A 203,527-nucleotide genomic window follows, 5' to 3' on the forward strand; every position below is an offset into this window, starting at 1 on the left:
GTTTTAATTTAAAAATTTTATTATTTTATTTTTAATTTCCGCCCTGCCCTTCTCTTACCAGGTATTTGTGTGAAATCCCCACTGGGCATCTCCCCCCCCGGCCCTTCAGACCTTCTCCACTGATTGCACGGTGGCAAGGTGAGACCCCTCGAAGCCCCCCCCCAGCCTTTCTCTCTCCCCACTCCCTTTCCCCTCCCGCGAGCCTCCGGGAGGGATCTGCGACATGAAGTTTCCATTTGGAGCTGGCACATTCCCAGTATGCCGATTTCTAGGAAACGTGGCTTGGGATGGGAGCCTGTGGGATACCTGTTCTGCATCCCCTACTCTGCTTGGAATTCTCTTGCATTTTTCTGGGCTGGAAGATAGCAACACCTGCACCAGGAGGGAATTGCAAAAAGAAATGGCTTGGGTTTGTGGCGTGGATTTCTGCACAGCGTGTGCCGCTGGCGGTGGCGTGCGTCCTCCTGGAGCAGTGTTTTCATCGTTTGACAAGCACCCTGCTTTTAAAAGAAAAAAAAAAAAAAAAAAAAAAGCGCAGGATCTATTTTTCCGAGGCAGCAACTGAATTGATGACTGATCATACGGGAGTGCTAAAATCAGGGATGGAGCCGCAGCACTGCCCGGCTGTATTGGGGCACGCAGGAGGGTGCTCTCCCTGGGCAGCCTATACCTGTTGCAGGCAGCTTAATTGCTCTTGGGGATTGATTGCCGCTTAATTGCTCGTGGGCATCCATCGTGGCTTAATTGCACAGGGGCGTCGTTTGCTCGTGAGCATCAGTTGCAGTGATGCCGCTCTCCCATCCTGGGGGAGGGAAGAATATTGCAACTGCTCGTGCTGGTGTGCAGGATTTGCGACTGCTCAGGATGGCGTTTGGGGAAACGGCGAGGTTTGCAAGCGGGAGGGATGCAGCCGTTGTTGCTTTCGAGCAATTCAAGGCATTTATTATATTCATTTAGCGGGGCTGAGGGCAGGCGTGTGCCGGCGCCGTGGGTCGGCGTGTGCTGGTCCGAGGGGAACACGCCTCGTGCATGTGTGGGAGTCTCCTGAGCTTGTGAGCCTCCTTGTTTGCTCAGCCAGAGGCTCTTTAATGTATTTCATACTAATTAACGCTGGGATAACTGCACTTGAAGGAAAGCTTGCGTCCAGGTGTCGAAACCTCTGCATTTTAAAGTTTGTTTTAGTATAGCTCTTAAATTACAGATTAAACAGCTATGCTGGATTTTCAGATCGACCGGTAGAGCAGAGACTGAACAAAAGCAAACCAGTGCAAACCCCAAAGCCCTTCCTCTAGCGATGAGGAACAACTTTGCCCTTCCACAGGGCCTGGGGGGCTGGAGTTGGGGGCTCTGGGTCCCTATGGCTGCGTTTGTGCCCAGCCACGAGCACCTGGATGGTGCCTGGAGGGACAGACCATACCCCAGCATTGGGCTCGGAGCTCAAGCAGGGGCATTTTGTGGGGTTTACAGGCTCCTGCAAGGGACTTTGCTTCAGAATGGGGAGAATTGAGCTGTGCAAAACTGCCCCAAGGTGTGCAAAACTGCCCCCGTCACCCACATGCCCCTTTCCTGGGGCGTGCTCGGGATTTCTGTCCTCACCTTCCCATCACTTTTGTTCTCTGTGCATGGAAATCCCTTCCTTCTTGGTGGCCTTTCATCAGTGCCCTTATGCATTTCTCAATTGCTGCACCTCTTGGAGAAGAAGGACCCCCAGACTGAAGGGGGGGGGGGGTGTTTAACCCTTCCCCACCCTCTCTCCTCCTCCCATCCCAGGGAAAGGAGGCAGCACGGGTGTTCAGGGCAGGGAGGGTGCTTTAGCCTGGCTTTGTTCGCAGACTTAACAACGCTTGTGGGTAACAGCAGCAGGAGAGTGGGATTGGCTTGGGGTGTCAGGAACACCCCGAGGCTTTTGCACAGGGTAATTAATTAATCCATCCCCTCCCCGTATCCAGAGCACACGTGGTCCCACAACGGGAAGATTCAGGCTCTGACACCTCTCAGCGACGGGTCCTGGCTCCCTGGTCTTGAAACCTTGGGGAGATGCAGATATTTTTGTTTTCCCTACCACCGTTTGTTTCAAATTAATTGGGATTTTGGACCCCAGCCAGCCTCCTTCTGTCGCTCCAGACCGGAGGTAAGCAAGAGCCGCTCAGCCTTTTCTCTAACCTAGTTGGAGCCGTTTTCGCTGGACGGAGAAGTCTGGAGCTCTTTCATAACATGGACCACATCTTAATAGCTGGTCTTGTGGGCTCCATCCCTCCCACTGCTTCTGACGCAGAGCGTGTCCCCTCCCGCTCGCCTTGGCCAGCTTCCCTGGATGACTCCACTAATTGCTTACGTAGAAAAATAATGAGAAGGATGCGTATGATGTATTTTTAGATGTCTCTTAGTGGGATTTAGCAACCAGCGAGCCGGGAGCCAGCACCTCCCCAGCCGTCTCCTGCATCCCAGCGGTGCCTGCTTGGTGGACCTTGTGGAGGTTCTGCCATGGGATGTGGCACTTCTTTTACAAGCTGCTCCCCTTTTTGGGCTCCTCCTGGTCCTTAATTAATGGGTTGTGGATGCTGTGTCCCCGGTGCTGCGCAGCATCTGTGCGGGGAAGCCCTGAGCCAGTGCCAGTGGCGTGTCCGTACCGTGATGGGCATTGCCACCTCCTCACTCACCTCCAAGAGGATGACCGCAGTGGTGGCAAGGCAGTGTGGACCATGGTGGCTTGGAGGCCGTCTTGGTGCCTGATTCGTGGAATAGTTTGGGTTGGAAGGGACCTTTAAAGGTCTAGTCCAGCTCATCCAACCCCCCACCACGGGCAGGGACATCTTCCACTGGATCAGGATGCTCAGAGCCCCATCCAGCCTGACCTCGGATGGTGGCAGGGATGGGGCATCTACCACCTCTGGGCAACCTGCTCCACTGTTTCGCCACCCTCATCATAAAAAATTTCTTCCAAAGTAGCCAATCGATGGCATGTTTTCCAACGTATAAATACCCATGAGATGACGAGTCTCACCACCACCAAAGTTGCTTTTTTAGTGCTTTTGTAGGTGTTCCCATCTGAAACCTTAGCAGGGCAGGGGGAAAGGGAGCAGATGCAAAATCTCATTAAATACTACCCCAAAGACTGTGGTAATTGAGTATTGCAGCAAGTAGTTCTCTTATTTTTCTATTTGCTTCTTCCATTGCAGGGCTCTTTGTGTCTCGGTGGCTTCCTGTGTCGGGGGGGGGGCCGGGCTCCAGCTCTTCCCTTTCCACCCGGGTGCGAGGAGCACAATTCTTCTTGCAGCACGACTTATCTGCCCTCGGAGCTGAAAACATCCTTTCTTTGCTCTTTTTGAATCCCCCGAATGAATGATTTCTCCTGCTGGTTAACATCAGCTTCCACACCAAAGACTGTGGGAAAATGTCGCAATTAGGACTTTAATAGATCTGGTTTATGTCTTAAAAAACCCATCGCTTTCTAATTCTCCGTCACATGTTTCCTTGATTACGTGTCGCACAGCAGTGTGGCTACCAAAATAGCCTTACAGTCTGAAGGAAATCATCAGGAAATATGTTTTTTAAACTGTAGGCAATTCTCTTTTCACTAGGCACTACTGGGAAAAAGTCTGCCTTGGATGAAAAACGTGGCTTTTCTGGCACCTCGGCTGCTCGCGTGGTGACATTGGGAGCACGGGGCTCCAGCAGCTTGCCCCAACCCCCCCAAGTTCTTCAGAGTCTTGCTGTGAATTTTCTCTTCGTCCACCCAAATACTTGGGATTCTTTTGGTGGAGGCTTTGCTTTAGGTTTTGGAGAAGATCCTTGCTGTGCCTTCAGGTCTCTCTACGCTTTGCTTGCCCAAGGCTTGGAGCCAGCCCTCTTTTTGGGCTGTTCTTGGTGGGCAAGACGAAGCGAGGTTTGCCTGGGGTAGAGATGCTGCTGTCTGATGAGCAGAGGCTCTGAGAAATAGGTAATTCCTTGTGGAAAATAACCTTGACCTGTATAAAATAACTCAAAAGGCAAGTGCTAGCCTGGTGCACCTATTTCTAGCACTTGTACCCAAGGGGTGCCCACCTCTACATGAGCCAGAAGGGATGGATGGGTGAAGCCTGGTGGCCACCAGCACTTTGCTCCTTGCCCGTGAGCGCTTTGGTCTCTCCTGACTCTGCCACTGCCCTCGGTGGCTGCAACGTAGGTGCTTCAGTGCCCGTCCTGCTCCGAGTGGGGGCTCGGTAGAGCATCACCATGGAAGGTCCCCGTGGTCGGGGTGCAGCCCCCTGGGATGAGTTCCCACCTTTTGTCTGCTCGCAGGAGTCAGTGGGCTGCTCCGTGTGTTACCTGCTGGTGCTTTTGGGGGTAAAACTCTTGCTGGGGGAGCCTGCTCGGGTGGTGCCAGGAGTGCGGTGTTGACCTAGGGAGGCTGAAGATGAAGCCTGGGGACCTCCGCCAGCGTCCCTGCCGCAGCGGCCAGATGAAGCTGTGGGGCTGTCCCGTGTCCCCAAGCAGCGAGGATGGCTGGCGTCACACTTTGGGGTTTCCTGCGCCCTGTGGGTTGGTGGAGCCCCTGGGAAGGGATTTTCCGCTCTGCACACTTGAGATGTGCTTGAAGCTTCCTGCCCCAGCCCCGAAGCAGAGCAAGCTGCTTATTTTCTTTAACCCTTTCCTCTTCTACCACCTCCTGTGGCCCCGCTGGGCTGATGGAGTGCATGCCGTGTCTCTCCAGGTCCGGGGCTTATGCAAGGAGACAATGACCACTGATGAGGCCACCAAGAGCGAAGGGGAGGTGCAGGCGGCGGCTCTCGCTGAGCGTGGGGAGGACATCACACCAGCTCGAGACCGAGGGGTCCTGAAGGTGAGGGGTGCTGCTGGGAGGGTCCTGCCTTCCTTTCAGCGTTGTGGGGTGCACAGTCATGTTGGTGGGCTGCATCCCCAGCTCTTGAGGTCATGGAGTACTTCCAGGGCTGTAGGACTGATGTATTCGAAAGGCAAAGGAGATGAGCATCACTTGGAATAAAGAAGGATAGAGTGGTGTTTGAGGTGGACCGGTTCAGGCTACTCAATGAGTTTCACAGCTATTGTGTTCCTAATCAGATTATTAACTGTAAATCTACAAAGCATTTTTGTGTGTGACTCACAGACGTTAGAAAGAGCACATTACTGAGGTCATCCAGTCTGCTCCACAACCCCCTTTTCATATTTCAGGGCCCTTTCTGGATAGTTCTGCTCCCCAGCGCTTGCTCTTCTCCAGTTGAATAGGACCTTTCCTCTAAGAATAGCATCCTCCCCTGCTCCATCCTCAGCTCGAGAACTGCTTGTTCCAGGCTGTAGCATTCAAAAAAAAAAAAAAAAAAAAAAAAAAAAGTGTTGACAAGAAGCGAGTAGTGAAATGACACACCCCTGCGAGTAAAACGCGGACGGACAGAAAGCGAGTGTAATTGCATTCGCTTCAGGTTTCGAACCGCAGTGTTTATCCAGACACCTCCACAAAGCCCAGGCAGGTCTCTGCTCCCAGCCCTGTCCCACTCGTCCCCGTGGCTCTGGGGCGGGGGATAATTTTAGGGGCTGAGGGAAAGACAAATCGAACCGCTCCCCCTCGAGCCTTCGTTCGGTTTAGAGCAGCGCTGGGGTGTATATGTATGTGTGTATATGTATTTTTATATATATGCATGCGTGCGTGTGTGTATTTTTATATATATTCATGCATGTGTTTGTATAAAAATGCATATGTGTGTGTATATATATAAAAATGCATATGCGGGTGTGTATATATAAAAATGCATGCGCGCGTGTGTATATATATAAAAATGCATGCGCGCGTGTGTATATATATAAAAATGCATGCGCGCGTGTGTATATATATAAAAATGCATGCGCGCGTGTGTATATATATAAAAATGCATGCGCGCGTGTGTATATATATAAAAATGCATGCGCGCGTGTGTATATATATAAAAATGCATGCGCGCGTGTGTATATATATAAAAATGCATGCGCGCGTGTGTATATATATAAAAATGCATGCGCGCGTGTGTATTTGTCTGCACATTTCTCTCTCTCTGTCACTCTCTCTCCATACGCACCCTTAGCTGTCCCATGGTGTCCCTTCTCACGGGTGGTTTCTCTCTCTCTCAGATCATTAAACGACCCGGGAGCGAAGATGAGTCCCCCATGATCGGGGACAAGGTTTATGTCCACTACAAAGGCAAACTGGCCAATGGTAAAAAATTCGACTCCAGCCGCGATCGGAACGAGCCCTTCGTCTTCAGCCTGGGCAAGGGTGAGCTGGGCTGGGGGCAGGGGGGGCTGTCCGGGGGATGCTTGGGGGTGGGATGATCCCAGGAGGGGGTGGGATGGTTCTGGTGGGGTGGGACCCTGCTGCAGGGCAGATGGACAGTGTCAGCCCTGCTGTAAGTGACTTGTGAGGGGGGGGGATTTTTTTTGGGTGCCATCCTTGCAGCACCCAGGCTGATGTTTTGTTGCTTTTTTTGCTGGGCTGCTGGTTGCTCCATCCTTGCAGCACCCAGGCTGATGTTTTGTTGCTTTTTTTGCTGGGCTGCTGGTTGCTCCATCCTTGCAGCACCCAGGCTGATGTTTTGTTGCTTTTTTTGCTGGGCTGCTGGTTGCTCCCTCGTTCCTGACATCTGCCTGTCTCCTAGGTCAGGTAATCAAGGCGTGGGACATCGGGGTGGCTACCATGAAGAAGGGAGAGATCTGCTACTTGCTCTGCAAACCCGAGTACGCGTACGGCTCTGCTGGCAGCGCCCCCAAAATCCCCTCCAACGCCACCCTCTTTTTCGAGGCAAGTAGTGCTGGTGAAGCCAGCGCGTGGATGAGCTCGTCTGCTCCCTTTCTGCCTTGCCAGCCAGCTCAGAAATAAATAAAAAAACCAAAAAACAAAAAACGCCACACCACCCAAAAAACAACCCAACAAAAAAACCCCAGCTTGGATTCCTGAAATGTGTCCCTCTGCTCCAGGAACCGCTGCCAGGGTTTTCTCAGAAATGTGTGTCTGAGCTGGGAGGCTGGGACTGAAATGCTGACTGGGGAGAGCCCCAGTGCCGGGTGGGGAGCGGGCAGATTCCTGGTTTAAACATGTAGATGGGAAGGGGGAAGCAACTGGGAGATGCCTCCAGGTGCTACAAACCGGTCAGTGCTGTGGGGCGGTGGGAAAGCCAAGGTTTTGGCACGGTGTGCTCGCTGGGCAGGGCTCGTCGGGACAAGGCAGTGGGGCGGGGGGAATGGGTCTGCCCTAAATTAAGGCTTAGTCCTTCCAAATCGAGCGGGGACTGAGCCGTGGGTCGGAGCTGGAACAAAGGGGAAACTCCTGCCCACGCTGCTCCCGGGCAGCTTTCACGGCATCTTCCAGCACCGGCCGTGTTGTACCCTTACAAGCTTAATAAACTTATTTTTACTGTTACTTTGTGTTACACTTCAGGTACTGGATGTGTCCCAATTTCTAATAAATCGGGTGTATTATGCTGTGGCTTGGAGCTGGCTTTTATGGGCGACTTCTCATCGGCTGAACGGAGAATTAGCTGGCTTGGCTTTCCAGCCAGACGATCAACTGCTGCTTTGTGACTTTTCCGTTGTTTTTCTCTTCTCCTTCCCCCCCTTCCCGAGCTCTGCCCACCTTTATTATTTTATTTTTTTAGGTCGAGCTGCTTGACTTCAAAGGCGAGGACTTGTTTGAGGATGGAGGAATAATCCGGAGGATCAAGAGGAAGGGAGAAGGTTACTCCAACCCTAATGAAGGTGCTACAGTGGAAAGTGAGTGCTGGTCTCTCCGGGACAAGGGGGCTGGGGGGGTATGCTGCCCCAGAGCACCCCGCTTTCTTCTCCCTGCTAAGGAGCTGCTGGCGCTGTACAGAACGTAGGTGGCTGTGCATCGTGGTGGGATGCAGTTACATCCTTCCGGAGGCCGGATGGGATGGAGAGGGGCTGGGAGAGCAGCGGGTCAGTGTCCGCCCGGGGATGCTCCTCCGAGCTCTCCCTGGCGCAGCCCCAGCGGTGGCTTCTGCCAGAGCCGCTGGCCGGGAGGTTGATTGGAAAACCTCAAGGCGCGGGAGCAGCCGGCCGGCGATGGAGTGACCGCTCGAATGTAAACCTGCGCTCCAGTTTCTCAGTCGCATTGACAAACATCCCTGCGAGCCCCAGCGCTGCTCAGCTGGCGGCTGCGGGGAGGGTGGAAGAAGCAAACCCCCAGGGGGTTTTGGGGCTCTGCCATCTCCCCCAACCCTTTTGCATCCGTTGCAGTGTCCAAGCCGCCCCGGGATGCGCTGGCTGCCAAAAGCCCCGGCTTTGCCTCGAAAGCATCAGTAGCTGGGACGTCCTCCCTCGATGGCATCCTTTGCTAAGTGTTTTGGGCACCGCCGCCAGTGCTCAGTGGCTTCTTTGATCTCCTTGTTCCAACGCTGATTGTAGTTCTGGTGGGTTTTATCGCATCTCTTGCAGAACGGAGCCTTTTCTTTCCCTTCCCCTGTTGCCAGAGAGCTGCTGCTGCTTGAGGCAGGAAGGAAACAAATACAGGGGGTTTGCTGAGGCTGGGGTGGTCTCAGCTGACGTGGGAGGATGAGGAGCTCGGGTCCCATCGGGCTTTCCCTGTTCTGATCCCGTTTCTGGAGCAGGAATTTTGCAGGGCTGGACAGGGGAAGCCAGGCTTTATTTTTCTGGTGGTTTTTTTCCCCCTTTCCAAGAACCACTCCGCCACAGCCACCGAGCTCGCTCCATACGGGCGACATTTACTCTCTTCTCTCTTTCAGAGCTCCCGTACACAAAGATTAACTCTCTTTAGCAAAGGAGAAATTGGATCTGAGCTGTGACAGCTCATAATGCTGGCTGCGTTAAATGGCTGGCTCTTCTAACGAGGCTCTCTTCTAAGCAAAAATGAGTTTTTGACTAAGATTTGACTGTCTGCCTCTCCTGCGGTGAGCATCCTAGCTGGGGACCAGCTGCGAGCTGAGCTTCAAGCTGGCTCCACTACCCCAAAGATTAAACTAAAAGACTAAATATAATCAAAATCATCACAGATCCAGCGTTCCTCTCTAGTTTGATTAGGTCTGAGTGCTCTACAGGCAGCGCCGTGCCCAGTGCAGAGGATGGGGAGAGCCCTGGTCCCTCTCTGCTTGTTCCCTTTTGCAGCGTGAGGTTTTCTGGAACGTGACGATGCTTTAATGGCTCAGGAGGGGACTGAGGCAGGGAAGGGGGAGCAGCAGGCAGAAATCATCTCTCTGAAAGGACCTAAGAAGCCAAATAACGAGGCTTTTCATACGCCTGATGCCCCACTGCCTATTATCCCTGCTTTACCTATTTCAAATGAATGCGTCCATCGGAGCAAACGCTGTGAGCTGGAGCACGCGCGTGGTCAGAATCCTGGAGATGGATGCTCCGCAGGACGGCCTGCCGTGCCGTGCCGCTCCACTTGCAGCTCATGTGGCCCGTAATTCATTTGGACCTATACATCCCTATACATCCCTATACATCCAGGGGCCAGAGACCCTTAAATACATCCCCGTGAGAGAGGACGAGGAGAAGCAGCAGCAGGCAGCCTTGGAGTGAGCGGTTGGGTGCAAACGACTTTTTTTTTTTTTTTTTTTTCCCTTTTAAAATAAGTGCAGTGCTTTTTATGGTGGGCACTCTGCCGGGGACGGCACGGCAGCTGTGGGGACGCAGTGTGGGGACGGCACAGCAGCCCACCCTGGGCTGTGACCCAGGGGAGCAGTGATGGTTTATCTCAGCCATGTATAACGTTCATCGCTGCTGAATTCGGCTGGAAGAAACCACGCTTCCAGGAGCAGGCATCTCCAGGCTGGAGTTTTGAAAGTGTTTTTGTAGGTTTGAAGTTTTGCAGACCCTAATTTGCAGTTCCGGTCCCTAAAACCTGGGTTGCAGTTGAAATCTGGCATTCCAGTTTTTGTTACAACCTTTCCCCCCCACCCCTCCTCCTTCTCCGTTTTTAATCTGAGTACAAATTGCTGTCAGCACATCAAGTTCGTGTGCCAGCCGCACTCGGTACACTCTGTTCTCAGCTCTTCAAAAACAAAATCGCTGCAGGCACCGAGAGAACAATAAGTCAGAGCTGCAACCAGAGTGATGTTCCTTCGGCAGCTTTTTTTTCCCCCTGTAATCCAAGAGCAACTGCAGCTAGCTGACCCGCTCCTGGAAACTTGAGCGGAGATTTCCCCCCCTTTGCCCAGTGTATTTTACTTGCAATTAAAATAGAGTGAAACTCTCCTTGCAGGGAAGGATCGCAGCATCCTCCTCTGCATCCTGTTTTAAAGCGTGATCATCCCGTCACTGCCGCATCCTGCTGGGGACAAGGGACCTGGGAGGGCTGTAGTGCTGCTTTTGGGGTTCGGGGGATCTGTGCTTGCTGGGAACAGGCAGGGAGATGGCACAGTGCTGTGGGGTTGCTGGGTTACCTCTATTTTAGGTTGAATTTTCCACTTTTCCTATGCCTAAGAATATAGCCGGCTTGGTTATGGGTAAAGCAAAAGCAGAGTCAGCCCCGGAGGAGCTGGATGTGCTTTTCGTGCTCGTCCCAAGCCGGGTGCTGAGCCCCATGGTCACTGTGCACCCGCGAGGGATGCAGGATGCATCCCAGGATGCCGGCAAGCGTATCGGCATCCTCTGCTCCACCGCATTTGAGTCCCATCATGGCTTTGGTGGCAGGAGGGGGGTGACGAGGCGGAGCTTGGTGTCCTGTCCCCGCGGTGGGGAGAGCATCCTGGGGTAACACCCCAGGGCTGGACCTGCCCTCGGGAAGGGGCTCTGCCTGCTGCGCCCATGCACCTCATCCCAGGGACATCCCGGACATCCCGGGGCAGGGACGTGTCCGTGGGGCAGGGACAGGCACCCTTCCTTCAGCCTGGGCTGCAGCTCACCCGTACGGAGCCCAGACCCTTGGCTACATCTGGCACTGTGTCTGCTTTGGCTCATCCTTGCGCTCGCCTCCTGCCACCCCTGCCACCGGGGTGAGGTGTTGGGGGCCCCCAGTACCTCGGGTCACATCCTGCTCTCTCCGCTCTGCAGCGAGCAAAGGTGAAGCTCACATCCTTCCAGGCTGCAAAACCTTTAAGCACAGTTGTGACAACATTAATGCGCACTGTGAATTTTTCCTCTTAAAAAGCTTTTTTTCATTTGTTTCTGACTTTTTTTTTTTTAATGGTACGTAGGAATTCCTTAGGAAATTCCTTTTATTTTTACCTGCCCGCACGCATATGCCTTGTGTACCCTGCAAGCAGAGTGCAAAGAACTAAAACTGTCCCCAAAGCCTGGAACGTCTTCAGGATTGAATAAATAAAGAATCATCTTGCTGTGGAAACGCAGCCAGGAATACCAGGTGGCGAATGTGCCAGGTACCCGGTGTCCGCTCCGTCTGCACTTCTGCCAATGTCTGGGGCTGGAACAGCATGGTTAGTGGTTGAAGATTAAAAAAAAAAAAAAAAAAAAGGGAAAACCAAAAAGTTTTATCTTGTACTTTGAGTTCTTAGAGGGAGAACATAGCCTTGTTTTCGAGGTAGAAGGCAAAGCTGTATAGCGCCGTATGGAAGATTTGTAATCGCCGTGATAAACTCTGCATGGCAGCGTGCCAGGAGCAATACCCAGTTCCAGTAAGACTTGACTCGTGCAGTTGAGTACGAGGGGAACATATTAGTCATGATGTTTATCTGTTGTCTCGTCCTTGGTTAGATGAGATATGCCTGCCTTGCTTTTCAGCAATGCTCCCGAGCCCTCCCCATCCCTGTGCGCTCACCAAGGGCTCCTTGGCTGCCCCAGCCCCCTTCCAGGGCTGGAGCTTTGCTGGAGTTGGGGAGATAACACTTTATAAGATGCTTTCTTTGGAGCCCACCTTGCCTTGGTTTGGGGGGCTCCGGGTGCGATCCTGCCCTCTCACCTCTCTGCAGTTCACCTGGAGGGATTCTGCGGCGGCACCAGGTTCGATTGTAAAGATGTGAAGTTCATCGTGGGCGAAGGGGAGGACCACGACATCCCCATCGGCATCGACAAAGCCCTGGAGAAGATGCAGAGGGGAGAGCACTGCATCCTCTACCTTGGGCCACGGTGAGGATCATCCCTGCAAGGATGCTGTCTGGTTTATGCTTCTGACAGCCGAGGTTGTTTCGGCACTCCTGGAAGACAGCGATCCTGAAAGTCAGACTCTCCAGGGGAGCCTCGGGTTAGCAGTGCCAGCAGGGTGGCAAGGGTGACCGGTGGCGTGTAGGCAGGAATCTCAAGATGCTTTAAAAAAATCAGGTAAAAGGGGTTTACCCAAGTCCTGTGGCTGAAAGGAAAACATCTCCATGGAAATCGCTGGGGCTGGCTCCTTCCACTGGAGAGAAACCCGTAGAAAAAAATGGATTTAATGCAGCCAGAAAGGATGATTCCCAAGATATAACGCATTGTATATTGTCAGATAGCTCTGCTTCTGGAGAATAATATCACCCTGGCCCCAAAATGTTAGAAAGCTGTGGGCATGGAGCTGGGTGTGAAATCAGAATTAGCAACCTGGGTCTGTGTTTGTGGCCCAACGCTGCTGAAATGAAGATTTTTTGCCCTGCTCTGACACCTCTTCTGCCCTTCCAGGTACGGCTTTGGCGAGGCGGGGAAGCCGAAATACGGCATCCAGGCGAATGCAGAGCTGGTGTACGAGGTCACACTGAAAAGCTTTGAAAAGGTGAGGGTGCTGGTCCCTCCCCAGGTTCCGGGAACGCTGGTCCCTGTGCAGCGTCCACCCTTTGTCCCTGGCGTGGCTGCAGCCCAGCCCCTGCTGAAGTGGATACGTCACCAAGGATCTCTGTGTTCTTAATTTGTTCTTCTCTGTTGGTTTGTTTTATTTTTCTGGCTGGGGTCCAAGGCTGGTTCTCTTACGTGTTCCTAGCCTTGTTCCTTTTGTCCTTTCTTTCCCCCCCCACTTTTTTTTCTCTCTTTTATTTATTTTTTGTCCTTTTATTTATTTTTTGTCCTTTTATTCTCTCCCCCTCCCCCCCTGTTTGGTTGTTGGTTTTTTTTTTCCCTTGGGCTGCATGGGTAAAAGTTGGTGTGTCTAGCCAGCTGGCCCTGAGGAGCTCGGCTGGCACACTGAGCTGCCTGTGCCCATGGGGAGGCTGGGGCTGGGATGCAGGAGGTGGCCATGGGATGGGGGCTGGGATGCAGGAGGTGGCCATGGGATGGGGGACGGGATGCAGGAGGTGGCCATGGGATGGGGGCTGGGATGCAGGAGGTGGCCATGGGATGGGGGCTGGGATGCAGGAGGTGGCCATGGGATGGGGGACGGGATGCAGGAGATGCCCATGGGATGGGGGACAGGATGCAGGAGGTGGCCATGGGATGGGGCAGGTGCTGCATCCCTGGCTGGGTCCCCTCCCCACCCCATCACCCTGGCCAGAGTGGGAGCGAGACCTGTCACATCCCCTCTCTGCTGGGGGATGTCTCTCCCCACCTTCCTCTTCCCTGTTTTTGGGGGTTTATTTGGTGTCAGGTTTTTCCTTCTGTGGGGTTGTGGTGCATGAACCACCTGGCTCAGCGTGAAGTCCTCAACCTGGAGGGGATTTCTCTATTGTAAAGGGCTCCAGGTCTGCACCCCCACCTCGTCCCCAGCCCCTCAAATTAAAAAAGCTGCTGGATTCACCCTCTGTAATACTTCCCTGACGAGCCCAGCTTGTTAGGAGCAATCCTAGGAAGCCAGGTGGTCCTGCTGGCTGCGGTGGGCTGCCATGCTCCGCTGGGATTGCTCCAAATATTTCTTTGCAGGCCAAGGAGTCGTGGGAGATGGACACCAAAGAGAAGCTGGAGCAGGCCGCCATCGTCAAGGAGAAAGGCACGATGTACTTCAAGGTTTGTAAACTGGGGGATGGGGGAGGTGGGGCTGGAAAAGACCCCGGGGGTGACTGTTGGATACGTGACTTAGTCGTTGATGTCAGAGAAGCCGTGTGTTCCCCCAGCAGTGCTGGGGAAAGCGGGTCCTGCCCTTCCTCTGCCGCCTTCTCACTCCCTGATGCTCCCTGAGATATGTCCTCCTTCCCCAGCATTGCCTTGGGAAGCAGGATGGCAGGTCGGACTCTTCCCAGGCCAGGACTAGTGCCGAGGGGCTTTGCAGTTCCCCTTGCCGGGCTGGGGCATCCTGGTGCCCCGCTCTGCTCTGACGTGGCTTTTCCCGGGGGCAGCACACCAGCCGCTCCAGCCGTGCCCTGGTGTGGTTGTAGGTATCCAGCATCCTCCTTCCTCCGTGGATTTATTTAACACACCACAGGAAACTCAGAACCTGTTCGCAGGATGTTTCGGGAGCAGGCTGAGCCTTCTCGGCGCGGGTCCCTCTAGCCTTTTATTTGTTCCATCCCAGGAAGGCAAATACCTGCAGGCGGTGATTCAGTATGGGAAGATAGTGTCCTGGCTGGAGATGGAGTATGGCTTGTCTGAAAAAGAGTCGAAAGCCTCCGACTCCTTCCTCCTGGCTGCCTTCCTCAACCTGGCCATGTGCTACCTGAAGCTGCGGGAGTACGCCAAAGCCGTCGAGTGCTGCGATAAGGTAGAGGCGCACGAGCCTGGGGGCTGGAGCATCTCTCCTCCTGCAATTTTTTTATTTTTTTTTTTTTTTTAATTTCTTCTCATATAAGAAGCAATTTCCAAATGGCAGAGTGATGGTGGCATCCCTTCTGCGCCTCGAGGTCTCTGTGGATGCTGCGTGCTCGGAGACTGCAGGAGCAAAAGTGCCTTTTGGGGTTCAAAATCCCCCTGGGCATGCCCTTAAACCAGCTTTTCTTCTAAGGCCAGCTCCGTGTCAATGGGTGCTGCGTGGGCCGACAGCCTTGGGGTGCTGTTTGGGTCTGCCCAGGCTGGATCTGGGTGCTGGGTGCTGGTCTGGGTCTCTGCTGGAGCTGCTGCAGATCTCCAAGTCGCTTGAGGGGTGGGATGCGGCTTTGCCAGTCCCTAAAAGAGCTGCAACCTTGTCTTTGTCAGGAAACTGTTAATTCTTTTATAAAAGGCTTAAATCTCAGCATCTTGCCTACAGGAAAGATAGTAAAGCTGGTTGTCTTAATCTAAAAGGTGAATCATTGCTGAGTGATGTGTTCTTTTTACAAAAAAAGTATGTAAAAAAAATTTTTTACCAAAAAAATCAGTATTTTTTTACAAAAAAAGTACATTTATTTTACAAAAAAATTTACTAAAGCATATGTAGCTTTTGCTAAAGGAAAATAATGTCACTGCTAAAGCAGGGAGACCAAAGCGTGTTTGATCCGTCAGCTCCCTTGGCTCTGAGCTCCCCACGCTCCTCTGGGCTTTAACATTTACACCTGAGTTCTTGTCTGTGGGTTTGTCTCCCCCCAACTCTGCCACACTCAGGGGGATTTTAAGCAAGGAGAATTAACTAAACTATATTAATGACCTGCCAACTGCTGATGGAGACGGGTCAATTTTTGTTGAGCAAGATGCAAGTGGTCTGGAGACTTGGAGCCACCTTGTCCTAATTTCAGCAGATTTAACAAGGCTTTGACCACAGGGGGATCTTTTCTGGAAGCCCCAGGTTGCTAACGGGGGGACCGGTGTGTTTCCAGGCGCTGGGACTGGACCAGGACAACGAGAAGGGCTTGTACCGGAGAGGCGAAGCCAGGTTATTGATGAACGAGTTTGAGCTGGCAAAATGTGACTTTCAAAAAGTGCTGGAAGTGAATCCACAGAACAAAGCGGCAAAATCACAGATCTCCGTCTGCCAGAAGAAAACGAAGGAGCACAACGAGCGGGACCGGAGGATCTACGCCAACATGTTCACAAAGTTTGCGGAGAGGGATGCAAAGGTGCGTGTTGCCTGGGTTTGGCCATTTGGCAGGCTGCGCTGAGGGATGCTTGGCAGGTTTGTGATGAGAGGAGCTGGGTTAAATGGAACGTATTTAAATTCATGAAGTTATTAAATTATAGGTCAGGTTGAGGATGGAGGGACAGAGCCTGCTGCAGTGGGAAGAAGTGGTTTCTTTCTTGGCCCCTCTTACGCAGAGGCTGCCGTCAGATGCTCAGCCATCAACTCAGAGTATTTGCGGTGCGAGCTCCTGAGGGCTGATAACAGTGTTGGCATTTGTACTGCATTTTGCTGTTCCCAGCTAGTGACTCTGGATGACCTCCTGGTCACGGGCAAAATGAAATGTCATCCTGTCTCTGGCAAGGCCAAGGGTATTTTGAGACACGATAGTATGGATTTCCTGCAGCTGGTAAGGCAATAGCCTGCTGCTCTGCTGGTACGGGGGGATCGCTGTCTCGTAACAGGCTCGCGTCCAGAATTCCTCTGAACAAAACCCAGTGTACTGTAACGGGAGAGGACATGGCTTTGCAAGCCGCCTGCCTGGGTCATTTTTAGTATAATCCCTCCTGAACCCCTGCCTGGAGGTTGGGGCTATGGACTAAGTGAGCGGTGCAGACCCTGGGGAGCAGCGTGCCGGGGTAACCGGCCCGGGGCAGGGAGCGGAGCCGCGCCGGCTGCTGGCACCGCGGGTGTGATGGGGAGAGTCGCTGCTGGAGCAGGTTAAAGGCTTTCAGGTGCCTCAGCACTCCTCCTGCACCCGCCAGACTGCATGTACGGGCTGCACCTATGGCTTGGTGCTGTGCCTCTATCCGATGCTGGTCCCTCACCTCCTGGTCCCTCTCTGTGCCCCTGCATCCATCCATCCATCCATCCTTCCATCCATCCATCCAGGCTCACTCTGTCCCCTCGAGGTGGTCGCATCCTTCCTGTACCTTCCCCCAGAGCTCGCTGAGCCAAGCAAACGGGAGCCTGCGGTGTGAGCTGCAGCGGTTGATAGGCAGCGGGGGAGCCAAGGGGGGGGGAATTCTGCCCACCCGTACCCATCCCCGGCATCGCTGCCGCCTGCCTGCTCCTTCCTCCTCCTGTTTCCATGTGCTTTATCTGCTGTTTTGCAGGAAGCAGCTAGCAAAACTGGGGTCGAAAAAGCAGTGGAGAAAGCAGCTTGTGAAAAGGGACCGAAAACTCACGATGCTGAAGGACACGTATGACGGAGGAGGAGGGGAAGGGAGAGCCTCCTGCCCTTGGCCCGTGCAGAAAAAGGTTGCTGCCAGACCTCGGGACTCGCCAGTGTTTTCTTGTAAAGCTTGTTACAGTTTGTGTGATTGTGGAAGCAAAAAGCGCCTCGCGAAGAAAAACGAACCCTGTCTCACTGCCCTGGGCACGCTCGGGGGCAGAGTGGGAGCGGCGGGACGCCGTGGGACCACCGCACGTGGAACAAATAGCTTTTAAGTGGAGAGAAAGAGAGAGAGAGAGAAAAAAAAAAATAATAAAAATTGAAACTCTTGGCTCTTGGGAGGTTTCCGTAGACAGCTCGTCCCAGCTCCCTCGGCTTTGTGCCAGCTGGCGGCGCAGCATCCCGGGTCCTCCGAGATGAGCTGGGATGTGGGAGATGCTCCTGGTACGCTGCGGTGCTGCCTGCGGTTGTATCTGGCACACGGCCACACTGCACCGCACCAGTGCCAGCACCGGCACCAGCACGGTGGGCTGCCGGAGCACAGAGCTGGCTCACAGGGACCCAGCACCCTGGAGCGCTCGGTGGCTTTCTCACCCGTGGGTGTCCACTGGGGTGGGGGGGAAATTGGTTTTCTCTCCTGGTGGGTCCTCGCCTGCGGCCGAAGGGGTTGTGATGCGGAGCCAGGCGTGAGGGTGAGGACCTGCATCGCCTCCGCTGCACCCGTCAGCGCAGGGGTGAAATTCACCGTTCAAGCGCTGTTTTTGGGGGGGTGGGGGGTTGGACTTTATCTTTTGGAGAAGCTGGTCTCTGTTTCCTTGGAGAGCCAAAGCCTGTCCAGCTCCGCTCTCGCAGGCACTGGGTCCGCAGGCTGCGTGCCAGCCCTCAGCTCCCGTCTTGAACTGGGAGTTTTATTGCTTATTTGGAGTCAGTACTGGGGGGAAAAAAGGTTGGCGTGGTGGTTCATAAAGCAAGCGATGGTTTGAGCTGGTACCGTGGGTTTACAGCTCGTGGCGAGGGGGGACCCGGGTGTGCTGGGGGTGCATCGTGTCCCCATGCTGGTGCTGCTGCCACCTCGGCCATCCTTCTCCTCCATCCTAAAGGGATGCCGTCACTACCGTGTGAGAACAGCTTTCCGGTTGTTATTTTTCCTGTCTGTTCTTTGTAATACTCCGTTTGGAGCTTGGAAATAAACAACTGAAAGAAAAAAAAAAAAAAGAAAGAAAAAAAAAAAGTGCTTTTTCTCTGGGTCCTGCTCAGCAAAGGGGGTGGCCGGGGGGACACGCAGGTGTGCTCTCCTCTGGGTGGAGATGCCCCAGCTCCAGCGAGGGGTTCGTTAAGGAATTATTGCCATCCTCAAGGCCTGATGCTGTCCATTTTTATCAGCACCGTCGTTCCCTGGAGAGCCAGGGCTTCGGAGATGCCTGGCTGGGGGATGCTACTTGGGCGTCTCAGCTGTTCCTCCAGCCTGGGGGGGGTTATCCTGGTGGTTTGGGTGGGGTTTTTTTGCTAGCATGTCCCCTTGGGAGGGGGCTTCCTGGGGGGCACCCGGATGGGGGGAGGAGGTACCTGTGCCCCTTGGCTGAGGATGTAGAGAGCAGAGAGCCGTGCCAGCGGGGACTGCGGGTCTGCCCGTCCCTCTCTTAACACCCTCCCCCTCCCCCGGCCATCTGGGGAGGATAAACCAGATTTGGTTCAAATTCCTCTTCTCTGGTCCATCAGGTGGTACCTGAAGCACCATTTCTGCAGCCTGTCTGATCTCCCACCTGCAGCAGATCATTCCTGGCACGGTGGCCGTGTGGCTGCTCATCCGTGTCCCCGGTTTTAACACCACCCCCGGGGTGTCTCGTGGCCAGCAAAGCATCCCTGTGGGTGCTGCCTGGGGAGGGTGCTGGGAGACAGGGGCTCTGCAAAAAAATCGTCTTTTTTTTTTCTTGCAGGCAGGGCAAAAAAATCATTTGGGGGCAGCCCAAACCGCATTTTCCATAGGAAACAACCCTCTGCAGAAAAAAAACCACCAACTTGCTTCGCAATTTCTGGCCTTTCCGCCCCCCCCCCCCCCCCCCCCCCCCCGTTTTTAAGCAGATTTTGGGCTTATTTTGGCTCGGTGCTTTTCTCACCCTTGGAAAAGAAATTAAATTCGGGCAGGTGATGAGATGCGGTTTAGAGATTAAAGGGAAACTGGGAGAATTTTGTGCCGAAGGCGTCGAAGCTTTGGCGCTGCTGGTGGGTCCCGGGTGTGCAGTGTTCAAATGCCATCTAGTGGCACTGGGCACGGGTGGGACGTGGGGTGGCGGGGGGCTTTGGGGTGTCGACGGCTGGGCAGGGCTGGGGGGCTGGTGGGGACACTTGGCTTGTCCTGCGTTGCAGCTGGAGAGCACCCATGGGTGGCCTTTGCGGGGGAATATTAACGGCTAAATATTAAGTGCTGTTAACGAGGCGAGAGCAATGATGTGCAGGGTGCGAAACGTGTCACCCGAGGGGACCTGGGGACGTGGATCGGGCTCGGAGCAGAGCAGTGGTCCATAGGGAAGCCCTTAGCACCTGGAGCTGGGGATGCTGCTTTCCCCATGCACAACTCACACAAACCAGCCCAAATCCTGCTTTTCTGTCACCAAGACGACATTTTTGGGTGGAAAAAGGCACATCCAGGGAGAGTAACCCTAAATGAGGTCAGGCAGCTCCTCAGCCTGGGGTGGGCTGGAGCGAGTGGCCCTGCCATGTCAGGGATCCCACCCAGTGTGGAGGGAGCCAGACACCCCTCAAAAGGCACCTGGGGTCTGACTGACCCCCTGTGCCCCCCGGTGCTCCCACAGAGCCCCCTTTTCCTCGGATTACCGCCCTGCCAGCTGCTCTCCCAGCAGGCCTGGCTGGCAGCTCCTGAAATCCTATTACCGAGTTTCAGGAGAAATAAAAAGTTAATCATCTCCTTCGCCTGCTCTTCCTCCTCCTCCTCCTCACACCGCAGGAGCTCACGGAGGCGGCCGAGCCGATGCTGGGAGGCTGCGGCTGAGCCCCTGGATCCAGCCCCGGGCTGGCAGGGGCTGCAGTGCCGGGGGTCGGTGCCCGGTGACCGGGAGGAGGGAAGGAGGTCCGGAGAGGCCAGAGGGAACCATCCTGCTCGACGCTGGGCTGGGAGCCATGCCGCTGCAGACTGAGATCCTGCGCGAGGTCTGGGCTGCCGACAGGTGGGTGCTGGGGGGCAAGATGCGACCTGCGGGGTGGGCGATGTGCTGGGCATCCCCATCGGGTTCCCGTCTCCTCCAGCTCCTTTTCCTCCTGTTTTCAGTTTAGATGGGATTTAATGAGCTGTTTTATCAGCTTTTTGGCTCCGGGGTTCAGTGTGATGATGCTCATGGGTTTACAGAGGGCAGATGCGTTCGGTGGCGGGGGGTGTCCCCAGATTAACCTCGTTGCTGTCACCCTTGGCCAAAGCAGAGCCCTGGGCTCCCTGCTAGGAAGGATGCTGTTGGCTGAGCTTGACCCAGCCGAGATGGGGAGCTGCTTCTGGAGGCAAATGAAATGAAATGAAATGAATGACCTTTCCCCCCGGCCAAATATTGGGGTCGTGCTCAGCTGGAGGGTCTCAGCCCTACCAGGAGCTGCGGGGGGCTGAAAGCCCCTCACCCCTTTGCTTTCTCTGCCCCACAGCCCCAGCGAGGAGCCAGGGACCCCCCATCACAAGCCCAAGCAGGTGAGAAAAAATCCTTCCCCCCCCCAGCCCCAGTGCCACCATCCCCTGCTGCAGGCAGCCCCCAAGGGCTGGGGACATCCGAGATCCCCAAACCCTGGGGCCCCACAAGAGACCAACCTGGGGCTGGACAGGCTCCTCCATCGGGGTGCTGCAGCCCAGAGGGGGGCATGAGCTTTTGGGGACCACCCCCCTCCAGAGCAGGTGGGTAGAGGGAATCCCACAAAGCCCCCCCTGCTCCTTTGTGCATCCTTCCAAACCCTCTTTCCAATGCTCTGAAGCACCCCATGAGGTGGGCTCTCAGTTCCTAATTAACACTTTAATTAAGCCTCTTAGTTAAGCCGTGACTCACTTTCCCCCAGCCGTGACCCCAAAGGCCAGACCCCTCTCCCTGCGTTTTAGCACAGCCCTCGGGTACCACCCAGCCTTCCAGGGGTCTCAGCAGTGATTTCATCAACCACCCAATTTAATTAGCAGCCCCTCCTCAAAAGGCTTCGTTAAGTAATGAACCAAGGGACTGTCTTCCCCCCCAGCTGCTTAAGGGATTAAAGGATGTGAAGGAGCTTTTCAGTGTGAGCTGATGACATGGAAGAAACCAGCCAGTTCCTGGTTCTGCTGTGGGACCCCCAGTTTCCCCCTTGGCCAAATCTGCCATGCTGGGATCCTGCTGGGATCCAGCCGGATCCCCTCTTGCAAAACACCTTCCCCCGCCACGCTGGGGCATCCGGGAGGGATGGCACCCCTGCGAGGGGCAAGGTGCTTTGTCGGGTGGTGGGTGCCTTGGTGCAACTGGATATGCTTAAATCCCTTTCTGATGGTCCCAAGCTGCCACCCCCTCCCCAAATACCTCCTGGGCAGAGCCCACTGCTGCCCCACATTCTCCGCATTTGGTAAATCGGGGTTATTTATAGCCCCAGCTCACCGGGATTAGGTGTGCTGTGCCTAATCCCCCTGCTTTACCGCTCCCACTGACCTCCATCCCGCACGGCCCCGCAGCTCCTGGCCTCCGGCGGGGACCTTTTGCGGGGACAAGTGGAGATGGAGGTGCGGAGCTGGGCTGCCTGCCCATCCCCATGTCCCCTGTCCCAGCTCGGGTCCCCTCGGATGCCCCTCGGTGCCCAGGGTGACTCCTGGCCGGGGTCCCTATGGCACAGCGTGGCTTGTCTCCATACCGGCACGGTCCATGGTGTTGTGGCAGCGCCAGCACCATGTCCCTTGTCCCCGGGGCTGGCGTGGGGCTGGCTGTCCCAGCAATGATGCTCTCCCACCTGTCTAACAGCCCTTTCTCTTTTCCTCCCTCTGCCTTCGCTGGGCGGCTGCCCCATGGTAAGTCACTCGTCTGAAGATGCCAGCATATCCCTGTCCCCGCAGCAGGTCCCAGTTCCCTCGCGGGGCTGGGGAAAAGCCCGGCTGTTCTGGAAAAGCAGCTGGTGCTGTCTGAGCAGGGGTTGCCCTGCCCAGGGAAAAGGGGTTGAAGGCTGGCACTGCTCCGCAGCACCGGCCGCGGGGGCAGAAGGTGAAGAAGAAGCGGCAGGAGCCGATGCTGGAGGCCGAGGCCAAGCCCCGGCGGCTGCGGGTGAAGAAGCTGAGCGAGGCGGGGGCTGCGGAGGAGCCCCGTGCCCCAGCACAGGGTAAGCACAGACCTTCCCCCTGATCCCATGGGATGCTGGTCCCCCCACAATCCTGCAGCCGCCGCGCTCAACATCACTGGCATCCCTTGAAACGTGCAGGGGTGAAGAAGCTGAAGAAGAAGAAGGAGGAGAAGGGGGAGGAGGAGGGTGACAAGGACCCCAAACTCACCAGGGAGCCTCGGAAGAAGAAGGAGAGCCCAGCCACCCGCTCCCGTGTGGCCAAGGCCCCCAAGAAGCAGCAAGGTGGGGGGGCAGCACCCACACCTCTGTGGGCATCTCGTGTCCCCATGCACCATGTCCCACCGGTGCCACCGATGCTCCCGGTGTCTCAGGGGCTCTGCACATGCCGGGGGGTGGGGTGGGGGGATTTTGGCCAAAGCCCATCCCCACACCGGGGAGCAAAGGGGATGTGGTGGGGGACCTGCACGCGTGGCGCTGGCTGGGAGTCGGGATCGGGGCTGGGGACATGCTCCCTGGGAACGTGGCAGTGGCTGGCTGGCTGGTGCCACCAGCTCCCCAGACATCTTTCCGGAGGAAAAAGATGGGGTGGGCAAAATGATGGGGCTCATCCCCCACCCCCCACCCCCCCTCCCCCCAGCTCATCCCCCCAGGGCTGCAGCCACGAGATGGCAGTGTGACTTTGCACGCTGTGTCCGGCGCTGGACGTGGCCAACAAGCCACTGGCCACCACCGCTGGCCCGGGCACCCATGGCCCAGCACCCATGGCCCAGCACCCCCGCGGTGGGGTGGGGGGTGGGTGCCTGCGCTGCCGAGGGACGTTCCCTGCTCCCGGAGCACAAGGCGGTGGGTCCCCGATGCGAAAGGCCATCGCGCTGCTGATGCCGTGGTGTCACCTCCGGGCAGAGCCGGCTGAGGACTCGGAGGAGGAAGAAGAGGAGGAAGAGGTGGAGAATAAAGACCCTCCAAAAAAGCTGAAGAAGAAGGTTCCCAAAGACCCCCCCTCGGGCGAGGGCAGGGAGAAGAAGCTGAAGCCGAAGGGTGAGCACCAGGGGTGTCCTGGCTGCATCTGTCCTGGCTGGGATGAGGGGACAGCCCCTGGGCCCTCGTTGTCCTGGGAGGCTCACAGGGCTTCAGAGGATTCGCCCCCTCACCTTTCCCGCTGCCCTCATCCTGCCACCTCCCTGTCCCCATCCCCGCCTGTCCCCATCCCCCTGTTCAGCCGCTCATCGGCTCCTCTGTCCCCCAAGGAGACAAAAGCGACCCTGATGGCAAAGCCAAATCTGCCAAAAGCACCAAGAAGGAGCAGATGTCCATGTTCCAGGTGAACGGGGAGAAAAAGGAGAAGAAAAGCAAGAAGAAAGGTACTGGGTGAGCAGGGGGGGTGGCAGCCCGTCCCACTGCCCCACAGCATCTTCCTGAGCCAACAGCACCCGGTGCTGCGTGACGGTGCTCCCCATGTCCCCCCCGCCAGCCACCACCAGCAGCGACGAGGAGGATGATTCCGACTCCAGCACAAAACCCATCAGGTCGGAGAAGAAGAAAAACCCGGCGTCCCTCTTCCAGACAGGCGGGGACCCCCCGAGGGAGAAGAAATCAAAAAAAAAAGGTGGGAGCCTGGCATTGGCAATGCGTTGGAGGGTGGTGGGTGCTGGAGGGGCTCGTGGGGGTGCGGCTGAGCCTGGCCATGGAGAAGGGGGTTATGATCAATGGTGTTGGTGTGGGTCTGTGCCGAGCTCGGTTTTGGGGTTTGGTGGGGTCAGGCTCTTCCCTCCACTGTCCCCCTGCCCGTTCCTGCCCGCAGCTCCTCCCAAAGCGGCCGAGAGCGAGGAGGAGAGCCCGGAGACCCCGCAGAAAAACTCCAACAAGAAAGGGAAAGGGAAGAAGTCAAAGAAGGTACAAAAAAAACCCAACCAAAAAACCCTCAGACCCATGGGGGTCCCCTCAGGGGGTGGGGGCAGCAGCTCTTCCCCCCAGGGCAGGTTGGGGGGGCTGGAGCATCCCCCAGGGAGACTCACTGCAGCACTGTCCCCAAAGCCACCAGCTGCAGAGCCACAGCCTGGGGGGGAACCGGGAGCAAGGAGCCATCAGCTGGGAGGGGAGGAGAGCTTTTGGCAGGTTTGGCTTTGGGGTCACCATCCCCTCCCGTGTGGCAGCTGAAGGAGGAGAGGCCCCTGTCACCTGTCATCGAGGTGGACAACCTGGAGGAGTTTGTGCTGCGGCCGGCGCCCCAGGGAGTGACTGTCAAGTGCCGGGTAACGCGGGACAAGAAGGGGATGGACCGGGGGCTTTACCCCACCTATTACCTCCACTTGGATAACGACAAGAAGGTGAGCAGGAGTGGGGGCGTGGAGACCCCTGGGGCTCTACACCCACCCCAAGGAGCACCCTCGGGGTTTTTGGGGATGCCTGTCTGCATCCCACCATGGCGGTGGGTCCTGGACAGGGCTGCCCCCCTCCCCTGCAATTCCTCTTGGGAAATGCCCTGTGTTGATGGTACCTGGGATGATGAGCAAGCGTCGGCCAGAGAGCCGCGCTGACGCCGGGCTGGGCTCAGACCCTCCTGTCCCATCGCTCAGCCAGTATCTTCAGGATCATCTTCACTCCGCGCGTCACTTGTGCAAGGTCGTGGCAGTGACCCGTTGGCCCGAGCCTTGTGCAGAGAGTATTTCGGGGTGGCGAGCTGGGGACAGCTGTGGCAATGGCAATGCCCCCTCCCCACGTGGTCCCACTGCCCTCCCAGGTGTTCCTCCTCGCCGGGAGGAAGCGTAAGAAAAGCAAAACCTCCAACTACCTCATCTCCATCGACCCCACCGACCTGTCACGGGGGGGAGAGAACTTCATTGGGAAACTGAGGTAGGTGCGGAGGTGGCACCCTGTTTTGGTGGCACCCCATTCCTGCAGCACCCTCCTCCTGCTCCATGGGTTGCCCTGAGCGATGGCTGGATCAGGCAGGAGGCTCAATTTGGCGTTCCCCACTGCTGGGTTGACCCAAGGAGTGTCGGGGGGTCGGGAGGGGAAAACAGGCTCATCTGGTTCCTCCTGGTAGGCAGGTCACAGCTAGAAACGGCACCCGGCAAGTCTTGGCCTGCTGCACCGCTGGCAGCTGTGCCGCGATGCTGGGGGTCCCCATGGCGGCAGCACCCTATAGCACCCCGATTTTGGGGTGCCCTGGACCCGAACAAACAGCGAAAGGGTGGGACGGACAGTGCTAGCCAGGGGCTGCACGTAGGTTTTGCGGCTGGAGCAAAGCTGAGGCTGTGCCTGGAGGGTGGGGGGGACAGGGCAGGTGGGAGGGGTCCCGGTGGCACTGGCTGTGGTCATCTCCCACCCTCGTCTGCAGATCCAACCTGATGGGCACAAAGTTTACGGTGTTCGACAACGGTGCGAACCCCGACAGGGCCAACGCCGACTGGTCCAACGTGCGGCAGGAGCTCTCGGCCGTGGTCTACGTAAGTAGAGATGTGGGCCCCCCCGGGACCCCCCAGGCAGGTGGTGAGGGGGTCCTGACCTGCACCCCTTTTGCTGGGCCAATGCTCCAGGGTGCTGCAGAGGTGCAGGATGGGCTGGTTCCATCCCCAAGCCCTTGCTCAGCCGCCGTCGAGGGGCTGCAGCCCATGGGGGTCACTGGGTTCAGGGACGGGGTTTCTCCTGCAGGAAACCAACGTTTTAGGGTTCAAAGGACCCCGGAAAATGACGGTCATCATCCCGGGGATGAACGCCGACAATGAGAGGGTGCCCATCCGGCCCCGTAATGTAAGTCGGGGCCAGACTGGGAGAAACTCCTCGGGGACTGGATTTGCTGGGATTCACCCGGAATTTTACCCATTTTGGGGCACTGAAAACCTGTCAGGTGTCCCTGGAATTCAAGTCACCTCCCTGAGAGGTGGGAGTTGCGCTGTCTGTATTTTTTTCTCGGTGCTGGATCCTGCCCCCCAGATGGGTACTGCTACCGAAGCATCCCCCCGGGCACGCCACAGGGGTGGCAGGGCTGCAGATGGGATCACCCCAACCCCACTGTCCCCCCTCTTGCCCTCCCCAGGACAACGACGGCCTCCTGATGCGATGGCAGAACAGAAACATGGACAACGTGATCGAACTGCACAACAAGGCGCCGGTGTGGAATGATGAGACCCAGTCCTACGTCCTCAACTTCCACGGCCGGGTCACTCACGCCTCCGTCAAAAACTTCCAGATTGTTCACGGCAGCGACCGTAAGCTGGGAAGGGGATGGGATGGGGATGGGATGGGATGGGGATGGGGATGGGATGGGATGGGGATGGGATGGGATGGGATGGGATGGGATGGGATGGGATGGGGGGGATGGGATGGGATGGGGGGGATGGGATGGGATGGGATGGGGGGGTGGGATGGGATGGGATGGGGTGGGATGGGATGGGATGGGATGGGATGGGGGGGATGGGATGGGATGGGGGGGTGGGATGGGATGGGATGGGATGGGATGGGGGGGATGGGATGGGATGGGATGGGGGGGATGGGATGGGATGGGGGGGGATGGGAGGATGGGATGGGGGGCAATGGTGGGGGAGCACTGGCTGGCCCCAGCACCCCCTTTTTTTTGCTGAGGCTTCGTTTTTTCATGCATGGGGGCTTTGGGGTCTCGCTGGAGCTGGGCTGAAGCCAGGCAGGGCATGTGGCACCCTGCAGGCAGCTGCCTGCTGGCCCTGGGTGCCGGCAGAGGGAGCGCGCGGGTCACCTGTTGCCAGGCAGATTAGGGCAAGGACAAATCCTGTGGGGTGCTGAGCCCCCTCCCCATCACGCTACAGCCACCCACTCAGCCCAGGCCACCCCAGAGCATCACCCCCAGCACACACCCCACATGTGCACCCTGGGGCGCACCGTGCCTTGGGGACAGTCCCTTGGGGGTGGCGGTGGCTCTGTCCCCACCGGACGCGGCCGTTTGTCACCTGTCCGGCGCAGTCAGAAGCCCTTGGCCTCCGGGGTGTTGGGTTACGGGACAGAAAAAACCTCTCGGGGGCCCCTGGTTATTTTTACAGATTTCCTGTCACCCGCCCTCTGGTAGCAGCGGTCCCATGGGGGGGGCGAGTGGGGTCCTTGTCCCTCGGGGGGCTGCGGCTCCCGGGGAGGGCGTGCTGGGGGGGCCGAGGTGGTTCCATGCAATGGGAAAATGATGCTTTTTGGTAACAGGCATAGCAGCGTGGCCAGCCGGGGGTGGGGGGGGCGGTTTGGGATGCTGCTGCGTGCGTGGGCACCCTGGGCACGGGGTGGGCTGGGGGTGGGGGTGCCACCCCAGCCGCTCGCCCTCTCTCCCCCAGCCGACTACATCGTGATGCAGTTCGGGCGCGTGGCGGACGATGCCTTCACCATGGACTACAACTACCCGCTGTGCGCCGTGCAGGCCTTCGCCATCGCCCTCTCCAGCTTCGACGGGAAGCTGGCCTGCGAGTAGCGCCCGCGCCGGGGCCGCTGGGGCCGTGTGCCGGTGCCCGGTGGGTGCTCCTGCATCCCCGTCCGGCTCCGCTGCCTCCAATTCCACCTTCTGCCCGGTGAATGCCGCGGTTGCTGCTTCTCCCGCAGCGGCTCGAGGTGCACGGTGCCTGCGGAGCGCCGTGGGACACTCCTCTGGCTGTGGCCACCTTCTCCGGGCAAACTGGGGACAGATAACTGGTCTGGGGCAGATGGCAGAGTCAGGTCCGGGGTATATTTAGCAAATGAGGCTGACTGCAATCCCAAGCTCATCCCTTTGAGACGTTTCTTGGACTCGGATCCTGGAAACTCATCCCCCACCCTCCCTCCCCTTTTTTTTTTTTTTTTTTTTTTTTAGGTTCTGGTTTGTATTTTGTAGCTCAATCTCTCAGTGAGAGGACGGTTGGTGGTCTCAGTTCGTGTTTGCTCATCCCCCCCCATGAGTGTGCACAGGACCCACACATGGCAAGGCTCTGCCCGGGCCCCTGGTGAGGGACCCCGTGCCTGGCTCGATGCCCACTGGGCACCAAACCCCCCTCCCACCCCATTTTGCCCTGGCACAAGTGGCTGGGCGATGCCCGCAGTGTCTTTGCATGCCCTGAGTTCTCCACCCGTTGGGTCTCATCCTGCTGCCTGGAAGCCTTTGGGGCTTTGGGTCCCCGAGGAGCAGCCCAGCACCCAGAGCACCAGCGGCACACGGGCACGTGCCGAGGGAAGCAGGTGCTGGCAGGGGAGGGCTGGCAGCCACGTGAGGCAGAGCTGGCATCACCGGCACGGGGCCGGGCTGGGTTGGTGCCACCAGGAGAGACCTGGAAGGGAAAACTCTGGGTGCACCAGGAAGCCCTGGGGTGACTCACAAGGTGTGGTGCGGTGCTGAGTCACGCTCAGTGCCTGGATGGGCTCCACCGAGCCCCCCCGTGCCCCGGCTGCTCGCCACCCCGCTGCTCTGTGGCATCTACAGATGGTGGTCCCATGCACCCCGGGTATCCCCACTGCCAGGATGGGTCCCACTGGTGCTCCCTGCTCATGGGGCGGTGCCACCCCATGGCACAGACCTGTGGGGTGTCACGGGGGGCTGGCGGGGAGTCACTGGGAAGGGGAGAGGCTGGAGAGGGTCAGCGTGGGGGGAGCAGGGCAGCCCGTGCCCCCGTTTCCAGCACAAACCCACCTTTGTGGGGTGAGGATTTGGCTGCACAGACAGTCCCAACGGATTAATTCAGTGGTGAGAAACACCGGGACGTGTCAAGGTGCCCTGAGACGTGGTCCTCGACCCCCCGGTAATGCTTCTCTCGCCTGCTCAGCTCATGCACTGACCCCAGGGGGGGCTGATAGAAATTGGGGTCCCCTTCCTGAGACACATATAGGTCTTTTCCCCGTTCTGGGGGTGACCTGACTCCCCACATTAATGTGGTGAGAGGTAGCCGGGCAGAAAGGCCAAGGAGCAGGACAGGGATGAGACGGATGCGGTCGCGCAAGAAGGATGCTCATCCTTGCTGGGCAGTGTCGCAACGCCGCCGCGGCCCGAGCCCGTCCCTGCACGGGCCTGGGGACAGATGACGGTGGCAGTGGGACCACGAGCTGCAGCCGGACCGCTGGCGAACATCTGCCCCAGGGGCTTTGCAGGCCCGAGCCGAGGTTTTCCCACCAGCTACACGAATCCAGGCTCTGTGATTCACTGGCGGATGCTGGCGGCCGGGGCAGATGGAGGCGGCCAGCTCAGGGACAAGGGGCCAGCGTGGGCCATAGTCCCTCACCCGTGCGGCGAGATCAGAGACCTTCTTGTGAGCCAAAGGGAGAACCAGCGTCCCCTGGTTAGGTATGGCCAGCAAATGTGGGGAAAGCAAGAGCTTTCTGCCCAAATCCAGCCACGATCCCAACATCTGTTTGAAATCGGGAAAAGCTCAGCTAACGGTTGAGCTAACACTTGTCCCCGTTTCCTCTGGTGGAAGCAGAAAAGTTGGAGCGGGGTGAGAGAGAGGGGTTTGGGCTTCCCAAGCTCTCGCTGGAGTGTGAGCTGCTGTTATCCCAGCTGCTCCACAGGGAGTTTCTCTCTCTCCTCACCCAAAAAATCTCCATGTTGCTTGCAAACCCCTTGGGATTCCCAGCCTGCAGCCTAAGCGAAGCAAAAGGCATCTGCCGTGGGTCTCCAAGGCAATGCCACCCCATCCCAGCACGCAGATCCCACATCAGCCGCCCGCCCCGAACCACTTACACAAACCCTCTAACCCAAACCAACTGCGGCACAAGAAACAAATGAAAAAAATTTTAATAGGGCGATGGATATTTGGGCCCTTTGTTTGCGCTGGCTGTTCACACCAGAGGAGACGCGGGATGGAAGCAGTTGCAATGTGTATCTGCTTTGGCCGACGGAAAGTGTGACGGATGCGCCGGCAGACCAATGGCTGAGGATGCTGGGGTGTGCGTGGGTGTGAAAGGAATGCTCGCTGCAAGAAAAGATCAAAAAAAAAAAAAAAAAGAGAGAGAGAGAAGGAGCCTTATCAACAGCATTTGAGCCCTAAGTGTGTGTCTTCCTTGGAGAAAGGGTTTTCTCCATCCCCAGGGATGATGTTTTCCTGGCAGCACCAGACTTGGAGGCTTCTGGAGTTTCAGTTCAGGGAGCTGGTGTCGGGGATGGATTTAAACGCACTGAGTGCTCAGGCAGGGGCACAAGCCCAGCCAGCGGCCAGAGGAGAGACTGTCAACAGCTCCTCAAGGGAACCTCCTGGGAAATGCATTTTAGTTTTGCAAAGGAGGTTATAAGGCGAAGGGGAGGGAAAAAGATAAGGTCCCACCTCGATGCTGGGCGCTGCATCCTAGCCCAGAGCATTGCCACTGCCGTGCCGGTGGCTCTCACAGGTGGTGGTGGCTGGCATCCCCATCCCGCGATCTGGGATGCTGCTGCTGCTGCGGAGCGGAGCAGGAGGATGGAGGAAGAGGCTCTTCTCCTACCACTCACTCCCCCCAGACTGGGGGGGCTCCGCACACCCAGCCCCGAGCACAGGCTCAGTGCTTGCACTCTCCGGGGGGCTGTGGGGTATTTCCATGGGGGTCTCAAGGGCAAACGGCCCATCAGGTGGGCAACCTGCAGCAGGAGAGGGCTGGCCACATCCCGGCAGGTGCGGGAAGGGATACAGGGATACAGGATACAGGGATACAGGATACAGGGACACAGGGATACAGGGATACGGGGATACAGGGATACGGGGATACAGGGATACAGGGATACAGGGATACAGGCACAGGGAAGCTCCTCGCCAGGCAATGGAAGGGCCGGAGCTGTTTGGTTCCCCACGAGCGCCCTGCCCAGTGGAGAGCATCGCCTCAGCCTTGGGGGGCTCTCGCCCCATACTTTGAAGTGATGATAGGTTAATTAATTAAAGAAGTGATTGTGACAGATGTTTTTCTCTCCCCTTCCCTTCCCTGTGTATTTATTTTGGTGACTTTTTTTAGAGGGAAAGGCGGGCTGGTGGCCGGTAAGCTGGGCTGTGGGTTTGCAGGATGGGCTTTTTCTCGGTGCAGCGAGCGACAGGCAGTGATGGGAAAGCCAATATTTTTCAACCACTTTTAAAAAAGAATCATTTTTTAATTAGTGAATCCATTCTGGAGAAGTGTTGGAGTTTTACAATGTTGTAGCTGTTCTTGGTGTCTTGCCTAGACTTGGATGTTCTGGCCATAAGAAAATATTATTTATGGCGTTGCTGCTCGCAGCTCTTTTATATTATAATTTGGGAAAGGAAGTTGCTGTTCCCACCAGTGGACGAAGAATAGCAGAAACGAGGATTACGGACTTCTGAAGGAGGGGAAAAAAGGAAAAAAAAAAAAAAAAAAAAAAAAAAGGAGGCAGGATTGAAACAAATCACTGAGCAGGGCTGGCATAGCCACGCTCCAGAAGCAGCTCATCCCAGCATCACCGGCGGTTGGGTCGGATGCTGAGCGGCGCTGGAGCCTGACCCCTGCCCAGCCGGCAGGCTCAGCGCAGCGGTGACCCCCTCGGTACTCCCCTGCGAGGCATTACATGTGTTCCTAAACATTTGCAGATCAGGCTTTTATTCATGGGCTAATGCACGCTTGTTTGCTCATGCCTTACTCAGCCTAAACTCCTATTGAACTCAATTAAGCCTGTCATCTCCAGGAGCAGTCAATGTCATTTTTGCCCAAGTAAGGGATGAGTAACGAGCGCTCCGAAGGGCCCTTGGAGAATAGCAGCCATTTTGTTGCAGTTTTTGGTCCAGATTTCTTACAAGTTAGCACCAGGCCGAGGGTGGAAGAATGCGATAGGGCTTTATTAATCACCCACGATTGCTGAATGTGCTGGATGCTTCGGAGCCTGTCGCTTTACGGGCTGAAGCGTTGGCTGGCGTGTCCCAAAATGCTTGAATACAACCAAGCTCAGCACGAAAATTAGAAAAATATGTTTCTAGAAGGGATGGGATGCAAAGAGCATCCCTTCTCCAAGCAGGGCAGTGGGGAGGGTCCCGCTCCCTGATTTACCTCTGTGGGTTTCGGGTACCGTGGCGCAGGTCCTCAGCGTGTGCCGGCCCCCACGGCCGGTGGGATGGGGGGTTTTGCCGCGTGTTGCCCATCTCGTGGCCGCGGTTCCCGACAGTCAGGCTGGGTCGTGGCCAGGGACTCGCATGCGATCAGCTGGCTGCGGCTTAGCGCGTTACCACCCATCGGCTCGCTCGGAGGAAATGATTGCGGGCTGGCTCCTGGCTGGGTTCCCTCGGGAAACCGCAACGGCGTGGGCTGAGATCCCCATCCTGGGTACCGGGAGGTGTGGAGGGTGTCCGGGTGGGATGGGGAATCTGCATGCCGGTGGGGGGTGAGGGGCTGAGGAGGGTGGTAAAGGTGTTTGGGGATGAGGATGTGAGATGGGCATGAAGGTGTTTGGAGGGGGATGAGGGTGTGAGGGTGGGTGAGAAGGGGGATGAAGGTGTTTGGAGGGAGGCGAGGAAAAGATTGAAAGGGTTTGGAGGAGGGTGAGGCTGTGAAGATGGGGATGAGGAGAGGGATGAAGGTGATTGGAAGCAGACGAGGAGGGGATTGAAGGGGCTTGGAGGAGGATGAGGGTGTGAAGGTGGGGATGAGGAGAGGGATGAAGGGGTTTGGTGGTGGATGAGGAAGAGATTGAAGGGGTTTGGAGGAGGGTGAGGGTGTGAGGATGGGGATGAGGAGGAGGATGAAGGGGTTTGGAGGCGGATGAGGAGGGGATTGAAGGGGTTTGGAGGAGGATGAGGGTGTGAAGGTGGGGATGAGGAGGGGGATGAAGGGGTTTGGTGGTGGATGAGGAAGAGATTGAAGGGGTTTGGAGGAGGGTGAGGGTGTGAGGATGGGGATGAGGAGGAGGATGAAGGGGTTTGGTGGTGGATGGAGGGGACTGAAGGGGTTTGGAGGAGGATGAGGGTGTGAAGATGGGGATGAGGAGGGGGATGAAGGTGTTTGGAGGCGGATGAGGAGGGGATTGAAGGGGTTTGGAGGAGGATGAGGGTGTGAAGATGGGGATGAGGAGGGGGATGAAGGGGTTTGGAGGCGGATGAGGAGGGGATTGAAGGGGTTTGGAGGAGGATGAGGGTGCGAAGATGGGGATGAGGGGGATGAAGGTGTTTGGAGGAGGATGAGGAGGGGATTGAAGGGGTTTGGAGGAGGATGAGGGTGTGAAGATGGGGGTGAGGAGAGGGATGAAGGGGTTTGGTGGTGGATGGAGGGGATTGAAGGGGTTTGGAGGAGGGTGAGGGTGTGAGGATGGGGATGAGGAGGAGGATGAAGGTGTTTGGAAGGGAATGAGGGTGTGAGGATGGGGGCCAGGAGGGGATTGAAGGGGCTTGGAGGAGCATGAGGGTGTGAAGATGGGATGAGGAGGGGGGTGAAACTGTTGGGCAGGGCACAAGGCTGTGCAGAGGACGGTGAAGGTGCGTGGAAGGGGATGAAGGTGAGCGCAGAGGGCTGAGGATGGGGCGGGGGGCTGAAGGCGTGCAGGGGGCGGCAGAGGGGGCTGAAGGCACACACGGGGGACCCCGGCTGCCCGGCGGTGGGACGGGCCAGCAGCACCCTCCTACCCCGGCTCGGCGCTGCGGGCCGCAGGAGGAGGAGGAGGATGAGGAAGGCTCCCAGAGGGCGCTGCCAGAGCCCGGGCCGGGCTGCAGCGCTGCCCCCTCCCCGCAGCCCCCCCGGCGGAGGGGAAGCCCCGCCGCCCCGTCGGGGGCGCCGGGGCGGGGGGGGGGCGGCCGGGGGGAGGGTCGGCTGGGAGGAAGGAGGGGGGAAGGCGGGAGGAGGGCGGGAGGAAGGCCGGGGGGGAGGGCGGAGGGTCGGCCCGGCCCCGCCGCCTCCTGATTGACTCCCAACTTTCTGCTCCTCCCTCGCATAAACTTTCCCGTCGCTGCGCTGGCTCCGTGCGCGGACCCGGCACCCGCCGCGCTCCCGCATTCCTGCCGCCCCCCGCCCGGCCCCCGGCCCGGCCCCGGCGCCCCCGGCCCAGCCCCTCCGGAGCACGGAGCAGGTAAGGCCCGCCGAGAGGAGACCCCCGGCCCCCCTTCCTCCTCCTCCTCCTCCTCCTCCTCCTCCTCCTCCTGCGGCGCCTCCTCCCTCCCGGCCCGCAGCCCTCCGCCTGCACCCAGCCCGCCGGGGGGGGACACACACACACGGCGGGGTCGCCCCAGCCCTCGCTGCCCCCCGCGCCCCCAGTGCCTCCCCCCGACGGCCGCGCGTGGGGGGAAGGTGTATGTAAGCCCGTGTGGCGGGGGGCACAGCCCAGCCGTCCCCAAGGTGTCCCCAGGGTGTCCCCAATCCCCCCGGCAATGGCTCCCCAGGCTCCCGCCCCGTCGGGGCTGCCCGCCCCCCCCCTCTCTCCACCGCCGCCCCCCTCCCATCCTCCCATCCCCGGGGTGCGCGGCAGGCTATAGGGTTACAAAGGGGCCTTGTGTACCCTATAGCCCATACGTCGGGAGCGAGCGGGGCGCCGGGCGTTATAGTGAGGGATCAACCGCCCCGTCTGCCCCTTGGCCCAACCAGTGCCCCTCGGGGGGGGTCCCGGGGGGGTGTGTGGGGGCCACACGCGTGTCACGTTACATGTGTGTCACACGCATGTAGGGGATGACCATACGCTGACTGTATGCTAAACACTTTGTGCCTCGTCATAGGGGCGCATTGCTAACGAGGCAGCAATTAGATGTATAATTTTCAGCAGTGTGTCATCTTTATTATTATTATTATTTTATTTTTACACCCTCCTTGGGGTTGGGGTTGTTGGGTCTTTTCCCCCCCCCCACAATCCCCTTGGAAGGAAAATAAGGCCAAGCCCTCCCAGTGCCACCCCCCCAAAACCGCTCAGGCCCTATGCAATGCGTTTGGCCTGTGCCGGCTGGGAAAAAAAAACATATTTTGGGGAGAAACCAGCTGGAAATGGTACCGGGACCCCCGACAGGGCGGCAGGGAGCCCGCAGCCCCATTGCTCTTCGAGGTTTGGCAGGGGCGAAGGTGAAGGCAGAGTTTTGGGGTGTTTTGGTGCTTTGTGGGGAGCCAGGGCGAGCCGTGCCGGGCGCCCGTCCCACCGGCAAAGCGATAATCTCCGGTGTCAGGCACGCCGGGGTATTTTGGGCTCCAGCGTCGTCTCTCCCCTCCTATCGCTTTACCCCGCGCGGGTACGTGCACGCCGTGAGTCAGGGCTTTGGCACTGCCCGGCCACCCTGGGGGGCCCTGCCAGCAAGGGCTTGCTACCCCCCCACCCAGTTTTGGGGTGCTTGTGATGATGGGTGGAGAACCGGGGATGTACCAGGTTGGTGACCCCCCTCCCCATGCACCCGTTGGACCTCCACAGCCCCAAAGCCCTTCACCGCACCCGGCTTTCGGGGTGGGTCATTGGGGCGGGCTGGTCCTGGGGATGGGAGGAAGGGGGTCCCCAAACTGGATGGGAGGGTCAGGGCTTGCCAAGGTCACCCAGCGGTGAAGTTGGGGGAGAAATGGGTGAGGGGTGGCGGGGCTGGGACCCCGCTGTGAGGCAGGTGACGCTCACCGCAGCGCTGCCCGAGCAGCGTTCCCGGCACTGCCCCACCGGAGAGGATGGGCACGAGTGTTGCGTTGGGAGACGATTTGGCCCTGTTGGGTTTGCAGAGCCAGTGTTCCGATGGGAAGGGGCTGTGGATGGCTGTGGGGTGAGCAGCCGCCCCCTCCCTGCCGGGTGACACGGGGGACGTTCCCGTCCCCAGGGGACCTCGGGCACCCAGCTCCCTCCCTGGGGCGGGCAGGCAGCTGGCACCACACTGGCTTTTCTAACAAAAATAACCCTTCCAAAGCGGCGGGCTCGGCGGCGGGCTCCAGCTGCCTTGTATAAGCGGTACCCAGGTATCTCAAGGACCCTCGTCCCGACCGGGGTGACTACGGTGTCAGGGCTCGGCTGGGAGCAGGGGGATGCTTCAACTGTGGCATTTTGGGGGGCAAAGGGGTACAGAGACGAACCCTCCGCCAGCCATCCCACCTCTAACATCCCCCCCAGCAAAGCAAACCCCCTTCCAGCCTCCACGTCCATCCGTAACAGGGACTTGCATCCATTTCCCATGACGTATGGTCACTGTTTATCATGATACCAGGAACAGCATCTCCTTTTAATTGCCATTTAACCCCCATCTTGCCACCACCGAGCAGGTCGGGAGGTGAGTCCCGGCGGCCCCAGCATTGTGCCGAAGGAAGGAGCCTTTTCCCAGTGGTGCGTGAACAAGCCGTGGCTCTGGGGAGGTGGGGGTGACAGTGGTAATCAGCTATAATTAATGTATTAAAAAGTAAGTAACCGCGCAGCTCCTGTCAAACACACAGCGAGCGCCGAGGCCGGTGGCAGGTGAGGTCGGTGGTGGGAGCGATGCGGGCACACAGCGGCTGGAAAGGGGGGAAATGGGCAATTTTAGGTTGTTTTCAGGGGGAAAATGGGTTTTCCTGCCTTAGTTGCTCTTCTGTCTGTGCGAGTGAAGGATGGAGGGGAAGAGGAGGACGAGCTGCAAAGCCCTAACCAAGGGTGCTGCTGGGATTTGCGTGGCAAGAGCCATCCTGGCGCTCTTCCTGGGGCTGGGATCCCTCTGGCCATCGCCAGACGGGATGGATGCTGTCCAAAAACTGGCCCATCTCTTGGAGCTTCTCTTATTAAATCCTTGACAGCAATTGCAAGGGGCTTGGTGGGGCTGCCACGGTGTTTGCACCACCTTGGGCGCTGCTGGTGGATGGGATATAACCAAATAGATTTGATTTTGGGAGCTGCCATCCCCGGGGGGGTTGGCTGGGTGGCCAGGCCACGCTCTGAGCGTCTCAGCTGCGTGTCTGAGGTGTTATTTGGGGTCAGTGCCCAGGCTGGGAGCGTGCCGGGGCGGCGCGGCGGCTGAGCCCAGGCACCTGCGTGTTGTGGTTGGGGCAGGCACCTGAAGCGCATGGGCGTTCGCTATTGCCACCGTCACGTGGTGGCTTATGAAATGTTTTTTTGGAGGGAGGGAGGGAGGGAAGGTAATGATGGGGTGAGCCAGCGGGGCCGTGCCCCGTGCCAGCCTGCAGCGGGCATGTGGCAGGATCGGGCCCCCCCTCCCCCTGTGATAACACACGGCCGTATCCTGCTGCGGGTCTGGACATGCCGCTACAACTCCCGGTGCTTCGGTTTTCCCCGCCTGTGAAATGGGAGCGAGGGGCCCTGGGAAAAGCTCCTGGCGGTGCTGGATGGCCGCTCGCCTGCCTGGGTGTGTGTGGGGAGCAGGGGATCATCCAGCACCGGGTGCTGTTGCAGGGCTTCGTGGTGAGCACACGTGTCTGAGCCCTTCGGAGGTGTCAGGCCATGAACCCCAGGGGTGGCAGCTGGTGGCCCCGTGGGGACAGCATTCACGTAGGGCTCTAAATTGGCACAACTGATGGCATCCTGCAGGTGGAGGGTCCAGAGAAATACGAGTGTCCAATTGTGCAAAGCACGTCCTGTCCTGGTGGTGCAAATCCCACTGGAGCGTGTCCCCTCACCTGGTCGTGAATGGATGCAACGCTCCGGTGTCCCCAGCATCCTCCGTTGCATGCCATGAGACAGCAGCGGTACAGAAACCCGCCGTGCCCCCTAGCACATACCCCTGCCACCTTCCCTGGTGTGTCACGAGATGTGCCAGGTCTCAGCTGGCCAAAGCCAACCCGGAGCTCACCCTCGGCCGGCCGGCCCTCACTAGCCAGAGGCACAGGAGGTGACTTCAGCCCGCTTCAGGGCTGCGCTTCACCCTGTAAGAAATAACACCGGGAAAAGCTTGCTCGCTTGTGGCTTGTGGCTGGCAGGTGAGATGCGAGCGATGGAGGAGGCTGGTTTATCCCCTTCCCCTTCGCCGCCGGTGGGATCGGTAGGGACCCGGAGCGTGTGTTGGCAGAGCTCCCCTGGCTGCGGGGGGCGGCCAGGGGGGGCGGCCAGGGATGGGACGGCAGAGCTGGAGCTAATTTTAGGAGGTGGGCAGAGCCTTGGGGGAAGCAGCCGGCTGGAGGGATGTGTCACGCCACGGTGCCCCTGAGCACGGAGCGTGCTGGGGGTCCCTGCGTCTGAAGGTGCTGCCCTGGCCTGGGAGGGTGGCCCGCGGTGGCAGCCCAGCTTTCCACGTCAGGGAAGAGCTGTGCCACTGCCGATGCCCCGGCTGCTGGAGCGGTGATGGGTCTGGGACACACGGAGGAGCAATGCCCCGGACGCTGGGACTCCTGGTTTGCATTACCCAGCGTGCGGTTGAGCCCTGCTCTGCTCCGTGCCTCAGTTTCCCCGTGGCCGTCTTGCCGGCGCTCCCCCCCGGCGGGGTGCGGTGGAGGCAGGAGGGCTGGCCGGGCTCGGGGATCCTCGCCTGGGAGCGCCAAGCCTTATTATTTCCCCACGACTGTCTCCTCCTCGCTCCTCGTAAAATTAGATCCAGCTGTTCACAATAGCCACTAACTTCTCTCCGGAAGATGTTCAAAGTTTACAGACGCGGAGCGGAGTGCGTGGAGGATGGGCTGCCGTTCCCATGCCAGCTCCTCGCCGCCCGCCCTTCCCCCAGAGGCAGCCAGCTCCTGCCTTTCCCCCCCTCTTTGGCTTAGGCAATTCGGGTTTGGGAAAAAGCACACCCGCACGCAGGCACGCGAGCCCCCAGCCCAAGCGAGCGTCGGGTTTTTATTAGCGGGGTGATCTGGGCGCTCGGCAGTCCAGGAGCAAAGGTCTGGTGCAAGAGCCTGCTTTTTTCCCTGCCCGGCTTCTTGCCCACATGTTGGGGGATGAGTTGGGCAGGGTGCTCGCTTGATGCTCCTCACCAGTGCCTGTGGTCATCTGTGGCACGGGGTGACCGCTGTGCTCAGTGCCAAGGCAGCATCATGGAGCGGAGGGTCGGGGTCCGGCTCCGCTGTTTGGGTACCAGTGTGCCAGGCAGGGGGCTAGCGCATCGTGCCAGGCTCTCCGGCACTCTTGGGCCATGCTTCTTGCTGGAGCTCCTTCTTTTACCAAGAATACTGCCTTCGTGTATTTTTAGCAACTTTCCTCCCCGAGGATTCCAGAGCAATTTTTCAATCTGCGGGAGCAGGAGTCGCTGTGCCCGTTTCCAGCTCTCGGCGCAGGCGAGAGGGGCTGGAGAAGGCGATGCTCCACCGCGGGCACCCGGCACGCTCCTGGTGTGCACAAGGGTTTGCTCGCTGGGCCGGTCAGGGCTGATGTCACACATTAAAATGCTGCTAAACCGAAATATCCCTTTCTGGGAACAAATCACCCGTGCGGTTTGCGTGGGGCAGTGCCCACCTGCCAGTGCAGCTCCTGCGTTAAGCGCAGGACCTTGGTTTGGCGCTGCCCCGAGCTTTGCGAGCTCGTCGCAGGAGGGCAGGGGAATGTGCCTCCTCGCAGGGGTGACAGTGGCCAGGTGACATTGCTGTGTCGTGTTTTGCCCCGGCCTCCGGCAGCTGGGGCATCTCCATGTCTCAGCTGGGATGGCAAAACCTGGCAGGCCCCCACAGCCTCTTGTCTTGGGTGCTTGGGGGGGATCAGCTCTCACGACCCCCTGCCCTGCTGGGTTTCTCCTCCCGGTCGCTCAGCTGGGAGCGCGGTGATGCTGGCTGGGCTCTGGCGGGTGCCACGGCGCGGGCAGCAGGTGCAGCTGCTCCCCGGGCAGGGTTGGGTTTCGCAGGGGTGGAGGCGGCCGGGGGCGGGTGTGAAATGCATTGCAGCCTTCCTCCTCCTCCTCCTCCTCGCCTGGCAGCCAGCAATTCCCCAGAAGACTTTTTTCCCTAGCCCTGCCGCAATGGCATAAAATGGGGTCAGCAGCACCCAAAACTCCTCCGTGGAGGCATTTCTCCTCCCAGGAGCTGGTCCGAGGGCTGGCAGGGTACCCGGGACACCGTCCCACTGCAGGCACGGGGCTGCCTGGCCCTGGGGCTTCCCTGACCCCAGAGACCCTTGGGACAAGCGGCGCTGGGGGAGTCCCTGGGGACTTGGGACACGGATGCCCCGTGCTCGTCTGCCGGGGATGTTCGCTGGGAGACATCCCGGGATGGGTGTATTTTGGCCCAGGAGCAAGGCGAATCCAACGGTCCCCAGTGGGTGTCATGCCTGGCATTGGCCATGCCACGGGTCACCGACGCTGGGGGTGTCACGGGACGGCCGTGGCTGTGGCCTGTCCCTGGCAGGCGACACCAACCCTGTTGTTTCCATCCAGCTCGTTTCATAACGCAGAGAGCAATTAATGCTGCAAAAGCTTTCTATTTATGCGCTGCTGGGTGAAACGCCCCGTCCTGGCTGGGCAGGGCGGCCGTAATTGGGCCAGGGAGGGAAGCCGGGATACGGTGTCCGTCAGTCCCCTGCCCTCAGGTCCTGAGCCTGGAGGCTTGAGCAAAACCAGCTCAGGTCCTCCAGCAGCCGAAACCCAGCTCCACCACCCTACTGGGACTGGAGGAAGAGTTGACAGAGGGGTTGGTTTGGGCGCCCGTGGTTCTGCCGTTAGGAGGGCTGTGCCCTGGGGGGCACCTGACCCCCTCCCTCATCCCTTCCCAGATGTTTTCAGGGCCAATCACTCTGGTTTCCTCCTTGTTCCCCCACCGCTCTTCGGGATGAGGGGTCTGAGCATCCCTCGTGCTGTTGAGTGAGGATCGGCTGCATCCCTGTTGGTCCCCGGGGCTTCGCTGGGAGCTGAGGGACCCTTTGGCTGCAGGGGTCTGGCCGGAGCTGGGGGGCACGTGCCCAGGGCGGCCCTGGCAGCACTGAGGACCCTGGTGGGATGCTGCCACGTGGCCTCCTGCGGTTTCCCCGCTCCGATTGCTTCCTGAGCCGCCCGCCAAGCCGGAAGGGACAGGAAGCGATAGAGGGGAGGAAATTAGTCGGGCTGTCTCGTGGGGAGCCGGCCTGGCGCATGGGGGGCTCTGCCACTGCCTGGGTCCCCAACTCACGCCGGGGGTCCCTTTGGGGAGAAGGTGGCTGGTCCTCCCGTCAAGGAGGTGCAAACCTGGGTGGGAGGGAGCAGGGCGACCGCCCTTCGCAAGCCGGGGAATCCCTCACCGCAGCCCCAGAGCTGTTTGGAAGAGGAGTGCGATGTAAACAAACCTTCCACCGCCCGCCCCGCCGAGCCGGGTCTTGCTCAGCCGCTGCCGCTCGCTTCGATGGGTGCTGGGCGTCCCCGGGACGGCCACATGCCAACCGGGATGGTGCCCCTTGTGGGATCGGGGCAGGGCATGGGGTAGGGCATTCCTGAAGGGTCCCTGGGCGAGCTGCCAGGGATATGGGCTTCCTGCGAAAAATGCTTGGCTACGGCAAGAAAAGCGCGGTAGGGTCGTGCTGGGCTCAGCCCAGGGTGGCCGGGCTCTGTGCGTGGCATGTCGGGGTCTTACTGGGGTCCCCCGGGACCCCCAAGGCTTTTGGGTTTGCTTCGAAGGGCTCTCTGGAGCTGGTGTGTCGGTGCTGTGAGCAGTGTTTCTCCCGGCCTGTTCCCAGCCGTATTATGGGATGGGCAGGGGTGGCAGCAGGGACACTGCCACCGGCCAGCGCTGCCCTTGCCGAGCCAAGGAGCACACTGATGTCCCCTGCCCACAACAGGGGCACGTTAACAAAGGTCTCTGCCTGCTGGTGGATCCCCAGCCACCTTCTTGCTGAGCCCTGATGTGCCGGGGGGCGCAGGGAGGAGCCGGGGTGCCCGGGAGCCTCACCTTTGGGATTTGCTTATATGGGATCATCCAGAACCTGTTGTGTGACGGAGCAGCCCCTCTCCACGTCCCCACAGGCGGGCTGTCCCCAGGGACCTCGTCGCAGTGGGACTCCCCAGCCCCCCTCCCAAGCCAGCCCTGGCGGGGGGCTGCATGCTCAGCACCAGAGAGGATGGGGGCTCCTTTCCCCCTTCACCCCTGGGATCACGGTGATGGGAAGGGGGTGACGGTGGCCTCACACGTCCCCCCACTGGGGCTGGTGCAGGCGGCAGCGCTCTGCCTGTGCCGGTGCGAGGCTGAGCACCGCGCTGTGCCGCGCCTGCCCGGGCTTGCCGGTGAACTTTTATCCTTTCGCCGTGGGGTCTGGGTGCAGGGGTGGAGGGAGGAGGGCTGGATCGCCCTGGGCCCCCTGCATGGGAAGGCGGGATGGAGCTGGGATGCAGCTGGACCCCCGTACCAGAGTCTGTTGGCCCACCCAGTGTCCCCAGCATCGCAGGGGATCGTCCCATGGGGTCCTGGTGCTGCTCCGCTGTGGGTCAGGGGAGCCCTAGGTAAGGAGGGGACCTTGGGGCTGGATGGTGTCAGCTGGGGCCATGCTGTGCTGCAGGACCCCTCCTGCAGCAGATGGTGGTGGCCATGCCCTGCATCCCCGGCACTGCGGGGGGATGCTGTGGCAATAACCACCCCAGTTTGCAAAGAGTGGCAGCTGGGGGGCTGCACCCAAGGAGGGGTGATGCTGGCACTGGCACCAGCCGGGAGGACAGGGATGGCCGGGGCCAGCAAGGAGTGTGTCACGGGGTGTTTATCGCTGTGCCGTGACACTGGCCAAGGTAGGGCTGGGTGGCATCACCCCGTTGCTTGGGCAGCCCCCGGTTCTTTGCTGGGTGCCCAGTGCAGCCGGGATGCAGAGGCTTGGGGCAGGGTGGGGGCTGCCAGGGCTGTGCCTGAGGTGGGGCGTGAGTTGGGGCAACGCTTGTGGGGCTCAGCGTGCAAGGGAAGAGGAACACACCGTTCCCCCCAGCTCAAGAGCATGGGACAGGGATGGGGACAGGGTGCTGTCCTGCACCTGGGGGCTTTGCAGGGGCAACAGGCCCCACAGCCCCTGGCTCCGAGCAGCGATGTCCCCATGCTCCCAGGCCCAAGTGCTCTTCCTCGTGCCATCCCGCATGCCCCCGACCCGATCCCTATCGTGGCTGGTTGTGCTGGTCCCAACAGCACCCTGCTCCTGACCTCAGCACCCGCGCCCAGCCCCAGCAGGATGCCCACTGCACCGCTCCAACCACAGCCGCTGCCTCCAGAATATTTCCTTCCCCCGACTCACCAGAAAACACCCATCGCCTGAGCATCCCTCCCTCTTTGCAACCACCCTTGTTGCTTTCCCAGGGTGTAGAGAAGCTTCTTGTTGCTTTTCCAAGCTCTCCAGCCCCAAGCAGCTCTCCCAACCCTGGGTTTCCCTCGCATCCCCTACCACGAGGTGCCGGAGCCGAGCTCTGTGAGCCTGTGGGAATGCTGTCCCCATTGTCCCCATCGTGGGAATGCTGTCCCCATCTCCTGGCACAGCCTTGGCCTTGCAGGGAGATAAGGGCTGCCTCGGCAGCATCCTCCCCTGCCCGCTGCGGGCACCCGTCTCACCCGTGCAGGGGGACCTCGTGGGCGTGCAGCCCTCCTCCAGCACCCTCTAAACCCTGGGGCTGGAGTGTGGCACCCCACAAAGGCAGGGTGCAGAGGGGTGGGTGAGTGAGCACGGGTACCAGCGAGCATCCCTCCTCCCGGGGGCAAGCATCCCCACTGCGCATCAGTGGTCCACAGAGATGCCTGTGCCCTGGGAGGGGGCTTCTCCCCCTGGTCCCTGGGGAGCAGCTGGGAGGCAGGAGCTGGTGACATGTTTTCTGGCAGGTCCAGTCCCCTCCCTGCCCAGAGCAGGTCTGGCCAGCGGTCCCTCCGCAGGCTGTCCAGCCATGCCGGTTTCCTAATTGCTCCTGTTGTTGGTGTTTTGTAAGGGCTGGGTGGAGCGCAGAGCTCGGCCATGCCTTGCGTCAGCGCGGTGCCTTGCACCCTCCCTCCAGGAAATCCAGTGTCTCGGCCTGGCCAAAAGCAGGTTCCATGGAGGAGGAGGAGGAGGAGGAGGAGGAGGAGTTGTTGCTTCCTCTCACCTTGGCCGTGGCCCCAGCATCACCCTCCCTTTTCTCCCGGCTTCCCCGAAAAGGCTGGGCTGGGGTTTCCCTGCTGGGGGGGCAGTGGGGTGGGAGGGGGCTGGGGGTGCTGGGGGAGTGTTGGGGAGCTCCTGGGGAGGGGGGGATGTGTGCCACAGGCAAGGTGTGTGGGCAGCTGGCACCCCGCCTGTGCACGTGATGCCCAGTGTGGGGACAGTGACCCAGGGCACTGGTCACGCTGCTTGTTCCAGGATCCTGCCTGCAGTGGTGAATCCAGCCCTATAGATTGCTTTCCCCTATAGATTTGCTTTTGGCCCTATAGCTTTGCCTTTGGCCCTATAGCTTCGCTCTTGGCCCCAAAAGCACCCATCAGTCAAGGTGGGCAGGGGCTCTGGTGGGTCCCTGCAAAGCCACCCCCCAGCACCAGCTTTTGGGGTGACTGATGGCAGCCCCGTGGGGTCCCGGGATGCTGCCAACTCCCAGCCTGGCGCAGGGCTGCGGGGTCCCAGGCCACGGTGGGATCTTGAGGCTGGGGGCTCCTGAGCTGCCATGGTGCAGCTGGGGGGGTCTTGGGCTGCTGGGGGGTTCCAGGCCACTGTGGGCTCAGGTGTCACTGTAGGACCATGGGGTCTGGGGACTGTGGGGTCTCAGGCTGCTGTGGGGCAGCTGGGGGGTCTGTGGTTTCCCCCTGTCTGGGGATCCTGGGCTGCTGTGGGGCAGCTGGGGCTCAGTGCCTGGCCGAGACAGCTGCACCCCACACTGGGACAGAGCTGAGCTGTTGGGGGGGGGGGCAGTTGGGGGGTCCCGCTGTGGCCACCCTCCCCATCCCTGCCCAGTGCCTTGCCCCGGTGTCCCCCTACCCTCCCACCCCCACCACCCCGCTGGGTTTGGATGACATCTCCCTCCTGGGGGCTGCCCCACGGAGCACCCCAGCAGCAGGCACAGCTGCCATGCCGTGGGACTCGGGGTGTTGCAGGAGTCAGGGTGCAGGGGCTCGGGGTGCCGTGGGGCTCGGGGTGTTGCAGGAGTCAGGGTGCAGGGGCTCGGGGTGCCGTGGGGCTCGGGGTGTCGCAGGAGTCAGGGTGCAGGGGCTTGGGGTGCCGTGGGGCTCAGGGTGTTGCAGGAGTCAGGGTGCAGGGGCTTGGGGTGCCGTGGGGCTCGGGGTGTCACAGGAGTCAGGGTGCAGGGGCCCGGGGTGCCATGGGGCTCGGGGTGTCGCAGGAGTCAGGGTGCAGGGGCTCGGGGTGCTGTGGGGCTCGGGATGGCGTGGGACTCGGCGTGCCACGGGACTCGGGGTGCCACAGGCCTGTCCAGCACCGCCGCCGCCATCCCGCTCTTGGCCGGCCGGCTCGATCCTACAATCCAGTTCTCCTTATTTGGCCACAGCGCTCGGCAAGAGGGGGAGCAGCAAGCGGGGGGGACAGCGGGCAGGGGCGGGTGGCGGGGACCGGAGGGGCTGACATCACGTCACGGCGAGGGAGAGAGATGGGGAGAGTGGGGCGGGGGGGGGAGAAGTTTCTTTTTTTATAAAAGGAAAAAAAAAAAAAAAAAAGAAGGCCTCGCAGCACGCTTGAGCCAGCGGGGCTGCTTGCAGTTCCTTTAAAAGGAGATGTCTGCGCCGAAGACCTTTGTACACTCCCAGCCGTCCGGGAAGCGCAGCAGCGCAGGAGACACCTCTCCGCTCCCACCGCCGGCAGCTGCCGCCAAACATGTTATTGCAAAACACTGCGCCGGGAGCCGGGCAAAAGGAGGAGGAGGAGGAGTGTTGAAGGCTCCCCGGCATCACCCGCCACTTGGGGAGCACCCAGCGCCCCGGCTGAGCATCCTCGGGGTGGGGGGCCTCTGCCGGTGCCAGGGGTAGGGCTGCCGGAGGGTTCTGGCCGCCTGGTTTCCATTAGCGGGGTCTGGCTTGGAGCCGCCCAGCATCTCCCTTCAAATCCCAACTCTGTCTTTGCCAGAATTTTTGGGGCTGGGGGTGATTTTGGGCACGGCTTGCCCAAGGAGGCGGTGGGGTGGCAGTGGGTGCTGGTGCGGGGTCAGGGCTCGCAGGCTGCGGGGCTGCTGCCGCCCCGTCCCGGGGTGTCACCCATGGGTGCTGAGTGCCCGAGCTCCTCGTACGGATAATGCGGTATCTGGGCTGTTTCCTTCCCAACCTTTATTTGGGGGGACCCTGGATGGTTGCTCGTGGCTTGGATTTGGGGGTACTCGTGGAAATCATGGCTCTGCGCCCCAGGAAAGCCTGTGTGTGCCTCTGATGCCCCACACCGGGATGCTGCTCCCAGCCCTGGCTGTGAGTGGGGACAGGGCCAGCACTGGGGACAGACCTGGGGCCGTGCTGTCACTGCAGCCCCATACCACCAGCAAGGGGTCTCAGGGGCTGATGGGTGTCCCCTGTGTCCCAGCAGGTTGTCGCGTGTCCGTGGGGGCTCAGGGTCGGAGCCCAGAGCAGCCAGCACCATAGCGTCCAACAGCTGGAACGCCAGCGGCAGCCCCGGGGAGGGGCGGGAAGATGGCCAGGACGGCATGGACAAGAGTCTGGACAATGATGCCGAGGGCGTGTGGAGTCCGGACATCGAGCAGAGCTTCCAGGAGGCGTTGGCGATCTACCCCCCCTGCGGCCGGCGGAAAATCATCCTCTCGGATGAGGGCAAGATGTACGGTGAGTGGTGGGGACAGGACGGAGCGGCTGGGGGTGAAGCAAAACCTCCTGCCCCAAACCCACACCGGGGCATCGCCTTCGAGCACCCCCCCAACCCCAAAAGCAGCTTCCCCCGGTGCATCCCGGAGCTGGACCGGGGAGGTGGCAGTGACCCACGTCCCCTCCCTCTGCGCTGGCTCTCCCTCCCGCTCCCTCCCCTCCCTCTCTCGGCCCTGCCGGACCGACTGGTTTGGTGAAGCCGTCAGGCAGGGAGCGGGTGCGGGCAGGGAGCGGGTGCAGGCAGGGAGCGGGCGCAGGGCTGCGGGGCCAGCGCCAACCCTCCCGCTCCCATGCGCCTCCGCATCGCTCCCCAAACCTCCCCCAACCGGACCTGGTGGCGGGCAGCACCCGGTGACGAGGGCCACCCACCCGCCCCCGGCCACCACCAGCACCCTGCTCAGCTGTGGGTGACTTTGTTGGCAGCAGTGGGGCTGGCGGGCCCCACTGGTGCAATGAGTTTGGGGGAGGGGGTCTCAGCCCAGTTTCCGGTGGCATAAAACACCCGTCTTGGTGGCTCTGCAACGGGAAGAGGATGAGGATGGGTGATGGAGGCAGGGGTTGATACTGGCGCAGGGTGCGTGGTGCCACCAAAGAGCAGCGGAAGGTGCCATGGTGTCCCCATGCCTGCTTGGGGGCGGGCTGGTCCATCCTCCCCATCACCTCCCATCATGTCACCCCTAGGGCTAGTGACCTGAGAGCCGGGGACAGGTTGCCATGTTACTGTCACCCTGCGGTGATGAAGGCACCAGGGCCGGCGCCTTCATCCCCAGCCTCCAAAATACACCCGTCCGCCCGGGATGCTGCTGTCACCGGCGATGGCTCACCCGCTGCCGGTGGGCAGAGGGGATGGGGCTTTGGGTGCCACTGTCCCCGTCCCCATGCCAGCTCCCCGGGCCCCCAGCGCAGGGCGTCGGGGCTGGGGGGAGCACAGGGCTTCCCAAGCGGGTGCATTTTTTGGATTTCTCCGGGAATAGCTGAAGTGCCGCCGGGAGCCTGGCCCTGTGCAGCACGCCGAGCCCTGACCGGTTTTTCCAGCCTTTCGGAGACATCTGGCAGCTGCTTAAAGAGGCAGCAGCCCCCGCCGGCTGCCTTTCATCTCCCCCCCCATCCCCCCCCCTTCCTCACCGAGACCCCCAGGACCCCCAGCTGGTGGTGCTGAGCTTACTGGGACCCCCAGGGCCACCAGTGGCACAGGCGATGCTGGCATCCGACACAAAGGTGTGCCAGTGCCACTGCTCTCCACCACTCCCCCTTTTTTGGGGGGGTCCCTTGGGGTGCCCATGGTCACGGCAGCCTGTGCCCCACTGATGCCAGCGGTGCGGGGGTGGCGGAGCAGGTGGGAGCTGGGGGGCCAGGCTGGGCACGCTGGCCCCCCGCTGCTCTCACTCGCTGCCCGCCGGGTTATTTTTAACCCAGCCTGTCCAACTGGTTCACGTGGTGGTGTCAGGGGAGAGGAATTTGGGGAATGTGGTAATTTGGAGGAGGACGTGCCCTCTCGGAGGGAATGGCACGGGCCTGGGTGAATCACGGGGGACAGGGACAGGGTGCGCGGGCACAGGGTGCGAGGGCGCAGCCCAGGGTGGTGGCTGGGACGTCATGCGAGGCAGGATGGGTGCAGGAGACGCTTGGCGCTGGGTGCTGGGCACTGGGTTGATTGCCCCGCTGGGGTGCACGAAGGCACCCACTTTTCTTTCCCAGATTTCTTTCCCAGGGGCTGGCTATGGGGAAGGAGAGGATGCGACTCGGGAGCGGGGTGTGCGAAGGGGGATGCTGCGGTGCTCAGTGAAGGTGCACCCCCAAACTGGGGCTCAGCACCAGGGTGCCCACAGCCCTTGGCAGCACCCTGCTGCAGGCATCAGCTCACCTGGCCCTAAAGGGCACCCTTGGGGACCTGGCCCTAATTAGGCACTAACGAGGCTGGGAGTGGCGGGCAGGATGGGAGCTGTGCTCAGGGCTGTGGGGTGGCTTGGGGGTGCCACGCTGGCCGTGCAGGGGGCACCCTCATTTCCAGGACCCCCACCCACCCACCAGCTCCTGCCCAGCACGGACACCCCACAGCCATCCCAGCACAGCACCTGGCCCTGTCTGTCCCCATGTGTCCCCCCCTCCAGGAGGGCCCAGTTGCTCTGGGGCTGGGAGGGGGCTGGTTGGGGTAGAAGAGTGTGGGGGGGGTGGGGGGTGTATTATTTTTTTTTTAAGAGATTTTTTTTTTTTTTTTTTAAAGCCGAAACCCTCTCCAAGGGCATTTCGACAAGTTCCAACCGCGACCATCTGGTCCATTAAAATAAATCTGGCGTGCCTGGCCGCCCCCGTGCGCGGGGGGCGCGGCGGCGGGGGGGCCGGGGCCGGGGCTGGGAGAAGAAAGCTCCCAGCTGCTCTGACGTTTGAACATAGATTGGCCACAGCTGGCCTCTAAAATGTGGCGCAAAAGCAACTTCTGCTTCGAATTAGACCCAGGACGTTAGGAAATAGTGGTGGAAAGGCCAGCATGGCTCGCAAACGGGAAGTGGGGTGCCAGGGGGACACCCCAGGACCCTCGTGGGAAGGGCTGCATGGAGCCGGGTGGGTGGCTGCCCTAGGGATGGCTTTTGGGGGGTGTCCGTGGTTGCCTGTGTTTGGGGACCCTGCTGTGGTGGGGGTCTCCGGTGGCTGGCATCCCCACTCTGAGCCCCCTGCATCTAGGGGCTGGCAAACCCGGTGGGGTGGGGGCCACCAGGTGGGTCTCACTGGCCTGGTAGGGGGGTGGCCACCCTGATGTCCCCTTGGGCCACCCCGCTGTCCCCTTGGGCTGGACAGTTGTCATGGCAGCGCCATCTCCTGGCAGTGCCTCCCTCATTAAGGACCGGCCTCATTAAGGACCAGCATCATCAGGCTGGGCTGGGCTGGGCAGGACAGGGGGGCAGAGGTGCCTTTGGGGGCTGATGCCCCCCCGCTACCCCGGGGCTGACCCCCTGGCTCTGCCGGCAGGTCGTAATGAACTGATAGCCCGGTACATCAAGCTGCGGACGGGGAAGACACGGACGAGGAAGCAGGTGAGGGCATCGCTCTGCTTTGTCTCTGGAGGGGGGGTCGGGAGGGGGGTGCCAGGTAAGCCCCGGGGGGGAGTGGGTGTCTGGCTGAGTTGCCCATCCTCTGTGTCCTCTCCTGGAGCCACCGTTGCTGCCAGCAGGACCCTCATCCTCTGCGTGGAGCTTCGTCTGCGAGCACAAACACCCTCGGGCTGGTCTGTCCCAGCCCCATCTGGGGATGCCCTGAAATTTGGGGGGCCGGGGCAGGCAGCTCCCAGCCCCCCCGCCTGGCTGGGGTCACCCCGCGGGTGACAGGAGCCCTTGGAATCTCCAGCCGAGCAGTGTGTGCGTCTGGTGCATCTCTTCCCTGCTCCACCCGGATCCGGAGACCGGTCCCACTTCTGCCCCTTGCCAGACTTTATGGCACTTGTGCCAGGCACCACGGTGAGGGCACCCCCAAAGCCCCCGGCCTGAGAGCAAGGCACCCCCATCCTGGCCAGGGGACGGGCTGTGTGGTGGTGCTGGTCCTGGGGGGCCCGGAGCTACGGCAGAGCCCTTGCCCCAGCCTCGCTGCCCTGGTGCTGGGCAGGCAGCGTGCGGGCAGGATGCTGGCAGGGCAGGGGGCACGCGGTGGTCCTTCGCCTCACAGCGTGTAGGCAGGGTCGCATCCATCCCGGCTGCAAGCCCTCGCTGCACCCTCGTGCCAGAGACCCCACCAGTGGGGTGCTGTGGCCCTCAGTGGGACATGTCCATGTGTCACGTGTCTGGTGGCCTCTTCCTTCCATCTTTGTCCCCAACCAGCAGCCGTGCTGCCTGTCCGGCAGAGCCAGGGTGCGTCTCCCCCCGTGGGGGGATGGATGTGTTTGGGGCATGGGGACACTTACATTGGGACTGTCCCCTGCCACGAGTCCCCACCAGGGCAGGGTGCTGGTCCCCAGGCACTGGGAGGGACATCCCTCCAGAACTGGTGCTGGAGGGAGAGAGACCAGTGTCCAGCCACCATCCTTGTGTTCAGACCAGTGTTGAGCAGCTTAAAGCCTTAACAGGACCCCCCCCCCCGCTCCAACCTCTGCAGGGGGAAGGATGCAGCACTGGGCGAAAGCGATGCTCTGGGGGCACTTGGGGAAGTCACAGCAGAGAGCGCATGTGGCATTGTCCCCTCTGCGTGGTCATGTCATGGACAGCCTGGTGTCCCTTCTTGGACCGCCTGGTGCTGGTGGGAGAAAAATCTTGCCAAAATCAGCCCTGGTGCCCCCCACCCTGCCCGGGGCTCAGGGCAGGCACCCCATCCACGCTGCGCCTTTCCTGCCCCGTTTCTTTGGATCCTGCTCTTACAGGTGTCTGGACACACAAACCACCCCCACCCCCCGCGACCCTCTTCTCACCTTCCCCACCTGCAAACTCAGCAGGAGTGCAGGGGGAATGAGCCTGTCCCTCCTGGCAGCCCCCCTGCAGCCCACCCAGGGGCACCCCAAATGAGCCGGGCCAGGTGTTGGGCGCTGGGTGCAGGCAGCACCCCATTGCGCTCGCAGGGGCCGGGGGGGCTGTCCGGCCGGGAAGCCCAGAGAGATGGTAAACGTGGATGCTCCAACTGCGGCAGCTTCACTCTGAGGAGCTTCACCCCACCCGGGGGGGGGGGCACAAACCAGCGTCCATCAGCACAGCACCGAGTACCCCTCCCCCCAATTTTCCTCCCTTCAGCTCGCGGCAGGCGCAGGACCCTCAGCATCTCCAGGAGCATCAAGCCCCGCGCGCTCCCCCCGGTCTCCCCGCTCCCTTCCCCGGGAAGAGCATCCCACCTTGCCGGGGGAACATATCTTCACACTGTCTGTATTTTCCTTTCCGAACGGCGTGGCGGGCGCTAGGTGTCCAGCCACATACAGGTTCTAGCTCGGAAGAAGGTGCGGGAGTACCAGGTTGGCATCAAGGTACGTTGGCGCCCTTGCCCAGGTGTCCGCGGCGGTGTCTCTGTGAGCATGGGCAGCCCCTCTCCTTCCTTCTCCTTTCCTCTGGTTGACGGCTCTGCTGTTCCCCCTCTCCTTCTGCTCTCTCTCTGCAGGTCTCTAGCCACTTGCAGGTTCTTGCCCGACGGAAATCTCGGGAGATTCAGTCCAAGCTGAAGGTACGCGTGTCCCCCCCCACCGCCCCGCCTGGCCCCCCCGCCTGCTGACAACTAACGCGCTCGGCTCTGCCATGTGCCGCTTGCTTTCCTTCGTTACCTCTCCTTTTTGGTGGTTTTTTTTCTTCCCCCTCCCTTGGCTCCTGGGACTGGAAGGTTTGTAGAAGCATCGTTGCAGGATACCCAGAGAAAAGTGCAAAGGATGGGGTGGCAGACCCCTTCCCTCTCCCCCAGGAGGGTGACTTTGGGTGCCAGATCCCCTCCTTTCACCCAGGCAAGGGCTCCGCCATGGGAAAATGGGGGTTTAAACCCTCCTCGGGTGATGCACAAGGGCTTCCCCCTCTTTTGGGTCATCAGAGGTTTTCCCAGGAGGGGAAAGACCCCCCTGAGCAGCCAGCGAGGCAAAGTGGGGTTCAAGCAAGGGGTGCAAAAACCCTCCCCCAGCCCCAGCGGGGACCTGGCCCTGCTCACAGCGGGTGCCAGCAGGATCTGGGCAGAAGCGGGGGGTCCCGGGGGTCCCTGCAGGCTGCCAGCCCGGTGGCTTGTGATGCACCAGGGTCTGAGTATGGCCCAGGTGGCACCTGGGGGATGCGGGTGGCAGCAGGTCCGGATGGGGCCGTGGTGCTGGGGAGGGAGCACAGCGGTCCTGGGGCAGCCCGTGGTCCCAGGGGCCAAGGGAGCCGAGCGAGGAAAAACTGGATCATCCTCTCTTCTCTGGTTGGCTTTTCTTTCCTTCCTTCCTCCTCATGGAGCCCGACTAACCCTTCCGTAACCGTTCCCACCGAGCTTCGTGGCGGTGATGGGGAGCGTGATGATGGGGGGGGATGGGCATGGGCAGGACTGGTGGCATCACCGAAGGACCGAGCCCTGCTCGGGTTGGACCCACACGGTGCAAGGTTGGGGACAGAGGGGTCCCCACTGCACAGCCACCCAGTGGGGACAGCCAGCTCCAGGCTGGGCTGCATAGCCTGGGATGCTCCAGGGTTGCTCCCTGCATCGTCACACCGGAGGGCATCTCCTTGGGCAGGATCTGGGGGGAACCTGCTGCCTTCCCGAGGGTGGGGGAGCTTAGAAAACCTTTCAGCCCCTTGCCACCACCTCAGGGTCCCAAAAGCATCGCCAGCTCCCTGTCCCGGGCACTGTCCCCAAGTCTCCAGCACTGAGGCTGGCGGGGGGGGGGGCACTGTCAGAGCTGATGCTGGCATTCTGGTCCCCGAAGCTTTAACGCTGCCCGGGAGCCGCCCAAGCCATGCCCTCCAAAGCCCTTCAGCAGGAGCAGGGTGCCAGGAAGGGTCCCCCTGACCAGGGGGGTCAGTTGGGAGATGGCAGGAGAAGGCAGCCAGAGCCAGTCCTGGGAGGCTCCTCTGGGCTTGTCTGTCTTAAACCTGACCCCACCCCGAGGGGCAGTTGGGGACAGGGGGCAGCAACAGCAGAAGCCTATAAAATAGAATAAAACAGAATAAAATAGGCTTTCCTTGCTGCACAGCACAGGGCATGGGGGAGCTGGAGGCAGGAGTGACCTCATGGGCTGGGGCAATGGAGACCGGCATCCGTGGCTGCGCTCTCCATCCCTGGCTTCGCTGCCTGCAGGGATCTGGCAGGGTACAGGCAGGGCAGAGATCCCCCTGAGCAATATATAAATAAATAAAAATTAAAAAAAAATCATAAAAATACACTGTGGATGCGAAACATCCCTTGCCAGCCATACCTGGGGGCAAAGCACTTGTCCTGCTGAACGGAGAGTCCCTCCCGTGAGCAATACCTATATATCTTTAAGTTGCAGTCACGTGCGTCTTAGTGCTACCCGGCGTGTGGCTGCATGCCCGCACTCCTGCCCTGCTCCAGGTGAAAAATAAATGGAGCCATTGATCCCTGAGGAGGGTTCGGAGGGAAAACAGAGGGTGGGCGATGGGACCGGCACGCGCGTGTCCTTGCGATGCGGCTGGAGGAGCAGCCCTGTCCCCTGGGCAAGACCTCGGTGCCCTCCGCCCCTGTCCAGTGGTGCTGCGACCTCCAGAGCAAAAAAGGAAAAAGATAAAAAGGATTGGTCTGCTATATAAATGCCCACAGGCGTAGCGGGGTTGTGCCCAGGGTCCTCCTTGCGGTGCCTGCGGTGGAATTGGTGCTGGCGTCCCGGGGCAGCCGGGTGCCGGTGCCCTTTGCCGGGCAGGGCAGGAGCTGGGCAGCTCTTCCTCTCCGTGCCAGAGCTGGGAGCTGCTGAGGAGGTTGTAAGTGGTATGAAAAGCTGTAAAGGATATTTAAGAGCCAACAACGGTGGAGCCTGGTTCGCCACAGCAGCCCTCTGAAATAGTGAGGGTCTTCGGCACCCCGTTCCCGGTGGGATTAAGGCTGGGCATCGTTGCCCACCGTATGCATCCCCTGGTGACCAGCTGGGTCGAGGGGTTTGCTTCCCAAATCAGACTGCGGTGATGAGCTGGGGTGGGGGATGCACAGCTCAGGGGGTGCACACAGTGCCTGCAGGCTCCCACCATGCTCTAACCTTTATCTTTTTTTTTTCTTTTGCGGACAGGCCATGAACTTGGTAAGTTGAGCTCGAGTTTGTGATGCCTTTTGTTCTCCGTTGCTTTTTGTCCCCTCCCACAAAGGGGCCAAACCCTTGCAGGGGGAGTGGGGACACCTTCCAGACTTGGCAGCTCTTGCCCAGGGGACACTTGGAAGCTTCAAGCCTTAATTAACGTGGGTGAATTTAGGGGGGGGGGGGCATCCACCTGCCCTGGTCCCTCGGCCAGTCTGCACGACCGGCTCCAAGCTTTGCAAAACCTGCCAGGCACACTCAGATTGGGGGGTGTGTGTGTGTGTCTCAGTCTGCCCCGGTAACCCCCGTCTTCCTCCTGTGCCCCCCGCAGGACCAGGTCTCGAAGGATAAGGCTCTGCAGAGCATGGCTTCCATGTCCTCCGCGCAGATCGTGTCAGCCAGCGTCCTGCAGAACAAGCTCAGCCCCCCCCCTCCTCTTCCTCAGGCCGTCTTCTCTGCTGCCCCCAGGGTGAGGACAGCCCCGCACCCCCCCATACAGAGACACCCTGAGGTGGGGGGGACACAGGGATCCCCGTGTATGAGCTGCACAGGGGACGGGGGTGGGGGGTGACATTTGATGGCCACCCTCAGCCCTGGTGGCAGTGCAGGGGGGGGCTTTGGGGGCAGTTTGCAGCAGGTGTGGAGGGGAATTTGGGGGGGGTGTCAGAAGCTGCCTGACTCTTCCTTGTGCTCTTCCCGCAGTTTTGGAGTGGGCCTATCCCAGGACAGCCTGGACCCTCTCAGGAGTGAGTACAAAACCCCTCCACTGCCTGGTGCTGGGCAGGACCCCCCCCTCGCCCTTGGCAAGGGGCTGGGGTGACCTGGGCTTCGTTAACTTAATGATGCTCTTTGCTTTCCAGCATTAAACCGTTTGCACAACCAGCTTACCCCATCCAGCCACCCATGCCTCCATCACTAGCCAGTAAGTGCTGTCCTTGCCCCTGTGCAGGACCCCTGCTAGGTTCTATGTCCCCTGTCCCGGTCCAACCCTCCCACCCACAGTGCCACCCACCTGTGGTCCCCTCCCCAGCCTTGCAGGGGGAAAAACCTGGCTTTAAGCCTGACAAAAAGCCCCCTGGTGAGCAGGACCCTGCTGCTCCCAGCTGTGTCCCCCCCTCCCCAGTCCCTTTCCACCCAGGAGAGGACCGGCACATCCCATGTTTTGGCCACCCTGTGGGAAAACCCCCGTTGCTGGGAGATACAGGGCGGGGGGGATGTGGTTAAGGACAGCATTGCTGTCCCGGTCCTGGTCCCAGCTCATGGTTGCCCCCTCCCCCTCCCCATGCTCCCCCTTCCCAGGTTATGAGCCCTTGGCTCCGCTCCCACCAGCCGCCTCGGCCGTGCCCGTCTGGCAGGACCGCACCATCGCCTCTGCCAAGCTCCGGCTCCTCGAGTACTCCGCCTTCATGGAGGTGCCACGGGATGCTGAAACGGTAACGGTCCCCTCTGTGTCCCCACCAGCCGGGTGGGATGGTGCCCATCACTGCGCTTGGTGGCATCTCGCTTCCATCTGACCTCTGGTTTTTCCTTTCCCCGCCCCGTCCCTTACAGTACAGCAAACACCTCTTCGTGCACATCGGCCAGACGAACCCCTCGTACAGCGATCCGCTGCTGGAGGCCGTGGACATCCGCCAGATCTATGACAAGTTCCCTGAGAAGAAAGGTGGCCTCAAGGAGCTCTATGAGCGTGGGCCCCAGAACTCCTTCTTCCTCGTCAAATTTTGGGTACGATGCTGGGAGGACGAGGATGGAGGGGGGGGGTTGTCCTCCAGCCACGGGCTCGTTGCAGGTTGGGCACCCTTCTGGCAGAGTGGGAGCATCCTGGGCAGCTCTGTAAGCTGGTGTGCCCTGTCCCCATGGAGAGCTGGGTGTGATGGCACCTAATGGGACCTTCTCTCCACTCTCATCTCTCCAGGCGGATCTAAACAGCACGATCCAGGATGGGCCGGGGACTTTCTATGGTGTCAGCAGCCAGTACAGCAGTGCAGAGAACATGACCATCACGGTCTCCACCAAGGTGTGCTCCTTTGGGAAGCAGGTCGTGGAGAAGGTGGAGGTGAGTCCTGAGTCCTGCTGCACGGGGAAGAGGTGGGAATCGGGTCCACGGCGGGTCCTGGGATGGAGAAGGCCCCAGGGCTGGGTGTAGGACACATGGGTGCATGCCTGTCCCTGGGTGGAGCGGAGAGGTCATCTCCGCCCTGTCCCAGTTGGCTGCCACCCACCCATGCCCGTGTCCCCCGCTGTGTTTCGGCTCCCAGGGGGTGGCTGCTCACCCCGGCTCTTCCCCGCAGACGGAGTACGCGCGGCTGGAGAACGGCCGGTTCGTCTACCGCATCCACCGGTCTCCCATGTGCGAGTACATGATCAACTTCATCCACAAACTCAAGCACCTCCCAGAGAAGTACATGATGAACAGCGTCCTGGAGAATTTCACCATCCTGCAGGTATCCTCCTTTTCCAGGGAGCATTTCCCACCCGGAGCACGGAGCCCACACTTGCATCCACCTCACCATCCCTGCTGTGTGCTGCCCAGCCCCGAGCACCCAGCCTTGGCAGTGCAAATACACTGGCTGTGCCAGACCCCGTGGTGCAACCCCCCCAAAAACTGGGTAGCAAATTTTTGATGGTGCAATGAAAGTGCCTGTGCCTGACCCCCCGCAAGTCTCTCAGATAATGGGGAGCAAATTTTTGGTGGTACAGCTAAATTGGCTGTGCCCAAGTGCATGCAACCCCTCAAAAATTGGGTAGCAAATTTCTGGTGGTACAATTAAATTAGCTGTGCCTGAGCCCATGCAACCGCTCCAAAACTGGGTAATGAATTTTTGGTGATGCAGTTAAAGTGCCTGTGCCCGAGCCCTTGCGAGTCTCCCAAATAATGGGTAACAATTTTTTAATGATGCAATTAAAGTGGCTGTGCCTGAGCCCATGCTACCCCTCAAAAATTGGGTAGCAAATTTTTGATGGTGCAATGAAAGTGCCTGTGCCTGAGCCCTTGCAAATCTCCCAGATAATGGCTGGTGGTACAATTAAATCGACTGTGCCTGAGCCCATGCAGCCCTCCAAAATTGGGCAGCATATTTTTGGTGGAGCAGTTAAACTGCTTGTGCCTGAGCCCTTGCGAGTCTCCCAAATGATGGGTAGCAAATTTATAATGGTGCAATTAAAGTGGCTGCGCCCAAGCCTGTGCTACCCCTCCAAAATTGGGTAGCAAATTTTTCATGGTGCAATTAAAGCGCCTGTGCCAGAGCCTGTGCAGCCCCCTGAATTATAGGGAGCAAATGTTGATGGTGCAAATAAAGTGTCAGTGCATGAGCCTGTCCAACTCCCCCAGATAACAGGTACCAAATTTTTGTGGTGCAATTAAATTGGCTGTGCCTCTACCCATGCAACCCCCAGATAATGGGCAGCAAATTTTTGATGGTGCAATGAAAGTGCCTGTGCCTGAGCCTGTGCAACCCCCCAGTAAGAGATAGCAAATTTGTAATGGTGCAATTAAAGTGGCTGTGCCCGAGCCTATGCTAACCCTCAAAAACTGGGTAGCAAATTTTTGGTGGTGCAATGAAAGTGCCTGTGCCTGAGCCCATGCAAGTCTCCCAGATAATGGGTAACAAATTTCTGGTGGTACGATTAAATTGGCTGTGCCTGAGCCCATGCAACCCCTCTGAAACTGGGTAATAAATTTTTGGTGGTGCAGTTAAAGTGCCTGTGCCCGAGCTTTTGCAAGTCTCCCAAATAATGGGCAGCAAATTTTTCATGGTGCAATTAAAGTGCCTGTGCCCAAGCCCATGCTACCTCTCAAAAATCGGGCAGCATATTTTTGGTGGTGCAATTAAACTGCCTGTGCCTGAGCCCTTGCAAATCTCCCAAATGATGGGTAGCAAGTTTCTAATAGTGGGATTAAAGTGGCTGTGCCCAAGCCCATGCTACCCCTCCAAAACTGCGTCGCAAATTTTTGGTGGTGCAATGGAAGTGCCTGTGCCTGAGCTCGTGCAACCCCCTGTGTAACAGCATCTCCCCATGGGTGCAGCCCCCTCCTAACACGCTCTCTGCTCTGCCGCAGGTTGTTACGAACAGGGATACCCAGGAAACCTTGCTCTGCATAGCCTTCGTTTTTGAGGTCTCCACCAGCGAGCACGGCGCCCAGCACCATGTGTACAAGTTGGTCAAGGACTAGGGGCCCTCGGGGACGGGCAGGGGCACGAGGGGTGCGCAGGGGAGGGAGAGGGCCGTGCAGAAGAGCCGCCCGTGCCCGTTGCCTCATGAGAAGTCATTTGAAGAGAGGAGGAGGAGGAGGAAGGAAACCAATAGCCAAAAAAGACTGACTTGTGATCGCAGATGTTTTCTACTTAGGAACAGTTTCTTTTTTTTTTTTTTTAAATAAATAAATAAAAAAAAAAAAAAGAAGAATGGGAAAGGAAGCGTAGGGAGAAAGGAAACCTGCGTCCGGCGCTGGATGGGGAGAGACCGGCCCTCGGCGTCGCCGATGAAGGCCGGGAGCCTGCTGTGCCACTGCCAGCAGCGGGATGTCGGAGCGGAGGACGACCCCTCCTTTTGCCCCCTGCCCGGCTCAGGAGCGGTCCCGGCGCTGAGCAGAGAAGAGCGAGCACGGACAGGCTGGAGGCCGTGGCGTCACGCCAGGTCTGATCCGAAACCGGTGGGCATGGCAGTGGCCGCGGCGTCGGTGCTGCCTGGCAGAGCCCGGGTGGCAGCGGGGACATGGGGACGGACGTGCCGAGGTGGTGGCAGGTAGGAGCAGGGCAGGGCAGGGCGGTGGAGGGGGATGCTGCTGCCTCCCCAGGGACCAGCACCCGGGATGCTCGGTCTCTGTGCCCAGCTGGGGCACTGGGAGCTGGCAGTGCTGAAGGTGGGAGGGCATCGACGATGCAAACCGTTTTTTTATGGCTCATTTTATTTTTTCCTTTTTTTTTTTTTTTAAATTAAAGTGCTTTTTAATACCTTTTAAAGAGACACCATGCTTGTAATCAGGATTAGGACCCTCTGCCGTGTCCAGGACCGGCTCCCCTGCCACCCACCCATGCTGGTGACTGGAGGAGGGGATGCAGCTGAGTTTGCGGGGTCGGAGCCGTGCAGGAAAAGCCGGGCACGGGGAGCTGGCTTGTGTAGGGAAGTCTTGGGGATGTCTCCACCTCTGGAATGGCTGCAGACCAGAGGCTGGTTTGTACGTGGCAGTGGGATCCCTGAGCTGTGCGGGTGCTTTCAGGGATTGCACTTGGGGGGGTTTAGCCCAGGCTAAACGCACCCCCCCGCCCCCTGTGCTCGCTTGCTGAGGAGGAATGAGGAGAGAGCAGTGAGGGCAGATTTGCCTGATTTACTTTGCATATGTACATTTGCCATCTTTTTTTTTTTTTTTTTTCCCCTCACCTTTTTTGCCTTTTTTCTGTGTTGCCTGTTCTGGTTTTAGCTGCTCCCTGCAGCCGCTCCAAACAGCTCACCTGCATCCCGCGGGAAGCAGCTGGAGAGGCGGCTCATGCAGGGAGAAGCACCTTGTGCAATGCAGGGCCAGGCTGTGAGTGGGCAGAGTTTGGGACAGGGAGGACAGAGAGGGGACAGAGGACAGGAGGGACGCCAGGACGGGGAACTGGGTCTGCCTGGAGATATTTTTGTGGCTGCAGCCCAAAACGAGCCAAGGCAGCATGCCCAGGCTGCGGCTGCAAGGGGAGAGCATCCCCAGGGTGCAGGAGGGACGCAGAGGGACAGAGGTCTGGTGTTGCAGCGGTGGCACGGAGCAGGGTGGCAGGGGGCTGGCAGGGTGACGGGGAGCCTGAGATGGGCAGCACTGGCCAGGTTTCTCGTGCTAGCAGGGTAGCAGAGGCAGGGTGCCAGGGGAGGGCAGGGGTGGTTTGAGGGGTGCTGGAGCCTGGGACAGGGGGGCAAGGCGGGGGTTTGGGATCAATGCTGCCTGGTGCAGAGCAGGAACAGCCCCAGAGCTCAGGAAAGGGCCTTGGCTGCCGTCACGGTGGCACGTGTCCCACGAGGTGTGGGGACTTCAACCTCTTGCTGCTGGGAGAAGCCACCCATCCCTGTGCCTGGGCAGGGACTGGGTGCTGGGTGGAGGCAGCGAGCAGGGGCAGCTGGAGCAGGGGGGAAAGAGGGAAAAAACCAGGGAAAGGCGCCAGCATCCCATCCCAGGGCTGTGCCGGGGCTACCCGGCTGACTTCTCATATGTAGCATGGGGTTTTTTTGTTGTTGTTCCATGGTTCTTTTGCTTTCTTCCATTTCACTCACTGATTGAAAACTCTGGGAATGAAAACTCCAAACTTCCCTGCCATAAAACACAGGCGTGCCCTGCTCCCGGCCCTGCCGGGGGACGACGCTCTTTGTTAACTGGACCGGTTTGTGCCTCCAGCATCCCTCCCTGCATCCCTCCTGCATCCAGCCCCCGGGGCGCCCACCCGCACCCCGCGCACACACTGCCTGGTGCCCCCACAGCCCTGGCCGGGGTTTAGCCACGATCCCAGAGACACTTTCTCAACCCCACCCCCCCCCAACCCCTCCATTCTCCTCCAGTGTATTTATGAATTTCACATGAAGTACTGTTTTATTTTTTTAAAGACTTTGTAAAGCTTACCAGGGTTACAATCACCATTTTTAGAGCTGTGTCAGTCCACAATGTTAAAAATCCATTTTTTTATGTATTATATTTTTTGTGTATTTTTTTTTAATCCAGCTGTGATGGGTTGTATCATATATTTGTTGTGTTTACTGTATCTGTCCAACTTCAAAGAGAGGAGACTGTGGAGCTCCGAGAAAACTACGGTCTGCTGAAAAAAAAACAACCAAAAAAACATTAAAATTATTTGTTCATGGGTTGGCTCAAGTGGTTCTGAAGTTCATACTTTTTGATTTCCTGTGGTTTTCTTTGACAGCCAGGACTATGAGGGTGACTATGGCCCGCAAAACCCCTTGGCGGGGTGATGTTTCCCCAGCGCCAGGCGTTTGGATGCCACGTCCCGTGGTGCTTTGCTGTGGTTTGTGCCACCGGTGATGGATTTGCTTGGGAAAGGTGACGGGTGGCTTAGCTCACCCCGTGGCAAATGTGTCCCCGCGGTATCGCTGGCTTCAGGGACACGTATTTCAGGGGGTTGCATCCTTGCGCATGGCAGGACCGAGTGATGGAGGGCTGTGTCTGTCCTACCAGTGGGAAACAGTCCTCAAAGCCTTGCTCATGGCACCTGGGCTGGTGGGTACCGTACACCCCATCCCAGGGCCAGGGCACCCAGAGACAGGTTTTAACACCCTTTTCCCCCTTTCTGCAAGTCAGACCGCCGTATTTAGGTGCCCGTTCCCATGGCCCCGAGGGCAGAGCCGGTGGCCAAACCCCGATGCCATTAGGGCCAACGGCTCTGCACATCCCAGCACCTCCAGGCTCAGCTGCTTTATCAGTGATGCACAAATCCTGCTCCCACGGCTATCCAGCCCGGCAAACCTCCGTCCTGCTGCTGTCCCTCCGAATGGGATGATGTCCCCAAAGGCAGTGGAGGGACCTGCAGCCCCACTCCTCCTGCTGCCACCCCCTCCCCTGCTCCACGACATGGCTGGGGAGATCCCGCATGGCACTAAGGGGATCCCGCATGGCACTAAGGGGATCCCGCATGGCATTAAGGGGATCCCGCATGGCATTAAGGCAGCCGACAGACTTGTTTCTACTCAGGCTCCCTGTGGAGCTAATCCAGCCTGGATCATGCGCTGGGAAAGGCAACAAAACACGCGCAGGATCCAAAAAGGGAACTCGGCGCCGTGAGCATCACTGCTGTCCCTGGGTACCAGTCACTGCCGAGGCCACCGCTGCCCCCGGAGCGGGATGCGGGACGTGTGGGGGCTGGGCCGGGAAGGAGGCGGCCTTGGAGCGGGAGAGCTGGTCCCAGTATCGTCAGCTGCCGCCCTTCCCAGTCCGGGCCCGACCGGGATGAGGAAGCAGCAGGAGCGGGGAGCAGGCAGTGCCCGCGGGCCGCGGCATGCTCCGGGGTGACCGGGAGGGTGTCCCGGGGGGGGTGGGCTCCGGGGGCGGGTGCCACAGGCCTCCGAGGTGCTGGGGGGAGCCTGGAGGGGGGGGAGCTGCTGGGGTGTCCCGCGGGGGGGTGTGGGGGGAGTGGGGGGGTGTGAATGGGCACCCCCAGCCCCAGGGAAAGAGCCGAGTGAGGCCCCCCCGCCCGCCGCTATCCCCGTGCAACGCCCGCGGGACCCCGCCCCGCCCGGCCCCCCCGACACCCCCCGCCCCGCCATCCGGGCCCCGCCCCCCGCGCCCCGCGCTCCTGCCCCGCCTCCCGGGCCCAATCTCCCCGCCCCACCGCATGGGCCCCGCCCCCCGCCCCCGCCTCGCCACGCCTCCCGGGCCCGGCGCCCCCCCATCTGCCCCAGTCCCCCCGCCCCGCCTCCCAGGCCCGACCGCCCCGCCCCGTCCCCCGCCCCGCCCCCCGGCACCCCCCGCCCCTCCTCCCGGGCCCGGCGCCCCCCCCATCTGCCCCGTCCCCGTCCGCCCCGCCCCCCGGCGCCCCCCCGCCCCGCCCCCCCCGCCCCGCCCCCCGCCCCGCCGCCCCGCCTCCCGCGCCGGCCCCTTCCCGTCCCGTCCCGTCCGTCCCGCCCCGGCCCCTTCCGCGCCGCTCCGCTGCCTGCCGGGACGCGTAGTCCCGCGGCCCCGCGCTGCTCCGGCCCGCGCCAGGTCCGCTCCGCTCCCCGTCCCGTCCCGGTCCCGTCCCGGTCCCGTCCCGGTCCCAATCCGCTCCCGCTCCGCTGCCGGCCCCGCCGATGGCTCCGCGCCCCCCGCCTGTTGCCCGCTCCCTCCCCCGGTTCCGCCTGTTGCTCCGCGCTCCCGGCCCGGCCCCGCGCCCGCTGCGCTCCCGGTCCCGCGGGGAGCTGGGAGGGGGCGCGCCCGGGGTGGGCAACGGGCCCCGGCGGGACACGGGGGGACACGCGGGTGTTAGCGCGGCGCAGGGACGGGATGAGCCGCTCGGTAACCCCGCCCGGGCAGAGCCCGGCTGCCTGTGCCGGCTGCCTGTACCCCGCTGCGGGACCCCGCTGCCTGCTCCCCCCGCTGCCTGCTTCCCTCTCCGCCCTGCTCCCCTGCTGCCTACCCCCACCTGCTGCCCGTACCTGCTGCCTGCCCGTACCTGCTGCCTGCCCCCTTCTGCCTGCCCTCCGCTGCCCGCACCCCTCTGCCCTGCTCTGGAACCCGGGTTAAAGTCCACCCAGGATCACAACTCGCTGACAGAGGCTGTGAGCCCTGCACCCCATCCCTGCCTGTCCGCGGGGTGCAGGGCCCACCCGTGGGGCTGGGGTCCGTGGGTCCCTGAGGGCAAACTGGGGTTTGGGATGGGGGTCTTGTGGGTGGGAGAGGAGGGGACGGTGTGAGCTCCTCCAGCGCTCCTCCCTGCCGGCCTTTGCCTCGCCGGGGCTGCCTGGCTCCCCGGGGCTGTCACCCCCACCTGCTCCCTGCAGGACCCCCCCTGCCCGGCGCTGCCCCCCGGCCCCCTGTGAGCGATGGAGGCAGATCCCACCCTGCGGCTCCGCGTCTTCGACCTCAACTGCTGGTGAGTCCCGAGTTCGCCGGTGCTGCATGGGTGGGTATGGGGGCACCTGCCCCGGGAGAGGGGTCCCACCTTGGGGTCACCTTTGTGTCCCCTTCGTTTCGGGGTCACACCACTCTCCCAGCACCAGAGGGTCCCGAGGTGCCTGGCTGGGTGGTGCCCCCCCTCCTCTCTGTGCCTGCTCCCCCCGGAGACGGGTCCCCCATTTGCACCCCCACCAGGGATGAGCTGCCTGGGTTCTGCAGGCAGGACGAGCTGTCCCCAAACAGCCTCCCTGCATGTCCCCATGTCCCCACATGGCCCTTTCCCCTTCCCATCTCCCCCAGTCTGCATCCCGGCTGTACCAGTACTGGGGCCCACTCTCCCCCATTTTGGGTCCTGGCGTGCGCTGACATCACCCTGTCCCCCCAAGCTGTGACCCCCACCCCTCTTGGGCAGGGCCATCCGCTACCTGAGCAAACGGCGGCAGGAGCGTGTCCGGCTCATCGGGGACACGCTGCGCCAGGAGGGCTTCGACCTGGTGCTTCTCCAGGAGGTGAGAGCAGCCGCGAGCCGAGCGCGCCGGTTCCCAGCCCGGGAGATGAGCCGAGCACGCCGGTTCCCAGCCCGGGAGATGAGCCGAGCGCGCCCGTTCTCAGCCCGGGAGATGAGTCGAGCGTGCCCGTTCCCAGCCCGGGAGATGAGCCGAGCGCGCCCGTTCCCAGCCCGGGAGATGAGCCGAGCGCGCCCGTTCTCAGCCCGGGAGATGAGCCGAGCGCACCCGTTCTCAGCCCATCCCACTGTTCTCCAGGTGTGGAGCGAGCGGGACTACAGTGACCTGAAGGCGAAGCTGGGAGGCTGCTACCCCTTCTCCCACTACTTCCGCAGGTGAGAGGGGCCAGGCCAGCCCCCCGGGGATGCCCGTGGGGCAGTAGCAGGGCTGTGCCCCATCCTCGGTGTTTGTCCCATGGGGAGATGAGTGCGGGTGCTGTAGGTCACCTCTGTCACCGTGCCTGGAGGGTGGGATGCTCATGGGAGCACAGCGGGACACGGGGCTGGGGGGCGGCAGAGGTTGGGGGCACCATGCGTCCTCACTGTGCTTTCCACCTCCCGCAGCGGGGTGATCGGTAGCGGCCTCTGCGTCTTCTCCAAGTTCCCCATCCTGGACACCCTCCTCTACCAGTACTCGCTGAACGGGTACCCCTACATGGTGAGTGGGGCGGGGGGCACGTGGTGCTGCGGTGTCCTGCCCCACGGAGCCTCACCGGGCCTTGCCTGCTCCTCTGCCCCTCCGGCAGCTCCAGCACGGGGACTGGTTCTGCGGCAAGTCCGTTGGGCTCGTCATCATTAAGATCTCCGGGATTATCTTCAACGTCTACGTCACCCACGTGAGTGCCCCAGGGAAGGACCTGGCACTGGGGGCGGGGGGGGCATGGGGATGATGGGGAGGGGGGGACAAGTGGCCGTACCCCTCCTTTGCTGTCCCCTTGCTTTAAGCACTGCTCTGCGCCATCTCTCCTGGGGCTGTTTAATGAAATACTGCTCTGGAGGGGGGCTGGGGTGGCGGGGAGGACAGGGACCCACAACTTGGCCGTGCAGTGGGGTGAGCATCTCAGGCTGATGAAGACTGAGGGGTCGGCCAGACCCCCAAGGGACCGTCTAGAGGGGCTGGGGTGGGTTTGCAGGGAGCCTAGGAGCAGGGCAGGTGCCAGCATGGGGGTCATGGCTGCTTTGCCCCCCCTCCCCCCCCCCCCCTTCTTGCCAGCTGCATGCCGAATACTGCCGGGAGAAGGACGCCTACCTGCCCCACCGCCTGGTGCAGGCCTGGGAGCTGGCCCAGTTCATCCGGTGAGCAGCCACGGGGTGTCCCACAGGGTCCCCCTCCGGCAGGTCCCCAGAGCGTGTGTGGTCACCCCTGCCCCTGGGGCTTGCACTGCAGAGAACTCCCCGTTGCACCAGTCCCAGTCAGGAGTAAGGCTGGGGAGCACAGGGAGGGGGGGTCCCAGTCACCCCAGTCCGGTGCGGGGCAGGGTGGGGAAGGGAGCTAGCTGTCCCTGTCGCCACAGACACACCTCAAAGGCGGCCGATGTGGTGCTGCTGGGAGGGGACCTCAACATGCACCCCGAAGACGTGGGCATCCGGCTGCTGCGCGGCTGGACGGGGCTGCGGGATGCCTTTGCTGAGGCCACACGCTTTGAGGTGAGGGGCAGGGGGCGAGCAGGGTCCTGCGGCGTGCCAAGAGCCCCCCACCCACCCAGGTGCTTGGTCTCAGGGCTGTGAGGACGGCTGCACCCTTGTCCCCAACAACTGCTTCACCGTCAAGGCAGAGCTGCTGCCCTTCCCGCTGGGCATCCGCATCGACTACATCCTCTACAAGGTAAGGGGGGGGGGGACGGGCCTCGGCCACCAGCTGTGGGTGGCACGGGGGGAGGCACCCTCATGACCCCCCTGTCCCCTCCCCCAGGCCATCTCCGGCTTCACGGTGAAGTGCGAAGAGCTGAAGACCACCACGGGGACAGCCCCGGGCATGGACATCCCCTTCTCGGACCACGAAGCTGTGATGGCAACGCTGCACGTCCAGAGGCAGGGACAGGCTGTGGGTGCCAGCCTCGGCGCAGCTGGTGAGGTGGTGGGGTGCTGCTGGGGTCCCCCATGTGCCGGGAGGGCTGGGGGGTGGACTGGTGGAGCTGGATGGAGCTTTTGGGGATGTTTTCCCCTTGCTTAGGGCATCCCTTGGGGTGCTGCATGTGGAGAGGCACACGGGCAGGGCACAGTGGTGGGGATGGGGAGAAAAAGGGGTATTGGGGCGGGGGGTCCCTGCTGAGCTGCCCCTGTCTCCCCACAGAGCTGACGCTGCTGGACGTAGTGACGGAGGCACGGACGGAGGTCGGCGTGGGGCTGCGGGCAGCGCAGCGGCAGCGGTACTCCACGGGCAGGATGGCCGTGCTGGCCCTGCTGCTGCTGCTGCTGCAGGCAGTGGCCGCGCTGGGTGTGCTGGCGGGGCTGGCTGCTGGGCAGCCTTTCCCCAAGCTCTCCTTCTCCCTGCTGGCCTTCCTCGCCATCGGCGTCCTCCTCCTCTCCACCGGCCTCCACCTCTTCCACACCATGGAGGTGAAGATGCTGCAGGGCACCGAGGAGCAGATGCGGATGGCGCTGCGGGTGCTGCAGGAGCGGCTCAGTGATGGCTGAGCCGGGGCTGTGAGTGTCCCACGATGTCCCCTGGCCCATCCTGGCCCCTTTCAGTCCCTTTTTCTAGTTGACATCTGGTTTTAGGTGAGCAGCACTGCGGCCAGCTCGGTAGCACGGGTTTGACAGCTGCCTCTGCGTAAAATCAAGATTTTGGGGGTAGATTTGTTGCATATTGACCCCCATGGGAACCACGGAGGTGGGTTTTAATTGCTGGGTTTTTTTAAAACACCCTTTCTACCTGGAGGGACCTGCTGGCATGGCTGGGGGGCTCGTGAGGCTGAGCCCTCCCCTTGCCTGGGGCAGCCGTGGGGGCTCCCAGTGAGAGCTGGCGGCTGCTCCAGCAACCAGCTTTGAGTCGAATAGAAAATAGAAAATAAAAGATGGTATTTTAGCCCTTGGTGCCGGGCTGGGGAGGCTTTATTCGAAGGGAAGGGGGCTTGCAGCAGGATGGATGGGCTGGTACAGACACAAGGAGGAGGATGGAGGCACTGGGGGGGGGGAGATGGGATGAGGCTGAACGCGGGGGGGGTATTGCTAACAGAGGAGCCCCCTGCCCAACACAGCTGAGCTGCCGTAAGCACCATTTGGCCGTGGAGGCTACCCCACAACAACCAGGGCTCCAGGAGGTCTGAGAGGTCCCTACAAAGGCCAGTGGGGCATTGCCAAGCAGGAGAAACCCCAAAGGGGCAAGGACATGGCCACCAGTGTCCCTTGTCCTTGATGTCACACAGTGAGGGCCCTGGGCACAATCCCCTGGGGGAGGTGCTGGACAAAAAGCCCCTTCCCTGGCCCGGGGGGCCTTGCAGGGGGGGTCTGACCCTGGGTTCCTACAGCTGCTGGGGACAGTGTGGATGTGGCACCTGTGGTGGGATCAGCCCCATCTGTCACTGGCCCCACTTGCAGAGCCAGATGTCCCTGGATGACGTGGATGCCCTGGGTTAGGATGGATGCTCCTGGAAGAGGTGGAAGGTCCTAGGCGCGGATGGATGCCCTGGGTTAGCATAGATGGCCCCGGCTTGATGGATGTCCCTGAGTGCCTTCCAGGGGCTACTCCTGACACTGCCCCTCCACATTTGGCATCTCCGCTGTGACCTGCCTGCAGTGGCCACGGTCACATCCTTGCTGCTGGGAGCAAAGCCCTTCGGCGCCCAGGACACAGCGCTGGGCAGAGAGCGATGAGCCACCTCTCCCGAGGCAACCTCAGCTCGAGCACGAGGGGCTCTGCTGGGCCAAAATGCTTTCAATGCCCCAGCCGAGCCTCCGGGCAGTGTCCCCTTGGAAGGGTGATGGCTGTGGGACCTCCTGCCCTGGGTGACACGGCGCTTCCCCATGGGGCTTCTTCCTCCTGTAGCAAAGCCCAGGCAGAGCCGCCGCAGCCCCCCTGTTTCGTAGCCCGCTGCAAATCTCGTTTTCAAGCAAGCACAAGGCAAAGGCAATCCAGCCAAGCGCGGGGACGCCCTCTCTGCACCCCAAAACCAGGGTGCTCCTCGGTATCTCCCCACACGGACGTCCACCAGCGGGTCTGGCCCCTCCACGGCAGGCTTCGGCAAGCAGGGAGCTGGATTCGTCGCTGGTGCTGAGGCATCACCACCTTCAGAGGCAGCTCAGGGTGATGCTCAGCTGGCGGCGGGGGGGACGGACAGCACACCACTCCTGTCCCCCCCCAGGGAGGAACTGGTGGGTCCTGGGGCCACAAGGATCAGGCCCGCATCTCACTGAGCCGCTTCTCATCCTGGATGTGGATGAGGACGTTGCGTTTGTTCACCACCTCCAGCAGCTGTGCCAGGATCTCCTTCTCGGCCACGCGATCCGCAGGTGTCTTCAGGGATTCTGTGGGAGCAGGGGGCTGGAGCAGGGCCGGGGGGGGGGGTCACAGCCCTGGCCCCACTCCCTGCGCTGTGCACGGGGATCACCCGCAGCATGTGCTGGCGCTCACCCTCCTTGTTCATGTAGCACCGGAGCTTCTGGTCAAGCTGCCACTGCTGCTCCTCCAGCTTCAGCTCCTGCACACTGCAGGGAGGGGAGGGGGGGGGCTGGGGTGAGCTGAGCCCCCATGCCAGCCAGGCAGCATCCCTCACCCCCCCGAATCTTACCTGATCATGAGGTCTGACTCCTCGGACATCAGGCTGTTCTTCTGCTGGACCAGGTACAGCAGCTGGTTCATCCACTGCGTCTTCTGGTCGGTCGGGGTGCCTGCAGGGCACGAGGGGCGTGAGGGGTGTGCAGAGCCCCCCCCGGTCACTGGGGTGACAATGCCCCATCAAGCCTGGCCTTACCGTCCTCATTCCGGAGTAACTTCTCCAGCTTGATGCCCTGCTGCTCCAGCTCCCGGAATGTCACCTCGATCTCCTCCAGCCGCCTCTGGATGGTCTGTGAGGGAAAGGCAGAGCTCACCTGTGGGCCAGCACCTCCTGGCTTGTGGCTACCAGCAGCAGGATGGAGGGGACGGTGCCAGGCTGGGGACCTGGCTCTGCCCCATAGGGCTACCTGGGCTTTGCAGAACCGCTTCATCTGAGCTTCCCTGGCCCGGCGGGTCAGTGTGCGCTTCCAGGTGGGATATTTCTCCTCTTCCCCCAGGTCCAGGCCCTGTGAGGGGACAGTGACACGGGCAGGGGGTCAGTCCCTGCGCTGGGCACCGCCTGTCCCAGCAGGAGCCCGAGCCAGCACACCGGCTGGTGGGGCCAGTGCTGCTTGGGGAAAGCACTCACCAGCTCTGCCACGATGCCAAGGTCTGTGCCTTCCTCCTCCTCCTCCTCTTCCTTCTCCTCCTCGCTGTCGCCCTCCAAATCTGCCCCCCAAAAAAGAGCCATTTTGGGCCAGTGCCTCACGAGCAAAACGTGGGGGATGTCATGGTACCAGAGGGACCCAGAGCCCTGCTTGGCCAGAGGCTCCAGCTTGTTGCCACCTACCTTCCTCCATGGCCATTCCCGCCGCCTCCTCCTCCTCCTCCTCCTCCTCCTCCTCCTCCTCCTCTTCCTCCTCCTCCTCCCAGGCACCTTGTCCCTGCCACAGGGAAGGGAGGGCCTTGGGTGCTTGGAGCCACCTACGAGCTGGCTTGGGTGGTGGCTCAGGCTCTGCTTCACCGGTGAGGGTCAGCGTGGACAGTTTGAGCTTCTCCAGCGGCGTGAGGACGATCTTCCTCCTGCCCCGGCTCTCCTCACCCTCCTCCACCGCCCCTTGGGGCTCCGCTTTGGGACCCTCCTCATCCCTCACATCTCCCTCGTGCTGTGCCAGCAGCTCTTGCTCTTCCGAGTCATCACCATCCTCCACTGCCCCAGGCTCTTCCTCCAGCTGTGGGGCTGCTGGTGGGGGCTGCAGGGGACAGGGTGCCCCCTCCTTGGGGGACACACATGGGCTCCCAGCATCCAAGGGCAGGTGGGCAGCAGCGGCATCCTAGGGCAGAGCCAGCAGCGGAGGGGTGATGCAGCACGGGGCCGTGCCAGAGCATCCCCCTCCACCTTCTGCTTTGCCTCCATCATCTACAGGCATTTAGTGACTTACCCCATTGGGCAGCGCCGGGGGCCCCTCCTGCTGCAGCTCCATGCTGGATGGAGTGGGGTAGTGAAGCGAGCAGTAAAAATGACCTGAGGGGGCCCCAAACCCATGTGATGACCTGCAAGGTGGCGAAGCCTTGCCCCCGAGCATCCCCTCTCCCCAAAACCTGCCTCACCGTCCTCCTCGTCGAAGGCGTAGTCGCCCAGGCGCAGGGTGGCCCCGCACTGCCGGCACTGGAAGCAGCCGCGGTGGAAGAAGCGTCCCTCGGCGCTGGCTCGCTCCAGGATGTAGACGCGGTGGCCGCAGAAGTAGCAGGCGTCGCTGCTCTCCCCACGGGCTGATGGCTGAGGGCGGAGAGAACAGGCTGGGGTGGCACCGGGGTGCTGGCCCCCACCCCTGCCCAGGGCTTTGCCAGCAGCCCAGGGGGCTCAGGGGGGACTTTTTCCTTCTTGCAGAGGTGGGTCTGGGCGCTCGGGACGGGTTTGCTGGCACCAGCAAGGGAGCGGCAAGTCTTGGCTCCAGAAAACCAGTTAGGTCAGGAAACAGGCAGGGAGGAGCCGGGAGCCCGTGGGCGTTTGCTTGCGCAGCCCCAGTCCCAGCCCTTGGCTCGGTCCCACCAGCTGCTGGTGCCCCCCAAGCGCCCACCTGCCCAGACCTGGGCCCCCCACCACCCCCCTGGGGTGACACGAGGACTGACCTGCCCTGGATCCATCATGGTGGTTTGCAGCAGCTCATGGGCACCGTCTGGATTGTCTCCATCCAGCCCCGTGTCCAGCTACGAGCAACCCAAGGGGAGGGTCAGCCCCCCACTCTCCCCCCGGGACAAGATGCACCCCAGAGAGCATCCCTGGAGGCAGCCGGGGCAGACCCACCTCAGCATCCCTGCGGATCCTCTTGGCCTCAGCATCCTTCTGGGCACTGTCCTGCAAATGCAAAGCGGGCGGCTGGGATGGAGAGGGGGACGTGGTTTTGGGGGTGTCACAAGTGGCTGGGTGGGGATCCCTCACCTGGGCACGCTTGTGTGTCAGGTGCCGGCTCTTCTGCAGCTTGCTGAGGAAGAGGATGGCCCCTCGTGTGCCACGGGGAGAAAGCGGCTTCTTGCTGATCTCCTCTGCCTCTGCACAGAGGGGACATGGCCATGATGGTGGGGCCCACCCTACAGAGGAGGGGGCACCCAGCCAGCCCTGGTGGGGCTTGGGATGGGAGAAACCCCCCCAAAATCTCACACCTGGAGTGGTCTTGAAAGCTTCATAAAACTGGCTGAGGTAGGTGATGAGCCCCAGGCGGTTGGGCTCTGTCATGGTGGCCATCTCGATGCTGGAGAGGACGGGCTGGATACCCAGCTCCTGCTCTGCCATGTCCAGCATCATCTGGTGGGTCTGGATGGAATCCTGGGGGTCCACGGCATTAAAGTCCCTGTGGTGAGACACGGGTGCTGTCAGGGTGGGCTCCACAGGGTGGGGGTCCCAGGGGGGTCCTGGGCACTCACACCAGGTCAGGACGGAAGCGGTGGACGAGGGCGCAGAGGGCCAAGCCGCTGGTCCAGGAGGTGGTGAAGTTGGTCACGGCCACGCCGCGGTACCCGGCTGTGCTGGCCTGGCACCAGCTCAGCAGCTCTTCGTAGGCGTCTCCGGAGGCCGCTGGGGAGGCAGCACACATGTCCCCATCCCAAAGCGGCAAAGGACACCCTGCCAGCCCCCTCCCCCCACCCAGAATCAGTGCTTTAGTGGGGAAGGAATCCCATGGGAGTGATCCAAGACCCCCCTCATGCACCTCCACCCCCCCAAGGCTCAATAAATGGGTTAATAAAGTATATATCAATATTTCATGGCTCAGCATCAATGTGGGCCAGAAGGAGGGGGACAGGCCCCCCCCCCCAAAAAAAAGGCAGCTGGGGGGCCATGGGCAGAAGGAACGGAAACCAGTGGTGCCACCAGGATGGAAACGCAGCCGCTGCTGGGAGGAGCGCAGCAGCCAGCTGGACACTGGCCAGGGCTCAAGAAAAGAGGGACGGGGAGGAAAATCAGGGCAGGAGCGGCTCTGGGAGGAATGGGGGTCCTGCTGCCGGGGGGGGGGGGAGGAGGGGGGGCAGGGGAGGGCCAGCTGCTCCTACCGGTGCTGAGCCGGTTGTCACTCTTCCTTTTATGGTCCACCTCCACCATGCCCACGAGGTAGAGGTCCCGGACCTGCCGATGGGGACATGTCAGTGACAGGTCACCACCTGCACAGTGCCAGCAGCACCAGGCAGGGAGCTGGCCCCGGCAAGGGGGACACCCGGACCCCCCCAACACCTCCCCGGAACCACCCACACCCACAACAGGTAACGCATTAAATGTCCTGAGGACCAACAGCTTCAGCCTCACACCCTTTGGGGACAGGGGCCAGAGCAAATTGGTGTCACCCTGACCAGCGGGGGGGTGGGGGCTGGGTACCTGGCTGGCTTTGATGGACTGCAGGTTGATGTTGGGGTAGCGTGTGGCCGGATCGATGCTGTACTGGCTGATGTTCTTGTTGGTGTTGTCCGGGGAGGTCTGCGAGAGGAGCTGGTAGATGCTCTCCCTGGATGCAAGGGACAGGGCTGGGGTCATCCTTGCCCTCTCCGGAATCAGCCCAGCGGGATGGGGACACCCACCTCTCAGCCAGCACCTCCAGCGGGGAGGTCCCTGCTGCCCACCGCCGCACCATCCACGCCGCGTCGAAGGCGGCCAGGAAGCCCCTGGCCACGCCGGTGCCCAGCGGCCAGAAGGGCTGCGAAGGGAAAGGCAGAGCTGGAGCTGGGGGCTGGGAGGGGGCTGGGAGCTGCCGGGCTTGGCCAGGGATGAAAGCAGGGAAGGGCGGTGGGACGTGCAGGTGTCTCCTCCCCAGCCGGTACGGCTGCGTCTGGGGAGGAACTGGGCTGCTCCTCCACCCTGAACACACCCCAGATCGCCGGGGGGGCTGGGGAAGGGGGTAACCCCACCAAAGCATCCCACACCCCAGATCGGTGGGGAGGGGGGCTGGGGAAGGGGGTAACCCCACCAAAGCATCCCACACCCCAGATCGGTGGGGAGGGGGGCTGGGGAAGGGGGTAACCCCACCAAAGCATCCCACACCCCAGATCGGTGGGGAGGGGGGCTGGGGAAGGGGGTAACCCCACCAAAGCATCCCACACCCCAGATCGGTGGGGAGGGGGGGCTGGGGAAGGGGATAACCCCACCAAAGCATCCCACACCCCAGATCGGTGGGGAGGGGGGCTGGGGAAGGGGGTAACCCCACCAAAGCATCCCACTACCGGGATTTGGGGAGACTGCCCCCAGCGATGGGGTGCACCGGGCAGCCCGGTGCGAGAAGCGCCTACTAAAGGGGAATATATTGCAAGCGATGTATCTTGCAGGGAGAGGGGAAACAGGCACACAGCGGTGCTGCATGGAGGACCCTCACCTCCACCAAGCAGTCGCCCACCAGCCCGAGGAGCAGGCGGGCGCCGTTGTGCTCCCGCACCAGCGCCGCGTTCTCCGAGCGCGTCATGCAGGTGAAGTCGAACATGTCGACGTCTGGCAGGTCCCGGTGGTTGAGGGCAAACTCCAGGTCGGGCAGGGAGTAGTTGGTGGAGAAGTTGGCGGCTTCTTTGGCGTAGCTGAGGAGGGCATCTCGGTTCACGTTCTCCGGGGACAGGAGGCTCTCGATGTCCGATTTGTCCTGCAGGGATGGGGTGAAGCTGGGTGGGCTGTGGCTGGGGGGCTTTGCCCCCCCAGTCTGGGTGCAGCCTGCTCTGGGGTGAAGCTGTGCCACCAGGCTTGGGGCTGTGAGCCCCCCCAAAAGGATTTGTTCACGGCAGAGGCGACAGGCGCCGAACCCCCACCCCCATCCCAGGGGTACATGGTCAAACCAGCACCCAGATCTGCATCCTACCCTCCAGGCTTTCAGCTGCTGATTGCTACGGGACCCTGGGGCCGGATCCTGCCCTCCTCACCTGCAGGATGACGCCCTTCTTGAGCAGGCTCTGCTTCTTGGCCGTCATGACGAAATAGTGGGTGTCATCCTTATAGTAGACGATGTTTTCCAGATCGATGCCTGGGGATGGGGAAGGGGCTGAGCTGAGCCACCAGGAGCCCCCGCACCAGCTTCAGCCACCAAACGTCCCCTGGAGTGGGGTACCACACGGGGACATGCACCCCATCACACAGGGGACATCCCAGGGCTGAGCCTCCAGTTGCATCAGGTGGGGACAGGGACCCCCCAGCCCCCCCCTACGCCGGGGCTGGGACCACCCACCTGTTTTGTTGTAGAGATTTTGGAAGAACTTCTGGTTGTAGATTCGGGCCACGCCGCTGATCTCGGCCACCTCCACCTCAGCCCGGGTGTGCCGGTTGATGAAGTTGGTGGTGATGCCGATGGCCAACTTCCCCCGTGTCTCCTTCCGCTTGAACCCTGGGGGATGGGAGAGGCGTGAGCCCCCACCCGGCCCCCCATACCAGTCCCAGGGATGCAGGCACCCACTGCTGTCACCTTCGGGGACAAATTTGCCACCGCCAGCGGAGATGAGGACGTCGAACTCGTAGTGGCTGAGGGGAGAGGAGCTGGGCTGCAGCACAGCCCGCCACCCACCTGTGGGGAGAGGGACGGTCACCAGTGTGCTGGGTCTCAGCTGGGACCTGCTCTGGCAGGGGGGAGGATTACATCTCACCCCCCACCCCCCCTCAAAGGGCATGCCCTGGGCTAGCAGAGGCACCAGGGGGCTCAAAGCAGCCACCCACAGCCCTGCCCTTGTCCCCAGGGATGCCACCTACCCCACAGTGATGCCTTACCCTGTCCACCTGCCTTGCCCGCCGGGGGGGTGAGCCCCTTGAACTGCACGTTGATGTGCACCTCCACCCCCAGGAGAAGAGCCACCTTCAGCAGGATCAGCTGGAGCTGCCGGATACCTGGGAAGGGAGAGGGGCGCTCAGGGCTGCACCCCCGCTCCCTGGCTCCACAAAGTGGGGGCACCCCGGGGGTACGGAGCTTGCCCTGCCACCCCCACCCCAAAACTCACTGATGTGGTCCAGCGTGCCGGTGCAGAACTGCCCGTAAAACTTCTTGGCGCCCAGCGCCCGCAGGTCGTGGATGGTGAAGGGCCAGAGGTGCAGGACGTTGTTGCGGGAGAAGGAGTCCCGCTTCTCCAGCAGCACCACGCGGGCGCCCAGCAGCGCCAGCTCGATGGCCACCCGCAGCCCGCACGGGCCGGCCCCCACCACCAGGCACTGCGAGGGGACGGGCACCCCCCAAAAACAGGGGTTTGGGTAAATCCCCAGGGAGCTCAGCACCGCCACAGCCAGCTTCCCTCTGCATCCCTGGGTCAGGATCTGGCCCTCCCCACTATTCCCCTCTTCCCCAGGCTGCAAGCACTGCCTCTGCCTGAAAAGTGGGAGGGCGGGGGGGCTCTGTGGGGCGTTCCTGCCTCCCCAGCTGCCTGAACCTTGCCTTCTTCAGGAGTAATGGCAGCAATTAAAGGGCTCAGGGAGATAAGGCAGGCACGTCTCCCTCCGGCTGCAGCCCAGGCAGGGGGAGATGTCACCAGCAACAGGCTGAAAACCAGGACATGGGTCTGATCCCCTGGCAGCCCCTGTGCAGGGCTGGGCGGACAACGGGACACCAGCAGTGGGGAACAAAGCCACCAGCTCTGGGACAGGGGGACAGAAATAGGGACCCCCAGCCCCAGGGGTACATCCTAACCTGGCATGCTGCTGTCCCCTAGAAAGAGCTTAGCCGGTCCCTCTGCCCCTTTGCAGCCCCCCATGAGGTGTCCGCAGGAAGAAGCAGCTGGGAGGAGGAAGGATGCTGCTGGCTGGGTGACATCGAGGTGGCATCACACCACGGGGAGAGGAGCAGTGTTAATTAACACCCTGCCCCATTAAACCCTATCAACCTCCCACCTGGCACATCCCACATCTTCCCGCGGTTGGGGGCCAGGGTGCCTCAAGGGATGCTCTCATCCTGGGGACAAGGAGGGACCCAAACCCCGTGCCCCGCGTCCCCGGTACCTTAGTGCTGGCACAGGCTGTGCCTTGGTCATAGTCCTTGTGCCCGGCTTTCTTATCCAGCTTGCTCCACAGGGCCTTGGCACTCCAGTAGTTGAGGGCAGCCTTGAGGCCGTGGTAGAGCTGCAGCCCCCTGCCCTGCAGCCCCAGCTGCTGGCACAGCTCCCCGAAGCAGCCCAGCACCTCCTGGCACTCCCTGGCACGCAGGAACCTCTCGAAGGTGGCATGGGCAGGGTTGCCCGGCTCGTTGGTTGGCGTGCTCATCCTGCTTCACCCGGCAGCCTGGCGAGGGACGGCAGAGATAAGCGGGGAGGGGACCTTCCTGTCCCTGTCCTCAAACACATCCGATACCAGACCTGGTGTCCCGGTGCCAGGTTTCCCAGCCAGGGGTGCCGTTCGGTGCCGGTGCTACCGAAATCAGGGCTCTTTCTGGCAGTGGCTGGCAAAGCCTCCCCCGGGTGCTGCACCCAGCAAGCCACGGTGTCACCCTGCCACGGTGACGTCAGGGGACGGGACGGGGAGGGCTGCGGTGGCAGCAGGCGGCTTCCTCCATATGGTGTGTACCTGCAGCAGCCAGAGCAGAGCGAGGTGTTTTGAAGCAAAGAGCTGCTTCCTTCTCCTTCCCCCTCAGCCTTGCTGGGGGCGGGGGACAGTGTGGGAGATCCTGGCTTCAGGAATGAGCCAGAGCTGCCCCCAAAACCAGCAAAAGTCAGGCCTGGGCAGGAGGGAGCAGGGCTGGACTCATCCTGCCAGCCTGGCTTTTGCAGCCCCGGACTGCGGCAACTTGCCCTCCACCTCTGCCACCCCCAGCGCTGCGGAAGCAGATACGCACAGAGGAAGTACCGCTGGGGAAACCAAACAAAAAGCCAAACCACGGCACAAACAGCCCCATCACACCACAGAACCTATGGGAGGAGGGGTGCAGCACATGCCTCCGTGGGCACCCCAACATCCCCCCACATCCCGGCACCTCCCAGGGGACCAGCACCCCTTGCATCTGCCTCCCGCTCCCAGCACCGTCCCCCAAGCACCATCCCACGCCACCCTTGCCAGCCTGAGCATAAAGCACAAAGCTGTGCCCTTTCCAGCTGTTGTCACCAAACCCCAGGGCTGGAAAATCCTCCCCCTGCCCAGCAAAGCAGCCGGCGGCGCCGTGGCACTTCCAAGGAGGAAGCGATGGAAAAGCTCAGGAAGCCAGGGCGCTCCTACCTTTGAACCATCACTCTTTGCCCTTGCACTGCTCAGCGTTACTGGCAGGCACGTGGTGGCACCCCAAAGGCGGCAGGTGGCACCCCGAAGGCGGCAGCCAGCCCCGCAGCGGGATGCTGGGGGGGGAAGGATGACACATCCGAGCCAAGCCACCCTCCACGGGGTGGAGGAGAGGAGCTGTTTAAGCCTGGGCTTAAGTTTGGGCTGGAAAGCGCAAATTCTAGCTGGGTTTCAAGTTCGGTCTCGCTCCGGCAGCTTCCGGACACCCACGAGTGCTTTGCAAAGCACTTCTGCAGGTCACCTTCCCGCACCAGCAGCACAGGCAGGAAATCCTGGCGCTTTACCCTCTTCCTTGCTGGGCAGACGCAATGATAGAGCACCCAGCCAGGCCAGAGCTGGCACCCACCGGTCCCCAAAGCGGCAGCACAAGGACAGATGACACAACCGATGTGTTCATGGCAGGGCTCTGAGAGCTGGGGACAGATTTCTGCTTTTCCCCCTGAGCACTTCCAGCCCTCTGGCCCTGCCAGCAGGACAGAATGAGCCTGGGGAAACTGAGGCAGCACTGCAAACCTCACCGGAGTGTGCCAGCACGCTGTCCCATCAGCCACCCGTCCTCCTCCCACGGGAGGATGCCCAGGCAGCCCCGCTGGCTGGCCGGGCTCCAGTGCCCTGTGCTGCCCAGGCACGATGGATTTTCCCCCGGGAGCTCACGTTACCGCATTGGCACCTGCCAAGGCCACCACGCAGCAGCCCCAGGGTGATGGGGCAAAGGCAGCTGCCCAGGCTGGGAGCACCCACTCCAGCATCACCAGCCCCTGGCTCAAAAAAAAAAAAACCATCTTAAGGTCTTGATTCCCACCAGACATGGTGCCGGGGGGAGCGTGCCGCCCAGGAAAGCTTTCCAGCCCCAGCACTTTGGCAGGGAGGCTTGGAGGAGGCAGAACAACAAGTCCTGTGTTACACCAAGTTTCCTATGGAAACGATGCTCATGCCAGCACACCACGTCCCCTTTGGCACACTCAAACCCCCAGACAATTGCAAGCAAGGACAGAACACCCCCCCCCAGATACTCAGCTCCTGCAGCTTTCATGCAAATAAAGAACTTTCAGCCCACAAAGGCCAGTGCCAGTGAAGGCGGGTGCAGGGCCAGGCTGCCTCCAGCTCTGCTCTCCCCAGGAGCGCTTTTTGCATTTTTTCTCTTAAAACTGCTCCTCCAAGCTGGAGGGAGGAGGTGGGGAGGTTGTGGCCAGCCCTGACTCAGCTCCTGCTGGCTCTGGTTGGGGTGGCTGCAGACATACCTACAGGGACATCGCCCGGCACCGGCACATGTGGAGCATCCCTGGGGCAAGGACACCCCAACCCACTTTGCAAATCGGGGTCTCCCCCCTGCCCTTGCATGGAGAGAAGCAGCCCCTTGGGAGATGCGGCAGGGGGTGGGTGCTGGGCTGCTGGCGAGCTCACGTGTCTTCCAGGCACGTGGAAATGGGGTGGAAAAGGACGCAGCTCCATACGGAGCGAATGAAAGCTGGGAGGATTTCCAGCAGCAGCAGCAGATCCCCTTCCAGCTGCGCTGGCTCCCAGCATGGACCAGGCTGCTCCGGGTCTGGGGTCCTGCCTAGAGACCCCCGGGCTGAGCTGCTGAGCCGGGCTGGACCCTGGGAAAGTCCTTCTAGCAACTTTGGGGATGGCCCCAAGACTGGTGGCCAGGATGGAGGGTTTCTTGTGGCCGCTCAACAGCTTGGCCAAAGATCTTGCTTTCGATCGCTGGCTGAGCCGCGCTGGTGCCAGGAAGGGGCGAAGGCAGCGGGCGCTGCTCTTCCCGGCGTTACTGCGCTCAGGAATGGGACTGGGCATGGAGATGGCTGTGGCCGACCCTGTGGAAACCTGCCCTAATTTGGCTGGGTTCTAATCCTTGGAGGGAGGGGAAAAATCCCTGTCGGCTCCTCTGCTTTGAGCTGGGGCTGGGAGTGTGTGGGCACAAGCCCCCGGCATGGAGCTGGGGGGAGAAGGGCTAAGGCGAGGGGACAAACCTGCCACCAGGGCAGAGGCTGGCAGCTGCAGGGACAGGGTGTCATGGTGGAGGGGGTTCCCTTTCAAGGGTGAATAAAGCCCGCCTGGAAAGCACACGCCAAAATCCCCCCCTGGGAGGGCAGCACCCAGCCTCGGCTCCTGCAGCCGCCGCCGCAGAAGTGGGTGCTTCTCCAGGGCGTTTTGGTGTCGCCCTTTGCAGGGAGGGGATCCACAAGCCACAGCCCTGAGCAGAGACAACACTGGGAGGGGCAAACCTCCCCCCCCCTCCCCCCTTTTAGCTGCTCAGCTTTGCCTCCCTTGCCCAGCATCAGCTCCACCAAGGGAGCAGCCGAATTTTGGTGTGATGGGAAGTCTGCTCACAGCCAGGCTTTGCTCCCACATCTTTTTCATCCTCCTGCTTCTCCTTCACTCCAGCCACAGCCATGCCCACGGGGTCACCCGGAGGCATGTCTTGGGGTACAGCGGTGAACCCCAGGTTCGGTTACCCAAATGTACCTGGGTCTTCACCCCCCGGCACCGGGGCTGGCGAACACCTTCCCCAGCCTCAGCCCTGGGATGGGGCACAGCCCTGGCCCCCCAGCTGGGGCTCGCTCCTAGGGGTCGGGATAGGGTAAAAGCACTTAGCAAAGCTTTTCCCACCCCATCCCACCCCACTCGGCACTGGGAGCACTGGTGGTACTGGGAGTGGAGCCCAGGAAGAGGAGTGGAGGCTGCTCTCTTTTCCCTTTGTCCCAGGGGGGAGAAGAGCCCGGGGGCTGGAGGGGAAAAGCAGCACAGACGGGGCAGGGGGACCCCGCTGCCCTCCGGCGAGGCTCTGGGGAGGGGGCAGCCAGAGACAAAGCAGTACCCCGCCACCGAGCATCCCTGGGACACGCAGGACCGGCACGGCGGGGCTAAGCACCCTTTCCCAAAGTCCCCCCTCGGTTTTGGCAGCCCCCCCCAGCCCCAAAGTCCCCCCTCGGTTTTGGCAGCCCTGCGCAGCGGGGCGGGCCCCGGAGCGATGCTCTCGGCGGGCGGGGCGGACCGGCCGGTGGGATGCTGCCCCCTCCGTGCCCGCATCCGAGGCGGGGGCGGGGGGGGGGCAGCAGAACCTTCTCACACACACACACACACATATTCCCCCCAGGACGCTCTGCACATTCCGACCCACCACTCACCTCCAGAGCCTCTCGGAGGGGGAAACTGAGGCACAGCCCGGCGGGTGGGAGGGGCTCGGGGCTGCGCGCAGCCGGGCAGGGACGAGCAGGAAACGGGCTCCGGCCCCGCAAGCAGCTGCCGGCCGACCCGGCCCTCCCTCCCCCATCCCCTCCTCCTCCCCTCCCTCCCTTCCCCATCCCCTCCCTCCCTCCCCTCCCCCACTGCCGAGGGGAGCCGGGCATCCCGGCTGCTGGAAGGCGGTGCTGGAGCAGCGCTGGGGCCGGGGGGGGGGCGGGGGACGGGACGGGACCTGAAGCGCTCCGGCTTCGTGCCGCTGCAAATGTTGCTGCAATTAGTTTTTTGCAGTGCTGAAGGCTGAGCCCCCCACTCCCCGCCCCCCCCCCCGCCCCCACGAGTGGCAGCCCGGACCTCCCCACGCCGCAGGTTCGGAGCAGTGGGGGGAGGGGATGCAGGGCGCCAACCCAGCTGGGGGGGTTTGTGGGATTTTAGGGTAAGAAACCAGCCTTTTTGCAAAACAGAAAAAGATTCTGGTGATGAAACGACTCCGCTTCGCTTTCCGCCCCGGCTGTGGCTGCTGCGCTGCACTTCCGCAGCCAGAAATAGAGGCCAGGAGGCAGCTGCACCCCCCCAGTGCCAGCCCTGCCTCCCCCTTTTGGGATGATGTTTCCACCTGGGTCCCCTGGGTGGGAATGACCCCAGTGGGGTGAAGGTACCTTGGGGCGGAGGATGGAGTCGCTGGGGTCACGGAGGGTCCCTCCCGGCTGGGTGCTGGTTGTGGTGGGGTCCTCAGGGTGCTGCTGGCCGCTTGCCACGTGCCACGGTGGGTGTCACAGCGCCCTAAGGGGCTGGTGGGGCCGGTGATGCACAGGGACAACCTGCTACAAGGCTGGGGACGGTGACTCAGGGACACGGGGCAAGCTGGCGTACGAGGCGGGGGTTACGTCGCCTGCTTCTGAGTCACCCGTGGCACTGGTGGCAGCGGTGCTGAGCAGGGGCAGCCAGCCCAGCACCTCCATCCCTCCTTCCCGTGGTCCCCTCTGGCTTCTTCCTGGGGGTCCTGGTGCAGACCTCCCCCCCCCCCCCATGTCCCCCCTTCCCTGCAGTTCAGCCGGGGTGTTTGAAGCTCGCCAGCCCCCTGCAAAGCTGCTGGGTGTGGGTGCAAGGGAGCCCACCCATGTTTTGGGGCCACCAGAGGCCGGGGCGGACGCGGAAACCGGGTGTCTGCGTCAAACCAGGCAATTTTCCCAGGCGCCGGAGCAGTCAGGAACAGCTCGCTCTGTTTGTGAGCCCTTTGTGGTGCCATGGGAAAGTCTGAACGCTGACCTGCTCCTTCCAGCCCCAGCTTCATCCCCCGGGGGAAGCAGCAAATGAGCATTAGATCTTAATTACAGCTCCCCAGGCAGCAGGGACGAGGATGTGCCGTGGTGGAGGGCACCTGGCCAGCACAGTGGGACACGGCTCTAACACAGACCCACCGGCCGCGGACAGCCCAGTCTCTGTCCTCGGCACAGGGGGACATGCGGTGGCATCCCTGCACCCCTCTGCGTGCCCGGAGAACAGGCAAACTCATAGCACTGATGAGGGCTGCTGCAGCTCCCGGAGCCCTTCACACCTGTAAGGAGGTGCAAACCAAACTTTAGGTCCCACCACAGGATGTTCCCCCTGCTCTCCAGCATCACAATTCCCCCATTTTTCCTCCAATTTTATTATTCTAGGGTTTTGGTGTTTTACGGTGCAGGGAAGGAGCAGCAACGGAGAGTGGGTGCCTCCCAGCTGCCTCCCCCTTCCCGCTCCGGCTAGGCCTTGGATGATGCTGCAGGCTGCAGCCGCTGCAGCTCCAGGACACGGATAAGAAGGAGGAAGGCGATGCTCAGGAGAAACAGCCAGAAGAAAACCCAGTAGTGCTGCGGGAGGAAGAGCCACGGCCGCCACAGCTCCGCTGGGGACCCTTTGGATCTGGGAAGAAGGTGATAGGGGACACTCGTCACCCAGGGCAAGACAGCGAATCCCACCTCCGCCCCAGCTGGGGATGAGGGGGGTGTTTAACAACCCCAGACCCCACTGACCCTTTTGCAAACCCAAATGCAACAAGCCCAGGGAGGGCATGAGTGACCCCACAATGCATGAGGGAAACTGAGGCAGAGCAGGGTCAAGCTGGGGCAGCCAAGCAACACCCCAGCCTTCCATCACCAAATCCCCCAGCCCATTTCCCACGTGCTGGCTACAGAGGGTCCAGAAGCCAGGGGGGTGGGGGCGGGGATGCTGGGCACACGCAGGGTGCTGCTCACGTCAGCCCAAGCTGCTCCGGCTCCTCGTCCCCTGTACTTGAGCCTCTGCCGCCTGCCTCAGCCACCGGTTCCCTGGTCACGGCGCTGCCCTGGCCTGGCTGCTCCAGCTCACTCCTGGGGTGGGAGAGGATGGGGTTCTGTGCTGTCCCCCGCGGGCCAGAGGCAGCCAGTGCCGTGGCCTCCCCGCTGCCCAGCGCGGTTACCTCTGGGTGCTGGGCCAGCGCGGGACCCGCTCCCTCTCTGGCTCGCCAGCCAGGGCTGTTCGGCTGTCAGGGCTGGCACCTGGCTGGGCACCAAAGGCGGGAGCATCAGTGGGGACCCAGACCCCCAGCAGCACCAAGCCTGGGGACACCTGTCCGACAGCAGGGCACAGCTCCTGGCCGTCCCCCGCCTGTGTGTGTCCTTACCAAGAGCTGCTTGGGGATGACGGCGATGCTGACTCTGCGGCGGGCAGACCCCTGCAATGGAGGGGCTGGGGGTGAGCACCATGACAGCCGCCTCCCCGTGCTCCCCATCTCCTCCTTCCCCATCGCCTCCCCAGCACAGGCAAGGGACACTGAGGAGGAGAAGGGATGCTGCCAGCCTCCCACTGGCCCTGGCACTAAGGGGGAAGCCAGACAGCTGGTGAGATGAGGGAAGGTCAAAGCCAAGAGATTTGCACCTGTCCTTACTGCTTCAAGCCATGCCGCTGGGGCTGCCCTCCCCCCTCCCCGAGCGCTCCCCTACCTCTTGAGCTGTAGGGGAATCAGTGCCGAATTCGAACTGGTGCTAGAGAACAGCCAAGCCTGCGGCTCTTGCGCTATGACCCTGCAATGCAGAGGGACCTGCCTGAGATCTCCTCGACAAGCAGCCCCCAAACCCGGGCACCCTGTCTCCCTGCAGCCTTCCGAGGCTGCCCCTACATTTTGCCTCAACCCCAGCATTTCATTCATCTGCAGCAAGCAGCTGGCAGGAGTGGCATTATCTGGGGACCAGTGGGTGCGTGGGGACCGCTGGGCAAGGGAGAGCGGCAGGGCACGGGGAGGCGGTGGTTCCGGGGCTCTTGAACTGGGACCAGTTACCTGCTGGAAAGTTCGCATCAAGGGGTGAGGCCTCAGCCGTGGCTCCGTGTCATCTGGGAGCAAAGAGAAGCAGCTTTACATCACCCCCAAAAATTAAGAGGAGGCTGACGGACAGACAGCTGCAAACCTCCCTCGCGTCGGAAGCTGTCCTGGCCATGTGCTTGGGACAAGTCACAGCCCTGGCCGGGGGGACCCTGTCTGCATGCACGCCAGTGGCACGTGTGGGGTTTGGCGTCTAGGGACAAAGCGCCCTTAGTGTGCCCCGAGCCCCCCTGCCCCACATTCCCAGCTGGGCCACGGGACGATGGCTCTCCGGCCACCAGCACCTGCTCCCACATCCCGTCTGCTGTTACACCGGCCTCTCGCATTTGTCACTGGGTGCCAGCTGTCACCCACCCCCGGTCCCCAGCTTGCAGAACCCACTGGCTCTGTGGTGTGGGATCACAGTGACTCCCCCGGAGGGTTTGGGACCAAATCCTGCAGGGTCACCCCATGCAAACCCTCTGCAGGTCCCGGCGGCGGAGCCCACCTCACCCTGGGTCTCCGCCAGCTGCCGATTGCGGGAGTTTTGCTGGATCAGGCGCTTCATCTCCTCCAGCTCCGCGTGCTCCCGCATGTGGTGCCGCTTCAGGTTCTCCACGTGCTGGACCATAACCTCCGCTGCTCGGCTCATCCGGGCCTCCTGCGGCCGGGCAGGATGGGGGATCAGGCCCCCCATCTCCTGGTCCCTAAGGACCCAGGTCCCTGCCAGTCCCTCACTGTACATCCCATGGTGCCCCCACCCAGGGGGTGCAAACGCATCCCCTTCCTGCTCCCAAGGGCAGGCAGATCTCTCGCACCCTGGTACGTGCAAACATGAGGTCAATGCCAGCACCACCAGGACGAGAGAAAAAACCCAGCAAGCCCAGAGGTGGGTCCTCAAGCCCAGCCGCAGCACCCTCCATTGCTCCCGGCCCTGGCAGGGCATCCCAGGTGTACAGACCTGATGTACAGCCCCCAGCTTCTCTGCCGCGCTGGTTGCCCGCTCGACAGCGGCTGCCAACACAGCCAGGCTGCGCTGCAGCTGCTCCAGCGTCTCCTTGCAGCCTGCATCAGTGCAAGATGGGCCCAGCCTCTGCGGAGGGAGAGGATGGAGCTGCTGGAGCCAGGAGCAAGGCTGGATGTTCACAGCAGATGCCAGCCCCCTGCCCTGGTGCCCGCCTACCTCCAGGGCAGCCCGGCACTGCCCCAGCTCCTCCTGGATGTTTTCCTCTGCTGCATCCCGTGCCCGTTTCTCCACCTGCACCCGTTGCTGCAGGGTGAACACGTCACAGCGAAAAGCCAGGGCGAGGTGGGCAAAGGCTGCCTGTGGGATGGGAGGGCGAGAAGTGGGGGACAGGGTGAAGGGGGAGCCACCAGGGCCATGTGCTGCTGTCCCCAAGGCACAGACAGACCCCCCCTTAACATGCCACCAAGCAGGGCAGTGCTAAGGATAATTAACACTTGCCTTGCCCCAGCACTCATTAGGCTGCTGCATGCTGGGGACAGTCCCTGTGAGATGTCAGCCTGACCGAGACCTGTCCCCCAGGCAGCTGATAACGCATGGAAATCCCGAGCCCTCCTGGCAAAACCACGCGCCAGGCAGACGCCAGCCCTCGCTGCAGGTCCCAGCTGTCAGCAGAGCCTGACTCAGCCCTGGCACTCACAGGAAAATTATTTTTATTAGTGTGGCTTCCGCCACCTTCCTGGCTAAGGGCGCTCTCGGCAAGCTGCAGAGCACTTTGTGGGATTGCCGGGCGTGCAGAGGACAGGCTCAGCTTGCTGTGGAAATGCAGCTGCCTCCAAATGCCAACAGCATCACTGGGAAAGGGATTTGCACAGCAGCTGCCAGGGGACTGCGGTGCCTGGAGGGTGGCCAGGAGCAGGGCACAGCCCCAGGACTGTGAGCCAGCAAGTCATCTGTCCTTCTGTCCCCCTCCCCCAGCCCACCCACGCCTCTGGCAACCCTCACCTCTACATCCTGCTCTGTCAAAGCCACCCTGCAGAAAGAGAAGTGCTGTCAGAGGTGGAGGCACCATGGGGACTTGGGGACTGCATGCAGAAAATGCCCTTGGTCTGCTCCCACCAGAAGTGGGAACCCCAGTGGCCCTCGCCTGGAGAGTGGCTCTTGTGCAGTGGGAAAGGAGGAAAGCTCAATCCCTGGACCACATGGTGCCCTGGGACCCCCTGTCCCACACCCCCAGAGGGACACAGGTGCTCACTTGTCTTACCTGTGCAAGCCTAGTCTGTCCAGCACCGAGAGCTCACTGGGGAAACTCGGCAGCGGCTCCTCCGGGGTTTTGGCACCTGCAGGGAGGCACTAACGTCACGGGAGAGACCTCATGGGAAGGCTTTCCCTTGGCCTTTCCTCCTCCTTCTGCCCTCCCATCCCAGTAGGGAGCAGACGCCTGTGGTGTGGGACCATCCCAGTCCTTCCCCCAGCATCAGGGAGGCTTCAGGTCCCCCTGGGCCAGTGCCCCCTTCCCTATGTCCCCACCAAAGGAGATGACCCCCACCAGGCCACACTGTTCCCACGCTCATCCCCAGCTACTTCAAGCCTTCCCTTACCCAGCTGGGATGTGGGATGGGGACTCACCCACCTTCCTTGGTCCCATCGCTGTCCCGGGTGCGCACAGCCAGCTCCTGGCTGTCTGTGCCTGGCACCTGGGGGGCACATGGGCACGTCTGAGCAAACCCCTCCCTGGCGCTGGAAGGCTCCCGAAAAGAGCAGCACCGAGAGGCTGGGGGTCTAGCCAAGCCAAGGGGCTAACGAGGGAAGGCCCCCCCCCAACCTGTCACCCTCCCCTCCCTCTCACCTTGCCGACGCACTCCATGCTCTTCTCACTCCTGGCCAAAACCCCATCTGGGTGTCCCTGGGGACTGCTCATCCTCCCTGGGGACAGAAAGGGTGGTGGGAGCCGGGCAGCAGCGTCCCCTCCCCAGCCTGACACCACTTCAGGGGAGACCCCCGAAAATACTGCTGGCATTTCTGCAGGCTCCTTAGGGGGCATGGGCTGGCAAGTGCCCCCCAAAATACCCCTGCAGGGTTCAGGGAGCTGCAGCTAGGCTGGGCCAGGGCAGGGGGAGGAGGGCAAGGGATGTGGTGCAGCGGGTGGGTTGCAGCTGGCAAGGCAGATCCAGAGGATGGGGCTGGGGTCCCAGGGCTGGAAGGGCTGCGAGGTGGCAGACAGGTGCTGCCAGGCCAGGGGACACCCTCCTGCTGGACCCGTGCAATGCTGCTCAGGGAGGGAGCGAACCCCAGCCCTTTCCCCCCATCCCCACCCTAGGCTGTCCTTACCTTCATCCGGAGACGGCAGGAGCCTGGCCAGCTCTGCCCGCTGCTCCCTGCGGAGAGAAGCCTGGGTAAACCCCAAAGAAACTCTGGCAGCAGAAGCAGCATCCCACCCCCTCCGCCCTCCCCCAGCCGCCACGGCATCCCTCGATGGGGGATGCTGCTCTGGACCTGGGTCCTTTCCGAGCATCCTCTGCAGCCTGCTCCGTCCCTGTCCCCGCTCTGCCTGGCACGGGCGCAGCAGCCCCCTCCGCTCCTGCAGCCGCCGCAGAGCCGCCACCGAGGAGCCCGCCGAAGCTGCTTCCAGCCAGCAATGAGTCACCGGCCCACGGCCGTGCTTTTCCTCAGTACATTATTTTTATTTCCCCCCCCCCAGCCCCCCCGACCCGGCTGCTAAGCGGACCTCGCTGCGAGCCGGCCGCTTCCCAGGCACCACAACAAACACGGCTGCCGGCAGAGCCCGGGCGCCATCTCACGTCACCGCTGCGGGGATGGCAGGCCTTGGCACGCACTTTTGCCCCCCCAAAAAAGTACACCGGCATTCCCTTGCCACCCCAAAACCCTGTTCTGGGGACAAGGAACCTGGCAGCTTTGCGGTATCCCTGCTCAGTGGGGCTGGGGATGCTGGAGCACAGCGGGGATGGCGGGTCACCTGTGCGTGGGGATAGAGGGGCTGCCGTGCAAACAGCCCTCTGCAGCCTTGTGCTGGAGCCCAGCACCCGACCGGGAAAGCGTTTGAACCCCCAAACTTTGCTCCCGGCCCTAGAAAGCACTACAGCAGGGCTTTTCCCTCTCCTCCCTACAAGCCTGGGGGGTCGTTCCCCAGGAGCCGTGGCTGCAGCAGAAGGGGCTGCTGTGCCGAAATGATGCTTGGTGCCTTGGATGCTCCAGCCAGCACACCCACTTGCCTGGCACCGCTGTCCCTGTCCCATGCTTGCCAGCACCCCAAGAGCTGCAGGGCAAGCCTTTCGTGCACATACCTCCGAGGTGAGGGGCTGGGGCGGCAGCTTGTCCTCTGCCGCTGCCGCCGCCGGCACCCCTGGGTGAGTCCCTGTGCCTCCTCTTCCCCCTCTCCCAGCGAGGTCCCTTCGAGCGGCATCATTTGCAAAGCGCGGAGGCTCCAGGACCAGCACACCTATCATGAGAGACACATATTAGCTGCGCGCAGATGGGAGAACGCCTCTAAATGTTATATTTTTAAAGCATTTTCTCACCCAGAAGGAGCTCCGAGCTCCTCTACTTAGCATGGAGGCATCTGTGGGAAAAGAGGTGGGGAGGCCCACTGTGATTCAGGAGGATGCTGCTGGGATTCGGGCGGGCACAGAGGGAGGCAGACAAGGAATTTAATACAAGCCCCAATTCTGTGCAGCACTGAGGGTGGACTTTCCTGCACATCGCCCCCGTTCCCCTCCCACCGGGCAATCCTCACTTGGGGCTCACGATGTGGGTCATCTCTGCGGGGGGAGATACGTTTGCACCCACCTACCGGTGCAAGCACCCAGTGCAGAGTGTGAGCAACCTGCTGTACCCCAGGCAGCGGACAGTTCAGTCCCCAAGCATCCCCCTGCCAGGCTGGCTCCCAGGTAGACAAAAAGAAGAAATTCCCAAGTCTAAGGGAGCTGGGATGTCTCTTTCAAGCGGTTTTGCAATATTTAAAAATCAGAGAAAGCCAGCAGAAGCCCAGAGTCCCCCTCCCAGCCCAGGGTAAACTATCTGCACAGAAGGGACTCTCCTGTAGGACGTGTCTCCTCAGGAGCTGTGCCCATGGACATGCAGATATGGGGCAGAAGGAAATATTTTTTTTTGGCCAGGACAAGAAATACAGCAGAGATTTAAAGGGACAGACAGCAGGGACGGTTTGAACCCACGTGCCTGTGCAAAGCCTTGGCCAAGCTCAGTCTAGGTCACCCCAGCACTGAGCGGGACCATCACCCCATCTTGCCCCCACACCGAGTGAGGCCATCACCCATCTCCCAGAGCCTGCTCAGCCCTGATGAAGGTGTAAGAGCCAGCAGCACTTGGCATCTGTCAAAACAAACCCATTTCGTGCCTATACGCTGGAAATTGTCCCTGACACCCCTGCCCAGGGGCTCAGGAGCTCCCAGGCACCGGGGGTCAGCCAGACTCATCACATCAGTGAGTATCAGAGCTCTCCCGAGGTCTGGTCCCCACTGCAAAGCACTGGCTCTGTAGCAGTCACAGCAGACCCTGCAGCCTGCCGATTCACCACAGCTCAGGCAGCCTTACAGACACCCCTTATCCTTGTTTTATGGATGGAAGTAGAGAGGCACGCAGCTTGTTTGCCCGGTGTGGCGTCAATAACCCCCCGGGAAGCCAGACCGAGCGCTTTCCCTCGGCTCGGTGACTTTACCAAACACTCCCCGGGTCATTACCTGCCTGAACTTGTCTCAAGCAGCCGAAGGCAGATGCTGGGGCCACCCAGCTCGGACCCAGCACTCAGCGCTGTCGGGTCCCCGGCAGACCCAGGAGGGGGGTCAGGGGAAGCGGTCTCCTGGTGGGTTGGGGGGTGCCAGGGCCCCGCATGGTGCAAGCTGCCAGCAGCAGAGTCTCCCCGGAGGGGAAAGCAACCGCATCTGCGGCAGAAGGAGCTGCCAGGGAAGAGCTCGATGCGAGAAGGCCTTTAAAGGACATGCACAAGAGCAGCTGGGAGCTCCCTGCATGGGGCTGGGGCGGGCCAAGTGGTTTGCAGGTGGCCAGGCGACCTCTGCTTTCGGTGCGGGGCCAGATCCTGCACCCACTCTTTGGAGGTGACAGCTATCACCCAGAGCTGGGAGAGAGCACGACTGCTCCCTCCTTGCCTGGTGTCTGCAGAATGGAGCAGACCAGAGCCTCAGCATCCCCCTGGCAGGAGGCTCGGGGCAAGGCAGTGGCACTCAGGACCTCCACAGAGATGGGGGGGGACCCCCATGCCTTCATGAGGGGTACAGCACCAGGCTAAACCAGGATGGCTGACGAGGAGCCCCTGTAGCATTGTATTTGATGATGCAGGGAAGCCGCTCTGCCCAGGACTCCCAAACCTCCTGCCCCGTTTTCCCCCCAGCCATCACCCCCACTGCCCCTTCCTCTGCCCAATCCCTTTGCTCAAATCTGTAACATCCTCCAAAGCCGCTTTCTTCCCCTAATGAGCTTATGTGGAGTCTGACTCAATGCTCAGCACTACAGAGGACCAGGCTGCAGGCAGGCAGCTGCTCTTAGCCCCCCCATACCCAGGGACTCTGATGTACCACCAGGTCCCTGGGGTCTGCAAATCTCTTAGGCCCTGAGCGGTCAGCCAGCAAATGGCATCTCCCAGCCCCGGGCAGGGCTGGCCCAGCCTCATGCCCATCTGCCGAGAGCCAGAGTGCAGGATGCGGCCCCAGGGAGGGCTGAGAGAGCCCATTTGCAGCACTGAAGCAGGAGCTGCGCTGGGCCACTGTGCCCACTGCGGGATGAGGCTTTGGATGTGGCCATCAACAATGGTCCCCACCAGGTCAGAATTTCAAATGTCCTTGAAGCTTCAGGGATGGGGTTTTGCCTTTTGCGACAAAGGCCTCCTGCCCGGACCCGACCCAGCAGCAGAGCTGCTGAGAATTCGTGAGTCATCTGAGGGGAAAGACAGCCCCAAATTCCCATGCTGTCTTCCCTGTAACACATGTACTAACAAATGCATGATTAGCACCAATTAATGACAATTAGCACATCATAAGTTCACAATGGCAGCACTGGGAAGACACAGGACATGCCGAAAGGCAGACTGGCACTGCCGTCATCTGCCTTTCCTTAAAAATATCTCCTCCGGGATTTCCTCTCTTCTCCAGCCCTATTAGTTTTCTGTCCACCCCCATGAGTTGCCAGGCGCAAGGGCTGACCACCGCTGCTCCTTTGTGGAGAAGGACATGCCCAGATGCGCCTCCCGGAGCAAGCAGGTCACCTGGGCCAAGCTGCGAGAGGATGCTGAGGACTGACGGCAGGGCCGGATCCATCCCTGCAGGCGAGTACGTCCACACAGCATCTGGAGGCAGCCGAGCCCGGGTGCTGTGCAGCAGCGACAACCTCGAGCAGCCCAGCTTCCTCCCTCCCTGCCCCTTACCCCCAGCGCTTTCCCAGCTGGCTGATACCTGGAAACAGATGAATTCTCCCAGCATGAAGTCAGGTTTGCATTGGCACCGCCATTCCCATCACTGGGCTAACTCACCTCCAGGCGCCTCTTTGTTTCAGAAAGGGGAGATCCGAGCAGGTGAGAAGACCCTTCCTTTGGGCTCAGACTCTGCAGCTGGAGGCCAGTGCCCCACCGCCCCAATACCACTCCCCTCCTCGAGGATGTCCCCATGCCTGCAGGGTCTGCTTGGGCATACAGGTCTAAGCTGTATATTTTATTGTTGGAGTGTTTTTTCCAGCCAAGTACAAGGTGTCTCTTCAACGCAGCCTGCAGGCAAGGCTCCTGTCGTGGGGCAGGGAAGTAAAAGCACCTTCAAAGCATGATGCTGAGCAGTGTACAAAACCAGGGGGGTGAAGGAAGGACACCTCTGCATACACCTGTGCCATCAACACAACCTGGTCCTGCTGGCCCCATCCCCACAGAGACCCTGCTTCCACCTCAGAGAGCAGCAGCCTGGCACCAGGGAGGCAGCAGATCAGGCTCTGTAGCCTCTGCTCTAGTGTCCTGGCAGGTCCATGGCTGCTGTGACTTGCTCTGTGGGGGGGACAGACCTAAGGACACCATCGCATTGGTTCCCCAAACCGGAATAGAACTTTTCTGCTCAAAAGCTCCCCTGTCCCCTCACACACACATGTGCTGAGGGGTTCGATAAGAGGCAATGCCCCTCTTTGCAAACTATCCTGTTCAAAGAACCTCTAAAAGCACTTACTAAACGCACACAGGGATCTCAACGTATTCGTATTTTTAACCTAGGAGCATCCAAATCACAACGGCAATCGAGGTAGGGCCTCAAACAAGCAAAAGCAGCCCAGCTCCCCATGCACAGACCTGTTCAGCAGGGATGAAGGAGGCCCTGCCGAGAGATCTCCAGCCCAGAGAGGTGAGCGGCAGCAAGGGGCTGCGGGCTCTGGCTTTGCCCCTCCTGTCTCCTTCCAGCAAGGGCCCACCGGCGCTGCAGCAGCCTACTGCGACGACCCCTTCCCAGGGCTCCTCCTGAAGCTGAGCTGAACTTGCAGCTCAGATGGCGGAGAGCATGGTCATCTGGATTATCCGCTTCTCGGAGGAAAGCTGCTCAGACTGACACTGGCTGCTACTGCTGATGTGGCAAATGTGATTTATTAGGTCTGTGAAGGGGGTCCAACCATAAAGCAACACCTCAGCCCTCCAGCAAATTCATCTTCATGTAGCCCTGGTCTCCCCAGCTGACAGGGACCTGGCAGCCACCAGACTATCCAAGGGAGAACACTATTATCTTATTATGATTAAAAGATTGTTGGCAAAAAACAGCCAAGAAAGAATGTTTTTGTTTCTTTTGGTTCAGTTTTAAATTCCACGCTGGGGGGGAAAAAAAAAAAAAGACTGCTGACCCTTCCCCAGAGCAGCTCAGCCTCACGTCTGGGTGTCACAGCCACCAGATTTCAACACAAAACTGCAGCAGCGTATCAGGGATTACACACGTGATGAACAGGTTGTCACTGAAACACAGTTACCTCCAGGGAGAAGCAGGGTGACTATCAGCTTCCAGCACTGCTGCAGGAGGGGACACAGCAACTGCCTGGATATACCTGCAGCTCCTGCTTGGAAAGGAGGATGGATACGGGCCATTTTCAGGAAAGCCGCTGAGTTGCAGCCCTCTCCAACAAGGTGCTGCAGGGACCAGGGTGGTCTGGCTCCTACACGGCTCTGACGTCTGGTGTTTTAACACCAGCGGCTGCAGCACTCGCATGCCTCTGCCCACCCGAAGGAGGTTCTCTGCTGTCCAGTCATGGCACCAAGATGCCACCTGGGCAGGGGAGAGATCATCTTGTCATGAAACCGGTGCAAAAATCAGCGTGGGAAGATGAAGCAGCAGCAGAGCTGACAGATGAACCATGCAATTGCATAATCTTAATTTCCTTTAAAAAAAAAACAAAACAAAAACCAAAAAGGGAATTCCCCTCTGTACCATGAAAGAGGTAAATCTCTGCAAACAGAAGAGGAAGCAGATAAGGAACCACTGACAAATATCCCAAGTAAACTGGCTGAAAATTATATACACTGTCTTCTACATAGAGCTCAGGAAACACCTAAGACAAAGCTTCAGACCTTTCCCTTCACCAGCACTGCTAATCAATCAGGACAAGGACAAACCCAGCCCTGGCTCTCCCTCCACGCCTGGATAAAAGGTTCTGCTGAACTATAAAACCTGACTGATGTTTTATGCCACATCCACCTCTTTGCACTGTTCAGGCTGCATTTTAAAGTTCTTGAGAGGGCCAAGAAGAGTCAAAAGTAAAGTCTTCTGTGCCGCTGCTACCAATCACCATGTTATCAAGTAGTCTTCCACCAGCACGTCTAGCGTCTGCAGGGTTTGCTTCCAATTCTCCTAACGTGACTGTTATCTTACACGTATACTCCAGAGGAATCTACGGTACATGATAAGCTGCAGCCAAGAGCAAAAACAGGGCTAAGGCGGCTCTTGCCATGAGCCAGCATAATGCTTTCCAGCAGAACAGGAACCCCCCTTGAAATCTGCAAAGCCGATTCCTGCCTGACTACTGTTTCTTTGCAAAAACCACGTAGGCTGGCCCAAAACACAGCTCCCAGTACATCCAGATGAGTTGGAAGTGTAAGCTGCATACAGCACGTAGCAGCCAAGAACAGCCTGTCAAAATGAAACTGTTGCCTAAAGAAACCAGTAAGCAGTTACAAAACCAAACATCCATCAGGGAGCAGATGTACACCATGGCCAGATTTCAAACCCTTTATTGCTGCCCAGTCCACAAGGATGCCAGGGCTTCCCCAGGGTGCTCTGGATATACACAGCACGTGTTCTCCCAGCTCTTCTTTAGCAAAGACACCAGGAAGCTGATGAGCAGGTGAATTTTGGAGACGAGTTTGTCCTTGGTCACCTTCACATGACCGACAGCTGCAGTCAAAGCACCAGGGACAATGACACCGAGGTCACTTGGTACAAGCTTTGCAGGGAAAGTGCAAAGACCACAGTCTGCTACCTAATAAAGCCAGAACAGCAGGCTCAGACCCTGATGATCAGGGCACAATTTCTATTTATGTCATATTTTGGGCAGCCCTACAATAGCTTCAATAGAGTCAACCACTAACTCACTGGTATGCAAATACATCAACAATTTGGCTCCCTGGAGGTTTCTTTCCTCCAGCTAACGTAGACTTTGAAGCCTCATCAGTCCACTGTCACCTAAAATAGCTCGAGATTCTTACCGTAGAGAAATGAGTGCTCTCGGTGTTAAGAGCATCGCTTAATGCTTCAGTGTCATTCCTCTGGCTGGATATAAACATTAATGAGCAAACTTGAAGCAGGCACATGTCACACCTACATGTTTTAATCCATCTTCTCCCTTTGTAGATGTAAATGTATATGCATTTTTAAATAGTTCCTGAAGTATGCAATGCTTCAAAACACCCGTTAAAACTCTAGCACTACCTCCCTCAGAGCCATCCACCCTCTCCCATCCTCATCTTTCCAGTCCTCTGACCAGAAGGTGTCCAGGTGAGGTTTCCAGTGGGTGTTTTCAAGGATAGAGGATAGAAATTTGGAAACAGTAATGCTACAGAACTACTTTTTATTAGCATATCCCTAAGCACCTCGCAGTGGGAACCATCATCATCACCGCATTGAGAACCAGAAACATGACACACACTGCAGGGCCCCTCGCAGGCCCTGGCAGAACAGGGAAAAAAAGGCAAATTTAAAGCAGAAAATTCAAGTTAACCAGCTCTTCATCTAAATCCTGTTTTCTTGCAGCCCAAGAGCTGTAAATCCCAGCAGATCAGATAAACGACCCAGCAGATCACAGCTGCACCACCCAGAAATCAGCTTAGCCACCAGAGAAACGCTGACGCGTGCAAAACATACCACTTGTGCCTTGGCTCCTTTGAGCCAGGATAAAATCACAACGGTCAATTATGCCTGGTCCACAATTATCACCTTCCAAGAGCCTCAAATTAATTTCTGTCTCCATTCAGCAACGTGTTCAGGGCAGTAAGAACTAAGGGCCTGTGAGCTGCACTGTGCAATGGTGCCTGCCAGGTGCTCCAGGCCACAATATTGGAAAAACACTTTCAAATATAAAGGTTTTGGACAAGATGATTCTTCACCTGGGCCATCAGGCTGTGAGCGAGGAGAAGGGGCGGCATGCCAGCTCGTGCAGAGCTGGAGCAGCCGCTTCAGGGAGAGCTGAGGCCGGGTAGGCATGGCGCTCCTCAGCGTGAGGAACAAGACAAGGGCGTGGGTACACGGGAAACACTGCAGCCCTGCTGCTCCGCTTTTAGCCAGGATGCAGATTTGTGTTGGTTAAAACAAGCCAGGTCACCTGCAAACCACAGCAATAAGGCACAGGAGTCAAGCTCTTCAGATTTACAAGCTACCAGGCAGGAGCCATGGCCTCGCCCAGCCCGCTCGCCATGGCCAAGGGCACCTGGCAGCGAAGGGTTTCAGCATCTCCACAGCCCCCGGCCGCCCGCTGAGGGGGCACGGAGACACAAACCCCTTCTTATAACAGAACACGCAGGGAGAACAGGCACCCTCGACTCTCTGAGGGGCCCCGGCTCGCTGCAGCCCCACTTCAGGCAACGCTACCCCATTGACAATGCAAAACTAACGACTGTTTGTTTTCCCACTTAAAATAAAGCCACGTTTGGGGCACAAACCATCTTTATGTGCCTAGCCACCCCTCCCACTCATGGGCCCTGCGTGATGTGGGGGTGAGCTGGGCTGCGGGGTGCCCACGGGGGCCGGAGCTGGGCGAGGGGGAGCTGAACTGCCGTCCCCCCTCTGCCGCCATCTTGGGACACGCGGGGAGGCGCCATCTTGAGCGTGGCAGGGCGGGAAGGCGGGAGGCGCCATCTTGAGTGTGGCAAGGTGCCTGTGGTGGCAGACTCTCACAGCCCACAGCCAGTCCAAAGGCGGAGATGACTGGAAAGATATTCATTGTTTAACCAAGAAAACCCTCATCTTCAAGCCTGGGGGCGTGTGTGGGGCTGGGATGGCGTTGCTCAGCAATAGCCCACCTCAAACCAGGCTGGCTGAGCCTGAGGTACCTGCAAGGCCCTGGGCTGAGGCATGGGGGCTGTGTGTGCAGCAGCCCACGTTGCTGCGTCTCCATCACGCTGGTGGTGAGCCCCAGTGAGGGACTGGGCTGCAGCCACCACCACCCTGCAAGCATCCTCTGCCCAAGGAAGCTATTATCTCGCAGTTCCCTCTGGCGCTCACCTGGGAGGAGGAGACAGAAAGAGGAGAGAAATCAAGAAAAGGGGAACCCACCGCCAAACACACACTGGCACAGCTGCTGCTGGCACTCAGTTTCCCACTGCCTGGGGTAGACAAGGAATGCAGAGGCTGCCACCCCCCATGAGAGACCCCCCCAGCCCCGCATCTACCTCACCTGGCTCCTTCCAGAATGGCCTGCAGTGATTTCTTCAGGGCCGCATTGCTCTGATCCAGAGCAGCAGCCAGACTGCTCCGGTGGGCTGGGGTGACCTGGGACAGACAGAAGCAAGGAGCTCAGAGAGCTGTGCTGCCAGGAGCCCACCCGAGACCCCTGGGCCGGGCCCTGGGTCAGCTTTACCAGCTGATCTGCAGGACCCAAGCCTGGTCTTACCTGGCTTTGGTACATGGTGAGCATGGCTGTCACCAGCTTGGCATAATTCAGTGACGTGGCAAAGACTGGGGCCTGCCGGCACAGAGTCAGGACCAGGAGTTCAAAGGGCTCGGGGGGCAGCACCTCCTGGAAGAGCCACGAATGGAGAGGAGAGCTGGTCCTTGCTCTAGCGCTGCTGGAGCCAGCAAAGAAACACAGGGGGACAAGGGGGATCCTCGAGATCCCCTCACCTGCCGCTCCAGCACAGCCTGCAGCACTGGCAGGAGCTTCTCTGTCAAAGGCATCTCTAGGACTTGGCTGCAAAGGACGGTGAAGAGGAGATGTGATGCTCACACGGCCTCGCTGGTGCTCCTGAGTGGCTGGAGCCAGCCAGACCCATCAAGACAGGCACAAAAGCTGAAGCAGAGCTGTTGTCCCTGTAATCTCTTACCTTAGCACCAGTCGTACACAGTCTGGCTCCAGGCACTCCTCCACAAGCTCGCACACCAGCTTGGTCTGCTCAGCACCTGCAAGAGCGAAGACGAGGGAGGAGAGTCTCCAGAAGCTGCCAAATCCATAGGGATGTGTCCAACTCTTCCTGGCACCCCTTCACACAGAGGTACATCCCAGTCAGGACACCCAAAAACTACTCAGGATAATCCAGCTTCCTTTGCCTGTCTGCAGCAAGGGTTTAATTAGCACCAGTCCCTAGGAAAAGGGGATGCTGCTATGGCAGGGATTCACACAGGACCCTCTTCTCATGCCAGCAGAGCCACCCTGGGGCAGTTCTGGCCCCAGCATTAGAAGCTGTCAGGAACCCTCTATTCCATGAAGGGATGGCCGCTGTCCTCTGGGGGAACTGGTGCTGAGAAACCAGCCTAGCCTCTCCTCCCTCTCCATCTCAGGCATTTGTAAACCCGTCTCCCACGCAAACTCCCAAGTGTTTCCCTGCCCAGATAAAACCAGCACCATTCCTCCATGATTCCTAACACGTTTTGGGTGATAAATGCCTCCCAGGAGACAGCACTCTACAGTTGGGGCTTCCCTTCTTGCTGGATGCAGCCCATGGCCCCTGTTCAGCTCCCCCAGCTGCTTCCAGAAGCAGCCGTGCCTCCTGCGAGCCCATCGCACCTTCCCCAGGCTCCCGTAGGACCGCAGCCACCAGGACTTCACAGAAGGGCTGGGAATACTTGGAGCAAAACGAAGCGAGGGCAGCCATGAGGTGACGGGAGGGTGGCTGGGTGAGGGACAGGACCTAGGGACAGAAAAGGCAGGAGATGGGGATGGTGGTGAGGAAAATGGGGTGCAGGAAGCCTCTGCTGCCCTCACACTTACTCGCCTGAGGAAGAGCTGCTCTGCCAAGACGGCCGCGCTGGTGTAGCTGAGGTTGGGGGTGAGAGCTAACAGCCAGCTGCAGAAACGCACCAGGAGGTGCTCCGGGCACATGGAGAGCTGGAGGAAGGAGCACAGCCCCTCAAGCTGGGGACAGCAGAAGGCACAGGGACATTAGGGACAGCAGCAGGCCCTCCATGGCAGTTGCAGCAAGGATGATGAAGCTCACCTGGCTGGGAGAGCAGCTGTTCAGGACGTACACCTCCAGCGGGATGCTCAGATCTGAGCGCTGGAGAAAAACACAGTATTGGGCAATACAACAAATAAAGCAACTCACAAAATACAGCTCCAGGGCTTTTCTCTTTCCTACCACCCCCTGCTTTGGCCAGCGCTGACCCCACAGGCCGCCCATCACATCGCACATCCCTGGGAGGCGGAGGCAGGCAGTACCTGAGCCCAGAGGAGGTGGCAGTGGGGCTTTGTATCCCCCTCCAGTCTTCCCTGTGAAAGCCACCTGTCTCCCACCCCTTCTGGAGGCCGTGGCGTGAACCCCTTTATACCATCAGCTCCAGCAGAGAGACAGGAGTAACCACTTACGTCAGACTCCTTCTGCAGCAGCATTTTCAGCCTCTGTCCATGCATCTGAGGAAAATGAGACAACGGAATAGAAACCAGACTGTAAAGGCTCCCTGGCTGGAAGGGGGAAGGAAACCCTGCCCAGTACCTGGAGAAAGGACTGGACCTCTGCTGCCAGCTCTGCCTGGGGAATCTTCCTGGGCTCCCCGGCTGCATCCTGCTCCGAGCTTTCCAGAGCAGCTCCATCCAGGTTCTGAGCAGCTCCGTCCCCTGAAGGCTCCGCAGGTACCTCCTCTTCCATCCCTGCCACATCCCCAGCCTCCTGGGCTCCCGGGGGGTCAAACACCACCTCCTCCAGAAGCAACCCCTTTCCCTCTCTCTCCCTGTCCAAATCCAGGCTTTCCTCCAACACTTTCTTGTGCTTCCCATCTTGAAGCATAGTTTCAGCCACATCCCCAGCGGCACCGGGCTGCTTGCTGAAGCACCAGTTCAGTTTTCTTTGCCCCTCTGGTTTGTTCTGGGTGATTTTCTGGCACAGGCAGCTAAGCTGCTGCTGGCACACAGAAGACAAGGGAGTGGGAGGTGGGGAGCGCTCCTCTCCCCTTGGTCCCTGCTGGAGCAGATCCCCCAGTGCCCGCACCCAGGGATCCACATGGGAATCCTGCTCCACAGCCTGGAGCAGCTGGCCCAGGCAGCCCCCTGGCACCATGGCTCGCACCACGAGGAGCAGGGAGAAGAGGTTTCTCTGGCACATGACGGGAAGCAGCAGCAGCCGTGGCTTACTGGATAAAGGGAGAAAAGGGAGAGGCAGGGCGTCAGAGCAAATCCCCAACTCCTTATTGCCAACCTGCCCCACGGCGCAGGGTATAATGGGACTGGGAAGCCAGAGGAGGCAGCAAATGGCTTCACCAGCTTTTGCAGACACAAGCTGGAAGACCGGCAGGTCCCTGCTCCGATCCTGACTTCCCCTACGGACTGCTGCATCGGGGGGGAGAGGATGCACAGTGCTGAATCGGGCACTCGCCGTGCCACCCACCCCCACCCCTCCCCAAAACACCACATTTTGGAAACGCGGCTGACTCACAGAGCCAGGGCCGCCTCCGGCCCCTCCAGCGTGGGCTCCTCAGCACACAGGGCTGCGATGAAGGGCTGCCAGGGAAACGCCTGCCCCGCTCCCTCGTGGGCCTGGCCCCGCTGCAGCATTCGGAGGGCAGCCAGCGTCCCGGAGGAGCCGGAGGCGAGCGTGTGGAGCAGGAGGCGGCACGGCTTGTCGAAGGTCCGCAGCCAGGGGGGCTCCATCGCTGCTCCGGGGGCTTCGCAGCCGCCTGCAAGAAAATTGGGGAGCGCCTGACACGGGTCACACCGAGAGGGGCGCAGGGAGATTCCGCGCATCCAGGACCTGGCCAGCCGTGCTCCGGAGCAAACCCCACGGTCCTCCCTCACCAGCTGCAGTTTTGGGGCTGCCCTTCCCTGCTCGCAGCGGGGTCCGTGCTTACCCTCCTCACCGGGGGCGATGCAGGAGCATTCCCGGGGGCCGCAGCCAGGCCAGAGCACCGGGAGCTCCTCCAAGTCCTCCAAAACCACTTCGCTCCCAGCTCCCCACCACCAGCTCCCGGGGTGGGGGGTGGGGCGAGAAGGAACCCCCCACCCCCTCCGTCCCCCTCCTCCAGGAACAGACCAGCCCTAACCCCCCCGCCCCGGCACCCACAGCCACGCTGACCCCGTTATTATCACCGTGCCCCGGTGACCCGCTCCCGTCCGCCGGCAAACCAGGCGGGGCACAGCCAGCCGGCCGCCCGCGGGGGGGCCCGCAGCGGGCAGGCACTCACCGCGGGGACAAGGCGGCGGGGACAAGGCGGCGGGGACAAGGCGGCGGGGACAAGGCGGCGGGGACAAGGCGGCGGGGACAAGGCGGCGGGGACAAGGCGGCGGGGACAAGGCGGCGGGGACAAGGCGGCGGGGACAAGGCGGCGGGGAGCGGAGGGCGCCCGCTGTTCCCCCCCCCGCCCCGGGGGCTGCCCGGTACCGGTGCCCCGGGACCCTCGCGCACCACCCCCGGAACAGGCGCCGCGCGCTTCCGGCCACGCCCCGCTGGAAAAGCGCGCCGAGTATGCAAATCAACCCGGCATGCAATATTTATATATTATGCAAATAAATCCTTAAAGTCAAACCCTAACATCCCCCCTGCTCCAACCCCCGCGGGGGTATCCCCTCAGCCCCCCTCCCCCCGCGGAAGGAGAGCCCCCAGGCAGCCTGATGTTACACAGTCCATTTTATTTCATTATTCCCAGATTTGGCTAAAAGCAGTTTAAAATATTCACCCCCAGCTGTCCAGCTCCCCCAGCCGCGGGCCCGTGTGCATTAAAAACCCCCACTGTCCCCCAGCCCACCACCCCAGCTCCTGTGAGGTCTCCCAGGGGTGCAGAGCACGGCTAAGGAGGTGAAGGCCAGATAAGGGGGGGCTGTGCCCCACTGCCCTGAGACCCCTGCAGCTCTGTCACCCCCAGCTCCCTGGGGGGAGCAGGGATGTGGGACCTGCTGAGCGTTCAGCCATTGGTACAGCCACATTATTTCCCCATCCCACCCCACTCCATGCCTGGACCCCCCCCTAAACCAACACCAGCAGCAGCTAAACACATCAAAAGCAGATGCTTCCCCCTCCCAGAAAACATTTCCTCGCCACGGGAAGCCCCCGGGCCCAGGGGACACCCTGTGGCTTAGTTGGAGTCGCTGAAGTGTGTGAAGAGCATCTCATGGCCTTAACTCAAGCAGCACGTCTGTCTCCGTCAGGGCCAGGGTGAGTGCCCACTCCAGCACGCAGAGCTCCTCATCCTCATCAGAGCTCTCTGAGGGAGAAGGGCTGAACACCTGCAGCACAGGAGGGGGGATGAGCCCCGGCCTCCGGCGGTGTTACACGGCCGTGCCGTGCCCCAGCCCCCCAGCACATGCTGTCCCACTTACAGCGGGCATCCTCGGCCACCGCTGCCTGCGCTGCAGTGGCTGCCTGGCAGGCACCTCATGCAGGTAGATGCAGTCTGACTTGAACGGGCAGTGGCCAGAGTTCTGGACAAAGAACTTGCACCTGATTTTCCTGTGGGATTCAAGGCACAGTTGTGTGCGTGGCTCCTGGAGCAACACAGAGCCTGCAGCCTGCAGTGCCACACACTCACCCTGTCCGCGCCTTGAAGGTTTTGATGAGCTTCTCCTTCTCCTCCGCATCCGAGACCCAGTATTTGTTGGGGATGTAGTAACTGGAGGTGATCCGGCACTCTGGGCAGGCCCTGGGTGAAGGCAATGGGTGCAGGCGGGTGTCCCAAAAAGGGAACAAGGAACATGGGTGGTCCCACCACCACAGCCTCATCCAGCATCCCCGTCTCCATCACAAGTCCCAAGAGCCTGTTCCCACAGGAAAGTCACTCCAATCCCAAAGCTACATCACCAGACCCAAGGAAGAATTTCAGGGTGCAGAAGGGGTGGCACATCCCCGTCCCCACTCACTTGATGACCATGCTCTGGAAGTCCCGGCTGCGACGCCACTTGCGGATGCAGCCCACGCAGTACGCGTGGCTGCAGTTCGGGAGGATCCCAAAGAGCCGCTCCTCTGGCAGTGGCTTCTCATACACACGGTCCATGCAGATGCCGCACACCACGGCCTCGCTCCGAGCCCTCAGCACCGCAGTGGGGACCAGGGCTGCCGCAGCGCCCGGCTCCATCGTGACCTGCAAGCAGAGCGGCACAGCATTGCAGCCCTCCAGCTCCATCACTGCCCCGGCCTAGGGGACTGATGTGGGGCGATGGGACCCCCCCAGCCACAGGAGACCCCCAAGCTTACCTTGGCAGGGTCAGTCCGTGTCACCGTCTCCACCACTGCCTCTCTGGGGTCGGAGGAGTTTGGATCCAGTCCCAGCCCTTGGGGCTGGGAGCCTGCAGGCAGGGGAGCTCTTAGAGGCGAAAAGCACATCCCACCCCATCATCGCGGCTTAGCAGTTAAGGTCCCCACCCTAAAAAAAGCTGTTAAGAGCTTTCCACAGCCCCAGGTGGGCCCTGCCCCGAGACGGAGGGAGGGGGATTGGGGTCAAGGGCAGAAACATGCACAGGATGCTCCGCTGCGACCACCCCGGTATCCTCAGCCCCCGCCGGTCCCCTGGGCACCTACCTGAAGCACCCTGAGCTCCTGCAGGGACAAATTCTCTGCTGATGGCCCCACGGGGGGCACTATCAGGTGCTGAGATGTTCTTGTCTTTCTCTTTCTCCTTAACCTCCGCGCTTGGCAACTTGAAGGGCACATGCCTCACGCTGGGGACAGGGTGGGCCGAGCTGCGCCGTGCTACCCCCCAGCCCCCGCCCCCTGCTGTGGGCACACTGCCAGGCTGCGAGCCCCAGCGGCCGGGGGGCACGGGGCCATGGCGGGTTCCCACTGGCACTGGGTCATCCTGGATGTGCTGGTAGCTGGAGGAGCCCAGGGACAGACAGAGGGTCAGCCCAGCATGACACCTCCTGGCTCCCAAGCCCATCCTCGTGGCGTCAGGCCCCCTCCTCGCCGCCCCTTACCTGCAGCACTCTCCATAGCTGCAAAACCCGCTCTGGAAGTACCTGCAGATCTGGACTGATTTTCTATCGTGAGAGAAGCGGCAGTTCTGGCCCCATCGGCAGGATCCGCGGGCAAAATTCCTGCCAGTCGGAGAAGCCACGTGGCCGGGCTCAGAGCCCCCCTCCAGCCCCGCTCCGCCGGCCACCCCACCCCCCGGGTACCAGCGGTGCCTGGATGGGGCCATATTTTCGGAGCCCCCAGGCTGGTGTCTGGGCACCGGAGCTCCCACCGAGGGCAGAGCCCAGCAGAGCGCCGGGGCTCTCCTCACCCCATCCAGCCTTATTTCCCAGCTAATTGCAAAGCAAACAAAGCCCAGGGCTGCGCCAGCCGAGGGCCACGAGCCTGGGGGCTCCCCCCGGAGCATGGAGACGAGCCAGGGGTACGGGGCAGGCTCTGGCTCCCCATGGGGGCACGGAAGGGGCAGGAGCCCTTGGCTTGGGGCTGGCAGGGAGGGGTGCCCAGCCAGCACGCTGCCAGGGACCCCCAGCTCCAGCAGGAGGGCCAGCCGGACGCACGGGCTGCGCTCCCCCCAGCCCCACAGCCTCCAGGAGAAATGGGAAATGGCAGGGGGTGGGGGGGTGGGGTTCAAAGGCATCACAAACCACTCTGCTCCCACAGCGAAAGGCTTGCAGCCCCATCTCCAGCCTACACACCCCCCCCAAGCTGCTCCCAGCCACCCCCCCACCAAGCCCTACCTGCACGGGGGTCTCAGACAGTCCCCCCGGGCCCTTAACACCCCAGATGCCACCAGCGAGCCTGGCTCCATCTCGTCCCCAGCAGACAAGAGGGCAGGGCGATCTCCAGGGCTATTTATGGCCTTGGGTGGCGTCCTGTTTTCGGCTGCGATAGCGTTAATTTTCCTCCTAGTAGCCGGTACTGTGCTGTGTTTGGGATTTAGGATGACAATAACATTGATAACACACTATGTTTTACTTGTTGCTATGTGGTGTTTACACTAGTCAAGGACTTTGCAGCTCTTCACACTACCCTGCCAGCAGGGAGGCCAGGGGGGCACAAGAAACTGGGAGGGGACACAGTTGGGACAGCTGGTCCGAACTGGCCAAAGAGATATTCTGTACCATATGATGATATATATGCTGAGTATATAAATTAGCTGGCTGGGGGCCGCTGCTCAGGGACTGGCTGGGCATCAGTCGGTGGGTGGTGAGCAACTGCATTGTGCATCCCTCGCTTTGCATGTTCTAATTCTTCTTCCTCTTCGTCTTCTTCCTATTATTACTATTACCGTCCCTTCCTTTTCTGTCCTATTAAATTGTCTTTATCTGAGCCCATGAATTTTACTTTTTTCGGGTTCTCTCCCCCGTCCCGCTGCGGGGGGAGCGAGAGGGCAGCTGCGTGGCATTTCGCTGCCTGCCGGGTTAAACCCCAACAGATAGGGGCTGGTGGGTGCAGCTGGTGCCCACCTGGGTGATTGTCACCTGCCCGGCAGGCCCAGCACCTCAACCCTCACCCTGCTGCTGCCCCCACCCCACCTGGGACCTTCAGGGCTTTCTGTGGCCCCAGCCGCATGGGGAAGGCTGGGGCAGTGGCACAGCTTGGGGAAGTGCCAAGTGCTTGGACACCCTGACGGGGGGCAGAGAGGGCAGCCTGGCGGGCTGCAGCCGGTCCCTGCAAACCCTGGGGTGCTCAGACGCGGCCAAGAGCAGAGGCCGGTGCCAGCACACGGCTGGGCTGTCCCTGAGCCCATCCTTGCCCACCTTGGGGTGGCTACGGCCCCGCTCAGCTCATTGCCCAGCTTCACCCCGCAGCAAGGGCTACGGCAAAAATTTGGGACAGGGGGCTCTGAGGCTGGGACCCTGCTCACGACCGGCTCTTGCTGCCTTTAGGTTTGATGGCAAGAGCAGGCAGGAAAAAACACAGCAGCTACAAGACCTGGGAAGCACAGAGACCCGGGAGTCGTGGCAAATCCCTGGAAATCACAGCAAATCCAGCCTCTGATGGAAAATCATCGCTTCTGATGGAAACCCTCCCAAAGGGCAGCCCCCCAGGGGCCGAGAGAAATCCCCCAGAGAAAGGCCGGATGCGAAAAGGTTCTTAAATATTTACTTCAGATTTATTTAAAGTCAAGTCAGTTTGTGGACACTATTTATATTATTAAAAACACTTGGAGGTTTGTACTTCTAGCAAAAATATACATTTCAGTTTGAGGGTTGTTACACTGCTGAGGAGGGAAGAGCAAAAAGTTCCCCAGGTGATGAGTCCTGCATGCCGGCCACAGCAGGGGCTGCCCCTGGGGGCTTTGGAAGGACAAATCCCCCGGGCCTCGGTCCAGCACACACGCTTCTCTGGTGCCTTCCCCAAGAGGGCTTCAAAGTGCTTTAGAAACGGTAATTCATAACACCCCTGCGAGGTAGGGAGGGGAAGGGGCTGGGCGGGCAGAGGGCAGGGAAACTGAGGCACGGCAAGGAGCCGGAGAGCGGCAGCAGGGGCAGGTTTGGGACCGACCAGCCCTGCGACACGGAGGGGAAGCCCAGCACTCTTCCCCTTCGGATTTTAAAGGAATTATTGCACCAGGGAAATCTGCTACCCTGAAGAGGAGGAAAATAAAATAAAACCGACTAATTTGCTCCCACAACCCCTCCTTGGAATATCAGTATTTTAAAAAGGCTGCTCGGGACACATGGGACCACGAGCTGCAGACAGGGAAGCGCCACTTCTTAAGTCAGACACCACCACCCTGAGAGGGGACAGAGCCCTTCTCGGGTCCATCCTCTCTCCCAGAGCCCGGGGGACGCAGCCCCCCATGCGGGGGTCTGTCCCGGGCACCGGCAGCACCACGGCATCACTACAGCTGCGAGAAGTTGTGAGGTAAAGTCCCCAAACAGCCCTGGGTTCGGGCAGGCCTGGAGCCTGGAGCTGTCCCTGCACTCGGGACAGCGGCAGGGGACAGGGCAGCTGCCCTGACACGGCTGCACTCGCCGGGAAGCTCCTGCTCACCTCGAGCATCCCACCCTCTCCCTCTCCTTTTCTGAATACTTGGCATTGACGCTGTGTTTTACAGCTGCAAAGCACTTTGCAACCGATGCGCTAATTAATCCTCCTGCTCCCCCTCTGAGCAGAGACAATCCAGCTCTTTCACAGAGGGGAAACTGAGGCAGGGCAGTTGACAGACAGGTCACCGCCCCTTCAGTACCGGCAGCGCCGGCTGTGGCTTTCCCTTTGCTGGTGCTGCCGAAGCCTTTGCTTGCACCAGTGCTCACAGGAGCCGTACTGGGGAGCCTCTGCTGCCTGCGCTGCCCTGCAAAACCCCCAGAGCCCCCCCGGCCGGGGAAGGGATCCGCAGGACAAGCCGCCAGCCCTGTCACCTAAACCCTGACCAGTCCCAGGCCAGTCCCTGGCCCTGCACAGAGTTTCTGGTAACTCCCGTCTGTGCAGAACAGCCTGGGCGAGCACACAGACTCCAGCCTCTGCTCTGAAGGCGAATTTTTGTAAATCAAACCGTTTCCCTCCCACCTCCCCTTCCCCTCCCTCTCGCGTATTGAGGTGCCGAGGGGCAGGCTCCCTCTGGAAGCGGGGTACCAGGAGCGAGGGCTCACACCCAGCACTCAGGGGAAGGCAGAGATCACACAATCACCCTGGAGACAGGAATACGCCGCACAGCGAGGAGGGGCGGCAGCTGAGGGGCTCTGCTAGGACAGCCCTACCCGTCTTCAAATACTCTGGCTTTTCTTTGGGAAAGAGAGAAACAACTTTTCATTACACTGTCCTAGACTTCACAGCTCAGGACTATGTCTTCAGAGTGCAATATGAAAAAGAAAATAAAAACACGCCGTAAGCGCAGTTGCTGGCCCCACCGAATACCCGCACCGCACTCGGGTCTCCGAATGACCAGAGCACCCCCCACCCCCCCAGGCTGCTGCAGGAACCCCACAACCTGGGCCGTGTAAACCGCCCGGCCGCTCCAGGGGCCCCGGGGAGCAGCTGAAGAGCTGGGCCGTAGTAACGGAAACAGTAGCTTATGATTTGCCTTTGTAAATTCGTTAGTGTGTGTTAACGGAAGCCCTGGCCTAGCAGGTGGTGGCTGCAAAATCTTATGGCATCTTGCCCTATGTACCGTATGTCAGGGGCACGTAGAAAAGAATTTCCAGTAGAAGAAATGGAAGACACGGGGAAAGGATTTCTTTGCTTCTGTACAAAGAGTCTTGATGGGAATCCATGGCTTCATTCTCATAAATAACAGGTCCTTAGTACATGTCCTTGTAGATCTCCTGCAGAAGCGGGTGAAGAGATGTCTCCGTCTCTGTCTTCTTGATCTTCTGCACCAGCTGGGCGTGCTCTGTCACCAGCTGCCGCAGGTCGGCCATCTTCTGCAGCAGCTTGGGGAAGAGGTACTGGGCATCGGGGTGGTTAGACTGCAGGTGAAACTCCAGCGCTTGCAGGATGTTGTCTTGGATCTTCTCCACCTGCTTCACGTTCATCAGGCCAGGACGGTCTGTGGGGAGGAAGCACAGCAGCTGTAGCGTTTTGGTGCAGCCCTCCAAAGCACACGCTCCTCCTGGGGACAGGGAGACGGGGACAGTAACCCACCCACCGTGACTCCAGCCTTGTCAATCAGACAAGGGGAGAAGTGTGCCCTGGGACAACACATCCCACAGCAGCACACGAGGAGGAGATGCCACTCCCGGTTCTTGCTCCAAGCTTGCTAAGCATCACTGCCACGGGGAAGCTCTGGTTTTCGAACTGCTCGGTTTCCCTCTCGTCCCCCTAAGCCACCCCTGGCTGACCTCAGGGCAGCTGCAGCTCAGCCCCCCCCCAAACCACCTCTAAATACGGGAGAACTCTCCCTGACACTCACGTGGCCGAAAGCGCCCGCTCACCTCCGCACAGGATAATGGCAGCCACAAACAGAGACAGGTCACTGTCATCCAGCTCCAGCGCGTTGAACTTCACAGCAAACTCAAATTTGGGCTCCATGATCTCGCTGAAGGGCTTGCGCAGGCTACGCAGGAACTCGCGGGTCACAAAGCCGTTCCCGTTGGCCACCAGCAGCCCATCCTTGTTCATGATAGAGGCCAGCATGGCGAAGATGGCCTCATGCACCCCGTACTTCAGCAGAGTCACTTGGTCGTTCAAGTAGAGGCCTAGGAAGCTGGGGATGCTCTTGGCGAACTCGGTGAGCTCCCGCACAGTCTCCACCGTGGTGCACTGGCAGCGGTAGAAGACGTGCACCCCGATCTCCTTGTAGGGGGGAATGCCATTCACTAGCTGTTTCCACACCAGCCCCTTTTCTGCCTGCCACAAGGTGTCCATGTCATGGATCACAAAAGGCTGCTTGAAAAAGAAGCAAGCAGTTAGGAACCTGCCGCGGCGACTGGAGATACCAGCCTCGCCAAGGACACTCGTGTTTGTCTGCCCGTCCCTTTGCTGCTCTCTCCCCACCGGGGCTGAGAGTGCCCGCGCAATCCGCACCCACCCGGAACAGCACGATGGGAATTTTCCCAGCAAAGGGCAGGATGTGCAGAGCCCACCTGGCTGCAGCTGGGAATTGGTGCATGGGGAACAGCTACAGCAGGAGGCAGATGTGCAGCACCTGCCAGAAAACAGCCCCCGCCGCGCTGGTCACGGCCAACCCTGCCTGCCCTGGGGAGGCAACTTACTGGTGTGCTGCTGGCCTTCCCGGTCAAGATACCTCTCGCCTTCTTTTTGGTCATGTTGAAATTTTTCAGGTAGGCGTTGTAGATGTGCTTGGAGAAAGCTTTCAGGTCGGCCACCTGTGGGTTCTGGCAGCTGATCTCGCTCGCCGTCAGCCCCGCCACCAGCTTCCTCTTCTCTGCCTCCGGCATGCGGCCGAAGCGGATTGCTGTGGGGCACCAACACCGGTGGGTCAGGACACTGAGGACAACCGCAGGAATTGCGTCCAGGGAAGCAGCTCTGCTTCTCCAGGGCTGCAGCTCCTCTGGCACTGACACCTTCATGAACCAGCCACTCCGCTAGCCTGGCCGACACAGCTCCCATCCCCACCCTCTGGGCTCTCGCACAAACCCTGCTGCCCACATAAACACCTCTGCTTGGCCAGGAACAAGACGGTCACACTTGAAGTTTAAAAATCCCAGCACAAAAGAGCCACCTGCGTGTCCAGGCCCCTCTGGGTCAACTTGTATGGCCTGTGCTGACAGCCAGCCTGCACGGTGGGAATGAACAGCCCCTTCTTGTACAGAAGAAGGGGAGGAAGAGCCAAAGGCTCAAAGCGTTGGGTTTGAAAGATGATTCCCTGGCAAGAAGGGAGCCACGGGATAACGCGAGCTACATACAGCCTCCCTGTGTGAACCCTTCGTAGAAGGGCAGATGGCCCCACGGCACCCACGGCCAGGCCTGTGGGCAGTGGTGACACTCACCGTTATGTGACATGCCCAGCGAGAGACATTTCTGGAAGCGGCAGTACTGGCACTTGTTCCGGTTCTTCTTCTGAATCTTGCAGCTCCTCTCGCACTTCTCGTACTCCAGCTTCATGCGGATCGTCCGGCGGAAGAATCCCTGCGGCACAGAGTGGGACATGGCGCAGAGGGACGAGGGAACAGCAGTGTTAGCACCTGTGGTTTGGGGACCAGGCTGGTTTATTATCCCCAGGAGCCTCACGGAGGTTCAGCTGGGTGAGGAGGAGCCCTGGGTCACCGACACAAACAGGGTCTCTGTTCCAAGGACAGGTCGTGCAGTGGGAGAAGGGGGCTGCAGAGAGGAAACCACGGAGGGAAGGCCAGGGTCTGGTGCCAGAGCCGCGTGTGTGATGCTGCCGGCAGCCAGCAGGGAGGGATGGAGGAACAAGCCTGCCCCAGCCTGCAGGAATGTCTGGCAGGACCTGGGCAGCTAATGCAGCCCCACTGGCATCTGCTGCGGGGGAAAGAATTTCGGAGGCACAACCCAGCTGCGGCCAGTGATCCCAGGGGGATAAACACATGGCTCACTGCTGATCTGCAGCAAAGAAAGCATCTTCAAAAGCAAAGCCAGGGTCCCTGTGGGGACAGATGGATTTGCCTTACAAAGTAAAGCACGACCGGGCACTATTTGGGCCATACACATCTCGGCTGCCTCTCCCAGGACAGTATCTGAGTGCTTGCAACACCCTCTGGACAACCTGCAGTAAAAAACTGCAAATGAGTTTTTTTACAATCAGTCAATCCCGCCTCCCTGTTTTGCTGCAAATCTAGGGATGGCATGGTCCCTGGGATCTAATCTCTGCCCGGTGTTGCTGAACCCAGCCCCCCCCAGGGTGTGCGTACCTTGCAGCCCTCACAGGCGTGCACACCATAGTGAAACCCCGAGGCTTTGTCTCCGCAGACCCTGCACTCCACGTTCAGTGCTCCCAAGGCCGCTTCCTCACAGCCCATCTGCAGTTGGTCCGATAGGGAGGGAGAGGAGCTCTGCGAAAGGTCTGCAAACACACAAAGGGATGTGTCCTTTCATGTAGTAGCCACAAATCCAGCATCTAACTCCTCCAGCCATGGGGCTGACGAGGGATTTCCAGCACTGTCCCAGCCTGCCGTTGGCATCGCATCTGGGCAGTTAACTGGCTGCAGGCAGATGCCGTATCCAGAGCCAAGAGTGCCCCGAGTGCACCCAGCAGCTGAGAGACTGCACATCAATACTGATTTCTTCCTTCTGGCATTCATGTCTAGGCAATGAAACCCAACCAGCAAATTTTATAATCCCCAGTCGGCAGGTGGCTGGCACGGGGCTGCCCAGCTGGAACGCCCAGGGCTCTGGGGGAGCCTCTTCAGCAGCAACAAATCTTCTCCCCCAGTTCCTACAATCAGTTTGCACTGAGGACTTCGAGAAGTGGCCAGAGAGGCATTCTCAGGCACCCTGGGAGTCCCCTCACTCTGGGGCACAATGTTACTGGCCTGTTCTTTTAACTCCCATCTCCCAACCTGCTGCCAATGGCTGTGCAGTGACTGCAGAGGAAGAAATAAGCCTCTCCATAACTTGGCTCTCGATGCGTTATTTCACAAAGGGAAGAGATTAAAACAAGCCAAACTCCATTCGTGGGCAGGTCCGCTGCCCTTGCAGCCGAGCACGCTGCCCGGAGGACGTGGATGCCTGTATGCTCTGGGGACAGATGAGCTCCCGTGGCTTCACTCACCTGTGTAGCTGCTCGAAGGCAGCGAGCTGTCTGGTCCTCCACTTGGGTCTGAGGCTCCACTTGCCACCATCACTGCCTCTTCCTCTTCCTCCTCCTTTTTCCTGACCTCAGGTACTTCCTCCTGTAGTTGTTCCATAATTGATCACCCCTCAGTGCCAAGACTGCAATCGCTGTCATAGCTCTGGCATCATCCGCGTCTATCCGAGATGGACCCTACCAGGCTGTTCCTGCTAGCCTGCGGGACAGAGGGAGAAACGCGCGGCCTCAGCTCTGAACGCCCACGCAGAGCACCTTAGCAGCAGGGCAGTGTGTAACCACGCCGGTCCTGCTCTGCTTGCTCTCCTTATCCAGGGAGACAAGCAGAACCTGGGACCTTTTAAAGGTCACTTTGTGTTCCGGTATAAACACTCTGTAGGACTCCAGGAAGCAAAAGCTCACCAGAATCATATTTAAAGCCCAGCAGACAGAGCCCTGATCACAAACCAGCCCAGACACCACCCAGGGATCTGGGCTCCCCAGCTTGCAAGTCCCACAGCAGAAAGAGTGCCCCCGGCAACGTCCCCCAGAGCTGCCGGTGCCCTGGGATGTCACGATGGTAGCCAAGACTGGGGTTTGACAGAGCCAACAGCACCAGAAAGATTAAGGTTGGGTTGGCTTCACCCTCCATCCCCACACAGCAGCTCCATGCCTGTAGATGGGGGATGCCGGGGAAGCAGGGCTCTGTGCAGCAGCAGGCGGTGGCTGAAAGCCCCCGGCCTGTGCAAGCCATCTGCAAGACCAATGGCTTCCTGCTGGCCCCCATGCTCACCCTCCTTCCCGTTACAGCGCTGCCAGTTACAGCATTTGTGTTTATTTTCACTCGTGTTGTAACTGGCCTCGGCTCCTCTGCCAAGAACTGCTGGGTTGAACGTGTTGCTGTTGCTCCGTGCAGCTGCCGGGCTGTGCTCAGCCACGGGGTCCAGCAGCGTGATCGTGAGGACCACACAATCCAGCTAGTGTCCTAATCCCGGGTTTCCTGTGGGAGGAACGGCCCCATCCTCCCCCTGCGCACTTCCGCTCCTTGTTTGCCTTAGTCCATCCCAAACAGCCCAGGAAAACCTCAAGCCGTGCAAGCGATGCATCACCGGTACCATGATCATGGCAGAGCTGTTCCCACCTCCCTCCTAACCGTGTCAGATCTTGCCTGAGTGTCCAGCTCATGCTGCAACATCCCGGCACTCATTTACTTCCAGATCTTCATTCCTAAACTGACTTCTGAGTAATTAATATCTCAAGCCCAGTTCATGTAGAGTTGCATCCACTACCTTAAAAGAGCTATTTTTAAGTGGAGAAAAATCCATCAAAAAAGCCACTGAAATCCAGCTTTCACCAGGAAAGCCTCAACGTGCAGGCACAAGTTAAACTCATGCAGCATCTTCAAGCCACCTGCCTGAATGTGAAGCGAGTAAGCTACTCGCAGGGGACTCGCACCAGGGCAGCCCCCACACGCTAGGATGGTCTGCACCCCCTGCCCAAGCCCACGCCACAGCACAGGGCTTGCTCAGGGAGGGCAGCAGTGACCCAGGACTCCCTGGGCTCGTTTTCCCTCCTGCAGCAGACCCTCACACCTGGCACTTTGAACTTGAGCCGCAGCCAGCTCCTTGGATTCGCTGGAAAGCCATCAGCGCTGAGCAAGGTCAGAGCTCCCTGCGAGATGAAGCAAGCAGCCGAGGGAGAGAACAAAACACGTGAGCGGGGAGGTTGAACGCAAACACGTTGCAAAGCCAGGACACAAGTCACGGCCTGGAGCCAGCGCTGCCTCGGAGCCTGGGTCTCCCACGGGTGAGGGGGCTTTTGCTTTTCCTCTCCATGCTGGCAATTCAGACTGCAGGGCAGATGGCTTTGTGTCCAGGAGAGGTATGTCAAAGGCAAACGCGACTGCCCTGCTCTCCTGTACAGCAGCAGCAGGCAGAGGGGTGCTTAGACAAGGGCAGAGCGCTCCCTTCCCGCGCCTCCACAAGAGCACTAAGGGACCATTGAAGGGCTGTGTTATCCTTGGCCTCCGCTCACACATCCCGCGCGGTGGGACATGGCACACAGGCAGGAACACCTATTCATCGGAGGGAGGAGGGTAACGAGCTTGATCGTTTTGAAGGCTATATATAAATGAATGTACAAACATCAGGAAAACGCTTTTGCCTGGAACAGCAGTTAGTGCGGGAAGCTCGCGGCAGGAGAAACTAGTCTACAGTGGAAAATACATCCAGCAGCAGCTTAACGAGCTTCTTATTAGCTCTCCTTTGTCCCAGCATCCAGCACAGCCACCTGCTTTAAGCCCAGTGCAGATCGAGCCCTCTGCTTTGCCCCAGATCCCTCATGGCACAGTGCCGCTGGAACAACGTGGACATACCCCTTCAGCGGCATCCCTGGCATGCTGTCCTCTATGCATCGGGTCTACTCAGGGCTGCGTACTCCTGAGGTGGCAGTGAGTTTGTGACACACAGCTTTGCTCCTCAAAACCCACCAAAGCAACTCAAAACTGTGCTGGGACTTGGTGTGCCTGGAGATAGGCATACAGCCCTGAGAAGAGGGAAAGCAGAGGGAAAGCAGAGGGCAATATGTACACAGACAGCAACACCAGGCACCAGCTAAGGCTCCCCATGTGCCCACAGGCATTACGGGAAGGATAAGGATTCAGGTCCCACCCTTCAAGAGTGGCTGGACAGCCAGAGAGAGAAAAGTTTTCACCAGAAGGCTCCGAATGTATTGTTTTAATATCTCCTTGCAGGCCAAGAGTACAGGGGCCTGGGCCGAGGGAAGCTGAGCGAGCTGTTTGCACACCTGCCTTTCCCTTTCCCATTTCCCTGGTTTCTAAACCACAGAGATAGAGGGAGAGGAGGGGGGAAAAGGGATTGATTTCAACAGGAGGCTGCACCCCCTGCCTTCAGAAAATGAAAGGCCAAGGCAGCCACCACCACCTGGATGAAAGGCAGGGCACAGGCTGTGCCTGCACACCCCGGCACGGAGCGAGCCGGCTTGGCAGGGCCCCCAGAAAGATGCAGACCCCCCGCCCTCCCCTCCGAGCCGGCAGCACGCAGAGACTGGGATTTTCCAAGGTTTCACACACACTCCTCCATGCCCCTGCCAGCCCTGCGGTTCAGAGCTGGGTGTCCTGGGAAGCTGGAGCTCCCAGAGGTTGGTCCAAACTCTGTCCCTCTGAGCACGAGGAGGGACCTGCCCTGCCAGCACAGCCACGGGCAGGGTTGTCACAGCCCTGCATCTCGGCGGGACGGTACGGGGGATGGCTGCCTGGAAGGCAGTCGATGGCCAAAGGGCCCATCTCAACCCCAGGACCTATCCAGCGGTTCGGTGCCTCCACATCCAGCTGCCAAGCAGGCAGAGCCAGAGGAGGGACAACCTGGTCTCCTCCCCTTGGCTAAAAAGCCACCCATGGGAGCACAGCACACAAGCTTTGAGCTGCAGGGAGAAGCCAGATTCCTGACTGGAGTAGCCACCCCCTTTTTCCATTTGGCAGCTGTCACAGGGCAGCGATGGAAAGAGAGGATGGAAACAAGGACGGGGACCTTGAATTCCTTCCTAAGCTTCTCCGGAGAAACCGGCAAAGCTGTTTCCCTTCCTCTTCCTACAGGATGGGAACTAGCAAGAGGACAGGCATCTCGTGACTTGTTCTGCCCTTGCCTCAACCCCCGCTCCAAGGAGCTTTGGTGACCCTGGCTGAGATAGCCACCTCCCTCCTGGGAGCCTGCAGCCGGCGGAGGGTGGGTTTGTTTGCTGGCTCCAGGCTTGGGCAGATGCCTGCTGGCTGCCCCGCTCCCACACTGCAAACAGCACGGGCAGCAGGTTTATCTTTACTAGAAGCAGAAGCTGGCATCTATGCCAAGCTAAACCGTACAGTGGGAACGGGGTGAGACATGGCACAACGAGAGGAGGAAAAACCACAGGAATAAAAATTAAAATGAGACAAATCTTCAGCGTGGACCCCCTGCAAGAAGGCAGTACTTCTCCACAGCCAAACAAGATCCGAGCCTCCATTCATCAGCCCACAGCTTGTGCCCTTTTGGCCCGGCAGCTCCTCACCGCTGACTGGCATGTAGACCTTGGAGCCAAGTTCAGAGAAGCAGAGAAGAGTCCCACACGCAAAGTGCCACAAGGAGGAGATGTGTGTTTCAACACAGACACCCAGGTGCTGGCAGCCAGACAGCCACCAAACCAGAGAAGGAAGTGCTTGTAATGAGAAGGACCTCATGTTTTCAACCAGGCCTAGTTTCAGTGATGGTGAGCTCAAACAAAAGACAATTTTGGTGTGTTCATGGAGGTGGAGAGAGGACAACTGTCTCCATTCCTCTCCAGGAGAGCAGAGATTTATTTCTAATATAGTTATACAGATGTCCCCCGCTTCAGTCCGGAGTGTCACCTCACAAGATCCCTCTCTGCAAGTCAGGAGTTTCCAGGTAAAGCAAAGTGCCAAAAAAAAAGTCCAAACCTACCAAGGGCCAAGCCAGAGAGTCTATGGGCTCAAAGCAGTTGTTCAAGTTACTGTAAAAGAGGTCACCAGGAATCACAAAGTAAAGCAATTTACCACAGGAGCACTTCAGGCTTGCGTTTTTATTCCTCTGGACAAAAATATTAGCCAAATTCACAGGCAACAAAGTGAATCCTTTTGGAAGGGGCAAGACGAGAACTCAGCCCTCTCTACAGCAGCACCTTCTGTGACATGTAGCGCATATCGAATCCACAAACAAAAACTGAAATGAATCCATTAAAAAATGTGATTGTTGCTTGTTGGCCATCATTTGCAAGCATCCCTTGGGTTCTGGCACTGCTTCAGTATCTGCTGATCAAGTACCAGTTTCTTTTCCTCCTCCTACACGTCCGCTACTACTACTAAAAGCCAAAGAAGAGCTAAGCAGATGCTGCAGTACAGGAAAGGTAACTAAGTGCACAAAACAGGAGAGCCAAACATTGAAAACATGTTTGGTTTTGTTCCTGAAAGATGAACATATCCCCTCATTAGCTAATGAGATGTCAGCAACACTTAATACCCAAGTGCTTGCTCCCTTACTCAAAGTCTTGGCTGCAAGGCAAGCTACACGCTGAAATGGACTACTAGAGCTAGCAAGGAAGAGCCCTTCCACGCAGCCCTGGCCAGTGCTGACACGTGAGGGCCAGATCTTCCCCTTGAACCATCTCTGGCCAGCCACGGCCCCATGCCCCAGTCCAGTCCTGTGAACCCCCCGACGCTGCCCTGTGCGGGCTACCTGTGTTTCACCAAGTGTGATCCCAGCCGACTAAACAGCAGGGTGCTGCCAGAGCGGCTATTACCGCGTTGCTACTAATTACTCAGGAACATGTGACAGAGGGTGCAGGAGGTTCCCTCACTTGCCTTGAGCAGCCAGGCTTGCCAAAATGAATCACATATCTACAGTGTGTTTTAACTCACCCACTTCCTGGACACTGAGGAGGGGGAAGGTTAAAAAGCTTACAAAACTCGCCAGACTCTTCTCTTTTTGTACCACAGCTGATGCTGTCCCCCAAACCAGGTTATGATATTTTGCTCCAAAAGGAACTTCCTGCTTGCTCACGTGTGCTGTTTTTTTCCAGAGAACAAGAGGTATCACAGAAACAGAAGCAAGTCAGACTTTGGGCAATGAATTCAAAGCACATGCAAAAGGGGGGTCCTGCCTGGCTGCTCTTCTCTTTCAATCCATCCATCAGGAGCTGCAAACATCCCTGGCTCCAGCAGCTCCAAGCACATAGCAGATGTGCTCTGAAATCTTGAGATGGCAGGTACTGGGAGAAGGTTAATGCTCCTACAACAATCATCCCTGCACACCTTTCCAGTGGAGAGACTCCCTGCCCTCCTCAGCCTCTGATGAGCCGGGCTCCACCACTGCCTTTTGCAGAAGAGGTAACAGCAGGGCGGGAAGTAAAAAGCCGAGCAGTTGTTAGCTTTTACTTGAAGTCCTGCTTCATGACCTTCAGCAAATCCTGTCAACCCCCACACCTCCATTTGCTTCATCATAAAAAAAAAAAACCCCACCCTAACCCCGACCTACCCCCCCAAAAAAAAACAGCCCAGGACTTTTACAGTGCTTCCTTCCTGATCCTTTCCTTGCTGCATTAGCTCACAGAGCTGGCATGTTTTGGAAGCACAGAGGAACATATCGATGCCAAGCGTTACTGTTTATTCCTGTATTACAGATTTGGACACCGGTTCGCAGTCACGCTCGCAACTCTGGCTGCCTCAGCCGCAGGTCAGCACACCCCACTGCTTGTGACCGTCTTCTCCTGTTGTACATTCCTAAACGAAGCATCTCTAGGATTACTTTCAGCAAATAAACTGGCACATCTCATCCTGGCAGTTGCTGACTGATATTTGTGTTTTGCTGTCAACCCAGGACAGGCCAGAGCACCCAGGATCTGCCCCACTGGAATGAGGACCACAGCCACGAAACAAGCAGGTACCAGACAGGTGACACCACCGGGGCTTCTCAGAGCTTGAAACAGCACAGAAGTGTTGCTATTTGAGAAGGTCTTTAAGTTTGCTAAGGAGAGAGGATCATCCCCACCGCACCCCCGGGTACAGCAGAGGTGGCTGTAAAGCCATGGCACTGCTTTGGGAACACGGCTGCAAACCGAGCACGCACGCTGCTAAGAGAGAGGCACAGAGCAGCTTGCACAGGGCTGCAGAGATGGCTGAGTGTCCGCAGGGAACGCTGAACCCACGGGCTTGCTCCCGTCTCCTGGTAGGACTAGGGACCCACCACCCAGCCCAGCAACTCCGATTTGTGCTCCTCCAGCAGCCTCCACTTGCTGCTCCACTGGTGCCAGCTTTCACATCCCTGCTTCTTCTCTGAAAATCCCAGGTGGCTTCTCTGGCACATATTCCCTTTTCCTTTACCAAGCCGAAGGTGAAGAGGTTGACGGCTCAAAGAACCCACCAAACCACTGTAAGCTGATGCTTTCCAAAATCCCTGAAGTCTTGTGCTTTACTCCAGGGCACTGGGTTAGCTTACGGCCCCCTTGTCCTCCCGGACCTGAGGAGGACACATGGAAAGATCTGGTTTCAGGAACATCAGTAATTATAGCACCGGGCTGACGAGGGAGGGGAGCTCACGGGAACAGCAACAACACTCCCAAAGGCAAACAGTGGGCACAGGGTGTTACAGACTCAGAGCAGCGTTTAAATGGAAAACCAGGGAAGCGTCAAGTGGAACAAGCTGTCACTGCAATCAGGAGCACTGCTGGCAGTGATTTAGGCTGTCATTTGGCAGTGCTGCGCACACCAGGACTCATCTTACTTTTCCCTGAAGTCTCAGTGTTGCTGGGACACCAGCAAGTGTCACCTCTGCTTTGGATGGGGCAATCAGCTCCCCAGAAAAGCAACAAGGGGTAGAAAAGCAGCAGCAGGCCAATGCGTCGCTCTGGATCACACACATGTGCGTGCAGCCTGCCATCGGGAGCCAACTACCCGGCAGGCCAGCAAATTTTATTGCTAGGCTGCCAGTGCTCTCAGATCCAGGAAAACGCCCACAAAAACAGTAGCAAGCCTTCTCTTCTTTGCAGCGACAGAGATTTTAGATCCCATGGGCTGACCAAGAAAAAAATATAAATAAAATAAATGCACCAGCCTGTAAGTTTTGTTATGCTTACACTCGGACTCCCAGAAAAGCGCTACTGGTTTTGTAGACCTTAGCAAAATATCCTGGGCACCAGCCACGCCGCTCTGATCCCAGGATGCAGCTGACAGTGAGCGATTATGCCCAGGCACAAGTTCAGATGATTCAGCAGGGCCTGGGGACATACGCACCGAAGCGGTTAGAAAAAAAAAAAATCACCATGTTCGCTGCACCTCCAGTTCAACCACAAGGCAGGAAAAAAAGAGGGAGGCCGAGTTTGGCTGGATACATCTCCATATGGAAAACTCCAGAGAACATTAGAATAACTTTGCTACACAAACTAGTTCAATAGCCTCTCAGGGAACTAGAGGGGAATGATGTTTCCTTACTATTTTTGGCCACATTCACACACCAAGAGCTGACTGGAGGAACAGAAGTTTCCCTGCATTTTCAGCAGCGATACAAGCAGCAATCATATCAGCGTGATCCTGCCAAGACTCCTCTGTCAATGAGGGATGGCAGTGTCCTCTGACCATTTGGATTTCCACCTCTGCCCCTAGAAAACAAAATGCTCGAGCAAAGCATCAGCACCTTTCATAACATCCTCATGTCTTTGGCACTATCTTGGGGGTACAGAGAGAGCAGCAGAGGCACACAGCAAACCAGTGACCACCACTACCCAACAGCCAGCTGCTGGGAGCTCAGCAGGCTCCACCAGCTTCAGCCCCAAGCTCACGCTCACCAGCTACCCTTTTCCAGAGATCCCTGTGTCCCAAAGTTCCACAACGCAACACCTACCCCATGCACATCAGAACCCATGTATTTTTTTTCAGAGATGCGGGTCTCTGACCATCAGCCCTCACGGGGTTAACAGCCCTTGAAGGTCCAACAGCTCTAGCAGAATCCATAAAATCAACTTAAAGGTGAAAAGCAGATTTGGGCATTTTCAGAAATATTCCAGGCTTGCATTAAGGTGAAATCAAGAGCTGCACCAAAAAAAACGTTTGTAAAAGGTCAGGCAGGATAGGGGTTTGAGCTTAGGTTCCCATCACCGAGGTGACTGCACAAAACACTGCTTATTTTCACGCCATTTCACCCGTCCTCTCTTCAGCCTGACAAAGCCTTTTCCTAATGAGACATTCATTAGGCAGTAGTATGGTTCATAGCAAAGTTTGTCTTGACAGACCATCAGGGCAATGCTTCCCTACCAGCTCAGGTAGGAAAGCTCATCTGCCCATTTAAACTACCAGAACCGTTTCCTGTCTCCATCCCACATCTACATTACAGGGTTGAATGTACATGTTCTGGTTTTTGCTATTCCAACTTCCAGTTTCCAGGCCAGGGTAAACCAGAAAATGCAGCATGAGGGCAACGATTCTGGTTAGCATGGACATTATCTGGCTGTTGCTCTCCACAAGCCTCAGAGATACGTTCTGGCTTGACCCAGCACCACAAGAAATGTTTGTGTTTCTGGCTTGTGCTTTTACCCTGCCACCTCACCCCCAGTGAGGATTCCCCTGCAAACCACGACTGCTGCAAAACCCAAACCTTTGAGCAGAACCTGTCCACGGGGATCCCCAGGGAAGCATTCCGACACACACATGCACTGCAGGGCCCTTTGCAAAGCCAGTTCGAAAGATCTGACTCAAATGATGTCTGATGTTCACAAGCTCTTGGCCAAACCTTGGAGGACACAGACATTTTCCAGACGCTATGATCATAACAGCGAATATTAGAGCATTTCAAGAAGGCTTCCTGAAACTAAGATACATCTTGAACCACTTCTGCTCTAAACCCTTCCTGCAATCAAGCATGGCCCAGTGAACGTCATCCCAAAACATTTATTTTGGGGAAGATGCATTTCACAATCTCCTTGACCAAAAGGCTTCATATTGGCATCAATCATTCCACGCCAAACTCTGCTTTGGGAAAGTAATTTCCTAGGCATTCTGCCAATGCAAGTGGATTTCAGACTATAAAATAAAATTAGTTCTACAGAAAAATCTTATTTGTACTCACTATTGAAATCACTTCTGCTTGTCTAGACTTTCCCAGAGTCTCCAAAATTATTGCAGCAGTGATAAGCAGTATATCCCTGAATAATGACACTTCTAGAAAAGCAGAGATTGCTCTGCAGCGCCTGATGAGAAAGCAGCTACACAGCCTGACAAATCTGTGGCTATCAGCAAGGGCAGTCATTCCTGCTAGGAAGAAAGAGAGCCAATACAAATCACAAAATAAACCAACATCTTTAAAATTTCATAGTCAGGGCAAGCCAGCCTGGGTTCTGGCAGCAAATAACCTTTCAGGCATAAGCACTGTAACATTATCTCATCCAATTAAAAAATCATTTGCATGTCAGGTCCCTGCTGCACAAAGAAGCCCAAGAGTCTAATGTTGTGCTAATTCCTCTGTCTCTAAAAACATTTGCACATTTCCAGTTCATAATTCAATAGCCACAGATGAAATATTCCCCGAAAGGCAGTAAGATGTACTGTACAAAAATACATATTTGTCAACGGGCAACACACTAGAGAGATGGAGACCATTAACATCAGTAAGCAATTCTGTACAACAATGCTCTTCTGATCAGCAAAGCCTCATGCGGCTCATTACAAAATCCTCTCCACGCCCGGCGACGATCCTTGGAAGTCCATGTCTCGAATGCCAGAACAGAGACAACACAACAGTTGCACAAACTTGACACAGAAAACATCTCCATCCAGCTAAACACCTTAGACGTGTGTCGCGGCAAAAATAAACCCACCCTCTACGCGCAGCCAGCACCAGCACCGATAGAAGATACGTGCAGCATCTGAGTGCAGCATGACCGCAGCGAAGACTTTCAGGCATCGCTTCAGAGGTCTGCAGGCAAGACAACATCCACCCCAGCCCATGCTGACCACCTCCTCCAAACCCCTGTCCTCGCTCTGCTGCAACCTGCTCAGCTTTGTCCCGGTAATGCAGTTACACAGCGCTAGACGGTATTGGTACTGCTGCCAGACCTGCACAGCCAGATCCGTTAGGTGACTGGTTACCCAAGTATGGGGCCTGCTCTCATGTGCCCTCCCCAGCCTACAAGAGTCAATTTCAGTCAAAAAAAAAAAAAAAAAATCAGTGAAATAACCAAACATTAAGTCACTATACTCTGACGGAAACAGTTGGCTTAGAAGAACAGGATTTGACCACGATACTCACAGCGTACTCCTAAGCATAAATCCATAAAGATCATATTCAGAAACTGAACAAAACTAAGGCATAGAGTCCAAAATTGAAAAGAAACTTAAATTTAAGCTCGTGGACACAAGTGAAACTTGCTGAAAGCAAGCCACACTACCTAGGCTCTTCCCTACCCCAAGTTTTTAAAAACATACGTAGGATAAGTGCTTTGGTAGACTGCCCGCGTGCGAAAGGGAAGGGTTACCTCTCCGGAGCAGCTGTTCCTGTCTGCCTGTCGCTGAAAGCCACCGTTCAGTTACCATGTCAGCACAGAGAGCTGAAAACTGAAGTAATCTGCAAGAGAACACAACACGAATTTCCACGGCTGTGCTGAAGGCCAGATATTTATGCCTCTGGGAGAACTGGGCTGGATCCAGCAACAGCTCTGAAATTTAAACACACACTCCCTCTACCGCATGCTGAAACCATAGGCTGGGGTGACACCCCCGGTGCTGCGGGGAGGTGGCAGGGACAGCCGCCACGTGCGATTGCAGCAGTCTCCCCCAGGCTCTGGCAGCTTCTGCAAACCGGGAGGTAAAGCAAACCCCTGGGTGACCCGTCAAAGATGGCCCCAGTGCCTCACCAGGCTTTGAGCATCACAATGTCACCTTTACCTTAGGTCACCTGCAGCCAGAGGCCGACGACCCCAAGCTTTTATGACAATGCATGAATCTGATGCTAGAAAAAGGGCTGTGGTGGCCATAAGGTGGCTTGTTTACTCAGCTTGCTTAATCCACCCTTAAGAGGCTGCCACTGCAGCCTCATTAAAGTTAGTGCAACTTTAATGAACTTGCCTCTCAGGTGGTTGAAACTTAAGGATTCGACAGAGTTCATTCACTCTTCTTGGTTTTCCTGATAACTTTGCAAATAGCCTTGTATGAATTTCAGGCTCAGGAGAGCAGTAAGAAACCAACACTAAAAAAGAAAACGGCTTACGAGGCTTTGAACTAGAGGACTTGGGAGAAAATATGTTCTATTTTTAGACACAGTTATGCAGACTAACTGGACTAACATATTAAACAAAGATGTTGCGAACATGATGCTACTTGAACCCATGTACCCTCCCTGACATTACCCAGGCTTAGCTGCTCCTCCCAGCCCCATGGAAAAGCCCCGTTTCGTATCGCTACCTGCAACATGGGATGATTTGCAAGGCAGCCAAGCGCTGGCAACGAACCCAGCATCACCAGCCCCCTGACGAGAGGGGCAAGCCAGCAAGTTCAGGGCAGAGAGTGAATCCCACCCAGTGCCGCACGCCCTCCTGCACCTCCCAGGTCTGACACGGCACTGAGAGCTGCAGCTGCTCAGAAGAGGGTGAAAAAAACAAAGCAAATCCTCTGCCCCAGAAGCCGAGGCTCCCGCCACACTACCACAAGCATGGAGAGTGCTCCCCATGCTGCCAAGCAGCCCAGGTACAGCCAGGGGAGGGCATGAGTGTAAGATCTAAAAAAATAACCCCAGTCCCTTGCACAGGAGCATCATTTGCATCAGGATCACTCTTTCTCATAGTTGGTGACACAAAAATCACAGCCCCCCCCTTGAAAAAAGCAACTGCCCTCAGGTTACAGCCGGGGGGGCTGAGACAAGCCTGCCCGAAGGTCAGCTGGTGAGGGAAGGAGCACAGATCCAGCACCCAGCCCTCCGCTTTAGCAGGGGCCATAAAACCGCACACAGTAACTTCACTTTCACAATAGGACATCAAAACTATCACGAGTTTCTCATCCCCTCCCTCCCAAAATGGAAGGCAGCTTTTCTGAACACCCCGGATAGTTTTTCTTTAACCTTCCTGATGAGAAACAACAATGAAGTCATTACAATCCCACTGGCACATCAGGAGAGGGCTTTCTTCATCTCCACCAGCAATAAAGCCCATCCCTGATTCAGTAACAAAGTGTAACGTTGACAGTGTCAAGGAGGGCATGAATCACTCTGAGCTCTTTCCCATGGCGGATCAGAGCACTTAGCTGCTGCCAGAGACCTGAGAATTAAAACTAAATTACTGGCTCACCTCATCCTGCTCACAGCTAAATGCCAGGGCATGCCCCATCACCATCACACACAAGGCAATACTTGCACCAGCTCAGCAGGGTACGGAGGGAGCCTGCCAGCACATCCCTCCCGAAAGCTTCCTCTTGTATCCCTGGCTGACACACGGTAAAGTGACGGAGAAAGCTCCCACCTCAGCACAGCCTGGAGCACGTCTGTACCAGAAGGGGAAAAGGATTCTCCGCTGAAGGCAGCGAGGGAGTTTGCGCAAAGAGAGACGGCAGGAGGAGGGAGCAGAAATGAGAAACGGGGCACAGGCTGCTTCAACGAGCAAGTCACCGTTTTGAGAGACCAACACTGCTACCAGCCTTGGCACTCCGATTTATGGGGCGGCCGCTGCTGCATCCTCTTTCCACGCTCAGATCCCTCTGCATCACCGCAACGGATGTTGCCCAGATCCTACAGCATGTCCAAAGCCTGTTTGCCTCTCTGCCCACCCACAGCCCATTCACAGGGGCTTTCCCAACACGTAGAGGCTCAACAGATCGATTCCTTCCCACAAGCACAATCGTCGCTCGCGTGCAGGAGGCCTCCCAGCACAGCTGTTGAAGGGGAAGGTGGCCAAGGCTGAGATAAACTACACCCGGACACTGTTTGAAGCCACGCAGACACAATACAGTCGATGACAGACAGATGCTTTGGAAAAAGCATAAATGGGATGGTCACAGAGGGTGTGTATTCTCTCCTGCTCCACTGACAAGCTGCATCTTCAGCTGCTTTTCCTCTCTGTGCCTTGATTTTCCCAGGCACACAAACACGCCTACCTCGTAAATGGGTTTTGAACCTTCATTCACTGGCTTCCATAAATAGGTTGGAGGCTCTCTGATCATAAACAAATAGGGCTGCTCAACATCCCTTGAGGTGTGTCAGTGCACACAAACTTTTGGAAGCATAGCAAGGCCAGGAGGCCTTTTGACCACACGAAAAAGGAGAGGTCAAAATTCATCTGGGGAGGAACAACAGGATCCTAGCGGGTTATAAAAATAGAGCTTGGAGCTAGCCAACAAGGAAGGAAAAAACGCAACAGGTTGGTAGAACAAATGAGGCTAGGAAGCGGGAGGTGAAAGGAAATTAGGTCTCTTGCTTCAAGGTCCCGTCACCTACTTCTGCATGCTCAACCTTTCCACTAGGATTTTTTACAAGCGCTTTTAAAGCTAATTAAAAGTTACACTCAGCCAAGCCAGCATGCAGGTACCACCTTCCTGCATTCGGCTACGAGCGCTGGCAGCGCAGGACAAGCCACTTCGTGCAGAACACTCAAGAGCTTTAGAGCTGCTGTTTAATAAAGGTGGCAGTTCCCCTACTTCATACGTGGGAAAACCACGGCACAAAAAGTAAACATCTTTCATCTGGGATCTCAGGGGAAGCAGGAGCAGAATGTGGAGATACAAGGGATGAGAAAAGGACTCTCAGATCCTTTCTCCCCGAGCAACCCCCCACCTGACGCACCACTGATGGACCATCCTGACCCTCTTACTTCTCCTCCTTCCAGCCCCAGACCCCAGCAGTGCCCCTCACTGGTACCGTAAAACCACAGGGCAATTCCCCCTCTGCCTCTCACCCCTGGGAGAGGAGAAAGGCAGACTGTCCCCCCAGCCTCCTCCGTATGGGCCACATCCTATCCTCTGTCTTCCCTGATTTCCCAAGCAGGAATGACAGCCCGCACCCCAAAGTCAGCGATGTGTCCCTGCCCTCCCGGCCCCCTCCAAATCGCTGTCCCCAAAGTCCCTTCCTACCTCCTCATGCTCAGAGCCACGCCACCAGAGCTCCCTGTCCCTTCCACCCCTCAGAAAGCCCCCCATGCACCCCATCTCCTCGGTCCTGCACCCACAGAGAGCCCCCGTTCCCCAGCCTCGTCCCCCACCCCACAGCACAGCCTGCCCCTCCACCCCACGCCTGCCGCCCACCTTCCGTCCTCTGCACGGTCAATGTCCCACACCCCCTGTCCCCCCATCCCCTGTCCCCTCTCACATGCACACACTGCCCCCCCCGTCCCCGCACACCCCCCCTGTCCCCCCTCACACACGCTCCCTGTGCCCTCACATGTCCTGTCCCCCCTCACACACACACAGTCCCCACACACGCTCTCCGTCTCCCCCCCCCTCCGCACACAACCCCCGTCCCCCCTCACACACACCCTGTCCCCTCCTGTCCCCTCACACCCCCTGTCCCCCCTCACACAACCCCTGTCCCCTCCTGTCCCCTCATACCCCCTGTCCCCCCTCACACAACCTCTGTCCCCTCCTGTCCCCTCATACCCCCTGTCCCCCCTCACACAACCTCTGTCCCCTCCTGTCCCCTCATACCCCCTGTCCCCCCTCACACACACCCTGTCCCCTCCTGTCCCCTCACACCCCCTGTCCCCCCTCACACACACCCTGTCCCCTCCTGTCCCCTCACACCCCCTGTCCCCCCTCACACAACCCCTGCCCCCTCCTGTCCCCTCACACCCCCTGTCCCCCCTCACACAACCCCTGCCCCCTCCTGTCCCCTCACACACACCTCGTCCCCCCTCACACACACCTCGTCCCCTCCTGTCCCCTCACACTGCCCCCTCCCCTCACACACCCCGTCCCCTCACACACCCCCTGTCCCCTCACACTGCCCCCTCCCCTCACACACACCCTGTCCCCCCTCACACCCCCCCTTGTCCCCTCCTGTCCCCTCACACGCCTCCTGTCGCCCCTCACACACCCCCTGTCCCCTCACATGCCCCCCGTCCCCCCTCACACACACCCCACACGTCCCCTGTTCCCTCACGACCCCCACCGTCCCCACTGTCCCGCCCCGTGCCCACGTCCCCCCGCGCCGCCCCGGCCCCGCTCACCTCCCGCCGTGGCCCCGCTCCGGGCCCGCCGCTCCCCCCCGCCGCCGCCGCCGGCGGCGGCGCCCTGCTGCCCCCCACCCCCTTACGTCACCGCGCCCGCCCTGACGCCACCGCAGCCCCAGCGCCCGCAGCCAATCACCGCCGCCGGGAAGTCGTTACCGCGTCACCACGGCAACGGCCCAAGCCCGCCCCCACCCGCGGCGCCCCCTGGCGGGCGCGGACTACCCACCACCACTGCCCAGCGGGCGCGGGGCCTCATGGGAAATGTAGGCGCTGCTCGCGGGGCATGCTGGGTAGGGAGCGCGGCGCGGGGCAGGCGCAAAATGGCGGCGGGTGGCGGCTGCAGGAGGCGCTAGGACTTTCAGGGACCGGCCCCCTGCGCACAGGGGCGCCTCAGTAGGGCCTGCTGCCCCTAGGCGGTACGGCCACCCTGCCCCAGTGCCTGCGGCCTGCCCTGCCGCGGCTCCAGGGACCGGCCGCTGAGCCCCAGCCTCCCCCGGGGTCTTTGCTGCCGTGCAGGGAGAGGGGGCCATGGCTGTGCGGCGCGGCCAGGTGGGGGGCTTGGTCCTGCCGGGACCACCTGTGGGGGCAGAGGGGACAGCAGCCTCCCGGGGGCCTCCCCACCGGTCAGTGGGGAGGTCAGGATCCTGACACTCCCGGGGTAGGCCCGAGGAGGTCGGGATCCCGGCCTTCCTGCGACAGGCCCGAGAAGAGTCCCAGGGGAGTGCTGAGCGCCGTGTCACGGGCAGGGTGGCTCATCTGGGGGCCCGCAGAAACCAGGCCGGGCATGTGCTGCTGTGCCCTGGCCGGGCAGCCCTGCACAGGAACCCCAGCAGTGCCCAGAATGGTCCGACCAGTGTGGGGAGGGCGCAGAGATGTGTCTCACACAATGAAACCGAGACCTGAGGTCCAAAGAGTGCTGAGACTGACATCAAATGATTAAGAGGTTCATAAAATCAAATGTATTGTTAGAGGTTTGAGTTGAAGACAGAACAGATGAGTTGTGAGTGGTTAATTCAAGACACAAGCATTTTTTCTATGGCCTGCTAAGGGCTTTGTTAAGCACCAGCAAGCTCTTTGTTTAAACGAGGAACTACCACCACAAGATGGATGAGCTGACTGGAAGTTTACCACAAGAAGCACTAACTAGGGGAAAGCGAATTCTGGCAGGGGAGATCATGACTACTGACTCACTGACTGCCGACTCGAGAACCCCTCCCCCAGAACCCAAAGAGGAGTTAAGACACAGCATGTGAACTAATTAACGTGAGAAGCAAGAGAATTACTTGACAAAGAGGAAACTTGAGTATTAAGTAATGAAGGAATGATGTAATTTTTAAACCAATGAAGGATGATGTCTTTGCTTCCTGAACTGTATAAATAATGCGAAGTTCCGGCAATCAAGCTAGGCATTTGTGGGTGACCACCTGGCTCCCTACTTGGTACAAACTAGAAAAAAGGAATAGAAATACCTCAACTTGGTCTGGGAATTGGCATTGCAGACCAGGTAGCAAGCCCGCCTGCAGGACACCACCACCAGCTCTGCCTGGCCAGGTGTTTTGTTGGACGCTTCGGGACCATCACGCCGCTCAAGGTGCTGCGGGAGCCCTGGGGCTTTCCTCCCCTTCTCAGTCTGAGCCCCTCGCTGCTTGCCACCCCCCAGGGCTAGATCAGCTGCCCAGTGGAGTCGCTGCAAGCCTTCTGCTGTCAGTGCTGTTACTCGAGGTTTACAATGGAGCTAATTTTATACCTTCACACCCTAGGTAAACCACAGCGTGGCTAATCTGATAAGTGATGTTATGTTTAAAAGGCACAGGCCCTGTTCCCAGTACAGTTACTCAAGGAGCAGCACAGAGCTTAGGTGATGCTCCTCGGTAATGCAGATTAGCCACAATTAGCAATTGGCCTCCCAAAACCACGGATCCCTGGGCCAGTGCGCCACAACAGCAGAGTTTGGGGCTGTGAAAGATTCATGTAGAGAGCAGCAAGGTCATACCTGCCTGCAAATGCTCATGCGCGTGATGTTACCCTGCAGACAGCTCCAGGAGGTTTCCCACAGGAGACCCCACGCTGGTGCGGGGGTGGGATGGCGCCGCTCTTTCCCAGCGCCTCCGTGAGCTCTCCTCGTGATCCTGCTGCAGTTTATTCTTAGAGGTGCCGGGGCGCAGGCTGACAGTGCGCATCAACTGCTGACTTAAGTAAGCTCCAGCCCTCGGTTGGCCACTCCAGGAGGATAAGGCAGATCCGGGCGCATCCAGACTTGGCAGCAGATCAAAGGCAGGTGCTGACACCGGTTCCGGCTGTTCCCTCCACTCCTGTCCTTGCCTGCGGCAATTAATGTATAGCTTTTTGCCGCATGGGAACTCAGCTCTCTGGAGCAGAAGCAGCGCTCTGGCGAGCTGCTTTAAGGAGGGACGAGGCAGCCCTGGAGCTGGTGGAAAGCGATGGCGCTGCCACGGGCAGGGATGCGGCCCCGCGTCTCCCGGGGGTCGTGCACAGGATGAGAGCCCTTGTGACAAGGCTGCGGCACGGAGCCACAGAGACGGGTGGGGATGGCCCTCTTCCTCCCTGCCTTAGGTGTGGCGTGGCACGTACCTGTTCTGGCGCCTGATCAGGGACAAGACTGAGCTAATGAAGCTAATGAGGGAGGATGCCGTCTCCCATCAGTGCATTTCCACCCAGCCCATTTCCTTCCCAGTAGAGACTGGTATTTGGCACCCTCACTGTTCTTGTTCTGCCTGCGGATTGCACACAGCAACGAGCAGCTTTGCCAGGGTCACCCCAGGAGGTGCAGCGGTTCATACCATGGCCCCCACACCCCTTGGTGAAAGACAGAGCCCCGGCCTCTGGTGCAGCGTCAGCAGAGCCCCAACCTCCAGTGCAGCGTGTTGGGAAGGCCTCACTCCACCAGAAAACCTGCGCAGAGCTGAGCGATCTCATGTCCCTGTGGACCGGCCAGGATGGAACAGGGCCAGGCAGGGACCCCAAAGGGCTGTAGGGGACATGCTGCTGCTCAGGACCACCCTCCTGCGTCCCAGTGCAGCGGGAAGGAGGAGGAGAGGCGGTGAATTTGACCTGCAGCCCCTGCAGGGCCAGGGCTACCACAGCTGTCACCACGAGGGCTGCAGCCGCCCGTTACCCTCTCTGTGTGTCAGCAAGGTTGCGTGGGACTGGGGCACGGGGCCACCCAGTCACCCTCATGGGCACAAAGAGCCACTTTGTCCTGGGGCAGCCGTGCCGCTCCGCTGGCACCCGCAGGAACGGCCTCTTGCGGTCGGGCACAACGAAAAATAATTGTGAAAAAGAAACGCTGTAACAACTGGGGGGGGCGGGGAAGAGCTGTGTGAGCAAAAGCTGAAAGCCGCAGGAGTAGGAAATAAGATTGTAATCTCCCTAACGAACTGCAGTTAATCAGCGTGAGCAACTGTGAACTGGGGTTTGATGCAGGGCTTGCTACTGGTGCCTGTTTCCAGATGGAACCCTTACGCGACGGGGGGCTTTGCGTACAATAAAGACCCCAAAGTCACCGGTGAACGGGACTGTATTGAAACAGAGGTACTTGGACAAACTAACCCCGGTGTCAGCACGTGTTGCTTTGCTTTGTTTTGTTTGGGGAGGTTTGCCAACAGACTTGGCTTTTGTTCTCAGGTTTTTTGGGAGCAAATTAGCTGGAGGAGCCAGGCCAAGGCCAGCGTTACGGGAGAGAGCTGCCGCATCCACTGGCTCCCGGTTCGGATGGCCCCTGGGAGTCTTTGCCGTTGCCTTCTGCGGGCTTGGACCAGACCCTGAGCCAGGACTCCTGAAACCGGGGGTCCTGCAGTCCAAGGGCAAAGACCTAAATGAAGCCCTGAGCACTGTTACCTTCCTGTACAAGCACTTAATCATACAGAGCTGTTGGCCCTCCCAGACGTTACCGCTGCCCCCCGGAGAGGAGCTCATCGTCTATGGCCAGCTCACCAGCATCTGTGTCCCCCTTGGGCCTCCGCAGACCAACCCAAAACCCACTGGTGGAGCCTCTTTCCATGGCTGGTGTCTGATTTCTTTTAACGGGCTGTTTCCCACAGTGGGAATCAAACCCCCACACTGCCAGGGAGGGAGGGCAGGGCCTGCAGGGCCACAGATGCGTGGGGAAGGAGGTCTCTGGGGGCCAGCAGCTCCAAAAGCTTTATTGCTTGTTGGTTTCTGCTAACATCTACGTGACCCCAGTGATTAACAGCCACCTTCAAGGAATGCACGTGTTAGCTAAGGACACCCCAGCCTTTCTGTGGGGGTGGCGAGGAGGCACCGCTCTGTCTGCCAAGGCTTGCCACGCACCCAAGGGCGCAGCCGGCGATGCAGAAGGGCCTGCTGGTAGAAACCAAAAGGGAACCGCAGCCCTCGGCCACGCGGTCCAGACCCACATGTGGGGAGACCAGAGGAGATGGCCCCGCCGCCTTCTCCCCAGCGGTGGGCTGGCTGAACCCCCTGGTGTGCAGCTGCGGCCCTTCCCTGAAGAAAATGGGAGCATCTCTGCCTTCTATGTAGTCATCTACAGGCTCTGTGCCGGTCCCCACTTGTCTCCGTCCAGAGATGGCCATATTGACCGTGTCCGCTCAGAGGGACGTGCTGGGCCCCCGCAGCTCCCCGCTGGGCTCTGCCATCCCGTGGGGCTAGTTGGTGGGCTCTGTGGCCATGGGGTCCGCATCCGGAGGTGGTGGCACGCCGCTGTTCCCACTGTTGCTCACGTTTTCCTTGCCGTTGTCCGTTGTGGGGTCGCTGCCTTTATCCTCCACTTTCTGCTTGAGCTTGAGAGAAGAATCCCTCTGGGAGAGGAAGGGTTGGTAGCCAGCAAAGCCTCCTGTGCTCACGTTTGTACGCTTGTCTGGGGACAGGCAGAAGAAGGATTGTTTACCTGGGGTCCGAACGGACCTTTCGGCTAAGGGAAAGGGCTGCAGGGTCTCTCCTTGCCAGAAGTGTTGGGGTATCTTCTCTAAAAGATGGGGGTCCCCCCAGATGCCCCCAAAGAGGGGAAGATGGGTGGGAGGCAGGGCTCATGCCCCAGCCAGCGGTGCTCGGGAGGGGCAGGGAGGGTGTGATGGCCGGTCTCCTACCTCCAGGCCCGATGGGGTGCATCAGCCGGTTCATCTGGACGTTCCAGTGCTTGACGTTGGTGCTGGCCTGTCGCAGCTTCCGCTGGGCTGCCTGCGAGGGGGCGGAGGGGAGGGGTGAGCCAGCCGCCCCGCAGCCCCCCGCCCGGCACCGTGGGCGGAGGTTTCCCTTCCCTGGGTAAGCCTGGATCGGGGTCTCCCTCCGGATGGAGACGCAGCTCGCCCTCCTCCAGGTCTTCTACTCCTCCTCCAGTCCTCCCCCCTCCACACACTCCCAGTGTGGACATTGCTCTGGACAGCAGTGCTGTGTCCCCAGGGCAGGACGCACCTGTCCCATCTCAGCCACCAAATCCCCCCGTGCCTGCGCCTGGCACAGCTCAGAAAGCCCCCGAGGCGATGCCAGCTCGGTCCCCAAAGCTGTGGGTGGCCGTCCTGCCCGCCCCCCAAGCTGGGGGAGACTCAGGGAGGGCTGGGAAGTCCCCTGGGGCTGGCAGTGTGGAGCAATGTGGCACCGACGTGGCGCTCACCATGACGTCTTGGTCCACCCGCTGCCTGTTCACTCTCACTTCTTCCAGCTGCTTCTGTGCCTCTTCTAGACACTTGTTCTTGTTCTCCATCTCCTGCTTGAGGACTTGCTTCTCCCGCTGAGTTTTGATGATATACTCCTCTTGCTCCTCCTTCAGCTTCATCAGCTGCTTCAGCTTCTCCTCTTCCTCAGCCAGTAGCCTGTCAACAAAGAGCAAGAGCTGAGGATGTCCCTCTACCACGTCATCCACCAGCTTCCCCCATCCCTGCTGACATACTGGGAAGTCACCAGCACACCCCAGTACCTGGGGAGCACTGCATTGCCCTGGGGAACACGTGCCCGTGCCCGGAAGCTGCCCTGGGAGTGGGGCTGGTCGGGGAGGAGCAGGGATGCCCTGGTCCTACCTGGCCTGTGCGTATCTCACGGACTCCTCGTCCTGCCGTGCTTTCACCTCCTGCTGCAGGGCTTCCTGGAGACGCTCCTGCATGTCTTCCAGCTCCAGGATGCGCTTGCGCTGCCGCTCTGCCTCTGCTTCCTTCAGGACCATCTCTGCCTGCATGGAGGCGCGAGCCTGCGGCAGAGAGAGGAGCCATCAGCGTGGGCAGGTGGCAGAGCTGCTGCTGCCGTTCCTGGGACCCCCGTACCCCTGAGCAGATGGGGCCAGACATCTCCCACACCAGGGAAAGCCCACGGAGACAGTTCCAAAGCAAAGCCGATTCCTTGCTCAGGAGACACATCGCGTCGTTTGGAGCCAGCGCTGGCTGCAAGGTCAGAAATGGGCTCCGTGGCCATCCTGGCACTAGCACGGGCCTGTCACCTGCCCCCCAGCTGCACACAGCCCGGGGCAGGTTGTCCTCATCTCCTGCTCCTTGGGTGTCTCCTGCACAGCGGTACTGACCCCTCCACCCCTCGTCCCCAGGTCACACGCAGCCCCCAGGAGCCCAGAGGTGATGGGTGGCTGCAGCATCCTTGCAAGAGCAGGACACGCTCCTAAAAGCTCCCCCAAACCCCCAGGCTGCCAGGGGCAAGGGCAGGGGAAGGAAGCGTCCGTGCCACGAGCAACCCAGCCCTGTGGCAGGACACGTTGCGAGGAGGCACCCACCTGCTCAGCCTCCTGCAGCTGGATCTCCAGGGTCCTCTGCATCTCCTCATGCTGCTGCCTCCGCCGCTGCTCCTCCTCCTGCAGGAGTATCTCTGCCTGCCGCTGGGCCTCCTTCAGCAGCTCCAGCTCCTGCAGCTTCCTCTCCTTCTCCTCCTGGAGTTGCTTGAGCCGCTGCGTCTCCTCCTCCTTGGCCGCCTTGCGCTGCTCCCGTTGCTCCCGCTGCTCCCGGCGCTTCTGCTTCAGGTCTTTGTGCAGGGACTTCTTGCCCTCAGCCTGCAGCCGGATGGCCGTCTGGATGGCTGGGGAGGGAAGGGGGTGGTCAGCGAGGACACAGAGGGGGGCACAGGGAAGCTGGGGAGGGGGTGCAGGGTGGGCATGGACCTAGGGTCCACTCCTGGCGCTGCCGGGTGTCGGAGGCGCTCATCTCGTAGGTGCGGGAGGAGGTCTTCACACAGAACATGCACCTCTTCCCATCTCGGTCGGGGAGCACCTGCAGGGAGAGGACCCAGGACGGCATTACTCCCCTGTCCCCCACCTCATCCCCATCTTCTTCAGCCAGAGGACCGGCTCTCCCATGCTCTTGAATGTGGAATTGTGTATTCCTGGGGGCTGAGGGGGATCTCCTGGGTCTCCCGTCCTCACGCTGAGCACCACCTGGGCCGTACCTCCACGCAGCAGTGCTTGTCCAGCGCGATGCTCCCCTTCTTCTCCTTCCGCTCCTCGCTCATGTAGTAGGACAGGACACTGGGCTTGAGCGTGAACCACCGCTCCGACCAGTTCCTCCTCAGCTGGCCCTTCTTCCAGAGGTAGCCCTGCACCCGAGACACACAGGGGTCAAAACCAGGGTGGGGGCAGGGCAGAGCTTGTGCCCCAGGACCTGTGGGCTCCTTGCCTGTTTGAGCACGTCCTCAATGACCTCCTGGTACACCTCCTCCACGGCCATGCTGACGGCCTCCTGCTCAATGCCGCGCAGGAACCGCCCCGAGTTCACCATGTCCAGGAACTGCCAGACCGTCAGCCCCCCCTGCCCCTGCGGCTCCTGGGAGAGGTAGTCATCCAGCTCGCCGGAGTTCAGCTCCACGTTCATGGCCGTGCAGATCTTCTTCAGCAGGTACTCCACCTGTGGGGACGGGGAACTCAGTGACGGGGAGAAGCGAGGGCTGTCCCCACCCCACCGACCCATTTCGGAGAGCCCAAGCCCACATCTCTTTCCAGCCTGGAGACGCAGGACCCTTATCCCAGAGGCATCACCCTTGTGATGGTTGATGGTCAAGGCCAAGGTGCTCCAGGCAGGAGGCAGGCTCAGGAGGTTGGCGGTGCGTTAGAATTTGACCGCTGTGAGGAGTTTTTTCCTTTTAACCACAAGGCTGAGATGTTTGGGGCTGGTTTATCTGCAGAGTGAGAAAGCTCTGCCGAGTCGAGTTCATGGGGAAGAACAGACTGAGGCCATTGCCCCCCACCCCCAGCCTGCAGGGCAGGTGCCTCAGACCACAGCCCTGACCTCAGCACCCCTCTGGTTTCCAGCTGCAAGCGTAAAAACACTGGGGGGGAGGAGAGGAAGAGGTCCCTATGGAGGAGATGAGCTTTGTTTTGAAACTGTAAATAGATAGCTTCAAAAAAAGAGCTGAAGTGGTTGACGTGATGATGGGAAGACTCATTTCAGCTCAAGTTTTGCTGCCAGCTCTCCTCTACCCACAACCTGGGGGACCAAGGAGGGTGGGTGGCCGCAGTGAGCCACGCAGAAAGGCAAAACACACCAAAGCCCTTGCACCCATCTGGATATTATTTTTTAATTTTTTTTTTACATCACCTAACTAGGAGAAGGGTAAGAATTTAAACGTAATTTATTTTTTCCTTTTTTTTTTCTTACCCCCTAAACTGAGCCCTGTGATCTGAAAGATGATTCAGTTTGTCACGGTCTGGGGAACAGGAAAGACCTCTCCCAGGGAGCAGGAAGTGCGGTCACCCTCCTACGTCTGCGCAGTGCCACGCTGCTTGTCTTTTTTTGTCCTTTTTTTTTTCTTTTCACTTTTTCTGCTGATCTCAGGAGGTTGATGGTGTAGAAGCAGATGGCAGCTGCTAGCCCAGTCGAGCTCCTCCTGGCGAGGCCGCTCTGAGCTTATCCCTTCTCCCTCAGATCTGCCCAACTTCTCATGGGGGTTTGATCTGACCCTTGGAGAAGGGAAAACCTCCCCCTCCAAATGCTGGGTGGAATTTGGGGATTTGGAGATTACTACCAGAAGCTTTGCTGTGCCCTGGGTACCTTGCTTTTAACTCTCAGGATGCTGGGCACGGGGTGAATGCCTGGTGGCAGCGGGCATGGAGAGGGACAACCGGGTCTGCTCCACCGCTGCCTTTGTTTGTGTAGGACAGCCCAAGGGACACAGCCCCATCCAGCCTGACACCGATTTCATGGGGAGCGACCTCCCATTGCACCAGATTTTAAGGGTTTCTCATCATCTCCTCTTTCCCACCCATAAAAATCAGGAGTTCTCCTCCAACACCGTGCTCGACTCAACCCTTGGGTGAGATGCAGGGGCTTCGGGCAAGGGACCCGCCCCAGGAGCTGAGCTGCGGATGCTCCTTGGCTGCGGCTCTGAGAACTGGCACATTCATTTCAAAGCCGGGAAAAGAGCTCGTTGGTGTAGGCTTAGACCACGGAAGTGCAATACGGACCAGCCCACACCTCATTGTCCAAGACATCAGCATTTTGGAGGGGTCCTTCGAGCTGCTCCCAAGTCATCCCCTTCCCCCTGGGCAGCAGGGCTGGCCATGGGCCTAACAGGGGGTGTCCAGGGATGACAACCCCCTCATCCCACCCCTGTCTGCTCGCTCTCACACCCTGGAGCTCCACATCTTGCAGGATGTGATGGGACATGCCAGGAAGCGATAGTGGGATGCGTCATCCCCAAATGGGGCTCTGCCAGCACACGCAGCCCTGGGAGGATGGGGGTGGGGGGGCACGAGGGGCAGGTCCTACCTCATCTGGCACCATGACGAGAGGGTATTTGTCTTCAGACAGAAAGTTGAAGAGACACCAGAGCCTGAAGGCATCTTGGTGGGATATAACGCTATTCCCATTGCGGTCAGGCTTGTAATTCTTCTTCGCCGTCAGGGTCCAGCAGAGCTCATCAAAGTTTTCTTTGACAAAAGCACCTTCCTCCACCTGCAGGCAGGAGTTGAGGGGGTGAGCATGGTGCTGCAGGGCTACAGAGGGGGCTTCTCAGGGCGGGGAGCGCTGGAGGGAAGAAACCCTCACACCTGAAACCAAACCTCCTGTCCCTGCCGGTGAGAAGCACGGGGCGACCGGTACATGGGACACACAACCGGAGTGTAAGTGGGCGCTGCCCATTGGTGCCAGCACAGGTCAGGCCAGCAAGGCATCCTTTTATATATATATATATATAGATTTATATATATCTCGGGTATAGAAGATGCTACGGGACTGCTGCAGCACTGTGGCATGGCCATGGTGGCTCAGCCATGACCTGCCGGGCTTTGGAGCACATGTGGGAACCCCGTGGTGAAGCACCAGCAGGACCCCGTGGTGAAGCACATGCAGCATGGCATGGTGCTCTCCCAAGCCCACCTCCCCAGTGCCTCCATGGCTCCGGGTCATTCCCAGTACCCCCTTTGACCATGAAGAGGAACTGGGGCTCAGCGAAGGGAAGTGTTAGCCCACGGGCAGGCAGCATCAACCGCAGCCCCGCTGCCTGTCTGTGAGCTTCTGTGGCCACTCGCCCAGCATTGCTACTGGCTTCATGTGGCTTTTGGCCTGTTATTGGTGAACTGTGATGGGGACCAAGGGAGCCTGGCCACTTCTGGCTGCTCCATCCCAGCTGTGCGAGCTGTGTGCTGCTGGCACGAGGGCAAACTGCAGCCTGTGGTGGCCAAGCTGGAGAAAAAACTTCGGGTGGTGGAAAGCTGAAAGCCCCTCTTACTAGGAAAACCCACTTCCCCTTCTCAGGCTGCCTCTGGGATTTTATTAGCCATGGTAAAACCAGAAGAAGAGGGTTTAAAGGTCTTTTCCCAAAGAACTGTCTGGGAAACTGGAAGGATTTTGGCTGCTCCGTGCTGGAGCAAGCAGGCTGGGCTGACCTTGGGCAGCTGCCCCGGGCAGAGGGAGCCAGGGAAGACTGCCCTCGCTCACCACAGACCAGATCCCTGCAGCTGAGATCAGCATCCCTGGATCAAGCTGGGCAGCTCCTGAACCGCTCAGGGCAAGGCAAAGACCGGCACGGACGGACACCGGCATGGACACCGGTATGCTGGGAAAAGGCACGGCTCAGCCCTGGGGAAGCGGCAGGGCAGGGCAGGGAAGGGTTACTGCACCCAGCTCTGGGCCCCCCCTTCTTTCCAGTGCACAGTGGAAGAAAGTTGTCAGTCATTTTTCCTCTCCTCGCATGCCTGGAGGAAACGCGCACCCAGCCGCAAAGTCTCGCTGCTGAGCCAAACAAAGGTGCCTTTGAGTCGAGTGGAAAAAAGGGAGAAAAGCCCCTGCCCGCCCCAGGCTCTGCTCCTGCCCTGGCACCTTGTCCTCCTCCCTCTCCTCCTCTTCACCAGCTGAGGTCACACCTCAAATTTGAACAGGGGTGGAGAGGAAAAAGGGGCTGATTTCTCTCTCCGAGCTCTTTAAGAAATGTGGGCAGAGATACACCTCCGTCCAGAGCCTTGACGGAAAGGGCTGACTTCATCCTTGCCAAGAAAACACTGAGGATTAAACATTTCCCACTCGCTGCGGCGTTCACCTGCGGGCTCCCCACCTCTCTATATCCTTTTTCCAACCACCGAGGCACAGGATCTCCGAGAGCGGAGGGAAGCAGAGCCGTGGGGGTCCCGCACGATGTGGGAGCAGACTGGGCACCGTGGTGTCCCCACTCGAGATGCAGCCGGTCGGGGGGGATGGTGGAGGGGCTCACCTTGTCCAGGATGTACTTGTTGAGGTACGGCATGTAACCCTGGCTGGACACCGGCCCGTCGTCGTCATCGCGGAAATGCTCTTCCAGCGCCACGGGGTCGTGGGGGATGCACAGCACCGTGTACAGGTTGTGAGACAGCACCTGGCCGAGCACGAGGAGATGGTGAACAACCCCCAGCCCTGCCCCAGCGCATCCCCACGAGGCCACCCACCCGCCCAGGGACCCTGCCCTGCCCAGCATCACCTCCCTGCAGCCACAGCACCGAGGCACGGTTTGGGTTTGGCAAAGGGACAGCGGAATATTCCCAAACGTAAACCTTAGAGAATCATTTCCAAACAGGCAAAAATTGAGGATTTTTCCACATGAGGTTTTTTTTCTTGGCACACAGGGAACCCTTTTTTTTTTTTTTTTTTTTTTTTTTTTAAGAGCTGTTTCTAACATTACAGAGCAAACAGGACAGGACATGCTTTGATCTAGACAAGATGATAAGCCACCCCAAGCCATGCTGTTTGGCAGCTGCCCTTAGCAATTTCTTGAAAACATAACTGATGACGGCGCCCAGCGTGGCAGCGGTTGCTTTCTGCCAACGGGGCAGAGAAAGACACAAAGGTGAAAATAAGAAAAGATTTATAAGAAACTAAGAAAAGGTTTTTGTCTGCAAGGGAAGCAGATGATGGAGACCTGGAGACATCCTATCTCCAGAAGCACTCCGCCAGTGTCACCAACCAGCCCGTTTTTGTCCAAATCCTCCAGAACAAAGCGTGTTTTGAAGCTCCCAAATTTCCCACGTGCTGGACAGCCCACACCGCTGCCGCGCCAGCAGCCGGAGCCCGGAGCCAGGCTGCCCACGAGCACCAACAGCCTCTCCGGCTCACGGTGCCGGGCAGGTTGTCTGCTTGTCTTTCCCTCCCAGCAAGCAGGAGGTGGTTCAAGGAGCATCCCAAACGGATCCCCATGGCACCAGGGTTTGCAGAGATGGCTTGTAGGATCTGCAGATGCTGCTTGCCAAGGTTTCAGGAGAGGGGCTGGAGGAGCTGGTGCGCAGTATCCCTGCTCCTCTCTGTGCAGGACTGGAAATTTCCTCCCAGCGGGAGAGGAGCTGCCGGAGGCCATGCCGGCTGCTGCAGCTGGAGACGGTTCTTGCTCAACCAGATTTTCTTTCTCTTTTCCAGCCTCCGGACCGATGTTATCAGCGGGCCTCCACCCTGCGCTCCCACACAGCGGTAGCCCTGAGCGTTGCTGCCACGGCTGCGCTTTTTGGGGTTCAGTGTGGTCCTGGGGTCTGCACAGGGGTGGAGAGGGATGGAAGCACCCTGGGCATCCTCTGGGATAGCTAACAAATCCATCAGGACGGATTGAAAGTTTGGGAATCACATCCTGTTCCCCGTTTCCAACATAGGGCCTCGTTCCCATCTCTTACATCTCTCACAGCACCCCAAAAGCCCTGGGGGGAGTCTTGCATGTGCCCCCCACCATGGCCAGCACCCCGAGCCCCTCCATCCGCCCCAGCACGCTGCAAAAGCCCCTCCACTCACCGGAGCGGCCACCTACAGAATGGAAGTGGGGCAGGGTGGGGAGGAGAGCCCTGGCCAGGCTGGTGATGGGGCGCATGGGGCCAGGGCTGCCCCAACCCCACAGAGAGAAGAGGTGAGAAGCCCCCTCCGGGCTCTGGAATGAAGGACAGGAGTGGAAAATAACAGGGGGGGAGAAGGGAAGGGATGCTCCGAGCGCAGTTTGGTGGCACAACCTTTCCCCTGTGGTGTGCAGGGGGTGGCTGGAGGGGGCTAGAGGTCTGCCCAACACCCCCCAAGCATCCCAAATCCCTCCGAGCACCAGCCCTGATGCTGTTTCTCCCCCCTCTCCCCCCGCTCCCCATCACCCCTCACTCCCACGCCTGCAGCCACTGCTGACAGCAGCTGGAGTCGGGGGTGGAATATTTAATGTGGCTGGAGAATGGCAGGCCCTCTTCTCCCCCAGGGAAGACGTCAGGGCTGATGCCAGGGCTGGGGGTGACCTTTCAGGCTGGAGCTTGGCTCCCCGTGTTAAACAGCCCAGTGGGTGGGAGCGGGGGGGCTCAGGGCTCCTGCACCATGCAGGGAGCATGGCTGCTGCCTCAGTTTCCCCATGTGCAAGCAGACTGGCCCTGCTGAGAAAATCAAAGCTCCACCGGCACTGGGGGTGCAGGGAGCCCTGTCCCAGGGGACCCCCAGCAGCAGGAACCTTTCCCAGCTGTGAGGGCTCCTTCAGCTGCCCGTTTTCTGTAGCGAGGGGGATGCGAGCGGGGACGGCTGCCTCGCCACCCCATCAGCCAAGCCCCCTCGACTCAAGCCCAGCCCCAGGACCACCAGTTCCCGACCTCGAGGAAGGCTTTCCCCCCTGCTTGAACGGCTGAGCTGCTCGCAGACCCGTTACTGGCCAAACTGGGACCCACTGGCCTGTGCAGAGTGTATTTTGTGCATGTAACAAGCAGAGGAGCTTTCAGACCAAGGCAGGCACCTCCATCCTGCTGTGGGGGAGGGTCCATAACCCAGCTGTGCTGTGCCACCCCAGCCCCCCAGGCACCAGTTATACCCAGGGACCCACAAGGGCTACGCACTCTTTCTCAAAAAGCCAGCAAGAGCCACTCGCCTGCCATCTGCACCCCGAGCCTGCAACCCCACGCAGTGACAGGGGAATCCCTGTGCCCCCCGACATGAAGCCCGTCATTTAAACCGCCCCCCTCCCCCCCCACCTCCTCCTCTCCACTCCCCAAGAGCTTTGCTGTCGGGGCAGCCTCAGGAGACAGAGCCCTTGGACCGCTCAGCAAACTGCTCCTCTCCCCCTGAAACAGGGGCAGGAGCGGAACAGAGGTGCCAGAAGGCCCTGGGACGGTGCTTTGTGGCTCCCACCCGCTGCCCTAGCTGGCCACAGCCCCCTGAAGGGCTCAGCTCTGCCCACCGGGGCCGCATCCCGCATCCCAGCCAGCATCCGCGGCCGTGGGGAGTAGCTCCCCCAGCTTGGCTGGGGAGGATGCAACGGCACCGAGAGGACACCCACTCATCCAAGAGCAGCGCTGGCGCGTGCCCACACTGGTGACAGAACTAGCCGACATCTCTCGACACGTAGCACCCCACCACCAGGCTGTCCTTCCTTCCTGTGCAGCTACACACCTACACGCAGGCAGACGCTGCGCTTGCTCGCCTGGGAGCGGCCATACAAGGAACTCAACCGCTGGACCCAGCGGCTCCCCACGGCTTTGCCATCACGCTTCGAAACGCCGATAAATTCACTTGTGCAGCTGGCCCGAGAGCGGGCGGAGGAGTTAAGCACCCAGCTCCCGTCGGGGTGCTGCTGTGTGCCGGCAAAACCCCAGCACAAGCTCTTGGGGCTGGTTTTGTTGCTGTCGCTGCAAACGCTGCGCACACCAGCCTTTCTCCCACCCTCGCTCATCATCCTTCTTGCAGCAACACGCCTGGGCGAGCGAGCAGAGCGCGCAGAGCGCAGCCTGGGGAGATTTCGGAGAGGGCACGGCGATTGTGGCTTTAACATGTTATAGCTCCAACCTGCAAGATCCTGGGGTTTTTCTGCATGGAAATAACAGGAATGCCGCTGCTGGCTCGTGTGGGCTGGGGCAAACCCCGGCCAGTGCTCGGCTTCAATGGGGGATGGAAACGCTGCCCCAGCCTCATGGTGGGCAGAAAGTTATCGTCATCAGGCTGCCCTGCCGCCCTCCCGGCGGGTGGAAAAGCGGCGAGAGGTGACTCTCCCCCTCTGAAATGTCACCCTGGGCAAAGCCACCATAGAGACACCGTCCCCAGCACCCCCACCGCCCCCGCACCAGGGTTCGAAGCTCCCCGGCCTCCCCAGCACAAACTCTCTAGGAAATCACCGTTAAAATTAGGGTCTTGGTGGCCTCAGCATTGTCGCCGGTGATAAAGATCTCACAAGATTAGTGCTGCACGTGTGCACGGCCGCTGGTTTTGGGGCCAGCAGCACACGTGGGCTGGGCTCAGGACCCAGGGGCCTGGTGCAGGGGATGCTAAGGGGTGCAGAGCAGCCCTTCTTGGGGACTAGCAAGGGGAATTAGGCTCTGGCTTGCTTTGGGATTTTCCTTAATTCCTTCAGCTATTTCCACAGTTTTAAGTAGGTGAGCGTGGCTCACAGGGCGCACATGCAATGAGGTTCTGGGGAGCAGCCAAAGCTTCTCAGCGGCTGAACAGGAGGAGCCTGGCTCCCGCTGCTTCTCCTCCTCACCCCTGCAAACAAAACTGAATTTTGGGGCAAAACATGCCCCCACTGCCAAGCCCAGCACCTTCCCTGCAGGCTGTCCTGCGGGAAGCCCCCAGAAGTAGAGGGAACGGAGGAAAAGAGGTTTCTTTGCAACATTTCTGGCAGGCTGGCGGCAGCTGCCGAGCCCTGACGCGACACCTCCCCGTGTTTGGAATGTTTCTAGCTCAGGTCTTCCCTCCGCACTGCAGCCCCCTGCTCCAACCAGAATTCCCAACCCTGGCACCAGCCTAAGAACAGGATGCTTACACCGCAACACAAAAGGAGTCCCGTCGTTTGCAAAGGGAAAAAAAAAAAGATAAAAATCAGTAATTACTGTCGAAGCTGAGGTGCAACCTGGCAGATTCGCCTGTACCCCATCTCGGAGGCAGACAAAAAGGTTTTTAAAGCCGTGATGGGTTTAAATGAAGGGCTGAAGGCAGGAGCCCTCTGTAAAGCTGCTAAGGAGGGGAGTGGGGGGAGAGGGGAAAGCAGAGATGGTTTTTAAAGTGCTGTTTTATTTCTGGCAAGATCAGTGAGTTTTCATTTAAAACCAGCCTGCCTCTACGTACCGAGCCGCTGGTTGAACAGGAAGAGAAATGTGGGTGCTCCAGCAAGCAAGAAAATATAAACCCAGTTTGGGCTGCTAGTTAGCCATAAAAAGCGTAAGAAACCGAAAACAACAAAAAATTCGATTGCACCTCATTTTCACCTACAAAATACATTTGAGCATTAACTCCCCCACTCTTTTTTTTTTTTTTCTAAAGGGAGATGAGGCAGAGCCAGAGAGCGTCACCAAAAACAGCGTAGAGGCAACAGCAAGGTCTTACTAACTGCAGTATTTCACAACTCCTCCGTGAAAACCCAGGAGAGATGCAAAGCATCCCTGGACCCGGTCTCCCTTCGCAGCCCACCCACCAGCCCGGCGCTGGGGCCAGCCGAGGCCCCTGGGGAACTCACTTTGAGCTGGGATTTGGAGACCTTGCCGCTCTTCTCCACATCCAGGGCGGTGAAGGCGTACCAGATGGACTTGAGCAGCTCCGCTCGCAGGTCCATGGCTACAGGCGGCGATGGCAGAGGCGGCTCTGTCGAGGCCGAGGATCCGGTTCCAGGAAACCGCCTGCCTCGGCAGCCTTGGGCGGCGGGGGACGCGCGAAGCTGGAGCGCCATCTGCTTGGGCACACCCCAGAGAAGCCCACGGGTCACAGCATGGCCCCACGGGTCACAGCATGGCCCACAGGTCCCTGGGCTGCAGGGCTTTTCCCTGTCACCAAGGGATCCCCCACGCCGAGGGAAGCACAACACTGCCGGCGCGCAAACAGAACGAGGGCTGTAACCCTTCCTTAGAGATCAAAAGCTTGCTCGGCATTCGTCTTCTGCGGAGAGAAATCCCCTCCCCGGCTCCGGTGGCAGCTTCCTTTCCTGGGATTTAAATGCAGAGGTTCCCCAGTCCTGGCTTCAGCTGGGATCATTTTCTTCTCACAACAGGGTTTTGCTTTTGTGCCTTTTGCAAAGGTTCCAGCCCTGCTTGTTTTGGGATCAGCCACACCGAGGAAGGTGAGCAGCGATCGAGCCGGCTGCTGCCCTCCCGGGGCTCACTGCAAGCTGCTTGGGTAGATCCAAAAAATAAACCAGCTGATCGCCGGGAACCTGTGCTGCTGCTGGATTTACGGTGGGATGTGATAACTTTAAAGGTCTTTTCCAACCTTCTATGGTCGTCTCCACACTGGCTTTGTCCACAAACTGCCTGGGGCAGAGGCACGCAGCAGAGGGGCTGAGGAAGCCAGCCCAGGTCTCCCCCCCCCAGCTCAGAGGGTTGCAGGATGCGTTCACAGACACATTTTCTTGTATTGACACAATTCCCTGAATCTAGGCTTACAGGAGATCTTGGAAGAGCCAAGCCCTGATCTGAGATTCAAGACACAGCTCTTCACCCCTCTTAAGACACACACTGGGGGCTTTCAAGCTACACCTTGTCTTGCTCACAGCCGTCCTCAGCACTAATTTTTGGACAATCACTGCTTTGGCAGGACATTTTTGTTCAATTCAACACATCTGAACTTCCCTAATCCTTACATCTGCAAACTAGTAACGTCCACCCCACCCTGCGCCAGCCACGGGCCCTGGGGACTGAAAAAGAGAAGGGTGCTGCTTTTTAAAAAAGAAATTTTTAATTTGTTTTTATTTCAACTCAGTATTTTACATCCAAGTCTAGCTCAGCCCCTGACAAGCGCTGGTTGGCTTTGGTGGAGGGAGCACTTTGCTCTGCCAGGGAAGTTTGCTCGAGAGCAGAGTGTGATAAAGGGATGGGAGAATGGCTGTCGGAGCCAGCCCGCGCGCTTGCTTCAGCGTCAGGAACCGGTCACCTCTCCAGCCACGGAGCCCAGGACAGCCTGGGCTTGCCTGGATGGGGCTTTATTGCTTCTGTGCATATGCCACCCCCTTGCCCCTTATCTGGAGGGGTGGGCAGGAAAGGGGAGCTATGGGACCATTCCTAGAGGGAGAATGCAGGAATTACCTCTCCAAAAATATTCTATGCTCTCAGAGACTGCCGAAATCTCCGTGACTCCATCTCTCCAGCAGAAGATTGGCAGATCTTGGCAATCTTAGGCATCGAGAAATAAAATACCAGAAGACAAAACCTGCCATCTCCTCCAGACAAGAGGGAGCTGGTGCCCAAGGCAAGGAGCAGGAAAGTTGCTGCTCAGAGCCCAGGGAAACAGCAGAGGCTCAAGGAGAAGGCAGCAGCCAAGTATCTTCAGCATCCCTCCATGGATGCACGGGGTCGCTCTGGGAGTTCAACGCTGCCGGTACCAGCGCTCACTGCCTGCGCGCTGCGCACGCTGCCCACTGGTCTCTGATACTTTCCCTCGCTCGTGTACTGCATCTCTTCCACACACCAGTGGGTCAGGCTCCTGCAGCTCCCAACATTCCCGCAGAAAACAGGCTCGTGCTGCCTGCTCTCCCTGCTCAGGAGACTCTGCAGGGTCTCAGCATCCATTCTCAGCCAAGGCTTCGTCGAGCGTTACAGGTTCGTACTGGATTGCTACTGTGGTCATACTCATGGCTTCCTCCAGGCTCGGCTGGTCTTCCAGCTAGAGGAAAGAGAGGGAGATAACACTGTCCTCCTAAAAAGTGGGCTCAGGAGGTGCAGGCTTGCTCAGGGCAGCCCCCACCCAGCAGGACGGAGGCGTGAGGGATCGGCAGTGGGTGACACAGGTAGGAAGCAGAGGGGCAAAGCAGAGAGAGAGACGGCTGTGACGCGGAAAGGCTGTTTACAAAGGAGCGTTCTGCCATCCACGGAGCATGTCCCTGCTCTCCTCTGTACACAGGGCACCTGGGGATTAAGGAGCGAGCACCCTGGGCAAAAGGCGACGCAGCAGAGCAAGGGGGTAAGCGCTGAAGCCAGTGGGTGGATGGGGAATGACGGGGAAGGTGGCAGGAGCTGTGTGGTACCTGCACTGTGATGTGGGTGCCGTTGGTGGTAGCCACCAATGCCACCTGCTGATGACAGAGGGATGTGGCGGCCGATTCTTCAGCCATGACTGCCCCCGACGTGACTATGGTAACCTAGAAAAAGTCAAGAGCAAAATCAATCACGTTTTAAAAGCCAGGGCAGTTCCCTTCTAGCAGGCTGTTTCTCTGCAGGGTAAAGGGAAGGTCCCAGTTCTGGGCGTACCGGCTGCATCTCAGCGCCGTCGGTGTGGGTCACAGTCACGGTGTGTGTGTCATCACCTGCCAGCTCCTCCCTGGGCACAGCGAGGGCACCGCTCTGCGTCACCATGCTGATGGCACTGCCCAGGGCCTGCAGGTCTTTCTGCAACACGCTGACCTGGGTGAGACAACAGGGGATGCTCTCAGCCAGGAGGGCTGCTCAGGAAGCTTTATGCAACTCCCGACTTTAGCAACACAAAGGTCTCGGAAAGGATGAAATACTCTCTCTGCATGCAAGGCCCGGGGCACAAAGAACTCCAAGGACTTTGTCAAGGGTCAGGGACAGAATCGACTGAGAACTCGCAGACCTCAGGTCTCCAGCCCTCCCCCTTCTACCACACCTCTCCTTCTGATTTAGTGTCTTCTCTCCAGGCCCTGAAGGGACAGATTGTGCATCCCTGCAGCAGGGAACATCTCAGACTAAGAGGAAACAAGCATTCCTCGTGGCAGCTGTTTCCTTTGCCCCGTGCCACAGAAGGGAGTTTTTCCCAGTCAGCACACACGCAGCTGGTGGAGGGAAGTACAAGAAAAGCACTGCCATAGTCAAACAATGAAAAAAACAATCTCCAAATCCAGCCTGTGTCAGCAGAGATTGGGAGCTGCCTCTCAACAGCTGTCTGGGAGGTGGGGGCTGCCAGGCGCTGCATGCAAGCCTCGACAAAGCCCTGCAAGACCCCGTGCAGCAAGAAGGTTCTTTACCCCCCACATCAAGACTGCAGCAGTAGGGTAAGGCTGTAAGGAGGGAACCCTCATGACAGACAAGAGCCCATGAAGACCCAGGGTCTGTTTTACACTGGAAAAAAAGCCTTAAAGAGAACACCAAGGCTGAGTAGAGGCAGAATCTCACTCAGGTAACTGCTCTCTCCCCCATGCTGGAGGCTGTCAGCATCATACCGGCTCTGTCCCACCCTGAGTGATAAGCGAGACGTGTGTAAGCATGCCATCTTCCTCTTCCTCAGCCCCCAACTCCGACAGGAAAGCAATACACTTGCTGTTGTCGGGGAAGTCTCTGTCAGTAGCAGCAGCTGAGTCAGGGAAAGGGAAGAGCAAAAGGGGTAAGAGAAGTGCTAGCTGGAACTTGAAAGCACACACCTGACCATGGGACCTGAAGGGGCCAGCACAGGAGACCAAGATCATGATGACAAGAGCCCGGTGCTGGCCTGGGAAAAACGGTCTTTACCTCTCCCTGTACTACAGAACGGGCAGAAGTCTGTTCCCAACCCATGACATACCCCGAGGACCATGGGGAGCCCTTTTCTCTCATCTGGGACACAGATCTGGGGGAGGCAGGAGGCCACAGCACAAAGCTGGGCCTGAGAGAGATGAGCAGCTACAAGCTCTCGCTGTCATCTCTCTCCCCTTTGCCACATGGCCTGTCCCAAGCCTGCTGCAGGTGATGGAGGAGGGGTCACTCACCCTCCAGCTGATGCTGTTCGTAGAAGGCCTCTTCGCTCTCCTCGATGACCTCCAGCTCGCCGTGGCTGCTGCGCTTGTGCATGGCCAGCGTGGAGGTCTGGCGGTAGGTCTTCCCACAGCTATTGCAGGTGTAGGGCTTGCAATGCGTGTGGACCACGTGGTGCTTGTAGAGGCTGGAGTACTCAGTGAAGCGCTTTCCACAGTCTGGCACAGTGCACATGTACGGCTTCTCTCCTAGGGCAGCGGCCACAGAGCAGAACTTAACCCACTCACCCTCCTCATGCTCTGGGAAGGGATTCCCCATCAAGAACACATAGCTGGAGGTGACCAGTGGAACAATCATCAGCCAAATCAAGCAATTCCTATTTCCTTTAACTCCCTGGCTGCCCCCAGGATGCTGCCCCTGCAATGCCTGGCCTGGAAATGCCCATTTCAGTCCCACAGATTTTTTTTCCCCCGCTGCCACATGCCGTTCGTGCAGCCTCCCCTTCTTACCTGTGTGGATTCTCATGTGGTTCTTGTAATTGGTGGCACTGGTGAAGCCCCTCCCGCAGCTGGGCTCAGGACACATGTACGGCCGCTCGCCTGTGTGCGTTCGCATGTGAACCTTGCGGATGTTGGATGTGGTAAAAGAGCGGCCACAGCCCACAAAGGAGCACTTAAAGGGACGCTCACCTGCAACGACGGAGTAACGTGCATGAGAGTCCTGCTGCAACGCAGCTACCTGGAGCGCCCTGGACACCTGTGTCCCTTCACTCTGTAGTATTACAACGATGAGACCTCGGACCAGACCCAACTGCTGGCACATTTTTCTCTAGCAACGCTGGCATCCCTACTCCTTTTGCTCTGCTCTTTGAATCGAGACTCCCTAGTACTACTTCTACTAGCCATTTACTTCCGTCTGAAGACAACTTAAATTCTGCCTTGCTCCACCCAAGACACAAAAAGGCCTGTCCTGGACAAAGGCTGAAGCAGTACTTTATCTTGGAGACCCTTTCAATGGGCAGCTCAGCTCTCCTCCGGCACTGCTCACCTGTGTGGGTCCGAATGTGTTTCTGTAGATCACCAGAGGTTTTGAAGGCTTTGCTACACATGTCTTCCGGGCACTTGTACGGTTTCTCACCGGTATGCGTTCTCATGTGGCTCTTCAGGCTATACCCTGTTCAGGAAAGAAACCACAACTCATTTTATAACGAGAAGGAAATAATATGGCAAGCTGTGTACTGCCTCTCCACGCATTTCTGAATGTCCATCCTGTGCCTGCAAAGCGGAAGGGGAAGAAACACCCAAACAGCCTCACACCAGCACCACCACCTCAGCTTCTTCCTGTAACCCCTTTAATCTGTTCGTAGTTTAAGAAGGTAGATTTAGATCAGACATCAGGAAGAAATTCTTTGCTGTGAGGGCAGCGAGGTGCTGCCACAGGGTGCCAGGAGAAGCTGTGGGTGCCCCGTCCCTGGCAGTGCTCAAGGCCAGGCTGGACGGGGCTTGGAGCCACCTGGGCTTGTGCCACATGTCCCTGCCCATGGCAGGAGGTGGGAATTAGATGATCTTTAAGGTCCCTTCCAACCCGAACCATTCTATGCTAATCGAGTCTCCCATGCTGCATTTTCTTTTCAGAAGGTTCTACAAGCTATGCCTCTTCTTGTCTGCTGGAAAAAAGCCGGGGCTGATACTCAAAGAGTGGTTGGGACTGGACAGAAAACAAAATTTGCTCAAAAGAGAAATTGTTACCTGTAGTAAATCCTTTCCCACAGCTTGGGAAGACGCAGGTATATGGCCGGTCACCTGTGTGAGCACGTTCATGTACCTGGAGAAAAGAAAGAACAGGTCCCTAAAATGAGGTCCAAGACAAGGGGGAAGGAAGACAGTGTGGAGGAATTTAGCCAGTGGAGAGAATCTGAATTTCTCTGTTGAATTTTGCCTTGGCCATTTAACACATCGGGATCTGCTGGGGAGCCAAGCCTTTTGTATAGCACCATTCTGATCTGGCACTAGAACATGGGGAAACGTCTGGACTTCACGCCGTGTGACTGCGTGGTACCTGCTGTACCTTTAGATGGTTGGCGGTGGTATAGAGCCGGCCACAGCCTTTGTATCCACAACGGAAAGCTTTACTGCTGACCTGCTGCCCGTTTTCACTGCTGTGCACTTCCTCTTCCTGCAGATCCTGCCCAGAGACATACAGATATTAACTCAGCGAGCCACTACCGCAGGCTGTGCAAAGCCCTCACAAATAATCACCCTCCTTGCTATATACATCTACACTCCTTCGGCGATCCTCACAAAACCATGCTCCTACAAACTCAGCTTGTACACACACGGTGCAACCCAGGTGATGGGACAGGGGTCCAGGAACCAGCATTTCCCACTGTCACCTCCCAACTCACTGGGTGTTCTCAGACATGTAACTTGCTTCTGCGCTTCACTTAGCTCATTTGTAAAACTTGTAGCTTAATATATTTGCTAACTTTGCAGAGAAGCCACAAAACTTTTTTAATTACTAGCTGGCAAAGTGCTCTGCCCCCAGAGGAGTTCATCCTAGTTTGAGAAATGCATCACTGAAAAACACAGACCTGGGAAGGGACATTGCTGGAGTTGTCACTCTTCGTATGGCAGGTGTCTGTCACTTCCTCCTCTTCTTCGTCAGACACCTGTGAGTAAAGAATCGTGGGCACTGCTTGTGCCTCCCTGCACAGTGTGGAACAGGTGAGCAAACTAAGCAGGAAGGCATTCACACCTCCTCCAGAAAGCTAGAGGAGGCCGATCCTACCACAGCAGCAAGGTCTCCACTGGCAAAACTTAAGGCCGCCCAGCCCAGCACTGTATCAGCACACCCCTGGTAGCCCCTTCTCACACACCACCATGAAGGTGGGAGAAAATGGCAGCACCCAAGACATTCAGATGGAGCAGGGCAATGACAACACATTGGGATATGAAGCTATTTTGGGGTTTTGAGGCCTCTGTCGACATGGGGAACAGCAGCCATAGCTTAGCCACTCCTGACCTGCGAAAGGCTAGTTTCAATCTGCTGCCTGAACCACCTCTGGAGGAGAACATCATACCCAGGTTGCATTACAAAAAAGTCAGGCAAACAAAGAAAACACCTACAAAGGAGGATAAAAACACCCAATCCAAGCTGTATCACAAGCAGCTCTCTGCATTTCCCAAATCTGTGCCTCCAGCAGGTTAAGGGTGGCAGGCCCAGCACTCTCCAGGAACTAGCTAGCAGGAGCTGCCCCCTTCTAGGTCCTTAACTGTCAGCCACCTGCCAGTGGTGGCACTCTCACTGGAGCCCTCTCCAGTTTCTCTTCTCAAAGGTGGCATAGCTGAAACCCAAATATACAGAAGTACTAATGGAGGACACTTAAACCACAGGCCAAGTGTGAGCTACTACACCAGCCCCTCACTGCTGCTGGCAAACCATGAAAGAAGCACCGCGTCCTCACCTTACTGGTGTACGTCTCTAATGCACCCACAGTCTTGACATCAAAGGCATCACCTTTCTCCTCTCCAGCCAACTCCTCCAGCCCAGTTTCCACCTGCACTTCCAGGATGGTGCTGCCAGGTGGGATGATGACAGGATGATGTATGTAAGCAGTGGAGCCATCCTCCAGCTGGATGGTCTCGAAGGTGCTGGGGTCATAACTTTCTGCAAGAGGAAACAAACAAAAATCAAATGTAAAAGAGCTGCTGAGTATGAGGCACCCTTCATCTCCCTGGGCTACCTACAGGAAATCTGTGGCCCTTCAGCAGCTTCTACTCCAGCTGCCAAGGGAAGAACAGGGAACACTTTACCTTTAATTGTGCTGTGTATGTAGGCCATACTGCCATCTTCCAGCATCACTGGCTGACCATCTTCAAAAGCCACAGACTCTAAAAGAAAAGAAAAAAAAAATCCACACACTTTACTGGAAGACTCAGATGGAACAGAGGGGATGCTGCACCAGTTCCTGAACCCAGCAGTATTCCTGCCCACGGAAGAGGACACAGCAGGGCTGCTTGCTTGCACTGAAAGTCAACAACAGTTACAGGTTTTCAGACACCATTTGGGCCCTTCCAACAGGAATTATCAGGTTTTAAAGACATCCTGCATAGCTTCACCACACGTTTTAGCTCACTGGGGTAATGGAGTCTCTCACCAATTCCAAAATGCCACATTCTGTCCCAGAAAAGGACAGCTTTGGCACAGGGGTGTGTACAGAGGAACACCAACATCCCATGGCAGGGGAAGCAGGGGTGAGAAGGAAAACTCCTCTCACTGTGCATGTGTGTTTGGAGGCAGAGAAAGACGATGAAAGGAGGAAATGGGCAAAGCCAGGCATACAAAGTGGATTTCCAGCAACGTTTTAAGGACAGAAACGGGAGGTGGCATACCAGGAACTTGGGAGGGTGAAGGAAGGACTGCCCAAAGCAACAGAGCTCTTTCTACCTGCCCTTTTACATCTTACTGTGGTCAGGGAGGACTCCTCTGTACCACTCTGGTGCCTGCCACATGAAATGGATTCCCATCACCTCTCAGATTAATTAATGTTACCTCATTTTGGAGGTGACATTGGCTGATGGATCAATGACCAAGGTGGCATTGCTTCCAACCATCCCCAACCTCACCCCCAGACACCTTATTCCAGAAGTAATATGTTATCTCATAGCTCAGAGGAAATTCCTGTCCAACTTCTCCCACATGAAACAAACTTCGTTTGCACTCTGCAGTTGGAACAAACGTAGCACACAGCTTACTGGCCTTGCTTGTAGGCTGGTGAGCTGTCAGACTGACAGCTGTGAGAGCCCACAGGTGAAGTAACACTCAAACATTTGCTTACACCACCTGCAAACTTGTCTGGTCAGATTGCTAAGAACTTTGCAGGAAATCTATGTCCTTGCTCATTCAGCCTCAAAACCATGGGCACTAAAAAAAAAAAACCAAACCTACACCTATATGGACTTCTTAGCCAGAGCTAATTTAGGAGTCCGACTATTGGAACACAGACAATTGCAGTTACACCTAACAAAGTCCTTCTGAAAAGAAAGAGGTGAATATATGGTCCTCACCTTTCTGAACTGTCATCTGATGGATATAAGCTGTGGTCCCATCTTCCAGTTCAATGACTTGCCCTTCAAGCAGCTTTTCACCTGAAACAGTTTAAAAAAAAAAAAGCCATCAGCACTGCCTGCAGAGTCCAGTCTTTCTGGTCCCATGAGGTGCCTCCTTTACTGCATCTTCACAAGGAAACCAGTCCCACAGAAGATAGCAAAACTGTTACTTATAGGCTGTTATTTATCAAGCTTTCTCCTGAACAGTCATAGAGGCACTTAACTTCCAGAAATACTGGAGCTTCCCTTTCCTAGACAGAAGGATACAAGACAAAGAACCTCAGTCATCACTTGTTTACAAGCTGCCCTTCACAGCTCTGTAAGCCAAGAAGCAGAAAGAACGATGCGTGCTAAGCGTTTTGGATCTAAAGCAGAAAGCAATTATACTTGTGCTGGATAGAAAAAAATAAATAAAATCAACTGGGAGCTTTTAATGGCACCAGCAAAAGCCTTGAGATTTATTTTCTTCTACTTTGGCAGAGGATCTACCCTCTGGAAAAAAAATTACAGCACCTAAAGGGATCTAAAATCCTTTAAGCCTGGGCCAGGCTCTTTTCAGTCTCTTTCAAGCGACAGGACAAGGGGTAACGGGCACAAACTGCAACGCAGGAAGCTCCATCTGAATATGACGAAACACAACTTTACTTTGAGGGTGACAGAGCACTAGAACAGGCTGCCCGGAGAGGCTGTGGAGCCTCCTTCTCTGGAGACATTCAAAACCCACCTGGATGTGGCTCTGTGCAACCTGCTCTACGAGAACCTGCTTTAGCAGGGGGTTGGACTAGATCATCTCCAGAGGTCCTGTCCAACCCTGACCATTCTGGGTAAAGCATAACCTTGATGGGTTGTGAAGACTGGATTCTTAAAATGGCCTGAGTAACCCTGTGACCATGGTTTAGTTACAAAATTATTTGATGCAAAGCATCAAAATGCAGAGCATTGCTCTATCCCACTGGAACATGAGGAATGCATGTTGCTTTCACCTGATGCACAATGTTTGGTGGGGGTGACAAAACCTAGTGGTTTCAAGATAGTCCAGCTCCACTCACGTAATAAACTTGCAGTGAGTTAGCACAGAAAAGAAAGCAAGGGAGCAATCCCCAGGACATGAAGCCTTGCAACTCAACCATCCTGCTCCACAGGCTGGGAAACGGTGCATTCCTTTTCTAAGGAACAGTGGGTAGCGGAGGAAGGAACCCTTCACAAACACCAAAATAAGGACAGGTATTAAATTTGGCACCGATACTGCTTCAGTTAACCAACTCCAAGCTCAGCACACCTTTGAGTGAGAAAAGCACTACTGTGAACCAAATTCTGTGCATCTCGGTGAAGTAAAACATCCTGCTTAGCTTCAGGGGAAGTTTTGGTTGAACAGTCCTGCAGGCCATAGCGTGACCTCCATTTCCCCAGTTGTCCCAGAAGGAACAGGACTCACTAGTCTGAGCAGAACCTTTTTTTTTTTTCTACAGCAACAGCTCTCCCACCTCCAAAGCTTTATTTTCAAGCCAGAGGCATGTTTTATTTCTGCTGCATCACTCTTCTGTGCAAATCTAACAGATAGTTGCTAGCTTCCCATACAAAGGGACCACACAAGATGTACGATAGCTTGTGCGCCACGAGAGCACTTTTGATAAATCTGACTTTCATTTCACAGAATCGATCAAGAGACTTTTTGATTTTGCAGCCCAAAGGATCCGTTACCTTTGACAGCCTGCTGAATGTAGGCTGTCGTCCCGTCACTAAGGGTCACTGCTTGCAAGCCCAAGCTCTCCATCCTGCCCTGATGACTGGTCTGCAGGCATGAATTATCACTTCACTCAGCGTGCTCACAGAGAGCACTGGGACCCAGAGCAAGAGGTTTGTGGACCGGGGAGTTGTCTTCTTTGTTGCAAACCTTAAATAAAAAGAACAATTCAGATTTTATTTTCTCCCAACATATGTCTACTCACTTTTGCACATTAAGAAAGGCTTGAATGGCAAACTATTTTGGAGATTATAAAGAATAAAACTGGATGAAAGATGCACCCTTCCCATATAGGAAGGCAGGGCTAACTAGCTATTCCACAGACAAATATAAGGTAAAGCTTTATCAAGCCAGTGAGCTGACAGACTCTTTTTAGAGATCGTGTAAGTACCATGTTCGAGCCCTTCCCAACCTCCAAACGATCTGCAGGAAAAGTTTCCGAGTACTTTAAAGTCTGAACCTACAGGCTGAGGGTGTCCTGTACTGCAAAAGACAGGGGCAAGATTATAAGCTTTGCCCTGGAAGCATCTTCACCCTCTCCTCCCTCCCCTGTCCAATTCCCAGGCTTCTGAGGAACAGAATTTCAGGCCATAAGCAGATGACGTTAAAACATCTACAACCCCACAAGTACATTTCGCTGAAGAGGCACTCTGCTGACAGATTATCTTTAAAAGCAGCTGCAGTAGATTCTTGATGACTAATCTCTGAGATAGCCCAATATTTTATCATTTTCAGTTCCAGGAACAAGTCTGCCCGCTCTGTCTGTCACTGCAGCACCCAGGGGTGCAGCCAGGCTTTGTGCCACGCTTAGTGCCCTCTGACCCAAGCGATCTCTCCATGCGATAGCTCCTCTCCAACTCCAGCAGATTCTGCTGGCTTTTAGGGCTGGCACCACCTGAGAGACACTGCAGCTCGTTTCCCAGCAGAGGCTCTGTCCCAGCAGGGTGGCTGGGCAGTCGAGGCCCCTTTGAGCTGCCACGGCTGCCATGCAAGCCGTGGTCTATCAGCATTACTGGAGGGTCCGCCGTGCCCTGGAAGGGATGGGACAGGCGCTAAGGAAAGCCAGGTGGAGGCTGTGGTGCAAAGCCACCCAGGAGGTGCCAGGGGACCCGCCTCAGGGAGGGCTGGGGACAGGACGGGGCCTGGCGCCATGGCGTGCCCTGAGGGAAGCGGCGGGGCAGGCCTGGCCCAGCTGCCCTGGGGGCGCCGGGGAGACACGCCGGGGCTCCCCCCGTGTTATTACCCAGGGAACCGGCGGCAGCAGCTCTCCAGGAACGGCAGCTCCTCAGCCGCCACCTCCCCCACCATCACAGACACCGACCTGCTGAACCCCGACGGGGCCGAGTCCGCCGCCTAACCGCCATGCGCCGGTGCCCGGGCCCTCCTCGCCGCGCCCCGCAACCCGCATAGGACAGCGCTCCCCGCCGCGGCTCAGCCCCCCGCAGCCCGTTATTCAGGTCCCGGGGCCCCGCGGTCCCGCCCCCCGGAACTGGGCTGGCTGGGCCGCGTGGGGACGGCGAGACGCTGGGCGGCCCGTGCGCGGGGGCAGCGCATGCGCAGTGCCAGCAGTGAAGCCACGGGCACGGCGTGCCCTCAGCGCCCGGGGCCAGGCCCTTCCCGGCGGGGGGGCAGCGCGGGCTTTCGGCCGGTACCTGCCCGCGTCAACCTGACGAGGAGGTTTTGAAACACTGAAGGCCGACCGGGGGGAGCTGCCCCAGCAGCGAGGCGCTGCGCCCCGGGAGCTTCTTACCCAGCAGCTCCATCCCGTTTCCTTCTGAGGGGAGGCCGGGACCGCGTCCCCTAAGCGCTGCGGAGCGCCGGCGGGGCTGCCGGCCTGCCAGCCTGAGGCAGGAGGCAGAGAGACCGCGGCTGTTCGTTTAACAGCGGGGGAGATGGCGGTGAACGGCCCGCTGGGAGAAACGGGGAGCAGCCGACCCGGCCGCCGCGTCCCGCCACTCCCAACATGGCGGCCGAGTCGCGCGGCTAAATCTCGCGAGATTCCCGCCCATATTTATACCGCACGGGGTAGTCGCCCCGCCCCTTCGGTCCCGGCCCGCCGCCGCCATGAGGTGAGTGCGGGCCCGCCGCGCCATCCGCCGCCATCCGCGCCCGCAGGGAGCCTGCGGGGCCGGCACCGGGTAGCGGGGGGCTCGCCGGGAGCCTGTGGGGGCGGCCGGGGGGGAGGGGGCGCGGGTGGGCCGGGCGGGGCTGGGCCGAGGGGCCTTGTCCCTCCTCTCCGCGGGGGGCCCGGGCCGGGTGAGCCCTGAGCCCGCGCTGTTTTCCCTCCCCGCAGCAGCAAGGTCTCCCGCGACACCCTGTATGAGGCGGTGAAGGAGGTGCTGCAGGGCAGCAAGACCAAGAAGCGCAAGTAAGAGTCCAGCGCCATGGCAGGCCCCGCACCATGGCAGGCCCCAGCCTGTCACAGGCCCTGGCGCTTGGCCGGGGTCCCCCGTCAGCCCCCCCCAGCCCGGCTGGGCCCTCACCCGCGCCGCTTCCCCCTCCCTCAGGTTTGTGGAGACGGTGGAGCTGCAGATCAGCCTGAAGAACTACGACCCCCAGAAGGACAAGCGCTTCTCCGGCACCGTCAGGTTCGCCACCCTCTTGCTCGCACCCAGCCGTCGGCCTGCGCTCCTGCCCTGCTGCCCGCCCCCACCGCCGGGCTGCCGCAGCAGGAGGCAGTGCTGAACCGCTTGGGTAGTTCAGACCACCCCAGCTAAGGGGGTTCGGCTGGACGGACCCCTACCCTGGGTCTTAAAACATGAGGGGAGGTGTGGGAGGCCCCTGTGCTGTCCCCACCGGCCTGCTGGAGAAGGCAGGTTACAAGCTGTGGAGGAAGATTCCCAGGCACTGTGGTAAGGTATCCCTGTGATGGCTCCCGTGGAAGCCTGTGGTGCTGGCGGTTTGTAGTCAGTTTGGATCTTCTGTCCCCCAGGCTGAAGTCGACTCCGCGGCCCAAGTTCTCTGTCTGCTTGCTTGGGGACCAGCAGCACTGCGATGAGGCCAAAGCCGTTGACATTCCTCACATGGACATAGAAGCTCTGAAGAAACTCAACAAAAACAAGAAGCTGGTGAAGAAGCTGGGTGAGTGGTGGTGTGGATCGGGCTCTGAGTACCCTGGCTGACCTGGGAGGGCAGGGTCAGCGGGACAGTTTTCTCTGCGCTCAGATTTCCGTGTTGTGGGTAACTGCAGGGAATAGAGAGCTGACCAGAGTCGGCCCGAAGTACAGAAATTGGCCTAGAAACTCCCCAGAAAAACCAACAAATTGTTACAGTATGGAAGGTCTGACAGGTCAGCCCTCCAAGAATGAGGTTGGTTGCACTCCAGAAAGAAGGGAGGGATACAGGAAAACATTCCTGACTTTGAAAGTTTCACCCTCAGCTGGTGTTCCTCGCTTTCCTGGTCAGCAAGCTGGAGCGCAGCAAAAGCAGAGAAAAGCTTGAGGCAAAAGTTTGATTTAGTCCATGAATGGAATGAAATTTGCTTATTTTCACTTGTTGAGAGATTAAGTCCTTTCCTCCCTCTAAAGTCAAAGTCATGTTGATACAGATCGTAGGTAGGCAAGAGAAACTTCCCACTCAATCCATAATTAGCCATGGAACCCTAGGCAGTTAGGGAGTGACATAGGACACCACAGCTCCTGGCTCAGCCTCTCAAAGCTGGGCGATACCATCCTCCCCTTATGCGCATCTTGTCACCTGTGGCTCCACAAATGCCAGTTTCTTCAGGGAAATGAACTGTGTACAGTTAAGAGCGTGCCATTGGGGTGCAAAGCTGGGTCCTGGTGGGTTCGGTTGTTCTGACAAGTAACTTGGTATATATTAGTAAAACCAGTTTAGGTTCACGTAGACAGGACTGGAACCAGCCAAGACCGTTCAAATGCATGTGTTGGGGCTGCGCTGCTCCGCTTCCCTCGGCAGAACGGTTAGTTTTGGGCTCGGTGTAGGAGCAGAGAGTCCGTCCTTACCTACATTCTCTCCTCACAGCCAAGAAGTACGATGCCTTCCTGGCTTCCGAGTCCTTGATCAAGCAGATTCCTCGAATCCTGGGTCCAGGCCTGAACAAAGCCGGCAAATTCCCTTCTCTCCTCACCCACAATGAAAACCTGGTGGCCAAGGTTGACGAGGTCAAATCTACCATCAAATTTCAGATGAAGAAGGTAAAACAGAGCTTTTCTTCTCCAGGACAGCTACCTACCTGAGGGTTATTCCTGGGGGGGGGCACTTGTCCGTGGCTGCGATCCGCGGTCTGGGCTGTAGGTGTCCCTCGAGTGTCTTCCTCAAACAGCAGCCGGGGACACAATCTCTGTAGCGAAGGGAAGGAGCCGTGCAGCTGCTGGGTAGAAAGGAGGAACAATTTATCTGTTGTTGAAAGATGTTAGAGCAGATGATGATGAGATGATCTCAGTGTTTCAATGCGGAGCACAATCAGGCATGATTAACACTTGGCACAGTAAGCGGGTGACACTTGCAGGGTGGGCCCCCACGGGTCTGTGCACACGGCAGGAGGCGAGTTTGGGACTTGACTCTGCAAGTGAACTTCGGAGTGGGGCTGCAGATAGCTGCTCTGGCTGTCAAGCGATGGCAAGGCGAGCTGACTCCCTAAAACCAAAATAACCCCGTTCAGGCATTTTAATCTCGTGTCAGCGCTCTAAATGTGACTCATGGGTATTAAGAATTAACTGCTCTGCTAGCTGAGGTGCATCTTTGCACTCCAGCTGATACGGGCCCTGCAGGCACAACAACTGGGAGGACACAGCAAATCTGATAGTTTGCAAATGCTTGAGCATTTTAAGGAACTGAGCTAACGATGTCCTGACACTCTGCCTGTCAGTTCGCTCGTAAATCCTTTTGTCTGCAGCCTGTGGGGAACATTGGATTACAAGCTGCTTGGGGAGGCTGGCGGGCAGAGGCTTGGCCTCTCCGAGTCTTGTGTGTGGAAAGAAAGGGCTGGTGGCTGGTGCCCAAAATAAAAAGCGAAGCTGGCGCTGCGCTTAGCAGCAAAGTTTGGAGCTAACAGCCTGTGCCGCACCGGGTTAGCGGTTTGCAGGGCACGTGCCAGCGCCGCCTCATGAGCAGGGCGTGGGCACAGAGCTAAACTAGAGGTCTGCTCCCGCTCCAGGATGGCGTGCTTAGTGCCCGCCTTCCCCTCGTGCCCGCCTTCCCCTCGTGCCCGCCTTCCCCTCGTGCCCGCCTTCCCCTCGTGCCCGCCTTCCCCTCGTGCCCGCCTTCCCCTCGTGCCCGCCTTCCCCTCGCGCCCTTCCCAGTTTCCCCATCTCTGGGAGGCAGAGCCCTCCCTGCCTGCTCCAGCTCACCTTTGCGCTGCGAGGGAGCAAGCTGCTGTTCAGAGGTGGTGGCCAGCTGTGGCCAGATGTGCTTACGGGAGCCATGTGCCAGACAGCGCGCTCTGGGGAAACGGCCGTGGATAAGCTGGAGAAGTCATGTCCAGCTGACAGAACACGAGATAATTTAATGACTTCAGAGGCAGCCACCTGGCTGCGACCTTTGATTTCCCCACAAAACCTCTGCCTGTGTGAGTGACGCTGGTGTCCTTGTCCCCAGGTGCTGTGTCTGGCTGTGGCCGTCGGTCACGTGAAGATGACAGAGGACGAACTGGTCTACAACATCCACCTGGCCATCAACTTCCTGGTGTCCTTGCTGAAGAAGAACTGGCAGAACGTGCGTGCTCTGTATATCAAGAGCACCATGGGGAAGCCCCAGCGCCTCTACTAGTCAGGCAGCAATAAATCTTTAGGACACCTACAGCTGCGTGGCTGGTTGTGTTCCTCCAACACTTGCTGGGGTTTGCTGAGGAGCTGCTCCCTTGTAGCAAGAAAGGGCTGGAGTGCTGTGTGGAGCTGGTAGGGGTGTGAATTCAAGCAGAGTTTCAGAGCTTCTGAGGGAAGGAGCCTCATCCTGCACTCAGAGCAGGGCGGGGACCAGCTCCGCTCGCACCCAGGATGCCCAGAACTGTGGTGCTGAGCACAGCAGAAGGCGCGTGGCGTGGGCAGGACCCTCGGCAGCCGTGCTGCAGCCCCAGCTCACCCGCAGAGGGGACACTTGCCTCGTGGTGCTGCGGTCACCACTGTGCACACAGACCTGCCCAGTCCCAGCAGCCTCCCTGCTCGGGGGAGTGGGCGGGGGGCACTGGGGTTTGTAGGTTTCTGCTGCCCCCACAGCCACCAGCGAGTGGGGCCGGGGGTCCTGCCCAGCAGCAGCTCATGAGGGCTTGATGGGCATCTTCCAGCTGGTCCCAGTTGTATTGATGGGCATCTTCCAGCTGGTCCCAGTTGTCTTGATGGGCATCTTCTAGCTGGTCCCAGTTGTCTTGATGGGCATCTTCTAGCTGGTCCCAGTTATACTGATGGGCATCTTCTAGCTGGTCCCAGTTGTATTGATGGGCATCTTCTAGCTGGTCCCAGTTGTCTTGATGGGCATCTTTCAGTTGGTCCCAGTTATACTGATGGGCATCTTTCAGTTGGTCCCAGTTGTATTGATGGGCATCTTCTAGCTGGTCCCAGTTGTATTGATGGGCATCTTCCAGCTGGTCCCAGTTACCCAGAGATGCAGGGAATGGAGGGTGCTGGGAGTTGAGCTGCAGCTCAGCTTGGGGGCAAGGTAAAGTGTTTCCCATCCCTTCTGCTTCCCTCTGAGCGAGTCCCTGTCCAGCTCCACGTTCTGGGCCAAAACTGAGCTACGTTGCGTCTAATTAACATATATAAATAGGTTGTGTAGTGACTGGTGAGCTTATGGAAGTGTGTAGGACTTAAGCTTCTGGAGGAAACAAAAAACCCCCGTGCCCTTGAGAAGAGCTTGTCTGAGCATCCGAGGGAACAAAACAATGAAAAAGGCTCCGGATCCTGCTGTTAGAAACTTTTAAAAGAAGCGTCAGGGCCAGTTTTTGAAAGATCAACACAACACCAAGAAATTCCATTTAATAATTAAAAAAAGACAATACAAAATGCAAACATTTCTTTGTACAAAGTTCAGATACATTTTTTTTTCTTTTAATCAAGTGCAAATAACTTCATGAACTACATCTTTTCTCATTAATCATTTTTGCTGGAGATGGTAAGTCCTGGCCCGCTGCAAAAGGCAGATATAAATATTCCAACATGAAAAAAAAAACCCCACCAAACCCAAACCAAAAAAAAACCACCCAACAACCCTTATTTCTGTTCACCGCATCAAAACATTCAATACCCCCGAGAAGTGGCTGAGGCGGCAGTTTTCAGCCCTTCAAACCCTTTCTGAGTTGCAGGGGTGGGTGTGGAGGAGCTGAGCTGCAGGGGAAGGGGTGTCTGGTGGCCCCGTGGACCTTTTTTGGGGGTTTATTTGGGAGATTTGGTGAAAGGAGGAGGCGTTACCAGGTGTCTGGCTGTTCGGGATGTGCTGCGCATCCTTCCAAACCCGCTTTAGGGGAGCGGAGGTGGCCAGTGCAGCCACAACGGTGGCAAGCAGGACACCCCGAGGCTCCAGGAGCCCCAGTGCCCCGCAGGGTCACGGCCACGGCCGCCCCGTCGTGAAATCACAAAGAATTAATAAACTCAGAGCATGAGTGGCTGCATCGCGCCGGGGCCGCCGCAGTGGGTTTAGTCATTCCTGGGTTTTTATTTTCGCTGTTGGTTGGTTGTTGGTTGGTTGGTTGGTTGGGTTTTTTTTTTTTTCCTTCTAAATATGAAAGACCCTTTCAACGGTCACTGCTCTGCTGCGACTGCCCCAGAGCAATAAACTCCCCCCCCCCAAATCCCTACAACAGCTTTTGTGCATCAAAGCAGCTGCTTTCAGACACCAACCAAGTGACAAACAGCTCAGCCCGCAGATGTCGAGCTTCCAAACAGGCTGGGAGCCGGGCAGCAGGAGGGGTAAATCCACAGCTGGGATGAATCAGGACAGACTTTTCCAACCGACGCATCTTGGGGACAAACCTCAGCCCCCTGTGCCAGCGCTCACCCAGCCCGCAGCCCCTCACGGAGCCCAGCACCAGCTGCCGGGGCGCTGGAGCAGCACGGACGGAGGAGGGAAAACGCGGGCACCGGCAGCTGCCTCCTGGTTTCGGCAAGGACAGACCTGGTGGGACGTGCAGAGCAATAAATTATTGGTTCGTTAAGAGCAAGGCTCGGCCCAGATGTGGTCAAAGGGACAGTGAAGGTCGAGCGGTGACAGGGATGGGAGGGGACCTGCCAAGAGGAAAGCCGTAGGCAAGGCGACCACATTTAGCCCTGGCTCTTTGGGAGGATGAAGATGGGGATGAAGCATGGGGAGGTGACAGCCGAGAGCTGGTGGCGGGGCTGGAAAGGGAGGAGGAAGAGGGATGACCGGTGGCAGCAGTCGCCTGTCCCCAGGGGTCCTGTCCAGCCAAGTGAAGATGCTGGGGGACAAACCCGTCGGTGACATCGACCTGGCCACTGTCCCCAGCCGTGCCTGCCTGGGAAGCTGGGAAGGGCAGGTGGCAGTGAAGGGGCAGTGGCAGGACGGGGTCCCCCAGGATCCGCATCCCACTCCCCGGGGAGGGGCTCCGGCAGCACCCCAGCAGGATGGGCATGCGTGGAGGGATGGAGCCAAAGGGATGGGGAAGAGCTGAGGGGGGATGGCTGCCCCCCCAGGGCTCTCCACGCCTGGGGGAGAGAGTTTGGGGCTGAGCGGAGGGGCAGGTCCCATCTCCTCCCAGGCTGCCCCCCGGGACCCTGCCTCAGGACCTGCCCCCCGTCTCCCTCAGGTCTCAGCTTGTCCCTGAGCCCCTGCAGGGAAGCAAAACAGTTTGTGACAAGCAGGTGACAGGGCCGAGGTTTGCACCCACAAACGGGGCATCCCGACAGCACGCAGCCACTCCGGCGGTTCCAGCTCCTCCGCCGGCACACCGGGATGCTCAGACCCCCCGCAAAAACACCCCATCCATCACATGCCGAGCTGGAGAGGCACCGTCTCCCTCCCCAAACAGGGGGTTTTGTTGGGGACAAATGCAGCAGAAAAGGTTGCAAGGCCTGAAAACGCCATCCCGCCGGTCAGCGGCAGCCCAGGGCTGGGGTCACTTTGGGTGGGTGGGGGTTTTTGTTACAGACGCACATTCTCATTTCTCAGGCAGGTATAAATATCGTCGTTTCTAGTAGAAAAAAAACAAAACAAACAAAAAACCAAAAAAACTTCCCTCTAAATAATATAAAGAAGACTCAAATGATTGCACTTAATACATATGAAAAGGTAGAAAGGAGGATATCCTAGTGCACAAACATTTACTCCTGCTCTTCACAAAGCTTGCTTTTCTGAGTTACTCTTTGGCAGAGCTTGTAAGAAAGTCTGGTTTCTTGGCACAAGTGTCTGGAGGGGGGGGGGGGGGGGGAGAAAAAAAATAAAAATGAACCCGGCTGAAAGTCCTTCTCCTTTGCTCCCTGTTTTCTCCCGTGCAGCCAGACATTGTTCTCCGGGAATGTGGCTTGGCTGTGCTTTCCTCCCAGCGCCAGCGCGGCTCTCCAGCGGGACGGCCACTGGAGCCACCACGGTTGCTGTTCGCTGGCGTGCTTTGCCGATCTCTCCTTTAAATTTGCTTTTGAATCAAGTAGGCTTTTGAACAATCTTTTCCCCCGATCTCTGATGCCGATACCCACGACCCAGGCGCTGCGATAAATGCGGCGTTACCTTCCTGCACTCCTCGGCGAAAGGGCTCGGTGGGGCTGCAGCTGGCGCCAGCTGTGGGGGCTGGAAGGACGGTGACCCCCCCGACGTCCCGGGCTGCCGGTAGAATGGGGACAGACCTGGCGTAAAGGAATCCAAAGGGAGGACAGAGGACGGCGAAAGGACCGGTGCTTTGGTTTCCTAAAATGAAGAAGCTGCTTTGGAAGAGAGGAGTGGCTTCGCCGGCAGCTGGATGAGACGGGAGCATCCCCCCCGGGATGGGGGCTTGGCTCTGCAGGGAGCAGCGGAGAAATCGTGGGGGGACATTCTGCAGGGTGAGAGGCGGTGGTCCTGCTGGAGCCGAGCGGAGGAAGGAGAAAATTGGAAAGGAGAAGGAAGGGAGAAGAGGGTTTCCTTGGCGGTGGGGGTGCGGGGGGCTATTTGTAAGGCCGGAGGAAGCTGGAGACTTTGGAGCGGAGGAGCTTGATGAAGGAGCGGGGCAGCATCTCCTTGTGTTTCTCCGTGTACTTGAAGTAGTTCTGGGGGTGCGCCAGCACGTCGAAGAAAGCTTTGATGAGCTTCTTGTCCTGCAGGGAAGCCAAGCCGGAGGCAGGGTCACCATCCCACCCCAAACGGAGCCACAAGCGCCGGGAGGGCACAGGGGCACAGCCGAGGGGAGGATGCTCCTGCGTGCCAGCGTCCCCCGGCGATCCAGGCAGCGAGGACGTGGGGGATACACACTCACCTTGAGGATCTCCTGGTGGTTTTCGGAGGCGTAGAGCCTGCCGTCCCGCACGATGTCCTCCACCAGCTGCTCATAGTCCTCTGCAACACCCAGCCAAAACACACGGTCAGGGCATGAGCTGTCACTTGTCCCCAAACCTCTGGTCCCCATCCCTGAGTCCGCTCCCCCCAAATACATGGGAGGTGTGAACTGGGGGTGACCCGGGTACCAAACCAGGCAGGGGGGCACTGGCACGCTGGGATGGGGTCCCCCTGCGCCCTGTGCTCACCGTCGTAGGTGACGTAAGGGATCTGGAAGCCCCGGGCGCTGTTGGCTTCGCTGGTTTTGAAGTTGATCCACAGTTTCCGAGAGCGGGCGGTGAAGGCGATGGGCCTCTCGTAGGTCTGGCACGTCTCGTAGGTGGTGATGGAGGACGGGGAGGCTGCAGGGAGCGGCGAGGGGACGCATGATGCCGGATGCCCATCAGCAGAGCTACCTCCAGCCTTACTCAGCTTAAATGCTCAGGGCGAAGGGGGGTACCAGGGATGGGGATTATCTGTGTCTGGTGAGGCTGAGTCCCCTCCTAATCCTCACGTTACATACCAGGGATATTGTTATTCCTCCCTTGCTCTGGGAAAGCTCCAAATGGGGCTTTTTACCCCCAAAAAGAGTGCTGAGACCTGGGTGTGCAACGCAGCCCACACTTAGCCCATGCACATCCCCCTGATCCAGCAAGACAGCAGGGCAGCAGGGTGATGCCGGTCCCCCCTGCTCACCCAATTCCCCCAGATCCCCTCCTGCCGCCTGGGGACGTGGATTTCTCTTTGCACGAGGCAGCTCTGCCAAACCCCAGCCTTTTCCTCCCCGGGCTTCTCCCCTGAGCACCGCAGCACGCTTGGTTACCTACAGTTTTTCCGCATGACCAAGACGTCGCCGCACTCATCCTCGGAGGGGAGGAAGATTTCCGGCACCACGATGAGGATCTTGCGCTTGGGCGGCGGGTTGATGTTCCAGGTGCACTCAACGTTGGCGGGGTAATTCCCCGGGTAGTTGGGGGACTCGATGTAGCCTGTGTACTCGCCCAGCTCCCCCCCGCATTGCCGGTCTGCAAGGCATGGAGAGAAAGTTCAACTGGGAACCAGTGGCGTGGGCACTGGGATGGGGGGGCTTTACTTGGGGAGGCGGGGGGGGGGGAGGGGAGTGCTCTGTTAGCACCGCTCCATGCACCCCCCACGCCTGCCTGCATGCATAAAGCACAGAAATGACCCCAAACTCTATTTTAATTGATTTTTAAACGCTTTTGAGGAAGGACCCCAATCCACAGCGTGCCTGCCCCCCCCTTCCGTCACCCCTCTGCTCGCCTACTTTTGCACTGGGACACAGAGGTGGAGCCATCGAAGTCGGTGGTGGTGTTGCCAGGGCAGGCGATGCAGTAATTCTGCCGAAAATCGGGCTGGTAGGTGCCGACGGCGCAGCGGATGCAGCGGTGGACGCTCGTGTTGTAGTAGTGCCCGGGTGAGCACTGGACTGGGGGGGATCAGAGAGCAAAGGGGGCTGCATCAGCCACGGGCACAGCCCGGTGGGGTGCCCCCCTCCCCGGGGACCGGCTCTGACCTACCTTTGGTGTCGCAGTCCTGGAAGGAGAGGGCTCCCTCGTGGCGGGTGGTCAGCCCCCCGCCGCAGGGGAAGCAGAGCGCCCGCCCCACCTCGGGCTGGTAGGACCCACGGGGACACGGCTGGCAGGGCTTGAAGCCATCGGCTGAGTGCTGGCCGGGGGGGCACTGACCTGTGGGCACAGGCATCGCTCAGTCCTGGCATCCCGTGTGCCCAGGGGTCTCCTGCTCCACGCCCGGCTCCTCTCCCCACCCAGCCCTGGCAGCATCCAGAGCCAGCGCTGCCCTTCCCGGGGTCCCCTCTAAATGATAAATGCCCAAACCAGCAATTCTGGGGGTCCTGGGGATGCTCAGGGCTTTCTCCTCCTCTGGAGGTGGCTGACGGTTGAGGCTGCAGCCCTGGCCACCTCCCGTGTGCCTCCCAGCCCCGCTCCGTGCCCCCCTCACCCGTGCAGCCGGTGATGTTGGTGGCTCCCACCGGTCCAAAAGCATCACCGCGGGGACACAGGTCGCAGGAGAGCTGCCCTTCCTTCTCCTGGTAGGTGCCGGGGGGGCAGGGGACACACTGCTCCGTCTGGCCGTGGTAATACGTTCCCTGCGAGCAGCTAACTGAGAGCCAGGGGAGGACATCAGCCAGGCGGCGGAGGGGCTGTCACCACCGGGGGGGACGTGGCGGGTCCCCCAGCTCAGGCACCCCCCGATGCTCCTTACCACACTTGGCGCCCAGGCGCTGCTGGCCCGGCCCGCAGCTCTCCTGCCGCTCCAGGGCCACGCTCAGCTTCCTCGCCACCTCGTACTCCATCCCCGCGAAGCGCAGCAGGAACCGCTCCTGGTTGATGGACTTCTTCAGGGCTTTGATGGCCGACTTCAGCTTCTTCTCCACTCTCTGTCGCAGGCAGTGCAGGTTGCAGCTGGCTGGGGGTGCAGGGGGCAATGGGGGTGCCGGGGGACAGAGGGGTGGAGAGGGAAACCCAGCAGGGTTAAAACCATCTCCCAAAGGCTCAGTTGCAAGGGCTGCCCATTGTGTCCCAGTCTGGTGCGGGACGAGGACTGGTTTGGCTCTTCTTGCTGCATGGGGATGGCACTGTCCTCCTGGTTCCCCCACCACCCTCCTGGTCCCCCACCGTCCTCCTGGTCCCCCCCACAGTCCTCCTACCATCTCCTGGTCCCCCCCGCGTCCTCCTAGTCCCCCCACAGTCCCCGTAGCATCGCTCTGGTTCCCCCACTGTCCCCCTGGTTACCCCCACAATCCCCATGGTCCCCTCATTATCACCCTAGCTGTACCCCCTGTCCCTCTCGTCCACCACCATCCCCCTGGTCCCACCACCATCCCCCTAGTCCCCTCACTGTCACCCTAGTCCTCCCCAAATCCCCCTGGTCCCACCACTGTCCCCCTGGTCTGATCACTGTCCCCTCCACCATCCCCATGGTCCCCTCAATGTCCCCCTGGTCCCACCACCATCCCTGTAGCATCGCTCTGGTTCCCCCACTGTCCCCTTGGTCCCCCCACCATCCCCATGGTCCCCTCATTATCACCCTAGCTGTCCCCTCCATCCCTCCAGCCCACCACCATCCCCCTGGTCCCCTCACTGTCACCCTAGTCCTCCCTCCATCCCTCTGGTCCCACCACTGTCCCCCTAGTCTGATCACTGTCCCCCTGGTTCCCCCACCATCCCCCTGGTCCCCCCACCGTCCACCTGGTGTCCTCTCCCCCATCCCCTTGGTCCCCTCATTGTCACCCTAGTTGTCCCCTCCGTCCCTCTGGTCCACCACCATCCTCTTGGTCCCACCACTGTCCCCCTGGTCCCCTCACTGTCACCCTAGTCCCCCACCCCCACCCCTCTGGTCCCACCACAGTCCCCCTGCTCCCCCCCTACCTGCACCTGAGACAGGCCAAGCCAGTGCCATGCCCACCTGTGATCTCCTCTGGCTTGATCTCCGCCTCGAACTCCAGCGTGATGCGCGTCACCTCCTTGTTGGAGGAGTTGCGAGCCCGGCGGCCCTTCCCCTTCTTGGATGAGTCACATTTGAGGTTGACAAAAGCCACCTGGCAGTCGGAGCAAGGTGCCGAACCGCCTGCGTGCAGGGGGACAAGTCAGCACCCCATCCCTCTGGGGGGCACGGGCACCCCTGCCACCCCCCCACCATCACACCTCACCTTGTGCCCCAGCCTTGCCGGCCTCGTCCTGCTTGCCCTTGGCCCGTGGGTGCAGGTGGCACTTGGCATCCTTGATCTTGAAGGAAGCCTTTTGCTTGATTGGTGCAGCGACAGTCTCTAAAAGAAAAGGCAGGTGCTCAACAACGCCGGCGCGGGGCAGGGGGTGACCGCAGGCACGCTGGGAGCCCCCTTACCGAGGCACTGCTGGCTGCTGTTGGCAGGTCTCTGCTGGCCACCCTGCCGCAGGACGGGGGTCCCACAGCTCACCGTGTAGCTGCTGTCGGACTCTGTGGGAAGGAGGAATGGGAGCTGGGGGATGCTGGAGCGGCCGCCCGGTCCCCGCGATGCTCTGCCGGGGTGATGCAGAGAGGCACAGCTGTGCCATGAAGGGATGATGCCCAGCACCAGGGACCCATCCCACAGATCTACACCCAGCAATGAGCCCCCTCCGCAAGCACCCACCTCCCTCGCTCACCCCGGTCACTCTTGGGTGCTTTGCACCCTGCCTTTGCAGCCACTCCTCTCCCCTCCCAGTTTGGGCCACGCAGGGAAACGGGGGGACCCCTGCGTGTGCCGGCGGTGGCAGCGGTGCCGGTACCTGGCAGAAAGTGAGCCTTGGAGGCGCACGTGAGGGCACAGCTGTCCTTCTTGCCCGTCTTGTTGCAGGTGAGGGTGGCTCGTGGTGGCACCGAACCTGGCAGGCATTTCACCAGCTCTGAGGGACATGCGCCGGCTGGTGACGACAAGCAGGGACGCCCGTGGCTGGCACAGCCCAGGGACCCACAAGGGAGCCCTGTGCCCTCCCAGGTGGCAGGGGGATTCACCGGGGAGGAGAGGGTGCCAGAGTGCGGCATGGGGACCCCAGACCAGCAGCACAACACTCCCCCCTCCTCCTTTGGACATGTGAGATGTGACTGGTGGAGTTTCAATTTTTCTGCAGGGGCAGCCTGTCTCTGACAAGGGGGAGCCAGTCAGGTACCAGGGCATGGCCAGGGCCATGAAGACAACTCCTTTAGGGACATTTGCTGGTGCAAAAGCTCCCAGCCAGCTCCAAGCATGGTCAAAAAAGCAATGAGATGACCGAGGGCAGAAGGAGCAGGGCAACACCTCATGGTACACCCCATCCAGACCCATGTGAGATGGACAGGGGGCCCCAGCCAAAAGCAGCCCAGCCCGGAGCATCCCTTCACCAGGACACCCCAGACCCCCGTGCTCCCCCCACCCTGACCTTAATCCCAACAGCCCCAAGTGACAGCCACAGGGCATCGGCAGCATCCCCCGCCCTGATGTACCTATACAGTCCTTTTTGTTCCAGTGCAGCTTGCAGCCGGCGGGACAGGTACACTGGTAGCTGCCGGGTGTGTTGATGCAGCCGAATTTGCAGCCCCCCCGGTTGATGCTGCATTCGTCAATGTCTGCAGGGAAAACAGGAGAAGGCGGTGGGCAAGGGGCAACAGGACACCCCCCCCCAGCTGTAACACCGAATCGCTGCCTTGTCTCAGGGCTGTGATTTTGGATGGATAAATTGCAGGAGCCGTGCCCAGCTGGAGATAGGGACGCACACGGCAGGGCGCTTCCAGCCATGCCTCCTCCCTGCAGCCACGCCAGCCGCATGGGGACAAGGGACACCCCGACCCTGGTGTCCCTAAGGGCCAGGTGGTGACGGGTGCAGCCCACCCAGGCTGAGCCCAGCCTGGCCCTGCGGCGGGCTGGGGAGCTGCGGGGGGCAGCAGACGGAGCCCAGCCGACATGGAAGCACTTAGCAGATTCAAAAGGCAGCTGCTTGGCAGCCCCGGCCTCTCTCCCCGCAGCAGGGACCTCCGCTCCGGCCCGAAACAGGGGGTGATTCTCCAGGTCTGCCATGAAGCAGGGGCGGAGGTGGGGAGCAGCCAGGGATGGAGCTGCCCCCCAAAGCGCCCTCCCTGCACAGGTCCCCCTCGGTGGGAGCATCGGTGGGAGCCAGCAATCCCACAGCTGCGGGGTCACGCTGAGAGCATCCCAGGGGACATGCTGGCTCACAGCAGGAGCACAAGGAGGGTGACCTGCCCTCACCAGCCAGGCGATGCCGGAGCACCCAGCCTTGTGCTGCCATCTCCCCGGGCTGATGGCACCGCTGCCACGACACGCTCCAGCAACACCCCCAAAGTGTGTTTCATCTGCCTCCCCGCTTCCCGGGGTGCCGCACGCCCCCGCCCTTGGGAGCTATCTGCCTTGTGAAACTTAAGTCAAACCCTTTTGATGTTCCCCTTCCCACCCCGTCCCAGCTCCCTGCCAAAAACGCTGGGGATTTCTCCCTCTCTCCCGCTGCAGACAAGTCGCAAATTGTTCCTGTCGCTCCGTTTGAAGTTGCAGACACCAGCGTCTGGCTGCGAGCCCCCTCCCTGCCTGGCCCCAGCTCAGGGTACGTGGGGAACCGACCCTTCCCGCTGGCCCTTGGGGCGAGCGGCATCCCCGGGGGTCCCCCATGCCATGGGGCTGCCCCATGCCTGGGTGCCCCGTGTGCCTCCCCAGGACCTGAACCCGGTGGGGTGATGTGTTCCTCCTGCCAGCACGCAGCCAGCCCTACCTCCGCAGTGGGTGAGCCCGTACAGTGTGTAGCCCTTGTTGCAGAGGCACTGGAAGCTGCCGGGGGTGTTGATGCAGAGGTGGTCGCAGGTCCGGTCGAAGGAGCACTCGTCGATGTCTGGAGGGAAGGCAAAGTGGGGGGTGAGGGCCAGCACGGCAGAAGGGCGGTCCCAGGCACAAGGGCTCTCTCCCTTCCTGCAGCAAGCTAGGGGCTGCACTGGGATGCTGTGGGGTCCTGCACTGGGATGCTCCAGGGATCCAGCACCAGATTGCTTTGGGGATCCAACACTAGGATGCTCTGTGGGTCCAGCGCTGGGACATTCAGGGACCCTGCACTCCCACCCTGCTGGCCTCCAAGCTCCTTCCTCGCCCGCTCTAGCTGCTGCTACATGGGTGCAGAAGCCCCCTGCCCCATCAGCCCCCCCTTCCCCCTAGCTCCTGCAAACCCCCTGCACCTCAAATGAGCCAAACGGGGCCAGCACTGCATCCTTGGCACGGGGCAGCTGCCAGAGCCTCCAGCTGCTGCCCAGCCAGGGCCCTGCCTGGTGCCAGGGAGGGATGCTGTGCGGGCAGGTCCTGCCCTGGGGACAGCGCCAGCGATGTCTGCTCTGCCCCGCAGGGCACCTCGCCAGGGCAGGGAGGCCTGGCTGAGCGGGTGAACCCAACCCGCCGGGTTTGAGCATCATTTCATTGGCTTAATTAAGTTAATTGCCACGTTCACGTCAAACTCCCAAGAGCGCAGAACCTGGATGGAGATGAAAGCGGTCACAGCCCTGGAGCACGCCAGCCCCCTCCTTCCCCGGCCGTGTGCTTTCAGGAGGCAATGCTTGGGCTCACGCACAACCACTCTGCTGGCCTTGGCCATGGGTGGGGGGGCAGAGCCCCATGCTCCCCCCGGCACAGTCCAGTGACCTGCTGGGTTGTTTAAACATGCTGGGTTTCTGTGGGATGTGTAGGAGGATGTCAGGATGGGGAGAAAAAGATGGAAGGAGCAGCACGGAGCAGCCAGCTCCTCCTGGAGTGAGCAAGATGCATCTTCCCCCCAACTCCTGCCCTCCAACAGATGGGGGAAGGAGGAATCCCAGTGCAAAAGCTACTGAAACCCTTGCTCTGCCTTGATGGCTTGCAAAAATGGCACGTCCCCGAGCAGGGCACGATCCAGCCCGTGCCGCAGGGCAGCTGGCGGAAGCACAGAGGCAAGGCAGGACATGTCCCGCTGCGCTTCCCATCACCCATCCCAGGAGAACGGCAGCCTCTCAAGAGGGAAGGCAGCAGCCGGTGCGTCAGTTTAGCAGGGAGGTACGGTTGTGCTGCTGTGGGATCGCTAGCAAAAACTTTGTGCAATAAAGAAGAGCAGCTTGGGAGAAGCCCAAAGGTGCCAGGGTGGGTGCTGAGCTCAGGGTGCCCTCCCAGAACACATGGGGTGCTGCTGGGGTCCCCAGTCCCCTGGCATGGGTGCTCCAGAGCGGAGCCCATGGTCCTGTGCTTGGGGCATGCTCGCTGCCAGGGCTGCTGGCAGGGATGCTCCCCGCGCTCAGGCAGAGCTGCATCCCAGCCCACGGGGCTTCAGGGAACATCATGACCATCATCCCAGCCCTGAGTGAGGCCAGAGGATTTCACCTGGCATCTGCCTCACTGCTGCCTTTAACTCTGCTGCGAGAAGAGCCCAGAAATCCCCAGCTCGGGAGCAGGGCTGGGGCGGCAGCCCAGCTCTGCAGATCAAAGGGCTATGCCCCAGACCAGAACCCAAATCCAAGGCTAATCCCCTGAGGGATGTACACAGTCCAGAGGAAAGCAAAGAGGAATGAGTAACAGGCCGTACTCCTCCAGCAGCAGCATGGGAGGGCTGAGAGATGCTGGAGGGCAGGGAGAGGTGACATCCCCAGGCAGGGAGAGGTGACATCCCTGGGCAGGGCAGGGTGCTGGGGTCCCGCTGGCCCTTACCTTGGCAGTTCCTCTCGTTGATAAGCAGCTTGTAGCCCTTCTTGCAGCTGCACTCGAAGCTGCCCACCGTGTTCCTGCAGATGTGGTCGCAGCCGCCGTTGTTGAGCCGGCACTCGTCGATGTCTGTTGGGGACAGGGGACATGGGTCACATTCCGCCTGAAACGCTCAGCTGGGAGAGCGGGGTCCTCCCCTCTGGACCATATCCCCACCCAGAGCTGGCAAACAGAGCAAAGCCTTTGGGCTCTGATGGTCACCAGGGGAAAGTGGCTACTGGTTTTATCTGGGTGCATTTGGGGAGCCGATGCATGACACTGGGGAGGGCCAGGGCTCCTGGGATCAGCTCCCTTTGGAAGCTGTGCAAAATTTTTTATTTCTGCAGGTCTTGGCACCCCCCAGGGCAGAGCTGGGAGCCAGGGTCTCCGAAAAAGCCTCGCAACTGGGGGAAAGCACCAGATCAGAGTCTGCAGAGTCACAGGTTTGGGCTGGGGGCTACTTTTGAGGACCAGGAGCAGCAGGAAGAAAGAGCAAGTCAGGAGGCGAAACCCCCTCCTTCAAAAACAGCCGCTTGACAAAATAAATACTTTTCAGCCCTCGCCCCTCTGCTTGCCATCTCCTTCCTGCCATAAACAAAGCTAAAAATGACAACGCACAATAACTGCAAAGAGCCCCAACAACCTGGCAAGAGGCTGGAACTTGGGGTTTTGGTTAGATTTTTTCCTTTTTTGACTAATCACAAAATTTACTGCTAGGAAACGACCTGTAAAATGGAAGGAGACCAGGAAGAGGCAGCCGCCTTCCCTGTCCCTCCATCCCCCAGCCGCCAGCGCTGGGGCGGCAGCTCTGCATCGCTGGGGCTGGGGTTTTCTTTTTATGACTGCGAGGGAGTGAGCTGTAAAGCAGCCCGCAGCTGTAATAAAACCCCCAGACACAGGGGACGTGGCTCCGGGTTATTGCACGTTCCTGGAAACTGCAGAATTGGAGAAGAGGGGTGGGGGTTGGGGTGTGCTCTGATAAAATAACAGGGGGCAGGGGGCTTCTGGAAGCAGTCAGCAGGTAGACAGGCAGCCGGCAGCGGCATGGGCTTTCCTTTCAACTGGGGTCAAGTTCCCAGAGCTGCCAAAAGACACAACGCAGGCACTGGCTGGCCCCGGGGTCACGGTGTCCCCTTGCCTGGGGAGGGGGGGCAGGTTTGGGGTGGCTGGGGTAGCCAGCCTCACCACTTGCCCTTGCAGGGACAGGTGGATGGGGATGTTGGTGCACATGGCATCCTGTGGTGTCCTCCATCAAATGAGACACAGTGCCTGGACCCGGCTGAGTGACTGCAGAGGGAGCCATGCATCTCAGACGCCCAGAGCAGCGTGGGTTTCCTGCACCCATGGGGAAACTGAGGCACTGGGGTGGAGTGAGGTGGAACAGGACCCTCCAGCTGCACAAATGTCATGCCATTGCCTCCTACATGACCTGACCCCCCCTTTCCTCCTCCCCAGAGGCTTCCTGGGGCAGCAGGGCTGAGCAGGGTGCCTTTAGCAAGGTGGCTGAGTCTCTGCTCCTGGGGGCGATCCCTATCCCCACCCCACAGATGCAAACACCAAACAAGCAAATGCCTCAGGCAAATCGAGCAGAGCTAAAATTGAGCCTTTCCTAAGGGCACCGAGGGCACAAGGCGGAGTCTGAGGCACCCAAGGGTGAGCAGCGAGCACCCTGGCCCCGCTCACACTCACCCACCTTTGCAAGTCTTCCTGTCGGGCTGGAGCATGAAGCCCATGGGGCAGCTGCAGTGCACACCTGTGGCCGCGTCATGACACTTGCTGTCACAGCCCCCGTTGTTCACAGCACATGTCTCTGCAAGGAGAGGGGAGAAAGCAAGCCAGGGTGAAGGACTGGCGTTTAAAAGGCTGGGTGGGTGTGTGCCACGCCACCCAGACGTCCCCATGCCACCCATATGTCCCCCTGCCACCCAGATGTCCTCACGCTGCAGCCTGGGAGAGGCAGCGGGTGCAAACCTCTCTGCAGAGCCCACTGAAATCACCCTGGGCTTTTCACGCAGCAGTAATGAGGCCACAGAGCCCCCAAATTAATAAGCACCCTGATACAGAGCACGAGGGCCAGGGGGTAAGGCATTAACGCGTGGCAATCCCACAGCATCTTCTGCCTCTGCAGCTGATCCGGCACTCATCGCCTTCCCATCCTGCCACATCTGGGTGCTGCTCCCCGGGGATTTTGGAGGTGAAATAAGGGCACCTGTGATTCAGCTCAGGTTGCAGGCAGCACTAAGGCAGGAAAAAGCACCCAGATTTCCTGGTTCCCCATCCAAACCGCTGTGCAATCCTCCTGCCTTCCCACAACCTGCTCTGATACACTGGGTATCTGCACTCAAGGCAGACAGAGGTTTGGGGACAGCTCTGTCCCCCCCGTTAGAGGATGCTTTATTAACTGCAGGCAGGAAGCAGAGTGGCACCCGGCCGTCCTGGGGAGGATGGGGTCGGGATGCAGGCAGGGGTGTGCAGGCAGAGCTGCTGCCAGTTGCAAAATGGCCAACGCTCACTGGGAAAAGCAGAGGTTCGGTGGAAGCTCTGTGCTCCTGAAACACGTTGGCTTTTCAGCTGACAGAGGGAAAAAGCGGCTCCATGAGATTAATCCTGCCACACTCAGCCTTCACACTGGCATCAGGGCTGTGCTTCCCCCAAAACCAGGGTCTGGTGGGGTCTGGCTTTGGCAGCTCCAACCAGGAGAACTGCATTTCCAAGAGACAAAATCACAGCACCTGCTGTGCAAAAAGCAGCCAGAGCCAGGCTCACCCAGGGTGCCCAGGCTGCGGCTCCCCAAGGATGCAGGTGCGCAGCCCCACTGCCCCAGCGGGATGGTGGGGGGGGTCCCAGGGGGGTCCCAGCCCCCTCACTGCCACTGCCACCACCACGCCACAAAGCCACGGGTGTGCCTAACCATCACTCGCTGCTCGGGCATGCCGGCTGGTCCAGCGTCGCGGGCTAATTTGGGAGACGCTTCATATAATTAGAACACACACACACAGAGGCAGGCAGCATCAGTGGAAAAAAAATCCAATTTTAAAAAAAATGCTAATTATTTCAGTATTATCAAAGTCAGCTGTCGCTGGTAGAACTAGAAGGGACACTAATTTAAATGAAGCATTTTCAGCTTGACAGCTTCCCTGTGAGATCAATCCTCAATTTCTGTCCTAACCACCAGAACAATGGTTTGAAGTGCATTAAGTTGTTCACAAAGGATAATAAAATATTCCTTTCAGAAGGCTGGTTGCTTGGATAAATGAGGCATTTGGGCTTCAAGGAACCCAAGATGAAAATGCCTTGAAGAAATTCCTTGGAAAGAGCAAATCCCAGGTTCTCCCGCTCTTTGCAAGCGCCTCATGGGGTGGGAATGACTGAATTATCCAACCATTTGCCGCAGGGCGAGGGAGCTGGGATCACTCTGTGCTCGTCTTGCCGCTGCTATTTTTATGATGTCCCGTAATAAGAGAACAAAAGGGACCATTTTATGAAATTAATAGCCAGCACAATTACAAAACCTAACGGCAAAGGAAGGATTTCTGCATATATTCCTCCAGCCAGGTCCTCGCACCGCATGCAGCCTGGCCGTGCCGGGTCCGTGTCCCCCCCTGCGGCATTGGGGCGAAGAGCACAGTGTGGGTGACACGGAGCCCAAGGGAAAGGAAACTTTCCGGAAGCCCAATGAATTATTTAACGCCAGCCTTTGTTCCAGCAGCTGGTGCAGAAGCAGCCCAGGGAGGATCGATTTAACAGAGTCGCTGCTGAGATGAGGCCATGGCCTTGGTGTGGGCACTAATTTTGGTGGGATTGAGGAGCCGGAGAAGTGGCTGCACCAGGGATGATGGGGCTCTCCATGGAGCGTGGTGCCCTGGGCACGCATCACCATGCTCACAGCCTCTCCCCGTGCTGCGACACCCATCTCCCCTCCGGTCCCTTTGCACCTTTGGGAATTTTGGCAAGCCCTACCCAGCACCCCATGCAGGATGCGGCCGCTGCTCAGGGTGTGCATGGGGTGGGAGCTGAGCCAGCGTGGCTGAGCACCACTGCAAACCCCTGTGCAAAGGCGGGACCGTGTCCTAGGCTTGCAAAAAGCTTGGAGGGGGGTGCTGGGGTACCTGCGAGGCAGCGGAGGCCAGGCGCCGTGGGGCCAGGCGCTGGAGCAGGGCCCTGGGAGAGCGGCATTGTTTGGCGATGCCGGCAGCCCAGGGGCTGCTCCCAGCCTGGCGTGAGCCGGTGTGACTCACCCAGCCACACAGGGCTTTGGCGAGGGCCCCATCGCTCCAGGAGAGAGAAGACAAAGCAGCTTGCGCGCACACACACACACACACACTCTCCCACCCTCCTCCATCCCAGCTCCAGTCTCACTTCCCGACCACCATGTCCTGGAAATCCTCGCCCCGCTTGGCACCCTTCCCTGTGCCAGCTGTCACCGGGGGCTGGCAGAGCCCCTGCCCGCGCCCCCACGGAGCCCTGCCCGCACACACTCCGGCTTCGCCTCCACCTGCCGGGAAGCGGCGATCACAGTGGGATTGAGATCCCACAAGCCTAAGGAGATAATTGCACGGTAATCAGAGGGATTACAGCCGAGTTGGCTGGAGCGCGGTGACGGCACGGAGCTGGGGTTCCCCCTTCTCCCACCCCTGTTGGAAAGGCTCTGCAGAGCCCCCCTAAAGCCACGGTCAGTGCTCCCTGCCACCAGTGAGCCGGGCACCCACAGTTCCTCCTGGATGCGCCAGCAGTTTGCATGCACCCAGCACATTTGTGAACAAGGTTCCCCACCGCAGACAAGTCGCTGCACCCTCAGACTGCCTCAGTTTCCTCGTTAGGGGAGCAGAGGCATCACCTTACCTTCGTGAGGGGCTTAAGGGACCCAACCGGGTTTGCAAAGAAATCCTTGGGGAAGCAGTCGAGGTGCCCAGCCCGATAAAAGGTCATTGCAGCTCGGCAGCTGGCCGCAGCTCTGGGCTGGGTGCCGCCGAGCGTGGCTGGCAGCTTTGCTGGGCCAGACCCTGGGACACCCTGAATGTCCCTGCACTCACAGAGGGGACCGTCCCCCAGCGGGTGGGCTCTGGGAAGGGGTAACTCTGGGAGCACAGAGATGGGCACGAGCATCCCCCTCCCCATCACGCAGCCACTAGCTCCTCTCAGGTTTGCTTGGTGGCGGTGGGGGTGGGGTGGGGGGAGGATAACCATTGCCGCAGCCACCAGGAAGCGGATTATCACCCCCTGCACCGGGCTGGACCGACCGAGGCAATGCGAGAGCCCCCGCCTCATGCAAGCACAGCCAGGGGAGGGTTTCTTTCTCCATCCCCGAAAGCAAAGCCTGCCAGCAGCCCAAGGCCAGGCTTGCTCTGCGGGGTTTAAAAGCAGCAGCGGGGGACAGGGTTAGCGAGGCATGCGGTTAGCGCGACAGCTCAGCCCCCCGAGCCCGGTTATGATCTCGAGATGAGAGACCGTCTACAGTTAGACCCCTTTGTAGAGATAGAGAGAACAAAAATATTTACCATTAGAAAACGTCTCAAGGATAACGTGTTGCTGGAAGTGTCTCTCCCCTGTTTAACATTATAAAAAAGTGATTTAGAAACAGTGTCCAGCAAGGAGCTCGGTTGGTGTCACACATCAACGGGTTCCACTCCGCTGCCTTTCCAGCCAGCTGGAAATTGTCCCTTTGGGTTTTTTCACCCCCCACCTCCCAAAAGAGCCAAACCCCAAGGTTTGGGTCTGACACTATCGACTCCTCCACCACCCCGTCCGGAGCATCCCGTGTCCCGCAGCCTCTCCAACCCCCTCTGGTTCCACGCCCTGCGTCGGGCTGGCCAGAGCCCCATGCCAAGGGAGGAAGCGCGTTACGAGGAGCGTTAGTGCAGCCTGTTAGTCTGGGGAACCGGGTCCTCACCGGAGCAGAGCCAGCACGTGCCAGGGCAGGTTGCAATCCCTGAGAAGAGCCGTACGGACACCGCATGCCCATGGGCTTTGGGAAGGCGACCATGTCCCACCAGTGGCACTTGTACCGCTTGGATTTAGCGGCCAAGCCGGTGGTGAGTCCAGATTTTTCGTGCGCAGGGGCTGCTCAGCCTCAGCCGTGCAGCTGGGTGCAGGGAGCCCCAGTGAGGCATCACACAGCACCAGGGTGCTGAGTACCCGAGGGAGCATATGGGAGCCTCTGGGGTGGGACAAATGGCCAAGAATGGGCTGAGAGCAGCCTGGGCAAAGCTGCAGACCCCAGAATCGGTGCTAAAACACCCAGGGAGCTCAAGTTTTGCCCTGCAAAGGAAACTCTGCCTGGTGCCACCCATCCACGGCTGGCAGATGTCCCTCCTTCATCCTGGTCATCTTGGGGAGGGGACAAGGCACTCCAGCACTTCTTTTTGCTCCTGTGTGGGGATGGAGCCCCATGGCAGTGCTGGACTGAAGCCAGAGAGCCCCCAGGTGAGCACAGGGCTGAGCAGAAATGAGAGCATCCCCGCTTAGTGAGAAACAACACCATGTCCGTGCAGAAAGGACAGTGGAAGGGGACAAGAGGGGAAACTCAGCCTCTGGCTGTGCCTGCGCTGTCCCAGGGGGTTCAGGCAGAGGGCAGGGATTCAGCAGCTGGGACATGGGGTGCCGAGGCTCTGCAGGGACCGCATCCCCTCAGGGAGGTCGATGTGTGTGGAGGAGCATGCACGGCATGCCCGTGGCCACCCACATCACATCCCTGTGTCCTGCTTTCCCCTTTCCAGAGCTCTCCCATGCCGCGGCCCCTTCGGTCTGGTGTCCCCAGCATTGACCTGGCAGCAGGGTCTGGCGCAGCCCCCACTCCCGGCACCGCTCCTGGCACTGCCAGCTTCACAAAGCTGGGATCATCGGTGGTGCCACCACAAACCACCTGGGCACGGGTCAGGAAAACAGCCATAAAACTTGAGCTGGGTTTATTTTTTGTCTCTGTCTAATTGTATTTCCTCCCCACCCATCACCTCCCACTCCAGCGGTGCTTGCCACAAGTTGAGGGACAGCAATGGCCCTACGGCACCCCAGATAACGGCGGGAGGGAGCTGCAATGATGCCCTGCCTTGCAAATCTTCCTGGAAAGCCAAAATCTGCATCAACTGTGACAGCCCAGTTTGCATCTCCCCCCATGGGCACTGCACCCTGGGCTGCTGGAGGGCAATTTTATGTGTTTGTTGTCTTTTTTTTTTTTTTTTTTTTTTAAAAAAGGCCGCTTTTTGAGCATAAATATAAATATATAAGGTCATCAGCCTCCCCTCCTGGCTCCCCCTCCCCCTTGAGCCTGCAGACATGTTGGGAGCCATTAGGGCTGGCCCCGCTTTGCTCAGAGGCATGTTATTCATTATCTGCATTTTTAAAAGCAGCAATAAAAAGCGGAAAAATGAAAAACACCGGCCATGGCCTAATGAAACTGTCATTCAAAGGGGCTGATCGTGCTTCCTGCCGCGTGGTGTGATCTGAAGGGAACCTGGACCAGGGGCCTGTCCCGGCAGCCCATCAAACGCACCGCGTACTATTTCAAAGCCCATGGCCTGGGGAGCGAGTTTGCGTTTCCCCTTGCTGGAAACTTTATTCCCCTTGAAATGATGAAATATTTCAGAGGAAATGGGGAAGGGGCAGCAGAGGGAGCACCGGGGATGGGGGAGGGCTGTTTGCTGAGTCCCGGCCGTAAAACAAGAAAGAGTGGTTATAAATATCCGAGCAGGTACCTTGGCCATAAATCCACCGGCTGGGCATCCCCACAGGGCGGCCACCGGCTCCCAACGGCTGGAGCACAATCCCGCAGTGTTCCCACAGCGGGGCCGGGCATCCCTGGGGGATGCGGGAGCCAGACGGGCCCCTTGCTGTGGACAGCGGGCTGCAGACCCAAAAGGGATGCGGTGGGTTTTGGGCTGGTGCTGCTCCTAAAATCCCCCAGCGTGGTGTTTGATTTCCCCTGGGAAGGTGGGTGAAGGGAGAGCTGACGGGGATGTACTGGCTCCACTGGGTGATGCCTCCCCAGCAGATACAGTGCACGGTGTGGGGGCAAAGGGGGAGATTTTGGCCAAGGCCATGAGCATGAACAATTTTGGAAAACCCCCAGGTCCCACCCTCATGCCTGTGGTACCCAGGGTCAGAGTGCTGAGACCTTCCAGCAAACAGAACCCTTCCCGAGCATCCCCCAGGTCACAAGATGCTACAGGGAGCTGCTCTCCCACCCCCTGCACCCAGCAGGTCAGGAGCATCACTTCAGCACTGAACATCCCTGAGTCCTCGCACCAAGAGAGATTACACACGCGCAGTGACCTCCATCCAGGAGGAACACACCAACTGACGCACCTCAGTGTCCCAAAGTCCCCATCGCAGGAATGCTCCCCCCCCGCCAGGCACAGCAATAACCCCAGGGGAGGGTCCTCAGCCAGTGGGATGGGATGCAGCAGCCGCAGGAGATGGTGGGGACAAGGGGCTGCGAGCGCCTGCCAGCAGCCAGGAGGGACTGGGATTAATCTGGAAGCAGGCTGGGTGACAGTGGTGACGTTAAGGTAGCAGCAGCTGAGCTGACAGGCAGGAGGGCTTTGACGGCAGCTCAGCCCAGAGCATCCCTCAAGCTGGCAGGGAGCAGCCAGGGGCTCGGGGGGCTCCTCTGCTGGAGGACAGAGCCGGATTTGGAAAGCATGGAGGGGTTTCCGTTCAGGCACAGCAGGTACACAGGGAGCCAAAATCTCTCTCTTGCTTTCAATTCCTTTGTCTTTTTTATTTTGCAATAAGAACTCCAATGTCTAAAGCAATTTGTGGACTTAATCACTCCCCTAATGTAACATTTCAAAAAATCAAATCAGCTGTTAAACAGCACAAGCATATGAAACCAGTAAAATTTCTATCTCCGTCTGATGTTTTACAATTTGAAAACACACACAGGGAAAGGGCAATTCTGGGGGTGGTTGACTTATCAGGTCGTTGGGGTTTTGGTTTGGGTTTTTGGGCTTTTTTTTGCAAGACAATTGTTCCTGAGCCAAGGCCCCATGGTGCCAAGTCAGAACGGATCACCGCAGCCAAACCTGTCCCCTCCATGTCCCTCCCTGAACGCTGCCAGTGACAGCACCAGTAACAATTTCTAGTGTGAGGGCACCCTCACCCCTGCCCCTCCAGCAGCACGGAGGCAGGCAGGGACCCCTGCCCACACCCTGGCACAACCAACCTGTCCCCAAACATCCCCTCAAGCACCCCCACGGCCACCTTTGCTCCCTGTGGTTGAGCAGCGACGCACCCTTGCACCCTGCGGGTACCCACAGCATCCCTCACACACGCACCGAGTTTCTCTGATCTCAACAAAAGGAAACGCTGCACCCCCAAAGCTTGGGAAAAAAAACCACCAACAACCCTTCATCGGGCTGAGAGCAAATTGCCCAGGGAGGAAGATGAGCCATCCCACATCCCAACACACAGCCCCACGGCCAGGCGATGGCTCGCACCTACCTATGCATGTCACCCCGTCAGAGTGCAGCAAAAACTTGACGTGGCAGCCACACTTGGGCCCCTGGTCGGTGTCGTCGCAAGTATGCTGGCAGCCCCCATTCCCGTAGTTGCAGGTCACTGCGGGAGGCAAAGCACCAGCCGTCACCCAGAGCCCCAGCCCCTCTTTCCCACCTGCCATCCCAAGCAGCAGCATAAAGCCAGCTTGGAAAAACCTTGTCCATACTCCCAGAGAGATCCCTCCCTCCTGGATAATTTCTCAAGTCCTCTGACTTTCCCTGTGGGATCTGGGCAGATGCAAACCATCCTGTGGTTTCTCGTGTCTTCCCTTTGCATATCTCTATCTCTAAATGCCACCAGCAGAGCCTGAGCAAAGGGGACTGGTGGGCTGGTGGTCCCTGCCCCTGGACCCGGTGTTACGAGGGAAGGATGGGACTTTCCTGAGCTCTGGAATGACTCGGGTGCTCCTGGGAATCCCTGCCAGCCCTCCCCGAGGGGCAAGGGGTACTGTTCATTTAGCCCAGAGGGAAAATAGGCTCATAGGATAAAAACTCCATTTCATCAGTGATTTTACACATTTGCCGCAGACAGCAAGTGAGAAAAAATAAAAATAATTGCATAAACACATACATATCTATTTAATAACCCTGGCAGTGCCAGCAAGATGCTGGCAGGAGATCAGACAGGCTGAGAGCACCACAAGCCCTGGGGAGAGGATTCCTGTGCTCCTCCTGCACCGACCACACTCTCCCTGTTCATCTCCCGTTGGGAAAGCGGAACAGTGGGACAGAGACAGGGGTTGCTGCACCTCTGGGACCCCCTTTAACTGCCATTTCAGCCGGCCAGTGTGATGGCACAATGTCTCATGGCAGAGGGGGATAACAGGAGCATCATCTGTAAGGGCAGCAGAGGCAGAGCTGGGCATGCTGGAGGAAAATGAAACCAGAGGGCTTCAGGCTCAATAACCCAATTGTTACCAGGGGTTCAGGGCTTTGCAGCAGGGCCAGGAGGTGTTTGTACCATGGGAACAAGGTTAGGGGTCCCCGGGAGGTTGTATCCCCATCCCTGGAGTGCTCCTTACGTTTGCAGTCGCGCTGGTTCTTGGTGAGCTCGAAGCCAGGGCGGCACTCGCAGGCGATGCCCCCCTTGGGGGTCTCCCGGCAGATGTGGGCACAGCCGTGGTTTTTGTTCATGCAGTTCATTCCTTCTAAAAGGGAGAAGGAGGCAAAAAAAAGCTCCAAAAGCTTGCTGGCACCAGTCCACAGCAGCACAAGGATGCCTGGGGTGGGACTGGGATGGGGAGATGGGGGCAATGAGGGGAAACCTTGTAAGCGAGGACCTTAGGGGCCTCGAAGTGCAGCACCTCCCAGCACAGAGCTGCTCGGGAAGGTGGGCAAAGCCACCCTGGAGCCTTTAACCTTTGATTCCCTCCCAGCACCTTGGGCAAAACCCCACTTCCCTGCCATGGGGTGAGCTGCAGGCTGTCTACCAGCCCCACCTGGCACCAACAGGACAGGGCGACGCAGCTCCTTTTTGGAAGACAGGGCGAGCATGGTTACAGTTACAGACCCCTGGGCAGGTGGTCATGGCATCGTTCAGCTGAGCAAGGAAGGGTTTTGGAGGGGCAGAGCCAGCTATGGGGGGGGACAGCCCCCTCCCACCCAGCTTCTCCTGGGTCATGGGACACCCAGCTGCAGAAAGCTGGGTTCAGCAGGTGCCGAATGGGGCACTGTGAGGTGTTTATGAAACATTTAACAAAACCCACAGCAAGCTGCGGATGACTCTCAGAGATACAACTGCCTGCTCAGGGCCTTTTTCTGGCAGAGGGAGGGGGTCAGCTCCTTTCCAGGCACCCGGTGCTGAGCCCACCATGCGGTGAGCGGTGGTGGTATCAGCATCAGGGAGCAGGCACTGCTGCAAGCCAGGCGGCTGCGAAGAGCCTGGGGCAGGACAGTGAGGGAAGGTCCTTATGGGATCAAGGCACCTCGGAGGAGGGTACTGAGATACTGCAAGCATGCACGGGAAGGGTTAAAAACCACAGGCTGAAGTCTGTGGGTGTCCCAGGCTGCTCCCCATCACCTGCCAGCAGATCCCACCTGGCTCAGCTCCAGGACAAGGGGATCATCTGCAATTGCAGTGCAGGGGAGCCCTCTGTAATTAGAGCCTCCCGCTTCCAACCACACCAGCCCTCCCTTCCCTGGCTGCCAGGCCAGAGCTGGGAATCCCCAACTTGTGGGAGCCCCCGCTCTGTCCACCCAGAACCCTCCAGCTTTCCCTGGGGCCTGGATGCTGCCGTGAGCCCACCCAGCCCTGCCCTGGGACCCCCCAGGGCACCGAATGCCCCAGGGATGCCGGGGACAATCAAGCACTCAGCTTCTCCTCCAAACAGCTGTTTTTCTCTCTCCCTCTTTCTTACTGCTGTTCTTTACTGCCTGGCAGCATCTCCACCGTGTCCTGGGTACCACGGTGGACACAGAAACCTACGAGGCTGACCCTGCCCTGCTGCTGCTCCCCCACAGATGCCACCTTCCAGAGAAGCCATATCCCGACGGCCAGCAGTCTGCAGAGATGCCCTGGCATGTCCCAGCAGAGATGCAGGCTCTGGCGTCGGTGTGCCCTGGCTCCCCTCCAGGCCGGGACGGCTGCACGCTGTTTTCCTAAGACTCCCCAGGTGATTCCACCCTGGCACGGCATCCTCCTCTGCTGCACAACGGTGGGACACAGCAATCCCTTGGTGCCTACAGCCACTGCCCAGGGTGGGATGCACCCCCTTTAATCCTTCCTCTCCCTGCAACATCAGCATCTGCTCTTGCACTGGTGCAAGGACCCTGCTCGCCCCTTTCGCTTTCCGTGGCACTGCTGTCATCATTGGGCTGAGCGTGATGAGGTTTAAAGGCACCAATACCCAGCAAGCCCAAACTCTTGGAATCTTCTTACTGGGAGGGACTGGGAGGGTCACGGTGCTGCAGGAGGGAGGTCCTGGCATCCTTCCCTTGGGTCTCTTGACCCAGCAGTGCTTCATCCCCTCAGCATCAGGGGGGAGGAAGGAAAGCTAGAGGGAGAATGAGAAAAGGAGAAAGAGCAGAGGGAAAGGAGAAAGCCTCCTGTCAGGGTAGGAGAAGAGAGACAAGGAGCTGTCAAGGCCCCCAGAAGGAAGGAAGCAGCTGTAATGCAGCTCTCTAATACTGAACATTTCTCCTTGGCAGTGCCCAAGAATCAGGAGTAAAGTCAGAACAGGCTTTAACACCAGACCCAGACTGTCCTCAGCTTTCCCTTTTTTCCAGGCTCACAGCCTAGGAACCAGCTGCTCTCACCTCTCATCTCAGCAGCACCCCTGAGCCCAAGCTCGGGGACCACGTAGCAGCTACAAGATCAATCGCGGGGTGTAGAAGCAACACAGACCTCCCCAGGCCAACAACACTCTGAGCCATTCAGCTCAAAAAAATCAGCTCAAAAACCAGCACCTGCATCCCTGTCCCCAGCGGGGGCCACCCACTGCGTCACCCAGAGGAAGGAGCAGCCAGCTCATCCCTCCCAGACCCACAGGGGATGGGGACGCAGGAGAAGCCACCACAGCCGCTGAGCTATCCTGGGCTGGGCAAGATTCCCCAGGGAGCTGGAGTGACCAACGCAGCTGGGAAGGAGGAAAGCAAAAACACTCAGTTGGCTTTGCCAAGCAGCAGAGATAAAAATCAGCAGAGATGCAAAAATCTCTCATTTCCTCCTATTTTGGCTAAGAGATTGCTCCAGACGGCAGCAATTTAGAACTGATATCGAGACCAAGGGCTCGGTGCTGCGCAAGACCTGGCAGGAGAAGATGAGTCTTGTAGGGCGGCGTGAGGATTTCTGGGTACCTTTGATTTAATAAAACACTCTGGGTATAGGATTAACATTCTCTGTTCATTATTATTGTACTTTACTAAGGGGCCTGCGAGGGTTTTGTTAGGAAGATGTTTATTAGCCCTGCAGCATCCTCTCCCCGTGTGCTCATCATAAATTAATTAGCTTTCAAATCTGTAACACCAAGAAAGGTCCAGAACCAGCACCCAAACCCAGGCATGATGCAGGGGTGGCCAGAGGGGACAGGGGACAGACTGGCCCAGTAAACACAGGGGATGAAGAGTGCCTCGGCGTGGGGGGGATGTTGTGCACTAACCTTCAGGGCGCTGGATGCAGGTGTGCTGGTTGTCACTGAGGAAGAAGCCCTCCCGACAGAAGCACTCGTAGCTGCCCATCATGTTGACACAGGTCTGCTGGCAGCCACCGTTGCCCTCTGAGCACTCATCCAGGTCTGCAAAGGGAAGGTGACAGGAGATGAGTGCAGCTCTGCAGCATCCCCAGGGGATGGGGAACCAGGTGCCACAGATTTGCCAAGCAGCAATTTATTTCTGCTCTGCACCTGTGATTCGCCGGCTAGAAGAAAGGGGGATGCTTTAGGGCTGCAGGGGATGAAGGCAAAGCACATCAAGGGATGGCTTGCAGAGGTTATACAGCTTCCCCAGCTGATGGGCAAAAAAAAGAAAAGGTCTGGCCTTGTTTTACAGAAAGAAACACCAAACCACAGAGGAAGGGATTTTTCTCGTCCTGGGACCCCCAAAGCACCCAGGAAGTCTGGCTGCGATGCCAGCTGCAGCTGCCCCCCACTCCCAGCCCCTCTGAGCCTGTTGCTGGCTGGGGATGCCTGCACTTCATTAGGGGGAGCTGGGAAACCTTAGCCCAGAGCAGAGATAATTGCTTGTAAGGGGACTCAAATCCCCAGCAGCTCTGCTGCCCTTGTGCCTGTTCTGGTTTAACAAACCATGGCTGGAAAGGGCTCGAGATGTGTCCCTGTGGCAGTGGCAATGCCCCCGCCCTGGGCTGCTCCGGCTCCATCCCGGCAAATCCCTGTGAATGAAGAGCAACAGCCCGTTACTCTCTCCAGAGGGTTTTTGGGGACAGTGGTCCAAGCTGAACCAGCCAGTGCCCTGAGGTGCCAAAGCAAGGAGGATGCCTGGTTCAGGCAGCGAGGCAAACCTCTGCCATGGCCACCCCTGCCCCATGGCCCCGGGGCCAAGCGACGGCGTCGGGCTGGGGAGTGAGGGGCCCTGTGCCAAAGAAAACCTCCTGTGAAGTCGAGCATTGCAGAGCCAGCAGTTGAGGGGAAAGCTGAGCCCTGCCAGCATCGGCCACTGGAAACGCTGGAATAGTGGCTCAGTGACAAAGCGCACCGGGGGGGGGGCTCCCAGAACTGCCCTCCGTGCCCAGCGGCACAGCACGCAACACAGCCCCTTGCTTCTGGGCAAAGGGACGAATGGGCAGATGGGTGCCCGAGCAGCGTGGGTGCCTTGCACCATGCCCCAGCCCCAGGCAAGCCCTGGGGGATGCTGCAACCCCAGGGGATGCTCAGAAATCAAAGCAGGGCTGTGGCTCCAGCTGGAAACTGCCACAGGAGCCCAGGAGCACCCCACAAACCTGCTACCTTGGAAAGGAGGTGTCAAAAACATTATCTCACACCCGGGCACCCACGGGGCAGGCTAGGACTGGCAGCCAGGCTGCAGCTAGACACAAAAGGGATGTCCTCTGCGATGGCAGGAGGCTTGCAGCTTCCTCTGAGGCTCATCCCAGCCAAGCTATGTCCTGCAGATGCCAATAACTCTCCTCAAATCCCCCTACTTATAACAAGGGCTTAACGTCTTGCAACTTCTCCTTCAAGCTCTGCACAAAAATGAGGAGGCAGCCGTTCAAACCCGATGGCTGAAACGAGATTCCGCTGCTCTAATACCTGTTTTATTAAATGCAAGGGAGATGGGCAGAAGCCAGCAGGGCCTGTGTCAGGATGGGGGCTCAAATTCCTGTCCTGGTTCAAAAGGTCGCCCAGGGTGGGCAATGTGGGGGCTGGTGGGCTCTGGTGGGCACACAACCTAACCCACCTCCAACTCAGTCACTGCCCGCAGTGCCAGCAGGGCATGGGCATAACCCTCCGCTTTGCTCTGCTTCTTTTTATTCTGGCTAAGCAGGGATGCCAGCAGGCTGGGCAAAGCACAGGCAGCAAGGGGAGGCGGGGGGAGGATGGGAAAATTCCACCACGGTTCATCCCTGCTGCCCCCCAAGATCAGCTGCTGAGCCATCCCATCTCAGCATGAGGTCTCAGCATCCTCATCTGTAAAATGGGCTTGAAGGGATAAACCTGCACCATCCCTACGGCAAAGCAACGTGGCTGAGATTCTGGGATGAGCCTGAGGAAAGGCTCAAGGGGGGAGCCAGGGCTGCCCCGCCAAGGTGCCCCCTCACCCAGCTGCTCCCCAGCCACCTCTCTCCCCTCCCACCCAACTCTGTAAACACATGACGTCTGTGGCTCACTGAGCCCGGCTTTCCTTTCTTCTTCTTGGGCTCATCCTCCTGCGGGAGAGGAAGGCAGAGCCGCCCGCCCGCGCCTCCTCCCAGCTGTGTAAATCTCCCCCCTCCCCGAGGAGGCTGCACAGATCCTGGTGATGGTGGTTAATGCAAAGCGTATGTGTCCATAATCCCTTCCCCCTCCTCCTCCTCCCAATGATGAGCTCATTAATGACCCCTCTGCAGACACTAATTAGAAAATACCATGAGCTGCAAGCGGAGGGAAGGCAGGCAGCCCTGTGCCCTGGCGATCCCACCCGTGGGTGCTGCGGGAGGAAGCGGGTGCCGGGGCGCGGGCAGCCCGGCTGGCCCCGGGGGTCTGCTGGGAGCATTGACTCTGCCACGGCCGGATGGAGCTTGGGGCAGTGGGAAGTGGCGGGGAGGATGCATGGCTGCTCCGTAGGCACATGCTGGATTTGTCTTGGCCCAGGGATTATTTACCCAGTCCCTTCGCTGGTTCCCATCCCCACCATATTTGCTATTAACTCATCTATTTTGGCAGGTGCAGGGCTGACCTCAAGCACGAGCTGAGCGAGCAGCAGGGCCTGGGTGAGCCCCACCGGCTGGTCCTGCCTCCGGCAGCAGAGCAGAGCTGCTGCCCGGCTGCTGGCCGCAGCAGGATGCGGCTGTGGGGAGGCTGTGGCTCGTGCCCAGCATCCCCAAACCCAACCCTCCCAGCCTCGCCTCACCCTGGCCTCCCCCAGTCTATGGATGGACCCACGGAGCAAGATTTTCTCCCAGCATGGAGCATCTTCCCTTGGCATCACTGCTGTGCAATGGGTCACAATCCTGCCCCCGGCAAGCCATTGTGGCGTGGGACATGTCTGCAGCTGGCTTGGTGCTCTGCAGTGCCACCATGGTCCCCTGGCAAAGAGTCTGGCGGGGTCAGAGCTCGGGAGGTGCCTGGCAAAGAAAGCCAGCAGGCTGCTCCCAAGGTGCCAGAGCTGTCAAGTGGCTGTGAGACGCTGGCATCCCGCCGGGAGCCCATCCCTCACCCAGGCAGTTGTGGCCGTCGTGTGCCAGGCGGAAGCCATCGTAGCAGGTACAGCGATAGTTGCCGGGGATGTTCACGCACTCGTGGACGCAGCCTGCATTGTCTTCTCGCTCGCACTCGTCGACATCTAGGGAGAGAGGAGGGGAGGAGAGCTGCAGGGCTGCTGAGCACAGCCAACCCGCTGCACTGGTGCTGCTCCCCATCTCCAGCATGGTTGCATCCCAGCTGACATTGTACCCTGGGGTCTCTGCTTATTTCAGCAGGTCCCCAGCTCCGTTATCACCTACAGCATCCCTCCACACCCTGCGAGAGCATGCCTACCCTCCCCAGTCTAGACCCTGGACTTCCAGCTAACCCGCTGTCTTAGAGCCTCGCACAGGGCAGCATGCTGGGACTCACACGGGATTCCCCAAGGGTCGTGGGCAGAGCAGCTGGTCTCCATGGCGAAGCCTTGCTGTGCCTGGAGCGCGCTTTAATCCCTCTGTTATTTGTACTCAGCCCATCCCGACCCCGGACCCACTCCTAGCACAGCCGGGAATTTTTCCCCTGCCCCATTCCTGCTTTCTCGCTGCTGTTCCTCCCAGAAGCCCGTTTTCTTTCCATGCCCTACTCAGCTGCATATACCTCTATCTATATCTACATTTACATCTACATTTATATCTACATTTACACCTACTTCTACACCTATATCTACATCTACATCTACATCGATATCTATATCATTTCTATCCTCTATCTTATTTCTAAGCTTCTCATGTTTTATCTGCTAACCCAGTTCTGCAGCCTCTGGGTTGGAAATCCTGCAGGAAAAAAAGTTCAACTTTGTTTAAAACAAGCCCCAGGTGACCCGCCCCACCCTGGGACTGGGCAGCCCCTGTCTGCAAATACAGTTCTTTGCAGAGCAGGGGAGGGACCATGACGGCTGCCACCACCACCAGCAAGGACAGTCACATTCTCCTCCATCCCCACGCCATGCAGGGTCACGAAGCCAGGATTTTGGGGCAGAAAAGGGGAATAAAAGGTTTAGCAATGGGCTGGGGTAAACAAGAAGCCTTTTTGCAAGGGCCGGGGACATCACTGGCGATCCACTGGGGCTGTGGCAGGCGGAGGGGCTGGGGCTGCGGCGGCGTGCCTACCTTTGCAGTGCTTCCCATCGCCTGTGTAGCCGGACTTGCAGATGCACTTGTAGGACTTGGGGGTGTTCTGGCAGATGGCATCGATGTGGCAGTTGTCGGTGCCCTCCACGCACTCGTCCACATCTGCAAGGGGAGAGGCAGGGGGGGCGATATAGAGAGCTGGGGGGAGCTCTACCCCATCTCCCCACAGGAGCCACCACCCCAGGTGATGAAACCAAGTAGCCCTCTGGCTCTTCAACTGGCCCACGAACCAGAAAGGCTCGAAGGAGCCACGCTGGTGCTGTGCTCCTTAGTGGCTTCGCTGGACCCAGCCCTGACGCAACGGGTGATGGGCTCGCTGTGGGACACACTCCCGAACAGCACAACCTGTGTCCCCACTCTCGTACAAGCCACCCTGAGACTCCCTGACCCCTTCATGTGTCTGATGATAGGAAACACGGCTCCGGTGCCCGTAGTCCAGGCTGGAGCCAGCCCAGGCAGAGGTGAAAGTCTCTGTCTCCAATTAGCCGCTTCCTGAGCCGACCAGTCACCCAAATAATCGTCATCGCTTTCTATTCTTAGGCGCAGAGGAATGTGCATGAATTAGCAGGGACCGCACTAAATAAACCTGGGAGCCGGGAGCGGGAAGCAGGAGGGAGAACTGGGAAAAACATCAAGGCTTCCTTGGGGACACAGCCAAAATCCACGTCCCCCCCATCCCCCTTTGCCCCTTAGCCACTTAGGCAGGATGCAGCGCTGTGGTACCCAGAGCATCACATCCAGGGCACTGCACGCTGGTGATGGCCTCAGGTGGTGATGCCTGAGGGTTTGGCATGGCAGGAGGCCGTGGGCTGGAGGTTTTTGAGCAAGAGGCTGCTCACCTGGCTGCCCTCTGCCTTCCCCACGCAGGCAATAAGGGAGGCGGGGTGCCCCAGAGCGGGCACATCCCCCTCTCCGGCTGTCAATGCCTGGCAGTGGTGTAAGGCAGCTGGGGCTCCCCGGGGTGGGGGAGGCGGTGGCTGAGCATCACCTGCAGCCCCTCAGGTATGGGCAGGGCTCCCACAGCACCCCAGGCTCCCTCATCTAACTCCCCAGACACATGGGGAGCATCAGTGCTGCTCCTGGGGGGGTCCATCTCCACTGCCTCCCCTCGGGATGGGGAGGGTCTCACCAGGGAAGGAGGATCTGAGGGTCCCTCCAGCATCCCTGTACCCCATAAAGAGGAGCCGCAGGCTGCAAAGCTCTCAGCTGCCTTTAAAAAGCTGTTTTTCAGCAGGCCCAAGAAGTGAAGAGCTCCAGGAACTCCTCAAAGACATGAAACATCCCTGCAAGCCGCAGGCGGGCAGCAGCCCCACCAGCCCCTCCAAGAGGGGGGCCACGGCCACAGGAGCGCTGGCCTGAGCCCTTTGCCGGCCACCCCGGTGGTTTTTTGCTGGGAGATGTGAGTCACCCGGCCAGGGGCAGGAGAGCTTTGACTTTGCACCAGGGAGGCGGCACGTGCCTGCACATTGTATAAATATTTACAGCCCGCATTCATATTTGTTATTTGACATTAGCCATGGCCCGCGGCCACCACGGCCTCCCTTGGGCCATTAATCACCAGCTGGAGGCTGACCCACTGCGGTGGGGGTGACGGAGGGATTGCACGGGGGACTGGCACCCCTCTCCTAGCCAGCACTGTCACCTCCAGCACCCCTGGCACCAGCCACGCTGCCACCACGGTGCGACCACCCCAGCACCAGATGGCATCCCCGGGGAGAAGCTCGCAGCCCACCCTGTGCCAGTGTTCCCGTGGGGACTCGGTGGGGGCTGTTGTCCCTTCGGGGAGCTGAGCGTGGCTCTGGGTTGGTTCCTCCCCAGCCAAACCGCACATTTGGCTGCAAACCCCATCCCCACCCCGGGGCACGGCTGCCCCACCGCACCCCTGACCCACCTGCAAAGGCCCTGTCCTACAGACTGAAAAGTGTGTGCAAATAATCACTGGTGGAAAAAACCTGCCAAAGCCACAGGAGTGCAGAGCTCACTCCTTCCCAACCACGTTTTCAGGCTTAAAAAGCCTTTCGTCATCGGCAAAAGTGGCTCCATCACCGGTGAGTGCGGCATCACAGCCTACAGCAGCTTTGCCTCTGGCTCCAGCACCCCTCGCTGGGGTTTTGGGTGGGATGCGGCACCGGTGGGAGGACACGCATGGGGGACACGGAGCACTCGCCACTTTGCAGGCAGCGATGTGACAGCAGCGACGCTGATGCCGAGTCCAAGATCGCCTGAATCTGCAAATGCTGGTCCTGACCCCACATGGTTTGGAGACCCCCTCAGCGCCTCCCCCCTGCATTATAAATCACATCTCGATGCTTCGAGTCAGCAGTGCCAAGGGGAGAGCTGCCGGGTCCCAGCACCCAGGCACCCACCCTGACGTCCAGGTGAGAGCCAGCACCCAGACAGTACAGACCATCCCTCGACACCCATCTCCTGCCCTTAAAACCACCCAAAACATGAAGCATCCATCAGACCTCACATCATTGAAATTTTTCCAGCCTCTTGCCAGAAATCTCACTTTTTGGGGGGTTTTATTTTCTATTTCTTTTTTCTCCTGTGCCCTCAAGCTCAAGACAATGAACAGTGTCTGCACGGCAGAACACAATGCCATGCCTTTCCCACTCACACATGTATTATTATTTTTTTCTATCTTTTTTTTTTTCTTTCCATTCTGTAACTTCAAAACTTCTCTAACTTTGGAAAGATTACACAGCAGCAAAAGTACAAAAGAAAACATTATAAATTTGCCACTCTGTAATTTTTCCAAAGCTGGACACATTCTGAAAGGTTACAGGATTATAAAAAAAAAAGGAAAAAAAGGGGAAGAAAGTGTGTGTGTGTGTGTGTGTGGGAAGAGTGAATAAATACCCTCTTCAGCACTCCAGGAGCCATCCCAAGATTGGCAAAGATCCTAATTTCAGAATGCTGAAATTTTGGCTCCTAAGAGGTATCCTTCAGCAATGATGTAGTGAATTGAAAAACAGCCCTCTGAAAAACTAAATTCTTGCTTTTTTGTCAAGACAAGCGGCATTTTCCCACGAAAGGGAAGGTTTGCCATTGGGACAGCCCACTTTTCCCGCAGGAGAATTTTCTCCACCCCAAAAAATGCCTGCAGCCGTGCTGCAGGTGCTCCCAGCTGCCGCCAAGGTGCGAGGGATTTCATTTTCAAGCCAAGCAAAGAGCAGGTTTTTTTTTAAAAAAATCCTTATTGATGTTCCCATCCCTTTCTGCTCTTGTACACTCCTCGCTGGGGTTTGCCCGGCCCGTTGCCCTGCTCGCAGAGACCTTTTGAAGTCCAAGTTCTGAATCCTGGTGGGGTTTTTTGAGGGGTTTGCCAGGCAGGACTGCCTGCATCCCTGCATCCCTACAGCCCCTTGCTCCCCTTCTTGCACAAATAATTAGATGCCCCTTTTTGCCCAAAGTTGCCTGAAGTGAGCCAAACTGGCTGGCACAACTCGGTGCATCATGCCCCAAATCCCCAGAACTGGGGGATTTTGTGCCAGGCAGGAACTTTAATTTTGCTGAAGACGCCAAGTGCTGCCAGGGACCCAAGGTCTTGCCCACGTCCAGCGGTTCCCGCTCCCTGCCCAGCCCCACCTCCCCGTCCTGCTGCGCTTTGGGGCTAATTAGGGCCCGTCAGAGGGCAAGAGCATCCTCGGCATCGCCGCCACACCACGCCGGGGGGTTTGCGGCAAAGGGCAGGAGGCTGTGGCGCTCGCCCCGCGCTTCGGGCAATGTTTTTTATTCCGTTGTGGGTGGGATTTTCCAGCGCTGGCTGTTGGGCCCCGTTCCGCTCCAGCTGCAGCTTTATTCTCCATTTCAAAGGCAGCGGAGGCAGACGGTTTCAACGCCACTGCCATTTCGAGCGTGCCAAAAGCAGGGGGACAACCAACCCCCCGGGACTGGCGTGCACCCACTGGCAAGGCGAAGGGCTGTGACCAAGGCCGGTGCGGGAGGCGGTGGCAGAGCCTGCGGGCACCCAGGTCCCATATTTGTGCCCTGCTCTGCGGTGTCACGCCGCCAGCGAAACGTGAAAGTGAGTGGGGGGATAAAGCAACAGCTCGTATATTTTTAGAGCCTGGATTGAGGCTCTTTCCTCACTTCCTTATTTTTTTTTTTTTTTTAAAATAATAATACAAGATGGTTTTATCCATAGGCTGAAAATCCCAATAAATTTGGGGAGGGGGACGAGACAGGGCAGAGAAAACCTGCCAGAAACCCCCTAAACAAACAAAACCACCATCCTTTTTCTCTCTTCTGCAAGCGCTTCAGCTTTTTCTTTCAAATTAATTTTATTCTTTATTTTTATATAGGCATATATATTAACAGCCTGTCTGTATAGGGATGTGTGTGTAGCTGTTGGCAGACACGCGGAGTTTCCACTCGGCCTTAATGCCAAATTAAAGCTTTATAACTTCAGTAGCTCTTTTTACCAGGGTATTAATAACCACCTCAGACACTGTGGTGCAGTTTATTAATCATTTGTTCACCCGGGGAGCTTGCGAGGGTGACTCGTGTGGCGAGACGGGTGCAGGGCACGGCTGCGGGCAGTGGCATCCCACAGGGAGGGCTGGCGAGAGGGGAGGAAGATGCTCTGCGGAGTGGCTTTTTGCAAATTGGCCAAAGTTGTGTCATCTGAACTCAAGATCCTAACCCAGGTGCTCGGTGATGGCTTGTTGCCATGCCAGGGATGCCGTACCGGGGATGCCGTGCCAGGGATGCCATGCCAGCGGTCCCTGCGGGGGTACACACGCTTGGGTCGGGTCAGAGGGAATGTTTGCATCGTACTGCATGATGGGGACCCCTGTACCAGCCCCACAATGTCCCACACATCCACCCGGCTCTCCCAAAAGCAGGTGGGATCCAGGAGATAAGAGCTACAGCACTTGGCCCTGCAGAACAACGGAGCACTGCTGAAGGACAAGGATGCACAAGTAGCAGCAAGGACCTTTGGGGGGTTCCCAGCCTGGTGGCCCCATACCCCCATATCTGGACCTTACTCTACATCCCTTGCCTGGGTTTTGCTTCCTCAAAGCTGGCAACACCCCAGAAGGGGCTTTCTCCCCTCCTCCCCCCTCATCATTTCCCACTCCCACAAGGGCAGTCGGGTTGAGGTCCCCATCCCCTGCACCAGCCACGATTATTCTGATGGATCCCAGGATCCACCACCAGCAGATCCTGCATCCCCTAGGCTGGCAATGCTCCCTCCATCCCCAGCCCACCTCCTTGTGCCAGCCCTGGTCGCTTCGGCTCAATTCAGCAGTGATTTCTCCAAGGAGGGTTTGATGCTCCACACTATCAGCATGTTCATCTCCCTGGGGAATCGTCACTGCTGTTGTTGCTCCTTTGGCTTCTCAGGCTGACCAAGCCTTGCCTTAAAAAAATGTGTTTGTTTTCAGCTTTGGGAGCAACAATCGCAAGATCTCCAGCGGGGAAGACGGCCTCGCCAAAACGCAGCCGGCCGGGCTTCCTCCAGCACCGCGAGACAGAGCAAACTTTATTTGCCATCCCAGGCTTCTCCTAAAGCCTCTTGGGGGACTTATAATTTTGAAAGTGAAGGTTAAGGTTATTCATGCATATTTTTTTCCTAAATGGATTACTCCAGTGTGACCATCTGCAAAGGAAAAATCTATATAAAAGAAAAAAAAAAGCAAAAACTCCTGAGTCCTGAGCAGTTTGGAGACAGCAATACATCTCCGCTCTGGAAGACTCAAGGTGTCTGAATATTTATACTCCTGTTGGCAGTTACAAAAAAAGTCTTCTTCCCTCCTTCCTACCCCCCCCTCCCCTTTTTAATCTCGGTACAGGCATGTTAGACGCCCTCAGTCAAAGATCTCCTTTGAACTGCTGTATGTTGAAATGCTTACAGTTTTACATTTCATATTTCAGAGGGGTGGAGGGGACAGGCACAACAGTCGCACACTGTGAATGCATGAGAGGGAGGAAAGCAGAGGCCAAGGGGGAGGAGGTTCGGCAGAGATGGGAGGGGAATCAAACAGCATCTCCACGCTGCAATTGGAAAATTTTAGACTCCTTAAAAAAAAATATTAAAAGAGAAAAAAATTATCCCTGGCAGCGTAGGCTCTGCAGGTGCATCCACCGAACCCAGCTCCGTCCTGGGGCAGCCGCACAGCACCAGCCAAAACGGCTGGTGTTACCCACAGGTGACCATCGAACTGCGCTGGGGCCGTGGTCCCACTCAGGACCCTGCGCTGGGTGGGTGACTGTGGCTGTGGGAGTGCCAAGGGGCTGCAAGGTGGGGTGCTGAGGTCCCCCGGGGTGACGCTGCATCTCCCTCTCGGCCCCGTTTTCCTGGCAGCATCCGAGGAGATGCACAATTCGGTTGCAGGAAGAAGTGGTGAATCCTGGGACGTGTCCCCAGTTACGGGGGGCAAGGCTGGATCTGAGTGGTGCCTGGTAGGAGAGAAGGGTGCAAATCTGCCAGCCCTTGGGCTCCATCCTCCCCAGGGCATGGTAAGGGACCGGTGCCAGCAGACAATGGGCAAGGGCACCGGTTCTTCTGCCCACCAGGCTGTGAGATGGATGATGGGGTGGCACTGGGGGTGGCATTACCTGTCCAAAAACCAGGGGAGCCATGGGGTCGGCAGCAGCTTGGGTCCGTTGGGGCAGCTTGGCATGGGGACCACAGGGAGACCTCATCCCAGATGAACACGTCGGGCGTCTCTCTGGGTTTATTTGGACTTATATTGTCAGTTCTCCTCTTGAAAGCTTTCCTAGCCCTAAACCAAGCCCCCCAATAAACCCCCAGAGAGCCAGGTCCTCTGACAGACACTCTCTGGGCCCGGCGGGTGGCTCTGCTAAATCCTTCCTTCCCTACAGACCAAACTTTCTGTGATAATTCAGCGCGAGAAACGAGTCGGCAAGCTCTACCCACGGTGCTATGTTATTACAGCAAAACAAGTCCATCCAACAGCACAGGAGCCGTCCCCAGCCTGTGACAGTCACCTGGCAAGGGCGGCTGTCCCCTGAAAGGGCAAAGGCTTCGGTCAGGGCGGAGGGGTGATGTGCACCCCATCCTTGGGGCATCACCTCGCAGATGTGGAGGCGATGCCTGATGCTTTTCAGAAATAGCCTAGAAGCATGCCCCAGGTGCAAGGGTGGCTTCGAAGAACTCAGTGACGCTTATACACGCGGAAAAATGGGTGATAGTCGGTTACTAGCAAAAGCACCGTTTTTATCTGCCATCGGTGATGCCGGGTCCATGAGTTCAGCCCCATCCAAAGAGGAGCGGGTCCAACCCTGCCCAGAGCCCTCGCATCCCTGCGGGCACCAGCCTTCACCCCTCAGCAGCCACCCCCCCTCACCACCCAGAGAACCCCCAGCAGCAGCTGCAAGGATTAACTCCCTATCACAACCCCCCGGACTGCAGAGTGGCCAGACTCCCCCCTGGGTCTGCTCGGTGCCTTTGCCAGGGGCCGGGAGGAGCCAGCACCGTCCTGGGCATATGGCGGGTGATGTACCCCGGCGCAGGATTGAGCTCACCTCTCTCCACCCCCACTCCACCCCTCTCCTTCCCCGAAGGGATCTGTCAAGTCTCTGCACGATGGAATTTTACTTTGCTATTTTAATGCAATTCTGGCTCAGGCTTAAATGGAACTGGAAACCAAAAGGCCTTAATAAATAAATATTATGATAAGAAATGAAAGCAATGCATACACTCAAGATAATTTGAGGGGGGATAAAAACCTAAGCATTCCTTTCTATGCCTAAATCATAAAGCCTTACGTTGCTTTCTTACCAAACCTTTGCCCTGGAAAATCTCCCCGTGCTTGCCCAGACTGCCCGCCTGAAAAGTTGCCTATTGTTTTAAAAACACTTTAAGGCAGATAAGACAATAGCCTTGAAATTCCTTCTAACTTTGTCGGTGACAGGGCTCAGGGCAACCACGCGCGTGGCTGAAATACGCCGACAAGAGATCTTTAAATGTATCCTGTGCTCCTATATTTCATTCACACTCTATTTAATCTCGCCGTACGCATAAACATGCAGCTACTACAATAGCAAGAGCCAAAGCTGGTTTTGATAAATCTTACATACTGTTAAGCGCTATGGAAAGGGGAGGGGGGGGGGGGAGAGAAAAACCAACAGATTGTATAGATAGTGGTGAATTAAGGAGAAAAAACCCCTTTAAGACAGCCAACAGGATCATGCACATAGGGCTGTGTGTGTTTGTGTGTGCGCGCGCACTCCTGCGTGTGTGTATAGAAAAAAATCTGAGCTAAATATAGAGGTGCTACAGAAAACCTAAGGTATAGATAGACCATACATAAAGCTACATGTGTACATTTGTGAAGGGGAAACTCTGGCTCGATACGGGGGTGGTGAAACAGAAAAGCCTGAAGTTGATAACGATGGGACATACCTCTCTTTTCTAGAGATAGGGAAAGAGCTCCCGTCTTTTTCAGGCTTGGCTGTGTTCACCTACCCGAAGTTTTCCAGCCCTATAGCACAACATTTGAGATTCAACCCGCGCCTGTGTAAAACACACAAACGCAGATGCGACCTCCCCGCATTAGACACCCGCTCCGCCGTCCCTTCCCTGCAGCCCAGCCCCAACGGAGCCCTCCTCTCCCGCACCGCCGGGGGTGTTATCCCCATCTCACAGACACCGCCACCCCAAAACCAGCAAAGCCCCCCCAGGCCCCTCCAAACAGCAACATTTTCCCTATGATGGGTGCAGACTGGTTTGCCCACCCCAATTTTCTGCCTCTGCACCCCCCTGTCTCCAGATAAGAGTCCAAACCATAAAAAAAAAAAAAAAGTGCAAGAAATGCAACTCATTCAAGAGTTTACAAAAACCCAATCCCAATCAAAGGCAGTAGGCAAGAATATCTGCAAGCAGCGTTTAAACCCCCCTCCACTATTTGTTGTTATTGCTGCTAATTTCTCCAGCCTGCGTATAAAATCCCAAACCTAAAGAGGAGGTCCGGCTGCCTAACCCACACATCAAACAGCAAACCTTCAAGCTGGGAAGATTTTCTCTTACCTTGACTGGCTTTATTTGCCAGCGTGTTTCCAGAGTGGAGGAGAAAGAAAAGGATGGAAAATCCAGCAATCTGCAAAGCTCCCATTGCAATCCCAGTCTGCATGGAGGGGTGGGGGCAAGAAGGGGGGATTTCTAGTGCTTTAAAGGAAACAAGAGGCTGAGCATGCGAAGGGAAACCAAGAGGAGGAAGGGGCTCTCTTCTTGCCGTGTGTGAGACAGAGGGAGGGAAGGGAACTGAACTGATGGAAAAAGCTGCTCTGGGTTCAGTTTGGGGCTCTTGGTGTTGCTAAAGAGGAGAGAGTGAGGGAAGGAGACCCAGGGCAGTTGGAGGAAAGTGGACTCTACCGCCCTCTCTCTGGCGGCTGCTCTGATCCCTTCTCCTTTTTTTTTTTTTTTTTTTTTTTTTTTTTTCTCTTCCCTTAAATAATCCCAGCCAATTCCAGTTTTGCAAGAGAGCAGCAGCAGCAGGAGCAGCAGCGCTGGAGGGGGGAAGCAGGCGCCTTGCCCTGGTGCTGGGGACCTGAGAAAGGGGAGTGGAAAGGAGAGCCCCATCCAAGCAACGCCCTTTTTCTCCCAGCCTTTCTCCCAGCCTTTCTTTCTTTCTATTTGGCTTTGGTTACTCCTTCCCGGCTCCCCCCCTCGCACCCCCAAGGCTGGGCTTTGCCTGCAGGAATTTACAGTCTGCGCTGGAGGAGAAGGGCCAGTAGCCATGGAGACTGCTTCCCTGGGAGCAGGGAGGTCAGGCGGAGACCATGGGCGATCAATGCATCAATGCAAAGCCCCCCGCAACCCCCAGACCCACCCCGCACCTCGCAGCCCCTCGGCCGGCCGAGGGCTTGGGGTGGTGGCCAGGGGAGGGGGGAGCTGGGGGAGGCGTATGGCATGGGAAAAGGCACTGGGTGGAAAAGAAAAGGGGAAGGAAAAATAGATATCAAAGGGGGAAAAAAATGAAAATAAAAAAGACTTTGCAGATAGCACGACCTGGCTGGGCTTGGCGGCTGTTGGGGTGCTGGGCTGGTGGAAAACAGGACCAGAGGGGAGCAATGCTGCTGGCAAGGGAGAATTGGGAGGGGGGACTGGAAATAAGGGTGGAGGGGGGAAGAAAAAGACCTTTCTGAAATATTCAGGGTGGGTTTTTTTGTTTGCTTGCAGGAGCCTCTTCCAGCCTGGGGGTGCAGGGGGACCCTCTGCCACACCCCGTGACCATCCCAGCGCTGGGAGCCACTGGCACTGTCTCTTTTCCAGGGTGTTTCTGCTCCCTGAGCCAGGAGAGGCATTGCCAGCCAGGGAACTGCAGCGGGGGATGAGGCTGGGAGCCCGAGTGGGCCCGGAGGACGGTGTGGCAGTGGTTCCACCTGTCCAGGGACGTGAGGTCCCATGAACCCCCTGCCCACGGGATCATCCTGTCCATGGGATCATCCTGCCCATGGGGTCCTCCCAGCCTGCCACGGTGCCCCTGCAGCCCCTCGTATCCCCTTTTGTCCTAATAACCCTTAGAGATACAATAAAAGGGGCTGGAGGTGATGGAAAACATCCAGCCAAGCCAAGGCACCCGCTGTTGCCTTGCTGCAGAGAGGAGGGGAGGGACAGACGCCGGGCAGGAGGATGCAGAGCAGTGCCTGGGTCTAGTTAGGCTTTTCCTACAAAAACCCACAGCCCTTGGGGTGCTTTCATGGGACAGGGACCGTCCCCAAGGGTGGAGGTTCACGAGAGCAGGTCTGCTTTAGCCAGGTCAGATGCAGCGCGGCCAGCCCAGGAGAGCAGCACGCATGGGAACCAGGAGCTCACCCACACACCGGGTCTTTCCAAAGGCAGAGGCCAAGGGCAAGGCTCTTTCTCCCCATCCTGCAGAGCCATCCTGCACCCACACAGCTCTGCTTGCTGCCAGTGGGTGCCCCACGCAAAGCATCGGGGTCCTAAACCCATGCAGGAACTCACTCCTCTCCAGAGGAGCAGGAGGGCTGGCATCAGCCGAAGGACAGATGCACAGACATGCCCGTTACACCCAACACAAATCTCCAACATTCAAATGCACGTTCACATGGTGGCCACAGGGGAACCCGGAGCCAGGAGAGTCTGCACAGCTCTTGTCTGCTTGGGCTGGCAGCTCGGGGTGAGGCAGCTTCCAGCCCACCACAGCTCAAAGGGGCTTCTCAACAGGGACAACTGGCTCTGCCATAGCCCACTTGGGTATGAAATCCAGCGGAAGAGCACTTGCATGGACACAACCAGCCCCAATACCTCACAGCACATCTCCCTATGCTATTGAATCAAACCAGTAATGTAAAACCATCCCCAGAACAGCCAGGCTCTAGGGTAGCCTGGAAAGGGGAAAAGGTGCAAAAATTATTATTAAAGTTATAAACAAATCTTCTGTATAAAAACATGAATGCAGAGGTGTCATCATTAGGATGTATCAGGAGAGGACCACGACCCACCAG

The 203,527-nt window shown here is 58.7% G+C and overlaps 13 protein-coding genes across 31 annotated transcripts in view; 5 read left to right on the plus strand and 8 right to left on the minus strand.

Moving 5' to 3' along the window:
* The window catches only part of FKBP5 (FKBP prolyl isomerase 5), a 29,979-nt gene extending 12,712 nt beyond the window's left edge, over positions 1 to 17,267 (plus strand). For 2 of the 4 annotated variants that reach the window (XM_037410414.1, XM_037410412.1), the window contains exons 2-12: positions 62 to 138; positions 4,694 to 4,822; positions 6,103 to 6,247; positions 6,627 to 6,769; positions 7,623 to 7,737; positions 11,874 to 12,030; positions 12,553 to 12,643; positions 13,720 to 13,803; positions 14,309 to 14,494; positions 15,522 to 15,761; positions 16,876 to 17,267. In XM_037410414.1, the coding sequence (XP_037266311.1) occupies positions 4,718 to 4,822; positions 6,103 to 6,247; positions 6,627 to 6,769; positions 7,623 to 7,737; positions 11,874 to 12,030; positions 12,553 to 12,643; positions 13,720 to 13,803; positions 14,309 to 14,494; positions 15,522 to 15,761; positions 16,876 to 16,968 (1,359 nt within the window). In that variant the 5' untranslated portion in view covers positions 62 to 138; positions 4,694 to 4,717 and the 3' untranslated portion in view covers positions 16,969 to 17,267. The remainder of the gene's footprint in view (positions 1 to 61; positions 139 to 4,693; positions 4,823 to 6,102; positions 6,248 to 6,626; positions 6,770 to 7,622; positions 7,738 to 11,873; positions 12,031 to 12,552; positions 12,644 to 13,719; positions 13,804 to 14,308; positions 14,495 to 15,521; positions 15,762 to 16,875) is intronic. The other 2 variants (XM_037410411.1, XM_037410415.1) reach the window with 1 other exon arrangement.
* A 2,608-nt stretch (positions 17,268 to 19,875) lies between these two features.
* On the plus strand, positions 19,876 to 28,012 carry TULP1 (TUB like protein 1). Of its 4 annotated transcripts, XM_037410839.1 has the most exons (14): positions 19,876 to 20,119; positions 20,583 to 20,625; positions 22,136 to 22,253; positions 22,353 to 22,496; positions 23,118 to 23,252; positions 23,462 to 23,575; positions 23,686 to 23,820; positions 24,016 to 24,107; positions 24,368 to 24,541; positions 24,955 to 25,067; positions 25,555 to 25,663; positions 25,869 to 25,967; positions 26,254 to 26,425; positions 27,509 to 28,012. In XM_037410839.1, the coding sequence occupies exons 1-14, from the start codon at positions 20,073 to 20,075 to the stop codon at positions 27,640 to 27,642; spliced, it is 1,629 nt and encodes a 542-aa protein (XP_037266736.1). In that variant the 5' UTR covers positions 19,876 to 20,072; the 3' UTR covers positions 27,643 to 28,012. The 4 variants fall into 4 exon arrangements, with proteins under 4 accessions (XP_037266736.1, XP_037266739.1, XP_037266738.1 ...); XM_037410842.1 differs by lacking the exon at positions 20,583 to 20,625; XM_037410841.1 differs by lacking the exons at positions 19,876 to 20,119; positions 20,583 to 20,625 and adding an exon at positions 20,646 to 21,666.
* Positions 28,013 to 34,020: 6,008 nt separating this feature from the next.
* Positions 34,021 to 61,141, plus strand: TEAD3 (TEA domain transcription factor 3). Of its 3 annotated transcripts, XM_037410795.1 has the most exons (14): positions 34,021 to 34,155; positions 46,348 to 46,601; positions 49,608 to 49,672; positions 51,514 to 51,576; positions 51,708 to 51,770; positions 54,298 to 54,309; positions 54,635 to 54,772; positions 55,006 to 55,049; positions 55,164 to 55,225; positions 55,603 to 55,736; positions 55,855 to 56,028; positions 56,219 to 56,359; positions 56,595 to 56,747; positions 58,364 to 58,684. In XM_037410795.1, exons 2-14 carry the CDS (start codon positions 46,466 to 46,468, stop codon positions 58,475 to 58,477), a joined length of 1,299 nt encoding a protein of 432 aa, XP_037266692.1. In that variant the 5' UTR covers positions 34,021 to 34,155; positions 46,348 to 46,465; the 3' UTR covers positions 58,478 to 58,684. The 3 variants fall into 3 exon arrangements, with proteins under 3 accessions (XP_037266692.1, XP_037266693.1, XP_037266691.1); XM_037410796.1 differs by lacking the exon at positions 51,708 to 51,770; XM_037410794.1 differs by lacking the exon at positions 34,021 to 34,155 and having other exon boundaries at positions 46,466 to 46,601; positions 58,364 to 61,141.
* A 1,735-nt stretch (positions 61,142 to 62,876) lies between these two features.
* Positions 62,877 to 67,415, plus strand: SMPD2 (sphingomyelin phosphodiesterase 2). 2 transcript variants are annotated; one of them, XM_037410596.1, is made up of 12 exons: positions 62,877 to 62,983; positions 63,760 to 63,851; positions 64,287 to 64,383; positions 64,639 to 64,715; positions 64,944 to 65,037; positions 65,126 to 65,215; positions 65,593 to 65,675; positions 65,894 to 66,026; positions 66,100 to 66,204; positions 66,292 to 66,448; positions 66,673 to 67,025; positions 67,101 to 67,415. In XM_037410596.1, the coding sequence occupies exons 2-11, from the start codon at positions 63,802 to 63,804 to the stop codon at positions 67,014 to 67,016; spliced, it is 1,230 nt and encodes a 409-aa protein (XP_037266493.1). In that variant the 5' UTR covers positions 62,877 to 62,983; positions 63,760 to 63,801; the 3' UTR covers positions 67,017 to 67,025; positions 67,101 to 67,415. The 2 variants fall into 2 exon arrangements, with proteins under 2 accessions (XP_037266493.1, XP_037266492.1); XM_037410595.1 differs by having other exon boundaries at positions 66,673 to 67,415.
* MICAL1 (microtubule associated monooxygenase, calponin and LIM domain containing 1) lies at positions 67,239 to 77,089 on the minus strand. Its single transcript, XM_037410597.1, has 25 exons — positions 76,867 to 77,089; positions 76,514 to 76,792; positions 75,526 to 75,733; positions 75,299 to 75,415; positions 75,000 to 75,098; positions 74,766 to 74,921; positions 74,464 to 74,564; positions 73,932 to 74,189; positions 73,144 to 73,259; positions 72,944 to 73,070; positions 72,625 to 72,697; positions 72,001 to 72,151; positions 71,740 to 71,927; positions 71,519 to 71,628; positions 71,384 to 71,434; positions 71,209 to 71,286; positions 70,687 to 70,855; positions 70,518 to 70,600; positions 69,951 to 70,409; positions 69,725 to 69,781; positions 69,504 to 69,602; positions 69,293 to 69,386; positions 69,110 to 69,209; positions 68,953 to 69,026; positions 67,239 to 68,846 (listed from the first exon to the last, which is right to left on the minus strand). The coding sequence occupies exons 2-25, from the start codon at positions 76,772 to 76,774 to the stop codon at positions 68,716 to 68,718; spliced, it is 3,360 nt and encodes a 1,119-aa protein (XP_037266494.1). The 5' UTR covers positions 76,775 to 76,792; positions 76,867 to 77,089; the 3' UTR covers positions 67,239 to 68,715.
* A 5,514-nt stretch (positions 77,090 to 82,603) lies between these two features.
* Positions 82,604 to 92,754, minus strand: LOC119158659 (inositol 1,4,5-triphosphate receptor associated 2-like). Of its 3 annotated transcripts, none has more exons than XM_037410848.1 (16): positions 92,558 to 92,752; positions 88,785 to 88,825; positions 88,551 to 88,705; positions 87,577 to 87,623; positions 87,095 to 87,171; positions 86,879 to 86,942; positions 86,510 to 86,585; positions 86,251 to 86,278; positions 85,465 to 85,605; positions 85,243 to 85,374; positions 84,795 to 84,942; positions 84,261 to 84,313; positions 83,607 to 83,657; positions 83,403 to 83,485; positions 83,200 to 83,313; positions 82,604 to 82,867 (listed from the first exon to the last, which is right to left on the minus strand). In XM_037410848.1, the coding sequence occupies exons 2-16, from the start codon at positions 88,815 to 88,817 to the stop codon at positions 82,708 to 82,710; spliced, it is 1,362 nt and encodes a 453-aa protein (XP_037266745.1). In that variant the 5' UTR covers positions 88,818 to 88,825; positions 92,558 to 92,752; the 3' UTR covers positions 82,604 to 82,707. The 3 variants fall into 3 exon arrangements, 2 of the variants coding, with proteins under 2 accessions (XP_037266745.1, XP_037266746.1); XR_005107944.1 differs by having other exon boundaries at positions 82,750 to 82,867; positions 83,403 to 83,481; positions 92,558 to 92,754; XM_037410849.1 differs by lacking the exon at positions 88,785 to 88,825 and having other exon boundaries at positions 92,558 to 92,751.
* Positions 92,755 to 95,293: 2,539 nt separating this feature from the next.
* FANCE (FA complementation group E) lies at positions 95,294 to 101,091 on the minus strand. 6 transcript variants are annotated; one of them, XR_005107858.1, is made up of 12 exons: positions 100,319 to 100,881; positions 99,383 to 100,016; positions 99,256 to 99,300; positions 98,888 to 98,947; positions 98,662 to 98,805; positions 98,458 to 98,581; positions 97,778 to 97,853; positions 97,578 to 97,644; positions 97,348 to 97,473; positions 97,132 to 97,226; positions 96,788 to 96,959; positions 95,294 to 96,662 (listed from the first exon to the last, which is right to left on the minus strand). XR_005107858.1 is itself a non-coding variant. In XM_037410309.1 (12 exons), the coding sequence occupies exons 2-12, from the start codon at positions 100,531 to 100,533 to the stop codon at positions 96,956 to 96,958; spliced, it is 1,590 nt and encodes a 529-aa protein (XP_037266206.1). In that variant the 5' UTR covers positions 100,534 to 100,559; positions 101,064 to 101,091; the 3' UTR covers positions 95,294 to 96,955. The 6 variants fall into 6 exon arrangements, 5 of the variants coding, with proteins under 5 accessions (XP_037266206.1, XP_037266205.1, XP_037266204.1 ...); XM_037410309.1 differs by adding an exon at positions 101,064 to 101,091 and having other exon boundaries at positions 95,294 to 96,959; positions 100,319 to 100,559; XM_037410308.1 differs by having other exon boundaries at positions 95,294 to 96,959; positions 98,662 to 98,778; positions 100,319 to 100,882.
* A 531-nt stretch (positions 101,092 to 101,622) lies between these two features.
* LOC119158423 (probable E3 ubiquitin-protein ligase makorin-1) lies at positions 101,623 to 104,789 on the minus strand. Its single transcript, XM_037410312.1, has 8 exons — positions 104,521 to 104,789; positions 103,786 to 103,905; positions 103,391 to 103,683; positions 103,067 to 103,158; positions 102,733 to 102,953; positions 102,405 to 102,515; positions 102,196 to 102,325; positions 101,623 to 102,102 (listed from the first exon to the last, which is right to left on the minus strand). Exons 1-8 carry the CDS (start codon positions 104,589 to 104,591, stop codon positions 101,986 to 101,988), a joined length of 1,155 nt encoding a protein of 384 aa, XP_037266209.1. The 5' UTR covers positions 104,592 to 104,789; the 3' UTR covers positions 101,623 to 101,985.
* A 1,088-nt stretch (positions 104,790 to 105,877) lies between these two features.
* PPARD (peroxisome proliferator activated receptor delta) lies at positions 105,878 to 127,686 on the minus strand. Of its 2 annotated transcripts, none has more exons than XM_037410311.1 (8): positions 127,635 to 127,686; positions 122,967 to 123,055; positions 111,924 to 112,158; positions 111,064 to 111,215; positions 110,182 to 110,320; positions 109,444 to 109,646; positions 108,664 to 109,114; positions 105,878 to 108,278 (listed from the first exon to the last, which is right to left on the minus strand). In XM_037410311.1, the coding sequence occupies exons 3-8, from the start codon at positions 112,057 to 112,059 to the stop codon at positions 108,031 to 108,033; spliced, it is 1,329 nt and encodes a 442-aa protein (XP_037266208.1). In that variant the 5' UTR covers positions 112,060 to 112,158; positions 122,967 to 123,055; positions 127,635 to 127,686; the 3' UTR covers positions 105,878 to 108,030. The 2 variants fall into 2 exon arrangements, with proteins under 2 accessions (XP_037266208.1, XP_037266207.1); XM_037410310.1 differs by having other exon boundaries at positions 108,664 to 109,117.
* Positions 127,687 to 131,157: 3,471 nt separating this feature from the next.
* Positions 131,158 to 145,562, minus strand: DEF6 (DEF6 guanine nucleotide exchange factor). Its single transcript, XM_037410201.1, has 11 exons — positions 144,474 to 145,562; positions 139,269 to 139,409; positions 137,330 to 137,515; positions 135,242 to 135,469; positions 135,015 to 135,161; positions 134,731 to 134,839; positions 134,350 to 134,648; positions 133,652 to 133,818; positions 133,249 to 133,447; positions 132,725 to 132,815; positions 131,158 to 132,495 (listed from the first exon to the last, which is right to left on the minus strand). The coding sequence occupies exons 1-11, from the start codon at positions 144,681 to 144,683 to the stop codon at positions 132,284 to 132,286; spliced, it is 1,989 nt and encodes a 662-aa protein (XP_037266098.1). The 5' UTR covers positions 144,684 to 145,562; the 3' UTR covers positions 131,158 to 132,283.
* A 100-nt stretch (positions 145,563 to 145,662) lies between these two features.
* Positions 145,663 to 157,365, minus strand: ZNF76 (zinc finger protein 76). 2 transcript variants are annotated; one of them, XM_037410203.1, is made up of 15 exons: positions 157,232 to 157,365; positions 155,439 to 155,631; positions 153,696 to 153,776; positions 152,442 to 152,519; positions 152,093 to 152,295; positions 151,220 to 151,297; positions 150,697 to 150,813; positions 150,378 to 150,453; positions 149,677 to 149,802; positions 149,139 to 149,318; positions 148,644 to 148,877; positions 148,122 to 148,252; positions 147,193 to 147,345; positions 146,970 to 147,083; positions 145,663 to 146,608 (listed from the first exon to the last, which is right to left on the minus strand). In XM_037410203.1, exons 2-15 carry the CDS (start codon positions 155,509 to 155,511, stop codon positions 146,504 to 146,506), a joined length of 1,749 nt encoding a protein of 582 aa, XP_037266100.1. In that variant the 5' UTR covers positions 155,512 to 155,631; positions 157,232 to 157,365; the 3' UTR covers positions 145,663 to 146,503. The 2 variants fall into 2 exon arrangements, with proteins under 2 accessions (XP_037266100.1, XP_037266099.1); XM_037410202.1 differs by lacking the exon at positions 157,232 to 157,365 and adding an exon at positions 156,803 to 156,921.
* Positions 157,366 to 157,445: 80 nt separating this feature from the next.
* Positions 157,446 to 161,243, plus strand: RPL10A (ribosomal protein L10a). The gene is made up of 6 exons (XM_037410204.1): positions 157,446 to 157,550; positions 157,775 to 157,849; positions 157,989 to 158,069; positions 158,414 to 158,562; positions 159,466 to 159,638; positions 161,041 to 161,243. Exons 1-6 carry the CDS (start codon positions 157,546 to 157,548, stop codon positions 161,209 to 161,211), a joined length of 654 nt encoding a protein of 217 aa, XP_037266101.1. The 5' UTR covers positions 157,446 to 157,545; the 3' UTR covers positions 161,212 to 161,243.
* Positions 161,244 to 164,638: 3,395 nt separating this feature from the next.
* Positions 164,639 to 201,189, minus strand: SCUBE3 (signal peptide, CUB domain and EGF like domain containing 3). Its single transcript, XM_037410473.1, has 23 exons — positions 201,087 to 201,189; positions 192,065 to 192,187; positions 190,930 to 191,055; positions 187,719 to 187,853; positions 184,644 to 184,769; positions 183,566 to 183,682; positions 179,626 to 179,673; positions 175,821 to 175,937; positions 174,095 to 174,217; positions 172,152 to 172,268; positions 170,878 to 171,000; positions 170,184 to 170,318; positions 169,780 to 169,872; positions 169,586 to 169,702; positions 169,342 to 169,503; positions 168,139 to 168,342; positions 167,875 to 168,036; positions 167,433 to 167,600; positions 167,180 to 167,341; positions 166,722 to 166,919; positions 166,104 to 166,256; positions 165,836 to 165,915; positions 164,639 to 165,677 (listed from the first exon to the last, which is right to left on the minus strand). Exons 1-23 carry the CDS (start codon positions 201,187 to 201,189, stop codon positions 165,528 to 165,530), a joined length of 3,042 nt encoding a protein of 1,013 aa, XP_037266370.1. The 3' UTR covers positions 164,639 to 165,527.
* Positions 201,190 to 203,527: the final 2,338 nt, after the last annotated feature.

The sequence above is a fragment of the Falco rusticolus genome, chromosome 17 (genome assembly GCF_015220075.1).
Source record: "Falco rusticolus isolate bFalRus1 chromosome 17, bFalRus1.pri, whole genome shotgun sequence".
NCBI classification, from domain to species: Eukaryota; Metazoa; Chordata; class Aves; order Falconiformes; family Falconidae; genus Falco; species Falco rusticolus.

Coding starts and splice junctions, on each gene's coding strand:
- TULP1 (XM_037410839.1), top strand. CDS start 20,073: ATGCCGCTGCAGACTGAGATCCTGCGCGAGGTCTGGGCTGCCGACAG. Junction 23,253..23,461: donor GAAGAAGCTGAAGCCGAAGG/GTGAGCACCAGG, acceptor CTGTCCCCCAAG/GAGACAAAAGCGACCCTGAT. Junction 24,108..24,367: donor AAGGGAAGAAGTCAAAGAAG/GTACAAAAAAAA, acceptor CCCGTGTGGCAG/CTGAAGGAGGAGAGGCCCCT.
- TEAD3 (XM_037410795.1), top strand. CDS start 46,466: ATGGACAAGAGTCTGGACAATGATGCCGAGGGCGTGTGGAGTCCGGAC. Junction 54,773..55,005: donor TCTTCTCTGCTGCCCCCAGG/GTGAGGACAGCC, acceptor CTCTTCCCGCAG/TTTTGGAGTGGGCCTATCCC. Junction 56,029..56,218: donor TCTTCCTCGTCAAATTTTGG/GTACGATGCTGG, acceptor TCATCTCTCCAG/GCGGATCTAAACAGCACGAT.
- SMPD2 (XM_037410595.1), top strand. CDS start 63,802: ATGGAGGCAGATCCCACCCTGCGGCTCCGCGTCTTCGACCTCAACTGC. Junction 65,038..65,125: donor TGAACGGGTACCCCTACATG/GTGAGTGGGGCG, acceptor CCCCTCCGGCAG/CTCCAGCACGGGGACTGGTT. Junction 66,205..66,291: donor TCGACTACATCCTCTACAAG/GTAAGGGGGGGG, acceptor CCCCTCCCCCAG/GCCATCTCCGGCTTCACGGT.
- MICAL1 (XM_037410597.1), bottom strand. CDS start 76,774: ATGAGCACGCCAACCAACGAGCCGGGCAACCCTGCCCATGCCACCTTC. Junction 75,734..76,513: donor CAGCCTGTGCCAGCACTAAG/GTACCGGGGACG, acceptor GTCCCCTCGCAG/TGCCTGGTGGTGGGGGCCGG. Junction 75,416..75,525: donor CGGCACGCTGGACCACATCA/GTGAGTTTTGGG, acceptor CTCCCTTCCCAG/GTATCCGGCAGCTCCAGCTG.
- LOC119158659 (XM_037410848.1), bottom strand. CDS start 88,817: ATGCTAAGTAGAGGAGCTCGGAGCTCCTTCTGG. Junction 88,706..88,784: donor GAGCTCGGAGCTCCTTCTGG/GTGAGAAAATGC, acceptor CTCTCATGATAG/GTGTGCTGGTCCTGGAGCCT. Junction 86,279..86,509: donor GACAGACTAGGCTTGCACAG/GTAAGACAAGTG, acceptor CTCTTTCTGCAG/GGTGGCTTTGACAGAGCAGG.
- FANCE (XM_037410307.1), bottom strand. CDS start 100,626: ATGCGCGGAATCTCCCTGCGCCCCTCTCGGTGTGACCCGTGTCAGGCG. Junction 98,948..99,255: donor TGCTGCAGAAGGAGTCTGAC/GTAAGTGGTTAC, acceptor GTTTTTCTCCAG/CGCTCAGATCTGAGCATCCC. Junction 97,227..97,347: donor TCACCATGTACCAAAGCCAG/GTAAGACCAGGC, acceptor TGTCTGTCCCAG/GTCACCCCAGCCCACCGGAG.
- LOC119158423 (XM_037410312.1), bottom strand. CDS start 104,591: ATGGAGCCAGGCTCGCTGGTGGCATCTGGGGTGTTAAGGGCCCGGGGG. Junction 102,516..102,732: donor TTCCAGAGCATGGTCATCAA/GTGAGTGGGGAC, acceptor GCCTTCACCCAG/GGCCTGCCCAGAGTGCCGGA. Junction 102,103..102,195: donor GGTGGCCGAGGATGCCCGCT/GTAAGTGGGACA, acceptor CCTGTGCTGCAG/GTGTTCAGCCCTTCTCCCTC.
- PPARD (XM_037410310.1), bottom strand. CDS start 112,059: ATGGAACAACTACAGGAGGAAGTACCTGAGGTCAGGAAAAAGGAGGAG. Junction 109,647..110,181: donor GCTGGGCATGTCACATAACG/GTGAGTGTCACC, acceptor GGTGCCCCACAG/CAATCCGCTTCGGCCGCATG. Junction 108,279..108,663: donor TGCCATTATCCTGTGCGGAG/GTGAGCGGGCGC, acceptor TCCTCCCCACAG/ACCGTCCTGGCCTGATGAAC.
- DEF6 (XM_037410201.1), bottom strand. CDS start 144,683: ATGGCGCTCCAGCTTCGCGCGTCCCCCGCCGCCCAAGGCTGCCGAGGC. Junction 135,470..137,329: donor TCGTCATGGTGCCAGATGAG/GTAGGACCTGCC, acceptor CCGTCCCCACAG/GTGGAGTACCTGCTGAAGAA. Junction 135,162..135,241: donor TTGAGGACGTGCTCAAACAG/GCAAGGAGCCCA, acceptor TCTCGGGTGCAG/GGCTACCTCTGGAAGAAGGG.
- ZNF76 (XM_037410203.1), bottom strand. CDS start 155,511: ATGGAGAGCTTGGGCTTGCAAGCAGTGACCCTTAGTGACGGGACGACA. Junction 152,520..153,695: donor TCAGATGACAGTTCAGAAAG/GTGAGGACCATA, acceptor CTTTTCTTTTAG/AGTCTGTGGCTTTTGAAGAT. Junction 150,814..151,219: donor CCAGCAATGTCCCTTCCCAG/GTCTGTGTTTTT, acceptor GTCTCTGGGCAG/GATCTGCAGGAAGAGGAAGT.
- RPL10A (XM_037410204.1), top strand. Junction 158,070..158,413: donor CGCTTCTCCGGCACCGTCAG/GTTCGCCACCCT, acceptor TCTGTCCCCCAG/GCTGAAGTCGACTCCGCGGC. Junction 158,563..159,465: donor GAAGCTGGTGAAGAAGCTGG/GTGAGTGGTGGT, acceptor CTCTCCTCACAG/CCAAGAAGTACGATGCCTTC.
- SCUBE3 (XM_037410473.1), bottom strand. CDS start 201,189: ATGCAGACTGGGATTGCAATGGGAGCTTTGCAGATTGCTGGATTTTCC. Junction 184,770..187,718: donor CTGCATCCAGCGCCCTGAAG/GTTAGTGCACAA, acceptor TCTCCCTTTTAG/AAGGAATGAACTGCATGAAC. Junction 170,319..170,877: donor GAACAAAAAGGACTGTATAG/GTACATCAGGGC, acceptor TGTCGTCACCAG/CCGGCGCATGTCCCTCAGAG.